General features: G+C 36.3%; 8 protein-coding genes, 4 long non-coding RNA genes and 1 pseudogene across 17 annotated transcripts; 11 read left to right on the forward strand and 2 right to left on the reverse strand.

Annotated features, from left to right (window-relative positions):
• The first annotated feature begins 23,448 nt into the window (after positions 1-23,448).
• On the forward strand, positions 23,449-28,049 carry LOC100370349 (uncharacterized). Its single transcript, XM_002733073.4, has 6 exons — positions 23,449-24,017; positions 24,976-25,036; positions 25,141-25,305; positions 26,225-26,367; positions 26,497-26,575; positions 27,232-28,049. The coding sequence occupies exons 1-6, from the start codon at positions 23,595-23,597 to the stop codon at positions 27,462-27,464; spliced, it is 1,104 nt and encodes a 367-aa protein (XP_002733119.1). The 5' UTR covers positions 23,449-23,594; the 3' UTR covers positions 27,465-28,049.
• Positions 28,050-36,316: 8,267 nt separating this feature from the next.
• Positions 36,317-53,478, forward strand: LOC146750889 (uncharacterized). The gene is made up of 3 exons (XR_014928804.1): positions 36,317-36,403; positions 39,080-39,167; positions 53,382-53,478. It is a non-coding gene; the product is annotated as an uncharacterized LOC146750889 (long non-coding RNA).
• A 1,900-nt stretch (positions 53,479-55,378) lies between these two features.
• LOC144351990 (uncharacterized) lies at positions 55,379-55,944 on the forward strand. The gene is made up of 2 exons (XR_013420516.2): positions 55,379-55,479; positions 55,567-55,944. It is a non-coding gene; the product is annotated as an uncharacterized LOC144351990 (long non-coding RNA).
• A 1,441-nt stretch (positions 55,945-57,385) lies between these two features.
• LOC100375478 (uncharacterized) lies at positions 57,386-117,736 on the forward strand (annotated as a pseudogene). Its single transcript, XR_014929093.1, has 13 exons — positions 57,386-57,918; positions 58,878-58,935; positions 59,052-59,228; positions 60,958-61,100; positions 61,379-61,457; positions 61,581-61,828; positions 66,713-67,033; positions 67,985-68,042; positions 68,159-68,335; positions 70,057-70,199; positions 70,478-70,556; positions 70,680-70,966; positions 116,193-117,736. The product of XR_014929093.1 is annotated as an uncharacterized LOC100375478 (transcript).
• On the forward strand, positions 80,446-84,227 carry LOC102803730 (uncharacterized). Its single transcript, XR_438369.3, has 3 exons — positions 80,446-80,604; positions 82,311-82,464; positions 82,730-84,227. It is a non-coding gene; the product is annotated as an uncharacterized LOC102803730 (long non-coding RNA).
• On the forward strand, positions 84,362-89,756 carry LOC102803654 (uncharacterized). Its single transcript, XR_014930048.1, has 4 exons — positions 84,362-84,503; positions 85,300-85,444; positions 89,348-89,437; positions 89,524-89,756. It is a non-coding gene; the product is annotated as an uncharacterized LOC102803654 (long non-coding RNA).
• LOC100377128 (ragulator complex protein LAMTOR4-like) lies at positions 91,034-93,320 on the reverse strand. Its single transcript, XM_002736120.4, has 4 exons — positions 93,162-93,320; positions 92,539-92,622; positions 92,063-92,180; positions 91,034-91,516 (listed from the first exon to the last, which is right to left on the reverse strand). Exons 1-4 carry the CDS (start codon positions 93,162-93,164, stop codon positions 91,419-91,421), a joined length of 303 nt encoding a protein of 100 aa, XP_002736166.1. The 5' UTR covers positions 93,165-93,320; the 3' UTR covers positions 91,034-91,418.
• Positions 92,327-117,736, forward strand: LOC100372965 (UV radiation resistance-associated protein-like). Of its 4 annotated transcripts, XM_085501983.1 has the most exons (16): positions 92,332-92,588; positions 93,489-93,711; positions 95,282-95,402; positions 100,927-100,961; positions 101,555-101,618; positions 101,831-101,928; positions 102,516-102,602; positions 108,091-108,185; positions 109,018-109,123; positions 109,420-109,546; positions 111,969-112,053; positions 112,221-112,369; positions 112,729-112,894; positions 113,221-113,391; positions 114,818-114,857; positions 115,263-115,301. In XM_085501983.1, the coding sequence occupies exons 2-16, from the start codon at positions 93,655-93,657 to the stop codon at positions 115,293-115,295; spliced, it is 1,434 nt and encodes a 477-aa protein (XP_085358109.1). In that variant the 5' UTR covers positions 92,332-92,588; positions 93,489-93,654; the 3' UTR covers positions 115,296-115,301. The 4 variants fall into 4 exon arrangements, with proteins under 4 accessions (XP_085358108.1, XP_085358107.1, XP_085358106.1 ...); XM_085501982.1 differs by lacking the exon at positions 114,818-114,857 and having other exon boundaries at positions 92,327-92,588; positions 108,091-108,195; positions 115,263-117,736; XM_085501981.1 differs by lacking the exon at positions 114,818-114,857 and having other exon boundaries at positions 92,327-92,588; positions 113,221-113,376; positions 115,263-117,736.
• A 3,298-nt stretch (positions 117,737-121,034) lies between these two features.
• On the reverse strand, positions 121,035-125,726 carry LOC100372814 (WD repeat domain-containing protein 83-like). The gene is made up of 4 exons (XM_002733235.4): positions 125,143-125,726; positions 123,924-124,118; positions 122,142-122,365; positions 121,035-121,551 (listed from the first exon to the last, which is right to left on the reverse strand). Exons 1-4 carry the CDS (start codon positions 125,498-125,500, stop codon positions 121,408-121,410), a joined length of 921 nt encoding a protein of 306 aa, XP_002733281.1. The 5' UTR covers positions 125,501-125,726; the 3' UTR covers positions 121,035-121,407.
• A 233-nt stretch (positions 125,727-125,959) lies between these two features.
• Positions 125,960-174,718, forward strand: LOC100373554 (UDP-glucose:glycoprotein glucosyltransferase 1-like). Of its 2 annotated transcripts, none has more exons than XM_085501984.1 (39): positions 125,960-125,988; positions 127,846-128,065; positions 128,681-128,814; positions 129,652-129,764; positions 130,009-130,186; positions 131,012-131,184; positions 132,207-132,307; positions 132,508-132,668; positions 133,334-133,425; positions 134,037-134,100; positions 134,203-134,289; positions 135,049-135,168; positions 139,211-139,432; positions 141,988-142,116; positions 142,462-142,545; positions 144,339-144,419; positions 144,882-145,005; positions 145,794-145,892; positions 146,132-146,226; positions 147,633-147,842; positions 148,142-148,273; positions 148,555-148,656; positions 149,493-149,626; positions 152,168-152,353; positions 153,761-153,811; positions 154,713-154,851; positions 156,817-156,975; positions 157,599-157,684; positions 158,532-158,616; positions 159,048-159,142; positions 159,779-159,916; positions 160,286-160,370; positions 161,098-161,207; positions 161,737-161,809; positions 162,896-163,056; positions 163,394-163,508; positions 164,519-164,635; positions 169,779-169,929; positions 173,810-174,718. In XM_085501984.1, the coding sequence occupies exons 1-39, from the start codon at positions 125,971-125,973 to the stop codon at positions 173,827-173,829; spliced, it is 4,644 nt and encodes a 1,547-aa protein (XP_085358110.1). In that variant the 5' UTR covers positions 125,960-125,970; the 3' UTR covers positions 173,830-174,718. The 2 variants fall into 2 exon arrangements, with proteins under 2 accessions (XP_085358110.1, XP_085358111.1); XM_085501985.1 differs by having other exon boundaries at positions 159,791-159,916.
• Positions 174,719-219,775: 45,057 nt separating this feature from the next.
• Wnt11 (wingless-type MMTV integration site family, member 11) lies at positions 219,776-228,620 on the forward strand. The gene is given in 6 exon segments (NM_001168021.1): positions 219,776-220,173; positions 221,429-221,627; positions 224,198-224,436; positions 225,536-225,813; positions 226,140-226,432; positions 227,178-228,620. Coding segments are annotated over 5 exon segments (1,077 nt in total). The 5' UTR covers positions 219,776-220,173; positions 221,429-221,535; the 3' UTR covers positions 227,353-228,620.
• A 2,722-nt stretch (positions 228,621-231,342) lies between these two features.
• On the forward strand, positions 231,343-235,428 carry LOC146750890 (uncharacterized). The gene has a single exon (XM_085497874.1). It carries the CDS (start codon positions 231,343-231,345, stop codon positions 235,426-235,428), a length of 4,086 nt encoding a protein of 1,361 aa, XP_085354000.1.
• Positions 235,429-235,882: 454 nt separating this feature from the next.
• On the forward strand, positions 235,883-236,833 carry LOC146750891 (uncharacterized). The gene has a single exon (XM_085497882.1). It carries the CDS (start codon positions 235,883-235,885, stop codon positions 236,831-236,833), a length of 951 nt encoding a protein of 316 aa, XP_085354008.1.
• The last annotated feature ends 27,276 nt before the right edge of the window (positions 236,834-264,109 follow it).

The raw sequence follows: 264,109 nt of genomic DNA on the forward strand, positions 1-264,109 counted from the left end.
AATGAATCCTTATTCCATAGAAAACACCATTGAAACTTACAATACCCCATAAAACTGATGGGAATGAATCTTTATTACATAGAAACACCATTAAAACTTACAATATCCCATAACACTGATGGGAATGAATCCTTATTCCATAGAACACACAATTGAAACTTACAACATCCCATAACACTGATGGGAATGAATCTCTATTCCATAGAAAGACCATTAAAACTTACAATACCCCATAACACTGATGGGAATGAATCTTTATTCCATAGAAAACACCATTAAAACTTACAATGTCCCATATTACTGATGGAAATGAATCCTTATTCCATAGAAACACAATTGAAGCTTACAATATCCCATAACACTGATGGGAATGAATCTTTATTCCATAGAAACACCATTAAAACTTACAATATCCCATAACACTGATGGGAATGAATCCTTATTCCATAGAAAACACCATTGAAACTTACAATACCCCATAAAACTGATGGGAATGAATCTTTATTCCATAGAAACACCATTAAAACTTACAATATCCCATAACACTGATGGGAATGAATCTTTATTTTGTAGAAACACCAATAAAACTTACAATACCCCATAACACTAATGGGAACGAATCTTTATTCCATAGAAACACCATTGAAACTTACAATACCCCATAACACTGATGGGAATGAATCTTTATTCCATAGAAACACCATTGAAACTTACAATATCCCATAACACTGATGGGAATGAATCCTTATTCCATAGAAAACACCATTGAAACTTACAATACCCCATAAAACTGATGGGAATGAATCTTTATTACATAGAAACACCATTAAAACTTACAATATCCCATAACACTGATGGGAATGAATCCTTATTCCATAGAACACACAATTGAAACTTACAATATCCCATAACACTGATGGGAATGAATCTCTATTCCATAGAAAGACCATTAAAACTTACAATACCCCATAACACTGATGGGAATGAATCTTTATTCCATAGAAACACCATTAAAACTTACAATATCCCATAACACTAATGGGAATGAATCTTTATTCCATAGAAAGACCATTAAAACTTACAATATCCCATAACACTGATGTGAATGATTCCTTATTCCATAGAAAACACCATTGAAACTTACAATACCCCATAACACTGATGGGAATAAATCTTTATTCCATAGAAAGACCATTAAAACTTACAATATCCCATAACACTGATGGAAATGAGTCTTTATTCCATAGAAACACCATTAAAACTTACAATATCCCATAACATTGATGGGAATGAATCTATATTCCATAGAAAGACCATTAAAACTTACAATACCCCATAACACTGATGGGAATGAATCTTTATTCCATAGAAAACACCATTAAAACTTACAATACCCCCATAACACTGATGGGAATGAATCTTTATTCCATAGAAACACCATTGAAACTTACAATACACAATAACACTGATGGGAATGAATCTTTATTCCGTAGAAACACCATTGAAACTTACAATACCCCATAACACTGATGGGAATGAATCTTTATTCCATAGAAAACACCATTTAAACTTACAATGTCCCATAACACTGATGGGAATGAATCTTTATTCCATAGAAACACCATTAAAACTTACAATATCCCATAACACTAATGGGAATGAATCTTTATTCCATAGAAAGTCTATTGAAACTTACAATATCCCATAACACTGATGGAAATGAATCTTTATTCCATAGAAACACCATTAAAACTTACAATATCCCTTAACACTGATGGGAATGAATCTTTATTCCATAGAAACACCATTAAAACTTACAATATCCCATAACACTAATGGGAATGAATCTTTATTCCATAGAAAGACCATTAAAACTTACAATATCCCATAACACTGATGGAAATGAGTCTTTATTCCATAGAAACACCATTAAAACTTACAATATCCCATAACACTGATGGGAATGAATCCTTATTCCATAGAAACACAATTGAAACTTACAATATCCCATAACACTGATGGGAATGAATCTTTATTCCATAGAAAGACCATTAAAACTTACAATACCCCATAACACTGATGGGAATGAATCTTTATTCCATAGAAAGACCATTAAAACTTACAATATCCCATAACACTGATGGAAATGAGTCTTTATTCCATAGAAACACCATTAAAACTTACAATATCCCATAACACTGATGGGAATGAATCCTTATTCCATAGAAACACAATTGAAACTTACAATATCCCATAACACTGATGGGAATGAATCTTTATTCCATAGAAAGACCATTAAAACTTACAATATCCCATAACACTGATGTAAATGAATCCTTATTCCATAGAAACACAATTGAAACTTACAATATCCCATAACACTGATGGGAATGAATCCTTATTCCATAGAAAACACCATTGAAACTTACAATACCCCATAAAACTGATGGGAATGAATCTTTATTCCATAGAAAGACCATTAAAACTTACAATATCCCATAACACTGATGGGAATGAATCCTTATTCCATTGAAAACACCATTGAAACTTACAATACCCCATAAAACTGATGGGAATGAATCTTTATTCCATAGAAACACCATTAAAACTTACAATATCCCATAACACTGATGGGAATGAATCCTTATTCCATAGAACACACAATTGAAACTTACAATATCCCATAACACTGATGGGAATGAATCTCTATTCCATAGAAAGACCATTAAAACTTACAATACCCATAACACTGATGGGAATGAATCTTTAATCCATAGAAAACACCATTAAAACTTACAATGTCCCATATTACTGATGGGAATGAATCCTTATTCCATAGAAACACAATTGAAGCTTACAATATCCCATAACACTGATGAGAATGAATCTTTATTCCATAGAAACACCATTAAAACTTACAATATCCCATAACACTGATGGGAATGAATCCTTATTCCATAGAAAACACCATTGAAACTTACAATACCCCATAAAACTGATGGGAATGAATCTTTATTCCATAGAAAGACCATTAAAACTTACAATATCCCATAATACTGATAGGAATGAATCCTTATTCCATAGAAACACAATTGAAACTTACAATATCCCATAACATTGATGGGAATGAATCTATATTCCATAGAAAGACCATTAAAACTTACAATACCCCATAACACTGATGGGAATGAATCTTTATTCCATAGAAAACACCATTAAAACTTACAATACCCCCATAACACTGATGGGAATGAATCTTTATTCCATAGAAACACCATTGAAACTTACAATACACAATAACACTGATGGGAATGAATCTTTATTCCGTAGAAACACCATTGAAACTTACAATACCCCATAACACTGATGGGAATGAATCTTTATTCCATAGAAACACCATTGAAACTTACAATATCCCATAACACTGATGGGAATGAATTTTTATTCCATAGAAAGTCTATTGAAACTTACAATATCCCATAACACTGATGGGAATGAATCCTTATTCCATAGAAAACACCATTTAAACTTACAATGTCCCATAACACTGATGGGAATGAATCTTTATTCCATAGAAACACCATTAAAACTTACAATATCCCATAACACTAATGGGAATGAATCTTTATTCCATAGAAAGTCTATTGAAACTTACAATATCCCATAACACTGATGGAAATGAATCTTTATTCCATAGAAACACCATTAAAACTTACAATATCCCATAACACTGATGGGAATGAATCTTTATTCCATAGAAACACCATTAAAACTTACAATATCCCATAACACTAATGGGAATGAATCTTTATTCCATAGAAAGACCATTAAAACTTACAATATCCCATAACACTGATGGAAATGAGTCTTTATTCCATAGAAACACCATTAAAACTTACAATATCCCATAACACTGATGGGAATGAATCCTTATTCCATAGAAACACAATTGAAACTTACAATATCCCATAACACTGATGGGAATGAATCTTTATTCCATAGAAAGACCATTAAAACTTACAATACCCCATAACACTGATGGGAATGAATCTTTATTCCATAGAAAGACCATTAGAACTTACAATATCCCATAACACTGATGGAAATGAGTCTTTATTCCATAGAAACACCATTAAAACTTACAATATCCCATAACACTGATGGGAATGAATCCTTATTCCATAGAAACACAATTGAAACTTACAATATCCCATAACACTGATGGGAATGAATCTTTATTCCATAGAAAGACCATTAAAACTTACAATATCCCATAACACTGATGTAAATGAATCCTTATTCCATAGAAACACAATTGAAACTTACAATATCCCATAACACTGATGGGAATGTATCTTTATTCCATAAAAAGACCATTAAAACTTACAATACCCCATAACACTGATGGGAATGAATCTTTATTCCATAGAAAGACCATTAAAACTTACAATATCCCATAACACTGATGGAAATGAGTCTTTATTCCATAGAAACACCATTAAAACTTACAATATCCCATAACACTGATGGGAATGAATCCTTATTCCATAGAAACACAACTGAAACTTACAATATCCCATAACACTGATGGGAATGAATCTTTATTCCATAGAAAGACCATTAAAACTTACAATATCCCATAACACTGATGGGAATGAATCCTTATTCCATAGAAACACAATTAAAACTTACAATACCCCATAACACTAATGGGAATAAATCTTTTTTCCATAGAAAGACCATTAAAACTTACAATATCCCATAACACTGATGGAAATGAGTCTTTATTCCATAGAAACACCATTAAAACTTACAATATCCCATAACACTGATGGGAATGAATCTTTATTCCATAGAAACACCATTAAAACTTACAATATCCCATAACACTGATGGGAATGAATCCTTATTCCATAGAAACACAACTGAAACTTACAATATCCCATAACACTGATGGGAATGAATCTTTATTCCATAGAAAGACCATTAAAACTTACAATATCCCATAACACTGATGGGAATGAATCTTTATTCCATAGAAAGACGATTAAAACTTACAATATCCCATAACACTGATGGGAATGAATCCTTATTCCATAGAAACACAATTGAAACTTACAATATCCCATAACACTGATGGGAATGAATCTTTATTCCATAGAAAGACCATTAAAACTTACAATACCCCATAACACTGATGGGAATGAATCTTTATTCCATAGAAAGACCATTAAAACTTACAATATCCCATAACACTGATGGGAATGAATCCTTATTCCATTGAAAACACCATTGAAACTTACAATACCCCATAAAACTGATGGGAATGAATCTTTATTCCATAGAAACACCATTAAAACTTACAATATCCCATAACACTGATGGGAATGAATCCTTATTCCATAGAACACACAATTGAAACTTACAATATCCCATAACACTGATGGGAATGAATCTCTATTCCATAGAAAGACCATTAAAACTTACAATACCCATAACACTGATGGGAATGAATCTTTAATCCATAGAAAACACCATTAAAACTTACAATGTCCCATATTACTGATGGGAATGAATCCTTATTCCATAGAAACACAATTGAAGCTTACAATATCCCATAACACTGATGAGAATGAATCTTTATTCCATAGAAACACCATTAAAACTTACAATATCCCATAACACTGATGGGAATGAATCCTTATTCCATAGAAAACACCATTGAAACTTACAATACCCCATAAAACTGATGGGAATGAATCTTTATTCCATAGAAAGACCATTAAAACTTACAATATCCCATAATACTGATAGGAATGAATCCTTATTCCATAGAAACACAATTGAAACTTACAATATCCCATAACACTGATGGGAATGAATCTATATTCCATAGAAAGACCATTAAAACTTACAATACCCCATAACACTGATGGGAATGAATCTTTATTCCATAGAAAACACCATTAAAACTTACAATACCCCCATAACACTGATGGGAATGAATCTTTATTCCATAGAAACACCATTGAAACTTACAATACACAATAACACTGATGGGAATGAATCTTTATTCCGTAGAAACACCATTGAAACTTACAATACCCCATAACACTGATGGGAATGAATCTTTATTCCATAGAAACACCATTGAAACTTACAATATCCCATAACACTGATGGGAATGAATTTTTATTCCATAGAAAGTCTATTGAAACTTACAATATCCCATAACACTGATGGGAATGAATCCTTATTCCATAGAAAACACCATTTAAACTTACAATGTCCCATAACACTGATGGGAATGAATCTTTATTCCATAGAAACACCATTAAAACTTACAATATCCCATAACACTAATGGGAATGAATCTTTATTCCATAGAAAGTCTATTGAAACTTACAATATCCCATAACACTGATGGAAATGAATCTTTATTCCATAGAAACACCATTAAAACTTACAATATCCCATAACACTGATGGGAATGAATCTTTATTCCATAGAAACACCATTAAAACTTACAATATCCCATAACACTAATGGGAATGAATCTTTATTCCATAGAAAGACCATTAAAACTTACAATATCCCATAACACTGATGGAAATGAGTCTTTATTCCATAGAAACACCATTAAAACTTACAATATCCCATAACACTGATGGGAATGAATCCTTATTCCATAGAAACACAATTGAAACTTACAATATCCCATAACACTGATGGGAATGAATCTTTATTCCATAGAAAGACCATTAAAACTTACAATACCCCATAACACTGATGGGAATGAATCTTTATTCCATAGAAAGACCATTAAAACTTACAATATCCCATAACACTGATGGAAATGAGTCTTTATTCCATAGAAACACCATTAAAACTTACAATATCCCATAACACTGATGGGAATGAATCCTTATTCCATAGAAACACAATTGAAACTTACAATATCCCATATCACTGATGGGAATGAATCTTTATTCCATAGAAAGACCATTAAAACTTACAATATCCCATAACACTGATGTAAATGAATCCTTATTCCATAGAAACACAATTGAAACTTACAATATCCCATAACACTGATGGGAATGAATCTTTATTCCATAAAAAGACCATTAAAACTTACAATACCCCATAACACTGATGGGAATGAATCTTTATTCCATAGAAAGACCATTAAAACTTACAATATCCCATAACACTGATGGAAATGAGTCTTTATTCCATAGAAACACCATTAAAACTTACAATATCCCATAACACTGATGGGAATGAATCCTTATTCCATAGAAACACAACTGAAACTTACAATATCCCATAACACTGATGGGAATGAATCTTTATTCCATAGAAAGACCATTAAAACTTACAATATCCCATAACACTGATGGGAATGAATCCTTATTCCATAGAAACACAATTAAAACTTACAATACCCCATAACACTAATGGGAATAAATCTTTTTTCCATAGAAAGACCATTAAAACTTACAATATCCCATAACACTGATGGAAATGAGTCTTTATTCCATAGAAACACCATTAAAACATACAATATCCCATAACACTGATGGGAATGAATCTTTATTCCATAGAAACACCATTAAAACTTACAATATCCCATAACACTGATGGGAATGAATCCTTATTCCATAGAAAACACCATTGAAACTTACAATACCCCATAAAACTGATGGGAATGAATCTGTATTCCATAGAAACACCATTAAAACTTACAATATCCCATAACACTGATGGGAATGAATCTTTATTCCGTAGAAACACCATTAAAACTTACAATACCCCATAACACTAATGGGAACGAATCTTTATTCCATAGAAACACCATTGAAACTTACAATACCCCATAACACTGATGGGAATGAATCTTTATTCCATAGAAACACCATTAAAACTTACAATATCCCATAACACTGATGGGAATGAATCCATATTCCATAGAAAACACCATTGAAACTTACAATACCCCATAAAACTGATGGGAATTAATCTTTATTACATAGAAACACCATTAAAACTTACAATATCCCATAACACTGATGGGAATGAATTCTTATTCCATAGAACACACAATTGAAACTTACAATATCCCATAACACTGATGGGAATGAATCTCTATTCCATAGAAAGACCATTAAAACTTACAATACCCCATAACACTGATGGGAATGAATCTTTATTCCATAGAAAACACCATTAAAACTTACAATGTCCCATATTACTGATGGGAATGAATCCTTATTCCATAGAAACACACTTGAAGCTTACAATATCCCATAACACTGATGGGAATGAATCTTTATTCCATAGAAACACCATTAAAACTTTAATATCCCATAACACTGATGGGAATGAATCCTTATTCCATAGAACACACAATTGAAACTTACAATATCCCATAACACTGATGGGAATGAATCTTTATTTCATAGAAAGACCATTAAAACTTACAATACCCCATAACACTGATGGGAATGAATCTTTATTCCATAGAAAGACCATTAAAACTTACAATATCCCATAACACTGATGGAAATGAGTCTTTATTCCATAGAAACACCATTAAAACTTACAATATCCCATAACACTGATGGGAATGAATCCTTATTCCATAGAAACACAATTGAAACTTACAATATCCCATATCACTGATGGGAATGAATCTTTATTCCATAGAAAGACCATTAAAACTTACAATATCCCATAACACTGATGTAAATGAATCCTTATTCCATAGAAACACAATTGAAACTTACAATATCCCATAACACTGATGGGAATGAATCTTTATTCCATAACAAGACCATTAAAACTTACAATACCCCATAACACTGATGGGAATGAATCTTTATTCCATAGAAAGACCATTAAAACTTACAATATCCCATAACACTGATGGAAATGAGTCTTTATTCCATAGAAACACCATTAAAACTTACAATATCCCATAACACTGATGGGAATGAATCCTTATTCCATAGAAACACAACTGAAACTTACAATATCCCATAACACTGATGGGAATGAATCTTTATTCCATAGAAAGACCATTAAAACTTACAATATCCCATAACACTGATGGGAATGAATCCTTATTCCATAGAAACACAATTAAAACTTACAATACCCCATAACACTAATGGGAATAAATCTTTTTTCCATAGAAAGACCATTAAAACTTACAATATCCCATAACACTGATGGAAATGAGTCTTTATTCCATAGAAACACCATTAAAACATACAATATCCCATAACACTGATGGGAATGAATCTTTATTCCATAGAAACACCATTAAAACTTACAATATCCCATAACACTGATGGGAATGAATCCTTATTCCATAGAAAACACCATTGAAACTTACAATACCCCATAAAACTGATGGGAATGAATCTTTATTCCATAGAAACACCATTAAAACTTACAATATCCCATAACACTGATGGGAATGAATCTTTATTCCGTAGAAACACCATTAAAACTTACAATACCCCATAACACTAATGGGAACGAATCTTTATTCCATAGAAACACCATTGAAACTTACAATACCCCATAACACTGATGGGAATGAATCTTTATTCCATAGAAACACCATTAAAACTTACAATATCCCATAACACTGATGGGAATGAATCCATATTCCATAGAAAACACCATTGAAACTTACAATACCCCATAAAACTGATGGGAATTAATCTTTATTACATAGAAACACCATTAAAACTTACAATATCCCATAACACTGATGGGAATGAATTCTTATTCCATAGAACACACAATTGAAACTTACAATATCCCATAACACTGATGGGAATGAATCTCTATTCCATAGAAAGACCATTAAAACTTACAATACCCCATAACACTGATGGGAATGAATCTTTATTCCATAGAAAACACCATTAAAACTTACAATGTCCCATATTACTGATGGGAATGAATCCTTATTCCATAGAAACACACTTGAAGCTTACAATATCCCATAACACTGATGGAAATGAATCTTTATTCCATAGAAACACCATTAAAACTTTAATATCCCATAACACTGATGGGAATGAATCCTTATTCCATAGAACACACAATTGAAACTTACAATATCCCATAACACTGATGGGAATGAATCTTTATTCCATAGAAAGACCATTAAAACTTACAATACCCATAACACTGATGGGAATGAATCTTTATTCCATAGAAAACACCATTAAAACTTACAATGTCCCATATTACTGATGGGAATGAATCCTTATTCCATAGAAACACAATTGAAACTTACAATATCCCATAACACTGATGGGAATGAATCTTTATTCCATAGAAACACCATTAAAACTTACAATATCCCATAACACTGATGGGAATGAATCCTTATTCCATAGAACACACAATTGAAACTTACAATATCCCATAACACTGATGGGAATGAATCTCTATTCCATAGAAAGACCATTAAAACGTACAATACCCCATAACACTGATGGGAATGAATCTTTATTCCATAGAAAACACCATTAAAACATACAATGTCCCATATTACTGATGGGAATGAATCCTTATTCCATAGAAACACAATTGAAACTTACAATACCCCATACAACTGATGGGAATGAATCTTTATTCCATAGAAACACCATTAAAACTTACAATATCCCATAACACTGATGGGAATGAATCCTTATTCCATAGAACACACAATTGAAACTTACAATATCCCATAACACTGATGGGAATGAATCTTTATTCCATAGAAAGACCATTAAAACTTACAATACCCCATAACACTGAATGGAATGAATCTTTATTCCATAGAAAACACCATTAAAACTTACAATGTCCCATAGTAATGATGGGAATGAATCCTTATTCCATGGAAACACAATTGAAACTTACAATATCCCATAACACTGATGGGAATGAATCTTTATTCCAAAAAAACACCATTAAAACTTACAATATCCCATAACACTGATGGGAATGAATCCTTATTCCATAGAAAACACCATTGAAACTTACAATATCCCATAACACTGATGGGAATGAATCTTTATTCCATAGAAAGACCATTAAAACTTACAATACCCCATAACACTGATGGGAATGAATCTTTATTCCATAGAAAACACCATTAAAACTTACAATGTCCCATAGTAATGATGGGAATGAATCCTTATTCCATAGAAACACAATTGAAACTTACAATATCCCATAACACTGATGGGAATGAATCTTTATTCCATAGAAACACCATTAAAACTTACAATATCCCATAACACTGATGGGAATGAATCTTTATTCCGTAGAAACACCATTAAAACTTACAATACCCCATAACACTAATGGGAAAGAATCTTTATTCCATAGAAACACCATTGAAACTTACAATACCCCATAACACTGATGGGAATGAATCTTTATTCCATAGAAACACCATTAAAACTTACAATATCCCATAACACTGATGGGAATGAATCCTTATTCCATAGAAAACACCATTGAAACTTACAATACCCCATAAAACTGATGGGAATGAATCTTTATTACATAGAAACACCATTAAAACTTACAATATCCCATAACACTGATGGGAATGAATCCTTATTCCATAGAACACACAATTGAAACTTACAACATCCCATAACACTGATGGGAATGAATCTCTATTCCATAGAAAGACCATTAAAACTTACAATACCCCATAACACTGATGGGAATGAATCTTTATTCCATAGAAAACACCATTAAAACTTACAATGTCCCATATTACTGATGGGAATGAATCCTTATTCCATAGAAACACAATTGAAGCTTACAATATCCCATAACACTGATGGGAATGAATCTTTATTCCATAGAAACACCATTAAAACTTACAATATCCCATAACACTGATGGGAATGAATCCTTATTCCATAGAAAACACCATTGAAACTTACAATACCCCATAAAACTGATGGGAATGAATCTTTATTCCATAGAAACACCATTAAAACTTACAATATCCCATAACACTGATGGGAATGAATCTTTATTCCGTAGAAACACCAATAAAACTTACAATACCCCATAACACTAATGGGAACGAATCTTTATTCCATAGAAACACCATTGAAACTTACAATACCCCATAACACTGATGGGAATGAAACTTTATTCCATAGAAACACCATTGAAACTTACAATATCCCATAACACTGATGGGAATGAATCCTTATTCCATAGAAAACACCATTGAAACTTACAATACCCCATAAAACTGATGGGAATGAATCTTTATTACATAGAAACACCATTAAAACTTACAATATCCCATAACACTGATGGGAATGAATCCTTATTCCATAGAACACACAATTGAAACTTACAATATCCCATAACACTGATGGGAATGAATCTCTATTCCATAGAAAGACCATTAAAACTTACAATACCCCATAACACTGATGGGAATGAATCTTTATTCCATAGAAACACCATTAAAACTTACAATATCCCATAACACTAATGGGAATGAATCTTTATTCCATAGAAAGACCATTAAAACTTACAATATCCCATAACACTGATGTGAATGATTCCTTATTCCATAGAAAACACCATTGAAACTTACAATACCCCATAACACTGATGGGAATAAATCTTTATTCCATAGAAAGACCATTAAAACTTACAATATCCCATAACACTGATGGAAATGAGTCTTAATTCCATAGAAACACCATTAAAACTTACAATATCCCATAACATTGATGGGAATGAATCTTTATTCCATAGAAAGACCATTAAAACTTACAATATCCCATAACACTGATGGAAATGAGTCTTTATTCCATAGAAACACCATTAAAACTTACAATATCCCATAACACTAATGGGAATGAATCTTTATTCCATAGAAAGACCATTAAAACTTACAATATCTCATAACACTGATGGAAATGAGTCTTTATTCCATAGAAACACCATTAAAACTTACAATATCCCATAACACTGATGGGAATGAATCCTTATTCCATAGAAACACAATTGAAACTTACAATATCCCATAACACTGATGGGAATGAATCTTTATTCCATAGAAAGACCATTAAAACTTACAATACCCCATAACACTGATGGGAATGAATCTTTATTCCATAGAAAGACCATTAAAACTTACAATATCCCATAACACTGATGGAAATGAGTCTTTATTCCATAGAAACACTATTAAAACTTACAATATCCCATAACACTGATGGGAATGAATCCTTATTCCATAGAAACACAATTGAAACTTACAATATCCCATAACACTGATGGGAATGAATCTTTATTCCATAGAAAGACCATTAAACTTACAATATCCCATAACACTGATGTAAATGAATCCTTATTCCATAGAAACACAATTGAAACTTACAATATCTCATAACACTGATGGGAATGAATATTTATTCCATAGAAAGACCATTAAAACTTACAATATCCCATAACACTGATGGAAATGAGTCTTTATTCCATAGAAACACCATTAAAACTTACAATATCCCATAACACTGATGGGAATGAATCTTTATTCCATAGAAAGACCATTAAAACTTACAATATCCCATAACACTGACGGAAATGAGTCTTTATTCCATAGAAACACCATTAAAACTTACAATATCCCATAACACTGATGGGAATGAATCCTTATTCCATAGAAACACAATTGAAACTTACAATATCCCATAACACTGATGGGAATGAATCTTTATTCCATAGAAAGTCCATTAAAACTTACAATATCCCATAACACTGATGGGAATGAATCCTTATTCCATAGAAACACAATTGAAACTTACAATACCCCATAACACTGATGGGAATAAATCTTTATTCCCTAGAAAGACCTTTAAAACTTACAATATCACATAACACTGATGGAAATGAGTCTTTATTCCATAGAAACACCATTAAAACTTACAATATCCCATAACATTGATGGGAATGAATCTTTATTCCATAGAAAGACCATTAAAACTTACAATATCCCATAACACTGATGGAAATGAGTCTTTATTCCATAGAAACACCATTAAAACTTACAATATCCCATAACACTAATGGGAATGAATCTTTATTCCATAGAAAGACCATTAAAACTTACAATATCCCATAACACTGATGGAAATGAGTCTTTATTCCATAGAAACACCATTAAAACTTACAATATCCCATAACACTGATGGGAATGAATCCTTATTCCATAGAAACACAATTGAAACTTACAATATCCCATAACACTGATGGGAATGAATCTTTATTCCATAGAAAGACCATTAAAACTTACAATACCCCATAACACTGATGGGAATGAATCTTTATTCCATAGAAAGACCATTAAAACTTACAATATCCCATAACACTGATGGAAATGAGTCTTTATTCCATAGAAAGACCATTAAAACTTACAATATCCCATAACATTGATGGGAATGAATCTTTATTCCATAGAAAGACCATTAAAACTTACAATATCCCATAACACTGATGGAAATGAGTCTTTATTCCATAGAAACACCATTAAAACTTACAATATCCCATAACACTAATGGGAATGAATCTTTATTCCATAGAAAGACCATTAAAACTTACAATATCCCATAACACTGATGGAAATGAGTCTTTATTCCATAGAAACACTATTAAAACTTACAATATCCCATAACACTGATGGGAATGAATCCTTATTCCATAGAAACACAATTGAAACTTACAATATCCCATAACACTGATGGGAATGAATCTTTATTCCATAGAAAGACCATTAAACTTACAATATCCCATAACACTGATGTAAATGAATCCTTATTCCATAGAAACACAATTGAAACTTACAATATCTCATAACACTGATGGGAATGAATATTTATTCCATAGAAAAACCATTAAAACTTACAATATCCCATAACACTGATGGAAATGAGTCTTTATTCCATAGAAACACCATTAAAACTTACAATATCCCATAACACTGATGGGAATGAATCTTTATTCCATAGAAAGACCATTAAAACTTACAATATCCCATAACACTGATGGAAATGAGTCTTTATTCCATGGAAACACCATTAAAACTTACAATATCCCATAACACTGATGGGAATGAATCCTTATTCCATAGAAACACAATTGAAACTTACAATATCCCATAACACTGATGGGAATGAATCTTTATTCCATAGAAAGACCATTAAAACTTACAATATCCCATAACACTGATGGGAATGAATCCTTATTCCATAGAAACACAATTGAAACTTACAATACCCCATAACACTGATGGGAATAAATCTTTATTCCATAGAAAGACCTTTAAAACTTACAATATCACATAACACTGATGGAAATGAGTCTTTATTCCACAGAAACACCATTAAAACTTACAATATCCCATAACATTGATGGGAATGAATCTTTATTCCATAGAAAGACCATTAAAACTTACAATATCCCATAACACTGATGGAAATGAGTCTTTATTCCATAGAAACACCATTAAAACTTACAATATCCCATAACACTAATGGGAATGAATCTTTATTCCATAGAAAGACCATTAAAACTTACAATATCCCATAACACTGATGGAAATGAGTCTTTATTCCATAGAAACACCATTAAAACTTACAATATCCCATAACACTGATGGGAATGAATCCTTATTCCATAGAAACACAATTGAAACTTACAATATCCCATAACACTGATGGGAATGAATCTTTATTCCATAGAAAGACCATTAAAACTTACAATACCCCATAACACTGATGGGAATGAATCTTTATTCCATAGAAAGACCATTAAAACTTACAATATCCCATAACACTGATGGAAATGAGTCTTTATTCCATAGAAAGACCATTAAAACTTACAATATACCATAACACTGATGGGAATGAATCCTTATTCCATAGAAACACAATTGAAACTTACAATATCCCATAACACTGATGGGAATGAATCTTTATTCCATAGAAACACCATTAAAACTTACAATATCCCATAACACTGATGTAAATGAATCCTTATTCCATAGAAACACAATTGAAACTTACAATATCCCATAACACTGATGGGAATGAATCTTTATTCCATAGAAAGACCATTAAAACTTACAATACCCCATAACACTGATGGGAATGAATCTTTATTCCATAGAAAGACCATTAAAACTTACAATATCCCATAACACTGATGAGAATGAATCTTTATTCCATAGAAACACCATTAAAACTTACAATATCCCATAACACTGATGGGAATGAATCCTTATTCCATAGAAACACAATTGAAACTTACAATATCCCATAACACTGATGGGAATGAATCTTTATTCCATAGAAAGACCATTAAAACTTACAATATCCCATAATACTGATAGGAATGAATCCTTATTCCATAGAAACACAATTGAAACTTACAATATCCCATAACACTGATGGGAATGAATCTATATTCCATAGAAAGACCATTAAAACTTACAATACCCCATAACACTGATGGGAATGAATCTTTATTCCATAGAAAACACCATTAAAACTTACAATACCCCCATAACACTGATGGGAATGAATCTTTATTCCATAGAAACACCATTGAAACTTACAATACACAATAACACTGATGGGAATGAATCTTTATTCCGTAGAAACACCATTGAAACTTACAATACCCCATAACACTGATGGGAATGAATCTTTATTCCATAGAAACACCATTGAAACTTACAATATCCCATAACACTGATGGGAATGAATTTTTATTCCATAGAAAGTCTATTGAAACTTACAATATCCCATAACACTGATGGGAATGAATCCTTATTCCATAAAAAACACCATTTAAACTTACAATGTCCCATAACACTGATGGGAATGAATCTTTATTCCATAGAAACACCATTAAAACTTACAATATCCCATAACACTAATGGGAATGAATCTTTATTCCATAGAAAGTCTATTGAAACTTACAATATCCCATAACACTGATGGAAATAAATCTTTATTCCATAGAAACACCATTAAAACTTACAATATCCCATAACACTGATGGGAATGAATCTTTATTCCATAGAAACACCATTAAAACTTACAATATCCCATAACACTAATGGGAATGAATCTTTATTCCATAGAAAGACCATTAAAACTTACAATATCCCATAACACTGATGGAAATGAGTCTTTATTCCATAGAAACACCATTAAAACTTACAATATCCCATAACACTGATGGGAATGAATCCTTATTCCATAGAAACACAATTGAAACTTACAATATCCCATAACACTGATGGGAATGAATCTTTATTCCATAGAAAGACCATTAAAACTTACAATACCCCATAACACTGATGGAAATGAATCTTTATTCCATAGAAAGACCATTAAAACTTACAATATCCCATAACACTGATGGAAATGAGTCTTTATTCCATAGAAACACCATTAAAACTTACAATATCCCATAACACTGATGGGAATGAATCCTTATTCCATAGAAACACAATTGAAACTTACAATATCCCATAACACTGATGGGAATGAATCTTTATTCCATAGAAAGACCATTAAAACTTACAATATCCCATAACACTGATGTAAATGAATCCTTATTCCATAGAAACACAATTGAAACTTACAATATCCCATAACACTGATGGGAATGAATCTTTGTTCCATAAAAAGACCATTAAAACTTACAATACCCCATAACACTGATGGGAATGAATCTTTATTCCATAGAAAGACCATTAAAACTTACAATATCCCATAACACTGATGGAAATGAGTCTTTATTCCATAGAAACACCATTAAAACTTACAATATCCCATAACACTGATGGGAATGAATCCTTATTCCATAGAAACACAACTGAAACTTACAATATCCCATAACACTGATGGGAATGAATCTTTATTCCATAGAAAGACCATTAAAACTTACAATATCCCATAACACTGATGGGAATGAATCCTTATTCCATAGAAACACAATTAAAACTTACAATACCCCATAACACTAATGGGAATAAATCTTTTTTCCATAGAAAGACCATTAAAACTTACAATATCCCATAACACTGATGGAAATGAGTCTTTATTCCATAGAAACACCATTAAAACTTACAATATCCCATAACATTGATGGGAATGAATCTTTATTCCATAGAAAGACCATTAAAACTTACAATATCCCATAACACTGATGTAAATGAGTCTTTATTCCATAGAAACACCATTAAAACTTACAATATCCCATAACACTAATGGGAATGAATCTTTATTCCATAGAAAGACCATTAAAACTTACAATATCCCATAACACTGATGGAAATGAGTCTTTATTCCATAGAAACACCATTAAAACTTACAATATCCCACAACACTGATGGGAATGAATCCTTATTCCATAGAAACACAATTGAAACTTACAATATCCCATAACACTGATGGGAATGAATCTTTATTCCATAGAAAGACCATTAAAACTTACAATACCCCATAACACTGATGGGAATGAATCTTTATTCCATAGAAAGACCATTAAAACTTACAATACCCCATAACACTGATGGAAATGAGTCTTTATTCCATAGAAACACCATTAAAACTTACAATATCCCATAACACTGATGGGAATGAATCCTTATTCCATAGAAACACAATTGAAACTTACAATATCCCATAACACTGATGGGAATGAATCTTTATTCCATAGAAAGACCATTAAAACTTACAATATCCCATAACACTGATGTAAATGAATCCTTATTCCATAGAAACACAATTGAAACTTACAATATCCCATAACACTGATGGGAATGAATCTTTATTCCATAGAAAGACCATTAAAACTTACAATACCCCATAACACTGATGGGAATGAATCTTTATTCCATAGAAAGACCATTAAAACTTACAATATCCCATAACACTGATGGGAATGAATCCTTATTCCATAGAAACACAATTGAAACTTACAATATCCCATAACACTGATGGGAATGAATCTTTATTCCATAGAAAGACCATTAAAACTTACAATATCCCATAACACTGATGTAAATGAATCCTTATTCCATAGAAACACAATTGAAACTTACAATATCCCATAACACTGATGGGAATGAATCTTTATTCCATAGAAAGACCATTAAAACTTACAATACCCCATAACACTGATGGGAATGAATCTTTATTCCATAGAAAGACCATTAAAACTCACAATACCCCATAACACTGATGGGAATGAATCTTTATTCCATAGAAAGACCATTAAAACTTACAATATCCCATAACACTGATGGAAATGAGTCTTTATTCCATAGAAACACCATTAAAACTTACAATATCCCATAACACTGATGGGAATGAATCCTTATTCCATAGAAACACAATTGAAACTTACAATATCCCATAACACTGATGGGAATGAATCTTTATTCCATAGAAAGACCATTAAAACTTACAATATCCCATAACACTGATGGGAATGAATCCTTATTCCATAGAAACACAATTGAAACTTACAATATCCCATAACACTAATGGGAATGAATCTTTATTCCATAGAAAGACCATTAAAACTTACAATACCCCATAACACTGATGGGAATGAATCTTTATTCCATAGAAAACACCATTAAAACTTACAATGTCCCATATTACTGATGGCCAGCACCCCCCGGTGCCCCCACCACTGGTCTTAGTGATTGTGCAATAATACCCACACATTCAACAGCACGTGACAAGCTAGTCAACGCAAAAACACGATTGTCTCTGGTTTCAGCTCATTTACTAACAATCGTTTACATACAAACTTTCCAATTACGATTCAAAATTAAAAATAGAACAGCGGCAGACCGAATCCGCAGCTGACATAATAAACCACCACTTCTGCGTGTGGGACTGTCGCGGTTAAACTCCAACCACTGCCTCACAATGTTTAATAATAACTTTGCCGAAACGTCTGTTGAATTCGAAAACGATTATTCAAAAATTACAAATAATGACGAAGAACTAAAAACCAATTGTAACTTCTCGACCGCGGTGATAACACTTCTCTGTTTACAAACAATCATAATTATATTCATATATCCAGTGATCTGTGGAATCATCGTGTTTAGCTTTCAAACTGACATTGCTAACCTTGAACTAGAGATAGTCCACCTGAGAGAACGCGACACCGAGCTCACATCGTGTTTAACAACAGGCGAAGGAATCGGAAAAAGGATGTGCGACTGTTCTGACTTCAAGAATCAAACAACACAGGCAATAGAAAACGAAAAACACGAGCGAAATTCAAGCCAGGAGAACGTGACACCGAAAGGAACAAATCTGTTAATGGTAATATTTTAAAATGGTAAATTCTTATATTATTTTGCTCCTACATGATATTATCATGAAAATAGTAGTTTGTTTCATGCATCTGCTTATATGACTGACACGTGGTTGACCCCAATGCACAAGAACATGAGTGGGCGTTTCCAGTCACTAGTATGTATGAGATGGTAGTGGTGGTGGGTTTGCGCGTCTAGTAACTATAGGTAATTCTGTTTGTATGCTACTGCATAGTTGTGCAAAACTCTACACTGGCCCTATAATGTTTCACTGATTACACATGATCAGTGTATGATCACAATTCGGCGGTGTTTTCATTCCCACCTTCCCCATTTTGAATGGAACGTTCTTTTTTCCCCAAGACAAATGATGACTCACTATTCTTTTAATAGCTTGACCTTTTTACGTTGTGGAAAGTACGCAATCTATACTGGGTACGGTGCAATATGTGTGCACGCCCACATTGGGAAATCCAATGCCTTTTTGTCATATTCTGAATTATATATCTGTTTTGTATACTAGTGCGCTGGTCTATGATAACACTTTTTAAAAGTTGCAGTTGGACGAGCTAAAAATCGCACATTATTTTGTCACAACAAACCACCATGGCAGTATCATTGCAAGCGCATAAAAATATCGATAAATTATATAAAATATAGATTACGTAAGGTAAAATGGTAACATATGCATAACTAAAGAAACAGTGCTATCAAGACTGGTAATTTTCAATGTTTATTATCATAAAAAAATGAGTAAGGTGTTCCATACCAATGCCCATTGACTGATAGAGTACGCCTGCACCCCCAACGCCCCAGCAGTGATTTTGTAAAAGTCACATTATCATAAATTCTACAGCGAAACCAGTTAATCAATTTACGCCACTCTTTGTCACAGTAACGACCACAACACAGTTTGTACATGTGCGTCTATTATTAAAACAATTGACGAACCCAGGGCTAAAATGTGATAACCTGTGACGTTAACCGAAAACGCGGTTGGGAAACATAGCAGACACAATGCATTCACCATTACGTGATATGCAGTCGTAACCCATAGAAAAGTATCTCCGTGACTGAACTAACAACCTAGCGACGAATGAGAAGCCTTTTTGCATTGCAAGTGCACTACTATTAACAGAGGGTATATGACATGTGTTCACCTGTGTCGCATAGAGAACATTAGGGGTTCAATTGGAGTGCAGTAAGAAACAGTACACAGGTCTGAACATAGGTTATTGTCTGATATAATCCACAAAATATACCAGTACCAGGCAGGTTCAGCTCACTATGAACAATCGAATCATCAATCATCCGTCCAATAAACAAATTTTTCCGGCCACAGTGATCTCGACACGTGACAGTAAACACGTGACAGTAAACACGTAGCATAAGATGGCGCACATTATACCTTGGTTGAGTCGTAAATCAGTATAAAGTGATCTCGACACGTATTTTATAGTGATAGTAAACACGTAGCATAAGATGGCGCACATTATACCTTGGTTGAGTCGTAAATCAGTATAAAGTGATCTCGACACGTATTTTATAGTGATAGTAAACACGTAGCATAAGATGGCGCACATTATACCTTGGTTGAGTCGTAAATCAGTATAAAGTGATCTCGACACGTATTTTATAGTGACAGTAAACACGTAGCATAAGATGGCGCACATTATACCTTGGTTGAGTCGTAAATCAGTATAAAGTGATCTCGACACGTATTTTATAGTGATAGTAAACACGTAGCATAAGATGGCGCACATTATACCTTGGTTGAGTCGTAAATCAGTATAAAGTGATCTCGACACGTATTTTATAGTGATAGTAAACACGTAGCATAAGATGGCGCACATTATACCTTGGTTGAGTCGTAAATCAGTATAAAGTGATCTCGACACGTATTTTATAGTGATAGTAAACACGTAGCATAAGATGGCGCACATTATACCTTGGATGAGACGTAAATCAGTAACTCAGACATTGGAACGTTTTGTTTTTATTTCCATGCTCAGACAGAGTTTCGAGAGACAACCCACTACAGTTTAATTTGAATGTGAAATGTTAATACAGTAATGTAATAATTTTTATGTGGTACATTCTTAAAAATGGGATTTGTATAATATAGCTCCATATAACCTAGACTCGATTACTAGTCTGTATTTTCTTGCCTCTACTCGACTGGCTGTTCAATATTTCATTTTAAGTATACTGCTCTCAACGATATTTGTTGAAAAATATCGGGATTCAAGTTCAAACAAATGGGCAGATGCCGTTTGCGAAGTCACAGTAGCACGGCGGCGGGGACTGGAATCTAGTCTACAAAAACCAGATGTCCGCCAGCGCACCAATTATGGCCACAGTCGTTTCGTTTTATGGGTTTTTCCCACATAGCAACCATGAAGTGTTGGCGATACACATACGAGGCTTGAATAGTATAACCACAATCCGTGCATTCATCGACAAATATGTTATTGACCACATATGCTAGCCTTTGAATCGATATTTAAACCTGCGCCAGTGGCATTGTGTATGACACAGCGAACGGCCATAAAGTGAGCTTGCGATAAGGGTATTACGAGGATACCTCAAAGTATTCACGAAGACAGTACAGCGGGAATTTAAATAAATGTTACGCGTAATTGCCAGGTAAAAATGATTTTGGAGATCTAAAGGCAGCAACGTCAGCTTTTTAGCAGGTAGCCTTATTCACAAGTAATTACGTCGAAAGTTTGTTTTGTTGAAAGGTTATGGTTTCTAGAATGATCACCTTTTCCATATAGTAATGCGAATTGCTGTAATTTTAAGTATAAGACGATGTCGGTACTACTACACGGTGAAAGATATTGACGTGTAAAAGCGGACGTTGGACTCCTGCGCAGCCGAACTGCGCACACTAGCCGACTTTATTTGTTTGAATAGTATCATGAATCAGCACTTCATTGGACAGTTGCCTTGGCGCAGACCCCGAAAATCAAGGGACTTGTTATTTAGCTTGCCCGCCTGGCACAATAAAATAGTTAAAAACAACTTGTTTGTCTTGAGATCTTCCAGTCGGAGCCAGGCTGTGTCCGAACCAGACAATCCCAGCGTACCACCTATATCTAATACTAAAGGGTATGGGGGATTGCGTGTGGCTGTGTCGCGGTCAAGTTCATAGTGTCACGATATTTTCGCTAGCTCCATGGAAACAACGCAGGAAAGCCATGCCAACTATTATAAATTGACCGGCAAAATGAACCAAGAACTGAAAACCAACTGTAATTTCTCAACAACAGTGATAATATTTCTTTGCTTACAAACAATCATAATTATATTCATATATCCAGTGATTATCGGAATAGTTGTGGTTAGCTTTCAAAATGACATTGCAAACCTTGAACTCAAGATAGACCATCTGAGAGACCGCGACATCGGGCTACCACCACCTAGCTCTGCAGTACTGGGTGGAGACACTCCAGCGGTACAGGGGTGTGAGTGTCCACAGCAGCAAAACAATCCACCGATACTATCGGATTCACAATATTACAACGGTCAGCAATCCAATGGCGATGTGAGGGAAACTTTTCTCCGTTGTTGCGCTGCCGATGAAAATAATTTAAAATCGGTAAATATGTAAATCTCGTTTATTTTTATCGGTAGTAGATAAACAGAAATTTGATACATGTGATATCTATTCAGACTGATTATTTCTTTCGCAGCTTTTTAAAACTTAGAGTATATTGATGTATGCCTAAACGCCCGCGCGCCAAACGAGCAAACAAACAACTGTCTAACATGCGCACTGATGTAAAGAAACTTTTCATCCGTGAACGACCTTCAATACCAATCATGGCAAATTTCCAATGTATTAGTAATTTCAACATGATTCATTGTGGTTATATATATATTTTAGATATCTTAAGTAACCCATTTTTTGAATGCATGTAACCATTCATTGTTTTAATGCCTTTATACAAAACTGCACTATCGGTAGTCGATTCTTCTAAAGTCGTGTTGTTAATGTTGTGCTGTGCAAGAATTGTTTACTGTTTACAGGCACTAAAGGTCTATGATTGCATAGTTCAACCTGGCTAGAGGGTCAACCGTGGGCCAACTAACGTCACTGTGGGCACAAAAGTCCAGGGCTTTTGGTTTTGTAATGATAACACCAGCTGCATGACCAAAACAGTTTACCATTTTACTTTGACAGTGTCAGATTCTAGTATAACTTCCCGGTTGAAGGGCGATGGTCGCCGCGCCGCGTCGCGTTCGACATGGGAACTCATAGCGACGTATACAACGCGCGTTTGTTTACATGAATTTGAACATGTGCTACGCGAAGACCGCCGCCCTTTGAGAGAGACATAAAGCACAGTACCAAAACAATTTGCACAAAGCAAAGAGTACTAACATTTCATTATAATTATAATGTGCATGGTCAGAACACACGGCTACAAACTAAAATTGTTCAGTGGTTGTATTAATTCTTAAATGCCACTTCTGCACTAGTTAGAATAGTACACGTCACACGACCAATTTTCGCTTGACTATAACGTCCCCTTGTACTATCTTCCCAATTATAGCTTATTCAAGAGCAACTCGAAAAAGCACGTCCGCGGAACCGCCACAAGGACAGGAAACAAGGTGAGATAAAAGTGGTATATAAATACATTTGCGTTCATCTCACACACCATTGCATTTGAATGAGATGAGAAGATAAATACATGTACACGTGTCTTTTTCCGCAGACCGTACAGGGGTAACCGTTGCCGAGGTGGAAAGGCTCGTGGCCGCTGCCATCAATAGAAACAGAACGAATGTTAAACAGACGGATTGGTCAGTTACTGCAAACATTATGCCTATAGCTGTACATATCACAGGCAAGCCCACGGAGGGCGAGTTTTCAATGATGAGTAAGTCCCTGGGGTTTTCCAGAATATAAATCAATGATATGAGACCTGTGCATTATTGATTGAAAAACAAAACACTTGAAACGTCGCCATCTTGCTATCAATAAAACTGTAGAGCTTGAACCAATGCCGTATAAGGCAAAGTTTATAAGCTTATAGTAAACCAGTTACCGAGTGCAATGTGATAGGTATTTTTGATGGTTAAAAACCTTTCACTTAGGTAACCGGGGTTCGGTCGTTTCCACGCTAGGCTAACAAAAGACACACACAAGCTTCGTTCATGTTCCCAAAACGATTCTCTGCCAAGTCCCTGGTTTTCACTCGAGACAGCATTAAATCCATCTTTATTTCTTGTCACCCCTTAACCAATTACAATCAGTATAAGAGACTCCAAGGCCTTGCCTTCCAACAAACAACCAATCACATGAAAGTTTTACACATCATAATCAATTAATTACTCGTCAAGCTGTCTAGAGAAAACATTTCTATACATTGTCAACGCTAACTAATATTGATGGGGTAATAATCTCGCACTAACATTCCACAAAGATACTACCTTAGTTAAAATCGCAAACAACATTGGTTTAGAATTACAGCTACTGTCTTGTATCTTAAAAACTGCAGAGTCATAAGATGTTTTTGGTTGATTTCGACCAGCTCGCCATCTGGTCTTGTCATTAACCTTTATCAGTATATGTCATGGCAACCACTGTCAAACTGACTGAAATATAAATCATGATAGCAACATAAAACGCACACATGTCTTGAATCCGTTCAATTCCCGGAATATCTGGGCTCGATTTCACCGTGCCTGTCCAGTACTTTGTTAAAACTATAAAACGTTCGAGTTGTTCAACTGATATAGCAGTCATTAGAGGTCGATATTTTCGAGGAAAATAATTATTTACTTTTCAACCCATAGAATCGCTTCCACCACGCAGGCGTGGCATGTTTAAAGTCGGACCATGGGAGACAGAAAGGGGAAAAACCTTCACTAAACATGTAAATGTTGACACATATCACATAACTATACCAAAATCAGGAATCTACAATGTATACAGCCAAGTAAGTACACACGCTATGAAAAAAAGATCTTCGCTTCAAAGTGCGCAATATATGACAACCTCGACATTTATAACTGATACATAATTAAACCCGTGTGTTTATCGATTATCTCTTTTTGTTGCTTTATAGTCATATTTCAGGGATGAAAGAGATGCCGGCGACAGAATGAACTCAAATCTAAACGAATATCTTCACTATACAGTTGTAGGTAGGTGATATACCTGGGCGTGGTGCACAGTGGTTCGCTTCGCACCAGGAAGGTCATGGGTCTTCCCATAGCCGACTGCTCACCCAACTGTATAAAAAGGAGTACAAACTACCCATTCTCCAAACACCGACAGAACGCAATCTCACCACAACTGCAATAATCAGTCGAGCATTGGGGTGGTGATATAGGTTGCGATGCCACCAAACACATAGTAACATGTTTGGGAGGATGGGTTCCTATAGGACAGGGACGATACAAACCCATATGATACACCCGAAAGAGTGCATACATAGTTGTCGAATTGAGAAGCGGATTTCCGCTGGATGTCTACTTCTTCTGCATTACCCTGTGATACGTACGGAAGATCACGATGAGGTAATGGTAATGGTAATGGTAATAGCCATACACAGTTCATATAATAAATAAATATTGTGCGAGTGTATAAATGGTTCGCCATATATATTTTATTTCATTGAAAAAGAAATACCCAAAACAAACAAGAGACTGTATACAAGTCTAGATTCATGGGTAAACAGTCAGGGATCGTCGACATCTACATATTTGGTGCCTGGAATACCAGTTAGAAATCACGATTGATATTTTCTCGTTTAGCTCAAATTGTTACTTGTTATAACGAATCGATGTTATGTTTTCAGAAAGTATGGCGTACACAGCTGACCCAATCGACTTAATGAAGAGCGGTAGGACACAGCAAGGAAGCGATGACTATGGCTACTACTATAGCAGTTACCATTCCGGACTATTTGAACTGAAAAGGGGTGATAACTTATACATGAAAGTGCATCTTCCCGACCCATCAGCGGTAAAATTAGATTGCAGCCAAGACGCGACATTTATGGGAATGTATATGATTAGTGAACTTGACTAGATTCCGTGGGGAATCGGAAAATATATTTACATTCTTACAAATTGATTATTTTTTGTTCAACAGTATGTAAACTGTTAACCAGATGATATTTCTGTTTTTCAAATTCCGATTTCTCATACGGCAGAATTAAACATTTCCCACAATGAATACAATAATGATGTCATTGTACAGATGCTCCCTTAAGTACAACCTCGCTGTTTGTCACTGCCTCTGCAAGGAACTACATACCACCTATACACGATACTTACAACTAACCAGTAATTCACCAATCCGTCCGTTTGAGGCATTTTTTGTTTTTTGCTAATTTCCGCTCTCACCGACAATGAGACGCCACAGTCGTTGTACCGCATTGCGCGTTATGTTTCCAATTTTTCTCATTGTTGAGAAATATCCTTAATATCGTAACTCATACTAAATAATCGTGTTACCCTTCCATCCGATCAATTGGTCTTCTTTACATTCGATGATACGTACATGTACAATATGGACCCATCGGGCACGCATACATGGGTAGTACACACATCCTAATGACGATGTATATAAATGTAAATTGTATTTTTGCATAATAAATATCACAAATCCGAATCACATGCCTCTAATGCCTTCAGCGCACGAGAGTTCTTTCTAAGCTTACTTTTATTTGTAATTGTCATCAGAATTTCAGTAAATTCTATGATGGCGGACAGACCCTCTTATGCAACATCGACGCAAATAGACTATGCCAAAATCCAGCTAAATCGACTAAATAGTTTTTTACTCGTGTAAGAAACAACATAAAAATACTAACACACACACACATGTTGTAACCTGATCATCAATATAAAAGCAACAGAATTTCTAGCCTATGCATGTGCATAATTCAAGGAGCCAATAGAGGGTTAAAAGGCGGCAGTCGTGGTGCTGCCTCCTGTTCGATATGGGACTCATAGCGACGTTTACAACGCGAGTAAAATACATTGTTGACATGAAATTCGAACACGCGCTGCGCGACGACCACCGCGCTTTAATAATCAGTAGGAAAGCAACGGGATTACTCGCCAGCCTAACTATACCACAGTATCGTTATCAGTTCATTTCAGTGCACCAATGAAAATGCTCAAACTCAAAGAATTATTTATTTATTTTAGTGTTTTCACGTATACTATTTAGAAATTGAGGAAGTATACATTTGATACATTGTTATGCTGAAAACTGACTGCATATACATTACGTGGTTCTTGCCTTCGTGACTTGGCAACTTGCCAGCATTCTAACTCTTTCACTTCAATGACAAAATAGAAAATTCCACGAAGTCGTATATTACGTGGAAGTACGATTTAATGCGTAAACACTATAACTCGTTAAATTTCAAAATGGAATAAACCGACCGACTTTCCGGTGATTGGTCAATTTTAAAAATAAACGTTTCGACGTGTTCAACATGTTCTCCCATGAACACAGCCAGGATAGTTAAGCGGAATCACGGCTAATACAAAAAAAAAATACTGACATACGTATGTGAAATTTTATTCTCAGTAAACATTATGAGAACATGCATGCGAGTTATTATATGTATTACAATGAATAACAATACCCTATATACAGTAAATCTATAGCCACTTCTTTCAGTGCTCTGGGCTATGGACAGTTTGAAAAAAACACTTCAGCCGAAAAAAAACGCTTCATGGGTTGTTTACAATACCAAAGTAGATGACCTATGACATGAGATTGACGAGCAGCCAGCCAACTTATTTACATATACATGTTGTGTGTAGTGTTCACTCAAAATTGGTTATTATTCAGTCAGCCCCCTCCCCCAGTACGTGACCAAACATACAAAGACAGATACGCTCACCTTGGTTACGTTTCTATTACTTCGTGTCTCCGTGGGTCTTTTCTATCATAACGTGACGGGGAGAACAACGGACCCACAAAGTATTAGGAAGGTAACCAGGCATACAAAAACAATGGTTGTCGAATTTGAATTTATTATATGTATGTGGCGAATATTTATAAAGCAAGTACAGGAGTTATATCACCTGACCTGACCCTTGTCAACGAACTATGAGCGGGACCTTGACCCTCCAAGTCTAAAGGTTTATGTCCACTTTATTTGTAGGCGGTTTTGTACCAGCGATAACAACAATCATAAAAATAAGGAAGTACTGAAAAATTATTCACTGTAACCAGGTGCAACTAGGTTACAACTCATTATGGATAATATTCAGATACTTGGCAAGTTCTCGATTTGCCAAGCTACTATTATGTGCCCAATTTATTTTAAGTAACTGGAAATTCCACGAAGGTATATATTACGTGTAAGCACGATAGAAAGCACGGCCAGTGTAATTCGATAAATTTAAAAATGACCCTAACCGACGTGTCACGACGTGTTTACTAAAGAAAAACACAAACAAGGGATTGCTTGATCAGCAGAACACAGTACTGGAATAATACCGAATATATACAATCTTTGTGTAAGTTATGATCAGCCACCGTAAATAGCGAGAGAAGATATCGCCAGTGATTATTCACTATCCCATGTACAGTAAACATACACGAGTAGCTCAGACCCCTTTTTTCAGTCGTATGGGTTGTTTACTCTATCAGTGTAGATGACTTAAGGTTTCCTGTGCAACCATATCCAACATATTTGCATTGTCTACGTACTGTGCATGACTCACGATTTCCAATACTTTTGCTGACGAAAGTAGCTGCTACAATAATTATTACGTGTATGTATGTACATGTTAAAATACACTAAATTTGAATTAACTACATTTACTAAATAAGTATACTTAGTTCATGCAAACGTTGGTCTACCCGGAACCCATATCGAACAGGACGCGTCGCGACGATAACCGTCAGATGGAATACGTGACGTGAAATGAAAATGAAAAATTGAACACACAACAATATTCTTTTAGTTTATTGCACAATTGGCAGAGGTCGCCGCAAAGGGAAATACTCAATATTGCCGTAAAACATTTGACATTATGCAAACGTATTTGCACTGGCGGATCCAGAAATTAGGCAGTGAGCGCTCCTCATGACCTCCAGTGGTCTGGGTTTGTAAATTTGTTTTTTGTTTTGGTGGGCTGGCTGAAGGGGCGCGCCTCCCCTAAATCCGCGGGTGATTTGGGTATACGAAATTCAATTCAAGTGGACATTATACAGTTCTATGGATCTCATTATGGCCTGTCGACATTCAACTCCAAAAATAAAAATATGTTTTTGTTTTCTCGTCTCTGTCCATTTCACGTGTTCGTCCATATGTTGTACTATAACAATATACTTTTGACGCAAAGGCTGAGATCGCGATGAGAGCGAGAATTGCTCAAATAGTGTTCAATTTTCTCTCGCCATCGCGCCCACTATTTCAAATACACATGGTTACACAGGCCAGGATTCCAACGAGATCTTCTACGTCTAAGTAGCCAACACCACGGAATATAGCGAAGTTGTTTCGGACTACGCCCTCTGTCTCGTATGTTCCTGCACTTACTTCTATAAGTGAAAATGTTTAATTTTATGTAAAAAAGCCAGAGCAATTTTGTAAATCCGCACACATTATCATATGTTCAAAATGTATGGCACACAACTAAGCCAACAGCAGATACGTGTTTAAGTTGTTGTATTTTAAGCTATCCATATCTAAGCTGAAACTTTTTTTATTCATTTATTTTTTATTAAGGTAGCAGGATAGTTTTTTTGCATGAAAAATGTAAACACCTATAATCGGAATAAATTTTACAAGAAACCATACAATCTATATATGTTTAGAAAGCTCTTGACTTGTATTTTCCTACTATTAATATTTTGTGAAAATTTTGTTTGTTTTAGCGTCACGTGATTCTGAAATCAGCGGGGCTGATAATTTAACTAACGTGAATAAAATTTTAATTGTCATCTCTACAGTCATTCATGCGATCAAAAACTTTACACTGTTTTGAAGCAAAGGTCATGAAGTTTAAATCCGTATTTCTATTTTTTGCATTAAGTTTTTTTTATTTTCCTGCGAGATACAGACATCTCTCGAACGTTTTGAACAGGACTCTCAGTGTCACGGTAAAACTTTCTTCGCCCACTTCATGGCTGACACTGGTTTCGACGGGGAAATCCGTTCTGTACGAACCCAGCATCGTCTCTTTCAACATATTTTTTGACAGGAGTGATCATTCTTTTGACGTTTTTCTTCTTTCTTCCTCGCTTTCTTTTTCTTGGAAATTTTCGCGTGCTTACTATCTCGTCCATAATTAGTGAATGACAACTAAACTAAAGAATTACTGACAACCCTCTCCTTCTTTGCATATTTTGCACATTAATGAAGGAAGCTGCCCTGTTTTTTAATTGGTGTGAATAGAATAATTGTAAAATGTGACCCAGTGATGTATGCCGGCATGTAGCATTTCCTGTGCTATTAAAAATCAAATCCCGCAAAACAGAGTTTTACCGTCGCAGTAACCTCCGGTCTTATACTTGTAGATGAATCTCTTCAAAATTTAATTGTAACCGGACTCACTGTTATCATCTATAAAAACTACCTAGATTTTAGATGATACTTTTATTTTTTACCGAAGTCGTACGAAAAAGTCAACCCTTGCCTTGCGTGAAACACTGGCCCACTATCCGATGTCAAGACGTCGGCTCGGGGGGGGGGGGGCACGCTACTATTTCGTTGCCGTGCATTTTGTTCGCATGAGCACATTAGATAAAACAACCAAGTATTTATCAGACAGATTTATTACATGTAACATAATTTACGAATTTAGAAAAACCTAAGCATGCAAGTATGCCTACTTGGTGAAAACTTCTCTGAAAAATGGATTATATAAACCAGGTCCAAGCATATTCTTATCATTGATCAACCTTTACATGTAGTTTGTGGCCTGTTACCAGAATGTTCATGCAATGCATAGCCACCACAGATGACCGTATTTTATTGTTTGCAACCATATTTTGTAAAAGGGAGCCCCCTCCTCCAATGTAACTGCATTACTTCTGGACTAGGAAAGTATCCCCGTGGTTAGACACCTTTCAATGACAAAGCCAAGAAAAAATATTACAGAAATTTATTGCAAGTTTTTATTCTGTTAACATATAATTACATTGAAGTGGAACATTCATGTACTTTTTTGTTTATTCAAAATTTGTTGTTCAAAAGCGATTGTTTTGTCTTTGCTGTACTTCCTGTCTAGAAAGGCAGCAGTGCACACATCTTATCAGCTGTGTGTAAACTACAAACAGATATCTTATCAGTTGTTTGTAAATAGCAAATAAAGAAAGTGGCTCAACTTAAAACTATTTACCCTCAGTTCAGTTATGTTTGTAAACCATGCATATTAATGAGATGCACTAGTTTGGTGTACACTGGATAAACAAAAACTTGGCCATTTGTTTGCACACAAGAAAAAAATCAGTTTACTTGTACAAGATATTTTTTTTTCAATAAAATAAAAACACCAATGTATGTAGCATGCCTTATGGAGCTATTCGTGTGATTTTCAAAAAAAAATGTGAAAAGTGCCCAAAAAACTATTCTGCTACCTTAAATCAATGAATAAAACAAAATAATCATGAATGATCTAATTTTAATCTGACTGAGCTGGAACATACTTCATATGGGTGTATTACTTGATATATACCATACTATGAGGTTTATATGTCAATCTCTTACTGATTTGACAATGTTGTGTACTTGTCTTGAAGGATTATACTCGTCGATTATATTTCAATCATTTGTTTTGTGTTCTTGGATCTATAAATTTCTTAAATAAATGTGAATTTGGATATCCTTTTCTATTTGTTGTTATTTCTAACTTTAATTTGATACACCAATCTATTAGTGGGGAATGAGTACAGTACATGCGCATGTAACTAGACGGCAGTTCCTATATTTCACAGCAAAGGTGTTGTAAATGTTATGTATTGTTAATGCTACCATGACTACATGTAGTCTTCTTTGCAGCCGCACTCCAGAACTCGACATTTGTGTCCACGCATGCGTAGTTGGTCGTAAGAACCCTGCTGTTTGCTGTTATCTGGAATGTTTAATATGACTTCTAATATAATAATTCTTTTCGCATTGGTGTATTTTGCGAACTTCTAAATGTATTCCTAAACTTGTAATCATTTCCTTGTTTTATGTAAATATTTGTCTGTACCGGGTACCGGTTATTTGTTTACCACAACAACTCTACGCAACATACCCTGAACGTATTTGTATGGGGGAGGCACGAGCACATTATACATCTTTATTACATGAAGGCACCAGAAACGAGTTTTAGTCAGTAATATATGTATGACGGTGTAGCATCTGAAAACGATGTCTTTCTTACTAAAAGTACCATAATACATAACTGGAAAGACTGACAACATTCGTGGTAAAATTGCATCACTTCTCTATTTTTATTCGGAGATGATATATTTCCTTGTTGAATTATTAATTAGCATTTACATATAGAAGCTGTGTGTCATGAATATTTTAGTTGGAAATCATTTGTAAACTATATTATGTCAGCTCAAACAGACTGATTTTCCAAACATGTTCGTCGCGGGACCAAATGTTCCGAGCATATTTATCCTGTAGACCATACTTTCCGAGCATATTTATCCTGTAGACCATACTTTCCAAACATATTTATCCTGTAGACATACTCTCCGAACATATTTATCCTGTAGACCATACTTTCCAAACATATTTATGCTGTAGACTATACTTTCCGACCAAATTTATCCTGTAGACCATACTTTCCGAATATATTTAACGTGTAGACCATACTTTCCGAATATATTTATCCTGTAGACCATACTTTCCAAACATATTTATCCTGTAGACATACTCTCCGAACATATTTATCCTGTAGACCATACTTTCCAAACATATTTATCCTGTAGACCATACTTTCCGAACATATTTATCCTGTAGACCATACTTTCCAAACATATTTATCCTGTAGACCATACTTTCCAAACAGATTTATCCTGTAGACCATACTTTCCGACCAAATTTATCCTGTAGACCATACTTTCCGAATATATTTATCGTGTAGACCATACTTTCCAACCAAATTTATCTTGTAGACCATACTTTCCGAATATATTTATCCTGTAGACCATACTCTCCGAACATATTTATCTTGTAGACCATACTTTCCAAACATATTTATCCTGTAGACCATATTTTCCGATCATATTTATCCTGTAGACCATACTTTCCGAACATATTTATCCTGTAGACCATACTTTCCGACCAAATTTATCCTGTAGACCATACTTTCCGACCAAATTTATCCTGTAGACCATACTTTCCGACCAAATTTATCCTGTAGACCATACTTTCCGAACATATTTATCCTGTAGACCACAATTTCCGAACATATTTATCCCGTAGACCAGAATTTCCGAACATATTTATCTTGTAGATCTCATTTTTAGAATAGATTTATCCTGTAGACCGAATTTTCCGAACGGGTTTATCCCGGGAACGAATTTTCCGGCGAACGGGTTTATCCCGGGACGATGAATTTTCCAAACAGGTTCATACTGGGACCGACTTTTCCGAACAAATTCACCTTATCTGTAAATTGGGTTTGACTTTTTAGCCCCCGTTCGAAGTCCGAAAACGGGGACTTATAATTCTGTCTCCGTCCGTGCGTCCGTGCGTCCGTGCGTACGTCCGGAGTCATATCTCAGAATCCCTTGGACCGATTCTGTTCATTCTTTGCATGTGCCTAGTACTTTATCTGGGACATATGCACATGCAGTGGTTTAGCGATTCGATTCAAAATGGCCGACTGGCAGCCATCTTGTTTTTTGGAAATGTTGTATTTTGGACATGCTTTGTCAGTTTTCATTCAAATTTGGTACATAGATTATACATGTTAGGATACATGTCCATGACGATTTATTTCACAATTGGATCAAAGATGGCCGACTGGCAGCCATCTTGTTTTTTTGAAAATGTATTTTGGACATGCTTTGTCAGTTTTCATTCAAATTTAGTACATCGATCATACATGTTAGGATACATGTCCCCGACCGTCCGGGAGTTCCTGAGTCTGTCCGTCCGTCCGCCCGTTCGTGCGTCAGTCTGTCAATAGTAATATTTCAGAATCCTGTGGACCGATTCCGTTCATTCTTTGCATGTGCCTAGTACCTTATGTGGGACATATGCACATGCAGTGGTTTAGCGATTCGATTAAAAATGGCCGACTGGCAGCCATCTTGTTTTTTGAAAATGTTGTATTTTGGACATGCTTTGTCAGTTGTCATTCAAACTTGGTACATAGATTATACATGTTAGATTACATGTCCATGATGATTTATTTCACAATTGGATCAAAGATGGCCAAATAACGGCTGTTTTTATTTTTGGCCATATTACTACTGCACGGAACACGTGTTTTGATGTAAATAAACAATCTGTTGTATACGCCACTTGGAACTCAAGTTTCAAGGACACGTTCACGACAACCACCCCCGTTTTAATATGACAAGCACAAAGAGAACTTTCAAAAATTTAACGGGGACCGTGTCATTTTCAATGACTTGTTCCTCATTTATCTAATAAATGTGTAATTATTTAGAGTGACTCCCTCCCCCAATTTCATATCATGTGTGACCCCTAAATATTGCGTCCTTGACTTCAAAAGTGTCCCCTTATTTTCTGTTGGAATTGATTGCCGCATAATTTAAGAATTCTTGTATTCATATTTTAGTAAAAAGTTGTTAATATTTATATAATGCACATTACTGATCTGTTTTTCGACTCTTTAGTGACAATTCCCTCACTTTAATCGTTGTTTTAACATTCAATATCATTTTATCATCCGTCACTGGTGCGAAATTCACGTCGCCATTTTTCACTTAGGGGGCATGACGAAGGCATTATAGGATATTTCTATTTCGTAGTATGGCCGTTTTTGAGTGAGTGCCGCTGGATGATGATATTTCATAAGGTAAGTTGTGGCATTTAATTGTATTATTTGACAATATGGTTGATACTAGAAACCGTTTACACTCGTGTGTCAGCTATTGTGCTGTATACCGTATGCCAGTGATAATCGGGGACCGTGGTGTTAACTGCTCAGAGATCAAACGCCTGTGATAGACTTTAAAATAACTGTTGGATATAACACATCAGCTTTAGTCATTACCACACCGTAGAGTTGCCAATTTGTTGATTACCATCAATTTCGTATAGTAAATCAACCAGTAATCATCGAAAATTGTTCCTTGGAAAAGGAGATTGAAGCTATCCGGCAACCAAGTGGCAACATCAAGTCTAGTCGCCAATTTTGCATGCAATTTATTGGGATATTGTCAATTACAGTGTTTTGTGTTGGTAGCTTCCTTCGTCCAAACTATGTCCACACATCTTATAATTAAATATTTTCAATCACTCAGGAACCAGATCTTGATGATGCATTTATTAGCATAGTGTTTTTTATTTTGATGTATTTTGAAAATTGTAATTTATTCCATCATTTGGTTGCATCAAATTTAACAATTAATTTGTGAAGCAATGGAAGTTTTTGAGGTTACCCTGCTTATGTGTGTATGTCTGTCCCACCATTATTTCGAGAACCATTTTTTGCATTTCATTGAAATTTTGTACATAAATGTTTTGGGACAACACGACAAAAATAGTTTTGATTAAAGTTAATGCTCATTAATTACCTAATTTGCAAAGGTAATCTTCATATCTCAATAAAATCTGATTTTAATTAAACTTGTTGGAATTAATCACACTAACAAACCACAATCATAAATTGTGAATTTTAAATACTCTATATTTTTACTTCAAATGCCCCCACTACTCTCAGCACACAGGAGTTCTTCCTGAGTGTTTTTTTTGATTATTAACTAGTTATTAAATGAACAGTTCATACAATTATCTAAACTGTCTTGAAATTGCTCTGCTCATTCATATTCCATAATAATAGGTCCAGAAAACAGGTTGATTTTTACTCTCTTTGTAATTTGATGTGGTTAAGTAGGTACTCATATTAAGTGTCCAATTTTCAGGCGGTTTATGTTTTTGTAATGCTCTGTATGAATACATGTAGTAGTGAAATCATGTGAAAGTTATATCATCTATGGCGAAAGAAATAGAAGAAGAAAAGCGTGTTGTACAATTAAATGTTTGTTTTATTCATTCCAGTGTTTCCGCTACCGTTCACCAAATCGCCAAGTGGCGAAAAAAAAATCAGAATGGCTAATAAAAAGTTTCTCCAATTCGTCATTTGGCGATTGCTAAAATTACAACGAAACTGAGTGAACTTTTTCTATTTGCCTGCCTAGAAAGATTTCCACGTGAAAAAAATCGAAACAGTGAACACTTGTCTAATTATTGTAAAACAACTCTATTTTGTAAGGCTGATTCCAATTGGGTATCTTGTGACCTCATTCCGTTTGTTATCCAATAGCGTGCACTGTATTATATGAATGACGTCATCATAACATTCTTTTAAAATGGCTGCCAATATGCAAGGCTCCGCTCGTAGCAAACGAATTTATCAGGGTACGCTTGACAGTTTCGTAGAAGGACAAGTAAAACCACCTCCTTCAAAGTCTGAGGCCGATCACGAAGTTGAAATAAATGTCAAAACGGATGATAAACCGAAGAAAAATCAAGGTCCTGAAAGTACCAAGAAAATGGGAAGTCGTGTCAACCATGGAGCTAAAAAAGATAGCTCCATGCGTCAACCGAGGTGTGCGTGATGACTGGGTTAAATCATATCCATGGCTAGAACTTGATGTTTTGTAAAGAAACAAGTAAACGGAATATCTTCACTAATGGATGTGATAAACTGAAACTTGACAATGTGAAGAAACATGCATCGACAAGGAATCATAAACAAGCAATGCAAGATAAATTTCCATTCACGGGATATGAAGCATGCAATGAAAAATGCGTTTTCCGAAGCGGAGTCTGCTGTATTGGCAGGCCTACGCAGTGTGTACTGGTATGCCAAGAAAAATATCACCAATGTAAAATTGACATTCATGCATCTATTGCAGACTATTATGTAATACTTATGTTCACTTTTATTACTTGAACATGTTAATAAATGTCAGTTACATCACAAAGTTGTGTTTCATATAAACATTATATTTCATGCTTAAATTTTACTTCCCTCTGGGGTCCCACTTTTTTTTCATAGTTAACTCAATTTTATGTGTGTGTAAAAGCCTGGTTTTCATTTGTCAGCTTCTATGTGACAGAAACTGGCTATAGAAAATTATTTTTGGCTAATGTTTTGGAGGTTGCAATAGCCACTTGGCTATTATTCTCATACTTATAGGGGAAACACTGCATTCATTGATGTAATCCTGACTTTAAATGTAAAAAGGAATAATTTTACAACAGTGAGTTTTTATGGTATTCGGTGCATTGCATTTGCATGGCTTCACCTCATTGTCTGCCGTTTAGTGACGCAGTTTCACTTCGGCAGAAGTTGGAAAAACAGACTGTAGCCAGACTGAGAATCTTTTTTTTAAAATGATTTATTATTTAATTATAATTTTTTTATCCATTTCTACAAATGTTCATTCCAGCATCTCTAGTGGGAACACATTTTGTGTTCTCACCTGGTAATTCTGTTATAAAGACTAATATTGTGTATTTTCAGAAATGACTCCGTTTGAAGCTTTTTTTGCAAGACCAAATAGGGTAATCAGTATGTTTGACAGCCCGATGTTAAAGAATCTGATGAAGAAGTAAGTTGTATGAACAATTTGTATTTCGTTAGCTACATGTATATATATTAACTTTAGTTTAATTGGCACATTCTCAATGAAAATATATACGTGTAGATGTTTTGTTTGATTATTTTGACAGCAAGATCACCATTTGTTGTTTTAAAAATCTTACATCTGTGAATGATGTCTCTATGATCTGTCTGTGTAAGTGTTTTCTTTTCACATGATCAATCACTAGTGTGTCCATTGTAGGTATTTTTTAATATTTTTTTTTATATCTCAAGTGGAATCTACAAAATAAGTTTCCAACACTTGAAAGTACTAGTAAGCAAGCTTTTTCTAATTGATTAGATTTGGAAAATGCAATTCATGGAAAAGCCAGTTAAACAAGTTTTGAAGCAGCACAATGTTGCATCGAGATATAGCAAAGCATACTTCTACATTATATGAAATAAATGACAAGGTTATGATAAAGCTGCAAGCTAAAATAAAGCTGACAGGAAAAAATAAGGCTATGTTAGCTGAAGGGATAGTTATTGATTACAATGATGACACTAACATGTTTAAAGTGGGAATGCTAATAAAAAGAAGAAAATATGTTAGCGGTTCTCTCTATCTGACCTAACTAGCACCACTCATGCTAAAGATCATCAGGTAGTCTCAAAATAGATCAATTAATTCTTGTAAGCATAATGAGTTAATAGCGTACAGGCAATAAAACATTGAAGATTAAGTGTTATAATATTAAACATTTTAATATATTTCATAGCAGACACTGATAGGGTTCTACCTTTAAAACAACAATTTCGATTAGAAAAAAAAATTGTGGCCTGAAACAAGAAACAAGACATTACCGGTAATATAAATCAGCTTTTATTCAACTTGTATCATGTCAGTTATAATCTAAACTTTATTTTTCACTAAAGTACCAAATTACATATAAACATATATCGCATCAGTGTCTTCTAACAATGCGTTTTGCATGATAAAATTAAACCAATTGTTTTAAAATATAAAAAGTGGCAATAACTGTGATTTTGAACAATTTTTTTTAAAAATGAAAAAAATCTTAATGAAATATTGTTTTAGACAAATTGCATAGGCAAAAGTAACACTACCTACACAAGGCCAATATGAAATGTGATGTTAAAATAAGGGTCGAGTAGTCACCATTTCATCGATTTTGGCCATGTGATGAAAACTGTAGAAAATATTGACTTATGACACACACTATATCATCATCATCATCAATAAGAGGCTGTCAGAGGCAGACTTTGCCTCTCAAGATTACCACATATTTTGGTTGTCTTCTTGTACCATAGTCCTTGAAGTTTACTTGACAAAACTGAATTTCAATAGAAGATGCCCTCTGGGAATCGTGACACAACCCTACGACAGCAATCTTTTTTCATTTGCTGTAGAATATTGGTACATGTATATAGCGTATAGACTATGCTTTCAGTGTCCCCATTTTGACAGTGGCCGTTACAAATTGGCACCAATGACACAGGAGATGTGTTAGGCCAGACTTTTATTATCCCTTGTTTCGCGAACCCACCGAATGAACAGGAGCCGAAAATGAAATAAAAATAAAATTTTATTTCAGCGTAATTTCTCGCGCCCGCTGACTTGTGAGTGCAAAAAATTGCTAAAAGAATTATTTTATCAATGATCTCACTTACAATTCTTTGAGAATCACACAAATCTAATGGAAAAGAACTCGAGAAAAAACTCGAGAAACAAGAAATAAAAAAAAATCTGGCCTTATTAATAATAAAAATCAGTAAAAAAAAAGGTTGATAGTTACAGATATTGTCGCTTTAATATTTTTGTATGATTCTATAATATTTTGTTGTAGATTTGCATAATGATTAGTCAATTTTCGGCTTTTCCACTGATATCTCAAATATTAATCATCGCATTTCAATGAAACTTGTTAGATATATGTCATAGGACACTGCACAGACCTGATAGTTTTTAGTAATATCAGTAAATATTAATCACCTAATTTGCATAATTAGTTAATTTTCAGCTTTTCCACTGATATTTCAAATAATATTCATCGCAATCCAATGAAATGTAGAAACCTGGTTAGTTTTGTGTTAAAACCTGTTCAAATTAATTCCCTAATTAGCATAATAATTCATTATTTTATTACCTGATTTGCATAATTAGTTTTCAGCTTTTTCATCCATATCTCAAGTACAAGTAATTTTTAATGCGTTTCCAATACTCTCAGCACACAGTTCTTTCTAAGCTTTCTTGTATTCTAGACTTGACAGAACCATTTCATTGATAAGTGTGCTGTCTATGATTCACTATTTTATTGTGCTCAGCTGGCCAACATTATTTGCAAGTTATTTTGTATTAACTTGATCTTTGAATATAATTTAAAATTTTTTTTTAATATTAAGTAGAGAGGCAGTTGTTCATTGCTGCAGCGACCACTCCCCTCAAAATTACTGATTTTTTTTGTATTTTTACACACATTCATGTGCGAATAGGTTGTCACACTTTGACATCACTTGTGTACATTTTTGCCAACCAGCATGCAATTGTCTGATAACAAATGTCGCTCACTAATCTCACACATGCTGTGACAAACTTTGATCGTAAGTTGTCTTATTACCAGAAACACACAAATGTAAATTTAATAACAGCAGTCGTAATGCTATTATTACCTTGCCCATATCATCAAAGATGGAAAGGAAAGATATATTAAGGGAAAAATGTGTGTCGTTGTTGTCGTCGTCATTGTTAATAATTGTTAATGTGTGCACAATAACTTTACTAATTCTATTCCAACTTTATCAAACTCAGTCGCCTAATTCATCAATATAAAATCTTCCCTTAGTTGACCTTTGTAAAAATATCATGCGAAAATTGAGAAAATCTGATAACATGTTTTGACTGATGTTTCTACTTGACTGATCACTGGTGATACACATTCAAAGGTCACTGATCCCAGTGGCAATATGCATTGTTGTATGTGTACAATGAAGTAAGTCATTTATCTTGTAATAATATTATTGGTAATTAATGTACCGTACTTCCCCAAGTATAAGCCCATGTAAAATCGGGAAAATTAGGGGGTGGGCTTATACTCAAGGACCACCTCAGAAAAGATAATTGTTTGGGGGGTTTAAAATTGTAACCCTCTTCCCAACCTCGAAAAAATCATCAAAATTCACTACGTTCAATTACCCACCATAGACTCTGGTCAGTCAAAATGACTATTTTGAACTGTAGGCATTAATCAGCGATTCTTCCGGTGACGGAGAGATAGAATCCAGGTCAGGCAAAAAATCAAAATCCGGCGCCACTACGTAGTCACATGTTGATTTCATGGCGGCATCTTTTACAACTGTAATTCGTTTCCCTCATGCATGTCGTCTTTTTTTTTTAATGTATTTAGCAATATATCGATGTAGTGACAGCACCAAGGCTCGCTGCCTTTTTCTTTCCGGTCTCCTCGTCTTTCGAGCCGACCGTACAGTGGTTTATTCAGAATTTACCAGCATAGAACCCGCATCCGAGATACTTTGTCGTGGCTATGTGCGGGTTTCGGGGTTTTTGCGTGAAAGCGTGTTTTTTTTTTTTCACTGGAGTTCTGAGGCCTGAGATTTTCTTTCAGAGCCATCAAAATCGCTGACACTGGCCGCGTCACAACAAGATCGCGCGTCCAGTAAACAAATCGGTTAAAGTGATTTGCGTGTTTTGCATGAGTGGAAAGTCCTCACGCTCAGCTACCGGTACTTCATATACCGGGACGTCGAGTAAGAGGCCCGACGGCGGAGGTACCGATATTTTTCTTGGTCTCCCCCGCTGAGTGGAGGGCATCCTCACAGTCTGTTTTTTCAGGCGGTGTTTTTACCCGATTTTACCGGCTGCAGCGAGGCTGTGCCCCTGGAGGCTTTCCTTCTATGGGGCCCGTTGCGGGTCTCTTCGTGGACCCTTCCTCGCACGGCGCCGAGTTTGCCTCCGAATTGAGGGCTTTGGTCGAAGGTCTGTCGGGGCAATTGCGTCCCTAGCAGGCAGGGTAGATCAGACACAGTCGGAGCGAGCTGTCTCCACTGTGTCCCCTCGGTGGGCAAGCAAGAGGAGACACGAAAGCATGTTTACATTCAAACACGTCTCTTCCGGGGAACCACCGTTCCCAGGCACGGCTCTCCCAGTATTTTGGGGGGTGGCTGAGGCCCAGGCTAATTGCCCTGGTCCTTCTCGGGATCCTCGGGCACCGAATGCCAACGGGGTGCTGGCAGCCAAGTCTCCGATCTCAGGACAGGGCTTTCAGGGCAGGGCACACATTGACCCCCCCTACTTTCAGCCAGCTAGGGTTCGTCACGCGGTAACGGTACAACGGTAACGAGTTTTTCCTTGTGTCCGGTCCCCGCTGTGGGTTTTGACTCCTTTCTTACCGACCCACGCGCGTCCCCAGAGGGAACCGACCCTGTCATGAGACGCACAGTCGAACACGCTCCCTCTCACATATTTAAAGTGAAAGGAGATGCAGTTCGCTCGCGTCGGATACAGCTGGTACTCCGGGCGGTCCCTCAGAGTCTTCCATCTTTATGACTCGGTGAGCCACGCTTTTGGGGTGAGGCGGAGTATCATCGATCCCAGTGATACAATGTATATACCCCCACCCTTGATCATAAAGCAACCACCTAAGGTTGCTTCAACGCTTATGGGATCACAGGCGTCGGGATCCAAAGCAACCCCGTCGGCAAGTCTCTCCCTGTCCGCATGAGTGCGGAGTTGGGCGCAGAGCATGCAAACGGTGTTGATGGGTGGCGTTGGTCAGCCGTGGAGGATGTAATGCTTAAGGCCCCCGGGTAGGGATAACATTAGGCAACACTTCCCACTGGACCAAACGCTACCCGGTCGGTGTGGTTTCGGGATCAGACCCCATAGCGTGGGATGAGACCAAAACGCCCCCAACCGGATTCCAAGGCTCCTTTCCCAGACCCCGGTACCACGAATTTGGCAAACTGGGCAAAGGGGGATAGCCGCGTTCCATGGGTGTCCTTTCCAATTGAAGACGACCCATCTAGCCCTGAGGGCAGAGTTGCTTGAGCACATTATGCGTGGCCAGCACTCTGGAGACCTTGGAGGCAGAACGCACCAGCCTCCTAGACCAGGCGACATTTTTACTGGTGGGCCATCGCACATCTACATGCGACGCCCCCTAGTGTCGCCTGGCTCTCTTGGCCAGGGCCACTACCGTGCTACGAGACGCTGTGTTTTCGCCAACAAGCTGGGCCGGGGTACATCCCCCTCAGTGAGGCAGACTGGACATCCTCCACCCTCTTTGTTCAGGGAATGATGGGTACACTCTCGGAGCTTCGGAGTGCAATGAACCAGAGGGTTCAGATCGAATCCGCTAGCCAGTTGGTCCTGCCATGAGCAAACGGAGGGCACCCCAAGCACAGAAAACACAACGCCCTAGGGCGCCGTCCGCTAGCCGAAGTCAGCCAGGAAGCAAGCGCTTATACCCTTCCATGGGAGGGGAGGGTAGTGGTGCGCCCCCAGGGAGGTAAGAGCCAGGTGGTGGCTTCTCACCCTTCCTGGGCGGACGTCTACCCGGCAGCAGGGGAGGCATGTTTGACGCTCACCTCTGCAACCGGGGGGGGGGGGGGGGCAGGCACGTGTTCAGTGAATGGCCAGGTCACAACTTAGTGACTACTTCAGGCCTTAGGGAACTCACCTCATGGGGGAAGGGAGCACCCGCCCTCGCAACTGCCGAACACATGACCACATATCCCTGTCATACACAGATTACGCCGGTGTAGTCCAGTTTGGAGACGGCGGGTGACCGACTCCTGGACCTTCCCAGGTGGTGACATCCGTTTACGGGATACCGCTGAAATCTCCATTTCCCCCCGTCAGTGTCCCCCCTGTTGGGCACTGCCAGGGGACTCCAGCAAGGCGGAAGCAATCAGACAGGAAGTAGCAGTTTGCTGGGGAAAGACGCCATACACAGGGTACATCAGCCGGAACTAATGCCAGGCTTCTACCCAAATGTGTCCGTAGTACCAAATCTACAAGTAGCAGGCGTCCAGTTTTGGACCTAGGCAGACTGAATCAGTACGTGCTCCTCGATCGGTTCCACATGGAGACACCATTCAGGGTTCTTCTCTCCATCCACCGTTTTGACTGGCTAGCCCCGCTAGACTTAAGCGGGGCCTACCTGCATGTACCGATGCACCCAGCGAGTTGCCATCTCCTTCGAATCGCCCAGCTGGGCAAAGTATTCGAATTTCGGGTGCCCCCCGTTCGGGTTAGGCACAGCGCCCTACGTGTTCACCAGAGTGATGAAACAGGTAGTGCTGCTGCTTCACCAGATGTCGGTACACCCCAATCCGTACCCAGACTTCCGGTCACCAACAACCCGGGCAAGGGGTAATAGCCAAACACGTCAGGCTAACACGGGATTTACTTCACCAGTTGGGCTCGTTAAGTAAATCGACAAGTCCCACCTCGACCCAACACGCAGTTGGTGTCCCTGGGCATGGAGTTCTTACACAGAGGTAGCTTGGCTTAGCTATTTCTAGCGTATTGCTTAGCGCTAAGCAGCCTAGCTGAATGCCTAGTCAGCGTTCCCTCGGTGTCCCTCTGTGAACTAATACGGATCATCGAAATGATGACCTGGGTTCAAGGGTCGTTCCCCAGGCCACACTACGCAGCCGCCCGGTATAACGCTTGTTATAACGCCGAGCTCTCCTATGGGAACTAGATAGGCGGGTTTCGATCTCGGACCAAGTGAAGGAAGCCCTGTCCTGGTGGTCGTCACTGGCCAACTTCTGACAGGGGAGCCCCTTGGGCCCGCTCGCCGCAGGTATGACTCTGGTAACGAATACCTCCCCCCCGGGTTGGGGAGTGCATCTATTGGGCCAACAAGCCCAAGGATATGGCCCCACATTAGTTTCGGGACTACCATATCAACCGGCTCGAACTGAGAGCAGTGTACTTAGCACTACCACGCTTTCTACCCGTAGTTCGAGACCACAGAGTCCTGCTCCGCACAGGCAACGCAGCGGTGGTCTCCTTCAAGAAGGAGGGGGGGCACATTCCCCATCGTTGTCAGTCCTAGCGGAGCAAAATCCTCCTTTGGTGCCTGGAATACAATGTGGAGCTAACCGCACACCACCTTCCAGGGGTGAGGAACAGTCTGGCGACGCCCTTTCAGGGCGGCTCCGTCTCTAGAACACTGAGTGGCTGATACCCCAGTGGGTAGCCTCCAGGCTGTTTCGGCTGTGGGACGGTCCAAGGTTGGACCGTTTTGCTCCCGACGTACGTAACACTCCTGCTGACTCCAGGAGCCTGGGCCAGGGTAGCTTTTCTAGCCCCGTGGACTCACTTAGTTGTGTACGCCTTTCCTCCCTTCCCGCTAGTTCACCGGGCATCGGAGAAAACTTTGACAGGTGCACACCCGCATATTATCATGGGTTGCACCCAATTGGCCAAGCAAGGCCTAGTTTCCACTTCTGTTGGAAATGCTAGTCGAAGCGCCAGCAGTGCTTCCGGACTTACCGGACCTGTCGTCCCAACCAGACGGCGCACTACCAACGAGCCCAGCAGGTATCACTTACATGCATAGAGGCTCTCAGTAGACCCGCACATACGAAAGCCTTATCTGAGCGGGCTGCCAACGTCCTGGCCAGGGCAAACAGGGATTCCACCTATGCAGCCTACATTTCTAGGCTGCAAGCATACACTGATTGGTGTAGCGGAAGGGAGATTGATCCATACCATCCCTCTATTGGCCAGGTAGCAGGCTCCTTCGTCCACCTGTTTGATGAAGTGGGTTTGTTCTACGCAGCGAGCGTTGGCTACAGGTCTGTCTTGTCCCCCACCACCCAGAATGTACGGGAACAAGACTGGCCGATTGTCCTATTAATAGGAGACTATTTACTGCTTTCCAGACGCCAAGACCCCTTACAAGGGAGCCGCCCAACTGGGACTCGTCGGCTGTGTGGTCTGCTCTAAGCAGACCGCCCTTTGAGCCTCTCCAATCAGCACCACTCAAATTTTTGATGTGGAAAATAGTCTTCCTACTGGCCCTCGCCTCAGGTAGACGCTGGTCAGAGCTAAGCGCGCACTGTCCTACGCGGACGGTTGTGTCGTTTTTATGGACGATCAAGTTGTACTAAAGACACGAATCGGGTGTCTCGCCAAGAACCAAATCCCAGGACACGATCCTCAACCGATCGTCATCCCCCGACTGGCAAATATTGTCAATCCGGAGGATCAGGAGGAATTGCTTCTCTGCCCGGTCCGAGCGCTGAGTTGCTACGAGAACCGTACCAGGTTTTCTAGTCGGGGAACCAAACACATGTTTTTGTGTTACGGCCCTGGCAAACAGGATAAGCCGGCTTCCCCGACTTCCGTCTCCAGGTGGATTACTGCGACTGTACTGGAGGTCTATAATACACTATCCTTGCAGAGACACCAAGTACAAGAACATGAGGTCCGTGCGATTGCTAACTCACTAGCGCTAGCGTCAGGTGCCCCCCTCAAACACATTCTGAGGGCAGGCTTCTGGAGAACGCAGAACGTCTTCATCAACCACTACCTAAGCGACACCCAATCTATTGAGCAGGGTCTCTTCAGGTTAGGCCCCGTCGTAGCGGATCAGGCCTTGTTTGCTGACCCAGCCCGAACGACCGCAGGGGCCTCTGCGTATAGGCAATAAGGCGATTTTTGCGGGCAGATTGTCTGTTCCACTAGCACTTCCTGGAAGCTCCCAGGTTTCGCTTTGGTCGACCTACGCCCTCATGAGAACTGTTTCGGTCCTACTTCAAGCTTATCTCCCCCGAATTCGGCTGGGGTCTAGCTTTCTCGGGCACACCGAACCCTGTCACCACAGCAGCATTGGCTTCTTGCTTCGGGAACAGCACAGGCAAGGTAAGACACCACCCTTCTTGGGTCTTAACTTAGGTTTTTGGGTTTGTTTTCATCCCGGACTGGGGAAAAGTCTTTCATCTTTCTCCTTTTTTTTCTGTTTGCTCGGAAAACCCGCCACCTATCGGTGTCTGACTCTGTCTACAGTTCAAAATAGTCATTTTGACTGACCGGAGTCTATGGTGGGTAATTGAACGTACCCACCTATTCACATAGTTCATACCCACCATAGACTCCGGGTACCCCCCAACCTCCCCACTGTTTCCGTAGCGTTGGTTTAAGTCCTCGAGGCGGAGAGAAAGAAACCAGAGTGAAGGACGGCTACCTGTGGCGCTGCCAGGTGGCCTCGGTCACGTGGGTTCGTGACATAAGGGGTAAAAGAATCTTGAGGTCATGGGGCTTCCCCTGACCTGGATTCTATCTCTCCGTCACCGGCAGAATCGCTGATTAATGCCTACAGTTCAAAATAGTCATTTTGACTGACTGGAGTCTATGGTGGGTATGAACTATGTGAATAGGCGGGTTCGGAGAACCCTCGCCTAAATTACATTTTTCGTTCACAGCGCCGGTCTCGGAGAAATATTATGTCTTTTTGATTTCCACGACACTTTTTACATGAAGAAACAAATATGTTCATAAAAATACACACATTTTATTACAATACAGTTTACATACCGTCTGAATTTACGGTGCAAAAATGGGTAGGGTTTGTGGGAAAACTGTCGAAGGCAAGATCTTTATCATTGTCTTCATTGTGGAATGTTTTTGATCGCTCGCAAACTCTCGATACAAAGCAATTTCCGCCATGGTGTTTTTCATCATGATTTGACCTGAACAACTTCCTTTGACCTAACAGGTCATGTCTTTCGTTAACCAATCAAAATGCTGTGTCGTACAGACGAAGTTTTCCGATTATTGAAGAAGTAATTTTTTCAACGCAATGCGGAAGTGAATTACCGTGATGTTAAAATGCGATCTGATTTCGACAAAAAAAAACGGTGATTTTTTTCACTAAAGCTGTTGATTCGCAATTTTGGAAAAGTAAACTGAGGGTGGAGGAGGTATTCAAACGTTTTACGGTCGCCAACAAGTCATGTGGAAGAATAGTTTGCTCGTTCACATCCCATTCACGAAGGTCTCAATGGACACGATTATTCAGAAAAGTAAAACGATGACCATTTTTGGCGTTTTTAAAACCACCACTCAAAAGGAATATGGATTCAGTATTGCAACCTCTGGATTCATCGTGAATAAATAACAGAACAGAAAATGTGCGAACCATGTTCCGTATGTTCGCCGGCCATGCACTCTGAAATTAATTATTTTTCTTGTAAAAGCAGGAACCAAACTACCGTACCAATCATGATTATTATGCAATGAAATACACTTTTTACTTGCATATTTTAATAAATGTTGTCGACGCCCGGTAAAACCCCCCTGGGCCTATACTCCGGGATACCCTCAACTTGTTAAATGTCTAAAAACAGAGGGGTGGGCTTATACTCGGGGAGGGGCTTGTACTCGGGGAAGTACGGTATCTCCCAAAACCCATGGGAATACTAGACTGGGTTTTAAAACCAACTCATGGAGAGAGTTTTTGCACAGTCTGATACACATTTACAAACCTACCAATAAAATCTTAACAGAAAACAAGATGTCAGATAATCAATATAAGCACTCCTATGAACTGGGTGCTAAACTTTTGATCAAGATCTGAAGCTAATAGAAAATCTGTTTAGTCCAAAGTTATCAAAAAAAAATACCTAAAAAGCAAAACGTTACATCCACATTTTGAAAGGAAAATTGTACTCAAAATTAAAGTTCATTCAACAAAAAAATGTTTTGTTGAAATATATAAATTTTGAAAATCAAAATTCACAGGAACTTGTTTCAGCTATTAGAACTGTATGATGGAGCTTTTATGATACTAATTTAAAAACGTACTCCAAAAACAAAGATTGCAGTGTTTGAAGATGTAGATTCTCAGGAGGCAAAGCAGATCTTTTCAAACAATACAGTAGTCACACAATGAATATAATAAGGCTGTTCATATTTGTCTCAGTAAATCATTAATTTTTGACAGATACCTGTACAAAATACTTGGGCAAAAGTCAACTAAGATTTTCTGTTACCGTACTCGACCGCATTAGCGCCCATGCCCGGGCAAGCGCCCACTTTTGCGCAATTTTTGACTCCCATGTGCGAAGCACAAAATGGGAGTCTTTGCAGTTAGTGTGTCTGTATGTATGTGTGTGTGCGTGCGTGTGTGTGTGTGCGTGTGTGCGTGCGTGTGTGTGTGTGTGTGTGTGTGTGTGTGTATGTGTGTATGTGTGTATGTGTGTCCGACTGTTCCACTGCTATCTCAAGAACCATACATCGGTTTTTGATGAAACTTGGTGCATAGATGCTCTGGGCCAATGCGCAGATTTGATTAGGTTTTGGTAAAAATCCATGCTCGTTAATTACCTAATTTGCATGATAATTAGCTAATTTTTAGCTATTCTATGACTGTTCCACTGATATCTAAAGAACCACTCATTGGATTTTGATGAAACTTGGTACATAGATGCTCTGAACATATGCGCAGATTTGATTAGTTTTTAGTAAAAATCTGGGCATATTAATTACCTAATTTGCATGATAATTAGCTATTTTTTAGTGGTTCCATGACTGTTCCACTAATATCTTAACAACCACTCATTGGATTTTGATGAAACTTGGTACATAGATGCTCTGAACTAATGCTATGTTTTGATTAGGTTTTGGTAAAAATCCATGCTCGTTAATTACCTAATTTGCATGATAATTAGCTAATTTTTAGCTATTCTATGACTGTTCCACTGATATCTAAAGAACCACTCATTGGATTTTGATGAAACTTGGTACATAGATGCTCTGAACATATGCGCAGATTTGATTAGTTTTTGGTAAAAATCTGTGCATATTAATTACCTAATTTGCATGATAATTAGCTATTTTTTAGTGGTTCCATGACTGTTCCACTGATATCTTAACAACCACTCATTGGATTTTGATGAAACTTGGTACATAGATGCTCTGAACTAATGCTAGGTTTTGATTAGGTTTTGGTAAAAATCCATGCTCGTTAATTACCTAATTTGCATGATAATTAGCTAATTTTTAGCTGTTCTATGACTGTTCCACTGATATCTAAAGAACCACTCATTGGATGTTGATGAAACTTGGTACATAGATGCTCTGAACATATGTGCAGATTTGATTAGTTTTTGGTAAAAATCCGTGCATATTAATTACCTAATTTGCATGATAATTAGCTATTTTTTAGTGGTTCCATGACTGTTCCACTGATATCTAAACAACCACTCATTGGATTTTGATGAAACTTGGTACATAGATGCTCTGAACTAATGCTAGGTTTTGATTAGTTTTTGGTGATAATCCGTGGATACTAATTACCTAATTTGCATAATGATTAGTCAATTTTCGGTTTTTCCACTGATATCTCAAGTACTAATCACATTTCAATGAAACTTGTTACATAGATGTCATATGACACTGCACAGACCTGATAGTTTTTATGGTAATATCAGTACATATAATTACCTAATTTGCATAATTAATTAATTTTCAGCTTTTGATATAAGTAGTGAGCATTACATTTCAATGAAACTTGGTACTTACATACTCAAGGACTATGCAGAGATTGATTGTTTCGGATAAATATTTGTGCATATTAATCACCTAATTTGCATAATTAGTTAATTTTCAGCTTTTCCACGGGTATCTCAAGTACTAATCATCACATTTCAATGAAACTTGGTACATAGATCCTTTAGGACTATGCAGAGACCTGATTAGTTTCAGGGTAAATAATTGTGCATATTAATTACCTAATTTGCATAATTAATTTTCAGCTTTTCTACTGATATCTAAAGTACTAATCATCACATTTCAATGAATCTAGAATTATGCAGAGACCCAATTAGTTTTTGGTAAATATTTGTGCATATTAATCACCTAATTTGCATAATTAACCAATTTCCAACTTTCACACTGATATCTCAGGTACTAATCATCACATATTAATGAATGTTTATACATGGATGCTGTAGGACAATAGACAGACCTGCATAATTGTGGGTTAAAATCTGTACATATTAATTACCCAATTTGCATAATTAACCAATTTTAAGCTTTCACACTGATATCTAAAGTACTAATTTCCATTTTAATGAAACTTAGTACAAAGATGCTCTAGGACAATGTACAAACCTAATTAGTTTGGGGTCAAACTCTGTTCATATTATTTCCCTAATTAGCATAATAATTCATAATTTTTTGGTTCTAATCACATTTCAATTAAACTTGGTACATAGAGTTTTTGTTACATTGCGCAGACCTCATTAGTTTTACAATCAAATCTGTTCATGTTAATTTTCTGATTTGCATAATTAGTTTTCAGCTAAGTAATTTCAAATTATATTTAATGTGTCTCCAATACTCTCAGCACATGGGAGTTCTTTCTAAGCTTTCTTTGATTATATTTGGGGTCACATTCGGCAAAGCGCCCACCCCTTCAAAATGCAACTAATTTAAAACTTGGTTTTGCGTAACGAATCTTGGTAATCGTTTTTATATGATACAGCGTGGATATCGACCGCTGTGAACATGTTGTGAATGCGTAGAACACCGTAACCGTGTGTAAACCGTGCTTCGACAATGACCTGTTAATACAAGTAAAATGCGGTAAATATTTCATGCCATATTCAGTTTACCTCTCAAAAATGGTTAGTTACTAGTTTTTTGGAAAAACCATGTCGTTTATTCGCTGAAATAAATTCCAACAGATTGTACTTCGACATCGATAATTCACTTCCGCATTGCGTTACCGGAAAGTCTTCGGGAATTTCCGAAGAATTGCGTCAGTACAACACAGCATTCTGATTGGTTGATAACCAACTTGACCCATTAGGTCAAAGGACGCTGCTGCAGGTCAAATCTGTAAATGCATCATGGCGGAAAGTGATTTTCATCGAGAGTTTGCGTACGATCCAACACCTTGGTCAGCGGAGAATATGACAATTTTGACTTCAACTGTGTTCCAACAGACTGGAATGTTTTTAATTTCGTAAATTAAATCCCCCCGTAATCAGATTGCCCTGCATCAGTTCTAATTATCAATGCCTTTAAAGTTTCTTGAAATGAATTTAAATCATGTAAAAGTGATTGCTTCCAATCGCGTAGATATTCATTGCAAAATTCAATTTATGAATTTTTTCAACATATAGTCTTTGCTTTAAAAGGCGTAATTTTGCTAAACTACTATCTCCTTCTTTTGCTTTCTAGTTTCTCTTGCCAGTGTTCAAAGTCATGTTTAAAGAAAGTAAATAAAAGTGTTCTTACCAAATGTTTGCTGAGTTTGCTGTAGAAAGAACACCATGAAGAAACACTACCCATGTGCAATTGCACAACAAAACAATGCAAAGCAGTTGTAAGTATTTCAACATAAATTTCCATTGAAATCAATTTGAAATCTCTTAATATGAATAATTAAAGCCACAAGAAGTATCAGTTGGGCCCAAGCTTTCACGCATCTGTTTCATAATTAATGAGGTCACATGTTGCCATATTTTTACCATGCTAAATACTCAAAATCCATTATTCATAATGGCATGTCAGTCTATTAAGGTAGCGAGACTATTATTTGTGTTGAAAATTACGATTTTCACATTTATTTATTAATTGATGAAATGCACCATCAACTTTCATATGATAAAGTCAATATAACATAGAATGTCATGTAAGTTGGTTAAAATGTAGATTTTCTGAAGGGAAGCAAGGCAGCCTCAGTAGTGTTTTCCAAAATCAACAACACAGGTTTAATCTGTGTGCCTATAAGTTTCAAAGATAAACTCAAGACAAAGCAATGTTAGGATGTGTTATCAGTAGCTATCTGACACACAATGAGTGTTTCCAAACATTTGAGTGGTTTGTCTCCGCCCCTGTTTGTTTCACAGATTAGTCATTTGCATATGAATGTGTCAGACACAAGGTCACACAGCCACTGAAAAAAATCATTGATTTTGGTGTTTTCATATGCTGAATTTATCCAATTATAGCTATCCCATTCCTTTATTTTTTTGGTTTCCAATAGCCTTACACATTTGGATGTTTCTACACGTGGTAAAACAGACCTTGATGGGAAAACAAATTGATTGTGCCGATAAACAAGCTTGAAAATCTTGAATATGCTCTACTGTTAAAGATGCACATTTGATACAAGTACAGTATACATATTTAAAAAGGTTGAAATATTTGTAATTCAGAATATGGACAGAAGCATTCCATTGCATACTGAGTGAAAGCCGATTTCATTTTGAATTAATGCCTTTTAGGTAAAACACATGTTTCCACCTATTTGGAATTTTATTTTCTCCATAGGAATACATACAAACTGAAAACAAATATGGGAAAAAATGTCTTTGTTAAATCCTTCTACAAATTACATACAAATTGCAAAAACCACCTACTGAGGCACAAAGACTTCATAAAAAAAGTACACTGCAACATATTGTAAAAGGAAACCCTTAATTTTGTATGGTTATGGCAGTTACTGCATATCAATACCAGTTAGAATATGTGACAATTGTTATGAAATATGATTAGTAACATTATTCTGCCTGTTACTACAATGGGGCATGTATGCATGATTGATTGGAAAGTGTCTTGTGTGGAAATTACAAAAAACTTTGGAAAAATTGTATGTAGGGCAGCAAGATCTATTAAGGTCTAGAAGAGATCTTTTTTTCAATGCCTTCTTCCCAATATGTGTATAAATATATTTAAAAAGGCTATTCTTTTGTTTCAGGGTTCAGAACAACTCCTCAACTGGAGAAAAAAAAAACATTTTGCTGAAGAGAATGAGGAAAGGGTATTTAATTTTGTATAATATGTGTAATTTATCCAATGCTAGATTATTAACTAATATATCCAAGCATCAATGTATCATTTTGCAGGCTGATTGAAAACTTGTCAATGAACATTTCATATCACGTCTCCCAGTGTAAAATTGTTTTTGTCATTGCATACTCTTGTAAATGTTCACATTTGGGGTGAATTGTATTTAATATTTCATTTGCAATTTGTGCTACTGTTTGTTACATGATATATTTATGATACATGTACTACCAGTATTTTATTTTTCAATATTTGTGAGGTGTGTATATGGTTTGTTTGTGCAACCCAGTATACCGGTACTACACGGAAGGTTATAATAGTTTCACTATGTTATTTTTCATTAAAACATGTATGTATATATAATAGATGTTACTGCCTTATTTACAGTTTTACCACTAAATAGTATTTCTAGTAGCAAGAAAGATGGGTATATCATTAAAAACAGCTGATGAGCTTTGCCAGCAAACAGAGATGCTAAAAAGATAAGGTAACTAAATACAAATCTGTTTGAATTTGATTGTATCTTATAAGAACACTTGAGAGAATACATTAACAAAATTATCTGTTTTGTCAGCAGGTGGGAAAAGCCAGACTTCAACAGTTTGAACATACATTACCACAATCCATGAAAAAATAATTATTTTTGGAAGTGATAGAATTATTAGAAGAAAAACAAAAATTATCTTTTGAGTTGTCAAATTATCAGAGGTATATTTTGAGTAGTCGAGTTATAGGAGTATAATTCTAGTAACTAAACTGTAGGATTGGAAATGAAAAAAATTTACTGCTTCAAGAAAAGAATGCAACAGATGTTAGCGCTACATTTACCATCCACAGAGTTTGTCAAGTTTTGTAAACAATGTATTAGTTCATTCATGCCACTGTAACAACCATGTGCTGAAAAAAAAAGTTGTGATTTGCAATAAAAATAATAACACATACACTCGCTCAATCTTTTTCTGATACTAATTTTTTGGTACCACTCATCTCATTTTGTAAGAGTTGGGTAGCTCTGAGAATGACTGCAAAAGTGTCGCTTAATAGTTTTAATTTAATAATTTGCATTCATGTCACCATTAGTTGTTCATGAATATAACAAATTAATATGACTTCAAAAGTGTCCCCATGTCTTCAAAAGTGTCCCTTAATAGTTTTAATTTAATAATTTGCATTTATGTCACCATTGGTTGTTTGTGAATATAACAAAATAATATGACTTCAAAAGTGTTCCCATGTTTTCATAAGTGTCCCTCAATAGTTTTAGTTCAATAATTTGCATTTATGTCACCATTAGTTGTTGGTGAATATAACAAATTAATATTATTTCAGAGTGTCTCCATGTCTTCAACTAAAATGATTGAGGGACATTTTTGAATAATTTGGAGTTGTCCTAGTTCCAAATTATTCGATGAGCCATTGGATTTTGCACTCACTAGAAATAAATATTTGAACTGATTTTCAAGTAACACTTTCAAATTAGCCAGTCACTAAGTCTTAACCATCTCTATGCGAAACTTTTTTTTGTCTGTTTAAAATTCATTGTGCGACCTGTATATATTATTTAATTATAATCTAACGTTTATTTACCAATATATATCTACTCGGTGTTTAGTGTCTGCTAGCATTGTTGTCATTTCACTATGCTGGCTTACTACAGCGTCACATGGTACACACCGAGCATAACCCCCTATCTTACTGCATTTCCGCTCTGGGACACTTTTGAAGTCAAGGACACTTTTGAAGTCTTAACAGACGTCCCTATAGTGCTGAGTTGTGTTATGATTGAGTTATGTTGTGTTGCCTAAACTGCATGCACGCTGAAATTGAATATTCATATGTCATTGAACTTGGCCCAAGTCAACGGTCCGTACCTTGAAATCCAGGGTTCTTTGCAAAAATTGCAAAAACGAGTGAGGCATTCAAATTCGGCAACAAAAGCCGAAATCGACAAGGACGAAATCGACGACGAAACGACTTCCATTGCGTGTTGCCAGTACGTTAGCACATGGTGACGTCACCATGGTATTTTCGTTACGCAAATGTCATGAATATTTAATTAGCTCAGCGACCGTGCAATAGGCTGTGTGGCAAGGGGTAACTAAAAAGCACTTTTTGGCGTTAAATTTATTTTCTGTGACCATACAACGACTATGATTCATACTAGTATATATTTCAAGTGTAATATAAGCCATAAAATAGTAGGCATTTCACAGTCACTTTAAATTTCGCAGAATCGTGTATATAAATAGATCTCTTTCACTTTCATGTTAAATGGACGGGGATTGTGGTTGAAACCCACCATACCTTAACAATTACAATGGTTCACAGTCCATTCTATGAGAGGAGTGCATTTGTGGGTTTTCCAGTTATGTTCCGTCACTGATTCGAAGAAATTGTGACGCGTTCTTAGCGCCGCCCGTACTAGGCTTTCAGATGAAAATTGCTGTCACTAGACAAAATTATACGTATATAGACAGACAAAACTTGAGTAATCCTCACTTTAACCATGAATTGAGACGACCGGTACATGGTTGTACCTCTGATGCATGCTGCAAACTAACGTATCTCGTATTTAATGGCTGAACTTAGTGGAAATGGACATATAATGTCCATGGAAAACAAAAGAAATCGTCACTATTTTACTACAACAGTAGTATTTTTAGGTATCCAAACTTTGATAATTCTGTTTATTTACCCAATAGTCATTGGCATCGTAGTAGTCTCTTTCCAAAACGATATTATGAAACTGGAGATATCTATCGATAATTTGAAAACTCACAAAGATTTGCAGCATGCATCAGACACAGAACCAGAGACAGAGCAGCGATGCACATGCTCGGAAACAGTAAGCGAAAATGATGTCACCACCCAGGTTGGGAGCAGTACTCTTCGTTGCTGCACAACAGATGAAGACAGTGTCAGGATGGTAATAATCGAAATATTTCATTATTTATTTCATTATTCATTTTCCTATTTTATATAATCATCACAAACATTGACGAACCACGATTCGTCAATGAGGAAATGCATACATTTGAAGCGCGAAATAGTCTATATTTAAACTTCTCGAAGTTGTAGTTGCACGCGGAATATAATATTTAAAATTGCCATTCTCCACAGACTAACTTATGCAGCTCTTGTTTGGTGTGGAAAATATATGTACTACAGAACGGTAATTCTTAGAAAGAACACTTTCTCTATCGATTTAAATTACTACAGACTCACAGATTCGTAGAATTAGCAACACTCAAACAATGTGAAAAGGTCACCTCTCACGTGACGTGATTCCTATACTTAGTATACAGCAGCATACATAATGCGGAACAAATTAGAATGAAGTATATCAGCCACAGTTCAACACACCAGCCCAATTCTAGAGCGATTTCAAAGTAAAGGCTGAATAATGTTAAAAAATTCATTGTTTTAAAAAGTATTATCGAGTAGAATATGAGCATGCCCAAATCAGACATGGAGTGTTATATTGGAGCGTATTCTTGTCGAAAAAAATAACAAAATGTAGACATTTTATGTAAATTACTAAACCTAAACTACACTTAATATAACTAATTTTAGCGAATTATATATTTTCCGGACCGTGTGCATTCCACGTCTTTGTACATTCAAGGAAAATCATATCGCATTACTACAGCAAAATCCGAAGCTGAAAAAGATTTGTCCCATGTTTTCTATGTAGTCTTTAACATTTGTGACATACTAGTAATCACTTGATCACACAATTGTCTACAATCACGATGCGATGACTACAATGTGATGAACCGCCCCATGCGTTTTTTGAATATCATTGCCTACATGTATATACATCTGCGTTCAAAAGATTCTTTAAATATGTTTTGCTGAATAACATGCTAAACTTGTTTATTTCAGTTAATTTTACGTATTATTGATGAAGATCGTCGCCAACGCAACAGAAAAAGACGACCAGGTATTAAACTAAGTGTATTCACTCTTGTAATGATGTGTGCATGTCGTATTTCATGATTACGAATGTACATTGTACACATAGGAAATAAATAACAGGGAATGTGTTATTGTCTCTAGATAGGACAACTCTCACAGTCGGTGCAATTGAACGACTGGTTTCTAACATTATCAAGCAAAATAAAACAGAGCATGCGGTGGATACAGGTAGCAATTCCAACACTATGCCGTCAACGAGTATTATTACTATAGCCGTGCACTTGACCGGACGACCGTCACTGAATGGATTTACTGATAGTAAGGATGGTTATATTGTTCATAATGCGGACACTAAGCTTGATATGATATGTTGTTAATTATTTCACGGACCGACGTTGCAACATGGACCAAAAGTGCAACCAAAAACCAATTTCCAATTTCCATTAAGTGGGAAAGTAGGATTTTGAGGTTACTTCACCTCGTCGAACCTCGTTACAATAATCCCTGATGACGGAAAACATATGCGATATAAAAAAAATGTGATGACAGTGTCACTAACTGAATCTGATCAGATTCTCATTCAATCCATAATCAAACAATATACGGTCCTTGTATCTCATGTTGTATAACTCGCTACAACATGGAGGATGACGTCATAGAAAGACGAAAAAAGAGTCCTAACGACGACGACAACAGCAACGACGACGACAAAAACAACAACAACAACAACAACAACAACAACAACAACAACAACAACAACAAACAACAACGGCGATATTCCTTGTGCGTAAGTTAAGCATCCCTACAATAGCTCAGAAAATATTGTAAGTCTTGTGAGTCACGTTTCTGCACATGACACGATTAGTGCAAAGTTGCACAAATCGTCAACTAATTTCACACGTGTAGTTAATACCCGATGGTTACATAAAATATGCGGTGCTATATGCATTCTATAATTTTATAGCATTCATAATTGTTATAAATTAATAATTGTGTTTGTCTTTATTATATATCCAGAAAAAGGTGTAATCATTTTATTTTAGTGGTTCGCTTTTGCTGCTAGAATTACCGCAGTTGTTTTCCAATGGATCCTCGCTGAAGGATTTGTACTGTGCTCATTCCGATTTCGGCCTCCCAGAGAATTCTGTATCATTATTTTTGGAGACCACCTCCGCGTGTCGGGTATCGTAATTCGCGCGCCTGCTGCCTTCCTTGGATGTGGTAGCCGTTTCTCGGCTCCCTCTCCGGAATCGACTCTGATTCCCGTTACCCGTTTCCACCACGGTAGGCGCAGAACGTGCCCTCGTTGCCAGGGTATACGTAGACATTCGAAAGATTCGTCGCCGGCGCAGAGGTCGTGCGACCCGCCAAGTTATCAAGAGTTTGTCAGGAGAACCGGGCCCACCACCCGCGATGCGGCGGAACACCGAATCGGTGTTGTTCTAATAAAAGCACGAGGTCAGCATCACGTAATAGCTCTAGAATTACCACAGTTTTCCAAGTAAGGAGTAACAATCAAATGAATAATAGCTTATTTAATGAGCCATTCGCAGTTTCACCGTACACCTAGGCTTGTTCTTGGACATGTATGGCTTAAGCCTTCGAAACCGAAAGTATTCTGGTTTCTTTATTCAAGGATGATATCATTATATTAGCTGTGTAATCTGCCGTAACATGTCTTAGTCCTATACGACACCTCTCAAAGTAATAACATTTAAACTTTTTCCTATACTCATTACAGTTTATTTTCATAGAATTAATGTGTAAATATTTACGAGAAAACATGCCCGGTAAAACCACATGGTATCGGTCTAGGCAGACGAACCATTTCAATAAAAATATTACATTTATACTTTGAATTGATTATTTTGAATAGTTGCAATTTCCAATCTTTCAGGGAACGTATCATGATAACATGCTTTTAAAACATTTTCATAAGTAAGTAAACATGCCTAACCTTCTCAAAATAGGTATAACATACCACCTATTCTTTTCAAAATAGGTATAGAGACATAATATATAATACCAACCTCACTCGCATTTGCAGGTAAACAACTTCACAGGCAGAAAGGTTACAAAAAGGTTGGTCCATGGGAATATAATAACGGCCAATCATTTGCAAGATACGTTCAAGTAGATGATCATCACATCATAGTTCCCAAGACTGGCATTTACTATGTGTACAGTCAGGTGTGTTTTACTTATGACTCCAGTGAATAGTTCAGTCAGTTATAACACATTTACGTCAGGTCGTCTGTATTCACGTGGTTACAGAAGAGTAATACTTGCACATCCAATCTGAGTCAACATACTATACAAAATTGGGAATAGACAATGAATGTTCTATATTAGAAATACACATGTTTTAAGAATGCAACATCAGATTACATACATAATCATATTCAAATCGGTATTCGTTATTGGACATGAGCACACATGTTTATTCTAATATTTCTGTGCAAATGTAGGCATATTTTCTTGATGATAGCACTGAAGAGGAGCGACAGGAAACGGATATCCAAGAATACTTACATTACACTGTTCGAGGTAAGTACGCACTTTATCTATGTCGTTACATCAATCACTAGTTATGTCTGCGTTACATCCAGAATGTATATTATAGTTACTTGAAACTAGCATCTGTCTAAGGTTTGTGTATTTCGCCCACAGAGAATGAATCTTACCAACCAGACCCCATCAACTTAATGAAGAGTGGACGTACACAACGAAATTCGGATTTTTACTACAGTAGTTTTCATTCTGGTTTGTTTCGACTGACTGAAAACGATAAAATATATATGAAGGTTTACCTACCACGTGATTCGGTGAGGTTGGATAACCAGCAGCAATCGACATTTATGGGAATGTTTCTTTTAAGCGGAGATGACTGAATAAATGTATATATGATGATGAGTGAGGTACTCCATGTACCTTACGATACAGTACTGTAGAGTGAACTTTACTCATGTAGTCGTGTCTTAATTTCTCTGTCCACGTATGTATATATATATATATATATATATATATATATATATATATATATATATATATATATATATATATATATATATATATATATATATATAAGTAAATTATGCATAAATTATGGGACATACGAATCATAATAATGCAGCGTATGCTCTGTTAGTTGGCCATATTGTTCTCGTTCAGAACAATGTTAATGTTATTGTAATGAAATTCCTCTCAGATTACATTGGACATTGCAAACCAACGTTCGAAAATGTTAATTAAATTGAATGTTTTAAATTTACAATAAAAATGTAATTATATTTCTAAAGTAATGAGTCACAAATCAATGTTTGACATTTGTGCACTGGCATTTGTACTTGTTACATAAAAGGATATGAATTTTATGAAATGTACACTATTTTTTAAAGTGAAAATTAACATTTCACGACATCAGGAGTAAATTTTATTATACGTTTCACGATTTTGCTGTCTAACTAGATTTATTTTTTTATAATAAATTTAAACTTAGGTTTAAATAAATTACATTTTTAGAAGTAAATTTTATTTGTATTTGATTTTTTTGATTTTTTGTTTTGAGTTTAGTGTGAGCATGTATTACAATTATCGATAATTTCAGAACAAAGAGTCATTTTGTATTGTCATTCATGTATAAATAAATAAAATAAAATTGTATTGCAGATACTATGATGCAAGTGCACATGAAATTTCACATTTCATTAGTAATCGTAGTGAAATCAGTGACATGAGATGTTTACACATACCTAATGTCATACGAATGCAATCAGTGAGTTTAATTGTAAAAAGTAATAAAACAGTTAGAACAAATCCCCATTCGTGATATAATCACGTCGTATAATACCAATGACTGCAATTTATTTACTTTCCACCCACTAGAAGGTTTCAATCTAAAATAACCCTAAACTTGGTTAGATTCACTACTAACATATAACGTAGCTCAAATGGGAACTAGTTTCTCTTCCTACTTTTCAGGTGGGCCACGCTTTTGGGAATCACGTTGAAATTGGTGAGTAAACTAACATTTTATCAAAAAATGACATACAAAATTCGGTCATTATACAAATTGCCGAGTTTACATACAGGAACTGAACAATGCCAATTTGTTACACATTGTACTGATAATAAAGTTTTAGCTATCACTTTTAGTATAGGGGTAAGCCATGGCGGAGAAGCTACCTACCCAATATTGACATTTACATATACATTGCATGTATGACTTCAGAATCGTATTTAGCATAATACATCTAACTTATAAGTACAATAAATTAACATACATCAGCCGAATATAAGTCAGTCACAATATCGTTTGGACCATTCTTACCAAAACGTTCCTGGGTAATTGTTCACAAGATAGGAAATGCTACCTAAAAATATTCGACTGGAAATGCACGATTCGAAAAGGGAATTCCTTTATAATATATTTTATTATATTACTTTCTCAATGTGCGTCGCCAGTGTGCAGTGTATCTCTAATAGTTGTTAATGATTATACAATATTATCACGACGCATATTAAAGTAAAAATACGTCACAACGTATCAAGCAGGGCTAACTGGTGGCGGGTTAATCTGTCAAACAAAAATTAAAATCAATCGACATGCAGATTTAGATCCTATTACATTGCAATGAATGTAGTGTTCTTGTTCTTACATTGTTAGCATGAATCGCAAATACTAGCCATGGCTTGCTCGCACATATATTATAAGTTTATTACGGGAATACCTCAAAGTATGCACGAAGACATACAAGGAACAGAATCAGCAAACTTCTTTGTGTGGAGTCCGGCGAAACCCCCATTGCAGCCATGTTTGTTTTTATTATTAGAGGACGCTTACTCGCATAATCATTCTATATTTGGAATTCGTATTTCCTTATATGGTATGATGAAAATACCCCATAAAATACCGCAAAATTACGGCACGCTGTAACTTATGGTGTTATACCTATAACGCAAAGGCCGAGATCTCGACGGGAGCGAGAGTCATAAGAGCCCCGAAACTTCTATTTTCCCCTCAAATAGCTATATAGTGTTCCATTTTCTCTCGCCATCGCGCCCACTGTTTCAAATACACATGGTTACACAGGCCAGGATTCCAATAAAATCAATAAAAATCGCAATGCTGTTTCGGGCTACGCCCTCTGTCCCGTGATGTTCCTGCACTTACTTCTATAAGTGAAAATGTTTAATTCTATGTAAAAAAGCCATAGCAATTTTGTAAATCCACACACATTATCATATGTTCAAAATGCATGGTACACAACTAAGCCAGCAGCAGATACGTTTTTAAGTTGTTGTATTTTAAGCTACCCATATCTAAGATGAAACTTTTTTTATTCATTTATTTTATATTAAATACATGAATAAAACAAAATAATCATGAATGATCTAATTTTAATCTGACTGAGCTGGAACATACTTCATATGGGTGTATTACTTGATATATACCATACTATGAGGTTTATATGTCAATCTCTTACTGATTTGACAATGTTGTGTACTTGTCTTGAAGGATTATACTCGTCGATTACATTTCAATCATTTGTTTTGTGTTCTTGGATCTATAAATTTCTTAAATAAATGTGAATTTGGATATCGTTTTGATTTGTTGTTATTTCTAACTTTAATTTGATACACCAATCTATTAGTGTGGAATGAGTACAGTACATGCGCATGTAACTAGACGGCAGTTCCTATGTTTCACAGCAAAAGTGTTGTAAATGTTATGTATTATTAATGCTACCATGACTACATGTAGTCTTCTTTGCAGCCGCACTCCAGAACTCGACATTTGTGTCCACGCATGCGTAGTTGGTCGTAAGAACCCTGCTGTTTGCTGTTACCGGGAATGTATAATATAACTTCTAATATAATAATTATTTTCGCATTGGTGTATTTTGCGAACTTCTAAATGTAATAATAATTTATATTGATTGCTAAAGCTGTACTTAATGTATTCATATATTTTCTTGTTTTATGTAATTATTTGTCTGTACCCCGGTTATTTGTTTACCACAACAACTCTACGCAACATACCGTGAACGTATTTGTATGGGGGGGGGGGCACGAGCAAATTATACATCTTTATTACATGAAGGCACCAGAAACGAGTTTTAGTCAGTAATATATGTATGACGGTGTAGCATCTGAAAACGATGTCTTTCTTACTAAAAGTACCATATTACATAACTAGAAAGACTGACAACATTCGTGGTAAAATTGCATCACTTCTCTATTTTTATTCGGAGATGATATATTTCCTTGTTGAATTATTAATTAGCATTTACATATAGAAGCTGTGTGTCATGAATATTTTAGTTGGAAATCATTTGTAAACTTTATTATGTCAGCTCAAACAGACTGATTTTCCAAACATGTTCGTCGCGGGACCAAATTTTCCGAGCATATTTATCCTGTAGACCATACTTTCCGAACATATTTATCCTGTAGACCATACTTTCCGAACATATTTATCCTGTAGACCATACTTTCCAAACATATTTATCCTGTAGACCATACTTTCCGAACATATTTATCCTGTAGACCATACTTTCCGAACATATTTATCCTGTAGACCATACTTTCCGAACATATTTATCCTGTAGACCATACTCTCCGAACATATTTATCCTGTAGACCATACTTTCCAAACATATTTATGCTGTAGACCATACTTTCCGACCAAATTTATCCTGTAGACCATATTTTCCGAACATATTTATCCTGTAGACCATATTTTCCGAACATATTTATCCTGTAGACCATATTTTCCGAACATATTTATCCTGTAGACCATACTTCCCGAACATATTTATCCTGTAGACCATATTTTCCGAACATATTTATCCTGTAGACCATACTTCCCGAACATATTTATCCTGTAGACCATACTTTCCGAACATATTTATCCTGTAGACCATACTTTCCGAACATATTTATCCTGTAGACCATACTTTCCGAACATATTTATCCTGTAGACCATACTTTCCGAACAAATTTATCCTGTAGACCATACTTTCCGAACATATTTATCCTGTAGACCATACTTTCCGAACATATTTATCCTGTAGACCATACTTCCCGAACATATTTATCCTGTAGACCATATTTTCCGAACATATTTATCCTGTAGACCATACTTTCCGAACACAACATCATAACATAACTCAGCACTATAGGGATGTCACGTACAGCAATATACTATTTTATGCCGGGGTAAGTCAGCAATATTTAGGGGTCACACATGATATGAAATTTGGGGTGGGGGTCACTCTATATAATTACACATTTATTGGTTAAATGCGGAAAAAGCAAACCCCAATTTATACGTAAGGGGTATCTGTTCGGAAAATTCGTCCCCCTATAAACCCGTTCGCCGGAAAATTCGTTCTACAGGATAAATCTATTCTAAAAATGCGTCGCTTGGGCATCCCAGGGAGAGACGCAAACGCACTCATGGCAAGCAAATGTAGATCCGGTCATTAATATTTAAATTAGCCTAGGCCTGTGGCAGAGACACGTGGGATTCCCTAGCGACTACCCAGCTTAGTGATAAAAGACCCATAGTCCCTGCGACGGTCATTGATTGACCCGTCACTGTTTCGAAAAAATTATGACGCGTTCTTAGAGTGAAAATTGCTGTCACTGGACAAAATTATACGTATATAGACAGACAAAACTTGAGTAATCCTCACTTTAACCATGAATTGAGACGACCGGTACATGGTTGTACCTCTGATGCATGCTGCAAACTAACTCGTATTTCATGGCTGAACTTAGTGGAAATGGACATATAATGTCCATGGGAAAACAAAAGAAATCGTCACTATTTTACTACAACAATAGTATTTTTAGGTATCCAAACTTTGATTATTCTGTTTATTTACCCAGTAGTCATTGGCATCGTAGTAGTCTCTTTCCAAAACGATATTATGAAACTGGAGATATCTATCGATAATTTGAAAACTCACAAAGATTTGCAGCATGCATCAGACACAGAACCAGAGACAGAGCAGCGATGCACATGCTCGGAAACAGTAAGCGAAAATGATGTCACCACCCAGGTTGGAAGCAGTACTCTTCGTTGCTGCACAACAGATGAAGACAGTGTCAGGATGGTAATAATCGAAATATTTCATTATTTATTTCATTATTCATTTTCCTATTTTATATAATCATCAAAACATTGACGAACCACGATTCGTCAATGAGGAAATACATACATTTGAAGCGCGAAATATTTAAACTTCTCGAAGTTGTAGTTGCACGCGGAATATAATATTTAAAATTGCCATTCTCCACAGACTAACTTACGCAGCTCTTGTTTGGTGTGGAAAATATATGTACTACAGAGCGGTAATTCTTAGAAAAGGTCACTTTCTCTATCGATTTAAATTACTACAGACTCACAGATTCGTAGAATTAGCAACACTCAAACAATGTGAAAAGGTCACCTCTCACGTGACGTGATTCCTATACTTAGTATACAGCAGCACACATAATGCGGAACAAATTAGAATGAAGTATATCAGCCACAGTTCAACACACCAGCCCAATTCTAGAGCGATTTCAAAGTAAAGGCTGAATAATGTTAAAAAATTCATTGTTTTAAAAAGTATTATCGAGTAGAATATGAGCATGCCCAAATCAGACATGGAGTGTTATATTGGAGCGTATTCTTGTCGAAAAAATAACAAAATGTAGACATTTTATGTAAATTACTAAACCTAAACTACACTTAATATAACTAATTTTAGCGAATTATATATTTTCCGGACCGTGTGCATTCCACGTCTTTGTACATTCAAGGAAAATCATATCGCATTACTACAGCAAAATCCGAAGCTGAAAAAGATTTGTCCCATGTTTTCTATGTAGTCTTTAACATTTGTGACATACTAGTAATCACTTGATCACACAATTGTCTACAATCACGATGCGATGACTACAATGTGATGAACCGCCCCATGCGTTTTTTGAATATCATTGCCTACATGTATATACATCTGCGTTCAAAAGATTCTTTAAATATGTTTTGCTGAATAACATGCTAAACTTGTTTATTTCAGTTAATTTTACGTATTATTGATGAAGATCGTCGCCAACGCAACAGAAAAAGACGACCAGGTATTAAACTAAGTGTATTCACTCTTGTAATGATGTGTGCATGTCGTATTTCATGATTACGAATGTACATTGTACACATAGGAAATAAATAACAGGGAATGTGTTATTGTCTCTAGATAGGACAACTCTCACAGTCGGTGCAATTGAACGACTGGTTTCTAACATTATCAAGCAAAATAAAACAGAGCATGCGGTGGATACAGGTAGCAATTCCAACACTATGCCGTCAACGAGTATTATTACTATAGCCGTGCACTTGACCGGACGACCGTCACTGAATGGATTTACTGATAGTAAGGATGGTTATATTGTTCATAATGCGGACACTAAGCTTGATATGATATGTTGTTAATTATTTCACGGACCGACGTTGCAACATGGACCAAAAGTGCAACCAAAAACCAATTTCCAATTTCCATTAAGTGGGAAAGTAGGATTTTGAGGTTACTTCACCTCGTCGAACCTCGTTACAATAATCCCTGATGACGGAAAACATATGCGATATAAAAAAAATGTGATGACAGTGTCACTAACTGAATCTGATCAGATTCTCATTCAATCCATAATCAAACAATATACGGTCCTTGTATCTCATGTTGTATAACTCGCTACAACATGGAGGATGACGTCATAGAAAGACGAAAAAAGAGTCCTAACGACGACGACAACAACAACAGCAACGACGACGACAAAAACAACAACAACAACAACAACAACAACAACAACAAACAACAACGGCGATATTCCTTGTGCGTAAGTTAAGCATCCCTACAATAGCTCAGAAAATATTGTAAGTCTTGTGAGTCACGTTTCTGCACATGACACGATTAGTGCAAAGTTGCACAAATCGTCAACTAATTTCACACGTGTAGTTAATACCCGATGGTTACATAAAATATGCGGTGCTATATGCATTCTATAATTTTATAGCATTCATAATTGTTATAAATTAATAATTGTGTTTGTCTTTATTATATATCCAGAAAAAGGTGTAATCATTTTATTTTAGTGGTTCGCTTTTGCTGCTAGAATTACCGCAGTTGTTTTCCAATGGATCCTCGCTGAAGGATTTGTACTGTGCTCATTCCGATTTCGGCCTCCCAGAGAATTCTGTATCATTATTTTTGGAGACCACCTCCGCGTGTCGGGTATCGTAATTCGCGCGCCTGCTGCCTTCCTTGGATGTGGTAGCCGTTTCTCCGGCTCCCTCTCCGGAATCGACTCTGATTCCCGTTACCCGTTTCCACCACGGTAGGCGCAGAACGTGCCCTCGTTGCCAGGGTATACGTAGACATTCGAAAGATTCGTCGCCGGCGCAGAGGTCGTGCGACCCGCCAAGTTATCAAGAGTTTGTCAGAAGAACCGGGCCCACCACCCGCGATGCGGCGGAACACCGATTCGGTCTTGTTCTAATAAAAGCACGAGGTCAGCATCACGTAATAGCTCTAGAATTACCACAGTTTTCCAAGTAAGGAGTAACAATCAAATGAATAATAGCTTATTTAATGAGCCATTCGCAGTTTCACCGTACACCTAGGCTTGTTCTTAGACATGTATGGCTTAAGCCTTCGAAACCGAAAGTATTCTGGTTTCTTTATTCAAGGATGATATCATTATATTAGCTGTGTAATCTGCCGTAACATGTCTTAGTCCTATACGACACCTCTCAAAGTAATAACATTTAAACTCTTTCCTATACTCATTACAGTTTATTTTCATAGAATTAATGTGTAAATATTTACGAGAAAACATGCCCGGTAAAACCACATGGTATCGGTCTAGGCAGACGAACCATTTCAATAAAAATATTACATTTATACTTTGAATTGATTATTTTGAATAGTTGCAATTTCCAATCTTTCAGGGAACGTATCATGATAACATGCTTTTAAAACATTTTCATAAGTAAGTAAATATGCCTAACCTTCTCAAAATAGGTATAACATACCACCTATTCTTTTCAAAATAGGTATAGAGACATAATATATAATACCAACCTCACTCGCATTTGCAGGTAAACAACTTCACAGGCAGAAAGGTTACAAAAAGGTTGGTCCATGGGAATATAATAACGGCCAATCATTTGCAAGATACGTTCAAGTAGATGATCATCACATCATAGTTCCCAAGACTGGCATTTACTATGTGTACAGTCAGGTGTGTTTTACTTATGACTCCAGTGAATAGTTCAGTCAGTTATAACACATTTACGCCAGGTCGTCTGTATTCACGTGGTTACAGAAGAATAATACTTGCACATCCAATCTGAGTCAACATACTATACAAAATTGGGAATAGACAATGAATGTTCTATATTAGAAATACACATGTTTTAAGAATGCAACATCAGATTACATACATAATCATATTCAAATCGGTATTCGTTATTGGACATGAGCACACATGTTTATTCTAATATTTCTGTGCAAATGTAGGCATATTTTCTTGATGATAGCACTGAAGAGGAGCGACAGGAAACGGATATCCAAGAATACTTACATTACACTGTTCGAGGTATGTACTTACTTTATCTATGTCGTTACATCAATCACTAGCTATGTCTGCGTTACATCCAGAATGTATATTATAGTTACTTGAACCTAGCATCTGTCTAAGGTTTGTGTATTTCGCCCACAGAGAATGAATCTTACCAACCAGACCCCATCAACTTAATGAAGAGTGGACGTACACAACGGAATTCGGATTTTTACTACAGTAGTTTTCATTCTGGTTTGTTTCGACTGACTGAAAACGATAAAATATATATGAAGGTTTATCTACCACGTGATTCGGTGTGGTTGGATAACCAGCAACAATCTACATTTATGGGAATGTTTCTTTTAAGCGGAGATGACTGAATAAATGTATATTTGATGATGAGTGAGGTACTCCATGTACCTTACGATACAGTACTGTAGAGTGAACTTTACTCATGTAGTCGTGTCTTAATTTCTCTGTCCACGTATGTATATATATATATATATATAAAGTAAATTATACATAAAGTAATGAGTCACAAATCAATGTTTGACATTTGTGCACTGGCATTTGTACTTGTTACATAAAATGATATGAATTTTATGAAATGTACACTACTTTTAAAGTGAAAATTAACATTTCACGACATCAGGAATAAATTTTATTATACGCTTCACCATTTTGCAGTCTAACTAGATTTATTTTTTTATAATAAATTTAAACTTAGGTTTAAATAAATTACATTTTTAGAAGACAATTTTATTTGTATTTGATTTTTTTGATTTTTTGTTTTGAGTTTAGTGTGAGCATGTATTACAATTATCGATAATTTCAGAACAAAGTCATTTTGTATTGTCATTCATGTATAAATAAATAAAATAAAATTGTATTGCATATACTATGATGCAAGTGCACATGAAATTTCACATTTCATTAGTAATCGTAGTGAAATCAGTGACATGAGATGTTTACACATACCTAATGTCATACGAATGCAATCAGTGAGTTTAATTGTAGAAAGTAATAAAACAGTTAGAACAAATCCCCATTCGTGATATAATCACGTCGTATAATACCAATGACTGCAATTTATTTACTTTCCACCCACTAGAAGGTGTCAATCTAAAATAACCCTAAACTTGGTAAAACCACTACTAACATATAACGTAGCTCAAACGGGAACTATTTTCTCGTCCTATTTTGCAGGTTGGCCACGCTTTTGGGAATCACGTTAAAAGTGATGAATAAACTAACATTTTTTTTTTCAAAAAAGGACATAGCAACTTCGGTCATTAGACAAATTGCCGAGTTTTCATTTAGGAACTGAACAATGCCAACTTGCCACACCTTGTACTGAATATAACATATTACTTTTAGCTATCACTTTTAGTATAGGAGTAAGCCATGGCGGAGAAGCTACCTACCCAATATTGACATTTACATATACATTGCATGTATGACTTCAGAATCGTATTTAGCATAATACATCTAACTCATAAGTACAATAAATTAACATACTGTACATCAGCCGAATATAAGTCAGTCACAATATCGTATGGACCATTCTTACCAAAACGTTCCTGGGTAATTGTTCACAAGAGAGGAAATGCTACCTAAAAATATTCGACTGGAAATACACGAATCGTGAAGGGAATTCCTTTATAATATATTTTTATTATATTACTTTGTCAATGTACTTCGTCTGTTGATGTCGCTTACGTATTGAATAGGTCAGTGTGCAGTATATCTCTAGTAGTATTATCATGGCAAAAGATCACATTCTACATTCTCGTATTGAAGTGAAAATAAGTCGCAAAGTATCAAGCAGGGCCAACTGGTGGCGGGTTAAACTGTCAAACAAAAATGAAAAAATGGTTTTGCAATGAATGTAGTGTTCATGTTCTTACATTGTTAGCATGGATCCGAGCCATGGCTTGCTCGTACATATATTATCATATAATATATGCCTTATTATACAACTACAAAGTTACTTATTAACTCTCGACATTCTCCATTAAGGCGTTTCTATGAAAGAACATTACGGTTATGAATTTACTTTGTGGTTAGAGGTCGGCAACTTGAAATCCGGTGCATGCTGTAACACAGTACTTGACAGTATGTATTTGATTGAACAACTAACACCAATGTGTAATTCTGGTACCAAAATAGTTTTTCCAGACGGGTATTAGTATATATGTGTATTCAAATAGTGATCGTACTTTTCATTTACCCAATGGTCAATGTCATGCCACAACGTCGCCAGCAGAAACCTCCTGGGATTTTGATGTTGATGGTTGCGCCTCCATGGCAATCGCTAATTTTACTGCGGGTGGATCTTCCAAGAGCCCTTTGGGGTTTATAAAACTCATTCAACATACATAAAGTTCTCTCAATCGTAGTAGTCCATGTGATGTACACATAATATGCCAAACATGTTGCTGAACGATTTTGCCAATGAAAACAAGCCGGTTGGCGATCCACTCCACTAAAAAAAACTAGCAATATGTTTTCGGCTGTTGCCATGGTAGGACATGAACGTGAAGCTAACGTCGGTTTATAACTAAAACCGGGCACCGTATACAAAGTTCGCAAAAAAACATTCAGTCCTTAGAAGTCATTTTATTTTATTGCTAGGACGTATGCTGTTGTTAGGGATTGGTCAGTTACTTCGGCCTGGGGGTGGATCAGTAGGGGGGTTACCCTGTTTTTGATTTTGCGAATGGGGGGTCACCCTGTTTTCCACAATTCACACACGCGCTTATGCATATATTTTTTTAAATTTTATTTCAGTACAATAGATTAAAAAGTTAATCATACAAATGTGTTCTTAATAATAACTATTACCCATATTGCCTATAAATTTGTTGATGCAAAAAATGTTATAGGCTAAATATTTTGGGGTTGAAGTTGACAAATAACAGGTTATGCAATGCAGCAGAGCCCCGTGCAATTATACAGTTAAGTTTTGAACACATCCCAAGTCCATGTGATATCAGATTATTTTATTTAAAGTCTGAAGTCACCATTGTATAAGATATTTACTGGATTTATCCAATTGTAGCTGGAGACGGAAAAACACAGCAATTAGTACAAAGAGCAGTGACAGTTTTTGTTCAGCAAATCAAAAAAGTTAAATGGATTCATGTATATAAATAAATAGTTTTTTTGTTTTTTTAACTTTTAAATATGCATATTTTGCTCTGTAAAATACCAAAATCCAACACAAATTTATACAAAAATCAAAGTGTCCTTTGTTTTCATAAGCACAGACTGTGCTTCAGGTGTAAAGCTTTCCTGGTCTATAAGATATGAAAGATATATTAAATCCAAATTAGTTTTCAAACCGCCTAGATTCAAATCCTCTTTTCCTATCTTATAAGGGCGTTTATCAAGTGAGTACTCCACAGCTTTGTTTTTATTTACTATCTTTAGCAGCATAGATTTCCCTACTTCCTGCAGCCTTTTCTGTAGTCGTTTTTTGGCTTTATGCTTCCCCTCCCCTCCTAAGGTGACTGGTCTATTAAATGCAAACACTAAAAATTACAGCAAACCACGATATTTTCAATGCACATCATACATTTTGTAATCATGTCAGAGCCAAAACTGTTAATGTTTCTTTGTTTTTCGGGGGGGGGTCAGCATGTTTTAAAATATAATGTTAGGGGGTCGCCCACTTTTTGTTGTTGATAGGGGTGGGTCAACTGGGATTTACAGCTGACAAAATGGAATCTGCCGACCCCCCAGGCCAGAGTAACTGAACAATCCTTTAAATTTATTATTTCCAACCGATAGTATTTTCTAGATTGCAGGCAGCATTTACAGCTCATTCAAAGTTCAAAGTTGCGTCGGGATTACGTTGATACAGTGTAACAATGTCGGCGTCGGTGTTCTCTTACCGGTGTGCAACGTAGCCAAAATAAAAGGCATGAATACAAGACTAGTGGGAGGTAATAAATTTGGGGTCGAAAGTATTCAAAAAACAGCTGTGGACCAGGATTGTTTTGCCAATTAGTGACGGTACGACCTGCCTGTCAATTATAAACAAAATTAGCCAAGCCAAAAAAAATCTCAGTAAATTGTTGCCCACACTCAAGCGGATTAGAACGAGCTAAGTCCATGCTTTTTAATCATAGAAATGTAGGGTGTGATACATTTGGCGTGAAGGTATTAAAAAATTCAGTTGTTGGCTGTTTCCATGGAAACGGTGGTCAGAATTTGTTTTCAGATTTTACCAATAGTAACTTTGTGCCCACACTCAAGCTGAGCAAAATGAGCTATGTCTGAGGTGTTGTATCCAAAATTTGTAGGAGATACATTTCCTGATAACTAGGGTGAAGGTGTGACCTACCTGCTAAGTTTGAGCGAAATCGGCCAAGCCAAACAAATCACAGAAGAATTAATACGTGAAAACACTAGAAATCACACACACACAGATACACAAAATTAAAGTGATTTTAAGGGCAATCCAAGTGGAGCGAATCGCCAATACCATGTTCATTTGCATATTGACCGTGAAAATACCAAAAACATCATTGCATGGGTGATATGCAAATTAGTTTTAGTCAAAATAAGTTACTGCTTAGAAGTACCATTACTGTTGTTCAAATTTCATTTCACTCGGCAAATATATTCATGTACCCAAACGTAAAGTATCGTACTTCTAAATATTGTTTATTTCTGCTATGTTTCGAAAAACGCTACTCTTGAACGGACTACTTTATTCGCTCTCAGACCTCATTTGCATATGGGGTGTGGAAGTACCGATTTTGACGAATCAAAATAAACTATATATGTAATAATGTGGAATACTTCCTTTCACTGTGAACATGTTTCCGCTAAAATAAATTCCAGTGAAAATGCCATTTCCCTCATACTCTATTGAGACTTGACACAACACAGTGAAAATTTGATTCACACCGTATGCTTGAAAACTTTTCATCGAAAATAAATTATTAAAGTGAAATTATGTGTGATTTCATGAGAGTTGAAAATGAAAAAATTATATGACACCCAACCCTACCACTCCATACACAATGTAACCACACCTCAAAAACATCCTTTCACCAGTGTATTCTATTTGAATTCAGGAGAAATTTAAATAAACAAATTATATGACAACGAACTTAAAGGGGAACCGCTCAATCCCATGGATTGCACCAAAGAATCATGGGACACTACTGTTTATGTTGTTTACAATGTTAATCTATCTTTTGTTATCCATTGTTATTTTAATCCAGAAAGTAAATTTGTTGTGAAATTAATCTTAACTGGAAGGTGCCCCTTTAATTATAATTTCAACCTCTAGTTCAGCACTGATTAAATAAACTACCTCGTCTTTATGCCAACTTGAAGTTATTCAATGCCTACACCAGTGACTTCAAAATCTATGTTTCAATTCCAGGAATTTCACTTGCTATTAATTGTATGGGAGTGCCAGTCTTTTATTTTCTATTGTAATGTCAATTTCTTGTGATTACTCGGAAAATGAAGCTGTAACCACAGACCACAGTGCTGCAACTAAATCCTGGTATAAGCACCGGTTAGGCAGTCTTGAACTATGCATGTGAAGCCAGCTGAGAGGTATATCCAATTCTATAGATTTCTCATTGTTTGGTAACTAAAGATAAATGAACACGTCCTCCTTGCAACCCTTAGCAACCAGCAGCTGTGCAAAGAAACCAATCCCAACGCATTAGTTTCTGTGCATGGTGACGATGGTGATACAATGTTATCGAACATCGTATATGTACACGTGCATGGTTGGTATGACCACACTACTGGGATACTAATGTCATGGGTTTTACTGACAGCTCATTTGTAGAAATGAGTAGACGTGGATCACGGGTACTATAGTAACTGTCCTTGAATCACTGCGTCATCAAACCCCGTTCTGGTTTGCGTAAATATGATTTTTTTTGTTCGCGAGTAATGTAGTTATTTTTTTTGCGAATGATGCGGTATGTCCAAACTGTATTGGAATCGAATCTCCCTGTAAATACTAAGGCCACACGATAACTCGTGTATCGTGCCACTGTATTAGGGTGAGACTGCTTGGTTACGTATATAGAGTCATGGTAGTTATGGCGCCTGGAATTATTATATATGACTGACAGGGGAATGATAGTTTAATAGGAAAGCTTTCCCGCTAAATTTGGAACGCACATGGGGTAGTAACTGCATATAGAGTGAACCCCCGGGGGACCTAAGCTAATGTGTGCATGAAATGAGACAAACACTGCTTGCGTAGTGACCTCAGTCAACTGGTGCACGATAGATAATAAAATAAATGCGATATTTACTACATGGGACCGCCATCTTGAATGTGGCAGTGCCGTACAGAAAGTCCAATGTCTGGTGTTGTGTCATAGCAGTTCTCTGGCGGCGTGACCTTTGATATGACTAATTGTTTCATTTAAAGGGTAGCAGTCGTGGTGCTGCGTCCTGTTTGATATGGGACTCATAGCGACGTATACAACGCGTGTAAAATACATTGTTTATTTACATGAAATTCGAACACGCGCTGCGCGACGACTACCGCGCTTTAACCATGATCTGTTGAAATTGGTCATTTCAAATCGTCGTCAAATTACATCATGTCATATCATTAGCGCTATCGAAAGTGCCTCCGTCATCAATTCTACGAATTGTTTATGACTGTGTTTATTTTTCCTAGTACCTGTGCCACACTTCAATAGGGACACGTATTCACATTGTTTAATAATATGTCTCAGGTTTCAAGGACGTATCGCCATGCCATTCTTGGTTTGGTTGAGTGGTCTGAGTTTAAAATCGAAAAAAAATATAGATAAACCGACCACGACAGAAACTTAATAACATAATCTGTTCATATGTACATATATGTTAAATTTCAGATGTCGTTCACACGGGTTCGCTGTCTTACTCCATATACACATTCAACATACAGAGACAGACGGGACTACATTACATAACATAACACAGTTGCTATACATAGTGTTATTGCCAGGCCTATTTGCACACTTGTTTGTCACGAAGTGGTCATCGAAAGTTCAACCACCGGGCATCATCTCTAACTCTGGATGTGTGTCACAATAACACATTCATTGGTTTAGTAGGTACATACACAAGGCACAATACAATGAAAAAAAAGCTAATAGTTAAACAAGCTGCTAACCCGGATTGTTCGCCAGGTGTTATGTACAGGTCCCGGAGCTTCCATGTTCGGGGATCTGGAAACTTCGTCTCGCTTAGCTGATAATAGCTACACGTTGAGATACAAGATTCGACCCAAATGAATACATGTTAGTTCATTACAGATAGTCCAGCTTTATTCGTCCCATTTCTCTCCTTCCCTCTCTCTTCTTTCCCTCTTTCTCTCCTCTCTCTCTCTTACAAAAGGTTACCAACTCTATCTTAAATAAAAGTTTCTAAGGCGTGGCAGAGTAAACATCGACCAACTAATCGCTGCAGTCGTTGGTACGATCACGTAATTACCAGGGATGCGTCTCACGGTTAAAGCATTGTGAAGTTGCCACTACCTTGTATACAAATTTTTATCATTTTTATCATTTTTTGTTCAAAACTAATTTCGGTATAAAAAAAAGTATTCGCAATTGTAGTTTCAATATTTTTTCTTCGCGTTATGTTTCATTATTTTCATGTAGTTATTTTTCTTTTACTAATATATGATTTGTAACCATTTTCATCCCCTTCGGGGGAAGTTAATAAATAAATAAATGGCCACAAATCAGACATATGCCTGATTTAAACAAGGTGCCACGATACATAGCACAGCAAATTCTTCGTCTTCGAATTTCACGTTATATGTGACAGTTATTACAAACTTCCTTGACGTGGACTTGAAACGTCAAGTTATAGCAGTACTTGCAATTTTTTGACATGGAGACAAAGTTCAATCAATGTCACAGTGTTTGCAAAAAAAAACTAACTTAGTATGTTGCCAACAACATTTTTCTGTCACGCCGGCGTTGTGTTGTGAATAACGCCATCTACAGATAGAGTTATAGTCGTTGTCTGAGGGCGCAAGTCAAAATAGATTAGTTACAGTTTGACCCAACGCCAGTCTGTTTTTTTTTTAAATCCTTGGATATATCTGATTTATTGGATAGTTTCAGCCTCATGAATATATATGGACATGTATATTAGTAAACGTATGCCTATCGACAGTAGTATTACTAAGACAATTAATAATAATCATTTTATTATATTATAAAATTATTAATTTTTGGTAATAATATGGCATGTGGACACGTACGCCTGTGATGTATCCTCGAGCACATCAGAGCAAGGAATAGCAGCAACACTAAGTTTGACGAAACTTGATAAACATTGGGAGAGATCGGAATGTATTTCAGATGTTGATTTCTTTCTGCAAGCAAGTTAATGTTAGTCAGCTGAATATAGCAGTGATTAGATCTTGTGATCATTCAAAGTGGCTGCATCAAATGGTTCCATGCTATTATCTAATGAGTTACTTAGATCATTAATGAATAAATAGAATTACACACCATTATTTAACACTTTCTTAAAATTTAATATCTCTGTTCTTTTATTATTGGTGTCACTGTGTTATATAGTGTGCCATTTAAACCGGCTTTTAACATTTCCTGATAGATGACAAGTGGCGTACTGTATTTCATGTTACCCACAAGTCTTCTAGTATCAGAGTTATTTGAGTGCTTTAATCAGGTGTTCACCAGGGTTGATATTTCTATTATAAATGTAGAACAAGTTGTCTTTCTTAATGACAATAATTTTAGTGCTCTGTTCAGGTTATTGATTTGTTGGTATATATTCACAACTTCTATATTGTTGCTTTGTTTTTCAGCGTTGGCGAGCTTGCTGTTAACTGTGATATCTTTGTTGGCGTGCATCTCTTCAATTGTTTCATGGCAGCTCTATGAGCAACTCTTGCCTGTGGTGCATTTGTCTCTTCCACTGTTATTTTGTTTTGCATTTTCCTGTAATAGGTGATTCTTGCATATGTATACTTATACCCAAGTTAAAACACTCCTATTTTGAACAGCAGCACAGTGAGGTGAGCATATGACACCAACAGCTAGACCATCAAAGATAAATAAAATAAAATAAAAGTTTAAATGACAACCTAGAATATGAAATTCTGTGAAAACGTTTTAGGGAATCAAAAGAAAAAAAACAAATATCGCATCACAAGGTGAATGTGGTCGTTACCCAAACAGGACTAATCAGTAATGTATTCTCATACTGGGCAAGAATACAACAAGTTCCAAAACTAACCAGGATAGCCTTAAACATGAAACTGAACTAGATGAACAACGGACAAATCACATTCTTACCATTTATTAAACAATAGCCAGAAACATTTCAATGTCAAATGCTCTGGAAGGGTAGTGATATGACACCAAAACAATAAATTTTAACATAATCTAAAATGAATTGCAAACTCTAAAATTCTGGGAGCAATTGACCAATACATAATGAATTGCTCAAATGCAAAGATTTCAACATATAAAACATATTTCTTTTACAAAATTAGCTTTACAAAGACAAACTTAGTCAATTATGCAAATGCATATACTTATTAAATGCTTCAGACACTAACCTTATAATACATTGTATTTGATCATATAGGGTTAAGTTGAGTAAAGCTTTATTGCTCAGAATTCCTTGTCTTGTTTTACTGTATTTTTCCTGAAGTTTGGCTGGTTTAAAGTCAATCCTGCATACCTTATTGTGCTGCTTTTCATTGGATATATAGCAATTTCCGGACGTATTTACTGACATCTCAAAACAACATAATAAATAGATAAGCATACAACTTTCATTTTAATACAGCGTGCATTTGGACTATGTATAAAATATGTCATGCAAATTAGGTTACACATATATCATTGGCTGTGAATGAGTGTGGGCAGCTGTTTGTATATAGTATGGTATGACCTAAGGAGAAAGCAGAGAGTTCGAGGTCACTGTACTGGGTCACACACTTACACACATACGGACATACACTAACTCGGGTCACAATAAATACCTGCATAGTCTGAAGTCGTCTTCTGAATTGACGAAAATTAGTCGCATTTCCATCAAGATGAGTTCCCCTGAAGTAAGTAATAACGTGTTAATTTCGTTGTCGCTATCTACCCGTCAGTCAGGTTGTGGTCTCGACGATCTCGATTAAAAGAATTCATCATGTGAATTTTTTCAAGGTTTCACCCAGGCAGCACAGTTCACTGTTCATTATCGTACATTCTATGTCCGGGTGTATAGGAATTATAGGGTCGTCGTGCAGCGTCCTGTTCGATATGAGACTCATAGTGACGTAAACAACGTGTGTAAAATACATTGTATATTTACGTGAAATTCGAACACGCACTGCGCGACGACCACCGCCCTTTTAACAGTAACGTATATCTATACTGTCATATAATTGTGACTACAGTGGTAACGGTTGGTTTTATAACAGATTCACTGTTCGCATCACGTTTACAGTTGTGGTGGCTATGGCGCATGTACTCTATGTCAGTCTAACACACTGTATAAGCAATGTATTGCAGAGGTCCATGACACCCTATAATTAACATGATAAAACAGATGCGCAGACAAGTGATAATATATGAGCCATAGAATAACTTATAATAATATCGTGCATTTCTTGCGCATGAAATAAGTACAAATGTACTTAACAATCTGTCATGCAAATCATCTCATATCTTCGCCAGCCAAGGTTCGTTTATTTAGCCATCGTCTCACGTTAACACCGAGCTAGCGAAACCGTGCCATTTGGACGATGATCATGTCTATCAACCACAAATGACAGAATGCAGAAAGTCATGTAACTTTAGTTTGAGAAAACCTAAACATTAATATTAGCAGACCACATTTAAACTCATGTTTTCTGGAAGTTTTGTTTATACTGCGTTTGAATGAGAAATCAACATTTCAAGATTGGATGCGTATGTCATAATAGCTGTTAGAAAGATCAGTTATGTTATCGCACAATGAATTATGCAAAACATATAAATATCACACCAACATATATATAGTGCATATACATGTATATAGTGTATTAATCGCATTCATGATCCCTGACACCCAAACAAATATACAGACTGAGTGTCCTTATCACAGCAACAAATATACAGTGTCCATATCACACCAACAAATATAGTGTCCATATCACACTGACAAATATACAGTGTCCCTATCACACCAACAAATATAGTGTCCATATCACACTGACAAATATACAGTGTCCCTATCACACCAACAAATATACAGTGTCCATATCACACCAACAAATATACTAACAGTGTCACTATCACACTAACAAATATAGTGTCCCTATCACACCAACAAATATACAGTGTCCATATCACACCAACAAATACAGTGTCCCTATCACACTAACAAATATACAGTGTCCCTATCACACTAACAAATATACAGTGTCCCTATCACACTAACAAATATACAGTGTCCTTATCACACTAACAAATATACAGTGTCCATATCATACCAACAAATATACAGTGTCCCTATCACACCAACAAATATACAGTGTCCCTATCACACTAACAAATATACAGTGTCCCTATCACACTAACAAATATACAGTGTCCCTATCACACCAACAAATATACAGTGTCCCTATCACACCAACAAATATACAGTGTCCATATCACACCAACAAATATACAGTGTCCCTATCACACTAACAAATATACAGTGTTCCTATTGCATCAATATTTTCAAATGTGATTGTTATGAGTTATATACTAGTGTTATATTTGATTATATTTTCTTCTAAAGAGTGAATTGCCTAACACCACTACTGATGAAGCTGAGTTATATTCAGTCGAAGGGAAATATGGTTGGAAAAGCATGGATACAAATGATAAATGGGTGTTATTAGCAATTACTATCTGTGGCGTTGTGGTAATAGCAGTGACCTTGGCGTTTACTGGTAAGGCTATGGGGATTACAGCAGTTACTGTTGAGGGTTAATTTATTGTAAGAAATGTGAAGATGTAGACTGCAGTATTTTCAGTCGTATAATTTATCTCTTTTAAAGATATACAATGGTAAAAGGTACATGTAAAAGAAATGAAATGTTCGAACATGTGTCTGTCTTCATTCTGTCTGGAGATTATTAATATCTTTATGGTGATTCATAATTGTGTTATTGGTTTAATTATCATTTGTATCATTTCGTTTTATCTCTATCTCAGTGGAATGGTGAACACCGGCATAAATGGACTGATACAGAACACCAGAACCTTTGATTTATATCTTCAAGTATTTCAGTGGAAGGAAACAAAACAAATATTGGACGATAGGAAAGTTACAATCTGCCAGGGAATCTCTTCATCTAGAATTGGATAACCCAATCTCAATGGCTGTATTCAGTTCACGAGTCATTCCGAACTAGAAGCACTTGGATTTATATTAGGGTTGTATTTTATTTAAACCCAAAGTCATTTATGTTTCTTTTTTTCAGGGCTAGTGATTTGTATTCTTCCATCTTTGGTGTAATGTAATTGTTTTAACACATCCACAATGAAATGCAACATAACTTTGCGTTGTATTAATTCACAACATGAATTCAGGAATTAAGGCCAAAAATAGTTTGCGTCTTGTCCTAGGGACAATTAATGCGCTGACGCGGTTCTATTTTTTATTCATTTATTTTATTTCATTTCCATTTTATTCTTTTGGTGTCTTTATACTTTTTGCTTTGCCCTTCAACGGAAGTTTAATAGTAAAAAACAAGAATTGCTTTGTAATATAGGTAGCGGACAGATAACAATTTAAAAACAAAAAAAGATTGGAGTATAAAACAGCAATCCTAGTCTAGTATAATGAAAGGTATAATAGTATAGATGGACATATATTATATATATGGAGTGCAACAATTTGTGTAAAAGTAAACAAATAAATCAAGAACAATGGGTACAAAGGGACAAATATAGTCTTGCGATGAATATAACATATTACTTTTAGTGCAAAAACAAACTTAGGGTTATTTAATACCACAACCGGAACAAAAGCAACATATATGTTCGACGTTTTACAATTATTAAATAATGTTTTTGAATACTAATATTAAAGGTTGATTTTGATAAAAAGAAAAAAGAAACCTGCTGCATAACCAATGTACAATTAGTTTGTAACAAGCTGAACATAATCTTTTTCCCTGTGACTTTTACACCGTACACCGAGAAATAAACGACAATCTTTAATAAAAAATGTCGTTCGAGTCTGTTGTAGTAGTGTATCACCAAACGTGTGAAGAAGTACGGGACATCTGTGGTAAAAACGCCGCGGATAGAAGCATACGTGGTAAAGTAAAGGACATCCTGTTACCGTTACTTGACAATGCAGCGCCGTCCATTGACGTTGCAACTCCAAATGAGAGTCAATGTCGAAACAGATCTACACATATTTGAAGAGAACAACGTACATAATCCTAGGGATTATATGGCTTGATATTTTAATACAGCATTACTGTATTATATATACACTTTTATATTTTAGAGATGGTGGGTCAAATTGTGATCTCCATATTTAGGAAATTGTAAATTAAACCTGTATTCATAACTTTCAAATATGCATTTTGTAACGTATGTGATAAGCAGAATAGTGCATATGATTAGTTGACATGATATAATTTCGGCCTTGTGTCACACAGGATGTAAATGAAATAAATATAGCAATCTGTCATGCAAATCTTTATAACATATGTCATTTTTTGTGACTATGTGCGTCTCTGGCAACTTTTTAGTTCTCAGAACTGTGCATAATGTAACGTTTGTCATCGGCAGGAAGTTAAGAGTTCGAGGTCACTGAACTCAGGTCTGAACTACGTCACAAATACGTAAGTACCCGTTTGAATCATAACAAATATCAGCAGAGTTTGAAGTCGTACGTCGTCTGAATTGGTGAAGATTTGGTACGTCGTCTGAATTGGTGAAGATTTGTCGTATTTCTAACAAGATGAGTGACGTGAGTTAATTTCGTTGTTATTGATTACCTCCCCCGTTGGTAAGATCGTGGTATGACATTCCCGATAATCTGGATCTTAAATGCTTTATCACGTGAATTTTTACCCAGGATGAAAGTTTATTAACGATGTCCGGGATATATTAGAATATGGTAACATATATATTACCAACATTATAATGATACGATCTACAAATGCGTTGATACGATTCATATTGGCATAAAGGGTCGACCATTTGAAATCATAGGGGTGGCTGTAATATTTGTTGAAAGCAAATTGCTAGCTATAAACCAAAGTGTTCCAGGAATAATTGTTGGCAAAATTCAAGAAAAAATCAAAATATACAGACACCGCGAAAACAGTGTAATGGCCACACTCTTCTAACACCCCTATGATTTCAAATGTATGTTCCCTAACATGAAGTACAGTACTCGAAACTTGCGTTATTGAAATTTTGTTAAATGCTGTGTATGCTTATATTAGACACGCATACGACGCCATATTACACATCAATAGTTATTAGAACGGCGTCTGTACGATAATTGTTGATCAGCAAATCAATATTAGTATACCCACATTACACCCCGACTTCCTGTTAGAGGCCTACCACTCAACACATTGGGCCACTTTTTAAAAAAACGTTGCAGCTTACACTTTTAGTCAATCGTATCAAACGATTCATGGCGAATGTGCGGCCACTCGTTGGCATGCATAAATCATTATGCAAAAACCTATACACATATCACACCAATATTTACAAGAAATTAATTAAATTATATATTATTTGTTCCTATACAGTGCGACTTCTCTACTGACTATAGCCAAGGAGATCTGAGATTTGAAAAGTATAGCAATGATGGCCCGACCACCTGTAATAAATGGATGATATTAGGAGGTGTTATCTCTGTGCTGACAGTGATAATAATAATTGTGGCAGTTAAGAGTAAGGATCATTATACAGGGTCAAAACAAGGGACTATATGTGGGTTTATTGTAGTAGCTATGCCAGGCAGTTATTGGTAAGGATCTAAAGGGATTATATGTGGGCTTATTGTAGTAACTATACCTAGCAGTTACTGGTTAGGGTTTAAAGGGATTATATGTGGGCTTATTGTAGTAACTATACCTAGCAGTTATTGGTAAGGGTCTAAAGGGATTATATGTGGGCTTATTGTAGTAACTATACCTAGCAGTTACTCATAAGGGTCTAAAGGGATTATATGTGGGCTTATTGTAGTTGCTATACCTGGCAGTTATTGGTAAGGGTCTAAAGGGATTATATGTGGGCTTATTGTAGTTGCTATACCTGGCAGTTATTGGTAAGGGTCTAAAGGGATTATATGTGGGCTTATTGTAGTTGCTATACCTGGCAGTTATTGGTAAGGGTTTAAAGGGATTATATGTGGGCTTATTGTAGTTGCTATACCAGACAGTTATTGGTAAGGGTCTAAAGGGATTATATGTGGGCTTATTGTAGTAACTATACCTAGCAGTTATTGGTAAGGGTCTAAAGGGGTTATATGTGGGCTTATTGTAGTAGCTATACCTGGCAGTTATTGGTAAGGGTCTAAAGGGATTATATGTGGGCTTATTGTAGTAGCTATACCTAGCAGTTATTGGTAAGGGTCTAAAGGGATTATATGTGGGCTTATTGTAGTAGCTATACCAGGTAGTTATTTGGTAAGGGTTTAAAGGGATTATATGTGGGCTTATTGTAGTAGCTATACCTAGCAGTTACTCATAAGGGTCTAAAGGGATTATATGTGGGCTTATTGTAGTAACTATACCTAGCAGTTATTGGTAAGGGTCTAAAGGGGTTATATGTGGGCTTATTGTAGTAGCTATACCTGGCAGTTATTGGTAAGGGTTTAAAGGGATTATATGTGGACTTATTGTAGTTGCTATACCAGACAGTTATTGGTAAGGGTCTAAAGGGATTATATGTGGGCTTATTGTAGTAACTATACCTAGCAGTTATTGGTAAGGGTCTAAAGGGGTTATATGTGGGCTTATTGTAGTAGCTATACCTGGCAGTTATTGGTAAGGGTTTAAAGGGATTATATGTGGACTTATTGTAGTTGCTATACCAGACAGTTATTGGTAAGGGTCTAAAGGGATTATATGTGGGCTTATTGTAGTTGCTATACCAGACAGTTATTGGTAAGGGTCTAAAGGGATTATATGTGGGCTTATTGTAGTAACTATACCTAGCAGTTACTCATAAGGGTCTAAAGGGATTATATGTGGGCTTATTGTAGTTGCTATACCAGACAGTTATTGGTAAGGGTCTAAAGGGATTATATGTGGGCTTATTGTAGTAGCTATACCTAGCAGTTACTCATAAGGGTCTAAAGGGATTATATGTGGGCTTATTGTAGTAACTATACCTAGCAGTTATTGGTAAGGGTCTAAAGGGGTTATATGTGGGCTTATTGTAGTTGCTATACCAGACAGTTATTGGTAAGGGTCTAAAGGGATTATATGTGGGCTTATTGTAGTTGCTATACCAGACAGTTATTGGTAAGGGTCTAAAGGGATTATATGTGGGCTTATTGTAGTTGCTATACCAGACAGTTATTGGTAAGGGTCTAAAGGGATTATATGTGGGCTTATTGTAGTAACTATACCTAGCAGTTAATGGTAAGGGTTTAAAGGGATTATATGTGGGCTTATTGTAGTAGCTATACCAGGCAGCTATTGGTAAGGGTCTAAAGGGGTTATATGTGGGCTTATTGTAGTAGCTATACCTAGCAGTTACTGGTAAGGGTCTAAAGGGATTATATGTGGGCTTATTGTAGTAGCTATACCTGGCAGTTATTGGTAAGGGTCTAAAGGGATTATATGTGGGCTTATTGTAGTTGCTATACCAGACAGTTATTGGTAAGGGTCTAAAGGGATTATATGTGGGCTTATTGTAGTAGCTATGCCAGGCAGTTATTGGTAAGGGTCTAAAGGGATTATATGTGGATTTATTGTAGTAGCTATGCCAGGCAGTTATTGGTAAGGGTCCAAAGGGATTATATGTGGGCTTATTGTAGTAGCTATACCAGGCAGTTATTGGTAAGGGTTTAAAGGGATTATATGTGGGCTTATTGTAGTAGCTATACCTGGCAGTTATTGGTAAGGGTCTAAAGGGATTATATGTGGGCTTATTGTAGTAGCTATGCCAGGCAGTTATTGGTAAGGGTCTAAAGGGATTATATGTGGACTTATTGTAGTAGCTATACCTGGCAGTTATTGGTAAGGGTCTAAAGGGATTATATGTGGGCTTATTGTAGTAGCTATACCTAGCAGTTATTGGTAAGGGTCTAAAAGGATTATATGTGGGCTTATTGTAGTAGCTATACCTTGCAGTTACTGGTAAGGGTCTAAAGGGATTATATGTGGGCTTATTGTAGTAGCTATACCTGGCAGTTATTGGTAAGGGTCCAAAGGGATTATATGTGGACTTATTGTAGTAGCTATACCTGGCAGTTATTGGTAAGGGTCCAAAGGGATTATATGTGGGCTTATTGTAGTAGCTATACCTGGCAGTTATTGGTAAGGGTCTAAAGGGATTATATGTGGGCTTATTGTAGTAGCTATACCAGGTAGTTATTGGTAAGGGTCTAAAGGGATTATATGTGGACTTATTGTAGTAGCTATACCTGACAGTTATTGGTAAGGGTCCAAAGTGATTATATGTGGGCTTATTGTAGTAACTATACCAGGCAGTTATTGGTAAGGGTCCAAAGGGATTATATGTGGGCTTATTGTAGTAACTATACCAGGTAGTTATTTGGTAAGGGTCCAAAGGGATTATATGTGGGCTTATTGTAGTAACTATACCAGGCAGTTATTGGTAAGGGTCCAAAGGGATTATATGTGGGCTTATTGTAGTAACTATACCAGGTAGTTATTTGGTAAGGGTCTAAAGGGATTATATGTGGACTTATTGTAGTAGCTATACCTGGCAGTTATTGGTAAGGGTCTAAAGGGATTATATGTGGGCTTATTGTAGTAGCTATACCTGGCAGTTATTGGTAAGGGTCCAAAGGGATTATATGTGGGCTTATTGTAGTAACTATACCAGGTAGTTATTTGGTAAGGGTCTAAAGGGATTATAGGTGGACTTATTGTAGTAGCTATGCCTAGCAGTTATTGGTAAGGGTCTAAAGGGATTATATGTGGGCTTATTGTAGTAGCTATACCTTGCAGTTATTGGTAAGGGTCCAAAGGGATTATATGTGGGCTTATTGTAGTAACTATACCAGGTAGTTATTTGGTAAGGGTCTAAAGGGATTATATGTGGACTTATTGTAGTAGCTATACCTGGCAGTTATTGGTAAGGGTCTAAAGGGATTATATGTGGGCTTATTGTAGTAGCTATGCCTAGCAGTTATTGGTAAGGGTCTAAAGGGATCATATGTGGGCTTATTGTAGTAGCTATACCTTGCAGTTATTGGTAAGGGTCTAAAGGGATTATATGTGGGCTTATTGTAGTAACTATACCAGGTAGTTATTGGTAAGGGTCTAAAGGGATTATATGTGGGCTTATTGTAGTAACTATACCAGGTAGTTATTTGGTAAGGGTCAAAAGGGATTATATGTGGACTAATTGTAGTAGCTATACCTGGCAGTTATTGGTAAGGGTCTAAAGGGATTATATGTGGGCTTATTGTAGTAGCTATGCCTAGCAGTTATTGGTAAGGGTCTAAAGGGATTATATGTGGGCTTATTGTAGTAGCTATACCGGGCAGTTATTGGTAAGGATCTAAAGGGATTATATGTGGACTTATTGTAATAGCCGAACTGAAAATTTACTCAAATTTTGTCTGTTGGCTCCAAAATTATTGTTCATTTCCAGAAATATTGAATATAAATAAGTGCAGAACAATTTGGGTGAGAAAGTCAGGTGGTGAAAAGGTCAACTACTTCATAGCAACTTTTGACATAGGTAAGATTTCTCAATACAGAATTGGTGTTGCTATAAAAGGGAAATTACATATACATAGATCCTCAATTGTGTAATTTCTATTTCAGTGGACTGGTGAACATTAATGGATCAAGACACCATCATGTTGAATCTTCAGCTAAATTAGTTCAGTGACTGCCATAACATTTTATCAGTTGCGTCTCATTATGAAAATTTTCTTACAATCGGAATCAGTATATATGAATATATGAAACACTTTACAAGATTTGTTTGAGCAGCTTAATATTAATGGTTACAATTTTTAGAAGTAACATAAATAAAATGTTTCTGTTTTTATTTATATTTAGTGTAGTGTTATTAACTTATCCACATTATTAAACTAATTGACAATACTATATATTTGGGCAAAACAGCTTGGCATAAATAATTTTTTTTGAACTAGGACATTTGTAATTATATCTAGTATAAATTTGAGCCATATTGATGTTAATTAAAACAATCTTCATGTAATTAAAAAAAAACATTGCTCACCAAAAGCAAGATAATAAATTGGAAACAGACTTGATACTGGCCATACATTAGCAGTATAAAAATAGCCGATATATATATATATGGTTATTTCTATATCACAAGATTGTAACTCCATGAACTCCAAAGAAATGATCCACACATGAAATGGATGAAGCGGAATACATGTATAAAGACCGTCCCCCAAAATATACAGACACAGTTTTAGATAATATGCAAGTAGAGATGCACTGTAGCCACATGGAGTATTATGATTTATAACTTACATATTCCGTCCTGTCTACCTTTATTAGGAATTCGATTTTCATAGATAGCCAAATTCTATACATATATATATTTGTTTCCCTTAGTTTTGTTTTTCTTTTTTCTCTGTAAACATTTTATTGTTTTATTTTATCAGAATAAGAGATTTATTTTCTGAATGGATGCAATAAAGATTCTATTCTATATATGCTTAACCATCGTCATACACAAGATCATTCATTGAAAATCAAACATTCTATGTATATATGCGGCATTTAATTTCAAAGCTTTAATCTAGTTGTTCTATTAAAGAAATATACCAGCACTGCTGATACAGGTTTTACTCCACATTTTGCTAAACAAGTATAAATAGCTTTGATAATGAAGAATTCCACAAGAGTGATTTTTTTGCCCGAATCAAAAATAGTAAAATCCACAATAATTTGAATGCTATAAATGCCTGCTTCTCAAGTTGTAGTCTTTTTATTATAAACAATTCAACAGTTTGTCTGTGTTTGAGAGTAACTTTTTGCACAAACCAAATTGTCTGCTGTCCAGAATCACACTGCTACACATTTTTTGGAGCCGATAAGGGATGCATACAGCAGCTGCTATGTTGGATTGAAGAGTGATGGAGATTGTGACTGTTATTAATTAATGCCATAAAAAGACACAGTATCAACAGATTAAAACTAGTTAATTCCTGAAATGATTGAACATGTATTGAAGGACTCAAAGGAGACTAAGACAGTATTTAAGGCTTAATGCGACCTAATCAAAACTCTCTTTAATGCATTAAGCATCACCACTGGATTTATCAACTCAAATCTGGACAACCATCACCCATTGTTAACTTTATAAAAATACTTTATTATTATTATTCACTGGTACACTGTTCCTCATATTGTTGTAAATAGGTATATATATGGGATTTCATGCTGTCACCTGACAAATTATCAATGATTGAAGAGATTATTTATAACAAATATGTGTAATAAATAATCTCTGTAATTATGAAGTACTGCCACCAATTTGATATATACAATCCCAACTATAGCACAACCTCTTATCGACCAGTTTAACACCTACAATGTTGGTCTTCTAAAATGATATATGTAGTGATCTTATCCAGTTTCTCTATGAATCAATCTGAATTCCATTTACATAAGCCACGTCAAAGCATAATAGTTCAACAGTGGAGATATACTGTGTTCGATATACCCAAGATGTTTCATGCATTGATCGGTTCAGATGGCAGATATTTCCTCTTGCAAACGTATACTTTATGATTGGATATTGTAATGACGAACATATAAGTATCAAAAACAACTGAAAATCAAGAAAACATAATAAATCATACAATCAGATAGAAACTATTTATAAACATTCTATGCACATCCCAAATGTCATGAATTAGAATATTTATAATCTAATCAGTAAACAATAACACTTCACTATAACACAATACACTCAAGTCTTGAAGTGCTTCTTTGATTTGAAAGATTTCATAGGTGAGAGAAAGACATGTTGCTGATTGTGTTTACATTTGAAGTCAATTCATGTTTTGAATACGCATGTATATAAGCCTGAAATGTTATTTTTCATTAATAGGCAACAATAGAACAAAAAATATCAATGCTGTGAATGTCCTTTCCATCATTTACTTCAAATAAGCACTAAATTACTAGATTTATGTTACACTAAATGTACACAATGAAAAGATTGACAAATTTGAATGGAAACAAATTCACTATTACCGGTAAACAGGGAAATCAATACACTTTTGACAATGTTTGACAACTCACTATCACATACCATATTCAGATTCTGTGTCATTATTGGTCACATGGGGTTTTATAATTCAATATTGCATACCTGATAGTCTTTTAAATGGATCATTTCTATCTGGTGACAGCTGTACTCTACTGGCCATATGAACCATATTCATAATAATACCGGCAGTCTTTTCATCATTCTCTAGTTCACCAGAAGACTGTAGACAAAACATGAACCATTGGAGAATAGACAATACACAAACAAAACTGTTGAAAGTTTACTTGTGTACGTGCAATAGCGAGAATGTAGCTACATGTACTAGCGCAAAATAGCACATAGGACTCGTGATTCAAAATTCTATGAGCATGCAACTTCAAAAACTTCTAACAATCATGATTGATATTATTCACAACGATTGAATATTTTAGTGTACATTTCAGTCAAATTCAAGCCCTGGTGTAAGATTTGATGCACATCAGAAATTAATGAAAAAGACAAATCTGACCATCAAGGCTCTCTACAGGCATTCGAATGGTAAACAGAGAAATCAACCAGAATAACTTGTTGGTACGTACAGCAATTACAGCTCCATCTTCATGGATGACAAGATATCCCAGCTGATCTGGTATCCTTTCTAAACTCTGTGTGACTGGACTAGTCTGTGAATAACAACACAAAGTATACAAATCTATCATATATATATACATTGTAGATTAAAAGTATCAGTCGACACATGTTTGTAAATAAAGTAAAAGTGTACCTTGAGTGCCTTTCAGAACCAGCAGGGTCTTCACTGGTTTATACAGCCCCCCTTTTTTAAGGACAAGTGTGAATTTATATTTTTATAACTGAAAATATGAATGCAAAGCTCAAAAATCACAAAATCACATAAACATTGGAAAACAGCTCATGTAATTCATAACCCATGTCAAAAAAGAAGGGAGGTACAGGCAGCATGTTTTCCAGCCAGGGCTTCAGTTACCCATTCATCTAAATTTTTTGATAAATGCTAATCAAAAAAATAATTTAGCTAAATCATGCTTTACTGCATTATCCATATATAGTGGCCTGAATTTCATGACAAAAAAGTGTGATGAGCACGAGTCTAAAGAAAAGAACTGAAAAAAACAAAAACATGTCAAATTCCCTGTGCTGTGACTTAAAATGTTGGAGCGTGACAGGTCTTGTTGTAACTCACCATCTCTTGGAACACAACACTGACAGAATGTGACAGATATACTCGTTATCTCTTAACGACTGCAATTTCCCATAGATCTCCACGTTTTCCTTTCAGACTCAAAACGTCTCGACTCAGTGAAAGTCAGGTGACTATTCCATGTACTTCCGTCTGTCATCCTCTTTCTACTGTTAATATAACATAATCTTTGTATCAATGCAGTTACTGGCTAGAAACAATATTATCTAAACTATGTATGTGAATATCTAAATATTATTTAAAAAACAAACAAACAGACATAAATTGTATTATTTGCAGCAATAATTTCTTAACACAGTTTTCATTCAGCTATTTACTTGTTGAACGAGCCTGTAACTGCGCATGCGTGTCATTTGTTAAGTGTTCAAAATGGCTGACTTGGTTGTTGCAGTGAAGAGATTGAAACGCAAAAGAAAACAATGAAAATGCGATATTGGCAGTCAAACTTGTGATGACGTAGTAATGATACATCATAATGTCTTCATCGGATAATCCTGCCCGACTGATGCATGTAGATTTGATTACACAACAGGTAGGGTTTCTTAGTATACTGCGTCGAGTATTGATGGATGGATGGGAGGGAGGTGGTGCCCTATGATTCATTATTCTGCCCTCGATGATATTATAATTTATCGAAAGCCAGTCACATTGACATGGTATGCGGCCACCTTATCGTGATCTGAACTATCACTGCTCGTAAAGTAAGGGCGTCGATACTTTTTCGATTTCCTTGTTTCTTGATGTATTATTTTTATCAGTGCGCCGGTTCATGATATAACCTCTGTAGACTATATAGAAATGTGAAACTAAGAGTGATTCTACTTAAATCATATTGTCACTGTGCACACTTTCACCACTTTACAAAACACAGCAAATCAGTAAATCATCAAAATTATGTACTTGCTATATTTAGTATGTCTGGGTCAAAATGTATCAAAATATTTATATTCGACATAATATAAACTGAAGCCAAACAAAATTTAGCAGATAAAGCAGCCAGAGCAATGTATGCATTGAAACAGTTCCTACCACCAGAAACAAATTGTAGAACTTTCATCCATCTTTTTAAAAGGTGTATTCAACCAATATTATTGTACGGGTCTGAAATCTGGGGCTATGAAATTCAAGATTACAACAAATGGGACAAAACAATAACAGAAAAAACACAATTGAATTTTTACAAACAACTACTAGGACTGAACAAATTTGTGGCAAACATTGCATGCAGAGCCGAAGTAGGAGAATTCCCACTCTTAGTAGATATTCAGATCAATTTAATAAAATACTGGACTCGTATCAGTAAATTACCAGACAATAATATCACAAAACAAGCATACCTTGAACAAAAGAAATCCAATTTACAATGGTACTCTTCAATACAAAAAATGAACAACATGAACTTTTCACGAGAACAACAGAATGATTGGTTAACAAAACATATACAGCAAATTGGCAAAGTTGTCAAACAAAAATACATAAATTTCTGGAGAAAAAATATAACTGAAAAAACAAAGCTGAGAACTTATGAAAAATTCAAAGACTCTTATAATTTTGAAAAATACTTAGATGTGCTAAATTTGAAACAAAGAATTTCAATGACAAAATTTCGAACTAGTAATCACAATTTAGCAATAGAAAAAGGGAGGCATATGCAACCAAAAATACCTACTGAAAATAGAATTTGCAAACAATGTTCACAGAATGAAATAGAAGATGAACTGCACTTTGTTATGAAATGTCCACAATATAAAGTAATACGCCAACAAATCATACAAGACATTATATTTCCACAAGAAACCCAGGATGATCTCCAGAAATTTCTTGATGACTTCAAAAGATGATGTAATAATAAAAAAGATTGGCAACTATATTCATAATGCATTTCAATCAAGAAATAAAAATGCCATTTGATATGTAACACTTGTTTTATCTTTTTTTTTTTTTTAACAACTAACTTTCTTTTTGTAGTAGTAGTTATCACAACTAATCTTTATTGCTATTAACTGATAGAAACATTGTATTTCTAAGGATGCAATAAAGTTATTATTATTATTAATCCTGCAAATTTCAAACCAGTGTCCAAATCACTTTATTCCATCCAGAGACGACTGAGACATCTCCGCAGCTTATCAGCCAGAAACATAACGGTGGAAAAAAATAAAGGAGAAAAAGAGAAGTTGATTGAAACCTATTTTACATTTCATATGACAAGGAAAGGCGAAGGTATGACTTTCTGTATTTTGTTGGCGAGGTGGTTGCATGTTTTATTCTTTTTATTTGTCTATTTGCAGAAAAATATTATGAGGTTCAAATGTAAAGTCAAATGCAGCTTGTAATTGTGAATGTTTCATCACTATCACAATACCATTACACTTGGACACTCATCCTCTGTCTCTGATGCTAGAAATTGAATTTGAGATGCAATTACAAAAACAAGTCTCACAAATCCCAAATGCAGCATGAAGATCTATTCTGATTTGCTGCACAGAGATTCAACTGCAGAAAAGATTGCAGATAAAAAAAGGTTCTCCCCAGAGTGTTATAGAACTCTAACAATTTTTGAATACAATAGAGGTGATTTGCATAGTATATTGTTATGCATATTAGCTCTGTTATTAACCTGGGGAGAATACTGAATACCAGTTCAGATGATGATGCCGTCAGCTGACAATGTTATGGTGATTGAAAGGTACCGGTATAAGGTATAGACCAATTGCTGACTTTAGTTTTGAAATGCCATTGCAGAAAAAAAATGTTGTCATTATCGATTAATGGATCTCATCATATTTTGAAATTTTGACTTTACAAGTTTAACCAAAAAATGTTTTCTCTGACATCATTAACTGACAATAGGCATTAAACTGACTGTACTTGTTGTAGACAAAATAAGCATATTTTACTAACCATGGCAAGTATATATATTTATAACATAAGAGAGGTGGGGGTGATAAATTTTGAAGACAAACAATTTGCACATGATCAAAATGAACATTGTACACAAATTTGACAGTCAAAAAATCTCATGCATTTAGGAAAGCGAATAGCTCAAAAAAGGAAAATTATAGTTTGCACAGTTTTTCTATAATTTTCAAAAATGAATGTCACTCCTAAGTTTAATTTACTATAGTACAAGTATATATCTACTAGTACTGTATTTGCTCTGTTTGAAGTGCATCTTCAGTAAAAACACATATAAACCAAAAATCACATTTGTTGTTTATTGAATAATTAAAATATTATTTATTTTGACCAAATAAAAGCATTTGTAATTTATCTACATACTAAGTGCATGCGCTATTAACCCTTTTCCGGTCAAGTCGGTGAAAAACCGCCGTCAATATGGGTATGCTAGAATTTACCACTCCAGCTAGCTAACTGGTTAAGTCGTTGAAAAACGGCCTGCTATTTAGGTTGCTCAGACGGTCAAGCGTTTATAATACGTTGTACAGAACCTGATATTTTATACTTGCGAAATTATGGAGGGAGAGAATTTGTTTTTCAATTCCGTCAAGTCAAATAAATTAACCAAGTAATAAAGAATGTAATTCTATACACTTGTCTGCTCATTTCACTATTTAACCGTCACAACGCGACGTTTGCGATGACGTAAAAAAAACGCCTTGACCACATTGCAAACTGCAGCATTACAACCGTATTTGAATGACACGATTCACGATTATAACGGTAGTAACGTATTTTGACCAGCTTGGCAAACAGTCCTGGCACTTAGAATGAATAGCATGACGGATTCCAATGGCTGAGCTTGGAATGTCGGCAATCACCAACGTAAAATGACCAGGACAGCTGGTGGGAAATATTCAAGTCCACGTGATTTCACCGTCTGAGCTAGCATATGCAATTTTATGTGTATGCAAATTGTAACCAATCCGTGTTTGAAAAAATAACATTTATTTACATAACAATAAATATTCAAATTGTGGGGAGATGCAGTCTTGTGGACATCTGGTCGTTCAGTATAAATCTGGCCGAAGAAAGTGAGATAAAGCCCAGACTCGCTGTGTGCCTCCTTTCCGACACGTACGTTAATATGCCGTCCTATACAGATAGGAAGTGTTTTATGAAGGCAAGAAGGAAACTGAAGAAAACGCGGCAATCGTGCAGTGGCACAGGGAGTGATAAGTTTGACATTGATACGACAGATTTTTCACCAGCAAAGCGTGGGAAAAGAAAGAAATCCAAAGCAAAGGAAACATTTGACGACGGTGAGTTACCAGCCGAACGTACCACGGACAGCAGTGATAATAGTCCACTCAAGAAAAGGCATAAAAAGAATAAGAACAAACGCAAGTCGGAGACCGTCTCCTCTGTCAATGAACATGCGATAACAGAAGAAAGCTGTTTGAAGGACTGCGGGGGCAAACCAGGAGGCAAACCAGGAGGCAAACGTAAAACGAACCGTAAAGTGGTTGAATCGCCAGCTCCCGACAAAGCAGATGCCGAAGAATTGGAAGTTGGTCACGCTGAAATACAACGTGCCGTCGAAGATGTGATACAATTTTTGCAAGACAATGTTTGCGATTCGGAACTGTCGACGTCCGCCACAACTGCCAACACAGAAAAGCAGGGGCCTGAACATATCGACCCAGCGAGTACGCAACAAAACGTCGATGTCACCAAGGAAATGGTACAAGAAAATGTATGCAATACAGAACAATCAACACTTGCGAGTTTCCCCGAAAAACAAACTATTAAAAAACGTGTTGTGTATGCACACGCATCTCCAATGGACACGCGTGATGATGAACTTGTATTGGACGAAAATACAGGTGAACTACGACACAAAATACCAGATGACTTCATAGTTGCAAATGACGACGATACAGATTCAGAAATCGATGAAGATCGTGCTGAGAATGACAATTTTTTAGAGCAACGTTACCCACCTGTACTCGATAGCGACATTGAAATTGAATCCGACACAGAAATTGGTGCTACATTCGATTATGTTGCCTCCTGCACTGGTGAATGGAGAATGGCCACGGAGGAAGACGGCAATATATTTACTATTCCAGTTTTTGAACACGAACCTGGACCAACTTTCGAACTGCCTTCATATGCTCGTGAGGTGGAATATTTCTACAAATTTATCCCACCAGAACTGATAGAACTGGCTTCCATCGTAACTAATAAATACGCCAAATATCATCAAAAATACATTGCAAAAAAATTAAATGCCCGCTGGCGTAATACAAATTTCAGTGAAATGCAAGCATTATAATTCTTTGGTGTGATGATATGTAAGGGTGTTGATCACAAATCAGCAATCGACGATTATTGGTCGAGTGACCCCTTTCTGCAGAATATGAGAATTGCGTCAGTAATGCTAATGCGTTATTTTCATTAAGCTGATCCAGTAAATGACAAACGGCGGGATCCTGACATTGAACGTCGTCAACGATCAGAGGCCGACCCGTTGTATAAAATCAACCCGTGGCTGAAACCCGTACTCGAAAATTGTCGGCCATACTACCAGATGGGACAGGAAATTTCGATTGATGAGGGTATGATTAGATTCAAGGGACGGTCCAAGTTCAAGCAGAGATTGCCCCACAAACCTGACCGTGATGGCTTCAAAATATGGCAGGTGTGCGACTTGACAACGTCTTACATTGCAAACTTTGAACCATATTTGGGGGTGAAATATAAAACTACAATTGAGGGGAGAAGGAAAGAAACTGGGACAATCAAAGAAGACAACACACCGGTTGCTACAGCCCTTCCAGAAAAAAACCATATTTTTTTCTGTGATTCGCTTTTTACGTCAGTTAACACAGCCCTTGAATTACAAGACAAAAAAGTGTACATGGTCGGTAGTTTTAGCAGACGAAATCGGAAAACCATGCCGCCGCAATTAATTCCTGAGGGGAAAAGCAAGAAGCTGAAATTGAAAATTGGTGAAATGAAAGCAGCAACTAGACCGGACAACACTATCAATATTACTGCATACCAGGATGACAGTGCGCAAATATTGATTTTAAATACAGTCTATCCCCCACTGGCTACGTCGGCAGAAGCAGTAGATGACGAGAGACACGTACCTGTATCGTTACAATGTTATAGACATCACATGGGTGGCGTGGATCGTTCTAGCCAAAGACGAAAATACTATCACACGGGCAGAAAAAACAATTGTTGGTGGATCTACATGGCCTGTTACCTCATAGATGTTGCATTGGTCAATGCTTATGAATGTTTCAAGGCATTGAATCGCACGACTAAAGTAACGCACAAATTCTTCAATATCCGCACAGGTAAACAACTGATTGGTGGACACTCGAGTAGAATTCAAAAATCCATAAGAGAAGTTGGCTCTCTTCCAAGTAACACGTCATTTATTTGTAGTGAAAACATGGATTCGCACGAAATATGCAGACTATCCGGGCGTCAAAAATCGTGTAAGCAGTGCAGCAAGGACGGGAGAAAAACAGCGAGTGGCCGATTATCAGAAACATCGAAAGGATGCCCAATTTGTAAAGTTCACCTTCATGCGGGCGAATGTTTCGCTGCTTTTCATCACAACATGGCACTGAGGGGAAAACGCACCGTGGGAACACAAACATGAAGTACGGAAGAGCAGCCCTCGACATCAGGCAGACGCATGGGAGCAGCCCGCCGGGGTAGACGACTAAGAAAGGCGTACAACAAATAAATTTGGGACTTATTACAGCGTCACGAACTGTACAATAGTTTGAGTTGGTGAAAATACGTTATCGTTAATTTAGTTTCATGCTCACTCGGTATTTATAGGTTTTAATGCCAGGATAGTTCATCAGGTCTAGTCGGTGGAAATACGTTTCTGGGTGAGTATATATACACGCCAAGTCCCTGCAGTTACGTTCTTGCAAGTTCGTTTTATTTCAAGTCGTTAAATATACGTTGAAATATTTAGTTAGTTAATCGGGTCATGTCGGTGAATATACGTTGCCGTGTGAAGGTAACCCCGATCAAGTCGTTGCAGTTACGTTCTCGTTCGTTTTAGTCTCAGTTTGAGTCGTTAAATATACGTTGTAAGTGTGGGATTACTAGTACCGTCAAGTCGGTTAATATACGTTAGAACTTGAATATAACATCAGTCAAGTCACGGAAAGTACGTTGTAATATGTTACACATGTAGTTCAAGTCGTTGAATATACGTTGCAATTTGAAATGTATGCTGACAGGTCGAGTACGTCAAACACGTTTTCCCCCGTACATGTCCCAAATATCCCCATACTCGCGCGTTTTTTTTCTTCTTACTTCGAACTTGCATTCATGTAGTGACCTTGTACTTGCTTGTAATGTGTTTTCAATTAAGCAATATTTATTTCAATGTTTAACACGTGTTTATTGCACTGTACAAAGGGCAAAACATTGTTACTTAACGACAGTAAAAAATGTGTATCGAAATAAAATGGTGATTTTTTTATACGAGAAATTGTTGTCCATGGTGGTAATGAAGTGTGTATGCGAACAGATTGCAAAAAATGTGAAAACTGAGGTCGATACAGTCTGTTAACTATGGCCTATTTTTGCAAAAATGTCTGGCAGGATAGCATGCACAGATGCTGGCTACTGTAGTGCATTGAATCATGACCGTTTTTCACTGACTTAACCTGATAGCCTGAAACTCCCCTGACTGGAAAAGGGTTAATCCAGCAAATACGGTAGAGCAACTGGTAATAATGTTTTTGCAGTAAAGTTGTAGATTCCTTCCATGCCTTCTCACATTAATTATCATCTGTTTCAGCATTTTATACAAGTGAAAAGATCCAAGATTCTTTGGTAAGCACTGGAATGTTTTGCATCATAAATCATTTTATACATATCACATACCTGCATGTAGTTGTCCATATCAATGATGATTACTTGATGTAATAAAAAACCTGCTAAAAAAAAATGTCAAATTGTTGTAGTAAGGCAAAAAATGAAACTTATTTAATTTCGGAGGGGGGGGGGGGGGGTCAAAGGGCCATTTCATTTGGGTGGCAAACATCAAACATTAAATATTCATAGTTATAAAAAATAATAATATTTTTTGTGTTTTCAATTCTTGTATTCATACACACTATATGGGTGTAGCGCTACAAACAGCACTGTTTAAATCTACATCTGATTTAGTATCATTAAGACAATTGAATAAAGCCGTTCTGTTGTGCCTTCATTGCTATATATTTCTACTATATTTTACCTGTGAAATGACTGCTATTTTTGGTCCAAAATCTTTTATTGGTACATCAATATTATTATTTTTTCTGTTAAGTACAAAATAAATTTTTATAGTAAAAAAAACGTCAATTTTATTTTTATGTATTTGAAAACAAGGCTCCAAATCTCACATTATGGTTCAAATCATGTTTCCTTTTTCTTTTCTACAGAATCCGACTTGGAGAAGTTTTGATTTACAGAAATCAAGTTTTCAAGTAAATACAGCCGTGTCAAGTATCCTTTAATACTATTGTAGGTTTTGGTTGAAAAATTAACATTACATTTTTGGGCATCAGCAAAGTGTGTCCATGGATCTACAAAAATAATGGAGACGTACACATAGAATAATTACAATGGAACCAATTAATAAATAACTTTGCAATGGAATAGATGCTAAGAATGCAAGAAGTGATTCCCAATTGATATACTTAACATAATATCAACAGATTTAATTGTTAGAGTATGGGGTGGACATGCTGAAAATGTTCAACTCATCATTGCATGGCAGGTAGATCTTAGTGGGTTGAAGTATCTAGGAGATAAGGTGAGTACGATACAGTCCCTTCTGACTGCTGACTTAAATGGTTGACAGAATAACCTTCTGTGCTCCTAAGTTTTTGTTGCTACAAAAATCACTGTTAACAACACCATTTTCTCTGTTTTTCAAAATTCAAGAAAACGTTGTCTTATGAAATTTAAAGCATGTTACATATACCCATCTCAAGCAAAGTAAAATTGGCTGAAATTTAGGAATTTAAGTGGGAGGTGTTTGTACATCTACTCGTGTTGGTAGCGTTTACAAAATTGGAGGGGAGGGTAGCTATTAGGACAACTCTAGTGTTCACTGGATTTTAATTTCACATTTTTTTTTGCAGATAAACGAAATTCTCTTAATGAAATCCATGTGAATGCAACTTGTTGTTTCACTGGATAATCCTATTTGTATTCAGGTGACATGTTATTTTCCAAATATTGGATATTAATGTGTTTATACCTTCATCAGTGCTGTGTAGGCAAAGGAAACGCAGAATTTTGATGTTGTCATGGTAATTGTGAACATGAATGTAAGCTAAAAATGTTGCTGTATTTTAAAGTTGTTTATTATCAGTTCCAAATCTTACATATTTACAGATCCATAAAGATGGAAAGAGATATCCTCCAAACTCTCTTATATTTGGTATGTTTAATGGTTTCTATGGAGCTCCAGAGAAAGTCGTGGTAAGCTTATCTCATTGTCCTCTAGTCATTCGTGTTGATATCCTATAATAGGGCATTTTGGGATGCCTTAATAACTTCACTTTATCAGAAGATATTTATATATTGACACAGGTACCATATTATCTCTATCAATAGTGCATGTGCTTACGTAAATCACAGTGATTTTTCTGTGGTCAAAATAAGTAATATTTTAATGATTCAGTATACAACAAATAATATTTTTGGGTCATGTGCTCTTCTATTAGGAAATGCACTTCTATGGTACATGTAATTTTAGTAAATTTCGTTCAATGGAAGAACTCACAGCACTTTTATTTTTTACCTTCATTGTTGTCCAAGTCAAGTACAGCTATTTCTATAAATGGTTGTCTCTTTACTATACATATTACTGGTATGGCTTTTTTTTTAACTCTCTCTCTTTTATACTCTCCTGCTCTCTGTCAGTAGCAAATTCTGTAAATTAAAAAATTTATTTCCAAATTTACTAAAAATCTGAAGATGAATATATATATATGGAAAATTCCTTTTTTCTTTCTTAATTATGAATTTTACTAATACTTAGAACAATCTAGTGAAAGGGCAGGTAATTTGGGTTATTCTCCCTCCGATTTGTTTTCATGATGACAATTTCATTTCTATAACTACAGTGAATATTTTTATCAGTCTTGATAAGAAAAACACTATAACTCAAGATCTACAATTTAAATTCAAATGAAATTTGGCACACAGCTAATCACAATCAAACTTCACACATACATCATACATGATATTATACATATGCACGTCTATTTGTTTCATGATCTGATTCAAGATGGCCGAATGGCAGCCATTTTTGTGCTAAAAATCATCAAAATCAATCATTTCTGGGCTGTTTACAGATGGATTTTGTTCAAACTTGGTATATACACTAGACATTATAGGACCTTGATGCACCTCATTTTGTTTTACAATCTGATTCAAGATGGCCGAATGGTGGCCATTTTTGTGTTAAAAAATCCTAAAAATCAAGCATTTCTTGGCTATTTACAGATGGATTTTGTTCAAACTTGGTATATACATTAGACATTATGGGACCTTGATGCAAATAATTTTGTTTTTCAGATAAGATTCAAAATGGCCGACTGGTGGCCATTTTGTTTTAATGAATGTGGTTCTCGTGCCATATCTCTGACTTGCTTTCACTGATTATGTTCAAATTTTAAACATTCATTATACATCATGTCATAGATAGACAGATATATTGGTTTGATGATCCTATTCAAAATGGCCAAATGGTGGCCATTTTTATGCTAAAAAATCATCAAATAGCAAGCATTTATGGATGGATTTCGTTCAAACTTGGTACATATATTAGACATTACAGGTTCCTAATGCACATAATTTATTTTTTAGATCGGATTCAAAATGGCTGTCTGGCGGCCATTTTGTTTTAATGAATGGGCTTCTCGACCCATATCTCAGACTTGTTTTGACTGATTATATTCAAATTTTAAATATTCATTATTCATCATGTCATAGATAAACAGATATATTGGTTTGACGATCCTATTCAAAATGGCCGAATGGTGGTCATTTTTGTGCTAAAAAATCATCAAATATCAAGCATTTCTGGCATTTATGGATGGATTTCGTTCAAACTTGGTACATACATTAGACATTACGGGTTCCTGATGCACGTCATTTTATTTTTCAGGTTGGATTCAAAATGGCTGACTGGCGGCCATTTTGTTTTAATGATTGGGCTTCTAGAGCCATATCTCTGAAATGCTTTGACTGATTATATTCAAATTTTATATATTCGTTATATATATATATACCGTACTTATGACCGCGTTAGCGCTCAGGGGCTGATTTTTTAGGGGTGGGCGCTTACCCAAGCACCCCCCTCGAAAAAGAGTGCGAATGAAAAATTTGATTCATCAAGTGACAGATTACTTCTTTGAGGGAAAATCAAATTACGAAATTAGTTGAGTTGTCATCGATTTTCACGATGAAGAAACAGAAATGATCACAAAAAATATGCACATTTTATTACAATATTAATTACGTACCACCAGAATTTACGAAATTAAAAACAATTGAGTCTGTTGGAACACAGTCGAAGTCAAAATTGTCATATTATCTCCACTGACGAAGGTGTTGGATCGTACGCAAACTCTCGATGAAAATTGCTTTCCGCCATGATGCATTTGCTGATTTTACCAAAGCAGCATCCTTTGATCTAATGGATCAAGTTGGTTATTAACCAATCAGAATGCTGTGTTGTACTGATGCAATTCTTCGGAAATTCCCGAATTCCGGTAACGCAATGCGGAAGTGAATTATCAATGTCGAAGTGTGATCTGTTAGAATTGATTTCAGCGTATAAACGATATGGTTTTTCCAAAAACTAGTATCTAGCCATTTTTGAGAGGTAAACTGAATATGGCATGAAATATTTACCGCATTTTACTTGTATTAACAGGTCATTGTCGAAGCCTAGTTTACGCACGGTTACCGTGTTCCACACATTCTCAACATGTTCACAGCAGTCGATATCCACGCTGTATCATATAAAAACGATTACCAGGATTCGTTACGCAAGACCAAGTTTTAAATTAGTTACATTTTGAAGGGGTGGGCGCTTTGCCAAATGTGACCCCAAATATAAGTATTGCGCAAAAGTGGGGGGTGGGCGCTTGCCCGGGCCTGGGCGCTAACGCGGTCCAGTACGGTACATGTATTCAAAATGGCTGATTTTGAATGCTGTTCCAGAGCAATATCTCTCAATATGGACAAGTACTTGTTTGACAATCAGATGTCAAATGATACAAATGTCAATCATTTTAATGTTAAAAAAATCATATTCCTGACATGTTTATATTCCAGCCATATTACTATAAACAAAACTATTTATCTTAAATTTGATAACTAATAGGGACTGTGCTGTGCATGCCTTGTTAATTTATACCTTAGAGTCTTTAAAGTTTCTTAACAAATATTTGACTAGGGTGAGTAGCCTAATTTGCATATTGCAATAACGTATTCTGTCGCAAAAAAGAACTGGTAATATTTCATTGGAAGGTCTGCAAATTTGCGAATTTTAGTATATAATGATTTATTATATCATGATTGTTGTTATTTGAGTAGATACATCGACTAAAAACATCAAATGTATGCGAGTATGGGGAGTATGCATGCGCAGTTACAAAAGTGACGCGGCCATTTTTTCAGTTAGACGAAAAGGCAGTACCCTTTCCGATTTTCATGGACGCAAGTTCAATTTCACTTTGTGCGTCATATTCATCAATAGACAAAATCGAAGACAGATGCCGTACAACTTTCTGCCAATCTTGATTCGTAAATGTGCTGGTTACAGTGTTCTCCTCGGGCCTGCGTCGCTTAGACAATAGCCACGTAACTTTCGTTTCGCCCGCGATTCTGCAGTGTTCTCATCTGGTCTTTTAAGGGTATCGGGTCCGATACTGTTCTTTCTTTCCATGATACTGTTTCCCTCAAGCTGGGCCGTTTCCAGGCCATTGTTTTGCAATAATGAATCAGAACAGAGCAATTCGTGTGAACTGATCGATCCTAACTTATTATCTGGATAACTCACCTGCGGATACTTCGGCCTACTATCAAGCATGAATATAGAAGGAAATGATTTTCAGTATCGTTCCAGACTTTGCAAGAAATTTATATAATAATCACAGTGATCACTACTGTTGGGTTCAAAAATTATTTATGATCATTCAAAATATAGTGGCCATGGCTTTCGGTTGAACCCAGTACTGACCTTCACCGCTATTGTGACGCCACAAGCAGAGAAAAGGAAAGCTGAATCCCCACGTCTACACTTAATCCATGTATAAGGCAGACACCCGACAGCAACAGCAAGGAAGTTTGTCAGTTTTATTCAAGATATAAATTTTCTATTTTACGGATTGGAGCTACACAACGTGACTGAAAGCACTTCCAATGTGATCTAATTTGTAAACAATCTCTTTGCACACGACTCCCAGTGTCTTTTCCTCGAGCAGACAGTAATGTTTCACATTTGTTTTCGCATGGTTTCCATCTTACTCAAATAAAACGAAGCAGTTGATTCCTATTTTACTTAGTGTTTATTCTTGTTTGATATTTTTAAACAAAAATGCACTCATTAAACAATTAGTAAATATGCGAGTTTTTTGTTTTTGCCGAACGAGGACAAGGAAGACAAAATGGCGGCAGTTTTGTGTAGGGTTGATCGCGATCTTCGGTTTGTATCAAAAGCATGTCTCACAAATGAAATATTTTTTTTTGAGCGATAATTTGATAGCAATTAAACAAATTTCAATTGTTGCCATATGTAAGGGCTGGATCAATTACTTTCAAGGACTCAAAGTCCGGACGAACATTAAACTACGATGTTTTTATTTATCTGTTCTAGGTATGTTGTACAGACTTTTTAGTTGTACTATTTTGATGATTTAATTTCAAGAATCTGTCAAGGAAACAGTCTGTTGTTACTTTACATGTTCACGTAGGTTTAATTTAGCAGATTTTACTTGTCAGCGAAAATAGCGAAATTTGCCCATTGTGCCAGGAAGATCAATCCTGATTTGCTGCAATGAGGTTAATTGCGGTTTTTACTACTCCATCGCTAATGACACTAATTAGCAAGAATTAAAAAAAACAAGTGAAATTAAGTTGCATTGGGAAAAAAACCCATAAGAAAATCAAAGCAAAAATTATTCATCTGCAGACGAGACAAACCCCGACCTCTAGAAATACCTCATTCATAGAGTCCCTTTGTTTACAAGTATGGTGTCCTTGCATGCTTATCAAAATCATGTGTTTCCATATACAGTATGTCAAAGATTCTCAGACATCTTGATCAATTTTATTGATGGATTGACCTACATGCAATTACATTCACTTATTAGGCAAAGCCTATACCTTTATAATACATGCTCTGATCACACGGGAGCTATTTACAATTTAACTTTGATTGACTTCTTGAAGTTGCTTAACCAAATTGCTTAACCAAAATATTTCACATGAAATTAATTTTAATTTAATCCAACCTCCACTGTATTGAGGATCAGTATACAATGCAAACAGCCAAGCTTGGTGGACATGCTGTTTGTTTTTAATTCCTGTTCGAATGCAGTTCAAAAACAGAGACTTATGGATTGACCTCTGTATGTGCGTTCTGACCCATATCTTAGACATGCCTGAACCAATTACATCCAAACTTCACACATTCATCGTGCATAGTTTTATACATATGCACATCAGTTTGTTCAATGATCTGATTCAAGATACCTGAATGACAGTCATTCACAGTCATAGGCAAACACTTTACAGTGTTAGCTGAATTGGTTGTATCTTTAGCTAAATTATCATGCTAGTTCATTCATGTTGTGAATATACAAATGTAGGAGGTCATCCAAAGCTTTCCCTATTAGCTAGCTGGGATGTAATGAAGAGTAAACAAAATAACATTTGCATTCTTTCCTTTTAGGTTCCATACCCTGCAGGAAGTACTCTGTATCAAAGTTTCTTTGAAGTGGAAGCAAGTCTTATCAAGCAGTCATATACAAAGTTTTCCCTTGCCAGGTATGTACATGTAAGTTGCAGAGATTCTTGTTGTGTGCTTCATACAAATGACCTTTGTGACGTTTTACAATGTAATTTCTACTAGTCTAAACACAAGTTTACATTAGTTGTGTTCACGTTACACGAAGTACGGGCTAAGATTTAAGCTGATTTAGGCTTATCTAGCATATTTGCATTTTTGCTAGACCCAATTACGTCCACGCACATGGAAGGCCAGTCGTTAGCACGGGCTAAGGGGTGCCATTAGTCGGTGACCTTTGGTAAGCCGCTATTTACGAACGAAAAATGGATGACACGCGCTAGGTTCTATTTCTGCTGCTGGCATGTTTCGTTCTAATTTTAAAACGTGCACAGGAACGTGAGAGAAGACGGACCCAACTTATTTGGATGCACAGAAACAGTATACAACGGGCGTAACAGAATACAGAGTTTTATTAATGCATGTCGTAGACAGCGAACCAAATTTATTTTTTCTACGATTGGAGCTGCTGTACGCTCTACTACTACAGTGACCCGATTAGTGTGGAAGCGAGCGCGGAGTAATGACTGGTAGAATAGTGTCGTTATACGAACATGGGACAATTTTCTCACCCAAAGGTCGCCGCAGAGGGCGCTTAGCCCTGGGCTAAGCGTTCGCGCATACTTCGTTAATCCGTGCTAAGGTCTAGACCGCGTCTTAAATTCGGATCAGATTTAACCCGTACTTAGCATTCCTTAGCCCGTGCTAAGCGTTCACGCACGTTTTCTTAGCACGGGCTAAGGAATTTGACCTCTTAGCCCGTGCTAAGGAGCTGTGCGTGAACGCAACTAATGTGTTGTATATAATTTTCAGAATACATACTAATCAACGTGCAATAAAACAAACCGAAGCCACTGTCTGTAAAGTCAGAAGTGCCATAGAGAAGCAGCTGCTATTATCAAGAGAAAAAGTTAAATTGGTGAGTGTTTTCAATTTCTCAATATAATTTATTTCTTTGTGAAGCATTATGTGGATGTTAAAATTGATACATAATAGTTACCTAATTTGTTGTCTACTGGACTATCTATTGGACCAATTAACTTTACAGTACCCAAGACACTACACCTTGATATTATGTACTGTGCTGCCAAATCAAACAAAGTCTGCAGAAATGTTAGTCAACTATAGATGGTACAAATTTGAATTATCCTCTGCTAACCCTATCCTTCAGTGCAGTGGAACTATTTCTAAGCTTTCTTTGATATTTGTTTTCAGCTTGCAGAGCGAGAGTCACTGAACTTACAAGTTACATTAATGCAAGAAGAAGTAGCAAGACAGAGTAGACTACTTCAAAGAGAACGGGAATTGCAACACAGATCAGGAATTCGAATTGACTCTAAAGGTACACTTTCATAGACAGACAATCTTAATTTCCAAATTTTAAACCAATTAGTAAATCATAGTTTAGCCAGGGAAAAAAATTGTCCTGCCAAAAAATGTTTTCTGTAAAGATACAAATCACAAGTGTCAGTTTCTGGGTCATATTCAGACTTTCGCAAAATGTTTTTCAAACGAACACCATGAAAAATTAGGCAATGTAGCCGGTGTGTTTGATCACAAAAGAGATAAATAATCTGTGAAATAAAAATTAGAGATTTTCAGGCAAATTTTTGTATTGAAATTGTGTGTGCAGTCTTAATGTAAGGGGTGATCTTATATTCAAACACCTGGGTCAAACCTCAGTTAACCCGGCCTGCCCTTTCCAGCCCTAATCAGACCTACTAGACCTACAATATGCAAATTAGTAGTAGGTTTGAACCTAACTTCCGGATTAACTGCCCATTAACGCCCCTACTGAAAACAAACAACAGAGAACAAAGAAGACAGACCTAGGGAAACCTAGGTTTTTTTTTACAATATTGTTTCAGCCTGGTTTCAGTAGGAAAAAAAATAAGATGCATACTATGGAGCCCAATGTTCATACTGAGTGTTATATTTTGCAGTTTTAAGAATTCCAGCAGCGATTGGTTGTCTTTGCAAGTCATGTAAATGCTAATAAAAAACAAACTTGCATTTGTTTCACAAATCTATTTACATCATGTCATTTATAAGTGTGATGAAAATTATATTTATTTATTTCTGTGATTGGTAATAATTAGTTTCCCACAACCTACATATTGGTACAAGTCAATAAAATTGTTATTGTGAATAATTAGTCAATTTATCTGGAATTAATTATGTCGATGGTTTGTTATATTTTGTCATTAAATTTGAATTGTGATATATATATTGTGATATATATGGTGAATTAATGTTTGAAACTGAACAGGGAAAAAATGCAATAGAATTTTAATCAGCAGCTTCGCAGGACTTACGTTATATATATATTTTGCATAGTCAGTAAAACATGTTTATCCATGGAGCGAACTGGTACATTTTGTCTGCAACAAGTACAGTCAGTTTTGTGCCCATGTCATAAATTCATAGAACACATTTTTTGGTTAGGTTTGTAAAGTCTGTGAGAGCGAGTTATCAAAATATAATGAAAGTATTAAATCAATAATGGCATCATTGTTTTCTGCGAAGGCATCTCAAAACCCGGATCTCAAAACCACAGTCCCTCTATCACTGCGTAAAACTAAAGTCGGCGCTAACATTACGACCACCGTATCATTGTCAGCTGACGGCATTGCCTGGAAATTGCGGGTATTTACCGCTGCCGATATCTTACATTTCTGTGACAAAATGCACACATTTCGAACCCCCGGTTAATTAAAAATAAACGATTATTTTAGAAAGTACGTCGAAGCACAGTGACTTGAGGGACTGTGGTCAAACTAGGCAGCGAGGTGTTGTTTTTAAACACGTCGGAAAATCAAGCACTCAACGCAGCCATCTTGGTTACCTCAATCAGAATTTCTCCTTGTCACCCAGCATGCATCGATTGCGATATCGCAACGTGCACTGTGTCGCCTTGGGCGACGGCCTTCAGTACAAGGCACTCTATGAATAAGGTATTTTCAGAGGTCAGGGTTCGTTTTTTTTATAAGCAGTCTCGTCTGCAGATGAATCGCTTACAGAAGTTCTTTCAGCGCGAGTGTATTTAATTTAATTTTCTGTTTCTTCGTGTCACTGGCAATTGAATAGAAAAAACTGCAAATAACCGATGTGCAGCAAATCAGAATAAATTTCCATGGGTACGCTGCATTTGTTTTTCCGGATTTTGCGATGCCGCACTCCTGAAAAAAACTGTTTGGAAATTGAACGCGCAACAGTAGTAATGGATTGAACACTGTAGCGTGAGTCTCAAGTGCAACTTTGTATCAAAAAATTTTCGTCTTCTGATGCATATAAATTGTCCAGCCCAATGAAAAGTCTGATTTACGTCCTCTGCTCAATTTGCAACTCGAGCGTAACAGTTTAACAAAACAAAACAATTTATTCAGCACGCTGTTCACCGGTATATGAAAGAGTGTTTTTTTTAGGCAAGACAAACGGTAAAATGACTACTGCACACCAATAAATCGACACATTTTGGAGACAACTATCTAGTCTTCAAAAAGCAATGTAAACACTGTCAATCCTAAAAATAAACAACAGCTTGAATGAGGTGTGAATGAGATCGGTTTGAACCGCAGTTTTTATGCAAATTCGTGCGGTCATCCTGAACGGCACTGTCTATTGTTCAAACCGCAAAACTGGGTTTTGTTAGGGCGGTTTAGGGCGGTTGGGGTTTTCGTAGGTTTGACCTACATGTTTGAATATGAGATCACCCCTAAGTTGTAAGTTTCACTAAATTTGTGTTCCAATTCTATTTGTTTTAGCCCGTGATGTAATTACCAAAAGAGAACGACTTAGGAAAGATAAAGTACAGATACAGGAACATAGAAATGAACATATCAACAAAAGGTGATATCAGTTTACTGTTGTATGCAATTGAACAATCTTGCCATCCACAAATATATGATTATTGTAAAAATGTCAAACCATGGCCAGCTGACAGCCGGTTTGATGCCTCTTAACTATTTATGAATATTGTTGACATTTGTCACATTATAATTTTTTTTAATTCACAGGGAGATATTACTAAAATACAAGTCTCAACTAAGTGCCAGGAGACGACAGTTAGTTAGTGAATTATCTTTTATTTATCCAATTGTAGAGTTAAGCAATCATACGCACCTTATATGTGGTGTTAAGTTGCCTAATGCTGAAGGTTACTCAGGTAAGCATCTGCCAAGGGTTGATAAGAACAAGGGCAGGACACTTTCATATTCATGTATTTATACCGGTGACATTGTGAGAGTTCAAGTTTGGTTCACAGTGATTTTGGCCAATAAGTCAAAGATATGTATCAGGCGTAAAATGCAATTGTTAATCTCTGCTGCTTAAATATTGCAAACCCAAGAATTGTTTGTTTTAATAGCTTCATTTAATTTATTTTTAGGTCCTTAGCAAGCTTTTTCAATTTTCATCCTTTTTCCAGTTCCAAAACATTAACTTAAGTTGTTTAAATTTAAAAATCATTTTATTACTAACCTTGCTTTAAAAACAAATTTTAGAGTCTTACTTTACCGTCTATAGGAACAGATGAGACAACGATATCCACAGCACTGGGATATACCTGTCACTTAATGATCAAAATGTCTCAGTTTTTACAACTACCACTACGCTATCCAATGTATCACAGGGGATCACGGTCCATTATCAGGGATCATGTGAATGATAAACTTCAGGACAGAGATAGAGAGTATGTATGAAAATGCATTTGGGTTAATATTGTTGGAACAATGAAAACTAATTGGTATTTCAGAGAAAAAATGAATCATTTGAAATAATGATCATGGTTGCAGTTTTCAGTTGATAATGGGGCTGCTTTGTTATGTACAAGCTTGCTTGGTGATGGGACAATATTGTGATTCAAGGGCATATAACTCAGCACAAGTCAAAGAACACCTTTATATTATGCCAAGTGTACATATTGTATCAACTGTGATGTCTACACTTATTACCATATTCAGATTAATCTTACCAGGACAAAGTTTCAATAGTTTTACTATCTTTTATTTTATCCAGTTTTCCTCTGTACTCCAAAGGCAAGGAGAGATTTCAGTTCAACTATGCTGTGTATTTATTAAATAAGAATGTGGCTCAGCTTCGCTATTTCTGTGGTCTTCCAACAACTGACTTGAGAGCAACACAGCCTAATCTCAAGAGTTTGCTGGAGTTGAGGTGGGGAGTAAAGTTGTAAGTAGCATGCCACTAACCCTCTAATATATGGCATGACTATAGTGATAGTAATATATAGCATGTGATATTATTTCTATGTATTCCTCATGATAGATGGAAACATGTACACAGTGTAAGACAAATTGTCTAACTATATTTTCCTGACAATAATTAGCACACCATTTTTCATTGGTATATACCAAATGTTTTTCTTGACAATTTCTACTCCTGTACAGTTTGAAAACTTTGGTTCATGCTGATTCAGATTATAAATCCAGAATTATAATAAAAGTTTTCAAAAATGTAATGACTGTGTGCACTACTATGGCCACCTTGACTTTGTCTGGATAATATCTTTGATGTCTATATAGTTCTGCATTCTAATACTGACACACAAATTACATGTATGATCTATTTTTCTATCATTTGAATTCTTGAAAGAATTATATATCTTGATTAGATTTTAAAACTATTTTTGTAACTGTAAAGGCAGAAAGTCAAAAAGACATTTAGTGTATTTTGCAACTGAAACTATATTCCATGTTTAATTGTGTTACCATCTACCTAAGGTATTAATATGGCAATATTAAAGAATAGACAGAAACATTGTTTTCATTGTAAAACCACATGCAGACTCAGAGTAAAGACAAAAGAATCATCTTTATCTGACTATAGAGGATGTTTGTTCAGTGAAAAGACATTCTCCTTGTAGAAACTCTGTGAAATAATACTAATTTGACTGGAAAGTATGGTCAGGCTCCTTAAAAAATCTTTACAAGAGAGAAGGTATTTGAATAGAATGCAGAACTGAATAGATTGACATGTTTCCAAAATACTGTAAACCCTTAGAAATATAATAAAGTATTTATTAAATTCATGAACATCTTCCTGCTGGAAGGGATTTGAACTTCTCTCCTGCAAAATTGTTTACAGTATTTCCTTTGTGCAGGAATTCACCCTGGCTGGAGGATTATAAAAATTCAATGGACCTTGGATGCAAATAGCAACAGAAATCTTGTTTTTAATAGCGTTCCATTCACCTCCAATATCATGTATACCGTTTCCCTGACCTATAAAACCATGTCATTTATAACAGTGGACATGATGATGCAATACAATAGAACACTATTTGGAGGTCAAAACAAGTCTTGTTACTTTCTTGTTCGCAGTGGCCATTTGCAACTAAGATCTATTTGCCGGTATACATCTATAATCCTGCAGACTTGCTTCATAGTTTAATATATACATGTATGTGTGAAGACCACCCATTGTTAGCGAAGACAGTTCTTGTAATTGTATTTTAATCAGTACACTAGTCCACTGTCATAAAATTTTCACTGAAACTTTAGCATAAATATACTTTTTCTATGAGTTTGGAGACGCCAAGGTTTGTTAATTAGATATTTTTGTTTTGTTTTCTAAATATTTGTGTGTTTCCCCACAGCCGATATTTTATGCTTTCAAGCTTCCGGATGGCATCAAAGGTGATTTATTTTCGCGCCAATGTGGTGGTCTTAAAACTGAACTTTTCTTGTGATGTTTGTCTGCTTGTTTGTTTTCTTGTTTGTTTTCTTGTTGTTTGCTTGTTTGTTGCATGATACTAATATAATAAATATAGTTGACAAATATTGACAATATTCCATTTTTGTAGTGCTTTTGTATATTTGAGAAGTAAATGTTCACTTTCAGCACAGATGTACATGCTATCTTTCTAGCTTGTTGCACTTTATAAAACATTTTTTGTCACTAATTATTTTATTTACTTATCATTTTGTAGTGCAGTTTCAATGTGCCAGTAGGAGATATTTATAATGATGAAAGTGTTTTTTTTTAAAAAACACTCACCAATGATTAAAGTTAATTTTTTTTACCGTTTTGTTTTTCAACAGCGACTATCAGAATCAGATGACTGTGTATCCTGAGAAAAAGCCAATTACGCCATCCAAAGTATCTAATAATTCTCAGTTAACACAGACTGATGATTTACAGCCGTTAATGACCAATCACTCTAAAATAGGAAGTCCTAAAGTTAGTCCAAAGGCAAGTCCACGGGCAAGTCCGAAAGTTAGCCCACGGGCAAGTCCACATGGGTCCCCCTTGAAAGGGAGAAGAATTTCCGTTGAATCAACTGACTCTGCTTCCCCAGAAACATTTGTACAATTGCATATGACGGCATCAGAGTTGCAAGGGAGTGTGATGTCACCTCCCAGGACACGGAGTGACAGAGTCCGAGAACTAGAAGGTGTTGTAAGCATGAGTTACCAAGGGGAGATAGAAAGTGATGAAGTTGGTAAAGAAGCAATAACTATGGAGGAGGAGATAGACTCCAATACTATCAATTTTGGTAGTAGAAAATCATCGGCCGAGATTTTGTCCGATTCTAGTGAAGAGCTTGACGAGCAAGAAACTTCTGAACTTTATGAAGGTGCTGCTTGTTATACTCAAAAAGACAATGCAACTGTTGAAAATTCAACAGACAATATTGAAAGGCCTAGCAAGGAGTCACCAAGGAGAATATTTTCTCAAGAAGTTGACAGCGATGATTCTGAGGAGGCAGCAGCATCAGAAAATGATTGTACTGTAAGTGTATGCAATAGTGACGATGCAAACACTATTTTACACAATGTTAATGCTCTTGATGGGTTGGATGAAATTAGTAGTCGGACTGATGCACTTTCTAATACAGGGAGGTCAACTAGTTTCAGATTTCAAAGTCCTGTACATCAAAAAACTGGGAATAATATATGAGGGGAAAGGTTGGTTGCAAGTCTATTGTAGCAACAGTACATTATTTGGGCTCAAAGGGAAAAGAAACATGCCTTTAAAAAAAAAAAAAAAAATATTCCATAATTTCCAGGCAAAACAACGAATGGTGGTTACTAACCTTGCTGCGTTTTTGAGAATGTAAATAAGAACAAACTGTATTAGACAATACATTTTATCACAACCGCCATATGTTTGCCTGGTTGAAAACTATTATGCATGTCAATGAAATCTTTGGTTATTATGAAGCTCATTGTAGTTTTTACAATAAATTTTGTGAGCTATATTCTGTATTTGGTTAAAACTGAAAATCTCCAATTTTTCGGATATTCAGAGAATACCGAGTGGTTTGTGTTTGAAGTAACTTCAATAAGTTATTGTGTGTAATTATTTATGTATGAACACTGAATAGGCCATTGTACGCAAAATACCACTAGTGAGTAGTTACTTTGGTCGGACATAGTATTTTATTTTGTCTCATAATCCGTCTCGCTAGCATTATCATGTGAGCAAGTCGTGTAGAGTTTGAAGCCACGGTTCTTCAATGTGGGCATAATAAAAGAAAATGTATAAACTGCATTGCCAATAATTCTTGTGTGGGCCAACATTTTAATTTACACTGGGCACCACATTGTTTCGTTAAACATACATTGCAAAACTTAACCGTTCAGCAGAATGAACTTTTAACTTTTGTGTCAGATCTTAACACTCAGGGTCATACGATTATCATTGGAACCATCAACTACTCATGGGGAATTTAGCAAAGAGATGTTTTTAGTGGCAAAAGACCGTAAAAATATTATTTAAGTATTGTTTTTTGTTATACAGTGTTAATTAAAATGTAAAAGTAGTGAATGAAATCAATGGTTTATAGGTTCGCACAGGTATATTTTAATTATTCATAGCTCACCGGGGTTGGCGTCTTCAAGTATTTCTATCTGTATTTTCTTGTATTCACACCAGTAACTGCTAAGCAACAGCGATACAGGCTACTCATGTCAAATTCAGAATTTGATTATATTTTCCAATCAGTGTATATTGTGATAAATTACTTGAAACTGGTACATCTTAACATAGCATGCATTTTTGTGGATTGTATTTGTAATTAAGGTGGCCGGGGAAGCAAACCATTCATCAATGCATTGCGTTAACAGAATCTCCAATAAACATTCATGTGTTTTAAATAATAACATAATCATATAATAAAATGTGTTTACGTATTTACAAAACGTTTTATTTTTTCTTGTTTGTATTCCAACTTGCATTTCTATGATATTGGTATGATCTGTCTTGTTGAAATCTGATGTCAAAGTTAAATTCTGAATGGTTAGCAGACTGTTTTGCAATGAACATTCATGAAACTCTATAGTGAACTGTGTTTGACGTTTCAGCAAATGATCAGAGGAAGCAGTTTTTGGCATCCTGACTCCTTCCACAATTGTTTACTATCAATACATTTTTTAGAGTTTGTAAGATACGGTTTTGTTGAATTACGATAATTCATGTAAATTGTACAGACTGGATTATATGGGAAGGGAATTTCATGTAAACAGCACTTACAGTGTGCCACTTTACAAAAATAAATATTGACTAAACCATACGTCGGAGTCCAGAATGTTTTATTTCAGAGATTACATTACACTGAAACCAGACATTTTGAAGCAGAACTTGAAATGTCTGCATAGAACAATGTCAAGAAGCCAGAGTGTTACAAGCTTTAATATCAACTATTTTGATTTGATCTGCAAAACAAAGTGGATCAATGTCCAATATATTTACTCAATTTGAAAAAAAAATGCCAATACATGACCAAGATCTAATTCCAGATTGATAGAAATGCTTGATGAATTTTTAGCATTAATATGACTGCCAAATGGCCATTTTGAAGTTTGAGATAGAGGTACAGGTAAAGTCCAAAAAGGGGACTAGAAATAGGATTGAGTCATTGCAGACATTATGTACTTAATGTCAAGAGCCTGATTCATGTCTAGTATCGTCAGTTACCATCAAGTTCATATCATACATGCATTTAGATCACACGACACAGTAAATGATTAGCAGTATTATTACAGAAGAAAGAATTTGTCGCAAATATTCAGTTGATCATGCAACCACAATTGGTGAAAACAGTGGTTAATCAAAGAAAGCTTAGAAAGAACTCCCATGTGCTGAGAGTATTGGAGACACATTAAATATAATTCGAAATTACTTAGCTGAAAACTAATTATGCAAATCAGAAAATTAATATGACCAGATTTGAGTGTAAAACTAATGAGGTCTGTGCAATGTAACAGAAAATCTATGTTTCCAAGTTTAATTGAAATGTGATTAGAACCAAAAAATTATGAATTATTATGCTTATTAGGGAATTAATATGAACAGATTTTTACCCCAAACTAATTAGGTTTGTACATTGTCCTAGAGCATCTTTGTACTAAGTTTCATTAAAATGGAATAATTAGTACTTTAGATATCAGTGTGAAAGCTTAAAATTGGTTAATTATGCAAATTAGGTAATTAATATGTACAGATTTTAACCCACAATTAGTCTATTGTCCTACAGCATTCATGTACATTCATTGATATGTGATGTATAGTACCCGAGATATCAGTGTGAAAGTTGGTTAATTATGCAAATTAGGTGATTAATATGCACAAATATTTACCGGAAACTAATTGGGTCTGCATAATTCTAGATTCATTGAAATGTGATGATTAGTACTTTGAAAATTAATTATGCAAATTAGGTAATTAATATGCACAATTATTTACCCTAAAACTAATCAGGTCTCTGCATAGTCCTAAAGGATCTATGTACCAAGTTTCATTGAAATGCGATTATTAGTACTTGAGATACCCGTGGAAAAGATGAAAATTAACTAATTATGAAAATTAGGTGATTAATATGTACTGATATTACCATAAAAACTATCAGGTCTGTGCAGTGTGATATGACATCCATGTACCAAGTTTCATTGAAATGTGATGATTAGTACTTATATCAAATACTGAAAATTAATTAATTATGCAAATTAGGTAATTAATATGAACTGATATTACCATAAAAACTATCAGATCTGTGCAGTGTCATATGACATCTATGTACAAAGTTTCATTGAAATGTGATGATTAGAACTTGACATATCAGTGGAAAAGATGAAAATTAACTAATTATGCAAATTAGGTGATTAATATGCACAAATACTTATCGGAAACAATCTCTGCATAGTCCTTGAGTATGTAAGTACCAAGTTTCATTGAAATGTAATGCTCACTACTTATATCAAATGCTGAAAATGAATTAATTATGCAAATTAGGTAATTAATATGTACTGATATTACCATAAAAACTATCAGGTCTGTGGAGTGTCATATGACATCTATGTACCAAGTTTCATTGAAATGTCATGATCAGTACTTATATCAAACACTGAAAATTAATTAATTATGCAAATTAGGTAATTAATATGAACTGATATTACCATAAAAACTATCAGGTCTGTGCAGTGTCATATGACATCTATGTACAAAGTTTCATTGAAATGTGATGATTAGAACTTGACATATCAGTGGAAAAGATGAAAATTAACTAATTATGCAAATTAGGTGATTAATATGCACAAATACTTATCAGAAACAATCTCTGCATAGTCCTTGAGTATGTAAGTACCAAGTTTCATTGAAATGTAATGCTCACTACTTATATCAAATGCTGAAAATTAATTAATTATGCAAATTAGGTAATTAATATGTACTGATATTACCATAAAAACTATCAGGTCTGTGCAGTGTCATATGACATCTATGTACCAAGTTTCATTGAAATGTCATGATCAGTACTTATATCAAATACTGAAAATTAATTAATTATGCAAATTAGGTAATTAATATGAACTGATATTACCATAAAAACTATCAGGTCTGTGCAGTGTCATATGACATGTACCAAGTTTCATTGAAATGTGATGATTAGTACTTGAGATATCAGTGGAAAAACCGAAAATTGACTAATCATTATGCAAATTAGGTAATTAGTATCCACGAATTATTACCAAAAACTAATCAAAACCTAGCATGAGTTCAGAGCATGTATGTACAAAGTTTCATCAAAATCCAATGAGTGGTTCTTTAGATATTAGTGGAACAGTCATAGAACAGCTAAAAATTAGCTAATTATCATGCAAATTAGGTAATTAACGAGCATGGATTTTTACTAAAACCTAATCAAATCTGCGCATTGGCCCAGAGCATCTATTCACCAAGTTTCATCAAAAACCGATGTATGGTTCTTGAGATAGCAGTGGAACAGTCGGACACACATACACACACACACACAGACACACTAACTGCAAAGACTCTCATTATGTGCTTCGCACATAGGAGTCAAAAACTGTGCTTTGGCACAGTGTATAAATAAACATACCGGTATATAAATTTGGTTCAGAATCATCTCAATGTCAAGTTTGTACTGTTTTCTCAACTTTAGTTATTTTCACTGGCTCCTTGACCAGTGTTGCATAGCAGCTTGCGCAGAGCCCATATGGATAAGTGTACAGTTGTGCATGTCTTGGCAACAATGTTTGAAACTTTGACTGGTGTAGCATCATGCATGGCATAATAAAAGCTCTAGCACATTACATTTGGAATTTTTTTTTTTCTGTACAACAAAATATGTGAAAGGTTGTTGACAGGACTCAATCACTGAATATATTTAAAAATTGTGAGATGTATTATACTCAGAATGTATGTTTATAATTGGTATGAGTTGTTGAGTTTTAGGTCGATGTCTTCTGGGATATATTGTTCCTCCCATGATGTTTCAGTGTGCAGTCTCAACACTTGAGGACCCACATACTTTGGTTAATTTATGCAGAGAAAATTTCTGAATGCCAAGAATCTCAACTGATGCACCATTCATATTTTATTGCCCATGTAAAAATTGATCTACCGGGTACACAGTTTCAGGTCTGTCTAGAAAACATGGTGGAAACTACTGCTGTTTCTGTGTCAGTAACATGCACGTCAATTGTGAAGTTTTTCCAGATTTACTAAATATTTCGAAATGAATTGGTAGCATTTATATTAATGCCTTTGTCCTCAATTATCACATATTTAGACCTGACCATCAGAAAAATTGTTTCAATGTGTACTCATGCAGCTCCACATAATTTCTGGCTCGTGTAGAGGTCCACTCGAAAATTCAATTCCTACATTTTTTTTGGTCAAAAAAAGCATGGTACATGCTTATAGCAATGTCAAGACATCAACTCTTCATTCAGGAACTTCATATGACTGGGGTTTCCACACTCTGAACGACGTCTCGGATGCCGTCAAGAGGCATGGATCAGTTGAATGATATGTGAGAGAGTAGACAGCACCTCGTCCTGCCTTATCCACTGCCTCCACTATGGTACCCTGCAAGAGAAATTCTACATCATTGCTGCATGCATGTCACTTTCACATACTGTAAAACATGATGCAATAGTTACATGCTATTTTAGCAAATTTGACTCAATTAACAGAGTCTTAATTTAGCTAAAGTGTCAACAATCTCACTCTGAGAATATACTTTATTCTAATTAATATTCTTTATTGAATTCGCTAAAATAACATGCTATCGGTAGATTAAAAGACATGTTTTACACATGTCTTTGAGCAAAAAGAACAATCATACAAATTTACTAAAAATAGATACTTTTCAACAAATCTGAAGCAGTAATTCCAGAATACACAGTGGAGTTAAAGTATATATACTAGGGGGAATTTAATACGTTGAAAAAACATGCCAACATTGTTTGCTGCTCTGATTTGTTTGACTGATAGCACCATTTTTTATGTAGCTTCGCAAAGACTTCAGATACATGCAAGATTAGTAAGGCAATGGAGCCAGGGAAGGGAGCACACTTCAAATACTATTGTTCCATCTACAAGGACTAAAATGCTGACAAGTTCAACAGTTAAAGATATGAATAGTACTGTAATGTTTTATCTTTATTGTTACCCACCTCCACTAGATCCCAGAAATATATTTTACCATCTTCTGATCCACTAACAATATGAGTATCAGTGTTAGTTAAGCAGCTGTCAATTTTGTACTCTGTGTTTTTATGTCCAGCGTATTCACCAAGTAGTTCCCCAGAGTCTTTGTCAAGTAACCTGACTGTGCTGTCTAATGATGACACCAATGTACACTGTCCATCTTTGGTGAAGTTCACACTTGTCACATGTTCTGAAATAATAATAATATATGAAAGCACATGCAATGTTTTGTATATTATAGTCTAATAGGGCATTGTGTGAGAAACGTCACATGATAATATGAACTCAAGTTTCAGTCTCACAACAACAGGGAATCAGCCACAGGTACCCATCAATCTGCTTGCAGCAAGAAACCAAGGAATTGTAGTCATGGTGATGTGATAAATGTTATTACATTAACACAGACACATCAATAGAATCAGTCAATAACTGGTCATCTAGTGTGTATTTTACATTTCACTTGCATTAGTATACAATGTGTGCACACAAGAATTTACAAGCACAACTGGAAGACTGATATACGTCTAGTTGAATGAAAAGCTATGGAATGTGGTCAGTGATTGTATAGCTGTTTAGAATTTGCACGGTGAGAAACAAAAGTTCTTATTTCAATTAAAGCAAACTCCAAACCTAAAGGAATGTGGTTGTACATGATGTTTATGTACAAATAAAATGCTTCGTATTATCAGAGCTCTTTTTTTTTTTTTATATCATGATGATTATTTCTTAATCACCATATTTGTTTATGTGTGACTTGAATATAAAATAAGGCTCTCAAAAGATTGTTTTCACAAGGAATTCCGATTTGATTTTGTGCAATGTGGTTAATCAGCCCCATCATTTATGAAGCTCAGATTGATTTTGCTTGTGTGGTTTTGCCTAAAAAGTAACAGAATTTCTGTAATTAGTAGGCAGACACACAAATATATATCTTTCACATCAAATGCTTCATCACATTCACTTGATGGTACGAGAGCACTTATTCTAAGTTGCTGACTTGTGAATAGAATTGCGAATTCCCCTCCTCCTTGATCCATTTCTGAGTTTGTCTTTCATACAGTTTTGTAGCGAACTCACTAACAGGATCATCGCATGTAAAACAGTATTTTTTTCAGCAACAACTACCGGTATTATTCTACTTCTGTTTCAGTTGAATATAATCCATTCCTTGTACAGAGATGAATTGATGAAATCCTCTCTATTTATTCATTCCATTATTACAATTATATATCATACCTCTGTGTACATTCAAAGGTTGATTTGTGTATGTAAGTGGGCAGCAATGTTCGGCCACATGGCTGTTTGGTTTAGCAATTATTGAAATAATACTTGAAAAGAAAAGATCAATTGTTTGATGTAAGTTAACAACTTAACAGTGACAACAATTTCTGTTGATTACAAGTTTAGAATATAGACTGGTCCAACCCATCACTGCCAAGTTTAGAATATAGACTGGTCCAACCCATCACTGCCAAGTTTAGAATATAGACTGGTCCAACCCATCACTGCCAAGTTTCTCCAGTGTATATAAACAAATACTGTTGAGGACAGTTAACAAACATGAATATGGTAACTACTGTAAGTGATGGGACATTGCCTGGAAAATAGAGTCTGATGATAACAGTGTTATGGCAGAAGTTTGTATTTAAATTTTTTTAAAAGATTTGAATATTAATACAACAAACCAGTGGAATGATCATTTTCAATATACAAGTTTTCACCAGACTGGCATATCAAAGTCCACTTACTTGAGACACAATCCGCATACATTTGTCCCATTCTCAAGTCATATCTTCTAACCTTTCCATCCACCGATCCAGTTAATATCTCATGATCTGACACCGATATGGATGACACACTGTCTTTGGCTTCATCTAATACTTGAATTGGTTCTAGTCTTCTGGAGCGACAATCCCATGTTCGAACTGAAGAATCTATTGCACCTGTTGGTGAAAAATAAAATTATGTATCTAGAGTTGTTGTTGAATTTGAAATGTAGACCTGTGGTAATTTTCTACTGAGATTGTAGCACACAGTATACTGACCGACTAAAGAACTACACTGTGAATCCTCATTAGACAATAGGGAAATTCAGTGAAATGAACGCTACTGCTACTAAGTTTTAGTTTACCTAATACATGTACTTCAGTGTACCAATGGTTTTGCTAATTGAACTTAGCGAGCAAACACCAGTGACCAACACTATTTGTGAATACTATGAGGTTATTACAAGGATACCAAAAAGTATGCACAAAGACAGTATAGCGAGAGTATCGATCGACGCGCAGTGGAGGTTGATGCGATGGCGTACTGTCTGAGTGAATACTTTGCAGTATCCTCGTAATAACATTATTACTATACATCTTTTCCTCCAAATGATACATCATAGGAATGCCAAAATCCAAAAAGTTTAGAACAGAATTAGCGAATTTCTTTGTGTGGAGTCCGATCAAACTCTGGTGGCAGCCATGTTTGTTTTTATTATTAGAGGATGCTTTCGCGCGTAATCATTCTATATTTGGAATTTGCATTTTCTAATATGGTAGGATGAAAATACCCTGTAAAATACCGCGAAATTACAGTACCCTCACCCTGTACCTTATAGCTTTAAGATGACAGATTTGCATTAGCATTAGAAAAATGTAGCTCAGTGTGAAAGTCCAAAACCATTTGCAAGAGAATACATACCATGTTGTGCCCAGTAATTAAAAAAACAGGGATCTCATAATTTTGCTTTTTACAGCTACATGGGCAGATTGATAATGTTTTGGTTGACCATATATTTCTCTATTGTGTGTATTTTTCAAATTAAGTAACAATAGTTTAAAATTCTGTGTCAAGTAAAAATTTCATAATATATATAAAGTTAAGTACCTTATTTCCACTTATTTTCGAATGAAGATTAACGCTATAGTGTTTTGTTTCCATGGAAACGGCAAGTGAGATGCACAAAAAGTGACAACATACCTGAGAGAACTACTGTTGCTTCTTCATTGAACTTCACACAATTCACTCTCCCGATGTGACCACGAAATTTTCGCAAAATCTGTCCAGTGCCAACATCCCACAGAATAACGCATTTGTCCCCCCCACACGACGTAAACTGGCTATTGTCACAAGAGGACGCAGCGTCGAGCACTTCGTAGCCATGCCCTTGGTAAGATTTAAGCAATACACCATTGTAAGGGTTCCAGAGTTTCACAGATTTATCACTACCACAAGTCAAACAGTAGTTACCGTCGACATTAAAACGCACTGCGCGGACTGCTCCCTGTTTACATTCAACTGTGGATATCAGTTTGGTAGGCAGCTTGTCAGAGGACATGGTGTCATTCAAATTCAATCAATGTTCCTGTTCAAATTCTGAACATACTTATTTATTTAAGAATGCGATTTTTATTGACAGATGCTGGTTTTGCAATATCGGCGCTAGAACTTAATTCTGTCGTATTTGCTGAACACCAATATAAGAACGAATCAACAAGCATACCGAATGATTTCGTGAACAATACGACCAGACGTCTACATCAGAAAACAAGCAAGTTCAACACTTCCGCCTCTGGAAATGGAAGTGGACTACCTAGCTATTCGAATATTTGCAATATGTTTAGAAATAATATTCGTCGCAAGTATCTAACTATCTTTCGAGACGACAACCAAAAACGCACCACTTTGAAAGTTGTGGTCGTAACTGTTTTTTTATCAGTGTAACTCTGTATGCGCAACTTGGCGATCCGCACATTTACTCCGACGTTGATATTAGCCGAGGTATAGCTAGGGAGCTATAAACTCAAGATGGCGGCGCCTATGAAGGTGAGTCGAACCGGCAAACAAAATTCTCATTTATATTCACGTATTTAACTGATCTGATCCTGAAATTTACTGCATCAAGAATCTAACTGTTTGGCTTTTTCCTGAAGTGATGATCAGTATGTAAATTTAATCGTTCAATTTTATACAGCTGTGACATGCCACTCGCCACGTTATCGTTTGTTATTGGCCAGTTCCCTTTATTAGTGTCGGGTCATTACAATAGGGCCAATTGTGAAAGTGGATTAAACAAATACAAATAATTGCTCGTATGATAGATATTTTATACATAGAATTAAACCATAGCCGAGCCTGAATATATTGTATAAAGCTCTGTTGGATGCTGACATTATACAAAAGACCCATATGTTAACACTAATTAATTAATGTGGAAGCGAAGATTCATTGTGTGAATACTACTAGTGAGTATTAAAACAATCAAAATGACGTTTATTTTAATATGAAATTCGATTTTCCAGTAGTTTTTCATTTCTTTCACACTGTGATGGTGTATTGTATAATAAGAGTATAGTTATATATGTGTGTGTTTTAGTACATCTACTTTGATAATGTCATAATTAGTGAGAACCCTAACAGTGAAGTCAAAATTGAGTGATGTGTGAAAAATTAAAAGAAACTTTTCATTGATACTAATAGTCTTATATGATAACTGTAACCTCTAACAGAGTCAACAGACTGGAACAGGAAGTCAGAAGAAGACAAAGGATTTTTTTTACATATTGTGTAGGGGAAGAAGTTAATCCAAAATTCCATTGCTTGATCTTGTTTGTGATTGGTTCTGGCATCGCAAATCTGTCTCACAGAATTAGCAAAAAATTGCCAGGTGCTAACAAGTAACAATTGCAAAATTAAAAACGCTTAAAAATGTTGTGTTGCTCGATCATAGTTTGATGGTCTGTTCATTGTTAAAATTAATTGCTATTGTTGAGAGCTGCACATCCAGTAAGCCTTATAAAGTTGGAATTCATTCTTGAGATGTGACATTCTTAGTGTCGATTTTGATTAGTCACTTGTGAAACTTGGCAATCTGTGACAATGTAGCACATGCAAAATTGTAACATAAAACTCTCATGAAAAAGTACCACATCATGAGATATGACATTCCGGTAATAAGACCTAATAATAAACACATTGTAATATGGACAAAATAGTCACCATTCTCTAAAATACAACAATAATTTTCTCAAAAAATAAACTGGTGACCCCAACTTGTTTTAAAGCAACAATTACTGTAACTATCAATCTTTTCTCTCTCATTATTATATTTATAATAAAACATTAGTGTCAATTTTTAACAGCCATCACTGAAATGTGGATGCTGAAAGCATATCATACATGTATATGCTATAAACGGGCATTGTGCATTAAATCACTTGTGGAAAGTGGAAAAAGATGGCTTTAGGGTTGTGTCTGGGTCTAGAGAACACCATCTATTGAAATCCAGTTTTGTCAAAAGAACCTCTCTCCACAGTTCCTATTGTGACTGATTTCCACAAAATGGCGATTACTCAACCCATAGTTTTCACATCACATTTTATGGGACATTAGCCTTGTGTAGGGTTACTTTGTCTATATAATTGTGTTTAAAAAAATATTTTGGTAAAATTTGATCATCTTTATATGGTTATATTTAACCAAAAACCTGTTGAAAATCACAGTTATTGTCGCTTTAAGTAAATGATCTTTTATTGCCTTGGAGTAATTGTGAAATGAATAAATTCTAGGTAACAGGTAGAATGGTTGATGGATGTTTGATATGATATAGATGAAAGGTAGAACTTTTTTAATTTTGCTTTAAGATTTTTGAATAATTATATACATGTTTGTTTCTTTCTCCAGGTTATGGGTGCTCTGCTGCTAATTATTATTGTAGCTGTGTTGCAATCTACTTGTAGTCCTGTCAAATCCAAGTCAGTTACCGCTATTTTAGAATCCAAATGGTGGAACACTCCATATTTATTAGAAATGAGTGAATTCTTAGCTGAAGAAAGTAACGACTATTTTTGGAATTTTGTAGACACTATATCATCAATAGATTTAGCAAGAGCACTCGGTGCAGGTAAGTATCAACTGAAAAATTGTTGGTGCATCAGTAACATGTATTACATCTAGTGTGCCAAACTGATCAAACTTTCTTGCAACATTTCAATATTGCAAGTGTTTGTTTTGACTAGGCACTTTCAATCCCAATTAGTCAACACTCCTGGACTCAATATTGCTTACAATTATGATATAAAATTGTATTCATATTTACTCTGGTGGGAAAACAACCTGACAGATGATATTTGGTTACTTGACCTTGTTTTGATATGTGCAAACAAATTTAAATATTTTTTTGCTGTGGCCATTAGTTGGTTGTAGTTTATACTCTGGAATGTTTTTTTTGAACTTAAAATTTTGAGTTGAAATGGACATTGCTAAACATTATTTGCTTGCATATATATAGAGTGCTGAAAATTCAGCTGTTGTCTATTTTCGCATGTTTCAACATCTAGACATTGTGACTGTTCATGTAAATGTTATGATGTTGTTATTAATTAACAATGAAAACACCAAATGTCAATTTTCTTGAATACTTTTCAGAGAATTTTGTTGAAAATTGAAATACAAGAAAGGGAGAAAAAATCACCTGTTAGGACAGTGGACTGATCTACAATATGTGCTTGTATTTCAGACTCTCAAGATGAAGAGCTGTTTCATTTAGGAATTAGAAATGCACAACAGCTACTTACTCCAATGGGGGTGAAATTAATGAAATTTTCATTATCGATAAGATCTAACTCACCCAAAATAGAAATGTTTAACCAGGTAAGACATTGCTCTATTTAGATTAGTTAATTTCTTTTCATGTCACATGCACTCTGTGCAGGTCCTGAGTTCATATCCTATGGTGCCTGTTGTTGAACACCAAATGGGATTGACGCATATCCTGGATGGGTATGCCACATACTTAATGTCACTGTATCCAGAGTGAGTGTTCCACTGACTCAATAATGAAGTTAGTGTTGTACCAATAGTGAGGCCAATGCCTTTGTACCTGGGTGAGTGTGACACAGTCTCAATGGTGAAGCCTATGCTGCTGGCCGAGATTCATTCAGGGGAACCTTGGAATATGGGTTAGCATGTGGTCGTGTTTGACCTGCACATTCTTGTCCTGTCAAGTAATCACAAACAAAGATTTGTAAGGCAAAATGCACTGTATGTACGATTTAATAGACACTCAGTGTCTTGAATTGTCCCCTGGCCACAAAAATATTAAATCTAGGCTATTTGTGTATGTTGTTCATATTAACACATTCTTTAATGTTATTAACTCTTTGAAATATTACTACAATTCATTCTGTAATATTTGAATACCCTGGGTAATCTCTAAGTTTATGTGTATATTAGCTTGCAATGTTCAGTTTAACTTTTCCACTTACTTTCAATTAAATCTATGTGAATACAATATCTCAATAGTTTCACTGGTATTTCTAAATTTATAAGTGTGGTACAGGCAGGGCTTGTTTTAAACATAAACAATGTGTCTTGTCTTTTTATTGTACTTGTCTTAGCATTGTTAGTCTGCTGAATGATACAACTGTTTTGAAGTACATGCTGACCATATTAACCATTTACCTTTACTGAATGACTTTTCTATTATAGATTGTAAAGGATTTACCACCACCAGATGATTGCGATTGTTTTGTAGAGATTCATGGTGCAATGACCTGTAGGATAGATCAAATAAAAACACTCATATCCACAGCTAATAATAGGCATGTATTACCCAATGAACTGACCTACTTTCCTTTGATCTACACCATTTTCTATAAAGCATAAAATTTGATCCAACTTTTTATTTATCTTTCTATTTGGCTACAGGTCTTAATGTAGAATGCTACTCGCGAGATCAGGTTTTATTTTCAGATCAAAGTTTATTAAAAAGCATGTTAATATTTTTTTAATACAAGAAATGTTTTCTATATTAAAATTTTTTGTTTCCTTATTTTGTTACTGCAGGCAAAAACCCCATATATTCAACCTAGACCATTCGTATCCTGGTTCTAATGGGCCTATAATAGTTGTTTTGTATGGTAATTTTGGACAACCTGGTTCAAGTTTTCCCATCTTTCATCAATATCTGAAGAATCTCATAACCAGAGGAGAAATTACTTACATTCTCAGACATTATGTTAAGGTATGTACTTTTCAAATTATTACCATAATGTATGAAATTAAAATATGTTTGGTAGTCAAAGTACAGTAGAGCCTTAACCGAGTGCAAAAAGTTTAGAGTTTTTGTATTAAAGCAAGTCTTTTGACAGGAAAAGCTGTTCTGTTTAGACAGATTCCAGTTGACACAGGGCTTGGTTTAATCAGGTTTACAGTTGACATAGTGTTTGGTAAGCAAGTTTGCAGCTTAATTCATTGCCGACTCCTGTGTTGGATCAGTCTGGGTAAACGTGTATTTTTTGTTAAACAAATGGCCAAGTTTGATTGGATGCGCCTGTTGCAAAGGCGCCCAATCAGACGCTGTGTAACATTGTGCGGTAAGCTAAAAAAAACAGAATGTTGGAAATGGCGACATGTAGCACAGTTACTTCAAAATTGTTCCAGTTTTGCCAAATTGTTTTTTGCCAAACCCCCAAAATCGGTGCTGCATTTTTTCACCCATTTTTCCACAATTTTTCATGCCAACATTGCAGGCTGTTTGTGGCATACTTCGTCAGCAAAGTGGCAAATATTTATGACGATCATGTTTTTACAAAGTAATAAAACTGTCAACTGTGAAAGAAAATCTCAGAAACTCTACTCGACTGATTCAAGAGTTGAAATGTTGCACAATTTTCGTGATTTGCCACTCCCTGTCCTCGTTACAACAAACTCATGGGTCTCCAATTCCAGTTCTATAATGTTTGAAATACCAGCCCTTTACTCTAACGATGAAGAATGATTGAAAGGAGTGTACTTATTGAAACTACCATTCTTTAGTGCATTGCTAATAATCTTAGTCTTTCCATAGGAGCAACCAGATCATAAAGTACGTCTATCTGGCTATGGTGTTGAGTTAGCTATTAAGAGTACAGAATATAAAGCTGTTGATGACAGTCAAGTAACTGAAGAAGAAGACAATATAGATGAGTTCAGTCCTGAAGGAGAGGATGATGTGCAAGGATTTGTATTTTCCACACTCAGGTGCATGTCAATTTATTACCTATTTATAAGATATGGATATGCAACATAGATATGAGATAATAATCTGATTCCATGCGAATTCAATCTAACTGGGCTTTGTACAGTGGTTATTGGGTTCAGATTAGAAGTATTTTTACATAGTATATTTTGCCCAGAACACTCCAAATATGTGGTATCCTATTGAAAGGGACACTAAAAACTAGGACAAGTGTGCTGCTTCTTTTCTCAGTGCTCATTAAGGGGTTCAAGCTGAATTCAAAATTTGATGTCATGCTCATCAACACCATCAGGTAACCAAAAATGAAAACAAAGGGGTCACCAAAAGATTTTTCAAGATACAAGAGTTTCAAATGTCATAGAAAATGGTCAAAATTGGCATTTTTCACTGGTTTCAACATTCCACTAGTTGACATGGGATGAAAAAGTCATCTAATATTACGAAAACATTTCAAAAATTTACATATAATTTACTGAGTTTCCAGGATAATAATAGTTTTTCATCATATCCAATGGCAGGTTCTGTCTCTTAATGGTTTGAATATATGTGCAGTAACATGCTCAGTAGAACAAAATTTTAATTAACTGTCTTAGTTTCTGGCGGATGATGGTTTTTTCTCTCATGCTAGTCCTCGACTGGGGCTTGATCATACTATGCTATTATACCCTTCTACCTTTATCTTGCAAGTTCTTGTCTGGGCTTCAGCCGAGGATAAAATAGTTTTTGTCTCATTAACTAATATACTTCTTATGCCACTTAACAAATAAGGAGAATGAAATTAAAATGCGCTATTTTATCAAGTATTATGTTTTCCTGATGTTTAATTTACTTCTCTGTGAATCACAGAATAATTCATAGGTTGAATTTACTGAAATAATTTATTGTAGCCAAATCTAAATAAAATTTCAGATTGGAAAATAGTTAGCAAGAGCATAGCTTGGTATTACCGTACTTGTGTATTTTATAATTTTTAAGGATGACACCTAGAAAGCTATATCCTATTTTGCTTTGTTTTTTTTTACAGAAAAAAATATCCAGACCTTGAGGACAATTTGAAGCAGTTTCGCACTCATCTTATAGATAGCAGTCTCTCAACAGCACCATTGAAAATATGGCAGTTACAAGGTATGGCCATTTAGCAAATTAGGTTTAGGCAGTAATGGTTCGTACTCTGGCCAATTAATAAAGTTTATTTTTATTAATCATTAATAACTTTTGAAAATACCCAACTTTATAGTATATATAACTTTATAAGTAAATAGCTCGCTGTATCACTAATATTATTTTGAGCCGATATTTTTTTCCTTTTTTTTTGTATAATGTAGAAATAAGTGTCCAGGCTGCACAAAGAGTACTGTCTTCATCAACGGATGATGCATTGAGAGTTATGAGGGATGTCAGTCAGAATTTTCCAACCAAGGCCAGGTCACTTGTAAAAACACATGCGAAAAAAGAAATCAAAGATGAAATACGTAAAAATCAAGATGTAAGTTTATCTTTGTCATATGCGTTGCTTTCATCAATTATTCATTGTGCTTAATTTTTATTATATCAGATACTGTCTTCTTTCAATTGCAACTACGTGTTTTTAGTTTTTATCTTGCTATTTCACTGGCCAAGGTTCAATCACTAACAGATGCGACTTTGGAGGACCCATGGTTAAACTCTGCAGGTGCTTGTGTTTGGCTGGGCCTTGTTGGCATCAGGATAATGCAGTAGATTGGCATGATAGCATGATTGTCGTCCAGTTACATTGAAATTCAGATTTTGTTGGTAAAATCACTATATGTACCATATCAGTACTTGCAATTCACATAACGATCAGAAGAGATGACAAAGACTTTCAACGTCAGGAAACCTTACACAAAAATAATTTAGAATAAAAAATCAAATATGTTTTAAGGACGATTCCACAAACAGAATGTATGTCATATTTGCTCTATTTATTTACAAGCATTTATATAAGGAAAAGAAGACATTTTAATGATTCATGATACAATACATACAATTTTTGGTTTATATGCATTTCTATTGAAGAGAATAAAGGGAGTTAGTGTTTAGGTTTAAGTTGAATGACTGATTTCTTTCTTTTGGAGAAATAACTTAGAAAGCAATTGTAGATTGACTGAGTAGTGATTTGTGTCTTTACAGCATGCAGGAAGACATCTTGGTCTCTCACCTGGTGAGGCTATGATATTAATTAATGGATTACAGATTGATACAGATATAGCTGATCCATTCATGTGAGTAGCCTATATTCACACATATAACTAAACATCAGTGGCAAGTAAGGATAATTTAACACAAAAACTGACATAAATTACATGTATATCTTTGATTAAACCAACATTGTGATTTTATTATATAAAGTTTTGTTTTGCTATGCACTGTTTTTGGTCTTAAACCTCATCTTAAAGCCCCATATCCCGTAATATTAGATTTGAATAAAGGAGACGTAATTTAAAGTTGAAACCAAGAAATCACAAGTAAAACATATCTGTCAGTTTAAAAGATTGGCATTCTTGGATGCCAGTTTCTTAGAGAAAAAACAATATGGTCACAGAAGACTGAGAAACAAGATTTAATAAAGCGCTCTCTATGGGTGAGCCTTTCTACAATAGCATATATTATAATAAGGTTAATTTTTATGTCCATCCTGATGGAGCACAAAGAACTCATCAAATTTGGAGCCTGATACACTATAGATAATTTCATCTTTCCAGCATTTGCCATTCCAACACCCATTCCACCCCAAAATGTTTTAATGAAAAACATTATGCCCCCTCCTTAAATGGATTGCGAATTGTAGTGTAATTCTGTTTCAAAATATTATATATTTTCATTCTCATCTCAGGTTGCTTGATTTATTTCGAGGTGAAGCAAGACTGATGGAAGGACTGAGTTTGTTGGGACTATCCGTAAGTGTAATGTTTTTTACAATTACCATGTTTGTCACTGAAGAATATTTTTATTTTAGCTGGAGAGGTAGACCAATGATCATTTCACTTCATTTCTTATAGGCAGAGAATACCAAGGCATTAATGCAGATTTCTGCTAAATCCAATGAAGATTCCTTTGCAATTGATGTTCGAGATCATGCAGTGGAGGTCAGTTATTATCTTGTACAGTAAACTGTTTTAATTTTGTGATAGACGCATTTTCAGTGAGAAATTTTGTAGCAGTGAACATTTTTCTGGTGTCCTATGTCAGTGACATTCCTGACATTGTTTCTACCCCGGTACATGAATGCCATAAAATCTTGAAGTTATGAAAATTGTCATCAGTGAAAATAGAGCGTTTTACAGAACCTTGCTGTCACAATCTATTGGACTATAAATCCAACACATGAACCCTCGGGACCTCTGGTAATTTGGTGCTCTGTACACATGAATCAACATACATTGGTTTTTGAATTGTAATCTTTTGTTGAAAGCCACCTAGGTGAACAAACAAATCTGAAAGTTTTGGAGTTTGCAAGCTATCGTGGGTGCATATATTAAGTAGCAATATTAATAGGATTGCTTGAAATCAAATTTTGATTTGTGATATGATCTTCCAATCATACATGTAGTTCTGAAAATCCCACATGTGATTCAATGCCTTGGTGACAACCTAAGATGTTAACAACTACCCAAAAGAATCTCAGAAATAGCTTCGACCCAAATATCTTGCGAATACTGTAAGAATTTTTTGTGTGTACATTACTTTATATATATTCAACAAAATATTGTGTACAATACAACTTTAACAAAGATGTATCATTGTTGTTATGGTTAATCATTGTGACGTGATCATTAATGTTTTACATCTCCTAGTCCTACTTCCAAACTAATCGTATTATGCTATCTCTGAATTTATTTCCACAGTATATAAATGACTTAGAGACTGATAAAAAATATAACCACTGGTTAAGATCGGTGCAGGATTTACTGAGACCTACGTTTCCAGGAATGTTACGTCAAGTCCGCAAAAATCTCTTCCATCTGGTGAGTTTAGTTCATATTGTTTTTTAAAGGGGAACTAAATAGAGCCTATTTTGGTGTTTGTATTTGTCAAGTTATATATATTGATTATAAATTTGAAAAAAAAATTTAAAAAAAATGATTATCTTCAAAGGTATGATGATTTAAATATGAGAAACCATAAACCTGCGAAGGACTTCTGCTTGCGCCATCTTGCCATAAAAAAAAACGCCCTCATGAGGTATAAACAGGTAAGGTAACAAAGCATGATGACGAAATAGTATCTGATTAAATATAAGCAACTTAGGGAGCCATAGTTGGCTGGACTGGTGAATTGACTTCTAGTCTAGGTTGTTTCGACTTTTACGTTAATGTTATTTACAGGCGTATCAACATACAAACATTATGGATGTGTGATTGATCGAGACAGGCATTTTGTTTTGTTTTTTGTCTAACTGTCTAATAAATGCTGTTTCCAGTACTGCACTGTGCGGCACGCAAATTATTCAAAGTATAGATGCTGGAGTATGCAATCTTTAGTTCGTAGGGTGGTGGTGGAAACATTTTTGTCCATGTATTCATGGGGCTGCACTGGCAAATCATGGGACAAGTGTCACAGGAACACCAAGCAGATTGTTCATAGACTTCCGTGTAATTTGAAATAAAACTATCATCCGAACAAGGGGCATCGTCGATGATATACTCTCATCACTCACACTAGACTGATCTCTTCACAGTATACCGTACTTCCCTGATCATAAGCCCGGAGGCATAAGCATGTAAGGGAAAAGTAAGGGATGAACTTATACTCGAGGACCAACTCAGAAAAAATGATTTTGTTTTGGGGTTAAACACTGTAACCATCTTGCAAACAACGAAAAATTATCCAAAAAAATTATTTGTTCACCACGCCGGGCTCGGGAAAATAATACTTATTTTTGAAAAAAAAATGCGTCATTGATTTGAACGACACTTACAATGAAAATAAACATGTTCATAAAAAAACACACATTTTATTACAATACGATTTACATACCGTCTGAATTTACGGTGTAACAATGGATAGGGTCGATGAAGAAACAGTGGACGAAGGCATTTCTCATTATCTTCATTTTGATATGTTTTCGATCGTACGCGAACTCTCGACGTAAAGCAATTTTCCACCATGAGGTTTTTCAGCACGATTTGACCTGGAACAACTTCCTTTAACATAACAGGTCATGTCTTTCATTAACCAATCATAATGATGTGTCATAATGATGAAATTTTCCGATTATTGACGATGATTTTTTAACGCAACACGGAAGTGAATTACCGCAATGTTAAAATGTGATCTGTAGCACTGGTTGCAACGAAAAAACGATGATTTTTTCCCTAAAAACTGGCGATTCGTAATTTCCGAAATATAAATGACGGTTAACAGTAGCCGTGGGTAAACTGAGTGTGGAGGAAGAATTTAAACACCTTTCTCGGTCGCCAACATGTCTCATCGTTCAAACCCTAGGCCTTTCATGATAGTCTCAAAATAAACCATGCCCAATAACCAGGTACACGACTTAACGATCACAATTTTGGCTTTTCGAAAGCTACTACTCAAAGAAATATGGATTACTCCAGAATTGCAACATCGGGGTTCATCCTGAGTAAATGACAGAATAGAAAGGATGCGAACCATGTTGTGTACGTTCGCCATGCACTCTGAAATTAATGCGAGTTTTCTCATAAAACTAAAAGCATGAACCAAACTACCATGCCAATCACGATTATTATGAAATGAAACACATCTTTCACACGCATATTTTAAAGAATATCGTCGACGCCCAGTAAAAACACTCTGGGCTTATAATCGTGAATGCTCTCAACTCGATAAATACCAACATGTACCAAGTAAAAATATAGAGATGGGCTTCATACTCGGGAGGGGCTTACGATCGGGGAAGTACGCAATTGGGCTTTCACTCTCAGAATACTGTGGTTCAAACGCATAAGTCTCTAACCCAAGTTTTAAAAAGCACATTGTGCATATAAAAGTTGAGTTTATACTAGTAGTACACAATGCTTGGCAACATGAACGGCTATGTACAATGGCGTATACGAATGCGATCAGATACTAAAACGTCATAGCTTTGAAAAGTACCCGAATGTTAAATATGTTCGTTCGTTATTTATTCCCCTCCATGAATGGACTCCATGGTGTTAAATTGCAAGCACTTCAAATGCCTATCCAAGCTACAGTTATAATTAAAACAAAATTAAACCACTGCAATATTATTTCGAATACAGTTTAGAATATACACAACTATAAATTAAGGCCGCATTTAGGTTCGCTTCATATTTTGCTATTATATACAGTTGATCCATTCACTGTAATCTCTATTATAAGAAACTCTTTGAGAGACGTACAATTAGTTTGTTATAGTAAAGTGTTCACTATAATGAAGCTCATAATACTAATATGTTGGGTTTGCTATAAGCAGGAAACATATAATGTGTTCATTTGATCAGGACACTCATTATAAAGGTGTTCATTATAACAGTGAGGTTACAGTGTAATAACTTTTGATTGACAGTGTCCAATAAAATTCATGCTTGAATTAACCCCCCCCCCCACCAATATTCATGAGTGTGTCAGTTAAAAATGTTGTAGCATTGTCAATGAAGTCAAGTTGAACTTATCATATTACTCATTGTTTGTCATTCACATTTTTACATTTTATTTCTGAACAGTGCAAATCCAATTCCTTTGAATATTGGTTGGATATATTCAAATTTTCTAATTTTCAGGAATGTTTTGTAAAAAATTATACTTTTGACCACTTTATTGAAAACTGCTTGTTCAATTGTTTTATTTTTGTATATGTTTTTACCTGATCGAAGATTTGTTCATTTTGGGACCTCTACCCCCCCTCCAACCATGACTTAACTGTGATTTAACTCAAACATTGTGTTACCTAAGATACAAGAGAATTTAAAACAATCTGATTCCAGTCAATAAATACATGCATGTAGCTTTATGACCAACAGGTTTTACAAAAGGTTTTCAAAAAATCATAAATTTAATTACAATTTCAGAATAAATGTAAAAAACAGATCATGTGCATTGATTTTAGAAAACAAATAAACAGAATTACTTGTAGTTTAGCTACATATTCAAACTTTGCGGTTTCTAATTCTTCCAACTACAACTGACAGCTCACAGGATTATAATTACAATTACTTTTGAAGTTAGTAAAATGTTATAAATGAATCTCTAAAATTGTAAATATATTATTTATAAATATATACATGTATAATAATATATTTGCCCCAAATTAACAAAATATTTAGCAATGCCTATAAATTGTTGGTAAAGTATACAAGGAGCATTGTTCCAATATGCAAATGAGTGCTCTCAAATTTTACGAGTCCAATACATGTATAACAAGCTGTGAAACATATACCATACATGGGAATAAATAGGTATGGGACAATAATACATGAACTTAATATGAAAGTTTACCCTCAAACTTTCAAACGTAATTGGATAATATTGGTACCATGTTTAATTTGTGTAGTATCATAGAGCATCAAAATAAAATGGTGGCTTAGTAAACATTGAATAATAAATACATCAACAAATATTGTTTACAAAGTGTCATTATTATTATTACCCCGGTATTATTACAAAGAGGATTGTGTTGCACATATAAAACAGAATTTGCATTTGTTATATGCTGAAACATTGAAATATATTTCTTATTTTGACCATTGACAGATCTGTTTAATTTACATGTATGGTCCACACAAATGTTTCACTAAAATATAAAATAAGAACTTATTTAGGATAAAACTAGAATAACACAAAATTTAATTCACCAGAATGCTGCATTATGCCAACTATGGTTGACGTCATAAAGCGCTGCTATCGACGCAAGACATGGCAGTAAATCAACTAAACCCTGTGAAGATAGTATTCATACCTTGCATATTACATGGATCTTGCAGTGTTTAATATTTAGAGTTCCACCCCCCCTCTGAATGGACATGCATGATTGTAACCTAACACAAATGTTGATTTCCATTCTAGACCTTCATTGTAGATCCAACTAGTTTGATTTCTGGTGAGTTACTACAACAAGCTGATAGTTTCCATATCAACAATGCTCCGACTAAAATTGGTATTGTCTTTGTTGTTAATGATGAAAAAGTGATAGATGGTAGGAACGATGTCGGCGTGGCAATCATGAGAGCTTACAACTTCGCCAAGAGCGACCGTGGAGCTGGTAGGGCCCTGACTTTCCTGACCAGGGTGAGTTGAATCTCTTTCTATAACATACATATTAGTGATTGAGTTATGGATGCATTTTTTAATTTTACTAATTGTAGTTTATATATTTGTAAGGTAGGTTCTCTGGTCAGCAAGTTGACAAAAGACACTAGTCCTCAAATTAATTTAGAAACGTAGCACAGGGCGACCGATGTGATATTTGGATAACTAAACTAATGCAATGAAGCGTCACACACCACAACGATTGATCAAGAACTAGACTAATATGATATATGTCAAAGGTCACTGGAATTTATTCAACCTTGCATGCAAATAGGGAAAATGGATTCCTGTACAGGGTGATACTATGGGGCAACTTCAACATACACTTTAGTTTGCAATAATGCACAATAATAATTAACAACAGTCAACAGTAAACAAGAGTTCACCAAGTATCAGAATATACCAATTATTGACAACAAGTGTTCACTACAATGTCCACGATCTCCTAACAACCGGGCGGTGCTTCGACGTTGCTAAGGTAATAATCTCACAACGCGTTGTTCAGCAATGTTGACGTTCACGCGCGGTCACACACATAACGGTCACGCACTCGTAACAAATTCAGGCATAGCCTCCGGCCTCTAGATCGACTTCGGCGAATAATACACACATGGGTTGACAAATACGGACTAGTTGTATTTACTCGTGTATTGTAGGACAATGTTGATGAAGGGTATATTAACTTAAATAAAGTCTCGACCATGCGTTTGTTGAAATCTTCATAAGTAGATTAACGGAGTGTAGATTGTTCATTCACTTTCTTTACGATAAGAGGTTGACACAGTAATGTCACTCATTGACGATATACACAATATACTAGTATATATATATATATGAGGAATACACGGTACTGTCACTTGTTGACAACGTACACAGCGCGAGGCATTCACGGTAACGTCACTCGTTGACGATAGTCGCACTAAAACTAAGAGGTACTCACGGTAATGTTACTCATCGATAATCTTTGTGATTAAGAGGTACTCACGGCAATGTCACTCATAGATGATTTCTGGGCAAATGCGAACTTCACATGTAAACAATGCCAGTCCAGCAATACTGCCACTTCCGGGTTCGCAGACAAGTAGTCTCACGGAAAATCTTTCGATCCAATTCGGAGTGATGCCGTCTCACAGTTCAAGTACCCACAACTTCAATTCAGCAACTTTCCAGTGATGAAAGTGCTCTTTTCAGTCAGCGACTTTCAGTTTCACCTTCTGTGTCCCCTCGTCAGTGAATTCTCCTGTCCCGTATGGTTTTCCATTTTTTTACCTCCTCTGTCAATCCGCGAGCGCACGACCCGTTCTCTCAAATTGACTAATAACGTGAATGAATCACGTGATAATAAACAGAATAAACAGATTAATCAGAACAAATAATAGGTCACTCATCAATGTGACAAATAAACACTGGGCATGGTACAATACAATCAGAACTATTTTCTAGGTCACATCACATGCTCTCCTTGATTGCTAAGCGTAGAACTATTTCATAACGCAACAACTTGTACACGTATGTACCATAATAACTCTATTAGACTGATCATTCATAAAACAACTTATCCACTATGTTTCGCTAGCATAGAAATTACACATGGTTACATATTGTTATGCAACTAACAATACTATGCTTGATTAAAAAATATGGTATCATAATCTGAGTTCTCTCACAATAGATTTCATTGACAGACTCCTGATTAAAGCTATCTTAGTCTATATGAGTGATGACAATTGTCATTGGACTTGCATAGATTACTCTATCCTGACTGGCTTGCAATTTGTTTGTTGAAATGAGGGAAAGAATGGTGTATCCATGTTTGATGTCATTTTCTGCATTGTAATTGTTTTGTTTTTTTGCCAAATTCAGAATTGTTTTTGTTTGGAACAGGAAAACATCGAAAAGATGATGTCTTATGATAAGTAGCATCATAGTATCAAATCAGTAAATGTAACATCATCCATCTTGTCGCTCATATACACATTCATTTGTTGCAAGTCATTTTGTTTTGTAGATCAGATTCATAATGGCTGATTAGTGGCCATTTTGTTTAATGAATGTGGTTTTTGAGCTGTCTCTGCCTTGCCTATAGCAATCATGTTCAAACTTCATACATGCTTTAAAATCAAGACAGCTATTGTCTGTCTTACAAATACATAATGCATTTGTTTTATGTTCTGATTCAAGATGGCTGACTTATTTAATTTTTGTTTGCTACTGAACTAACAGGGATTCTGTTGTGTCATAGCATGTGTCGTGTTGTGTCATATTATTTAATTATATATATTATTAATTATTATTATTATTATGATAATAAAGTATTATTCTAAATCAATTCTAATCACTCTCTTATCATGTTGGTCTAGTAAACTTTACTTTTCACTAGTGTTGAACAAGTTTATCCTGGCTATAAATCTCAGCCCTGTGATGCTGCTGTTGATGCAATTCATGGAAACATTGTGGTCAGTGTGATCTATGTAGTCAACATGGTATATCATATTTATGTTGTATAATCTCAATATAAATTTTTATTTCCTTAGATATATAAAAAAGCTGGAACAGATGAGGTGACAGTTGACCATGTGATCGAACAACTGAATAAAGTATTCCCTGGTGAAGACATTGATGACATTCTAGGAGAAGATTCTGATTATGATGATAAACGAATGGTAAATAAGTTATTTCAGCAGGATTTCATAATTCTAGTTTCACTGCATTCTAAGGGGACACTTTTGTTACAGGACTTTCTGTCCAATTATGATCATTTTTTGAAGGGTGGTGGTCATCGCCCAATGCGTCTTCAAATTTCATGTAAATAAACAATGTATTTTACATGTGTTGTGTACATCGCTATGAATCCCATATCGAACAGGAAATTAATTAATTAATGAAGAAATTATAGAAAATACATACAAATTTTGAAAATTAAATTAGATACAATGTAATTTTCTCATTTTTTGGTTTCATGTTTTTTGTTTTTAATAAGTATAATATTTGTCACATTTTATCTACAGGCAGGGAAAGCTTTCTTTGACCGAACTGGACTTGGAGAACTTCCTCAAGTATTACTTAATGGTGTTCCAATGAAGAAAGATGAGGTGAAGAATTTACCTGTACATTGTACATAGTAAAACAAATATTCTTACATCATAACATGTATTGAAATTTTAAATTTTTCACATGTTTAACATGTTTTAGTAGCAAGTTAATGCGCAATAACAGGAGGTTCATAGCAATCCAAATGTATACAACTAGAGTAATAGTAGAAGTCAAAAAATACAAGTTTGCTATCACCTCTAATGACAACACTGTAAAGTATAATGTACATAGATAACTTTCTACACTGTCAAACAGCATGTAAAATCAACAATTGTATGAAACTATGTTCATTTCATAGTGTATTGAAACCACTGTTTACTTCAGAATTCTGATATCAGTATGGAATGTACAAATGAAAGCAGTGTGTATTGGATGTATATCTAAAGTGCTCGTATCAGTGGTTTTTACATACATGTATTTATAAGCTCATTTCTATATTTGTCTGCATTTTTAGTCCGTGTTTCGGACAAAATCAGGGGCCATTAATTTGGGTCATGTCCATCCGGCCAGAGACATGTCGCAGACAGTCATATCTTACAGATGTTTTTTTTTAGCTCCGCTGTCGAGCGGAGCTTATCATATGAGTGATTGTCCGTCGTCGCCGTCCGTGTCAATGTTTTATGTTTTCGACTTCTTCTTGAAAACTACAAGCCTGAATGCTTAGATACTTGGTGTATATGTACCTTGGGTAGACCTCTCTCAGATTTGTTCATTTCACGATGATATCTTCAATTCTCTAATTTTGGTGAATATTTTTGTCATTTTTGGTAAAAAGTGATATTTTCGACTTCTTGTTAAAAAAACGCAAGTCCAATTACTTTGATGTTACATATATATGTACTACATGTGGACCTCTCTCAGATTTGTTCATTTTGTAATGATATCTTTAATTCTCTAATATTGGTGAATATTTTTGTAATTTTTGGTAAAAAGTGATATTTTCGACTTCTTGTTAAAAACCGCAAGTCCAATTGCTTTGATATTACATATATAATTACTACATTTGGATCTCTCTCAGATTTGTTCATTTTGTAATGATATCTTTAATTCTCTAATTTTGGTGAATATTTTTGTCATTTTTGGTAAAAAAGTGATATTTTCGACTTCTTGTTAAAAACCGCAAGTCCAATTGCTTTGCTATTACCGGTACATATTTAGGTTAGATACTACATGTGGACCTCTTTCAGATTTGTTAATTTCCTGGTGATATCTTGAATTATCTAATTTTGATGATTGTTTTTGTCATTTTCGGTGAAAAGTGATATTCTTGTTGAAAACAGCAAGTTCCATTGCTTTGATACTATACATATTGTTCATTTTCTAATGATATCTTCTGTTCTTTAATTGAAATGTGCATTGCTAACAGCGGAGCTTTCTCAGCCAACTGGCTGCTTGTTCCAGAATTGCATTTTCAACTACTTCTTGAAAACTTCCAGCTCAATTGCTTTGATACTTGGTATGTTGGGTTCAGAGGCTGACCTGAGAATTATAACAATTTAATAACAATTGTAATTGCCAGTGATACCAAAACTTGACAACCTGTTGAGTAATACAGAGTGGTCAATAGTGCTGTGGGAACACTAGTAACCATGGCAACTAGTTAATATCTCATTGTACAGAACATCATCATCTTTTTTGACAGTTAGATTGCTTGTTGGTTATGAAAGAGTTGTGTATAAAATCACTGACATCGTTAATAATTTTTTTTTATTTTGGAATCATCAGAAATATAAATGGGGGCTGTGTCAATGACTTGTTAACCTAGATTTCTCTTTTGTTTATTTCCTCTTAGATGGATCCTAATGCTTTTGAGGAAGCAGTGCTGACGGACATCTTGCAACAAACAACAGATTTTCAGAAGTCAGTCTGGCAGGTATACACATTTGACTTTTACTTCATGTTTTCACTAAAAGTTCTCTCACTTTTAGATATCTCTTTGTCATTTAACTTTAATGTCTTGACCTTCATTCTAAACTCTAGGGAGATTATTACCTTATGTCCAGTACTCATATCAAATAAATATAGAGTCAAAGTATGATCTATTGAAAATAAAAAGCCCAGGATAGGATCATATTTGATCTATTAAAAGTCTATGTGCTTATGTGAAATATAGATTTTAATATAAATAGGTAATATTTTAATGATTCAGTATTATGGTTTATATGCACTTCTATTGGAAATATAACTATAATAACAGCATATATGTTTAGTTGATATATATATATATGATTACATGATTAATTAACTAGTTATCACAATGTTCACTAGTGAATTTTTTTTATCATGTACATGTATAACTTAAAATATACCTACTTAAATTTGCATTTAATTGCAGGGTGATATCACTGATCAAACTGATCTATTGGACTATCTCATGTCCAGACCTAATGTTATGCCAAGACTAAATCCTAGGATTCTTACACCTGATATAAAACACATAGATCTCAGTTCACCTACAGGTAAGTATTCTGTCACAATTTGCTACATTCAGACTCCATGATGTGCTGGTACATAAATCTGTCAAATGTTTATTTACATATTTACTTTATTCTACTTTATTTACTTTTTACTTTAAAACCACCCAAGCTCTAGTTTGATGTTTGATATATCAGTTAAAGGGGAACCGATACTTATAGGGGCAAGATGGTCATCGCAATTAGTATGCTAATCCGAACCAAGTCGCTAACATCGTGGCGGGAGCTCCGGGAAATGTGCCATTTACGATGTTTAGAGATCAAGCTGTGATTTCAAATATATTTCTACGGGGGCATGAATATGTACGATAGCGATTACACTCATCTGGTTGGGATTTTGATGTATAAATGTTGCTGTTTTCGGTCAAAACAAGCCGTAACAAGTAAAAATCATGATGTATGCAAAGTGCCTGTCAATCACAGTTTGAGTAAGCGAGCATAATAAGCATTCATTTACTTAGTGGACAGAGGCGGAGTTAATTACCCATAAGCACTTGGTTCAATCCATGGGATTGAGTGGTTCACCTTTAATGGATCAATCTACTGCATACATTTTATTGTCTACACACATTTTCAAAAATGGTATAGCTACATATTGATATAAGGGTCACATATGTAAGTCTCTTTGAACACATTGTGCATTTCCTTTCTTTCCGTTTGAATGAGCACTGAGTAAACATGTTGAAAATCTATCATCTCTAAGCCCTTATTTTTTTCTTTCTTGCTGGCTTTAAAAACATTTGCTCTATTTCTTCTTTCCTTTTTTTCAACAGGTGACACTGATGCAAATGTTTATGAAGCTTTTTCTCAATTGAAACCAGGGGAGATGTCAGCAACAGTGGCCAATTCTATGAAATATATGACTAAAAGAGGTCAGAATTGTCATCAAATTCTCATCCTTATTATTAATTTAGTAAATAATTAATTTTCATGTGAAGTATTAATGAGGTAATTTTAACTACATGTATATAAAGCCCACTCCTGGCTTGAAATTATGAACACTTTTGAAATTTTGTAAATTGTATGACTCTATATAGTATCATAAGTATGTACATTGAGAAAGCCATGTTATGATTCCCATTTCTGCATGTTTGTCCAATCATTCATTCAGATGATTACAGTGTAAGACCAGTGACTAACTGGATAGTGTGTGATTTGGAGACTGAACAAGGCAGACTTCTATTACGTGATGGTATTAAACAAATGGTGAGCGAATTTTAATCTGGGGATTTGGGTTTTTCATCTTTTTGAGTAACAAAATAAATTACTACATTTGTGGTAATTAAAGGATACAAGTGTTGTCATAGTTCGATATAAAAATAGATGAGATGATTACAACCATGTAATTGTATATCAGTTACTGTCAAATACTTTATTGTCAGCTTGAATTAATTTTCACTTTTTGTAGCTCATTGCTACAAAGTAAACTTAATTATGTAAAAATTCACGTATCAGAATAACGAGGGAGACACACACACAAGTTAACGGGTTGTAGGTTAGCGCCACTTTTTATTGCGTAACACATGATCAGCTCATGACAACATACATGGTGTAATGTGATTAGCTAATAAGGTCATGGTCATGACACTTGATTACCCTAACTCAATGAATAAAAGTACAAGAAACCGTGTAGCAAAGATACAACATCACTGAAAAAACATTTTGGTGAAAATAAATTCCAAGGGAAAAATATTGTGATTTTACAGTGTACATCATCTACATGTGTTGAATTATAGCAATGTGCACTATCCTCTAACTAGGTCAGACTTTGCTAGCTGGTATTGATCCACAATATGTGTAACTGTTTGTTGCAGGTACTATTGTATCAAACTTAACTCTAAAATTACATGCATGTTGTATTTATCAAGTTTTATTGTCATCAAAATTGTGTTTAAAACCTTTGGCACATCAAGTAATATGTGTATATAATAAATGTAACAGTCATAATATATGCAAGATATTTGTTAAAGAATTGTGTTGCCAACCGACGAGCATCACCAAGGTTATTCATAGATTTGATTGTAAATAAGTTTTCAGTATCAGGATGTCATCAAGGTACCAAATTACATGTAGGAATCTTGCTTGATGATAAAAGATGAACTACCGGGTAGTATCACAAAATAAATATTTGATGTGAAGCATTTTGCATTAGAATTAGTCAAGATGTGCACCAGACTCTTGCGTTGGTTTCCTTTTATAGCCATTATGTCCTTCTTTTCTGAATTTATAAGACAACTACTTTAGAATACTTTATTTTCGCTTGGAATTAATTTTCATTATTTTCACTGAAGGAATGATTCAGTGTAAATACAATCCAGCGAGTATACCTTTTTCCCTTTATTTAACATTAAACTTGTCTGAAATCAGTGAAAATTTATTCCATACAAAACATCCAAAAATTTTTTTCAGCAAAAATTAATTCCAGCTAAAATACATGTATATAGTATGTTACAGTATTTTACACAGGCTGCTAACTTTCAGTTTTGAATTTAAGCCAAGTTTAATACTCACGATTCAAATAGCATTCAACTAAATTTTAAACGTAATGCCTTTGTAGTTACCAATAGGTCATATTAATGACTAGTTTTTAATTGCATTTTCTACTTCTTTAGAAAAATTCCAACAAAGTACGGGTTGGCATCTTGAACAATCCATTTCGTGAACCCTCAGATGGGAGTCACTGGCTGGCACGTGCTGTCAACGCTGCTCTGCAATCACAGACGAAGAATAACGCCAAAAACTTCATTGTGAAGTTATTAAAGGAAGAGAACATAGTTGAAATCAATGATGGAAAAAAGACAGTTCAAGATTTGGCTGTTAGTGTAAGTACATGAGTATACTTAAACTTAGATCCTTTTATCTCATCCAAGATTTTAGAAGATAATATTGGTACCTTTGACAGCCATGGAAACTAAATGGAATGATAATTTGTACAAACCTTATTACTAAACATCTTATCTGTGCTTGTAGTAATATTTTATTGAGAGGTAATAGAATGTTTGTGTTCAGTGGCGGGGTTGTATTTCAACATGAAGTTTGTATATTCTGTGTACATACATGTATAGTACACACATAAAAATATAATGTTTACCTACACTTTGATGAATCTTATATGTTGCAGGGAATGGATTTAGCTGCATTTAATCAACTATTTGATAACAAATCTACTGGTTTTGTCAAATCACATCAACGTTTCTGTCAATATATCTTGGGTGTAGTGCCAGGTGGTAGAGCTATAGTGTCGAATGGAAAAGTAAGTAATAGTCTATATACATGTGTGTATGTACAATTTCTTGTTTGTCAGTGTTGCAAATATACCATTACCGTTAAAGATTGGCGTAACAGTCATTGAATTGATGAAGAAAACACTGAATCTGGTTGTAAATATCAGTAACTAATTAAGCATACAATGCTCAGTGTTAATGCCTCTACTATGAATCACACCTCCCTTCATAACGTGATCCAATTACAAATCTAATTGATACTAATTTCTGCAGTTATCATTCAAATGAAATGTCATTGCCTTCTCCCTAGTTATTTGGACCATTGAAGCAGGACGAAGAATTTGGTCTGGAAGACTTTAACTTATTAGAGAAATATGTGAGCGGAGTAGCTGCTGAAAACATACAATATAAGGTGAGAATGCAATGATTAATTCACCTTTCTGAGCCACAGTGAATAAGCTTATTGACCTGTCTGAGCCGCAGTAACAGTGAATGAAACACAATTTTATTGACCTGTCTGAGCCGCAGTAACAGTGAATAAAACACAAGCTTACTGACCTGTCAAAGTCACAGTAACAGTGAATAAAACACAAGCTTACTGACCTGTCTGAGCTGCAGTAACAGTGAATAAAACACAAGCTTACTGACCTGTCTGAGCTGCAGTAACAGTGAATGAAACACAATTTTATTGACCTGTCTGAGCTGCAGTAACAGTGAATGAAACACTAGCTTAATGACCTGTCTGAGCTGCAGTAACAGTGAATAAAACACAAGCTTACTGACCTGTCTGAGCTGCAGTAACAGTGAATAAAACACAAGCTTACTGACCTGTCTGAGCTGCAGTAACAGTGAATGAAACACAATTTTATTGACCTGTCTGAGCTGCAGTAACAGTGAATAAAACACAAGCTTACTGACCTGTCTGAGTCACACTAACAGTGAATAAAACATAAGCTAATTGACCTTTCTGAGCCGCAGTAACAGTGAATAAAATACAAGCTTTATGACCTGTCTGAGCTGCAGTAACAGTGAATAAAGTACAAGCTTATTGACCTGCCTTGTATATGTCACATGGGACTCACTACGTGTAATATGAAACTATTATAACTGAATTCAAGGCTGTTTTTTTTGTTTTGAAAAATCTTTACAGTATTATTCATGAATTTAAAATGCTGTTACTGATAGAGAATTCACAGATAATTGTAAACACTATGATACACACCATGTTATACTTATCCCATTTTTTAGATGAGAAGTTTGAATATAACGAGAGATGAGATAGATGGGCTGAGTGACTTAGTGATGAAAGTGGATGCTTTATTAACAGCAAATCCACAAACTGAGGAACGTAAAGCATATGACTTTAAAGCATCAGAACACAGGTCAGTTTCTGTTATTATATTATGCTGTTGTATTGTGTTGAGAATATTTTAATTATTGAATTCATAATTTAAAATTCAACTTATCTTTCACAAATTTGTTCTTGTTTTTGGTGCAAAATTGCAAAAATTATTGAAAAATACATCAAAGTGTTTCACCAAAATTTGGTGAGAAAAATTATAGCATTCAAAGAATTTAAAATAGGAGTGTCACTACAGGAAGAGTGTTTAATGCTACACAAAGCAATACAATGTTGCTAGGTCCAGGAGATGTACTTCACTATTAACAAAATAGAGATCTGACCATCATGAACCACCGATGTCTCAGCGATGGTACCAGGTGTACGGAAAGCATACCTTGCTGACTCATCACAACCATCATGAACCATCAATGTCTGAGTGGTGGTACCAGGTGTTAGGAAAGCATACCTTGCTGACTCATCACAACCATCATGAACCATCGATGTCTCAGTGGTGGTACCAGGTGTTAGGAAAGCATACCTTGCTGACTCATCACAACCATCATGAACCACTGATGTCTCAGTGGTGGTACCAGGTGTTAGGAAAGCATACCTTGCTGACTCATCACAACCATCATGAACCACCGATGTCTCAGCGATGGTACCAGGTGTTCGGAAAGCATACCTTGCTGACTCATCACAACCATCATGAACCGCCGATGTCTCAGTAGTGGTACCAGGTGTTCGGAAAGCATACCTTGCTGACTCATCACAACCATCATGAACCGCCGATGTCTCAGTAGTGGTACCAGGTGTTCGGAAAGCATACCTTGCTGACTCATCACAACCATCATGAACCGCCGATGTCTCAGTGGTGGTACCAGGTGTTAGGAAAGCATACCTTGCTGACTCATCACAACCATCATGAACCACCGATGTCTCAGTGGTGGTACCAGGTGTTAGGAAAGCATACCTTGCTGACTCATCACAACCATCATGAACCGCCGATGTCTCAGTGGTGGTACCAGGTGTTAGGAAAGCATACCTTGCTGACTCATCACAACCATCATGAACCATCGATGTCTCAGTGGTGGTACCAGGTGTTAGGAAAGCATACCTTGCTGACTCATCACAACCATCATGAACCACCGATGTCTCAGTGGTGGTACCAGGTGTTAGGAAAGCATACCTTGCTGACTCATCACAACCATCATGAACCGCCGATGTCTCAGTGGTGGTACCAGGTGTTAGGAAAGCATACCTTGCTGACTCATCACAACCATCATGAACCACCGATGTCTCAGTGGTGGTACCAGGTGTTAGGAAAGCATACCTTGCTGACTCATCACAACCATCATGAACCACTGATGTCTCAGTGGTAGTACCAGGTGTTAGGAAAGCATACCTTGCTGACTCATCACAACCATCATGAACCACCGATGTCTCAGCGATGGTACCAGGTGTTCGGAAAGCATACCTTGCTGACTCATCACAACCATCATGAACCGCCGATGTCTCAGTGGTGGTACCAGGTGTTAGGAAAGCATACCTTGCTGACTCATCACAACCATCATGAACCGCCGATGTCTCAGTGGTGGTACCAGGTGTTAGGAAAGCATACCTTGCTGACTCATCACAACCATCATGAACCACCGATGTCTCAGTGGTGGTACCAGGTGTTAGGAAAGCATACCTTGCTGACTCATCACAACCATCATGAACCACTGATGTCTCAGTGGTAGTACCAGGTGTTAGGAAAGCATACCTTGCTGACTCATCACAACCATCATGAACCACCGATGTCTCAGTGGTGGTACCAGGTGTTAGGAAAGCATACCTTGCTGACTCATCACAACCATCATGAACCATCGATGTCTCAGTGGTGGTACCAGGTGTTAGGAAAGCATACCTTGCTGACTCATCACAACCATCATGAACCATCGATGTCTCAGTGGTGGTACCAGGTGTTAGGAAAGCATACCTTGCTGACTCATCACAACCATCATGAACCACCGATGTCTCAGTGGTGGTACCAGGTGTTAGGAAAGCATACCTTGCTGACTCATCACAACCATCATGAACCATCGATGTCTCAGTGGTGGTACCAGGTGTTAGGAAAGCATACCTTGCTGACTCATCACAACCATCATGAACCATCGATGTCTCAGTGGTAGTACCAGGTGTTAGGAAAGCATACCTTGCTGACTCATCACAACCATCATGAACCATCGATGTCTCAGTGGTGGTACCAGGTGTTAGGAAAGCATACCTTGCCGACTCATCACAACCATCATGAACCATCGATGTCTCAGTGGTGGTACCAGGTGTTAGGAAAGCATACCTTGCCGACTCATCACAACCATCATGAACCATCGATGTCTCAGTGGTGGTACCAGGTGTTAGGAAAGCATACCTTGCTGACTCATCACAACCATCAACATTTAATAGTCTTGTATTGTAATAAATGTCACCAAAAATCTAATATTGACAAATAATTAGGAATGCTGTCTATCATAATCCCTATGTTGTGTTTTTATACATAATTTGAATATTTTAATTCATTTCTTTACATCCTACTCTACAGTGTTGTTGACATTCCACCAAAGAACAGTGACAAAATAAGCTTTGACATGATAGCCATATTAGATCCACTGACAAGAGATTCTCAAAAATGGACAGCCTTAATGATGACTATCATTGATGTCATCAACGTACGACTGCGAATATTCATGAATTGTCGAGATAAACTCTCAGAAATGCCTCTCAAAAGGTAAGATCACATACAGATACTCACACCATGGCCACATGTCACGAAGAAAAACTGTATATTTATAGAGAGATTATTAGTCCCCGTTCGGACGCAGTCTAAAAACGAGGACTTATGTTTTGACCTTCGTGTGTGCGTGCGTGCGTGCGTGCGTCCGGATCTGTATCTTAGAAATGCCTGGACCAATCACATACATCATACATGATATTATACATACATATGCACGTCAATTTGTTTCACGATACGATTCAAGATGGCCGAATGGCAGCCATTTTTGTGCTAAAAATCATTAAAATCAAGCATTTCTCAGCTGTTTACAGATGGATTTTTCTCAAACTTCGTATATGTATTAGACATTATAGGACCTTGATGCACATCATTTTGTTTTACGATCTATTCAAGATAGCCGAATGGCGGCCATTTTTGTGCGAAAAAATCCTAAAAATCAACCATTTCTCGGCTGTTTACACATAGATTTTGTTCAAACTTGGTATATACATTAGACATTATGGGACCTTGATGTAAATAATTTTGTTTTTCAGATAAGATTCAAAATGGCCGACTGGCGGCCATTTTGTATTAATGAATGTGGTTCTCGTGCCATATCTCTGACTTGCTTTCACTGATTATGTTCAAATTTTAAATATTCATTGTACATCATGTCATAGATAGACAGATATATTGGTTAAAGATCTTATTCAAAATGGCCAAATGGTGGCCTTTTTTGTGCTAAACAATCATCAAATATCAAGCATTTCTGGAATTTATGGATGGATTTTGTTCAAACTTGGTACATATATTAGACATTACAGGTTCCTGATGTACATCATTTATTTTTCAGATCGGATTCAATATGGCTGTCTGGCGGCCATTTTGTTTTAATGTTTGGGCTTCTAGAGCTATATCTCTTAAATGCTTTGACTTATTACATTTAAATTTTATATATTCGTTATACATCATGTTATATATATACATGTATTTAAAATGACTGATTTTGAATGCTGTTCCAGAGCAATATCTCTCAATATGGACAAGTACTTGTTTGACGATCAGATACAAATGTCAATCATTTTAATGTTAAAAAATCATATTCCTGACATGGTTATATTCCAGCTATATTATTCTAAACAAAACTATATATCTTAAATTTAATAACTAACTGGGACTGTGCCATGCATGGCTTGTTTTTTCTCATTTGCTTCGATATAGGATTTAAAACTTTACATATTGAATTGAGCAAAAGTTTTACTCAGTAACTCGTTTTTTAAAAGAACATTCATTCTTTGATTGAAATAAACCAGTGTTGATTTTTGTCAGAAAAATCTTCATTCATAATGCAATCAGGATGTGAATGATGTATTTTGATTATAAATATCTTACTGTTATAATTTGTACTTTATTTTTATTCAGTTTTTATCGTTATGTACTGGAACCAGAAGTTGGCTTTAGACCTGATGGCAGGTTAGTTACATATACCGGTATATTAAAGCAGCAATAGCTGTAACAGTACATCTTTTTTCTTCAATTTTTATTTTTAATAAAACATTTCCTGTGTCATTAGTATTAATTTGTGGTGGTCATCACCAAAATGTGGAAACTGAAAGCAAAGTATTTATGCTATATTCTGACGTTGTAAATCACTAGCAAGTGAAAAAAGATGGCTGCTGGTTTGTGTCCAGGTCTTCAGAGGGTGCCATCTGTTGAAATCCAGTTTTGTCAATTGAACCTCTGAGATTACATTACAAGGTGACAATTTACGGGGGGTGGGGGTGGGGGGTGATATCATGTCAAATACGTTTCTCACTGATGATTGTATGTTTCACTTTTCATAATAGTGTGTGTCGTGCATAAACATTTTCTACAATTACCATTACATGACCATTTTCAACTATGGTAACTGGATATAGCTTTGTGATATAGCCTTGTATAGGGTCATCACATTCTCTGATGGCACATGTTTTCATGAAGACTGTGTGAATGAAAAGTAATGTACATTTTTACCTGTCCTTGAAGGTATACATGTAGTAAACTTTAATAAAGAGATTAAGTTAACTAATATTTCACTAAAAACTCACTAACATTTTTTAGTCATCTTGTGAGAATTGTATTTGCATCATTCTAAATGCATTTAAGTAACTGTGCCTTTAAATGCATTTAAGACCAACACTTACTGGTATATCAATAATGATGTTTCTATGTATAGGAGATAATCTACCACTAAATATTAGACAAGAGTTAGAGTAATTAGACAAATTCTAGTATTAATTGCTGACAGTTTGAAGGTAGCCATTGTCAGGCTAGTAACAGTAAACTGAGAAAATGTTTCACTTTTGATAATAATACTGTGTTTTGTATTTTAAAGTTTTACAGCTGGTCCCATTGCCAAGTTCAATGATTTGCCACATGATATACTCTTGACTCTTAACATGATGACACCAGAAGGATGGTTAGTAGAGTCTGTCAGATCACCGTATGATTTAGATAACATCAAATTGTCAGAGGTAAGCAATTGTAGTCCATTAAATATACCATGCACATCTCCTATAAAATCACACATATACAGTATTTGCCCTAATAAAATCACACATATACAGTATTTAGTCTATTTGAAGTGCATCTCCAATAGAATCACACATATACAGTATTTAGTCTATTTGAAGTGCATCTCCAATAGAATCACACATATACAGTATTTACTCTTTTAGTAGTGCATCTCCAATAGAATCACACATATACAGTATTTACTCTATTAGGATTGCATCTCCAATAGAATCACACATATACAGTATTTTCTTTTTTAATAGTGCATCTTCAATAGAATCACACATGTACAGTATTTACTCTATTAGGATTGCATCTCCAATAGAATCACACATATACAGTATTTACTCTTTTAGTAATGAATCTCCAATAGAATCACACATATGCAGTATTTACTCTATTAGGATTGCATCTCCAATAGAATCACACATGTACAGTATTTTCTCTTTTAATAGTGCATCTCCAATAGAATCACACATATACAGTATTTTCTCTTTTAATAGTGCATCTTCAATAGAATCACACATATACAGTATTTACTCTATTAGGATTGCATCTCCAATAGAATCACACATATACAGTATTTACTCTATTAGGATTGCATCTCCAATAGAATCACACATATACAGTATTTTCTCTTTTAGGAGTGCATCTCCAATAGAATCACACATATACAGTATTTACTCTTTTAGTAGTGCATCTCCAATAGAATCACACATGTACAGCATTTACTCTATTAGGAGTGCATCTCTAATAGAATCACACATATACAGTATTTACTCTATTAGGAGTGCATCTCTAATAGAATCACTCATATACAGTATTTACTCTATTAGGATTGCATCTCTAATAGAATCACACATATACAGTATTTACTCTTTTAGTATTGCATCTCCAATACAATCACACATATACAGTATTTACTCTATTATGATTGCATCTCCAATAGAATCACACATATACAGTATTTTCTCTTTTAATAGTGCATCTTCAATAGAATCACACATATACAGTATTTACTCTATTAGGATTGCATCTCCAATAGAATCACATGTACAGTATTTTCTCTTTTAATAGTGCATCTTTAATAGAATCACACATATATAGTATTTACTCTATTAGGAGTGCATCTCTAATAGAATCACACATATACAATATTTACTCTATTAGGAGTGCATCTCTAATAGAATCACACATATACAGTATTTACTCTATTAGGAGTGCATCTCTAATAGAATCACACATATACAGTATTTACTCTTAGATGCACATCTCCAATAGAATCACACATATACAGTATTTACTCTTTTAGTAGTGCATCTCCAATAGAATCACACATGTACAGTATTTACTCTTTTAGTAGTGCATCTCCAATAGAATCACACATATACAGTATTTACTCTATTAGGATTGCATCTCCAATAGAATCACACATATACAGTATTTTCTCTTTTAATAGTGCATCTTCAATAGAATCACACATGTACAGTATTTACTCTATTAGGATTGCATCTCCAATAGAATCACACATACAGTATTTACTCTTTTAGTAGTGCATCTCCAATATAATCACACACATACAGTATTTACTCTATTAGGATTGCATCTGCAATATAATCACACATATACAGTATTTTCTCTTTTAATAGTGCATCTCCAATAGAATCACACATGTACAGTATTTACTCTATTAGGATTGCATCTCCAATAGAATCACACATACAGTATTTACTCTTTTAGTAGTGCATCTCCAATAGAATCACACATATACAGTATTTACTCTATTAGGAGTGCATCTTTAATAGAAGCATTTGAAAACAAACAGTTGCAATCTGTATACTAGTTTTTTGACCCAAAGACACACATGTGCTATTTATGTTGTGCAGTGTTTTAAAATACTCAATTTCTTTGGTGGTTATACACAGGTTGAGAGTTATGTGTATGGTCATTTCGAGTTGGAGTACCTTCTTTTAGAAGGTCATTGCATTGACCTGACGACAGGTCAGCCGCCCAGAGGAATGCAGTTCACATTAGGAACTAATAACCAGCCAGTAACTGTGGATACAATTGTCATGGCAAACTTGGTAAGACATTATTCATTACAACAAATATTTCAAGTGCAGATCATGTTTAAATTTAACATAAATATATAAACATGCAACAATAATTTTCATGCATTGTATTCATCACAAACATTACACGATTAAAAATTTCTGGATGTTTGTAGCGCCCTCTAGTGGTGACAAAATATAGTATTATGGAACAACTTTGTGAGTAATGATTGTACTGTGAAATTTATTATAACATCTTCGTAGACTACAACCTGATATATAACATCTCATCAGCAATAGTGTGTTTATTCTGCGGAACACTTATCTCTTGATTTCTATGGTACTGTATGAGTAAGTTGCTGTGGTAAATCTCAGTAACACCAAACATCAATTAAATATTTTGGTTCGTGGGCAACATTTGTATTACATTGCTGATAGCTTGTTGCGAGATATCCCCTAAAAAAACAAAATGTGGATGCTTAGACTTTTTGAGCGTATGTACAATGTGATGGCCATAAAGCCACTTGAAAGGAAAATAAACTTTTACTTTAATTGGTCTATCTCCAGCTCTTAGATGTTGCTATGTCTTCAAAACATTTTTTGATGTACATATCCATGCCATGTGGTAAACTCTTTCATTCACTATTTGATTGCAGGGTTACTTCCAACTCAAAGCTAATCCTGGAGCATGGTTACTAAGACTAAGACAAGGACGATCAGCAGATATTTATGAGATTGCCAAGTAAGAATTAATCTTATTTCTCTATTTTATACTGGTCTACCAATCAGAAGCCAGGCTTATTATGAATTAACCAATTAAAAGCCTCTCTCATTGCAACTTAACCAATCAGAAGCCATGTTTATTATGAATGAACCAATTAGAAGCCAATCTCATTGCAACTTAACCAATCAGAAGCCATGTTTATTATGAATGAACCAATTAGAAGCCAATCTCATTGCAACTTAACCAATGAATCAGAAGCCATGCTTATTATGAATGAACCAATTAGGGGTTGTGCAATGTTTTGAGAAGTTTTTTGAAAATTGCATACTGTAGAATACTTTATTTTCGCTTGGAATTTATTTTCGCTATTTTTGCTGAAGGGATGATTCCGTGAAAATAAAATCCAGCGAATATACATTTTTTCCTATATTTTACATTAATCTCATCAAAAATCAGTGTAAATAAATTCCAAGCAAAACGCCCAAAAAGCCTTTTCAGCGAAAATAAATTCCAGCGAAAATAAAGTATTCCACAGTATATATCTTCTGTCGGAAAGCAAAAAGGAATAAAACTGTTCTATTTTTTTGGAATTGCTATTTTCATCTACTAAAAATGCATTAATTAGTCACTGGTTTTTATTTTCACTTTTTTCATTGATAAGTAAAATTCACTAAATTAATAGATAGAACAATAGAACTCATTGTTTCCTTGCCAAGATCATGAAATTGCTCAAAATAGTGAAATTAAATGCCAGTGAAAATAAATGGTTATACATATATCCCATGACAACCATGCTCCCTATCCCATCATCACTTGTCAGCTTAAGATGGTGACTATTTTCAAACACTTGATAATTCTATTTTAGCCATGATGGAACAGAGACTCTGACAGACTCGGACGATGTTGTCGCAGTCATGGATAGTTTTAAAAGTAAAATACTCCGAATCAAAGTGAGTCCTTGTTGGTTATTTAAATATTCTGTGATGTTGCATTATATCAGTTGCCATTTGCAACAATGATTACAATTAACCTTTTAATTGTCAAAATCAACTTTCGCAATTTTTCACAAAATAAACCTCCATGTTTTTTTGCAAAATCTTCAATCAAGACATGTTTTCAATAGAAAATGTTGTCAATTTGGTTCAAAAATAAATAATAATAAAATTGTTCAAAATTTGCACCTAAACTTTCATAAGAAAACCTGGCATTCAAAAACTGATGTTTACTTTTGAATCCATTAGATTTGTTGAAATAGACCTGGCCTTTTCGTAGGTGAATCTAAAAATCTGAAATGACCCATAACTATAAATTCATATCCAAACTATTCTACACAGTGTATCTCTATGTTTATTTCGACTCTTTATTTTCCTTATTTGTACAGGTTCAAAAGAAACCAGAAAAGATGGAGGAAGATTTGTTAGTGAGTGACGATGATGATGAAGATGAGGATGGTGGAATCTGGCATTCCATTTCAAGGTAACCATGACAATGATAACTGCTTAATATTTGATTGCTCATAATATATTTGTTTAATGGTGTCATAAATGTGTTAAACAATTGTGGAAATGTGTTTTTTGTTATGGTGTGGGACAAAATTAAATATACCCTTGGTATATATTGCTGGTTCAACATTTTTTCTTCGTTATGAACTTCACTATTGAGGGCACTGTCCACAATTATGACATAATTTAGTAAAAGCAGGAGTTTGTTCTACCATATTCACTTCACTTTGCATATTATTGCCGGCAACGCCAGTATGGAATATTGACTAAATGTTTGGATCTTTAGTTGAAATCCTTGCAATAACCTCATATTATACTTTTTTTATATTAGAGTTATTTACTTTCTTCGTCTAAAAAACTTAATTTTTAATAGTATCCCCAATTCAAAAAACTTCACGCAAATATGATAAATACTTGCTTTTTCTACCACCTTTAAAAATGTTACTAACACTCATTCTTCAACTGTCTTCTTTTCTCTTCGTTCCTTTGTCTATTTGTTATATTTTTTTCCTTGTCTTTTTGTGACATTTCCTTTTTTTGCATGTTGCATGTGTGTGTTTGGATGTCTTGATTATCTATCTGTTGGTCTCTTCCTCTTTTGTTGATGTAGTTCCTTTTCTAGTTTCACTGGAAGAGGAGGAGAAGACAACAAAGATAGTAAAAAGAAGAAGAAATCTGATGAAGATAAAGATCAGACATTGAACATCTTCTCACTCGCATCAGGCCATTTGTATGAAAGATTTCTCAGGTATTACTTTTATGTTTCATATTAATGTCACCCATAGAAGGCCATTGACTATACCTGACTATAATCAGCCATAATGCAGAAAGGCAAGAAAATAAAAAAAATAAATTAAATCAGGTAAAAGGGTCTTTTTATTTGCATTTGTTCTAAAACCATACAATTTGTGAACCAAAATTTTGGAAGGCAATTTTTTGTTCAAATTATGTAAACCTAAATTTCAGATAAAGCTACTAGTATATAAAGTGAATACACTTGCTCACCTTGGCAGTAAATGCATACTGTCAACTGTAATTTATCAGTTTATTTATATTTATTGCTATCAGCAACTTAATTTAATATTATATATCATATGTTTTTTTTTTATTTCCATAGAATAATGATGTTAACTGTTTTGAAAAATACAAAATCTCCAGTCAAGTTTTGGTTTCTTAAAAATTATCTCTCACCAACATTCAAGGTAAGTGTTAGCTCATTGGAAAAATACAAAATGGGTGAATTTTCACACTAGGGTTTTCACTTTTCTCCAAATAAAATAATCTCTGTGAGCAATCTTGAACTGTGATTAGTATTACCTTGACACAGAATACCCTGTCTCCTTGACATGCCTGCAATGTGTGAATGAAATTTCCATTTGTAATATAATTTGATAATAATACACCACACAGCTAATAAACATGGTTCATTCTATAATACTGTATTGCCTCTGTTTATAAATGTGCCCCATTATTAGAAGCACTAATATGACATGATTGTTTGTTTTGACTTATTTCTATTAGTCTCATTTCCAAGGATTATACATTGAGCAATTTGTGGATAATCTGCACCACTTGGGACTTGACTTACAGTTCAACTCTGTCCCCAAGGAATCAGTTTACCCAGTAATATGTGCACAAATTTGCTCTAAAAATATAGCATTTAATTTATTTAAATTGATTGCTGAGATCATTCATAAAGCTGTATTAGTGTCCTAATATTAGGAAATATGTAATAAATATTCAATAATCAAGGATTTTCAAAATGTCTGAATGTTAGACATTTTTTTTGTTTGTTAATAAATCATTTTTGATAAATATCAATTCACAAAGATTCGTCTCTGGAACATAATAGATCCACAAAATCTTTATGAATGCATTCAGAGTGCAAATTTAGAGCATAAAATCTCATAATTTTATATCTTCCAATAGGAATTTATACCACACATGGCAACGGAATATGGATTTGAATATGAGTTAGTACAGTATAAATGGCCACGATGGTTACATCAACAAACTGAGAAACAAAGAATTATATGGGGGTGAGTACAGGGTGTTTATTAAAAGTAGAAAGGTCAAGGTGCAATACAAGATGACAGGTTGTCAATTTATACCATCCATGACAACAGAATACAGATTTGAATATGAATTAATACAGTATAAATAGCCAAGTGGCCATGGCGGTTTCATCAAGAAACTGAGAAACAAGAATTATATTGGGGTGAAGTAGTAAGGTCAAGGTGCAAACAAGATGACAGCTTGTCAATTACTGACTACCAGAGTAAGAAGAGAGTCAAATCATGTATGCATAATTACATCATTTGTATGACGTAAAACCATATTTAATTGACAAATGTGACATAATGGGTGTGGCCTAGCCTTTATTAGTACTGAGATGCTCACTGTCTGTCTGTTCTCTGAATAGCTATTTAAATATATTTGTTGCTTCATATCTTTGCATTTAACTCAAGAGTTTTCATTGTAATTCAATCAAGGGTTGTCAATTGACGGAAACTTTCCACTATCTCAGTAAATAATCTAATTGTTTTGCAATATACAATTTATTTGTAGGTATAAAATACTTTTCTTAGATGTACTTTTTCCACTGGATGTTCAAAAAATTATTTTTGTGGATGCTGATCAGGTGAGAAATCTGATTTCAAATTTGACTTTCTTCAAAACTATTCCAGCAATATTTCATTGTTGATTTACCCAAGACATGTATAGTACATTTGAATGGTTGAAAATATAAACATGTCATAGATTCCAGTCAAATGTGTCAATTCCCAATCCTACACATTTTCAACAGAAAGAACATATATTCTATGTCAACTACGCTTGTTTTTTTAATATCAACCACCTGTGAGATCATGTGTACCTTTGTGCACCTGCAGAAAACACATGTATCTGCTAGAACACATGACCTGAGAAAATGTGCACCGGTGAGAACTTGTGCATCCATGAAAACATGTGTACTTCTATTAAAACACGTGCACCCACTAAAATGATGACCCATGAGAAAATGTGCAACTGTGAAATATGACATGAATTTATAGTATTCTGTTTTTGTCTTATGCAAATATATTCTGGTCAATACATTTCCCATAATGTGATTCATAAAACAGAGTCAAAATGTTTGAAAGTTGCCCACGGTTCCCATAATACTTTCACATCACCCTCTAAAACACATGACCCATGAGAAAACATGCACACTACTGGCAGAATGTTCATCCATGAGAACATGTTATGGTCATGTATGGAGGTTTCATTCAAACTTGGTACAAACACTAAACAGTATGGGAACCTGATGGCATGTCTGCTTGTTTTTCAAGTCACAATTTTAATGAATGCAGTTCTAAGGCTTTATCTCTGACATGTCATGACAAGTCATATTCAAACTTTACATATACATCATGTCGCACATGCACATATTTATTCATTTGGGTATTCAATATGGCTGAATTGTGGTTGTTTTAATGTTAAAAATTCATCAAAATCAATTATTTCTGGATTTGATATCTGTCAGGATTTTGTTCAAACTTGGTTTGTACATTGAACTTTATAGAACCTTAATGCAAGTCGTATTGTTTGTCACGTAGCCATTTTTTTTAGTGAATGCTGTTTTGGTTGCATTATCTCTGACATTCTCTGACTGTTCATGTTTGATATTTATATATTTAATTTACTTGACTATGTAATGCAATTATTTGTTGTTATTATTTCATCTTAGATTGTGAGAACAGATCTACAGGACTTGGCTGATTTTGATCTTGGAGGTGCTCCCTATGGTTACACACCATTTTGTGATAGTAGAAAAGAAATGAACGGTTTCCGATTCTGGAGATCAGGTTATTGGGCTTCTCATTTATCTGGAAGAAAATACCATATTAGGTAAGGTAATATGTCAGAGATCCAGAGCTGACCAAGAAGTTTTCACTTGGCTTAGATTTAGGTAACATCATAACCCACAACCCGTTAACTTGAGTGTGTTTCCCTCTTTATTCTGATACGTGAATTTTCACGTAATTTAAGTTTACTTTGTAGCAACAAGCTACAAAAGCTACTGCTTACCATCGCTATTGGATACTGTCATCCTCACCACATGCTATGAGTAAAGCAGATATGTGCTGTCATTGTGTACCATTCAGCATGTCTTCTTTGCATCATGAAAAGCATCCCATAAACATATGATATGATACATTTTGTATTCTATTTGTTGTCCACACAGTGCTTTGTATGTTGTTGATTTGAAGAAGTTTCGCAGAATTGCTGCAGGAGACAGGTTACGTGGACAGTACCAAGGACTTAGCCAAGATCCTAATAGTTTATCTAATTTAGATCAGGTATGATTTTTTTAATGGCACAAAAAGAAGAAAATTGTGTAATGCGCATCATTCTTTTGATTTTCATCTTATCACCTTCTCATGGATTTTCTGTATTATTATTTAGATCATGAATATCTGTCCATTGTACCATCAATGTACATATAAACATCAGTATAATAATAATAATAAAAAAATATCTTACATTATTTAAAATACTTATCTAAATAGGACATAGATCTATCTAGCTAGTGTATAAATGTTTGTACTATGGTACTCAAACATTACAAATATTATTATGTTTTTGGTTGCTGATTATCGCCTATCTGTTGTGGGATCCCGTAACTTTTTAGATTGTATATGAAACATAAAAGTTTGTTTAGACTAAGAAATTACGGTATGTATCCATATTGATACTAAAGTGTTCATGAATGCCACTGCCATTATCTGAAAATTCATTGAAGTTCCACCTGACTGTTATAATGATTTGATGTGTTGCTGCTATGAAAACTTGATGCAAATTTACTGTATGAAGATCTCCTAGTGGTTTTAAATTTACTGATATTAGCTATTTTCAAGGATTTTTAAGATTAGCTTATGCAAATGTGTGGTATGTGATGAGGATCTCATGTGAATTAAAGGAGTAATAAGAATTGTGATGTAATCAAAAAATCTCAAGGGAAATTAGATTTTCTGAAATCCTGAATAAAAATAGTGGGTCTGTGGAAGAAATTGTGTTTTTAGAAGTATCAATGCTTATTTACAAATTGTGTAATACATTTGTTTCTTTTGAACCTGGCATTAATTTTCTCATTTCGATTTATGTAATCAAACATTTCCAAGCCCGTAGTGGTAGTGAATGTTGTGATACTATTGGTCGGAACTATGTTCTATTGTCACGTATAGAATGGGGTCATTTTCAAATGTTTACAAACTGAGAGTTTGCTTCTAGTGAGATCACATATCACCATACGTGGTTATGAAAGTTTATAAATCCTTGCTGTTATATACATAATATGTTTATTCTGTAGGATTTACCAAACAACATGATACACCAAGTTGCAATTAAAACTTTACCACAAGAATGGTTATGGTGTGAAACATGGTGCAGTGATGAAGAGTTAAAGACTGCAAAAACTATTGATTTGGTGAGTGTTACACTGTATCATCATTCAAATTGTCATTGTCAAATTTTGGCACCATCTACAAAATGGAACAGGACATGACTCAACGACTGTGACAGAAGTTGTATGGGACCTATATGAAACAGGACATGGCATTATGACTGTGACACAGTTTGTATGGGACCTATATGAAACAGGACATGGCATTATGACTGTGACACAATTTGTATGGGACTTATATGAAACAGGACGTGACTCAACGACTGTGACACAATTTGTATGGGACCTATATGAAACAGGACATGGCATTATGACTGTGACACAATTTGTATGGGACCTATATGAAACAGGACGTGACATTATGACTGACACAATTTGTATGGACCTATATGAAACAGGACATGGCATTATGACTGTAACACAATTTGTATGGGACCTATATGAAACAGGACATGGCATTATGATTGTGACACAATTTGTATGGGACCTATATGAAACAGGACATGACCTAACAACTGTGACAGAAGTTGTATGGGACCTATATGAAACAGAACATGGCATTATGACTGTGACACAATTTGTATGGGACCTATATGAAACAGGACATGGCATTATGACAATGACACAATTTGTATAGGACCTATATGAAACAGGACATGGCATTATGACTGTGACACAATTTGTATGGGACCTATATGAAACAAGACATGACTCAACGACTGACAGAAGTTGTATGGAACCTATATGAAACAGAACATGGCATTATGCCTGTGACACAATTTGTATGGGACCTATATGAAACAGGACATGGCATTATGACAGTGACACAATTTGTATAGGACCTATATGAAACAGGACATGACTCAACGACTGTGACAGAAGTTGTATGGGACTTATATGAAACAGGACATGGCATTATGACTGTGACACAATTTGCATGGGACCTATATGAAACAGGACATGGCATTATGATTGTGACACAATTTGTATGGGACCTATATGAAACAGGACATGACCTAACGACTGTGACAGAAGTTGTATGGGACCTATATGAAACAGAACATGGCATTATGACTGTGACACAATTTGTATGGGACCTATATGAAACAGGACATGGCATTATGACAATGACACAATTTGTATAGGACCTATATGAAACAGGACATGGCATTATGACTGTGACACAATTTGTATGGGACCTATATGAAACAGGACATGACTCAACGACTGACAGAAGTTGTATGGAACCTATATGAAACAGAACATGGCATTATGCCTGTGACACAATTTGTATGGGACCTATATGAAACAGGACATGGCATTATGACAGTGACACAATTTGTATAGGACCTATATGAAACAGGACATGACTCAACGACTGTGACAGAAGTTGTATGGGACCTATATGAAACAGGACATGGCATTATGACTGTGACACAATTTGTATGGGACCTATATGAAACAGGACATGGCATTATGACTGTGACAGAAGTTGTATGGGACCTATATGAAACAGGACATGGCACTATGACTGACACAATTTGTATGGGACCTATATGAAACAGGACATGACTCAACGACTGTGACACAATTTGTATGGGACCTATATGAAACAGGACATGGCATTATGACTGTGACACAATTTGTATGGGACCTATATGAAACAGGACATGGCATTATGACAGTGACACAATTTGTATAGGACCTATATGAAACAGGACATGACTCAACGACTGTGACAGAAGTTGTATGGGACCTATATGAAACAGGACATGGCACTATGACTGACACAATTTGTATGGGACCTATATGAAACAGGACATGACTCAACGACTGTGACACAATTTGTATGGGACCTATATGAAACAGGACATGGCATTATGACTGTGACACAATTTGTATGGGACCTATATGAAACAGGACATGGCATTATGACAATGACACAATTTGTATAGGACCTATATGAAACAGGACATGGCATTATGATTGTGACACAATTTGTATGGGACCTATATGAAACAAGACATGACTCAACGACTGACAGAAGTTGTATGGAACCTATATGAAACAGAACATGGCATTATGACAGTGACACAATTTGTATAGGACCTATATGAAACAGGACATGACTCAACGACTGTGACACAATTTGTATGGGACCTATATGAAACAGGACATGACTCAACGACTGTGACAGAAGTTATATGGGACCTGTATGAAACAGGACATGACTCAACGACTGTGACAGAAGTTATATGGGACCTATATGAACAGGACATGACTCAACGACTGTGACAGAAGTTGTATGGGACCTGTATGAAACAGGACATGACTCAACGACTGTGACAGAAGTTGTATGGACCTATATGAAACAGGACATGGCATTATGACTGTGACACAATTTGTATGGGACCTATATGAAACAGGACATGGCATTATGACTGTGACACAATTTGTATGGGACTTATATGAAACAGGACGTGACTCAACGACTGTGACACAATTTGTATGGGACCTATATGAAACAGGACATGGCATTATGACTGTGACACAATTTGTATGGGACCTATATGAAACAGGACATGGCATTATGACTGTGACACAATTTGTATGGGACCTATATGAAACAGGACGTGACATTATGACTGACACAATTTGTATGGACCTATATGAAACAGGACATGGCATTATGACTGTGACACAATTTGTATGGGACCTATATGAAACAGGACATGGCATTATGATTGTGACACAATTTGTATGGGACCTATATGAAACAGGACATGACCTAACAACTGTGACAGAAGTTGTATGGGACCTATATGAAACAGAACATGGCATTATGACTGTGACACAATTTGTATGGGACCTATATGAAACAGGACATGGCATTATGACAATGACACAATTTGTATAGGACCTATATGAAACAGGACATGGCATTATGACTGTGACACAATTTGTATGGGACCTATATGAAACAAGACATGACTCAACGACTGACAGAAGTTGTATGGAACCTATATGAAACAGGACATGGCATTATGACTGTGACACAATTTGTATGGGACCTATATGAAACAGGACATGGCATTATGACTGTGACACAATTTGTATGGGACCTATATGAAACAGGACATGACTCAACGACTGTGACAGAAGTTATATGGGACCTGTATGAAACAGGACATGACATTATGACTGTGACACAATTTGTATGGGACCTATATGAAACAGGACATGACTCAACGACTGTGACAGAAGTTGTATGGGACCTGTATGAAACAGGACATGACTCAACGACTGTGACAGAAGTTATATGGGACCTGTATGAAACAGGACATGACTCAACGACTGTGACAGAAGTTATATGGGACCTATATGAAACAGGACATGACTCAACGACTGTGACAGAAGTTATATGGGACCTATATGAAACAGGACATGGCATTATGACTGTGACACAATTTGTATGGGACCTATATGAAACAGGACATGACTCAACGACTGACACAATTTGGATGCGACCTATATGAAACAGGACATGGCATTATGACTGTGACACAATTTGTATGGGACCTATATGAAACAGGACGTGGCATTATGACTGACACAATTTGTATGGGACCTATATGAAACAGGACATGACTCAACGACTGTGACAGAAGTTATATGGGACCTGTATGAAACAGGACATGACTCAACGACTGTGACAGAAGTTGTATGGGACCTATATGAAACAGGACATGACTCAACGACTGTGACAGAACTTATATGGGACCTGTATGAAACAGGACATGACTCAACGACTGTGACAGAAGTTATATGGGACCTGTATGAAACAGGACATGACTCAACGACTGTGACAGAAGTTGTATGGGACCTATATGAAACAGGACATGGCATTATGACTGACACAATTTGTATGGGACCTATATGAAACAGGACATGGCATTATGACTGTGACACAATTTGTATGGGACCTATATGAAACAGGACATGACTCAACGACTGTGACAGAAGTTATATGGGACCTATATGAAACAGGACATGACTCAACGACTGTGACAGAAGTTATATGGGACCTATATGAAACAGGACATGACTCAACGACTGTGACAGAAGTTATATGGGACCTGTATGAAACAGGACATGACTCAACGACTGTGACAGAAGTTGTATGGAACCTATATGAAACAGGACATGACTCAACGACTGTGACAGAAGTTATATGGGACCTATATGAAACAGGACATGACTCAACGACTGTGACAGAAGTTATATGGAACCTGTATGAAACAGGACATGACTCAACGACTGTGACAGAAGTTGTATGGGACCTGTATGAAACAGGACATGACTCACCGACTGTGACAGAAGTTGTATTGGTCCTATATGAACAGGACATGACTCAACGACTGTGACAGAAGTTGTATGGGACCTGTATGAAACAGGACATGACTCAACGACTGTGACAGAAGTTGTATTGGTCCTATATGAAACAGGACATGGCATTATGACTGTGAAACAATTTGTATGGGACCTATATGAAACAGGACATGACTCAACGACTGACACAATTTGGATGCGACCTATATGAAACAGGACATGGCATTATGACTGACACAATTTGTATGGGACCTATATGAAACAGGACGTGGCATTATGACTGACACAATTTGTATGGGACCTATATGAAACAGGACGTGACTCAACGACTGTGACACAATTTGTATGGGACCTATATGAAACAGGACATGGCATTATGACTGTGACACAATTTGTATGGGACCTATATGAAACAAGACATGACTCAACGACTGTGACACAATTTGTATGGGACCTATATGAATCAGGACATGGCATTATTACTGTGACACAATTTGTATGTGACCTATATGAAACAGGACATGACATTATGACTGTGACAGAAGTTGTATTTGACCTATATGAAACAGGACATGGCATTATGACTGTGACACAATTTGTATGGGACCTATAAGAAACAGGACATGGCATTATGACTGTAATGGTTTAATATTGGACAATAGTTCAAAACAGTCGTAAGATTGTAGAGAAAGAGTGAGTCACCATCCATATGTTGTTAATCCAGTAATCTGTTTAATCCAGTAATCTTAACAGATGAATCATATTCTGTGTCTTATAGTGTAACAATCCTTTGACAAAAGAACCCAAGTTAACAGCAGCCATGCGTATAATTCCAGAATGGACAGATTATGACAATGAAATAAAAGCGTTACAGGACAGGATAGCAAATAGTTCAGTAAAAACAAAAACAGAAAGTAGTAAAACAAAAGGTGAGTAAGATCTTGCAAATGCTGTCATTTTTGACTCTCTTGTGAGAGTTAGTGTATGTGTGCATTTGTGGTTTCAACGTTATGGCGACTTTCATTTCATTCAATTAACGACAGACCTACCAAATCAAGACCCTCGCTATTTTCATATTTTATATTAATATTTAATCAAATTTAAGTCAAGTTTGCATAGCTTGAGGTTAGTAAAGGGGGAAGGTATGGTACAAATTATATTAATAGAACTGTACCATGCCTACCCTTTTACCTAACCTAGGCTTAGCAAACATTTCTGTTAAGTCATCTGATATTCAAGATGAATTAGAATGTGATTCTATCTTGAATTGTATTGAAATTAAGGCTAATTAAACTGCAATTGGAGTTGCGTTTTAATCCAAACATAATGCAACTATATTAAAAGTTAATTCAACTGTATTAAAAGTTAATCCCCTGACTATGCCTACTGTCTGGTACCCTTGACCCCATCTACTCTCTGGTACTCCTGACACCATCCAATCACTGGAACCCCATGGCTACACCTACTCACTGGCACCTCTGACTACACCTACTAAGGGGTACCTCATGGCTACACCTACTCACTGGCACCTCTGACTACACCTACTAAGGGGTACCCCATGGCTACACCTACTCACTGGCACCTCTGACTACACCTACTAAGGGGTACCCCATATCTACACTTACTCACTGGTACCCCGGACTACACCTATTGTCTGGTACCCCTGACCATACCTACTCACTGGTACCCCCTGGCTACACCTACTCACTGGTACCCCTGACTATACCTACTCACTGATACCTCTGACTACACCTACTCACTGGCACCCATGGCTACACTTACTCACTGGCACCCATGGCTACACTTACTCACTGGCACCCATGGCACACCTACTCACTGGCACCCCTGACTACACCTACTCACTGGCACCCCTGACTACACCTACTCACTGGTACCCCTGACTACACTTACTCACTGGCACCCATGGCAACACCTACTCACTGGCACCTCTGACTACATCTACTAAGGGGTACCCCTGACTACACTTACTCACTGGCACCATGGCTACACTTACTCACAGGCACCCATGACAACACCTACTCACTGGCACCCCTGACTACACCTACTCACTGGTACCCCTGACTACACTTACTCACTGGCACCCATGGCAACACCTACTCACTGGCACTTCTGACTACATCTACTAAGGGGGACCCCATGGCAACACCTACTCACTGGCACCCCTGACTACACCTACTCACTGGTACCCCTGACTACACTTACTCACTGGCACCCATGGCAACACCTACTCACTGGCACCCCTGACTACACCTACTCACTGGTACCCCTGACTACACTTACTCACTGGCACCCATGGCTACACCTACTCACTGGCACCTCTGACTACATCTACTAAGGGGGACCCCATGGCAACACCTACTCACTGGCACCCCTGACTACACCTATTGTCTGGTAGCCCTGACTACAGCACTCACTGGTACCCCATGGCTACACTTACTGTCTGGTAGCCCTGACTACAGCACTCACTGGTACCCCATGGCTACACCTACTCACTGGTACCCCCTGGCTACACCTACTCACTGGCACCTCTGACTAAACCTACTCACTGGTACCCCTGACTACACCTACTCTCTGGCACCCCTGACTATCCCTACTCTCTGGCACCCCTAACTACACCTACTCACTAGGACCACTGCCTATACATACTCACTGGTACCCCCTGGCTGCACCTACTCACTGGCACCCCTGGCAACACCTACTCACTGGCACCCCTAACTACATCTACTCACTGGTACCCCTGACTACAGCACTCACTGGTACCCCCTGGCTACACCTATTCACTGGCACCCCTGGCAACACCTACTCACTGGCACCCCTAACTACATCTACTCACTGGTACCTCTGACTATACCTACTCACTGGTACCCCTGACTATACCTACTGACTGGTACCCCGGACTACATCTACTCACTGGTACCACTGACTACATCTACTCACTGGCACCCCTGACTACACCTACTAAGGGGTACCCCATGGCTACACCTACTCACTTGTACCCCTGACTACACCTACTAAGGGGTACCACATGGCTACACCTACTCACTGGTACCACTGACTACATCTACTCACTGGCACCCCTGACTACACCTACTAAGGGGTACCCCATGGCTACACCTACTCACTGGCACCCCTGACTACACCTACTAAGGGGTACCACATGGCTACACCTACTCACTGGTACCCCTGACTACACCTACTCTCTGGCACCCCTAACTACACCTACTCACTAGGACCACTGCCTATACATACTCACTGGTACCCCCTGGCTACACCTACTCACTGGCACCCCTGGCAACACCTACTCACTGACACCCCTAACTACACCTACTCACTGGTACCCCTGACTACACCTACTGACTGGTACCACTGACTACACCTACTGTCTGGTAGCCCTGACTACAGCACTTACTGGTACCCCATGGCTACACCTACTCACTGGTACCCATGGCTACACCTACTCACTGGCACCTCTGACTACACCTACTCACTGGTACCCCTGACTACACCTCTCTGGCACCCCTGACTACACCTACTAAGGGGTACCACATGGCTACACCTACTCACTGGTACCCCTGACTACACCTACTCTCTGGTACCCCTAACTACACCTACTCACTAGGACCACTGCCTATACATACTCACTGGTACCCCTGCCTATACATACTCACTGGTACCCCCTGGCTACACCTACTCACTGGCACCCCTGGCAACACCTACTCACTGGCACCCCTAACTACATCTACACACTGGTACCTCTGACTATACCTACTCACTGGTACCCCTGACTATACCTACTCACTGGTACCCCGGACTACATCTACTCACTGGTACCACTGACTACATCTACTCACTGGCACCCCTGACTACACCTACTCACTGGCACCCCTGACTACACCTACTCACTGGCACCCCTGGCTACATCTACTCACTGGTACCACTGACTACACCTACTCTCTGGCACCCCTGACTATACCTACTCTCTGGCACCCCTAACTACACCTACTCACTGGCACCCCTGGCTACACCTACTCACTGGTACCCCTGACTACACCTACTCTCTGGCACCCCTGACTATACCTACTCTCTGGCACCCCTGACTACACCTACTCTATGGTACCCCATGGCTACACCTACTCACTGGTACCCCATGGCTACACCTGCTCACTGGTACCCCCTGGCTACACCTACTCACTGGTACCCCCTGGCTACACCTACTCACTAGGACCACTGCCTATACATACTCACTGGTACTCCCTGGCTACACCTACTCACTGGCACCCCTGGCAACACCTACTCCCTGGCACCCTTAACTACACCTACTCACTGGCACCCCTGACTACACCTACTCACTGGTACCCCTTGGCTACACCTACAAACTAGGACCACTGCCTATACATACTCACTGGCTACACCTACTCACAGGCACCCCTGGCAACACCTACTCACTGGCACCCTTAACTACACCTACTCACTGGCACCCCTGACTACACCTACTCACTGGTACTCCCTGGCTACACCTACTCACTGGCACCCCTGGCAACACCTACTCACTGGCACCCTCAACTACACCTACTCACTGGCACCCCTGACTACACCTACTCACTGGTACCACTGGCTACATCTACTCACTGGTACCACTGACTACACCTACTCACTGGCACCCCTGGCAACACCTACTCACTGTCACCCCTGGCAACACCTACTCACTGGCACCACTGCCTACATCTACTCACTGTAACCCCTAACAAGCCATAAATATAACATTTATTTTTGTTCTTATTTTCACAGATATTCATGTAGAGTTATAGCACCAAGCTCACAAGAAAGTACCAAGTATTTCTACATCTTCTAAATTATCTTGTATTGTACATGTCATCATTACCTAGATCATGTATTGTACATGCCATCATTACCTAGATCATGTATTCAAATCTACTAGTCTTGCCTAAGTGTATAACAATTAGAGGGAGGGATGTAGGGGTAAGAACATTAGAGGAGGGAGGGGACATTTAGAGTGGGGGGGGCATTGGGGTTGGAGAGAGAAAGAGGGAATGTTGGAGAAGGGAGTGAAAAGATCATTGGAGGGTTTGAGGAGAAAGGAACATTGGGGTGGGGTGAAAGAACATTTAGGGGAAGGGAACATTGGAGAGGACAGAGCAGTAATACTGTGTCACTTGGGTGATTTTGTTTCTGTATTATGTTGAGCTATTAGGTTTTAGTAAAATAAGAAACCTGTTTTAAATCACTTCTTCTAAAGTTTATTTTTGTAAAACAATTCCAATTACTGCTTTCAATTTAGTTAAGCAGAGAATACATTGTGTTTACTTGCTTGACTGGGATAACCATTCTTTTGTTTTTATATAGACAATGTTTCTGGTTTCCTGATTGGGATATGTGTGGGAATCTGGTTCAAATGCAATTTACAAATAATAAAATATATTGGATGTTTAGATCAGTAACGCAATCATCAGTGGGCTGCCATCATGCTATTATTATATCACTTGCTTCTCAACTTTACTTCAATGTATGTCCATTGTTTCACCTTGGGAGTTGAATGCTACTACTTATATGTACACAAAGAACAAACACTAATAGTGAAGCAGAGTTGGATAATCACTTTCAATTGTATTTGTATTTCAGTACAGATTTCATATGTAAAGAATAATGATGATATTATTATAAAAAGAGTTTTCTGAAGTTTTGAATCATGACTTTTTACTAACTGATAAAGAGCTTGACCTACTCTAGTGCAATTTAGAGATTCTGAATTAATTTATGGTTAGTTTGATCTACCTTTCGGATCTTGGATTTGGTTTTAGAAGCATATTCTAAAAAATATTGTCTCTCCGTTATTGGAAATTATTTAATCCCGTGTGTGTGTGTGTGTGTGTGTGTGTGTGTGTGTGTGTGTGTGTGTGTGTGTGTGTGTGTGTGTGTGTGTGTGTGTGTGTGTGTGTGTGTGTGTGTGTGTGTGTGTGTGTGTGTGTGTGTGTGTGTGTGTGTGTGTGTGTGTGTGTGTGTGTGTGTGTGTGTGTGTGTGTGTGTGTGTGTGTGTGTGTGTGTGTGTGTGTGTGTGTGTGTGTGTGTGTGTGTGTGTGTGTGTGTGTGTGTGTGTGTGTGTGTGTGTGTGTGTGTGTGTGTGTGTGTGTGTGTGTGTGTGTGTGTGTGTGTGTGTGTGTGTGTGTGTGTGTGTGTGTGTGTGTGTGTGTGTGTGTGTGTGTGTGTGTGTGTGTGTGTGTGTGTGTGTGTGTGTGTGTGTGTGTGTGTGTGTGTGTGTGTGTGTGTGTGTGTGTGTGTGTGTGTGTGTGTGTGTGTGTGTGTGTGTGTGTGTGTGTGTGTGTGTGTGTGTGTGTGTGTGTGTGTGTGTGTGTGTGTGTGTGTGTGTGTGTGTGTGTGTGTGTGTGTGTGTGTGTGTGTGTGTGTGTGTGTGTGTGTGTGTGTGTGTGTGTGTGTGTGTGTGTGTGTGTGTGTGTGTGTGTGTGTGTGTGTGTGTGTGTGTGTGTGTGTGTGTGTGTGTGTGTGTGTGTGTGTGTGTGTGTGTGTGTGTGTGTGTGTGTGTGTGTGTGTGTGTGTGTGTGTGTGTGTGTGTGTGTGTGTGTGTGTGTGTGTGTGTGTGTGTGTGTGTGTGTGTGTGTGTGTGTGTGTGTGTGTGTGTGTGTGTGTGTGTGTGTGTGTGTGTGTGTGTGTGTGTGTGTGTGTGTGTGTGTGTGTGTGTGTGTGTGTGTGTGTGTGTGTGTGTGTGTGTGTGTGTGTGTGTGTGTGTGTGTGTGTGTGTGTGTGTGTGTGTGTGTGTGCGCGCGCGCGTGCGCGTGCGCGTGCGCGCGCTTTCATATGTTTCACTGATATCTCAAGAACCATATGCTGGTTTTTGATGAAACATGCGTATTATTTACCTAATTTGCATAATGATTAAAAAAAATTGTTTTTCCACTGATATCTCAAGTATTAATCATCACATGTCAATGAAACCTGGTACATAAATGGCATGCTGTACGACAATCCACAGATCTGATTAGTTACGGTTTCAAATCTGTGCACATTAATTACCTACCTAATTAGCCTATTTTTTTCTTTTTACACTGATATCCCAAATCATGCAATTTCAATGAAATTAGTACATACCGGTAGATGCTCTTGAACTATGTACAGACAAGCTCAGTTTTGGGTTAAAATCTTTTCATATTATTACCTAAGTTGCTTAATATTTCATAATTTTTTGGTTTTTCCATCATTATCTCAAGTTCTAGTCACATTTCAATTAAACTTAGTACATAAATGGTCCATGACATTGTGCAGACCTCATTGGTTTTACATTAAAATATTTGTTCATTAATTACATGTTTGCCTAATAATTAGTCAGTTTTCAGCTTTTCCATCAATATCTCAAGCACTCATCTTATTTCATTGAATCTTGGTAATAAATATTTTAAGACAATGCTATATTCTAATTATTTTGGGGTTTATAATAATTACTTAATTTGTATAATAATTTTCTATTCGTCTTTTCATCAATTTTTTGAGTTGAAATCCAATTTGTAATAATTACAAAATTTTCTGCCTACCGGTATAAGTGTCTGGGAACAATGCTAAAGACATGATTAGTTTTGGAATAAAATTCGAGCATACTAATTTGCATAACGTGCATAGTTATCACATTTCATTGAAATTTGGTTGCATAAATACTCTTGGGTAATCTTCAGATGTGATTAGTTTAATAATGAAAAACATGTAGGTTTTGGATCTCTCAATAAATCAGATTTAAATTGAACTTATGGTTGCTCTAGAATAAAACATACTGCAAACCACAGAATAATGTAAAATCAAATGTGTTTTCTCTAAGTATTATAGTATGTAAATCACATTGTTTCCACATTGTGCATTTCAAATAGTAGACAATCATTAGTTACCAAGCTTCTTGTTTGAAAAACTAATCTTTAATTTTGAATACTCCTAAGCACATGGGAGTTCTTTCTAAGCTTTCTTTGATTGTAGGTTGACCTCAGTTGGCATGTAATCTGCCTTGGTGTTAGGGGAACATATTATTTATCATCCACCTTATTGATTTGTGTGACTGTCGGTGCTAATTCCCCTTGCATGGCTTGGTTTTTTCAGACTTGACAAAGAAAAAAAGAGTTCTGCACATACGCGGTCTGATTCCCTTTTGGTGTGACTAATTTGGTGTGACCAGCATCCATCTTGAATTTTCAGTCAACGTTGACCCAGTTCCCTTTGATCGTATTATTTCACAAGACCCTTATATCCACATTGTTAGTCCATGCATTATGTTGTATTATTTTGGTTGAGGTAGTTCGCAAATGTACCATAGTTCATTTGCAAAAATCTCTAGCTGTGTGTTTTGCATATAGCAAGGCTTATGACCCCTTTTGACTATACTTTAAATTCCTTGGTTTTGAATTGGAAAGGGGGACTCTAGGGTTGGCTTCCTTCTTTTTGGCAGACTTGAGTTCCCCAAATGCAGATCATTTTGGTTTTGTAATCTGTTCAAATGGCTGTCAGATTACTGTGTATAAATGTTATTTTATTTAAAAATATTAACACAACTACATGTTTATTAATTTTATGTACTACTTTACATGTATGCAGTGTTCTCCCAGCAAAATATTGGAACATTATGGCTTATTTACATATGAAAGGGCAATCTGATTAAAATCTGATGTAGTGTATGTAGTGTATTTTGGCTATAAACTTATTTTAATTTTATGTTTTATTACTTTTGTTATTAATGCCTTGTTATTTTATTATTTTACTTTGATTTTGATTTTGTGATTTTTTTTAAATTCCGCCCTACCTGTAGGGCGGAATTAAAAAAAATCAAAATCAAAGTAAAATAATAAAATAAAAAGGCATTAATAACAAAAGTAATAAAAAATAAAATTAAAATATTAAGTTTATAGCCAAAATAATTAAAGCCTGTACACTACATCAGATTTTAATCAGATTGATGAAAGGGGTGATAATTGATTGTTTTTTATTCTTGTTTCAAACAATCCTGGCATTGCGGCCACAATGGTTGAAATGCTCTGGAGAGAAGATTGCTAGATTGAAGTACCTGCCCAAGAAATATCAGCGTTTTTGATCACTGACATTGTATAATTACATGAGCCCTGATAATATACATGCTATATTGAATCAAAGTTATCAGAACTAACATTAGTAATTGATCATGTGTTTGTTTGTTTAGCTTAGCCCTGGGAATTTTTTTACTTGTGTAATATCCAAAATTACTTGTTCAAAATTACCCTATGCTTCTTGACTATGTTATGAAAGCTTGGTGGTATGTATCACCAAGAAAATGCATACCTAATCCTAGCCACCTTGTCTCTTCAGTACATTGATTAGTTTATATGCCATAGTTGCATGTCATTAGCATATTAGTGTATGGTTACTTCTAATTGGCATATATGTATTGTCTTATATATCATGTAGTTACTAATCTAATTAGTATATGGAATGTCAAATAGGCCCAAGCAGCACATTGAATTTGCATATTGATCGCTTTATATGGTCATGTAGATACATATTCCCGGCAGTACATCATATAATTAGCATATGAATCACTTTATACGATCATGCAGATACATATCCTCAGCAGCACATCATCTAATTAGCATATGGATCTCTTTATATGGTCATGTAGATACATTTCAATGGCAGCACATCATCTAATTAGCATATGGATCACTTTATATGGTCATGCAGATACATATCTTCAGTAGCTCATCATCTAATTAGTATATGGATCACTTTATATGGTCATGCTGATACATATCATAGGCAGCACATTATCTAATTAGCATATGGTTCGCTTTATATGGTCATGCAAATGCATATTCATGGCGGCACATAATGCAATTAGCATATGAATCACTTTATATGGTCATGCAGATACATATCCATGGCAGCACATCATCTAATTAGCATATGGAACACTATATGGTCATGCAGATGCATATCCTCAGCAGCTCATCATCTAATTAGCATATGAATCACCTTATATGGGCATGCAGATACATATCCTCAGCAGCTTATAATCTAATTAGCATATGGATCACTTTATATGGTCATGCAGATATATATCCATGGCAGCACATCATCTAATTAGCATATGGATCGCTTTATATGGTCATGCAGATACATATCCTCGGCAGCACATCTTCTAATTACCATATGGATCACTTTATATGGTCATGCAGATACATATCTTTGGCAGCACATCATCTAATTAGCATATGGATCGCTTTATATAGTCATTCAGATACATATCCTTGGCAGCACATCGTCCAATTAGCATATAGATCACTTTATATGGTCATGCAGATGCATATTCCAGACAGCACATCATTTAATTAGCATATGGATTGCTTTATATTGTCATGCAGATACATATCCATGGCAGTGCATCATCTAATTAGCATATGGATCACTTTATATGGTCATACAGATACATATCCTCAGCAGCTCATCATCTAATTAGCATATGGATCACTTTATATGGTCATGCAGATACATATCAGCAGCACATCTAATTAGCATATGGGTCGCTTTATATGGTCATGCAAATACATATTCATGGCGGCACATCATCTAATTGGCATATGGATCACTTTATATGGTCATGCAGATACATATAATAGGCATCACATCATCTAATTAGCATATGGATCGCTTTATATGGACATGCAAATACATATTCATGGCGGCACATATTCTAATTGGCAAATGGATCACTTTATATGGTAATGCAGATACATATCCCAGGCAGCACATTATCTAATTAGCATATGGATCGCTTTATATGGTCATGCAGATGCATATCAGCAGCACATCATCTAATTAGCATATGAATCACTTTATATGGTAAGGCAGATACATATCCATGGCAGCACATCGTCTAATTAGCATATGGATCATTTTATATGGTCATGCAGATACATATCCTTGGCAGCACATCGTCTAATTAGCAGATGGATCGCTTTATATAGTCATGCAGATACATATCCTCGGCAGCACATCTTCTAATTAGCATATGGATCACTTTATATGGTCATGCAGATACATATCCCAGGCAGCACATCATCTCATTAGTATATCTATCGCTTTATATGGTCATGCATATACATATCCTCAGCAGCTCATCATCTAATTAGCATATGGATATTGTTATATGGTCATGCAGATGCATATCAGCAGCACATCATCTAATTAGCATATGGGTCGCTCTATATGGTCATGCAAATACATATTCATGGCGGCACATCATCTAATTGGCATATGGATTACTTTATATGGTCATGCAGATACATATCCAAGGCAGCATATCATCTAATTAGCATATGGATTGCTTTATATGGTCATGCAAATACATATTCATCGCGGCACATCATCTAATTGGCATATGGATCACTTTATATGGTCATGCAGATACATATTCATGGCGGCACATCATCTAATTGGCATATGGATCACTTTATATGGTCATGCAGATACATATCCCAGGCAGCACATCATCTAATTAGCATATGTATCGCCTTAAATGGTCATATAGATACATATCCCAGACAGCACATCATCTCATTGGCATGTGTATTGCTTTATATGGTCATACAGATACATATCCATGGCAGCACATCATTATCTAATTAGCATATGCATCACTCTATATGGTCATGCAGATGCGTATCAGCAGCACATCATCTAATTAGCATATAAATCACTTTATATGGTCATGCAGATTCATATCAGCAGCACATCATCTAATTAGCATATGGATCACTTTATATAGTCATGCAAATACATTTTCATGGCGGCACATCATCTAATTGGCATATGGATAACTTTATATGGTTATGCAGATACACATCCCAGGCATCACATCATCTAATTAGCATATTGTCGCTTTATATGGTCATATAGATACATATCCCAGGCAGCACATCATCTCATTTCCATGTGTATCGCTTTATATGGTCATACAGATACATAACCTCGGCAGCACATCATCTAATTAGCATATGAATCACTATGTATGGTCATGCAGATACATATCCATGGCAGCACATCATCTAATTAGCATATGGATCACTTTATATGGTCATGCAGATACATATCTTCAGTAGCTCATCATCTAATTAGTATATGGATCACTTTATATGGTCATGCTGATACATATCATAGGCAGCACATTATCTAATTAGCATATGGTTCGCTTTATATGGTCATGCAGATGCATATCAGCAGCACATCATCTAATTAGCATATGAATCACTTTATATGGTAAGGCAGATACATATCCATGGCAGCACATCGTCTAATTAGCATATGGATCATTTTATATGGTCATGCAGATACATATCCTTGGCAGCACATCGTCTAATTAGCAGATGGATCGCTTTATATAGTCATGCAGATACATATCCTCGGCAGCACATCTTCTAATTAGCATATGGATCACTTTATATGGTCATGCAGATACATATCCCAGGCAGCACATCATCTCATTAGTATATCTATCGCTTTATATGGTCATGCATATACATATCCTCAGCAGCTCATCATCTAATTAGCATATGGATATTGTTATATGGTCATGCAGATGCATATCAGCAGCACATCATCTAATTAGCATATGGGTCGCTCTATATGGTCATGCAAATACATATTCATGGCGACACATCATCTAATTGGCATATGGATTACTTTATATGGTCATGCAGATACATATCCAAGGCAGCATATCATCTAATTAGCATATGGATTGCTTTATATGGTCATGCAAATACATATTCATCGCGGCACATCATCTAATTGGCATATGGATCACTTTATATGGTCATGCAGATACATATTCATGGCGGCACATCATCTAATTGGCATATGGATCACTTTATATGGTCATGCAGATACATATCCCAGGCAGCACATCATCTAATTAGCATATGTATCGCCTTAAATGGTCATATAGATACATATCCCAGACAGCACATCATCTCATTGGCATGTGTATTGCTTTATATGGTCATACAGATACATATCCATGGCAGCACATCATTATCTAATTAGCATATGCATCACTCTATATGGTCATGCAGATGCATATCAGCAGCACATCATCTAATTAGCATATAAATCACTTTATATGGTCATGCAGATTCATATCAGCAGCACTTCATCTAATTAGCATATGGATCACTTTATATAGTCATGCAAATACATTTTCATGGCGGCACATCATCTAATTGGCATATGGATAACTTTATATGGTTATGCAGATACACATCCCAGGCATCACATCATCTAATTAGCATATGAATCACTATGTATGGTCATGCAGATACATATCCATGGCAGCACATCATCTAATTAGCATATGGATCACTTTATATGGTCATGCAGATACATATCTTCAGTAGCTCATCATCTAATTAGTATATGGATCACTTTATATGGTCATGCTGATACATATCATAGGCAGCACATTATCTAATTAGCATATGGTTCGCTTTATATGGTCATGCAAATGCATATTCATGGCGGCACATAATCTAATTAGCATATGAATCACTTTATATGGACATACAAATACATATCCTCAGCAGCTCGTTAACTCATTAGCATATGGATTACTTTATATGGTCATGCAGATACATATCCTCCGCAGCTCATCATCTAATTAGCATATGATCACTTTATATGGTCATGCAGATACATATCCTAGGCAGCATATCATCTAATTAGCATATGGATTGCTTTATATGGTCATGCAAATACATATTCATGGCGTCACATCATCTAATTGGCATATGGATGACTTTATATGGTCATGCAGATACACATACCAGGCAGCACATCATCTAATTAGCATATGTTTCGCTTTATATGGTCATATAGATACATATCCCAGGCAGCACATCATCTCATTGGCATGTGTATCGCTTTATATGGTCATACAGATACATATCCTCGGCAGCACATCATCTAATTAGCATATGAATCACTTTGTATGGTCATGCAGATACATATCCATGGCAGCACATCATCTAATTAGCATATGGATCACATTATATGGTCATGCAGATACATATCCTCAGCAGCTCATCATCTAATTAGCATATGGATCACTTTATATGGTCATGCAGATTCATATCAGCAGCACATCATCTAATTAGTATATGGATCACTTTATATGCTCATGCAGATACATATCATAGGCAGCACATTATCTAATTAGCATAAGGTTCGCTTTATATGGTCATGCAAATGCATATTCATCCCGGCACCACATCTAATTAGCACATGAATCACTTTATATGGTCATACAGATACATATCCCAGGCAGCACATCATCTAATTGGCATATGGATCACTTTATATGGTCATGCAGATACATATCCTCAGTAGCTCATCATCTAATTGGCATATGGATCACTTTATATGGTCATGCAGATACATATCCATGGCAGCACATTATCTAATTGGCATATGGATCACATTATATGGTCATGCAGATACATATCCTCGGCAGCACATCATCTAATTAGCATATGAATCACTTTATATGGTCATGCAGATACGTATCCATGGCAGCACATCATCTAATTGGCATATGGATCACTTTATATGGTCATGCAGATACATATCCATGGCAGCACATTATCTAATTGGCATATGGATCGCATTATATGGTCATGCAAATACATTTTCATGGCGGCACATTATCTTATTGGCATATGGATCACTTTATATGGTTATGCAGATACACATCCCAGGGAACACATCATCTAATTAGCATATTATCGCTTTATATGGTCATATAGATACATATCCCAGGCAGCACATCATCTCATTTGCATGTGTATCGCTTTATATGATCATACATATACATATCCTCGGCAGCACATCATCTAATTAGCATATGAATCACTTTGTATGGTCATTCAGATACATTTCAATGGCAGCACATCATCTAATTAGCATATGGATCACTTTATATGGTCATGCAGATACATATCTTCAGTAGCTCATCATCTAATTAGTATATGGATCACTTTATATGGTCATGCTGATACATATCATAGGCAGCACATTATCTAATTAGCATATGGTTCGCTTTATATGGTCATGCAAATGCATATTCATGGCGGCACATAATGCAATTAGCATATGAATCACTTTATATGGTCATGCAGATACATATCCATGGCAGCACATCATCTAATTAGCATATGGATCACTTTATATGGTCATACAAATACATATCCTCAGCAGCTCGTCATCTCATTAGCATATGGATTGCTTTAAATGGTCATGCAGATACATATCCTCAACAGCTCATCATCTAATTAGCATATGTATCACTTTATATGGTCATGCAGATATATATCAGCAGCACATCATCTAATTAGCGTATGGGTCGCTTTATATGGTAATGCAAATACATATTCATGGCGGCACATCATCTAATTGGCATATGGATCACTTTATATGGTCATGCAGATACACATCCCAGGCAGCACATCATCTAATTAGCATATGTATTGCTTTATATGGTCATATAGATACATATCCCAGGCAGCACGTCATCTCATTGGCATGTGTATCGCTTTATATGGTCATACAGATACATATCCTCAGTAGCTCATCATCTAATTAGTATATGGATCACTTTATATGGTCATGCAGATACATATCCTAGGCAGCACATTATCTAATTAGCATATGGATCGCTTTATATGGTCATGCAGATACATATTCTCAGCAGCTCATCTAATTAGCATATGGATCACTTTATATGCTCATGCAGATACATATCCTCAGCAGCTCATCATCTAATTAGCATATCGATCGCTTTATATGGTCATGCAGATACATATCTTTGGCAGCACATTATCTAATTAGCATATGAATCATCTTATATGGTCATGTAGATATATATCCATGGCAGTACATCATCTAATTAGCACATTAATCACTTTATATGGTCGTGCAGATACATATCCATGGCAGCACATTATCTAATTGGCATATGGATCACATTATATGGTCATGCAGATACATATCCTCAGTAGCTCACCATCTAATTAGCATATGAATCACTTTATATGGTCATGCAGATACATATACATGGCAGCACATTATCTAATTGGCATATGGATCACATTATATGGTCATGCAGATACATATCCTCGGCAGCACATCATCTAATTAGCATATGAATCACTTTATATGGTCATGCAGATACGTATCCATGGCAGCACATCATCTAATTGGCATATGGATCACTTTATATGGTCATGCAGATACATATCCATGGCAGCACGTTATCTAATTGGCATATGGATCACATTATATGGTCATGCAGATACATATCCTCGGCAGCACATCATCTAATTAGCATATGAATCACTTTATATGGTCATGCAGATACATATCCTAGGCAGCACATTATCTAATTAGCATATGGATCGCTTTATATGGTCATGCAAATACATATCCATGGCTGCACATCGTCTAATTAGCATATGGATCACTTTATATGGTCATGCAGATACATATCCATGGCAGCACATTATCTAATTGGCATATGGATCACATTATATGGTCATGCAGATACATATCCATGGCAGCACATTATCTAATTAGCATATGGATCACTTTATATGGTCATGCAGATACATATCCTCGGCAGCACATCATCTAATTAGCATATGAATCACTTTATATGGTCATGCAGATACATATCCTAGGCAGCACATTATCTAATTAGCATATGGATCGCTTTATATGGTCATGCAAATACATATCCTTGGCAGCACATCATCTAATTAGCATATGGATCACTTTATATGGTCATGCAGATACATATCCATGGCAGCACATTATCTAATTGGCATATGGATCACATTATATGGCCATGCAGATACATATCCTCGGCAGCACATCATATAATTAGCATATGAATCACTTTATATGGTCATGAAGATACGTATCCATGGCAGTACATCATCTAATTGGCATATGGATCACTTTATATGGTCATGCAGATACATATCCATGGCAGCACATTGTCTAATTGGCATATGGATCACATCATATGGTCATGCAGATACATATCCTCGGCAGCACATCATCTAATTAGCATATGAATCACTTTATATGGTCATGCAGATACATATCCATGGCAGCACATTATCTAATTGGCATATGGATCACATTATATGGTCATGCAGATATATATCCATGGCAGCACATTATCTAATTAGCATATGGATCACTTTATATGGTCATGCAGATACATATCCTCGGCAACACATCATCTAATTAGCATATGAATCACTTTATATGGTCATGCAGATACATATCCTAGGCAGCACATTATCTAGTTAGCATATGGATCGCTTTATATGGTCATGCAAATACATATCCATGGCAGCACATCATCTAATTAGCATATGGATCACTTTATATGGTCATGCAGATACATATCCATGGCAGCACATTATCTAATTGGCATATGAATCACATTATATGGTCATGCAGATACATATCCTCGGCAGCACATCATATAATTAGCATATGAATCACTTTATATGGTCATGCAGATACGTATCCATGGCAGCACATCATCTAATTAGCATATGGATCACTTTATATGGTCATGCAGATACATATCCATGGCAGCACATTATCTAATTGGCATATGGATCACATCATATGGTCATGCAGATACATATCCTCGGCAGCACATCATCTAATTAGCATATGGATCACTTTATATGCTCATGCAGATACATATCATAGGCAGCACATTATCTAATTAGCATATGGCTCGCTTTATATGGTCATGCAAATGCATATTCATGGCGGCACATCATCTAATTCGCACATTAATCACTTTATATGGTCGTGCAGATACATATCCATGGCAGCACATTATCTAATTAGCATATGGATCACTTTATATGGTCATGCAGATACATATCCTCGGCAGCACATCATCTAATTAGCATATGAATCACTTTATATGGTCATGCAGATACATATCATAGGCAGCACATTATCTAATTAGCATATGGATCGCTTTATATGGTCATGCTAATGCATATTCATGGCGGCACATCATCTAATTAGCACATTAATCACTTTATATGGTCGTGCAGATACATATCCATGGCAGCACATTATCTAATTGGCATATGGATCACATTATATGGTCATGCAGATACATATCCTCAGTAGCTCACCATCTAATTGGCATATGGATCACTTTATATGGTCATGCAGATACATATACATGGCAGCACATTATCTAATTGGCATATGGATCACATTATATGGTCATGCAGATACATATCCTCGGCAGCACATCATCTAATTAGCATATGAATCACTTTATATGGTCATGCAGATACGTATCCATGGCAGCACATCATCTAATTAGCATATGGATCACTTTATATGGTCATGCAGATACATATCCATGGCAGCACATTATCTAATTGGCATATGGATCACATTATATGGTCATGCAGATACATATCCTCGGCAGCACATCATCTAATTAGCATATGAATCACTTCATATGGTCATGCAGATACATATCCTAGGCAGCACATTATCTAATTAGCATATGGATCGCTTTATATGGTCATGCAAATACATATCCATGGCAGCACATCATCTAATTAGCATATGGATCACTTTATATGGTCATGCAGATACATATCCATGGCAGCACATTATCTAATTGGCATATGGATCACATTATATGGTCATGCAGATACATATCCTCGGCAGCACATCATATAATTAGCATATGAATCACTTTATATGGTCATGTAGATACATATCCATGGCAGCACATTATCTAATTGGCATATGGATCACATCATATGGTCATGCAGATACATATCCTCGGCAGCACATCATCTAATTAGCATATGGATCACTTTATATGCTCATGCAGATACATATCATAGGCAGCACATTATCTAATTAGCATATGGCTCGCTTTATATGGTCATGCTAATGCATATTCATGGCGGCACATCATCTAATTAGCACATTAATCACTTTATATGGTCGTGCAGATACATATCCATGGCAGCACATTATCTAATTGGCATATGGATCACATTATATGGTCATGCAGATACATATCCTCAGTAGCTCACCATCTAATTGGCATATGGATCACTTTATATGGTCATGCAGATACATATACATGGCAGCACATTATCTAATTGGCATATGGATCACATTATATGGTCATGCAGATACATATCCTCGGCAGCACATCATCTAATTAGCATATGAATCACTTTATATGGTCATGCAGATACGTATCCATGGCAGCACATCATCTAATTAGCATATGGATCACTTTATATGGTCATGCAGATACATATCCATGGCAGCACATTATCTAATTGGCATATGGATCACATTATATGGTCATGCAGATACATATCCTCGGCAGCACATCATCTAATTAGCATATGAATCACTTCATATGGTCATGCAGATACATATCCTAGGCAGCACATTATCTAATTAGCATATGGATCGCTTTATATGGTCATGCAAATACATATCCATGGCAGCACATCATCTAATTAGCATATGGATCACTTTATATGGTCATACAGATACATATCCCAGGCAGCACATCATCTAATTGGCATATGGATCACTTTATATGGTCATGCAGATACATATCCTCAGTAGCTCACCATCTAATTGGCACATGGATCACTTTATATGGTCATGCAGATACATATACATGGCAGCACATTATCTAATTGGCATATGGATCACATTATATGGTCATGCAGATACATATCCTCGGCAGCACATCATCTAATTAGCATATGAATCACTTTATATGGTCATGCAGATACGTATCCATGGCAGCACATCATCTAATTGGCATATGGATCACTTTATATGGTCATGCAGATACATATCCATGGCAGCACATTATCTAATTGGCATATGGATCGCATTATATGGTCATGCAAATACATTTTCATGGCGGCACATTATCTTATTGGCATATGGATCACTTTATATGGTTATGCAGATACACATCCCAGGGAACACATCATCTAATTAGCATATTATCGCTTTATATGGTCATATAGATACATATACATGGCAGCACATCATCTCATTTGCATGTGTATCGCTTTATATGATCATACATATACATATCCTCGGCAGCACATCATCTAATTAGCATATGAATCACTTTGTATGGTCATTCAGATACATTTCAATGGCAGCACATCATCTAATTAGCATATGGATCACTTTATATGGTCATGCAGATACATATCCATGGCAGCACATTATCTAATTGGCATATGGATCACATTATATGGTCATGCAGATACATATCCTCGGCAGCACATCATCTAATTAGCATATGAATCACTTCATATGGTCATGCAGATACATATCCTAGGCAGCACATTATCTAATTAGCATATGGATCGCTTTATATGGTCATGCAAATACATATCCATGGCAGCACATCATCTAATTAGCATATGGATCACTTTATATGGTCATGCAGATACTTATCCATGGCAGCACATTATCTAATTGGCATATGGATCACATTATATGGTCATGCAGATACATATCCTCGGCAGCACATCATATAATTAGCATATGAATCACTTTATATGGTCATGTAGATACATATCCATGGCAGCACATTATCTAATTGGCATATGGATCACATCATATGGTCATGCAGATACATATCCTCGGCAGCACATCATCTAATTAGCATATGGATCACTTTATATGCTCATGCAGATACATATCATAGGCAGCACATTATCTAATTAGCATATGGCTCGCTTTATATGGTCATGCTAATGCATATTCATGGCGGCACATCATCTAATTAGCACATTAATCACTTTATATGGTCGTGCAGATACATATCCATGGCAGCACATTATCTAATTGGCATATGGATCACATTATATGGTCATGCAGATACATATCCTCAGTAGCTCACCATCTAATTGGCATATGGATCACTTTATATGGTCATGCAGATACATATACATGGCAGCACATTATCTAATTGGCATATGGATCACATTATATGGTCATGCAGATACATATCCTCGGCAGCACATCATCTAATTAGCATATGAATCACTTTATATGGTCATGCAGATACGTATCCATGGCAGCACATCATCTAATTAGCATATGGATCACTTTATATGGTCATGCAGATACATATCCATGGCAGCACATTATCTAATTGGCATATGGATCACATTATATGGTCATGCAGATACATATCCTCGGCAGCACATCATCTAATTAGCATATGAATCACTTCATATGGTCATGCAGATACATATCCTAGGCAGCACATTATCTAATTAGCATATGGATCGCTTTATATGGTCATGCAAATACATATCCATGGCAGCACATCATCTAATTAGCATATGGATCACTTTATATGGTCATACAGATACATATCCCAGGCAGCACATCATCTAATTGGCATATGGATCACTTTATATGGTCATGCAGATACATATCCTCAGTAGCTCACCATCTAATTGGCATATGGATCACTTTATATGGTCATGCAGATACATATACATGGCAGCACATTATCTAATTGGCATATGGATCACATTATATGGTCATGCAGATACATATCCTCGGCAGCACATCATCTAATTAGCATATGAATCACTTTATATGGTCATGCAGATACGTATCCATGGCAGCACATCATCTAATTGGCATATGGATCACTTTATATGGTCATGCAGATACATATCCATGGCAGCACATTATCTAATTGGCATATGGATCGCATTATATGGTCATGCAAATACATTTTCATGGCGGCACATTATCTTATTGGCATATGGATCACTTTATATGGTTATGCAGATACACATCCCAGGGAACACATCATCTAATTAGCATATTATCGCTTTATATGGTCATATAGATACATATCCCAGGCAGCACATCATCTCATTTGCATGTGTATCGCTTTATATGATCATACATATACATATCCTCGGCAGCACATCATCTAATTAGCATATGAATCACTTTATATGGTCATGCAGATACGTATCCATGGCAGCACATCATCTAATTGGCATATGGATCACTTTATATGGTCATGCAGATACATATCCATGGCAGCACGTTATCTAATTGGCATATGGATCACATTATATGGTCATGCAGATACATATCCTCGGCAGCACATCATCTAATTAGCATATGAATCACTTTATATGGTCATGCAGATACATATCCTAGGCAGCACATTATCTAATTAGCATATGGATCGCTTTATATGGTCATGCAAATACATATCCATGGCTGCACATCGTCTAATTAGCATATGGATCACTTTATATGGTCATGCAGATACATATCCATGGCAGCACATTATCTAATTGGCATATGGATCACATTATATGGTCATGCAGATACATATCCATGGCAGCACATTATCTAATTAGCATATGGATCACTTTATATGGTCTTGCAGATACATATCCTCGGCAGCACATCATCTAATTAGCATATGAATCACTTTATATGGTCATGCAGATACATATCCTAGGCAGCACATTATCTAATTAGCATATGGATCGCTTTATATGGTCATGCAAATACATATCCTTGGCAGCACATCATCTAATTAGCATATGGATAACTTTATATGGTCATGCAGATACATATCCATGGCAGCACATTATCTAATTGGCATATGGATCACATTATATGGCCATGCAGATACATATCCTCGGCAGCACATCATATAATTAGCATATGAATCACTTTATATGGTCATGAAGATACGTATCCATGGCAGTACATCATCTAATTGGCATATGGATCACTTTATATGGTCATGCAGATACATATCCATGGCAGCACATTGTCTAATTGGCATATGGATCACATCATATGGTCATGCAGATACATATCCTCGGCAGCACATCATCTAATTAGCATATGGATCACTTTATATGGTCATGCAGATACATATCCATGGCAGCACATTATCTAATTGGCATATGGATCACATTATATGGTCATGCAGATATATATCCATGGCAGCACATTATCTAATTAGCATATGGATCACTTTATATGGTCATGCAGATACATATCCTCGGCAACACATCATCTAATTAGCATATGAATCACTTTATATGGTCATGCAGATACATATCCTAGGCAGCACATTATCTAGTTAGCATATGGATCGCTTTATATGGTCATGCAAATACATATCCATGGCAGCACATCATCTAATTAGCATATGGATCACTTTATATGGTCATGCAGATACATATCCATGGCAGCACATTATCTAATTGGCATATGAATCACATTATATGGTCATGCAGATACATATCCTCGGCAGCACATCATATAATTAGCATATGAATCACTTTATATGGTCATGCAGATACGTATCCATGGCAGCACATCATCTAATTAGCATATGGATCACTTTATATGGTCATGCAGATACATATCCATGGCAGCACATTATCTAATTGGCATATGGATCACATCATATGGTCATGCAGATACATATCCTCGGCAGCACATCATCTAATTAGCATATGGATCACTTTATATGCTCATGCAGATACATATCATAGGCAGCACATTATCTAATTAGCATATGGCTCGCTTTATATGGTCATGCAAATGCATATTCATGGCGGCACATCATCTAATTCGCACATTAATCACTTTATATGGTCGTGCAGATACATATCCATGGCAGCACATTATCTAATTAGCATATGGATCACTTTATATGGTCATGCAGATACATATCCTCGGCAGCACATCATCTAATTAGCATATGAATCACTTTATATGGTCATGCAGATACATATCATAGGCAGCACATTATCTAATTAGCATATGGATCGCTTTATATGGTCATGCAAATACATATCCTTGGCAGCACATCATCTAATTAGCATATGGATCACTTTATATGGTCATGCAGATACATATCCATGGCAGCACATTATCTAATTGGCATATGGATCACATTATATGATCATGCAGATACATATCCTCGGCAGCACATCATATAATTAGCATATGAATCACTTTATATGGTCATGCAGATACGTATCCATGGCAGTACATCATCTAATTGGCATATGGATCACTTTATATGGTCATGCAGATACATATCCATGGCAGCACATTGTCTAATTGGCATATGGATCACATCATATGGTCATGCAGATACATATCCTCGGCAGCACATCATCTACTTAGCATATGGATCACTTTATATGGTCATGCAGATACATATCATAGGCAGCACATTATCTAATTAGCATATGGCTCGCTTTATATGGTCATGCTAATGCATATTCATGGCGGCACATCATCTAATTAGCACATTAATCACTTTATATGGTCGTGCAGATACATATCCATGGCAGCACATTATCTAATTGGCATATGGATCACATTATATGGTCATGCAGATACATATCCTCAGTAGCTCACCATCTAATTGGCATATGGATCACTTTATATGGTCATGCAGATACATATACATGGCAGCACATTATCTAATTGGCATATGGATCACATTATATGGTCATGCAGATACATATCCTCGGCAGCACATCATCTAATTAGCATATGAATCACTTTATATGGTCATGCAGATACGTATCCATGGCAGCACATCATCTAATTAGCATATGGATCACTTTATATGGTCATGCAGATACATATCCATGGCAGCACATTATCTAATTGGCATATGGATCACATTATATGGTCATGCAGATACATATCCTCGGCAGCACATCATCTAATTAGCATATGAATCACTTCATATGGTCATGCAGATACATATCCTAGGCAGCACATTATCTAATTAGCATATGGATCGCTTTATATGGTCATGCAAATACATATCCATGGCAGCACATCATCTAATTAGCATATGGATCACTTTATATGGTCATGCAGATACATATCCATGGCAGCACATTATCTAATTGGCATATGGATCACATTATATGGTCATGCAGATACATATCCTCGGCAGCACATCATATAATTAGCATATGAATCACTTTATATGGTCATGTAGATACATATCCATGGCAGCACATTATCTAATTGGCATATGGATCACATCATATGGTCATGCAGATACATATCCTCGGCAGCACATCATCTAATTAGCATATGGATCACTTTATATGCTCATGCAGATACATATCATAGGCAGCACATTATCTAATTAGCATATGGCTCGCTTTATATGGTCATGCTAATGCATATTCATGGCGGCACATCATCTAATTAGCACATTAATCACTTTATATGGTCGTGCAGATACATATCCATGGCAGCACATTATCTAATTGGCATATGGATCACATTATATGGTCATGCAGATACATATCCTCAGTAGCTCACCATCTAATTGGCATATGGATCACTTTATATGGTCATGCAGATACATATACATGGCAGCACATTATCTAATTGGCATATGGATCACATTATATGGTCATGCAGATACATATCCTCGGCAGCACATCATCTAATTAGCATATGAATCACTTTATATGGTCATGCAGATACGTATCCATGGCAGCACATCATCTAATTAGCATATGGATCACTTTATATGGTCATGCAGATACATATCCATGGCAGCACATTATCTAATTGGCATATGGATCACATTATATGGTCATGCAGATACATATCCTCGGCAGCACATCATCTAATTAGCATATGAATCACTTCATATGGTCATGCAGATACATATCCTAGGCAGCACATTATCTAATTAGCATATGGATCGCTTTATATGGTCATGCAAATACATATCCATGGCAGCACATCATCTAATTAGCATATGGATCACTTTATATGGTCATACAGATACATATCCCAGGCAGCACATCATCTAATTGGCATATGGATCACTTTATATGGTCATGCAGATACATATCCTCAGTAGCTCACCATCTAATTGGCACATGGATCACTTTATATGGTCATGCAGATACATATACATGGCAGCACATTATCTAATTGGCATATGGATCACATTATATGGTCATGCAGATACATATCCTCGGCAGCACATCATCTAATTAGCATATGAATCACTTTATATGGTCATGCAGATACGTATCCATGGCAGCACATCATCTAATTGGCATATGGATCACTTTATATGGTCATGCAGATACATATCCATGGCAGCACATTATCTAATTGGCATATGGATCGCATTATATGGTCATGCAAATACATTTTCATGGCGGCACATTATCTTATTGGCATATGGATCACTTTATATGGTTATGCAGATACACATCCCAGGGAACACATCATCTAATTAGCATATTATCGCTTTATATGGTCATATAGATACATATACATGGCAGCACATCATCTCATTTGCATGTGTATCGCTTTATATGATCATACATATACATATCCTCGGCAGCACATCATCTAATTAGCATATGAATCACTTTGTATGGTCATTCAGATACATTTCAATGGCAGCACATCATCTAATTAGCATATGGATCACTTTATATGGTCATGCAGATACATATCCATGGCAGCACATTATCTAATTGGCATATGGATCACATTATATGGTCATGCAGATACATATCCTCGGCAGCACATCATCTAATTAGCATATGAATCACTTCATATGGTCATGCAGATACATATCCTAGGCAGCACATTATCTAATTAGCATATGGATCGCTTTATATGGTCATGCAAATACATATCCATGGCAGCACATCATCTAATTAGCATATGGATCACTTTATATGGTCATGCAGATACATATCCATGGCAGCACATTATCTAATTGGCATATGGATCACATTATATGGTCATGCAGATACATATCCTCGGCAGCACATCATATAATTAGCATATGAATCACTTTATATGGTCATGTAGATACATATCCATGGCAGCACATTATCTAATTGGCATATGGATCACATCATATGGTCATGCAGATACATATCCTCGGCAGCACATCATCTAATTAGCATATGGATCACTTTATATGCTCATGCAGATACATATCATAGGCAGCACATTATCTAATTAGCATATGGCTCGCTTTATATGGTCATGCTAATGCATATTCATGGCGGCACATCATCTAATTAGCACATTAATCACTTTATATGGTCGTGCAGATACATATCCATGGCAGCACATTATCTAATTGGCATATGGATCACATTATATGGTCATGCAGATACATATCCTCAGTAGCTCACCATCTAATTGGCATATGGATCACTTTATATGGTCATGCAGATACATATACATGGCAGCACATTATCTAATTGGCATATGGATCACATTATATGGTCATGCAGATACATATCCTCGGCAGCACATCATCTAATTAGCATATGAATCACTTTATATGGTCATGCAGATACGTATCCATGGCAGCACATCATCTAATTAGCATATGGATCACTTTATATGGTCATGCAGATACATATCCATGGCAGCACATTATCTAATTGGCATATGGATCACATTATATGGTCATGCAGATACATATCCTCGGCAGCACATCATCTAATTAGCATATGAATCACTTCATATGGTCATGCAGATACATATCCTAGGCAGCACATTATCTAATTAGCATATGGATCGCTTTATATGGTCATGCAAATACATATCCATGGCAGCACATCATCTAATTAGCATATGGATCACTTTATATGGTCATACAGATACATATCCCAGGCAGCACATCATCTAATTGGCATATGGATCACTTTATATGGTCATGCAGATACATATCCTCAGTAGCTCACCATCTAATTGGCATATGGATCACTTTATATGGTCATGCAGATACATATACATGGCAGCACATTATCTAATTGGCATATGGATCACATTATATGGTCATGCAGATACATATCCTCGGCAGCACATCATCTAATTAGCATATGAATCACTTTATATGGTCATGCAGATACGTATCCATGGCAGCACATCATCTAATTGGCATATGGATCACTTTATATGGTCATGCAGATACATATCCATGGCAGCACATTATCTAATTGGCATATGGATCGCATTATATGGTCATGCAAATACATTTTCATGGCGGCACATTATCTTATTGGCATATGGATCACTTTATATGGTTATGCAGATACACATCCCAGGGAACACATCATCTAATTAGCATATTATCGCTTTATATGGTCATATAGATACATATCCCAGGCAGCACATCATCTCATTTGCATGTGTATCGCTTTATATGATCATACATATACATATCCTCGGCAGCACATCATCTAATTAGCATATGAATCACTTTGTATGGTCATTCAGATACATTTCAATGGCAGCACATCATCTAATTAGCATATGGATCACTTTATATGGTCATGCAGATACATATCTTCAGTAGCTCATCATCTAATTAGTATATGGATCACTTTATATGGTCATGCTGATACATATCATAGGCAGCACATTATCTAATTAGCATATGGTTCGCTTTATATGGTCATGCAAATGCATATTCATGGCGGCACATAATGCAATTAGCATATGAATCACTTTATATGGTCATGCAGATACATATCCATGGCAGCACATCATCTAATTAGCATATGGATCACTTTATATGGTCATACAAATACATATCCTCAGCAGCTCGTCATCTCATTAGCATATGGATTGCTTTAAATGGTCATGCAGATACATATCCTCAACAGCTCATCATCTAATTAGCATATGTATCACTTTATATGGTCATGCAGATATATATCAGCAGCACATCATCTAATTAGCGTATGGGTCGCTTTATATGGTAATGCAAATACATATTCATGGCGGCACATCATCTAATTGGCATATGGATCACTTTATATGGTCATGCAGATACACATCCCAGGCAGCACATCATCTAATTAGCATATGTATTGCTTTATATGGTCATATAGATACATATCCCAGGCAGCACGTCATCTCATTGGCATGTGTATCGCTTTATATGGTCATACAGATACATATCCTCAGTAGCTCATCATCTAATTAGTATATGGATCACTTTATATGGTCATGCAGATACATATCCTAGGCAGCACATTATCTAATTAGCATATGGATCGCTTTATATGGTCATGCAGATACATATTCTCAGCAGCTCATCTAATTAGCATATGGATCACTTTATATGCTCATGCAGATACATATCCTCAGCAGCTCATCATCTAATTAGCATATCGATCGCTTTATATGGTCATGCAGATACATATCTTTGGCAGCACATTATCTAATTAGCATATGAATCATCTTATATGGTCATGTAGATATATATCCATGGCAGTACATCATCTAATTAGCACATTAATCACTTTATATGGTCGTGCAGATACATATCCATGGCAGCACATTATCTAATTGGCATATGGATCACATTATATGGTCATGCAGATACATATCCTCAGTAGCTCACCATCTAATTAGCATATGAATCACTTTATATGGTCATGCAGATACATATACATGGCAGCACATTATCTAATTGGCATATGGATCACATTATATGGTCATGCAGATACATATCCTCGGCAGCACATCATCTAATTAGCATATGAATCACTTTATATGGTCATGCAGATACGTATCCATGGCAGCACATCATCTAATTGGCATATGGATCACTTTATATGGTCATGCAGATACATATCCATGGCAGCACGTTATCTAATTGGCATATGGATCACATTATATGGTCATGCAGATACATATCCTCGGCAGCACATCATCTAATTAGCATATGAATCACTTTATATGGTCATGCAGATACATATCCTAGGCAGCACATTATCTAATTAGCATATGGATCGCTTTATATGGTCATGCAAATACATATCCATGGCTGCACATCGTCTAATTAGCATATGGATCACTTTATATGGTCATGCAGATACATATCCATGGCAGCACATTATCTAATTAGCATATGGATCGCTTTATATGGTCATGCAGATACATATTCTCAGCAGCTCATCTAATTAGCATATGGATCACTTTATATGCTCATGCAGATACATATCCTCAGCAGCTCATCATCTAATTAGCATATCGATCGCTTTATATGGTCATGCAGATACATATCTTTGGCAGCACATTATCTAATTAGCATATGAATCATCTTATATGGTCATGTAGATATATATCCATGGCAGTACATCATCTAATTAGCACATTAATCACTTTATATGGTCGTGCAGATACATATCCATGGCAGCACATTATCTAATTGGCATATGGATCACATTATATGGTCATGCAGATACATATCCTCAGTAGCTCACCATCTAATTAGCATATGAATCACTTTATATGGTCATGCAGATACATATACATGGCAGCACATTATCTAATTGGCATATGGATCACATTATATGGTCATGCAGATACATATCCTCGGCAGCACATCATCTAATTAGCATATGAATCACTTTATATGGTCATGCAGATACGTATCCATGGCAGCACATCATCTAATTGGCATATGGATCACTTTATATGGTCATGCAGATACATATCCATGGCAGCACGTTATCTAATTGGCATATGGATCACATTATATGGTCATGCAGATACATATCCTCGGCAGCACATCATCTAATTAGCATATGAATCACTTTATATGGTCATGCAGATACATATCCTAGGCAGCACATTATCTAATTAGCATATGGATCGCTTTATATGGTCATGCAAATACATATCCATGGCTGCACATCGTCTAATTAGCATATGGATCACTTTATATGGTCATGCAGATACATATCCATGGCAGCACATTATCTAATTGGCATATGGATCACATTATATGGTCATGCAGATACATATCCATGGCAGCACATTATCTAATTAGCATATGGATCACTTTATATGGTCATGCAGATACATATCCTCGGCAGCACATCATCTAATTAGCATATGAATCACTTTATATGGTCATGCAGATACATATCCTAGGCAGCACATTATCTAATTAGCATATGGATCGCTTTATATGGTCATGCAAATACATATCCTTGGCAGCACATCATCTAATTAGCATATGGATCACTTTATATGGTCATGCAGATACATATCCATGGCAGCACATTATCTAATTGGCATATGGATCACATTATATGGCCATGCAGATACATATCCTCGGCAGCACATCATATAATTAGCATATGAATCACTTTATATGGTCATGAAGATACGTATCCATGGCAGTACATCATCTAATTGGCATATGGATCACTTTATATGGTCATGCAGATACATATCCATGGCAGCACATTGTCTAATTGGCATATGGATCACATCATATGGTCATGCAGATACATATCCTCGGCAGCACATCATCTAATTAGCATATGGATCACTTTATATGGTCATGCAGATACATATCCATGGCAGCACATTATCTAATTGGCATATGGATCACATTATATGGTCATGCAGATATATATCCATGGCAGCACATTATCTAATTAGCATATGGATCACTTTATATGGTCATGCAGATACATATCCTCGGCAACACATCATCTAATTAGCATATGAATCACTTTATATGGTCATGCAGATACATATCCTAGGCAGCACATTATCTAGTTAGCATATGGATCGCTTTATATGGTCATGCAAATACATATCCATGGCAGCACATCATCTAATTAGCATATGGATCACTTTATATGGTCATGCAGATACATATCCATGGCAGCACATTATCTAATTGGCATATGAATCACATTATATGGTCATGCAGATACATATCCTCGGCAGCACATCATATAATTAGCATATGAATCACTTTATATGGTCATGCAGATACGTATCCATGGCAGCACATCATCTAATTAGCATATGGATCACTTTATATGGTCATGCAGATACATATCCATGGCAGCACATTATCTAATTGGCATATGGATCACATCATATGGTCATGCAGATACATATCCTCGGCAGCACATCATCTAATTAGCATATGGATCACTTTATATGCTCATGCAGATACATATCATAGGCAGCACATTATCTAATTAGCATATGGCTCGCTTTATATGGTCATGCAAATGCATATTCATGGCGGCACATCATCTAATTCGCACATTAATCACTTTATATGGTCGTGCAGATACATATCCATGGCAGCACATTATCTAATTAGCATATGGATCACTTTATATGGTCATGCAGATACATATCCTCGGCAGCACATCATCTAATTAGCATATGAATCACTTTATATGGTCATGCAGATACATATCATAGGCAGCACATTATCTAATTAGCATATGGATCGCTTTATATGGTCATGCAAATACATATCCTTGGCAGCACATCATCTAATTAGCATATGGATCACTTTATATGGTCATGCAGATACATATCCATGGCAGCACATTATCTAATTGGCATATGGATCACATTATATGATCATGCAGATACATATCCTCGGCAGCACATCATATAATTAGCATATGAATCACTTTATATGGTCATGCAGATACGTATCCATGGCAGTACATCATCTAATTGGCATATGGATCACTTTATATGGTCATGCAGATACATATCCATGGCAGCACATTGTCTAATTGGCATATGGATCACATCATATGGTCATGCAGATACATATCCTCGGCAGCACATCATCTACTTAGCATATGGATCACTTTATATGGTCATGCAGATACATATCATAGGCAGCACATTATCTAATTAGCATATGGCTCGCTTTATATGGTCATGCTAATGCATATTCATGGCGGCACATCATCTAATTAGCACATTAATCACTTTATATGGTCGTGCAGATACATATCCATGGCAGCACATTATCTAATTGGCATATGGATCACATTATATGGTCATGCAGATACATATCCTCAGTAGCTCACCATCTAATTGGCATATGGATCACTTTATATGGTCATGCAGATACATATACATGGCAGCACATTATCTAATTGGCATATGGATCACATTATATGGTCATGCAGATACATATCCTCGGCAGCACATCATCTAATTAGCATATGAATCACTTTATATGGTCATGCAGATACGTATCCATGGCAGCACATCATCTAATTAGCATATGGATCACTTTATATGGTCATGCAGATACATATCCATGGCAGCACATTATCTAATTGGCATATGGATCACATTATATGGTCATGCAGATACATATCCTCGGCAGCACATCATCTAATTAGCATATGAATCACTTCATATGGTCATGCAGATACATATCCTAGGCAGCACATTATCTAATTAGCATATGGATCGCTTTATATGGTCATGCAAATACATATCCATGGCAGCACATCATCTAATTAGCATATGGATCACTTTATATGGTCATGCAGATACATATCCATGGCAGCACATTATCTAATTGGCATATGGATCACATTATATGGTCATGCAGATACATATCCTCGGCAGCACATCATATAATTAGCATATGAATCACTTTATATGGTCATGTAGATACATATCCATGGCAGCACATTATCTAATTGGCATATGGATCACATCATATGGTCATGCAGATACATATCCTCGGCAGCACATCATCTAATTAGCATATGGATCACTTTATATGCTCATGCAGATACATATCATAGGCAGCACATTATCTAATTAGCATATGGCTCGCTTTATATGGTCATGCTAATGCATATTCATGGCGGCACATCATCTAATTAGCACATTAATCACTTTATATGGTCGTGCAGATACATATCCATGGCAGCACATTATCTAATTGGCATATGGATCACATTATATGGTCATGCAGATACATATCCTCAGTAGCTCACCATCTAATTGGCATATGGATCACTTTATATGGTCATGCAGATACATATACATGGCAGCACATTATCTAATTGGCATATGGATCACATTATATGGTCATGCAGATACATATCCTCGGCAGCACATCATCTAATTAGCATATGAATCACTTTATATGGTCATGCAGATACGTATCCATGGCAGCACATCATCTAATTAGCATATGGATCACTTTATATGGTCATGCAGATACATATCCATGGCAGCACATTATCTAATTGGCATATGGATCACATTATATGGTCATGCAGATACATATCCTCGGCAGCACATCATCTAATTAGCATATGAATCACTTCATATGGTCATGCAGATACATATCCTAGGCAGCACATTATCTAATTAGCATATGGATCGCTTTATATGGTCATGCAAATACATATCCATGGCAGCACATCATCTAATTAGCATATGAATCACTTTATATGGTCATACAGATACATATCCCAGGCAGCACATCATCTAATTGGCATATGGATCACTTTATATGGTCATGCAGATACATATCCTCAGTAGCTCACCATCTAATTGGCACATGGATCACTTTATATGGTCATGCAGATACATATACATGGCAGCACATTATCTAATTGGCATATGGATCACATTATATGGTCATGCAGATACATATCCTCGGCAGCACATCATCTAATTAGCATATGAATCACTTTATATGGTCATGCAGATACGTATCCATGGCAGCACATCATCTAATTGGCATATGGATCACTTTATATGGTCATGCAGATACATATCCATGGCAGCACATTATCTAATTGGCATATGGATCGCATTATATGGTCATGCAAATACATTTTCATGGCGGCACATTATCTTATTGGCATATGGATCACTTTATATGGTTATGCAGATACACATCCCAGGGAACACATCATCTAATTAGCATATTATCGCTTTATATGGTCATATAGATACATATACATGGCAGCACATCATCTCATTTGCATGTGTATCGCTTTATATGATCATACATATACATATCCTCGGCAGCACATCATCTAATTAGCATATGAATCACTTTGTATGGTCATTCAGATACATTTCAATGGCAGCACATCATCTAATTAGCATATGGATCACTTTATATGGTCATGCAGATACATATCCATGGCAGCACATTATCTAATTGGCATATGGATCACATTATATGGTCATGCAGATACATATCCTCGGCAGCACATCATCTAATTAGCATATGAATCACTTCATATGGTCATGCAGATACATATCCTAGGCAGCACATTATCTAATTAGCATATGGATCGCTTTATATGGTCATGCAAATACATATCCATGGCAGCACATCATCTAATTAGCATATGGATCACTTTATATGGTCATGCAGATACATATCCATGGCAGCACATTATCTAATTGGCATATGGATCACATTATATGGTCATGCAGATACATATCCTCGGCAGCACATCATATAATTAGCATATGAATCACTTTATATGGTCATGTAGATACATATCCATGGCAGCACATTATCTAATTGGCATATGGATCACATCATATGGTCATGCAGATACATATCCTCGGCAGCACATCATCTAATTAGCATATGGATCACTTTATATGCTCATGCAGATACATATCATAGGCAGCACATTATCTAATTAGCATATGGCTCGCTTTATATGGTCATGCTAATGCATATTCATGGCGGCACATCATCTAATTAGCACATTAATCACTTTATATGGTCGTGCAGATACATATCCATGGCAGCACATTATCTAATTGGCATATGGATCACATTATATGGTCATGCAGATACATATCCTCAGTAGCTCACCATCTAATTGGCATATGGATCACTTTATATGGTCATGCAGATACATATACATGGCAGCACATTATCTAATTGGCATATGGATCACATTATATGGTCATGCAGATACATATCCTCGGCAGCACATCATCTAATTAGCATATGAATCACTTTATATGGTCATGCAGATACGTATCCATGGCAGCACATCATCTAATTAGCATATGGATCACTTTATATGGTCATGCAGATACATATCCATGGCAGCACATTATCTAATTGGCATATGGATCACATTATATGGTCATGCAGATACATATCCTCGGCAGCACATCATCTAATTAGCATATGAATCACTTCATATGGTCATGCAGATACATATCCTAGGCAGCACATTATCTAATTAGCATATGGATCGCTTTATATGGTCATGCAAATACATATCCATGGCAGCACATCATCTAATTAGCATATGGATCACTTTATATGGTCATACAGATACATATCCCAGGCAGCACATCATCTAATTGGCATATGGATCACTTTATATGGTCATGCAGATACATATCCTCAGTAGCTCACCATCTAATTGGCATATGGATCACTTTATATGGTCATGCAGATACATATACATGGCAGCACATTATCTAATTGGCATATGGATCACATTATATGGTCATGCAGATACATATCCTCGGCAGCACATCATCTAATTAGCATATGAATCACTTTATATGGTCATGCAGATACGTATCCATGGCAGCACATCATCTAATTGGCATATGGATCACTTTATATGGTCATGCAGATACATATCCATGGCAGCACATTATCTAATTGGCATATGGATCGCATTATATGGTCATGCAAATACATTTTCATGGCGGCACATTATCTTATTGGCATATGGATCACTTTATATGGTTATGCAGATACACATCCCAGGGAACACATCATCTAATTAGCATATTATCGCTTTATATGGTCATATAGATACATATCCCAGGCAGCACATCATCTCATTTGCATGTGTATCGCTTTATATGATCATACATATACATATCCTCGGCAGCACATCATCTAATTAGCATATGAATCACTTTGTATGGTCATTCAGATACATTTCAATGGCAGCACATCATCTAATTAGCATATGGATCACTTTATATGGTCATGCAGATACATATCTTCAGTAGCTCATCATCTAATTAGTATATGGATCACTTTATATGGTCATGCTGATACATATCATAGGCAGCACATTATCTAATTAGCATATGGTTCGCTTTATATGGTCATGCAAATGCATATTCATGGCGGCACATAATGCAATTAGCATATGAATCACTTTATATGGTCATGCAGATACATATCCATGGCAGCACATCATCTAATTAGCATATGGATCACTTTATATGGTCATACAAATACATATCCTCAGCAGCTCGTCATCTCATTAGCATATGGATTGCTTTAAATGGTCATGCAGATACATATCCTCAACAGCTCATCATCTAATTAGCATATGTATCACTTTATATGGTCATGCAGATATATATCAGCAGCACATCATCTAATTAGCGTATGGGTCGCTTTATATGGTAATGCAAATACATATTCATGGCGGCACATCATCTAATTGGCATATGGATCACTTTATATGGTCATGCAGATACACATCCCAGGCAGCACATCATCTAATTAGCATATGTATTGCTTTATATGGTCATATAGATACATATCCCAGGCAGCACGTCATCTCATTGGCATGTGTATCGCTTTATATGGTCATACAGATACATATCCTCAGTAGCTCATCATCTAATTAGTATATGGATCACTTTATATGGTCATGCAGATACATATCCTAGGCAGCACATTATCTAATTAGCATATGGATCGCTTTATATGGTCATGCAGATACATATTCTCAGCAGCTCATCTAATTAGCATATGGATCACTTTATATGCTCATGCAGATACATATCCTCAGCAGCTCATCATCTAATTAGCATATCGATCGCTTTATATGGTCATGCAGATACATATCTTTGGCAGCACATTATCTAATTAGCATATGAATCATCTTATATGGTCATGTAGATATATATCCATGGCAGTACATCATCTAATTAGCACATTAATCACTTTATATGGTCGTGCAGATACATATCCATGGCAGCACATTATCTAATTGGCATATGGATCACATTATATGGTCATGCAGATACATATCCTCAGTAGCTCACCATCTAATTAGCATATGAATCACTTTATATGGTCATGCAGATACATATACATGGCAGCACATTATCTAATTGGCATATGGATCACATTATATGGTCATGCAGATACATATCCTCGGCAGCACATCATCTAATTAGCATATGAATCACTTTATATGGTCATGCAGATACGTATCCATGGCAGCACATCATCTAATTGGCATATGGATCACTTTATATGGTCATGCAGATACATATCCATGGCAGCACGTTATCTAATTGGCATATGGATCACATTATATGGTCATGCAGATACATATCCTCGGCAGCACATCATCTAATTAGCATATGAATCACTTTATATGGTCATGCAGATACATATCCTAGGCAGCACATTATCTAATTAGCATATGGATCGCTTTATATGGTCATGCAAATACATATCCATGGCTGCACATCGTCTAATTAGCATATGGATCACTTTATATGGTCATGCAGATACATATCCATGGCAGCACATTATCTAATTGGCATATGGATCACATTATATGGTCATGCAGATACATATTCATGGCAGCACATTATCTAATTAGCATATGGATCACTTTATATGGTCATGCAGATACATATCCTCGGCAGCACATCATCTAATTAGCATATGAATCACTTTATATGGTCATGCAGATACATATCCTAGGCAGCACATTATCTAATTAGCATATGGATCGCTTTATATGGTCATGCAAATACATATCCTTGGCAGCACATCATCTAATTAGCATATGGATCACTTTATATGGTCATGCAGATACATATCCATGGCAGCACATTATCTAATTGGCATATGGATCACATTATATGGTCATGCAGATACATATCCTCGGCAGCACATCATATAATTAGCATATGAATCACTTTATATGGTCATGCAGATACGTATCCATGGCAGTACATCATCTAATTGGCATATGGATCACTTTATATGGTCATGCAGATACATATCCATGGCAGCACATTGTCTAATTGGCATATGGATCACATCATATGGTCATGCAGATACATATCCTCGGCAGCACATCATCTAATTAGCATATGGATCACTTTATATGGTCATGCAGATACATATCCATGGCAGCACATTATCTAATTGGCATATGGATCACATTATATGGTCATGCAGATATATATCCATGGCAGCACATTATCTAATTAGCATATGGATCACTTTATATGGTCATGCAGATACATATCCTCGGCAACACATCATCTAATTAGCATATGAATCACTTTATATGGTCATGCAGATACATATCCTAGGCAGCACATTATCTAGTTAGCATATGGATCGCTTTATATGGTCATGCAAATACATATCCATGGCAGCACATCATCTAATTAGCATATGGATCACTTTATATGGTCATGCAGATACATATCCATGGCAGCACATTATCTAATTGGCATATGAATCACATTATATGGTCATGCAGATACATATCCTCGGCAGCACATCATATAATTAGCATATGAATCACTTTATATGGTCATGTAGATACATATCCATGGCAGCACATTATCTAATTGGCATATGGATCACATCATATGGTCATGCAGATACATATCCTCGGCAGCACATCATCTAATTAGCATATGGATCACTTTATATGCTCATGCAGATACATATCATAGGCAGCACATTATCTAATTAGCATATGGCTCGCTTTATATGGTCATGCTAATGCATATTCATGGCGGCACATCATCTAATTAGCACATTAATCACTTTATATGGTCGTGCAGATACATATCCATGGCAGCACATTATCTAATTGGCATATGGATCACATTATATGGTCATGCAGATACATATCCTCAGTAGCTCACCATCTAATTGGCATATGGATCACTTTATATGGTCATGCAGATACATATACATGGCAGCACATTATCTAATTGGCATATGGATCACATTATATGGTCATGCAGATACATATCCTCGGCAGCACATCATCTAATTAGCATATGAATCACTTTATATGGTCATGCAGATACGTATCCATGGCAGCACATCATCTAATTAGCATATGGATCACTTTATATGGTCATGCAGATACATATCCATGGCAGCACATTATCTAATTGGCATATGGATCACATTATATGGTCATGCAGATACATATCCTCGGCAGCACATCATCTAATTAGCATATGAATCACTTCATATGGTCATGCAGATACATATCCTAGGCAGCACATTATCTAATTAGCATATGGATCGCTTTATATGGTCATGCAAATACATATCCATGGCAGCACATCATCTAATTAGCATATGGATCACTTTATATGGTCATACAGATACATATCCCAGGCAGCACATCATCTAATTGGCATATGGATCACTTTATATGGTCATGCAGATACATATCCTCAGTAGCTCACCATCTAATTGGCATATGGATCACTTTATATGGTCATGCAGATACATATACATGGCAGCACATTATCTAATTGGCATATGGATCACATTATATGGTCATGCAGATACATATCCTCGGCAGCACATCATCTAATTAGCATATGAATCACTTTATATGGTCATGCAGATACGTATCCATGGCAGCACATCATCTAATTGGCATATGGATCACTTTATATGGTCATGCAGATACATATCCATGGCAGCACATTATCTAATTGGCATATGGATCGCATTATATGGTCATGCAAATACATTTTCATGGCGGCACATTATCTTATTGGCATATGGATCACTTTATATGGTTATGCAGATACACATCCCAGGGAACACATCATCTAATTAGCATATTATCGCTTTATATGGTCATATAGATACATATCCCAGGCAGCACATCATCTCATTTGCATGTGTATCGCTTTATATGATCATACATATACATATCCTCGGCAGCACATCATCTAATTAGCATATGAATCACTTTGTATGGTCATTCAGATACATTTCAATGGCAGCACATCATCTAATTAGCATATGGATCACTTTATATGGTCATGCAGATACATATCTTCAGTAGCTCATCATCTAATTAGTATATGGATCACTTTATATGGTCATGCTGATACATATCATAGGCAGCACATTATCTACTTAGCATATGGTTCGCTTTATATGGTCATGCAAATGCATATTCATGGCGGCACATAATGCAATTAGCATATGAATCACTTTATATGGTCATGCAGATACATATCCATGGCAGCACATCATCTAATTAGCATATGGATCACTTTATATGGTCATACAAATACATATCCTCAGCAGCTCGTCATCTCATTAGCATATGGATTGCTTTAAATGGTCATGCAGATACATATCCTCAACAGCTCATCATCTAATTAGCATATGTATCACTTTATATGGTCATGCAGATATATATCAGCAGCACATCATCCAATTAGCGTATGGGTCGCTTTATATGGTAATGCAAATACATATTCATGGCGGCACATCATCTAATTGGCATATGGATCACTTTATATGGTCATGCAGATACACATCCCAGGCAGCACATCATCTAATTAGCATATGTATTGCTTTATATGGTCATATAGATACATATCCCAGGCAGCACGTCATCTCATTGGCATGTGTATCGCTTTATATGGTCATACAGATACATATCCTCAGTAGCTCATCATCTAATTAGTATATGGATCACTTTATATGGTCATGCAGATACATATCCTAGGCAGCACATTATCTAATTAGCATATGGATCGCTTTATATGGTCATGCAGATACATATTCTCAGCAGCTCATCTAATTAGCATATGGATCACTTTATATGCTCATGCAGATACATATCCTCAGCAGCTCATCATCTAATTAGCATATCGATCGCTTTATATGGTCATGCAGATACATATCTTTGGCAGCACATTATCTAATTAGCATATGAATCATCTTATATGGTCATGTAGATATATATCCATGGCAGTACATCATCTAATTAGCACATTAATCACTTTATATGGTCGTGCAGATACATATCCATGGCAGCACATTATCTAATTGGCATATGGATCACATTATATGGTCATGCAGATACATATCCTCAGTAGCTCACCATCTAATTAGCATATGAATCACTTTATATGGTCATGCAGATACATATACATGGCAGCACATTATCTAATTGGCATATGGATCACATTATATGGTCATGCAGATACATATCCTCGGCAGCACATCATCTAATTAGCATATGAATCACTTTATATGGTCATGCAGATACGTATCCATGGCAGCACATCATCTAATTGGCATATGGATCACTTTATATGGTCATGCAGATACATATCCATGGCAGCACGTTATCTAATTGGCATATGGATCACATTATATGGTCATGCAGATACATATCCTCGGCAGCACATCATCTAATTAGCATATGAATCACTTTATATGGTCATGCAGATACATATCCTAGGCAGCACATTATCTAATTAGCATATGGATCGCTTTATATGGTCATGCAAATACATATCCATGGCTGCACATCGTCTAATTAGCATATGGATCACTTTATATGGTCATGCAGATACATATCCATGGCAGCACATTATCTAATTGGCATATGGATCACATTATATGGTCATGCAGATACATATCCATGGCAGCACATTATCTAATTAGCATATGGATCACTTTATATGGTCATGCAGATACATATCCTCGGCAGCACATCATCTAATTAGCATATGAATCACTTTATATGGTCATGCAGATACATATCCTAGGCAGCACATTATCTAATTAGCATATGGATCGCTTTATATGGTCATGCAAATACATATCCTTGGCAGCACATCATCTAATTAGCATAAGGATCACTTTATATGGTCATGCAGATACATATCCATGGCAGCACATTATCTAATTGGCATATGGATCACATTATATGGTCATGCAGATACATATCCTCGGCAGCACATCATATAATTAGCATATGAATCACTTTATATGGTCATGCAGATACGTATCCATGGCAGTACATCATCTAATTGGCATATGGATCACTTTATATGGTCATGCAGATACATATCCATGGCAGCACATTGTCTAATTGGCATATGGATCACATCATATGGTCATGCAGATACATATCCTCGGCAGCACATCATCTAATTAGCATATGGATCACTTTATATGGTCATGCAGATACATATCCATGGCAGCACATTATCTAATTGGCATATGGATCACATTATATGGTCATGCAGATATATATCCATGGCAGCACATTATCTAATTAGCATATGGATCACTTTATATGGTCATGCAGATACATATCCTCGGCAACACATCATCTAATTAGCATATGAATCACTTTATATGGTCATGCAGATACATATCCTAGGCAGCACATTATCTAGTTAGCATATGGATCGCTTTATATGGTCATGCAAATACATATCCATGGCAGCACATCATCTAATTAGCATATGGATCACTTTATATGGTCATGCAGATACATATCCATGGCAGCACATTATCTAATTGGCATATGAATCACATTATATGGTCATGCAGATACATATCCTCGGCAGCACATCATATAATTAGCATATGAATCACTTTATATGGTCATGCAGATACGTATCCATGGCAGCACATCATCTAATTAGCATATGGATCACTTTATATGGTCATGCAGATACATATCCATGGCAGCACATTATCTAATTGGCATATGGATCACATCATATGGTCATGCAGATACATATCCTCGGCAGCACATCATCTAATTAGCATATGGATCACTTTATATGCTCATGCAGATACATATCATAGGCAGCACATTATCTAATTAGCATATGGCTCGCTTTATATGGTCATGCAAATGCATATTCATGGCGGCACATCATCTAATTCGCACATTAATCACTTTATATGGTCGTGCAGATACATATCCATGGCAGCACATTATCTAATTAGCATATGGATCACTTTATATGGTCATGCAGATACATATCCTCGGCAGCACATCATCTAATTAGCATATGAATCACTTTATATGGTCATGCAGATACATATCATAGGCAGCACATTATCTAATTAGCATATGGATCGCTTTATATGGTCATGCAAATACATATCCTTGGCAGCACATCATCTAATTAGCATATGGATCACTTTATATGGTCATGCAGATACATATCCATGGCAGCACATTATCTAATTGGCATATGGATCACATTATATGATCATGCAGATACATATCCTCGGCAGCACATCATATAATTAGCATATGAATCACTTTATATGGTCATGCAGATACGTATCCATGGCAGTACATCATCTAATTGGCATATGGATCACTTTATATGGTCATGCAGATACATATCCATGGCAGCACATTGTCTAATTGGCATATGGATCACATCATATGGTCATGCAGATACATATCCTCGGCAGCACATCATCTACTTAGCATATGGATCACTTTATATGGTCATGCAGATACATATCATAGGCAGCACATTATCTAATTAGCATATGGCTCGCTTTATATGGTCATGCTAATGCATATTCATGGCGGCACATCATCTAATTAGCACATTAATCACTTTATATGGTCGTGCAGATACATATCCATGGCAGCACATTATCTAATTGGCATATGGATCACATTATATGGTCATGCAGATACATATCCTCAGTAGCTCACCATCTAATTGGCATATGGATCACTTTATATGGTCATGCAGATACATATACATGGCAGCACATTATCTAATTGGCATATGGATCACATTATATGGTCATGCAGATACATATCCTCGGCAGCACATCATCTAATTAGCATATGAATCACTTTATATGGTCATGCAGATACGTATCCATGGCAGCACATCATCTAATTAGCATATGGATCACTTTATATGGTCATGCAGATACATATCCATGGCAGCACATTATCTAATTGGCATATGGATCACATTATATGGTCATGCAGATACATATCCTCGGCAGCACATCATCTAATTAGCATATGAATCACTTCATATGGTCATGCAGATACATATCCTAGGCAGCACATTATCTAATTAGCATATGGATCGCTTTATATGGTCATGCAAATACATATCCATGGCAGCACATCATCTAATTAGCATATGGATCACTTTATATGGTCATGCAGATACATATCCATGGCAGCACATTATCTAATTGGCATATGGATCACATTATATGGTCATGCAGATACATATCCTCGGCAGCACATCATATAATTAGCATATGAATCACTTTATATGGTCATGTAGATACATATCCATGGCAGCACATTATCTAATTGGCATATGGATCACATCATATGGTCATGCAGATACATATCCTCGGCAGCACATCATCTAATTAGCATATGGATCACTTTATATGCTCATGCAGATACATATCATAGGCAGCACATTATCTAATTAGCATATGGCTCGCTTTATATGGTCATGCTAATGCATATTCATGGCGGCACATCATCTAATTAGCACATTAATCACTTTATATGGTCGTGCAGATACATATCCATGGCAGCACATTATCTAATTGGCATATGGATCACATTATATGGTCATGCAGATACATATCCTCAGTAGCTCACCATCTAATTGGCATATGGATCACTTTATATGGTCATGCAGATACATATACATGGCAGCACATTATCTAATTGGCATATGGATCACATTATATGGTCATGCAGATACATATCCTCGGCAGCACATCATCTAATTAGCATATGAATCACTTTATATGGTCACGCAGATACGTATCCATGGCAGCACATCATCTAATTAGCATATGGATCACTTTATATGGTCATGCAGATACATATCCATGGCAGCACATTATCTAATTGGCATATGGATCACATTATATGGTCATGCAGATACATATCCTCGGCAGCACATCATCTAATTAGCATATGAATCACTTCATATGGTCATGCAGATGCATATCCTAGGCAGCACATTATCTAATTAGCATATGGATCGCTTTATATGGTCATGCAAATACATATCCATGGCAGCACATCATCTAATTAGCATATGGATCACTTTATATGGTCATGCAGATACATATCCATGGCAGCACATTATCTAATTGGCATATGGATCACATTATATGGTCATGCAGATACATATCCTCGGCAGCACATCATATAATTAGCATATGAATCACTTTATATGGTCATGCAGATACGTATCCATGGCAGAACATCAACTAATTGACATATGGATCACTTTATATGGTCATGCAGATACATATCCATGGCAGCACATTATCTAATTGGCATATGGATCACATCATATGGTCATGCAGATACATATCCTCGGCAGCACATCATCTAATTAGCATATGAATCACTTTATATGGTCATGCAGATTCATATCCTAGGCAGCACATTATCTAATTAGCATATGGATCGCTTTATATGGTCATGCAAATACATATCCATGGCAGCACATCGTCTAATTAGCATATGGATCACTTATATGGTCAGGCAGATACATATCCTCAGTCGCTCATCGTCTAATTAGCATATGGATCGCTTTATATGGTCATGCAAATACATATCCATGGCAGCACATCATCTAATTAGCATATGGATCGCTTTAAATTGTCATGTAGATGCATATCCTAGGCAGCACATCATCTTATTAGCATATGGATCACTTTATATGGTCATGCAGATACATATCCTAGGCAGCACATTACCTAATTAGCATATGGATCACTTTATATGGTCATGCAAATACATATCCATGGCAGCACATCATCTAATTAGCATATGTATCACTTTATATGGTCATGCAGATACATATCAGCAGCACATCATCTAATTAGCGTATGGGTCGCTTTATATGGCCATGCAGATACATATCCTTAGCAACACATCATCAATTAGTATATGTATAGACTGTCCATCTTGCTGTCGAGAACTTAGGAAATCTTGTATATCATAATGAATTCCTTTTCTGTGATATTGGTAGTCTATGTAGGGTTAATTACTAAAAATCCATATTTGAAAGATGAACTATAATAGCCTGCAATACTTTCACGGCATTACGAATCGTTTGCCATAGCATATAGCCCATGGTGGTAGTTATATGCAGATCATTCAATTTGTGAGTGGAAAAGATTTACAAGGCCAATTTCAATACAACAAATTATGTATCTCTTGATGGGCATCCCGCGGTTAAGTTTGTAATTTTTGTGAAGTGTTTGTTTTTCTTCTTCGGCGACGACAAAGTGATGCTACCTGGAAAGTTTACCATTGAAACGAGTCGTAAAGTAGTTCCTGTCCAAGCGCAAAAAATATTCCGACGATCTTGCGTTCTTGCTTCTTTATAATAATGACGATGTAATAATTAGGAATAAATTTAAATAAATATGTTTAAACCAGTAGAAGCGCTAATATTGCGTTCTTTGCCGTATACGTTGAATGGCTGTTATGTTTATGGGTGATTTTTTTCGTTATTCTTATACTTTAAAAGTACTGTTTTCGATTATTATCTGTCCAAGAAAGCATCTAATTAAATATTTCCATGCAGAGCTGTATTTAAACGCACATTCCCTTATTCGATAATACTACATTATTTGAAATTGTGGCACAACGCCAAGAGAGCACTTAAAACGTTTTCAAATGGACTGAAAACGTAGATTAGTTACATGTACATTTGATCGTGGACACCTGTTCATACTGGTCAGGTCTTTAGTTGTCATCGTCGGAACCGTTCTCCGGGTGATATTATCCATTAGTGTATTCGCAATAGGTGGAGTAATATACTGATGTTGATTGATTTATTGAATGCCCAAGCAAATGACCTCGTTGACAGTTAGTTGAACCCGTGCAGGTATCCGGAGTCAAATGCACGGCTGCTTTACTCTTCCCGTCTTTAAGAAGGTTCAACCACCTGTTACACAACAGCGTTGGAGGTCCGTTTGGTTGATTGTCTGTGTATACTTAGGAGATGCAGTGAAAGATTAGGTTATACCAATGCGTATGGGTAATATAACGCATCATCAATGTCCCTACTACTCGTGCAAAATTTCACGTTGCTACCTACAATTTAACTCGCTGGGTGAATTCACTATTTTGGTGTCTTGCATATATTTCATTGAGTTTTAATTCATGGTGGTCGTAACTTCGCTTACTCCTTTACAATGTGTTTACCAAAATATGTTAACAGTACTTCAAGCCCAACTTTCACAGGCAAGTCCGCTGAATTCTTGTCACGATTCATTTAAGAGAGTGGTAGTTCTTTCAGTGTGTTAGCAAATTAGAACTCTCTCTCGCATACACGGCGGCGGGTAAATGAACAAACATGTGTCTCACTGTGTCAAACACGGTGTTAAATCGTGAAAAATTCCCTGCAAAAGACGAAAAATAAGTTGTCAACAAGATAGTCATACATTCGTTGTGCATTTAATGTATTAATATTAGATGTGAACACATATCGAATATAATTTATACCCAGGCCGAATCGACCAAACTGTTTTGGAGCCGGGACGTCCAAACCAGGGCCTTAAGCGACCAGGGCCGGATCGTCTAGAAATCCAAACGCTCCCCTTTGCGTGGCACTTACGCATTGTATTTTCGAGACCTACATAAGTATGCCCGGCAACAGGATGTATGCTTCATTTCATATACAAACTGATTACACGGTCTTGTTAGGCTACCATAACACTGATCCTGTACTAGTTGTCCCTTATTCGAGTTCTATTCACCTTTATCAACGGGTCATTTAATAACGCCAGTGAAGAATAGTTCTGCGGACACGGGTAATTTCTCCCCGATTGCCGGTAGATGAAAAAGTGCGGCTGTGATTTAGATCGTGACAAATGATTGGCGCAACCCTCGCCAATCTCCACCGTCGCAATTCGGTGATAACATATTGTATATGGTGTGCATTTAAATACCTTCGTTGATAACTACAGCAAATATAAATCCCGTACCATAGTATCTCCCATCGCAAGTTTTCGTCATGTATAACCGTATTGCGAAAGTGCCCATCATGCATATTCACGTAAATGTTCTTCAAAAGTTGCAGAAGACGTCGTATCTTTTGGCACGTTTGAGCAAGAATGTGTTGATCAGATAGATGTCCGGGAATATAAACACTTGTTTTTGTGTATTTAAAAATCGTGGCAGACAGCCCTCCTCGAAAACCAGACATACTATTGGTATCTGTGTTAATTATTTTTATTGTTTTATTGTGTTCGCCACGCTCAGCTATTTGCACAATTCAGAAGTTGATTACACATTAGCGGCTTTTGAACGCGTTGTTGCATTGTTTATCTTGTGTCTATTCATTGAAGTTGATCGGGTCATAGACCTAAACAGAATCTGGGATGTACGATGGAAATACATACATAATTCAGTGTAAACTAGCATTTTCGAAACTTGTCGTTTCCTCTTTACATTGTGTATGTGATGAATATTCGGTACCCAATATTAGCTCAAGGTTATATCATTAAACTTCTCAGTAAAGGTCGATGGGAGGAGGTGTAGAAATTAAATATAACGGAGAATGGAGCTTATTTAGGAGTATATATATCGTGAGTATATATATATTTTGAGTTTGTTGACTGTTATGATTTTTGAAAAAAACATTACATCCAGGCGTACGATACGCGTTTGATTACAGTGTCGTGCCTGTGATTCCAGGCGTACGATACGCGTTTGATTACAGTGTCGTGCCTGTGATTCCAGGCGTACGATACGCGTTTGATTACAGTGTCGTGCCTGTGATTGGGTTATAATGGATAAATTCTTGTTATGGCCATATATTCTCAGATCAACGTTACAGTATACTGTAATACAGATAATGGTTTGTCTGACGGAGTTCGGAATTAAAAAAAATAACTGTTGACATGCGTTATACTAGTAAGCTGAAGTTCAGTTAAAGTTTTTGAAATTTTATTTTATGTCGTTATATATAGCGTATAGTTATTCTTTTGTATTAGTGGGATTTTCGTCTTAGTTTTTCACAATGACGAACTACTGGTAGAGTTGAGTACCTCGCGAATAAGAATATCCAACATCGACCTCACTATGTCTTGTATATCGAATAAAACCGCTATGGAGATGTATGTATACTACCATTCACGTCCTTCAAGTCGCATTAAAAAACTAGAAATTCTATTTTGTTGTCAATGCCGAAATATATCCGAATGGTTCCGAACTCTGACATAGTCTGAATGCGCGATATGACAATTCACATGAAATGATATATTATTATTTAAGCATGAGTGAAAGTCAAGGGTAGTATTGTTTAGTAACGGATTTTGATTTCTTTTTTTTAAATATGTGCTGTGGGTCCGTTGGAAAGAATACGATGCTATTAGGTGGATGGAATTCAAGTAGGCCACCTGCAGTGCTTTCCAAACTTGTTTTCAATCCTCTCCATTTCTACTCCGTGCACATTGTAAGAAATATCTAATAGAACATATCTCACACTAAAGCTTCAGTTTTTGTGAATCTACGCGGAAGGCGTTGTCATAGTGACCAGGTTGTCACGGCACATCTGGGCGGAGATCCTCCACTAAAGGATGAATATGCGGATGAAAGTTGTTGCAGACGACGCATGCGTGGAGTAATTTAAGTTTGACTCGACGAATGGACCCATTGACGTCCATTGTAGAATAGTATTATCTATGTATGCCCCCATCTCTGTCTTTTAGGTGGCTTCAATGCAATCACTGGCACTGGCAAGTACAAAGAGGCATTCTGCTATTGGTATAATCATTCTGGTATCACACAGAGTCATACGTGTTTACAACGAGTCTCTTCGCCTGTGTGACTGTATTTTTGACAGGGCGCTTTATGATATTGTGTGGTGATCCTCGACGATATACTTGACTGTGGGATCTCCACATTGCACCACCAGGGAAAGTATCAGCGTCGGAAACCATCGGAGAGGACCGCTGTGCGACGGTCATTTTTGTACCATATCATTGTCGATGGTAAGCGTGATGAATACGTAGCTCGTTACAATAACCAACTCAACGCTGTGATCTGGGATCAAAATACCGTTTGAAATGTTCCGAGGTTAGTTGACTTTACAAACAGATATATATTGTACTTGTAGTACGATTTCGCTAAATACGGTGAACACCAACAAGCGACATTGATACTACTACACACAACTTGCAGTACGACCGAGTCCGTCCTAGAAAACTAGTCCATAACGTTCTTAGTACGTTCATTTAATTGTATGACTGAATGGCATACCGGCATTTTTTTACTGTTATTTTTTTCATACTGAGATACCTCAGTAAATATTTTAACGTACGACTCAGGTATAGCGTAATGGCGTGGCATTCGTTCATCTCGTATCTTACTCGTTTAATGGGTCGTGGAGAGTACCAACATAATTGCGGTTGTCATACCATCAAACGACCCAAGATTTGGCGTGTAATAGACAAATACGACATGCAGCTGTTGACAGTCTCACTGCATGGAAAGGTGATGGAAGGCAGTACTTATTCGATAAAGACTGTCGTATGCGAAATGAAAGACTCGCACCCCGTTTGACACTGTCTGGCAAATGTCTGGAAAAGAGCACGTGTGGATGTTTTTTTTTAAACATTTCTTGATGACAATGTTTTCTCATGGAGCTCCATTCTAGCTCCATGGTTTTCTGTAAACCACTAAATTAACTGACTTAAGTTGTACTAAACTCGACAAACGGGGATTAAAGCAATCAAACCATAGTGGTCGGTCTTTCTGAAAGTTCTTCAAAGGAAACACGCATACAGGGACAGTTTGTCAACTGCATTGAAAATCGTCCGTAAAAAGAGCACAGTAAATATTTGTTCTGCCACTCCAAACTGTTTACCATTCAGCACATTGTGAGTGTGCTTTTGTTTTTAACGATGGACTACAATTAAAACAAATGAGTTCATTTTCTTCAGTGATCGCTGCTATTAGTGCTAACGAGGGGTTCACTGTGACAAACATTTGTCTGTTACCTCGTACGAGTGTCAATTTCCCTGCCTACCTTTCTGGGTGTATAAAACAGAGGTGGGGCTCAGACCCGTCATTCCACCGAGGCACTCCACGCTATCACATCGTTCGTGTGAGCAGAAGCTAGTGTACAATATTCCGCCCACCACTTACACACGTTCACATCACACCGTCGGTACTGATAGTTGTGTGTGTAAGTTGAATGATTTTGACTTGCATATGTAGTTCTTGTAAAATACATACATAGCGACGACGTCATACGTAAATTCGTCACGTGTTTGATCATGTATTTCTTATAAATTTTCACTTTTAACTCAGTATTTTTGTTTTCGTCCAGGTCACTACACTTCCAAACATATCGTCCAACACCAAAGAAGAATATTCACCGTGATTGTCCTATAGTAGACTTCGTCAACGGTAATACTAAGAACATCGACAATCGATATGGTGTGGTCATTGTCTTCTACTGTAACAGTTTTAGTCTTCGCCACCCTGATGACGACATCACTACATTCCAGTTACGCTATACAATGGCTGTAAGTTTTTTATTTCCTTTTTCTCTCTTCATCTCAGACAATATTCTCAATATAACTACACTTGTTATACCCGGAATTTGCAGGCAAGTCTCGGGGATCAGTACAAATTAAACCCTGATACTTTACCGAAAGCGTCACTCATATCAATGCCTGGCAAAGTGGTGGACAGTTCCACAAGAAACAACATTATTGGGTCGCATGATCCATTAACTATCTTTTGGAATCCTCAAACATACTATAATACTCAAATGCGACAAACACTGGTCCTAGTAAGAGAAATTCAACTAATATCAATCGCCACTTCCAACACATTTAAACAGGAGTTGGTGTCACGGCTTTATTCAGAGAGAAGTCCCCCTCATTGTTTTATTTTTATCTTTACGTAAAACAATTAAAGAGCGAGTAGATAATTGCCACACCGTTACGTAAGCAGTGTACGCTATGCCTACCCTTGAAGGTGTTCCGTAAATACATTACGCCACAGATCGTAGTGAATTGCATGAGAACACGACTTGTCCTCGAAAACATAAACAGACGTAAATTTGACTGTATGAAATTGGATTCGTCTGTTAGGTAAATAATATTATGCGATCGGATATAATTGTTATGTTTAATGGACTGTTTATATTATAATCTCGTTTAACTGCGATAATCCGACAATGGTTATACAATAACACGCATCCCATATATACGTTGAGAGCCTATAGCGACAATTCTGACAATATGCATTCCACGATGTGTTCAGCGTATGCTCCAGGCGGTTGCTGTAATTCATTTTATATACACAGAATCAAAAGTTTGTTCCAGAAATTGCAACAAACTTGACGACCATCTGTATTTTATTAAATGTAATTTGAGACAGGAATTGAGAATTTGTTTTTGCCATATCACATTTCATGATGGTTTAGCATATTTAGCATCATGGACAAGTATGAATACCTTGAACTTACAAACATAAATTGTGTATTTTTTGTAATCCATCTTTTATTTACATATATAACGTATATCATGTTCATCAACTTTCATTCAGTCAATGCACTGGCATTTAAAATAATATAATACATATACACTTTAATTAACTGCATCGACCACCAATTCTCGTATATGTACATACTATCATTCTCTTTTTGCTATAAATGGGCAGTAGACAATACCAGTGACTATAAGGCGGGCTTGTGTTCTTTAAGACGACTGAGCAGCTGAAGAATAAGACTCCATAATCTCCCCCGATGACAGGTCTAAATCGATGAATTCGAGCGAAAAAAATCCGCAATAAAGCTCGATTGTTGTGGAAGCATTTATGGGTTTGCATAATACTGGGTCAGACCCCTTGAGAGGCTTTCAACTCTTTCAGATGAGGTATTTAATCGCTCAATTGAAAGAAAATAAGTAGAAAAAAGTAGCCCATGTGTCTCAGTAGATTGTAGCTAATTGATTTCACTTTCATTCACTTAGTTAGTAACTACCGATATCCGTTTAAATTCAATGCTTTGTCAGTCATTCAACCGTTTTTTCTCTATATATATTCATTTATAAAAAGTGCACTTTCCGCTATTTTTTTCAATTTGACGCATAATAATCAGCAAGTGAGTCATAGTTTGACACCGACTACATAGAAAACACTTACGGCATGTGCCCTTACAGGTTTCCGTCGATCGTATTTTGCCGATGTTGTTTAGTTATGATGTGGTGTTTTTTGTTATCGTCTTCCTCGCTATTGCTGTTGATGATGATGACGGAGAATGATTTCCTTTGTTTAGCTAAGTCACATTGTTTTATAGGCAAAACACATACCGAAATCGATATACCTCGTCGAAGCATGGTTTCGATAATGTTAACTGGGTGGACGATATAGGCAGGTCAACCACTGTCTTTGAAAACCATATATTCATCGTTGATATCCATTCTTCGTTATTCAGAATGCGTATAGCGTAGTTTAATGACTTGAAAAGACGCCGATAAAGGTGTGTAGGGGAGATCATTTGCCCCCAGTTGGCATCATTGTTCCACCATAACATCAAGCATTCATCGGTTTTCAGATTATTCGTGTTGAAAAAACAAGTCAGTTGGTTAATCCTCAGCTAAATAATATACTGACTCGTTGTGTGATACACAATATCGAACTCTGGTCACGTCCTATGGCAATATATATTAAATATAACACGTCCAACATTTATATGGGGTCTATTTGAGACGGTTAAACGTTACGGTGAAGGCGCCTCTTGATATCATGGTCGGTCAGCATTTTCGCATCATTACTTGTACATTATATATTTGAGTTACATACTACGTTACTGTGAATAAACCCACTGTTGGTCAAATAGTGCAACCGATCGCAAACGTTACAAGTTGGTGCATCAAATTAACTCATCAATACTAATTCAATTAAATGTTGTATTAGATAATGCCATGCTGCTTCGTTTTTCTTCGTTTCTTTGATGATAGACTTGAATGCAAGGACATACACTGCATATTACTTGTGACTGTTCTATACAATGTTTTTGTTGTTGCCCAACTCCTCAGTTTACTTTTCCCTTTCTGACTGAATGTTTTCTTAATTCTTCTTATAGTGCATTGGCTGGTCATGAACCTAAACTGTACTGGAATCAAACATCGTCATGTAGACGGGCGAAAGCCGGAATGGTCTCGGCACAGAAAAAAATATGTCGACAAGAATTAGACTCTATGGAAGGTATCGTGGAGGCGGCGGAGCTAACGAAACAAACGTGCGTGAAACAGTTTGCCGACCGAAGATGGAATTGCTCTAGTATCAACACAGCGCCCGATTTCACACCGGATCTTGATAAAGGTAACGGATTGCCCAGTTCATTAGCCTTTCTTGCTAATTCCATAACGTGGCCTTAAGCTAAGTAGGTACTTTAAAAGCGCGTCCTTGAATGCATTTTCGACATGTAATTGGGGTATATTGTGACAATAGAAACTTCCATATGCAGTTAGTTATACGTGATTTCACCCTAGTGAATGAATAGCACATAAATTAATTAATTAATTATTAAACTAAACTAAACGACCCACTAAATATTACCCTAATATGTAAAACATATGTCGAATTTAGGCTAGAACCGTTATTTTCTCATAATGAAACGTATATATGCCTGCTTCTTATTTGTATGTTCTCCTTCACCACTCAAGTTATTGGCATTCCGGTTTTGAGGTAGAACAATACTCAAGGGATAAAAATATATATATTATGAGAGAAATCTTAGAAATTGGTGGATAAAATGAACTTGTTTTGTGGCATGTGTGTTTTTATTAAGGTCTATGGAATCCACTGCTAAATTGTAATTTTATGCTAATTATTTGGCAGTTTGTCTGAAAAAAAACTAGATTGGCAGTGACCACTGATAAAACGATTACTTTTGACACGCTATATGCGTTAAAATATGCGCACATGTGAAAAACTCGTCCTCTTTGGGTAAATGAAGGCAGTACATCGCAACGTACGTTTGATTTATAAAATAAAAAGATTAGAGAACTTCAATATCCATCAACATGACAGTCCACATGCAGACAGGATATCGTCTGCGGCCGTCTGGGGGTCGGATGTTTAAATACGTATCGTCGAACAAATTACATCTGAAATCCGTTATGCGAAATTAATTATGTATAGCCCGAGGCTTGTGAATTCCATCTGTAAGGGTTGCCCATCCAAGCGTTATAACAAGTAACCGAATATGGGCACATTTATACCAACACTTGTGGTCAAATACGGACCAACCCATTATTGGGTGACATTCGTGTTGAGCCTGAAATTCAGATATATAAGAAATACATTGAATCATTTATACTGGGTGTGCTCATGTTCTGGATACATGAGGTGAAGCTTTATGTGGTTGATCGACTTCACTGATGCTGTTATACAATGTAATTATTATTATATTTAATAGGTACGCGAGAAGCCGCCTTCGCATACGCACTGGCAGCGGCAGCAATATCATACTCCATGGCAATTGAATGTAGTTCCGGTGCCATCAGTAAGTGCGGATGTGGACGTACGCCACCAGAAGAGGCGGACGCCGATTTTCATTGGGGAGGGTGCAGCGATAATGTGGGATATGGTATGTCATTCAGTGCACGTTTTGCCGATGCACCACTGCGAACAAAAAGAAAGAGAAATCAACCAGAATCATTAATGGGACTTCATAATAACCAAGCAGGACTTTTGGTAAGTTCTACATGACTGCCATCGTTATTGCTTTCAACCTAGTTCTGCGAACCGCTTGTCATATCTTACGCTGTACACCTATTAGTGAAGCATAAAGAAGCAATACAGACTACAAGTATTACGGTCACCGGGTAAATTTATAGTACGTAATACATTAATAGTACGTACAAAGCACCTGCGCAGTTGCGTATTATATGAGTATGTTGTTGCGCTAAAAATAAGCCTGTAGATCATCGCCAGACCATTCTTTGCTCCCAGTCTATAATTAAGTACGATTCTTACAATCCGTCGCCGCATTCGTATTACCCAATTTATGTTTATTACAGACAGTTCAAGAGAACATGAAGAGGAAATGCAAGTGTCATGGCGTGTCTGGTTCGTGCAATGTCAAGACATGCTGGCAGTCACTGCCAGAAATGGAAGAAATAGGATCAAAACTAAAAAGGAAGTATGCAGGTGCGACCGAAGTTGTCAGTGAAAAAGTTGGCAACAGATATAATTTAGTACCCGTTGATACGAACTTGAAAAAATTCACCGAACAAGACCTAATTTACCTCACGAATTCACCCGACTACTGCCGACAAAATGAAAAAACTGGATCACTGGGAACGGTGGGAAGGTACATAAAGTGCTTGTTTTGTTTTGTTTTTATTTCTGGCTAATCAGAAATTCACGATCTTTCGATATCTTTTACCCACACACTGTAGTTTACACAATGGCGATTATTATACGTTCTCTGTATGGTCTCATGAAATTTATTATCTAACAACAATATATATATACTCTGATGACACACAGCTGTACATATCATTTAAAGCTGATGATATGGATCGTAACATTGCCCTTATAGACACTCTTATCCAAGAAATCCATCGCTGGATGACGTCTTATTTGCTGTTTTTGGGCAACGTCACAATATGACAAAATAGGACATATTATCTGTATAGTTGGATGACTCTTTTATAAATCCATTAACATCGCTACGTAACCTGGGCGCTTCGGTTGCAATCACATGAGCTTGGATATTTTTCACATCAAGTATATCAGTTCAGTTAGGAAATATCTTACTCAAGGCAAAACTAAACAACCCGTTCATACCTTTGCTACATCGCGAAATAATTTACTCTATGGCGTCATTAATATCTAATATCATCATAAAACTGCAACATTTACAAGGTTCTCGTTTGATTATGAAGACCAACAAACATGAACATATAAAAACATTAGCCCCTTTTAAACACACATTTTTACTGTTCTGTGAAGCGCTTATAAACATTCTTTTGATACGTGGCGTTATATAAATCTTACAATTTCGTATTCTTCAAACTCGATAATTTTTAACTTATAATTTATATCTTTTTCAGGTTTTGTAACAAGACGTCAATTGGAAACGATGGGTGTGATTTAATGTGCTGCGGACGAGGATACAAAAGCATGGTGATAACAATAGTAGAACAGTGCCAGTGTCGATACCATTGGTGTTGCTACGTCAAATGCAAAGAATGTTCGCGGACAGCCGAAGTACAAGTGTGTAAATAAAGTATGCGGTTTATTGAATGAGCGCCATCAAACTGCGAAAGACACATATACTCTAGATCTTTCCGTTGAGGGCGTATTCGGACTCTAGGTGTTGAACATTTTGTTGTTGTTAAGCGTCCTCAAAGATTGTTTCAAAAGTCAAAATGGAGCTATTATATTTAAGAATATAATTTATGTATTTTGTTTATATCAAGTAATGAATATATTACTGTTTTAATATATGTTAATTTAGCATGTAAATGTATCCCGCCGATTGCTAAATAACTGTTAGGACGGCCTCAAGTTACAGCACTACAGTCGTTGCGCCGTGTCGTGTTCGATACAGGACTTTTAGCGACGTACGCAACGCGTGTAAAATACATTGTTTACATGAAATTTGAACATGCGCTGTGCGACGAATGTAGCGCTTTAAAGCGGGTGGTCACCTTCTCATGCGCGGGAATTGGGTCCCAAGCGGCAAAACAACACACGCTAAAACGCAAAGGCTCATGGATAGTCGCTTGTTTGTAAACAATGAGACGCTATGACCATTTGACGCATGCGCAGGTGACGACTCCTCCGCTTAAAGAGCTGTTTTTATCGCCATGACCGACTGACCTCCATTGTCTCGAATGAGTATTGGTATGAATTCAATTTCCCGAACTCTAAGTTTTATTAGAGTTGCTGACCTAAGTTTCACAGTACTAATTACTAATTACAGCCGCCTCATGGGTATTGAATTTCAAACTAATAATATAAAAGTCATTATTGAAAACTGCACCTTCTATATTTAAATATATTAGAGAGAAATCACTAAATTGTTTCTACAAATCATCCATTCTGTGAAATGCTTCCGTATTGACATTTCAAGTAGACACACACCATTTTGTCCATTGTAGTACGTAGTTAGTCGTGATATGATCACTAAACTAGTACACCATCTCGGGATTTTACATACACATGTTAGAACCACTCTGACGTAATCGATTGGTCTAAACAACTCGACTCGACGTAATCGTACTATACATTACGTGCGCAAAAAGTTTAACTATCTTATCCTATTTTATGAACGTACATACCGCCGATCTAGTACAACGTGCATTTTCATTGTAACTAGTGTCAGGTAAATTTCATTCTTGTATATACGACGAACCCACCGATGATTGTAATTTGACTGCCGCCAATATATAGTTTTTTTCTACATACTTGAATATAGCCCACCAAGATGTGAGGAAATACACTGCGATTTATCAGTTATATTCTTAGTATTAAATCATTATTTAAAGAAACGAATCGTGTCGATCTCTGTGTAATTACAAGGTCGCTCGAGTGTACTGAATGCTATACAAACCACATCATTAAATTGTACATGTCATATGGTTTAGTTTGTATCTGTGCTGTGTCATTTAACTGCGTAATAAAGAAATATCAAATAAAATATAATTATATCCTAAACAAACGCTCGCCGATATTTTACTAGTTCAGTTATTACTAAAATCCAATTCAAAACATTCGATATACTAGTGAGCTAACTAGTTAGTTAACCCCAATGTCCAAAGTAACAACTCGGGCGCCAATCAAATCGGTCACCTGAAGAGTTCAAGGCCAGTATTTCAAGAAGTGAGAAATTGTGTTGGCAAAATAGGCCGTCCGAAAATTGCACAAAAATGAATACCTGAGGCTCTGAAGTCAAGGCGTCGAATACAGACGATGACCAGAACACCTTGCAACGCACACAACATGGGCAAAAAGATGTTCTTTCTATTTGTTTTGTTTAGTAGTCTGATTCATGGCCCTGCCATTTTTGTTGATATGGTTATAAAATTAGCGGTTATTTTAGTGTTGGAAAAAGGTTGTGAGATGGTGCCGGGCTGAGCGATATGCACATTTTCTGATCTGGACATCACCAGTGCTCGAGTGAAAATCCGTGTACCTATCGACTATCAGCAAACTGACATGTTTTCAGTCTGACAAAGCAGGAGTATTTTTGCACCGTCTTGTTACTTCTGGGAAAGTCTATAGAGTCGTTATACGAATATGGGACGAAGCAACATTCCTCTAAAACTTCAGATTTGCTTAACCAATTAACTTTTCGTTTCTTGGATTTGAACATTTTTTATGCGTCTTCTAGGTTGTGTCTTTGTTACGTCTGAGCTCGGTTACCATTTGGAAATAAGAAAGTTGCATATATTTGATCACGTGCATAACATTCACATCCAAAGGTCGTCACAGAGGGCGCTTAGCCCTGGGGTAAGCGTTCGCGTACACTTCATTAGCCCATGCTATTAAAGGGCCTGGACCGCGTCTTAAAATCGGATCAGATTTTATCCGTAATTAGCATTAGGAATTTGACCTCTTAGCCCGTGCTAAGGAGCTCTGCGTGAACACAACTATTGGAAACTGAGATTACGAGTATAATCAGGTAAGAAATAATGTCCACTTGCATATCGCCCTAGAGCCAGTAGTTTGTGCTTACACTGGTATTGATCTGGTAACCGATCTACATATTGTGTTATACATGTATTGTTCGGTTTGTATACAGAGCAGTAACATTGGACTCGGGGCATTAGTTTAGTCTTGGGTTCGTTATGCAATCATCTAGCTGTTTGACACTGTTTATCCCCTCCTCTGCACATCATAGAACACGTGCCATTAGAAGTGTCACTAAACAGATTTGACCGGGAAACATTATACATCAGCATACCCGACGTTGGTTACATTTAGAGACAGTGTCACCATATTGCGAGAATCATGTCCCAGCAATCATATCACGGGGTATATCGATATTATGTTTACAAATATACTGCAGTAAGTATATGCTAAACTGTTTACCTATAAGATTGTAGATCCAGAAACTATGTTATTCCATCTATTGCTTGCATCATTTGGTGGATAACATATTCCTTTGACAAGCTTAGATATTTAACAGAGGTGTAAGCAATTGTAATTGGAGTTGGGAGTTGGGCGCCGGGCAACTTGGTGATCGGCTGACTAACAATAGCGTTATCCACCAAATGATTCATAGTCTTTACTTTTCTTTTGTAGCAGACGGTCTCCCATCCCATCATGCACCAGATCAGGGGATTGGTCAAGTCTCTGGCTTTCCAGTCAGAAGCGTTAATCAAGCACGTCTTTTGTACGGAGTTTTGGCGATGCCGAATGCCGTTATATATACGCTATAGCTTTTGATGTTTGAATCAACAGGCCCCGTGGGTTTGCGCTAAGTCTACGCAAGAATCATGTGATAGCGTAGTAGTGTGTTTTGGGAAGTAAGTTTTCAACACGAAGTTTAAGTCTGTTGCATTGGCCAATTGTTATTCATGGTTTTACCCGATTTTTAATATATGTAATAGATACAACAGATCCGCATAAAGGGGGCAATGTTTCATACAAATATGCATGATATGATATGATATGATATTTATTTGAAACGTATACAAACAAAAGTCAGGTAATGTCCAAAAGAGCAAAAGACAATACTACAAGACTAAAACAGATCATTTTTCATGAACACTTAACATTTTGAAAAAGTGGCTCATAAATAAATAAAGAGAGCTGAGGAACATTGCTGTCTACATTATTTGATAATGCTATACTGACAATGAAATAGGTAATGTTTTCATCCCCAATCATTTCACAATCATGGATTTTACATCGTCTTTCTTCTCTCTTAATTGCTGTTGGGAATCAAAATCACCGAGCTTGGTGACAGTTTAGGATTCGGCCTTCAGCGACCTTCAACCTCTTACCCAATCATATGTCTCCCCGATGTGACCAATCCCATATGGCCGGATGTAAAAAACAGCCAGTCATAGCGCATCCTTACTGACCAATGATAACGGTGTAATAGATACCCTTCCCGCCAAAATTAAGAATGTATATAAGTGTTGTCTTTGTAGTGTCTCAATAGTGTTTCAATAAATCTGTTCAACTGTCAATAGCTGGTGTCGTTTCTGTATCTTGCCATCATCCGAAGAAACCTACTCCACATTTTTTGGTGCCGAGACCAGGATGGCAGATAAACAAAATCCAAGTCAAGTCTCCGCGACATCACTCTCCAAGTTGAAGAGATCAAGAAATGGCCATCGCTCACAGATGACGAAGCTACTCAACAAGGCAGAAGCACTGCCTGCAGTCATCGCCTCCTTTGAACTCGAAAGTACCGACAAGTTCGTGGCCATCGAGACACTCACCTCGAATCAAGAACTGATACAAGAGAGGTATGATATACTGAAATCCATTGATGAACGTATCTTAGAACTGGTAGAGGAAGACGATATCGAAAGTACCATAGAAGATTCCAGTGACTACCTCAATGACGTCTACGCAAGTAAATTCAAGATTCAACGGCTAATCGAAAGAAAGCGCAGGGAACCAACAAACCCATCCAGCCACGGAACAGAGGAAACAACCCCACCGACAGTTTCAACCCCGCCGACAGTTACACCCAGTACAAGCGGTGACAATACAGCACAGGCGATGTATTTAACTGCCCCGAAAACAATAAGCCTGCCAAAACTTCAACTGCCGACATTTAATGGTAATATACTTCAATGGGTGAGTTTCTACGATGCTTTTAAATCTGCAGTACACAATGATTCTAATCTCGGAGAAGTCCAAAAGTTCCAATATTTACGTGCGCAACTTACAGGCGAAGCAGCTCGCGCCATTGAAGGCCTTCAACTGACCATGGATTCTAACTACAGACATGCCATTCAGATTCTCGTTGATCGTTATGGACAAAACCATAAAATCATCGCCGCATACATGAAATCGCTATGGGAGATGCCAAAACCAACGGGTGATCTCAACAGCCTGAGAAATTTTTATGACAGTCTTGAAAGTTATATTCGCGGTCTCCAATCTTTGGGAAAAAGAGAAGACTCGTACGGCGATCTACTTGTGCCGATTATGCTAGAGAAATTACCCGGTTACGTCCGAAAACAAATTGCACGGGAACACGGCAATTGTGAGTGGAAACTTTGCGAATTACGTGAAGCTATCCTTAAGGAAATTGACGCATTACAAGCCGGTTATTCGCTCGACGAATTTGACCGCGAACCACCTACTGAACCACCCGTCACCGCTGCGTTCTACGCCGGAACGTCTACAGAACCACGGAAACCACGATCGTGTGCTTTCTGCAAGGGAGAACACAGCCCAAATAACTGCAAAGTTGTCGTCGATCGCAATAAACGAATGGAGGTAGTTAAACGGGACAATTTATGTTTTAATTGCCTCGGAAGACATCGCGTAAGTGCCTGCAAATCTAAGTTTAGTTGCCGTACTTGTCAACGAAAACACCACACCGCTCTTCACTCAACTCAGCCTACGAACTCAAATTCACACACGAACTCGTCGAAAACGCCAAATGCCGCGTCACATGCGGTTGAAACCCACGTTCAATTTGCCAAAGCCGACTTTGAAGATATTCCACGCGAATTACCGACCGGGCCAGTCCTTCTGAAGACAGCCGTTATTCCGATCTCTGCCGACTACGAGAAAGTTCACGCTAACGTATTATTCGATGAAGGTGCCACGCGATCTTTTATTACTACAGAACTTGCTTCAAAACTTGGGATTAAATCTATTCGCTCTGAAGTGATACACCTCGCCGCATTTGGAGACAAGAATTCTCGTGCGCGATCTTTGGAAGTGGCGACACTTACTTTACACACTATTACAGGGGCCAAACGTGACATTAATGCTTTAATAGTGCCCGAAATCTCAACACCAATGAAGAACTTTGTTACTCCGTCGATTCGCAACTTGCCTCATTTACGCGCATTGAAACTTGCGCAACCCGTTTCAAGTATTGACTCTTTCACAGTTTCTTTATTGATTGGAGCAGATTTCTATTGGGACTTTGTCGAAGATCACGTTATACGCGGCCCAGGCCCGACCGCTGTAAGTTCTAAGTTTGGATACTTACTTTCCGGTCCAATTCGTCAAGGAATATCATCGGAAACTAACGCTACCACATTACACGTCATGACACACGTATACGAAGAAGAATCTAAACTACAAAGTTATTGGGATTTAGAAACAATCGGTATCAAAGATGACTCGTCGAAATCGGACATTAATGTTGATAACTTCGAAATCTTTCGTGATACTCATCTGCGAGTGGAAAACGGGAAGTACATAGCTCGGTTACCCTGGAAACGTGACCACCCACCGCTTCCCACCAACTACGACATCACTGAGAAACGCACTCGCGCCATGGTCCGTAAATTGACACCGGAACTTTTACAAACTTACGATAAAATCATCAATGATCAGAAAAGCCGAAACTTCATTGAAGAAGTAAAAGATGACGACAATACACGTGGCCATTATTTACCGCACCACTCAGTGAAAAAGGATTCAATTACAACACCTATACGAGTAGTTTATGATTGTAGTTGTAAATCGCGTGATTCTCCGAGTCTAAATGATTGTTTAGAAACCGGACCCTCCCTTCTGAATGATCTCACTTCAATTCTACTTCGCTTCCGCGTCAACCGCTTTGCATTAACTAGTGATATAGAGAAGGCGTTTTTGCAGGTTGGATTAGAGAACGATGATCGCGAGTTTACCAAGTTCATGTGGCTAACGGATCCGTCCGATCCCGAAAGTCCGTTCACAATATACCGGTTCAAAGTAATATTATTCGGTGCTGTTTCTTCTCCGTTTATTTTAAATGCTGTCGTCAAAACGCATTTAGAAAATAATCTCGACAGCTCTACCGCAAATGATCTCAGAGAAAACATCTATGTGGACAATATTGTTACAGGGACTGACAACACAATTGGAGCATCTGCATACTACAATGATGCTACCCAACTTATGAATTCATGTGGATTTAATCTACGCTCGTGGGCATCAAATTGTGACGAACTCCGTTCACTAGCAAGAAAGGACAATGCTCTTGATTCTAATTCTACGGTTAACGTTCTTGGAATCCGTTGGTTAACTGAGTCCGACCAGTTAACTTATACAAAGAAAGTCGGCTCGCCACAGCCAGTCAGTCTGACTACTAAACGCGAGGTCGTCAGGACAACCGCCGTCTTGTACGACCCCCTTGGATATCTCTCTCCAGTACACATAAAGGCAAAATTGTTTGTTCAAGATTTATGGAAAAGAAAACTCGCTTGGGACGACCCTGTAGACGAGAACATACACAAACAATGGATTGATATCGCTGAAGATTTAAATGAAATACGGAACACTAAAATTAAACGCCAATATTTCAACGATGACGGAACTATAAATTCACACATTCATGACAATAAGAATGTTGAATTACATGTGTTTGCCGATGCTAGCAGTAAAGCATATGGTGCTGTCGCTTATCTTCGTCGCTATGACAACCAAACTTCGCTCGTTATGTCAAAGACACGTGTAGCGCCCATGAAAGAATTAACCATACCACGCTTGGAATTAATGGCAGCTTTAATCGCTTCTAGGCTGATGAAATTTGTGTTCAACGCGCTCAAAGACAAGTTGAACATTACGAGTTGCACACTTTGGTCGGATAGCCAAATCGTCCTGCATTGGATAGGTAGCAACAAGAAACTACCCACATTCGTTGCGAATCGCGTCAAAGAGATCAACCAGTTTCCATGTAATTTCAAATATTGTCCAACGACCGACAACCCTGCAGACATGATATCTCGCGGAATATCCGCCCGGAAATTGGAAAATTGTGATCTTTGGTGGAATGGACCCCCCTGGTTGAGTCAAGGTGACTGGCCAATCTGTGATTTATATGACAGTGCTGTTCATCATATATCAACAGCCGACACTTCAGAAGGCCAACTTGAACATACCCCTCAGTCTAACATTCCTACCGAAACAGGAATCCAGCACGTGGTCGATGCGACACGATACAGCTCTCTAAACAAATTACTCCGAGTAACTGCACTGGTATTAAGATTTATGTCTAATACAAGACACAGAAACCAAACACCGAAAAGTGGATACCTCACAGCCGAAGAAATTCAACGCGCTGAACACGTGTGGATTAAGGATATACAACAAGCCGCGTTTTATGAAACCATTAAATCTCTACAACATCAACAGACAAAAAAATGGCTCGCTTGTGAAACAACTTAAACTCTTCGTAGACGAACGTGGTTTACTTCGCTGTGGTGGGAGGCTACATAATGCTCCCTTACGTACGGACACAAAATTTCCTATACTTCTGCCTAATAATCACAGGTATACCGATCTTCTGATTCTAAACGCCCATGCAAGTGTACTTCATGCCGGAGTACAATCAACGGTGACTCATATCTGTCAGCGCTATTGGACCGCGAAAATACGCCGAGTCGTAGGTAGACTTCTACACAGCTGCGTTACCTGCCGTAAAGTAAGCGGGAAGCCCTACCAGACACCACTACAAGCACCGCTTCAATCGTGTCGAGTGAATATAACTTCGCCCTTTACCGTGACTGGGGTAGACTTCACTGGTGCTCTACACGTGAAATCTCCTGAGACAGCTAAAGAAACGAAATCATACGTATGCTTATTCACATGTGCAGTGACGAGAGCCGTACATTTAGAACTTATGCCCAATCTATCAACACAAAGTTTTCTTCTCGCGTTTCGCCGTTTTGTCGCCAGACGCTCGTTGCCAGGAAAACTAATATCGGACAATGCATCCACGTACTTATCAGCCGCTAATGAACTGAATCAATTATTCGACTCTCCGGACGTGAAACAATATCTAGCTAACAAACGCATACACTGGCACTTCATTCCTAAACGTGCACCATGGTATGAAGGTTTCTGGGAACGGCTCATCGGAATGACAAAAAACGCAATCAAAAAGGTATTAGGGCGATCCTATATCTCGTTTGAAGAATTACGAACTGTACTAACCGAAATTGAAACGACTCTAAATGACCGTCCAATCACTTATGTTTCCGTTGATATCGACGATGCTACGCCATTAACTCCATCTCATTTATTACATGGACGTCAAATGACAATATTACCTTACCCGGAAATAAGCGACGATGAACTCAACGACCCGACCTTCAGTAACCATGACGACGTAAACAAACAGTACGCACATCTCGCTAGATTACTCGCGCATTTCTGGAAACGCTGGACAGCGGAGTATTTACCTGCACTACGCGAGAATCACAAGTTAACCGGCAAAACAGACAATATAATCAAGGTCGGAGACGTCGTCCTCGTCCACAATGATATTGACCATCGCATTAAATGGCCGATGGCAGTTGTCGAGGAACTCGTCTACGGAAGAGACAAACTCGTACGATCAGCGTCTATTAGAACAAAGAATGGACGTACAAACAGACCTATCAACAAATTATATCCACTAGAAATGAACGCCGACGTCACAACCATGGATATACCTCGTGTAAATATAGACACAACGCATTTGGATTTACCTGCTGATCCTCGAACTTCGGGTAACAACATTGAACCACGCCCAAAACGGACTGCCGCTGTTGTTGCACGATACCGTATCTCGGACATGAACCAAGTCTAAATGAACTCTTCTACAATTCTTTGTAACAAACTGTTACATGACGTGTGAACACTATGTTATTTGTATTTATAGGAACTCTTATTTATCATTGTTACTGAACTTTTAATTATCTCGTGACTTTCGATATTTGCATTACTATAACGTTCAATGCATTCATTTCCTATCGATTTACTGCATGTATCCTTTATATTTAGTAAGCTTTGTTTTCCATGACTACGATGATTCATATATATCTACAATGATTATTTTCAACGCTTATGTACTTTAGTTTCATTTAATTCTACAATTTACTCGACAATTTTGATTTATTTGATTGTTTCTAGCTCGATTTTCCGTTTAATTTCGAGGCCCGGGAGAATGTTGGGAATCAAAATCACCGAGCTTGGTGACAGTTTAGGATTCGGCCTTCAGCGACCTTCAACCTCTTACCCAATCATATGTCTCCCCGATGTGACCAATCCCATATGGCCGGATGTAAAAAACAGCCAGTCATAGCGCATCCTTACTGACCAATGATAACGGTGTAATAGATACCCTTCCCGCCAAAATTAAGAATGTATATAAGTGTTGTCTTTGTAGTGTCTCAATAGTGTTTCAATAAATCTGTTCAACTGTCAATAGCTGGTGTCGTTTCTGTATCTTGCCATCATCCGAAGAAACCTACTCCACAATTGCCGAATGTCTCCCCTATTCAATGTGCCGACACCATAAACCTTTTCAGAGCAATCCTGTGTTTTTTATTTGGAATGTCATCTGAATACTTTTCAAAAACATATTTATCATTCTTAATTTGTTTGTATAAGTCTAATTTTTGTCACCCTGTAGTTCGGTTATGATAGACATTTGTTTCTACTTGTGTTTAGTACATTTTCAGATAAATCAACTGCGGAAAAAAATGACCGGCGATAGTGAGGTGATTGACCACAACATTGAAGGTTGCCCGTGGCAGAAGTACTATTGCGTTAGAACAAACCTATGGGGTGGAGATTGCTTACCTGCGTCCTACTTACAATTCGCAAGGGACGCCGGGAACCAGCGGAAAACACGGAAAACAAATTATTCAAAGATAGCGCTCTCCACAGGCGCAAATATGTTAAGCACGCCCCTTTTTTACACACGCGAAATTGTCATTCAGTGATATTGCCCTCATATACATAATTTTAAAACACACACACATTATTTTAAAATACACACATTTAAAAATAAGGCCATTTTAAAATACACGCGTCATTTGTAAACTAACATCATTTAAAAAAATACACACAATTTTAAAACGCATTTATTTATTGTGCTAAAGCTATATTGTAACACAACAATGGAGAAGTTTTATTCAAGCTGTAAACTGATTTATTCCTGGCACCACCTGTCATATTGCTATATCCTTCCCTACTCTATATAATCTGGCAATCCAACAGTGGTCTTTGCAAAATGATGCCCAACACATCGGAGAAACGTGTCTCTCGATATCTCAATGCAAGATGTTTCTTCATAGTTGTCTTTGCCATTACAAGTCTATGTTTTGTTTTGTTTAACATATGGTCCTACCCGGACAATGCACCATGGTCGGCTTTTAACGAACAAACGAACTGCTTGTGTAAAGAAGGAAAAGAGGTTTTTGAATCGCCACGCTCTGATGAACTGAACAGAAAAATGAGTGTGGATAGTAATATCACTACCCAACTTATCGAATCGACTTCTAGGCCGTTAGATATCGAACCAACGTGGGAAGCAAGTTATAACGCCACTGGTTACTTAAAGCTTGGCAGCAGGCATATCACTCCCTCCCACTTCAACCCTTATAACCCCTACTTTTCGGACCAACACAAACATTAGCATACCTATACGCAAATGCATATATTCATATATTAGGTAAATCTGATTATCTGCCTTGAATTACAAGACAAAAACTAAAAGCTTGATAGGTAAAATCCAGGCTAGACTAGGCCCTGGTTTGTTTGATTACAAGCTACATTAACTCAAGATCTAACACATCTCCACCCAAAAACAGACGTTTGACGTTTTTTTTATACACGAGCCGCAAATTATTCTTTATTGTTGCATTTTAACACTTTATACTGCAGCTGGTACCGTAAAATTCGATGAGTAAATGGAAGAAAGGGCCGACCATCTAGTGATTTGTCACCTTTGTTTGTTCAAACATAAACAGCCCTGGTCGAATAGACAAAGAGTGAAGCATTAAAGACAAACACATCTCAAAAGCGCATCAAAACTATAAATATAGTAATACATTGATAGAAAGATAAAAGAAGTACTGTACTTCATAAATATTCAAGTTGGTGTGTTATTTGTGTATTTCGGAGATGGATGGAAGAGGATAATGTTTTTGGAAAAAACACATGTACCGAAACAGATTGACAGCAGAGACCACAGCATTTCCCAGCATGCCCTACAGATTATACATTTTACCGTTTTTTTGTGATGAAACTGTTATACAGCCAAAACAAAGTCAGCTTGGACGTTCAGTTGCGAGACATGACAAAATAAACGCAGCGAGTGCTACATTTCGAAAATAAAAATACAAAATAAACGCAATCAAATGCGCGGGCCACGCATTATATATAGTCTTTAATATAGAAAATTAATTTATCAAAAATGCTAAGAATGAAAGAATCATTACTTGAAACAATAGTAAGAAATAATTCATCCTTGCTAAAATCTTCCAACTTGAGGGCATACATGTACAGGGCTGCTAAGAATCTAGATCTATGTTCTTTGATTTGGCAATTATTACAATATAAAATATAATGCTTCTCATCCCCTACTTCATTGCATTCATGGAGATTACATAGCCTGTGTTCCTGCAAATGCCTTTATGTCTACCGGAAGAGAATATGCGGAAGTTCTAAATTTAGTATAAGCTATTCTATTCTATGATTTTTATTTTTTTCTAATGTTAAAATTCCAAATTGTCTTTAGAACACCTGTAATAGTGTAGCTTACAATTGTTCAACAAATTGTTTTTCCACTTCATGCGGTACAAAAATTTGAGCTTATCTTTAAAAGTATCACTTTAAAAGTATCACACAAATTATTCTGATATGAGTCTGAATTAGTTAGATCTGTTATGACTAGTAATTTGTGGATAAAGTTAAGCCATGGGTCATGCAAAAAAGTTTTGGATTCTTCATAGGCTGCATCAATGATAGAATTGTTTTTTACATACTAGTCTTTGATAATATTTCATAACTGAAACACAAATATCCAATATAAGTTAATATTAACTAATTCACTTCTGCATGGGTCATTATATGCTTTCCTATGCACATCCAGAACTCTTTTACAGAATTTAATGTGAAGTGTTTCTGGAATTAATTTATCTGAGAAAAGTTTTGTTTCAAAATTGCAATTGTCGGCTGTACATTTATTTTTACCAGACCCCCTGTAGATGTTCAGCATAACCCCTCCCCACACATCAGCTCCATATAAAGCGGTTGGTTTGGTAATAGAGTTAAATATTTTTTTTAGCCAGACTAACAGAATAACATTTATCACTGACCAAAAGCAGTTTGTACATTTTAAACAGTGCTTTCTGTGCTTGTCTTAGACATAACATTATGAAACTTTGCATTTGTTTGAAAAACAATGCCAAGGTAATTATAATAATTAACACACACTATATATATATATATATATATATATATATATATATATATATATATATATATATATATATATATATATATATATATACACCATCTGTGAGAAAAAAAAACAAGTTACTGGAACAGAAAGTTCCTTGGCGACGAGCAACTGGAGAAACAATATTTATGTACGAGTACTGCTTGATTAAAACACACAGATTTGTTGTAGTGTAATATTATGATATAATATGTGTTTACAATACCAATAGCCACTGTTTCTTCACATTAATATGCAAATGCAACTTTTACACTACATTACTTAAGACCCTGATTATTCAAATGTGATCTTTAAAATGTAATTATCTTAAGCCATGATTATGAACAATATTTGATCTAGCAGTGGTGTGGCTAGTACCTTTCTACTATACAGGTACAACCAGTTACCTATGGTTCTCATTTCTCATTCCACTGCAATGTTTGTCTACAAAGCAGACCTTTCTACAAGGTAGACCTACAAGGCAGAAAAAAAACAAAATATATGACGTATTCAGTACTTAGTGTGATTGGCTTTATGATTGAAGGTTACTTTTCCCCAGGGCGCTGTGTCTTATAGAGTGCTCCAAAAGATCGACTAAGACGAGAGCTGAAACGTATTTCGTTGTGTGTGTCTTATTTGACTGTAAAGCTTAACTGGCTTTCCCGATCCCGTACCTCAAGGGGACGAGATATAGAGACGAGACGCTATTCCCCCCTGACAAGTGTGGAGAACCCCAGAGAGAAGAGAATTACCCCCTGATACACGTATCTCAACATAAACAATGCTCAAATTAGAACAAAAAAAAGACAAATCCTATTGCAGAAATCAAATTTTCAAAAAACAAGATAGATGCCAGTCGATCATCTTTGGTCTGATTATAGAACAAACTGATATGAACATGTATTCCTATATTCATGATGTATGTGCCAAATATGATTGAAAAAGGTCCAAAAGCCTTGGTGATATAGTTGTACGATCAAAAATAAAAATGGCCGTCAGTCGGCTCCAATTGTACAACAAATTTTCGTGGACATGTAATCTAAAACGTACAATACATGTACCAAATTTTACACAAAAACTGAAAAAGCGTGCATAAGATACCACATTTTCAAAAAACAAAATGACTGCCAATCGGCCATCTTTGATCCGATCATAAAACGAATTGTCATAGACATGTATCTGTATATGTAAAAAATTTGAACAAAAACTGACAAAGCGTGTATATCATCACTGGGCAAAATCGTTGATATACGATTGATATACGCAGATATGCATTTTGTATATATTCACGGTATACTTTCAGTATACGCAGATATGATTACGTATACATATCGTGGAAAATACGTACATAGGCGCTACGTATTTCTTTCACCAATGCTCCGCTTGGGTGGCACGCAGCGTATACTTACGTATTTTACATGCATTCTTGTAATACAATCTACGTTGTTTTACGAAGTCTGTATATTTACGCATACGTGGAGAATACTGTGATTGGTGCTTATTTTATATTTTCACTATGTGGCCATCACAGAAGTCATGGAAACAGAACAACATATCATGTTTTACCTTTATTCAACAAAATCTTATTTTTAACTTTATTGTCATAAATACAACATTGAATCACTACAGTGACTTTCATAGTCACATACATCTACTGTTTACTGCAGCGAGAATTGCAAAAAAATAATTCCTATTGTTTAGAAGCCTATTTATACTTGGGTCACGACTCTTTTCCGAATCTGTCTGTAAACTTGAATTTTTTTTATCAGGTTTCATTTATAAATGTAAATAAACGTTTGTCTCTTACTATCATTTGAATTTCTAAATACATTTTACAAGAAATTTCCCGGAGTATGTCCCGTTTTCAATAGTCTATGGTGTATGTGAGAAATACACCAATGGTGCAGTCTCTCGTTCGGGTACTAGTATGTGTATTCACTTCAGCTTTGTGGTAGAATGTCTCACAATTCTTTGCGTGAACTTTTGCAGGCGTCCGTAGAACCATGGACCTACTCCATGGTAGAACACTGTCCAAAATATTAAGGGCGCAATATACTGGTTGGACGTTATGATTATGGGCTGAGTTGGAACCGTCGTTTTGATAGTCACTAACAAATCAAACACTTTGCTTTTAGTACGTACAGAATAGTAAAATAAGAAATATCTATATTTCTGGTGGAAATCGAACGAATAATCGAACGTGATGAAACTGAGAGATGTCGAATTTCACAATCGCATTAGTATTTCACACCCCTACTAACAAAATGCTACAAGCTAACGTGACTTTTAACCACATAAGTGACGAGCCCTTTTGAAATCATTTACGTAATTGTTGCATTAATCCAGAACAAGATATCCCATTTCCATCGTAGTTGTCGATTGTCTGACGTTCAGACTGATCTCAAAAACTCCCCTGATATGTTCAGCCCCATCTCATCTTCACCAAGTTGAAGTTCATTCGGAAGTTTTGATAGATGTCGCCCACAGTCTTCAAGCACCTCGGATCACTAAAATATGCGATCTTTAATTAACACGTTTTCATGGCCAGTCATGTGTGTTCACTACTCCGTCTGGTGAGACCGACAGTGTAATACACTGGAAATAAAGGCATCGAGAAATAAATGACATCTGCTACAGGACGACTCCAGAAAGAATGAAATCACGGATAGAAGTAGCCAAACGAAAGTACGATGAGACCTTCCAAGAAAAGAACAAGATTGAAGTAAAATGGTTCAATGGCAATTCAGATTGCCAAACACACTAGTAAGCAACTTACAGTTTGCTTTTATAGTTTATCAGGCGTAATATATATCCAGGGCAGGTACATACAAAAATGGGCAGAACACGAGTATCGTGTCTTAAAATCAGCAGTAGAAGCGTCGATCACAGAAAGAAAAGTCACGATTAGTGGATCAGATAACGATCACGAAATCCAAGATGGCGTACACCGTAAACAAAACACCGCGGAAGAAATAGACATGTTTCCTATTGTTGCGGAAGAAGTAGCCAAAGATAATTGTACTTGTGTGGATTTACAGTCGCCCAAAGTCGAGAAAGAAGTAGTAGGGAATGATCATTCAAATGTACAGTCGCCAGATTCTGGCTATGACTGTGTCAACATCGACGAGTCACCCAAGTCAAAACACCAACTACTGGTCGGTCACACACACTCCAAGTCAACTTTATTAAATAAGGCAAGAAATATAATACAGCAAAAAGAGACAATTTTTCTGGAGACAATTGAAGACATAGAGACAAGTTACGTGTACAACAGGACAAAATGGACATAATAGCAAATTTTCAAGATCAGATTACTGCTATTAAATTACCAGAATGAATTTACTGAAGTAAGAGGATCAATTGGTAAACTAAATACAGTCACAATGCAATTTAACAAAGAAATAACACAAGTTAAGAAAATAGTAGAAACACAGAGCAACATTCTTGAAGTTCTAAAAGAAAGCAAAACTTCATTAATACTGATAACACCAAAACAAAAACAAGTCTGTGTCTCTACACAAACAACTGATGAATTTGAGATTCCAGTAAACAATAAATAAAATAATGAACAACTCGAAAACACAACTTCTGACGCAGACTGTGTTATACCCAACCATTATAAAGTCTTGAATGAAAATACCTCAGATATGCAAAAATCAACCACCAATGCAACTGTTTCATCATACAGCCAAGTCCAAGCCAACACCAGGATCGTCAACAAGCTCTGACACCACTAAATCTACGAGTTATGGTAACAGAGTTGACACCAACTACACAGTACAAACCGATACAAGCCATAGTAGGTAGCTACAATACTACAATTGTGGGAGACTCCACAGTCAAACACATAAACTCACAAAAGTTCTCAACTGCTAGGAAAACAGGTGTTAAAACACTACATGCAATGCCTACCTAAATAGCAAAATCTTCATATTTAGCATCTTACCTAGACAAAATAACCATTCCTTCAACCTTGCCAGCACTAAATTCAATTCTGCACTGCAAGAAATAAGTCAGAATATACCCAATGTCTACTACATACTCAGCAACTTCCATGATAAAGGAAACCAGGTTAAGTCACTTCTGTTTGAGGATAACGTCCATCCAAACTACAAGGGTACAGCAGCATTAGTCGCAAACATCAAACGATATGTATACAGAGTTATAACCACACAGATCAACAACAACAACCACCAAAATAAAAATCAGAGCTCACAAAATATTACGAAACATAATCATCATTATAGAAAGCCATATAGTAGTTTTATAGATAGCATTAACACTTTTGATTTTATCAGTTTAGTAGAAACAAAAACTAACATTCATTCCAAATTAGATATCCCAAACTACAACTATTTTCACTCATTCAGATCAACAAAACATAAAAATGCTCGCTCACACTCTGGCGGCGTAGTCTTATACGACAAACAAACATATAAAACAAATTTGTTGCAAGGATTTTATTTGGATACGACTTGATACAAGGGTATTTGACTTAGGAAAAGATGTTTTCCTATGCACGATCTACATGAACCCTCAAACCTCTAGTATTTTCGTTTGGAAGGATACTAATCTCTACCAACTTTTAGAAAACGATGTCACAAAATATGCAAAATTTGGCTCGATCATTCTTACAGGCGATTTTAATGCACGTACTAAAAAGGAACAAGATGTGGCTATTTATAATAACATAGATTACCATTCATCGGAGCCAAATTATACATTTAAAAAAAGAAACTTTCAAGATCTAGCAGTAAAAAACAAATATGGTGATTTACTGCTAGACCTATGCATCTCTTCAGACATAGTAATTCTTAATGGTCATTGTATGAGAGACATTATAGGAAGGTATACATGCCATCAGAGTAGAGGCAGCAGCACAGTGGACTACACTATTGTTAGTCATGCTATTTACAACAAAATAAGCCAGTTTTGTATCCATCCTTTAAATCTGACCCTATCTGATCATTGTAAGATCTCTTTTAGACTGGATACTAATGCAATATATCTAACAACATAGTATCACATTCTAGTGAGAAATTTTTTACTGACAACAGTCAGCAATCAAATATTTCTTATTTATGGGATGGGGACTCGCACTATAACTGTTATAATGCTTTACAAAGTAAAGCTTCTTTATCACTTAGAAACAAATTTAACAAAGAAATATTTAATCTTTAAAAGCTGTCAATTGATACTGCGGCTGCTATGTTGTCAAATATATATTTAGAGGCAGCTGGTAAAAGTTTAAAGAAAAATGGAAAAATAAAACTAATACAAAAAAGAAACAAAAAAATAAAAATCCTAAATGGTACACAAATAACCTTTTCACCATGAAATGCTATAGCCTGAAAAAAGTATAAAAACATGGTAAAAAAAAAACGAGGAGAATTTAAAAGTAATATATTCAGTAAACTTGAGAATCTGAGTAACGTAAACCACAAGTGTGATAATGTTGAAAGTGCAAATATGTACCAGCACTTTAACAATCTGAATGAAAACACGGCTACAAATGAAATAGACCCAAATATTAAAAAAAGACTAAGAAACAAATATTCTCAAATCAACTAATCTTGAAAAAATGGAAAATCACCCGGAATAGATAAAATCACCAAAAAAATGATAAAAGCAAGTAGAAACATACTGGTAAATGAAATCCAAACACTGTTTAACCTAATATTGGAAAGTGGCCATTTTCCTAGCTGTTGGAATATGGGAATAATAACCCCAATCCATAAAAAAGGGGATAAAACAGACCCCAACAACTCCAGAGGCATAATCCCTATAAATACCATGAGTAAATTATTTACACTTGTACTAAAACAGAGACTCCTTGATCGCATTGACAAGGAAAAAATTATAATTAAAGAACAGGTTGGTTTCCTACCTAAATTTAGTACAAGTGACAATATATTTGTTCTTAACCAGTTACTTACAAAATATTTATGCAAAGGAAAATATATTTTTGCTTGTTCCGTTGACCTATAGACAGCCTTCGACTCCACATGGCATGATGGTCTTATGTTTAAACTTGGCATTACTGGAAATTTCTACAAAATAATTAGATCAATGTATTCAAACTCCACAGGATGTGTAAAAGTAAAAGAAGGCCTATCTAAGCAATTTCCAATCCAGAAAGGTATAAGACAAGGTGATGGATTAAGTCGTTTATTATTCAATATATACATAAACGACATTGAAAGACACATTGATCTATCACAAAATGACCCACCAACTCTACTAGACAGATGATCTTTTTTTGCTCTCAAAGTCACACACTGGATTACAAAATGCATTAAACTCACTTTTATTTATTGAAAAAAATGGGAACTAGAGATAAACATCTCAAAATCAAAAACTCATTTTTAATAAACCAAGGAAAAGTCTAAACAAGTTTCAATTTTATGTAAATAAGAAAGAACTTGAACAAGTTTTTTCTTATACATATCTGGATATTAAAATTAATTTCCACAGGGAAACTTCACAAAGCCCAAATGGACTTAAAAACAGCATTGAAAGCTCTATTCAGTCTAAAACAGCAATTAAATTCAGAAACAAATATCCCGGTAAAAGTATATATAAAGATGTTTGATGCATTGGTCAAACCAATTTTGCTTTATTGCTCTGAGGTTTGGTCATGTGATAATATCAAACAATCGTCAAACCTATCACACTGAACAATACCAGCAGAAAAACTCCACCTTAAATTCTGTAAATTTCTTCTAAAAGTTGGCTGTAAAGCTTAAAACATTGGTTGTCTAATGGAACTGGGTCGCTACACACTGCTCTTAGCAAGTCTGACCCAAATGTTTAAATATTGGCTGAAAATTGCTAATAAGCCGGAAAATACACTGGTCAATGAATGTTACCGACTATGCGTAAAAACTGGCACCTACAACTGGGTATCAAGTATTAAACGTCTACTCAAATTATTAAACATGAGTGACGTATGGATTAAAAGCAGCGATAACCATGACAATCTAATCTTTAGATTTAAAGAAAAATTCGAACTGATATATCAAACAAATGTCAAGGAATCACTACATGATGACAACAAAGGCCGAAACCACAAAAATAAACTACAAACAAATAGAGAAATAAAACAAGATTTCACCTTTGAAAATTATCTGGAAACTATTAATCCAAAACAGAGGTCGGCGATGACCAAGCTAAGAATCAGTGCACATACACTGCAAATAGAAATAGGAAGGCATAAAAATATTGATCTGAACGAAAGAAAATGTTTAATATGCAACAATGGTCCGATCCAAGATGAAACACACTTCCTTATACAATGCAATTACTACAAAAAAGAGAGAGATGACCTCCTCAACAAACACAGCATACTCCAGGACAATAACTCTGACTATGAAAATGGTATATACATACTAAAACTAAAAGATAAACAAATATTAAAAGAGTTAAGTAAATTTATTTACCAGTGCTTTAATATGAGGGAAGACAGTTTAAAAAAAGGATTTCCAGCTGCCTCATAACAAAGAAACACTATTTTCGTTTTGATTATGCATGTTTTTTTATAAATTACTTCCTTTTTCTCTCTTTCTAACTGTTATGTATTTTATTAGTTTTAGTAATATTTGTAATTTTGTTTTTTCATTATTATATATATATATATATATATTACCTTTATTGTATTGATCAATACCCCATTGTGGATACGATTACAATAAAGTTGATCCCCCATCCAAATTACTAGTAATTCATGTTGGCCTGGTGATGCCATACGATGCCTGTCGTTCATTGGAATTGTCTGACCCTTCATTGTTTTCAAAGGGCTCTTCTCAAATTGACAAATGGCTCAGGCTGTTCATCAATTAACCGATACAGGATAGTGTAAAGTGGGTGTTAGATTTGCATACAGTCTCTTGTTTATTTTTTTATTAAATAAAATTTGATAGTGTATAAATAGCGAAAGCTGTAACCCAATTTTCGCGGTAACCCGTCTAACTTGTCTTTTCATCTGAGTTGGGAATATAATGTTGTATGTGCCATTAACAACCGGTGTTAATCTGGGAATACCATGTATAATTAAAATGATACAAAGTATATGAGATATGTAAATAATACACACTAATGAGAATTAGTGTTATTTACGAAAATATTTGTTCACGATAATGTGTACTATGATTGCATATTTTAATACATACACACTCAAAAATATTTATCATATAACCTGGACAAAAGAAAGCATTATATTTCCATGCCATGAGACATTTCCCCTGTCTGTGTAACTTCATATTTTTATGGTAGTAAAAAATGCATATACGTTAACTGGGAACCTAGCTAGGTTCTAGTGCACCCCCTCATATTACTTGACAATAGTCTACAAATATTTTGTAAGCCATACAATTGGAATACGTTAACTGGGATGTAACAGAAGTAAGTAAAAGTTGCATCCCAATAAGCAAAAGAACTAATGTTTCATTGCATCTTGTATTTAATTGGCCGTAAAAGGGCTGGAGAAGATAACTTACGAAAGGTGGCAGCCGCCTGACTCAAGGTGTTGGCGGGGCGTCAAATCGCGACTTTACGACTTGGCCGGCCCTTTGATAGAACTCTCTAAAATTCACTACATTGAGTTGAATCCATGTGGGCATGGAAGCTGTGATTTTTTCAATAAAGAAAACTTACTACGAACGCATGTGTGTATATGTGCTATTTATCCGTTTTCAAAGCATGACCCCCCCTCACGAACCCCAATATGCCGCGTTTTGTGCTTGGATACCGACACCCGCAATTTAGCGAGGGCTTACTGTATCACTAATGTGTTGCAATACAACTAATCAAAAAAATAAATAAGAAATTGCAGTATAAAATATTGCATCAGCGACAATGATGGGTGTATTTCACGGTTAGTGCTTTTTACGAAAATATTTGTTCACTATTTTATAAAATGGCTTGGTAATACCCACCACCAATTATATATAATGTCACGTAATGTTGGCAAAATTATTGGTAATCCAAATAACTCTCGATAATTTTGTTCACTCTGTATGTGTATTACGGTTGTATTTGAGGTTTTTATCATTATATTGGTGTGCATATTTTGCCGGTAATAAATAAAGGTACACTTTACAAAAATACCCATGATATATTAATTATAGAATCCATTATACAACCTGGACAAAAGAAATTCTTATATTTTCTTGCTATAATTATGATAACTCGTTACTTCATGCTGAAATCCTAATAATTGAGATTTAAAAAAAAGGATTGTCACTTAATGACACTTACCCATTAATATTGTATGTTGACATACCTTCAGGTCCCACCAGTTATGCAAAGTATTATGTTGACAATGCGCCGGGTCATTTACTTACTTAATACTTACTTATCAGTGTAAAATTCGACCGAGAAAAAGTCAGAATAGTTAAAAAAGAAGATAAAAGCCAGTTGCCCGTGTCAAGAAAGCTTACAAAATCAAAATAGTCTGTCAGCCATCGCTGTCCATACCAGCGATATTTTACACATATAAATTGAGAATCACAATTGCATAGAAATGAACAATACAGTTATTCCGACCATCAGGCCATCAAGCCATCAATCGTACCATCAGTCTTCATGATTGATTTAACTGATATTTCCATCCATTTGCTTAGTTGTCTGAGACAGAATATTGTCAAGATCGAGAGTGTGTTTTTATGTACGGCGACGGCAACATTATCGATTACATCACAGTCCCTCAACACTGTGATTACATTAAAGACATGTTGAAAAGATAGTGCATTTTGGGCTAGTGCCATTGTCACATTTCGGAGAGTAGGGGACTTTTTATACTGGAGACGCATATCGAAAAACTCTCCCTTTTTTACGCAAACTGGGAAGTTCGAATTACTAAACAAAGTACAGGACGACGAAGATGAAATATCCAAGAACCAGCAAATATCAAAAATTATATCTCAAAAGTGAATATTCGTGGTGTATTTTAGGTCTAACCGGGCCGGAAGTGGGAATTTGTTACTACTCTAAATATCCAAACATATTTTAGTATAAGGTAGTAAAAAAACACCAAAAAACAAGAGACTGTATGCATGTCTAATTGGATGTAGTCATATAACATTTCATACCAAGTTGCATTTTAACAACAGTTTTATGTGGCATAATATTTGGGGCAAACTTTTGAAATCACGGGGTATGACCATTGCAATTAATTTCGTTTTCACGTTGTCTTATGTATATCTTTTTATTTTTTCTTGAATGTGTCAACGTTTGTTCCAGCTACACCTCGCGTGGATTTTTTATTCTTGGTGATTGGCTTGCGTTTTCTTTTCAACACATTTTCCACCCCTATAATTTCAAATATAATATATGAAAATATTAATTAACACGAAATTTCACTAGTTGACTGATTAACCGGAATTTCATTAGTTGAAATGCGTTATCGTTGACCGGAGATCTACTGTAAAAGTTATTTCCGATTATGAACTGTTGCCCTGATCATACTTTCTATTTTGTGCTTATTTCACGAATATCGAGTGGCCATATATTTCATTGTGAATCACTTCCCGCGTTTGATTTCCTGTGGTAATAATAATAATGTTTATTCAACCTTTGTATCGGCAGCATGAAAACAGTAATACATATCTTTAAATTACATTCATCATTTTTTTTATTATTGCCTTAAATCAGTTACATATTTCCTAATTAAAGCTGATGAGGTATTTCCCACATTGTCATTTATGTTCCATAACGTATCACCAAAAAGGAAATTGAACCTATAATTCAACTCCCTTGAAAGAAAACTATTCATTAGTGATGAAGATTAAACATTGTTTATTTGTGAGGTTTCTAATGCTAAATAAAATTCCTTTCTAATATGATTAGATGGCGTACAAAGATAAAGAAAGTGGTAAATGTCTTATTTTCCCTGATTGCAGACTCCACAAATTCCATTACTCCTGTAATTTTTCCATCCCATTTTGTTACCTTCAAGATGTAAAGAGTTTGACGATCATACTATGATGATCATAAGGATCCATTATGCATATTTCGTTTTTAATGTTTCTTTTAACCAACAGTAGTGTTTTAATGATTTCATCTTCTCTAAATTTTTTGTAAACATGTTTATTTCATTTTCTTTACTGATTTTGATAAAACTTTTTATTCATTTTTGATTTTGGGGTATTTCATTTCCATAGATATGATCCATGCCATTAGTCACTAGAATGTTTTCTACATATTTAGGCCAATTCCAAGCCAGTTTAACTTTGTTTTTATACTGAGTATTCATTTCTTTAAAAACTATTTTAGTCCATCTATTGTTTTTCATTTTCTGAAGTCTATCCAGGTATTGAATCCGCACTTTATCTTGGATGTAATTCAAGTCTTTCCATCCTAAGTCCCCCAACACTGCAGGTCCTGCCACATTTCTGTTTACTTTGAATACAAATTTCCCAAATTGGTACTGAATACTTTGTAATTTCTTTTTTACCTCTCTGCTATCCTGAAACCATATTCCACACCCATAATTCATTGATGGCATGATTATGCTATGCCACAACACATGACCATACTCAAATCGATTAAAAATGTTGTGTTTTGCCATTCCTTTTTTATAAACTTCAGTAAATTGTGTATGATCATTCAGTGTTTTTGATATGGTTATGCCTAAATATTTGTACGTTTTACTTTCTTTTAATGTCAAGTTTCCTAGTTTCCAAATTGTGTCCTTTTTGTGGAGTTTCTTGTCGAAATACATTATCTGTGACTTGGATTGGTTATAACTAAGTTTCCATTTACTAGCAAACTGAGCTGCTATATCAAGCATACTTTGAAGTTCACTTGCATCATTTGCTATTAAAGCTACATCATCTGCCCAAAAAAGCCCTGGAATTATTTGTGTTCCTATCCTCATCCCTAGTTTTGATTCAAATAACATTTTTGCAAATTCATTTATATAAATTGAGAAGAGTAGGGGGCTTAAAACACATCGTTGTTTTACACCTTCACTGGTTTCGAAGTATTCAGTCTCAATATCATTAAAATTGACCTTATTAAAAACATTCTCATACATGTCATCTATAATATTCCATAATAGTCCTTGTATTCCTGCTTTCCACAAGGATACTCGCAAACCATCCCTCCAAACTCTATCAAACGCTTTTGAGAAATCGAGAAATGCTACATAAGTAGATTTCTTACTCGATTTCCTTAAGGACACTATACCTTTGAGTGTAAACATATGATCCTCACATCTCCTATCTTCCCTAAAACCTCCTTGAATTTCTCCCAAGATGTTATTTTATTCAATAAATTTTCTTAACTTTGTTTCAATGACCTTACTGTAAATTTTTGAAACAAGAATTTAGAGTGATACCTCTGTAGTTGTTGTGGTCTTTTGTATCACCCTTTTTGTGGATTGGTTTTACAACACCCTCTTTCCAGCCATCAGGAATTTTGCTTTCTTATAGAAAGGACTTAAAAAGTAACGTTAATGTCTGAGTTATTGTATCGCCACCATTCCTAATAAATTCATTGACGATTTCATCAGGACCACAAGCTTTTCCAGATTTGGTCGATTGTATTGCTTTTAGAACATCGTCTTTTTTTTTGTATTTTAATATATTTTTTATTGGGTACTCATAAAAATTTACATATCTGTGAATAAAGTGGTTATGCTTACATTCCTGTATAACTCAAATTTTTCAAAGTGACATTTCTCAAAGCTTCAGAAGAGGAATAGTTTATTGCTCAAACCCAGAACCTTTATGTTTGCTTTTGGTTCACATGGACGGATTTTTTCCCTAAGATCACTATATTCATTAGATTGCTACTTGTCTATCTCATTCAGTTCTAGTTCATACCATTTGCCCCTTTATTCCATATATGGTATTAAAGGGGACCACTTTTTTAAGTGCTGTATCATTTTATTGTTATGATTTGCTATCCAATTTTCACACTGGTAGACTCTTTTCATGTACGTTAGAATACCCTTGAAGTTGGGTTTTATATCATTCATTTTACAGTGGTAAATATGTTTCCTAACTAACAGGCTAATAAAATTTATTGTCAACGATTCGCCTGGATCTGATATTATTAAGCACATTCTGCTTGGTGTTGAATTTTGTTTTAATATCTTTCCCCAACTAAAAAGTAGGTCTCTCCAAAGTGCAACAACATATTCACATTCATAGAAGATATGTTCCAGAGTTTCTGGATTCTCCTGACAAAATGTGCACATCTGTGTAGGAAACTTTTCTGGGTTTATTTTATGAAGTTTGTCATTTGTATATAGAATGTTATGTAAAAGTTTAAACTGAAATTCACGTGTTTTGCTGTCGATACTCATTTTTATCATTAATTTGTACATTTTACTCCATTCTATTAGGCCAAGTTTCAGCATCTCTTCAAGTTTCTTTTGACTCACTGGAGGGATGAATTGCCTGTCTATTAATTCTTTTTTATATAGGGTTTTGAGATTGCATCAAGCGGTGTTGGAATTCCAGACACCGATAAGCTTATCTCGTCTATGTCAGTGTTTTTGTATTTTAGATTTTCGGGGATGGCAGTAACAAGGCCAATCCATTTTAGTTTATGTAGTAGAGTCCATTCATTTTGGGTTATTGTTTCCCATGGTATAAGATCATTCTCGTTAAACAGGTCTGAAACTCTTTTAATTCCGTTTTCAGCCAATTCTCTATAAAAAATAGGTTTTCCGGCTATTTTTATATTTTCGTTATTCCAAATTACTTGGTTTGTGTTTCTGTAACTCATTTTAGTTTCAGCTTCCCAAATTTCAAGACATTCTCGCAGGAAGTCAGTACAGCGAATTGGTAAAAGTTTTGTTTTATAATTACATTGGAAGATGATATTACCTCCTATACTCTTAAGCTGCTCATCAATAAATAGTTTATATGGATGCTCATTATTTGGATCTACATATCTTTTAATCCATAGTAGCCTCTGTTGTTTTTTGAGGATATGCATGTCTGGGATACCCAAACCGCCCTGGCCCACACCTCCTATCATAGTTCTACGAGCAATTCTGTCTTTTCCTTCCCATATAAAATTATACACAGTCTTTTGAGCCTCCTGAATAAATTCATTCCCAACTGCAGTTGTACTCATAATATATGTGAACTGGGATATACCATAAGTTTTAATAATTTGGACTTTGCCAAAAAGAGAAAGTTTCCTGCTCTTCCAAGAGTTCAAAATAATTTTCATATTGTCCATAGCTTTTTTAACATTTATTTTCCTATTTTCCTTTTGATTGTGAGAAAAGTAAATTCCTACAATTTTGATAGGAGATGTGGGCCATCTAACCCCGAACAGTTTATCTTGCCTATATTTCCATTTACCGAGCCAGACAGCTTCAGTTTTGTCCATGTTAATTCTCAGCCCTGAGCATTTCTCAAAATCCCCCAATAAGTTAAATAGCACCTCAGCAGATTTTTCGTTTGAAATGAAGCATGACATGTCGTCCGCAAATGCTGCTTCTTTAATTTCTTTTCCCGATATGATAATGCCTTTGATTTCTTGTTTTGATCTAATAGCCACCAGCAGAGTTTCTAAAACTAAAATGAAGAGCATCGGAGACAGAGGGTCTCCTTGTCTGACCCCCCTTTGCAACTCAAAGTATCCCGTACTATATCCGTTATTCATCACGCAACATACAATATTTGTATACAATGATTTCACCCACCTTTGAAATTGAGGACCGAATTGAAATTTCTCTAATGCCCTATCAAGATACTCCCAACTGACCGTATCAAAGGCCTTTTCAAAATCTACTGCTATTAGCAGAGCCTCCTTATCAGTTTGTTCTATGTAGTGATACACCTCACTAATTAATCTTGCATAATCACTAATATTGCGGCCTTTAACAAAAGCTGCCTGGGTTTCGCCAATTAATTCATGGAGAACAGATTCCAATCGCTTAGCAAGACATTTGAATGCCAATTTTGCATCCACGTTCATTAATGAAATTGGCCTCCAGTTTTTCAATAAACGTTTATCTCGTCCAGGTTTTTCTATTAGTGTAATGATTCTTTGTTTCTGAGAGGTCGAAAATTCTCCCTGCTCAAACGCCAAGTTTAATGAGTTCACTACCAGATTTCTTACCAGTGGCCAATATGCCTTATAAAACTCAACCGTTAAGCCATCGTTTCCTGGGCTTTTATTTTCTTTCATTGAAGTTAATGTATCAAAAATTTCCCTTGAAGTTAGAAGTCCCTCACATTTTGCCTGTGAACTTTCTGCCAGCACTGGAATTGCAGTATTATTAAGAAATTTAGTGGCCTCTATCGAATCCTTATTTGAGTACAGCCTAGAGTAAAAGGTTTTTATTTCTGTTAAAATGTCATTTGGTTGTTCTATAGTTTTATCCCCTTCTACTTTTAATTGTTTGATGCAGGATTTCTTTCTGTTATTTTTTTCTAAATTCAGAAAATATCTGTTATTTTTTTCCCCTTTTTCATACCACCTAGCCCGTGATCTTATTATAGCACCTTCAACCTTATAATTATAATGGTCTTCTAATTTCCTTTTCATTTCTTCCATATTGCTATAATTTTCCTCATTTGGGCTGTCACTACACATCTGTTGAGTATCTTTAAGCTGTTTTTCCAAGTCCTCAATTTCCTGTTTACGGTTTCTTGCTTTTTCTTTAGTGTAATCAATTGTAAATTTTTTAATCTGGTATTTAATTAAGTCCCATAACTGACTTCTATCTATATCTTTAAATTCTTCCTGCCAGTTTTCAATCTTTTCCTTTATTAAGTTTCCATACCCTTTATCTTTGGTTAGAGTGGAGTTGAATCTCCAGTGAGCAGGACCATGTTTCTGACAAGAATTTTTTAAATGTAGCCAAACAGCGGAGTGATCCGAAGCTAAACCTGGTATAATTTCAACTTTTTTAACAATATTTTGCAAAACATCTGAAATTATTAGATAGTCCAGTCTGCTTTGTTGAATAGTAGGGCGTTTTCTACGCCAAGTAAACTGTTTTTTGTTCTCATTTCTTATTCGCCAAATGTCAACTAAGCTAAATTGTTCAGTGATATCCTCAAAAATGTCTACCGATTTAGTCCAGGATTGGGGGTTCCCTCCTGATCTGTCCATCAAGTTATCCACTGTAAAATTCAGATCACCCCCCCAGATTATCGTACTGTTTGGATCTGGGATCATATTAGTTAACCTAATTTTTAAATCAGTTAAGAATTCAGCATGTTGTGATTTTCTATTGGGTGCATACGTGTTTAGTAGAATACATTGAGAGTTATCAATTTCAGTTTGAATCATTAAGATTCTCCCATCCGTATCCTGTGTTAGTTTATTAACTTTATCAGTATTTCTAATTATAGTCATCACTCCTCTACTGGTGGTAGTTCCATGTGAATAACTACATTTCCCCTTAAATTGAGAAGACCAGAAAATCTCATCTGCCGAGGTGCTATGTGTTTCTTGCAAATATGCTATATCAAAGTGTTTTTCTTTCAGCCAATTAGAAATTTTCTTTCTCTTGTTGTAGTCCCTGAGGCCTCTAACATTGAGGGTCACAATAGATAATTGCTCTTCTATGAATGCACATGTTTGTACTTGGTTTTACAGGAAATTTCAAAGTTGAATAAGCCCAATTTTTTTAAGTAACACAAACAAAAACAGTAAACATTAAGGACATTGGCAAAAGCCAACGGACACACGGTAACTGAAAGAAACAGTAGAGTACTGCAGCATGGGACGGCTCCCAGGTACTCAATATGAATATGTTTTTAATTATTTCATACTTATGTTGCCCGTCTAATTGTAAATATTTCCTTGTGACCCTAATTACAAGTTCTGTAATGTGAAGTCAGAGATAAACTTAATAAATGCCATGAGGGCTTCATATAATAAAAGTCTTAACTAATAGTTGGCAAGTCCTTTACCATCACAGCCTTCATTTTTCCTCTGTCGTCTTCGATCATGCAGGTCGCCGGTACACGCCACGCTATGTAACACTTTTTCTTTGGGTTTTCCTTTTGAAATTTCTTTCAGTAGAGAGCCAGTCTTTTTCTTTCGTTTAGTACACTCCTGCTCACATCGTCGGTCACGAATATTTCCTTTCCAGCATACGGGTTGTTCCGAAGACATTTAGGAGCAGCGAACAAAATATTTCTGGCAATACTGGCGTCCACGAATCCCACCTTTATAGGCCGTGGTTTCCCTGAACGAAGTGGCTGCGCTGGCACTCTATGTGCGCGTTGGATGGCCACGCGATCTCCAACGCCCCTCACTTCCATGTGGGATATGATGAATTTCACTATGAACTGGGCACAGGATTGTTCTTCTCTTTCTACCCCTTCTTCAAAGTTGAAGAAGTTCAGGTTTATTCTTCTCCCTCTGTTTTCTAAGTCTTCATTCTTTATTTCTGTTATCTTCATTCTGTTTTCTAGCTCCTTTATTTTGTCCGCCAGTTCTTCTACGTCGGCTGCTTTGGTCACGTGTTCTAGACTTTTCTCTACTTCGTCGATGCGATCACTCATCTGGTTTAAATATACCTCAATGTCCGATACTTTCTTGGTTGTTTCTGTAAGTTGCTCCTTCAGTGGGTCGATTTTCGAGACTTCGTTCCTAATTGAGAACAACAGTCTGAGGACTACCGCTGATCGCTGATCTTCCGCGAGTTCCATTGCTTTTTCTAGGTCGCCATCTTGGATAATACGGTCCTGGGACTCCACGAGTTTTTTGTTCGTCGTTAGCATCTCGTCGGCCTTCCTCTCTGTCGTATCGGTCTCATTTTTTCCTGTGGTTGTTGTTTTTTTCTTTTGAGGCATTATTTCGTTAAAATACGTTGTTTTTAGGCTAGTTTCCTTTCTTTTTTCCTGGAGCCGTCCGATTCGAAGCTAGTGATTGTGACGCATGCGCAGACCAATTCCAGAACATCGTCTTTTGTTATATCTATAGTGTTAATTACTGGAGAGTTTGTATCAATTTCATTTTTAAAAATATTATTTCTTATTAAATATAGTTCCTCAGATATTTGATCATGAAAATTTGTCACATTATTAATTTCCCTATTCATCTTCCATAAAGTATTCCAGTAATGTTTCAAGTTGTTCTTAATGACTTCTGCGTTTGTTGTTATGGTTTTACTTTTGGTTAAAATGTCATAAATGCATGTTTGGTTAGCATGATTTTTAAAGCCTTTCACATTTTGCCAAAACAGTTTCGATGACCTTCCTCCTCTTTTGGCTATGTCTATGCTGTGTTTCACTTTAAATTCTATCATTTTTGAATTAAATAATGTTTTTGCTTTCTTTTTGTGGTCAATATAATTATACCATAGTTTATCTCTATCCTCCATTTTCCCCTGATTTTCAGATGCATTTGCAAGACTTCTGTATTGTCTACATGCTTCTTTTCCTTTTATTTATGGCATCTCCTATCTCTTTGTCCCACCACCCTTTGCTTCTATTACTGACACGTTTCTTTCCGATACACTTGTTTGCAACTGTAATTAAACTAGTCTTCCAATCAAGCCATGCTATGTTTACATCTTTTCTACTGTTATCAATCTTCCAGTCCCCAAATATGTTTGACAGCTCTTCCTGGAAGGGTCCCCATTCCTGATTGTAAGTTATATTCCATTTTCTTTCTTTCTATGATTTGTGTGATTGAATTAGAAACCTGATTGAGGTGTAAAATCATGACATTGTGATCACTTCCTAAGTGAAAAATAGATTTATCATCCACTATAAATTTCTTTGAGTTTTCTTCAATTTTTTTGAGATAATCGATTATAGAATGCTGATTATTTCTAAACCATGTAAATTTTCCTTCAGTACACTGTAAATTATTTGCCATAACCAGATCTGAATCACAGCAAAACAGTATCAGTTTCTGGCCATTATAATTTTTTTTGATTTCACCATCTTTGATAAAATCGCCTACTCTACCATTGAAATCACCCATATAGGATATTTACGTTATGATAAACTAGTTATAACAGATGAAAATGGAAAGAAATCACGATTCAAAGTTGACGAAGATACCGGTAAGGTAGTGGAAATTATCCCATAGAGGCGTGACCAAAGCCCAAAACAAATCGTTGACAAGTGTGTCCATGTTAGCAATAGTATCTCATTTTTAGTATGGAATATCAGAGGTCTTAGAAGTAAATTATGTAATACTGAGTTTATATCATTTTGCCAATCTGCCGATATCGTAGGTCTAATTAAGAATTTTTGTACAAACGATGTTGATCTGGCCATTTTAGAAAATTATATCCTGTTTACAAGTCACGCTACTCGGCATAATATTAGAGGAAGACCTAGTGGAGGCGTGGCACTGTATGTGAAAAAATGCCTAGCTGGAAATATTACCAAAATCCAATGTGATTTAGAAAATTGTATTTTTATTCGTTTTGATGAGTCGGTATTATCTGTGGACAAGGATCTTCTGTTTGGTTGCTGTTATATTCGCCCCGAAAATGCTTCTCAATATATCGATAAACTAAATGGAAAAGTAGCAGAGTATATTTCAGGAAACCCAGAGTTGTATATTATGTTAATGGGCCATTTTAATGCCAGAACAGGTATCATTGCTGACTATATTGTGGATGACTCGATTTCTTATCTTCATATTGAAAACACTGTTTACAATGCAGACAATTTTCGCATGCCACGCTCGTCAAAGGACAAAGTGGTAAATGCGCAAGGTGTATCTTTAATCGAGTTGTGTAAACATTTTGATGTTCACATAGCCAATGGCAGATTGGGAAATGATTCGGCTGGAAATTTTACTTGCATTACAACAAACCGGGCAAGTGTTGTCGATTACTGTATCCTGCAATCATCTCTTTTCAGTTATGTAACCGATTTTGACATACCATTGCGTCATGAATCAGACCATATGCCAATTATTTGCAAGATGAATTGTGTCCCAGATAAGTCTAAGGTTATGCAAACAAATCCATGTATTATGTCGTCTGCTAAACACGTTCGTTTTAGATGGAATGAAAAACACAGTGATGAGTTTTCGCAGAAAATCGAATCCGAAGAATTTCAAAAATTAATTTTGGATTCAACTAACGCCTTGCCTGATGTTGAAATTGCACTGTCCAAATTAAATTCAGCGTTGAAATTTGCTGGGAGAAAAATTAAGAATGTCACAATTATCGATAAACAACCTAACAATCAGCCATCATGGTTCGATAGAGAATGTCATCAAAGAAAACGATGTATGTATAATAAGCTGAAATTATTTAGACGGCTGGGAAATGAGGTGAATTTAAATGAATTCGTAAATGCGAAGAAAAAATTCAAATTAGTCTGTAAAGACAAAAAGAAAGAGTGGCAGGCATTCATCAAAGACCGTTTAAATGATGCAGCTGTGTGTGGTTCAGTTGAATTATGGGAAATCCTGAAGAGATTTATTCAGAACAAAAGTAAATCATTGAATAACATCAGCTTGCATGAATGGTATGTCCATTTCAGTAACCTGTATAGTGTGAATCATGGCAAATCGAGGGATCATGTTTTCATGAATACAGTTGATGAAGCAGTTTTACATGGGGAAATTTCAGGGTTGTCCGTCCAAAATAATGGTGGGGTTGATCATTTGAACCAAGAAATTACGGAGGATGAAATTTTGAAAAGTTTAAATAAACTGAAGCATAGTAAAGCGCCAGGTGACGATGGGCTTCAAAATGAGTTTTTTAAATTTTCGGCCCCAATTATTCTTCCTGTTCTAACCCTTCTGTTCAACTTTATTTACAATTTAAATTGTATAGTTAATAATAAAATTACAACATTTTTTTCATAGAATAATTTATTTCTCTCAAGGGCCTGTCTAAATTACGACCCGACCCGAAGCGACCCGACCCGCGTTATGTACCTGCCGGTTATTTATTATGAATATGGATTTTAAACTGCACGTGCCCTTTCACGAAACCGATATGATCACATAGACAGAGACTTTGACTTTAAATAAAATTTACCGACTTTACTTAAAACATGCAATATTTGTAGACATAACATAGAACAGTAGTGCTTCAAACGAGCACGAAGAAAATGCTATGACGTCACCGCCGTCTCCCGTAACACGCATTTCGGGAGGTGCCCCTGAGTACTCAAAAGTATGACCATTGTTATACCTGGATAGTGGCAAAATCTATACCCATATTTATACCGAAGTACCATTTCTGTCATCATTGTTTACCCGAATAGAACAGTTAGGGATTGGCCAGTTACTTCGGCCTAGGGGGGGGGGGTCGGTGGATCAGTAGGGGGGTTACCCTGTTTTTGATAACATGTTTTCCACAATTCACACACGCGCTCATGCATATATTTTTTTAAATGTTATTTCAGAACAAACGATAAAAAAGTTAATCGTACAAATGTGTTCTTAATAATAACTATTACCCATACATATGTATTGCCTATAAATTTGTTGATGCAAAAAATGTTATAGGCTAAATATTTTGAGGTTAAAGTTGCCAAATAACTAACACATTATGCAATGCGGCTAGAACCCCAATTATACAGTTAAGTTTTAAACACATCCCAAGCCCATGTGCTGCTGATATCAGATTATTTTATTTAAAGTCTGAAGTCACCATTGTATAAGATATTTACTGGATTTATCCAATTATAACAGGAGACGGAAAGACAACACAGCAATTAGTACAAAGAGCAGTGACAGTTTTTGTTCAGCAAATCAAAAAAGTTAAATTTGTGAAAATGCTGATATATAAATTAAAATAAATGATGAAAAAATAAATAAATAGTTTTTTTGTTTTTTTAACTTTTAAATATGCATATTTTGCTCTGTAAAATACCAAAATCCAACACAAATTTAAGCAAAAATCAAAGTTTCCTTTGTTTTCATAAGCACAGATTGTGCTTCGGGTGTAAAGCTTTCCTGGTCTATGAGATATGAAAGATATTTTAAATTCAGCAAAGTTTTCAAAGAGTTCTAACCGCCTAGATTCAAATCCTCTTTTCCTATCTTATAAGGGCGTTTATCGAGTGAGTACTCCACAGCTTTGCTTTTATTTACTATCTTTAGCGGCATAGATTTCCCTCCTTCCTGCAGCCTTTTCTGTAGTCATTTTTTGGCTTTATGCTTCCCCTCCCCTCCTAAGGTCTATTAAATGCAAATGCTAAAAATTATGGCAAAATTATGGCAAACCATGATATTTTCAATGCACATATAATACATTTTGTAATCATGTCAGAGCCAAAACTGTTAATGTTTCTTTGTTTTTTTAAGGAGGGGCAGCATGTTTTAAGTTTTAAAATATAATGTTGGGGGGGGGGTCACCCACTTTTTTTATTTGATAGGGGGTGGGTCAACTGAGATTTACAGCTGGCGAAATGGAATCTGCCGACCCCCTAGGCCGAAGTAACTGACCAATCCCTTACCGTATTTGCTATATTAGAAGAGCATCTTCAATAGAAGCACATGCAAGCCAACATTGTATATTGATTTATTAAAATGTGTATTTTGACCATAGAAACACCTCTGTCACTTACACAAGAGCATATTATTAACACAATATTCAGGTTATTTATACCAGAACGGAAAAATATTACCAATATTTATACCTATCTTGACCAGAAATAAGACCGATACTTATACCTAAAATAAAAAAACGAGACCCATTTCAGGGGCACGTCTCCATTAGGCAAGTTATATGTATTGCCACTCGGTTCACACCTTAGAACAACAGCGTTTCCTAACCGGGTGTGGAGGGACTGTGAGTCCGTGTAAGCGACTGGCACCATTGAAGATTCACAGTCAATTCGTCCCAATTCACATTCGTCCCAACACATTCGTCCCACAAGTCGATTCGTCCCAATTCACATTCGTCCCACAAGACGACTCGTCCCATTTCACATTCGTCCCAATTCACATTCGTCCATTTTTTTTTAAATTTTTGGTCAGCATTACGATCTTGAGCAGGGTCAATTTCTATGCTAACTGTTACTGACACGCTAACTAATAACTCCACGTTGCGTGTACGGTGTATTTGTATTTATTAACTAATAATTCTACGTTGCGTGTAAGGTGTATTTGTATTTATTAACTAATAACTCTACGTTGCGTGTACGGTGTATTTGTATTTATTAAATAATAACTCCACGTTGCGTGTACGGTGTATTTGTATTTATTAACTAATAACTCTACGTTGCGTGTAAGGTGTATTTGTATTTATTAACTAATAACTCTACGTTGTGTGTAAGGTGTATTTGTATTTATTTATTAACTAATAACTTGTACGTTGCGTGTAAGGTGTATTTGTATTTATTTATTTATTAACTAATAACTTGTACGTTGCATGTAAGGTGTAGTTGTATTTATTAACTAATAACTCTACGTTGCGTGTAAGGTGTATTTGTATTTATTAAATAATAACTCCACGTTGCGTGTACGGTGTATTTGTATTTATTAACTAATAACTCTACGTTGTGTGTAAGGTGTATTTGTATTTATTAACTAATAACTTGTACGTTGCATGTAAGATGTAGTTGTATTTATTAACTAATAACTCTCCGTTGCGTGTAAGGTGTATTTGTATATAACGTCGGCAAAATCAAAATGGCATAACGAACAATTACGCATGCCAGTGCATGACGTGTACGTGAACAGTTCGTTGTTTGGATTTTTTGTGTTTATTTGGCGAGTTAGTAG

Source organism: Saccoglossus kowalevskii, chromosome 1, assembly GCF_978046115.1.
Source record: "Saccoglossus kowalevskii chromosome 1, keSacKowa6.1, whole genome shotgun sequence".
Classification (NCBI taxonomy): Eukaryota; Metazoa; Hemichordata; class Enteropneusta; family Harrimaniidae; genus Saccoglossus; species Saccoglossus kowalevskii.

Excerpts from the sequence above, each read along its gene's own strand:
- LOC100370349 (XM_002733073.4), top strand. The coding sequence starts at position 23,595 with ATGGAAACAACGCAGGAAAGCCATGCCAACTATTATAAATTGACCGGC. Across the intron at positions 25,306-26,224 it reads GGGCGAGTTTTCAATGATGA|AATCGCTTCCACCACGCAGG; the intron begins GTAAGTCCCTGG and ends TTCAACCCATAG. Across the intron at positions 26,368-26,496 it reads TCTACAATGTATACAGCCAA|TCATATTTCAGGGATGAAAG; the intron begins GTAAGTACACAC and ends GTTGCTTTATAG.
- LOC100377128 (XM_002736120.4), bottom strand. Across the intron at positions 92,181-92,538 it reads AAGATGGAGCTGTAATTGCT|TCTTCTGGTGAACTAGAGAA; the intron begins GTACGTACCAAC and ends TTTTGTCTACAG. Across the intron at positions 91,517-92,062 it reads TCCATTTAAAAGACTATCAG|TTGTTTTTGATACTTATATG; the intron begins GTATGCAATATT and ends CTTGATTTTCAG.
- LOC100372965 (XM_085501980.1), top strand. The coding sequence starts at position 93,655 with ATGTCTTCATCGGATAATCCTGCCCGACTGATGCATGTAGATTTGATT. Across the intron at positions 93,712-95,281 it reads TAGATTTGATTACACAACAG|AGACGACTGAGACATCTCCG; the intron begins GTAGGGTTTCTT and ends TATTCCATCCAG. Across the intron at positions 112,054-112,220 it reads AATGAACATATCAACAAAAG|GGAGATATTACTAAAATACA; the intron begins GTGATATCAGTT and ends TTTAATTCACAG.
- LOC100372814 (XM_002733235.4), bottom strand. The coding sequence starts at position 125,500 with ATGTCCTCTGACAAGCTGCCTACCAAACTGATATCCACAGTTGAATGT. Across the intron at positions 124,119-125,142 it reads AGCAACAGTAGTTCTCTCAG|GTGCAATAGATTCTTCAGTT; the intron begins GTATGTTGTCAC and ends TTTCACCAACAG. Across the intron at positions 121,552-122,141 it reads ATTTCTGGGATCTAGTGGAG|GGTACCATAGTGGAGGCAGT; the intron begins GTGGGTAACAAT and ends TTTCTCTTGCAG.
- LOC100373554 (XM_085501984.1), top strand. Across the intron at positions 128,066-128,680 it reads AGCAAGAGCACTCGGTGCAG|ACTCTCAAGATGAAGAGCTG; the intron begins GTAAGTATCAAC and ends CTTGTATTTCAG. Across the intron at positions 146,227-147,632 it reads GTGATGGTATTAAACAAATG|AAAAATTCCAACAAAGTACG; the intron begins GTGAGCGAATTT and ends CTACTTCTTTAG.
- LOC146750890 (XM_085497874.1), top strand. The coding sequence starts at position 231,343 with ATGGCAGATAAACAAAATCCAAGTCAAGTCTCCGCGACATCACTCTCC.
- LOC146750891 (XM_085497882.1), top strand. The coding sequence starts at position 235,883 with ATGCCCAATCTATCAACACAAAGTTTTCTTCTCGCGTTTCGCCGTTTT.